General features: G+C 45.4%; 2 protein-coding genes across 13 annotated transcripts; one reads left to right on the top strand and one right to left on the bottom strand.

Moving 5' to 3' along the window:
• The first annotated feature begins 66,793 nt into the window (after positions 1–66,793).
• On the top strand, positions 66,794–166,749 carry PICALM (phosphatidylinositol binding clathrin assembly protein). 12 transcript variants are annotated; one of them, XM_073569225.1, is made up of 23 exons: positions 66,794–67,184; positions 92,233–92,375; positions 100,854–100,929; positions 107,210–107,312; positions 108,341–108,434; positions 109,102–109,213; positions 110,308–110,414; positions 111,639–111,680; positions 118,875–118,960; positions 121,105–121,228; positions 121,376–121,512; positions 122,386–122,483; positions 123,143–123,289; positions 125,245–125,325; positions 147,693–147,803; positions 150,446–150,577; positions 151,102–151,132; positions 152,051–152,150; positions 153,554–153,577; positions 158,397–158,456; positions 161,626–161,730; positions 162,902–162,998; positions 165,253–166,749. In XM_073569225.1, the coding sequence occupies exons 1-22, from the start codon at positions 67,055–67,057 to the stop codon at positions 162,986–162,988; spliced, it is 2,130 nt and encodes a 709-aa protein (XP_073425326.1). In that variant the 5' UTR covers positions 66,794–67,054; the 3' UTR covers positions 162,989–162,998; positions 165,253–166,749. The 12 variants fall into 12 exon arrangements, with proteins under 12 accessions (XP_073425326.1, XP_073425324.1, XP_073425332.1 ...); XM_073569223.1 differs by having other exon boundaries at positions 66,795–67,184; positions 122,383–122,483; XM_073569226.1 differs by having other exon boundaries at positions 66,796–67,184; positions 121,382–121,512; positions 122,383–122,483.
• Positions 166,750–167,485: 736 nt separating this feature from the next.
• On the bottom strand, positions 167,486–223,784 carry CCDC83 (coiled-coil domain containing 83). The gene is made up of 12 exons (XM_073569237.1): positions 223,700–223,784; positions 197,738–197,859; positions 195,897–195,981; positions 192,383–192,551; positions 190,217–190,384; positions 187,478–187,569; positions 186,874–186,942; positions 186,491–186,612; positions 177,198–177,289; positions 176,040–176,173; positions 173,899–174,614; positions 167,486–167,997 (listed from the first exon to the last, which is right to left on the bottom strand). Exons 2-11 carry the CDS (start codon positions 197,842–197,844, stop codon positions 174,453–174,455), a joined length of 1,200 nt encoding a protein of 399 aa, XP_073425338.1. The 5' UTR covers positions 197,845–197,859; positions 223,700–223,784; the 3' UTR covers positions 167,486–167,997; positions 173,899–174,452.
• Between the last annotated feature and the right edge of the window lie 64,574 nt (positions 223,785–288,358).

Genomic DNA, 288,358 nt, shown 5'->3' with positions numbered 1-288,358 from the left:
CCTATAGTTGCCTGGGTCCACCTTGTTCCCCTTTTTGAAGATAGGAACACCATTTGCTCTTCTCCAATCTTCTGGGACTTCTGTTCTCCAATAATTTTCAAAGATTATGGAGAGTGGTTCAAAAATTTCTTCTGCTATCTCCTTCAGTACTCTGGGGTGTAATTTATCTGGACCTGGAGACTTGAATTCATTTATGTTAGCTAAGTGTTTCCTCACTATTTTTCTGTTTATAGATATCCTGGATTCTTCTATTTCTTTAATCGGACAGTCAAGATCAGTTGATGTTACATTTCCTTTCTGATAGGAAACAGATGCAAAATAGGAGTTTAAAAGTTCGGCCTTCTCAACATCCTGGCTTACCATTTCATCATTTTCTTCCTGTAAAAATCCTATTGCGTCTTTGACTTTTCTTTTACTTTTGACATATCCCCAAAATCCTTTTTTATTGCTTTTGACGTCTCTTGCCTCAATTCATTGTCAGCTTTAGCTAATCGGGTTCGTGCCCTGCAAGTTCTGAAGACCGCATTATATTCTTCTTTAGATATGCCTCCCTCCATTTGATAAACACATGCTAAAAAGGAAGAAAGAAATGTTTAAGTTCTGTGTTCATCCATTCTGGTTTCCTTAAATGCTTCCTATTCTTCCCTCTTTTTGGAATGGTTAGTGATTATGCTTTGAGAATCTGAGTTTTCAAGATTTCCCATCCTTCTTGGACATTTTTGTCTTTAAGGATATCCAGCCATTGGATCCCTCCAATTCTCTTTCTGAGTCCCTTAAAATCGGCCTTTCTGAAATCTAACCTTGACGTCTGAGTCTTCACAGGTCTTCCGCCTCTAGTTATCCAAAATTCTAAAATAGCATGGTCGCTACCTCCTAGGGTCCCAGCCACTTTTACCTCCTCAACCATTTCCTCCCTGTTTATAAGGATTAGATCCAAGGTAGCAGTTCCCCTTGTTTTCTCCCCTACCTTTTGGAAGATAAAGTTGTCAGCAAGAGAGGATAAAAATTTCCTTGACCTGTTAGTTTTGCCTGAGAGAGATTCCCAACAAATGTCTGGATAGTTGAAATCTCCCATGACAGCTATGTCATATTTTTTTGAGAACTTGGCCATTTGATACATAAAGAGTTCATCCATATCTTCAGCTTGCACAGGCGGCCTGTAGTAAATGCCTACAATGGTGTCCTTTCCGTAGTTCTCTTCTTGTATTCTTACCCAAACAGTTTCCACAGAACTCCCAGTCTCTGAAGCTTGGATCTCTGTGCAGATATACGCGTTTCTAACATACAATGCGACACCTCCTCCTCGTTTATCAAGTCTGTTTCTTGCAAATAAGTTGTATCCTTCTAGTCTTGTATTCCAATCATGTATATCGTCCCACCAAGTTTCAGTGATTCCAATTACATCATATTTCTGTTCCTGTGTTAGTGGTTCCAATTCTCCTTGTTTGTTGCCCATGCTTTGTGCATTTGTATAGAAATATTTTAGTTTGTCTGCCAACTTGGTGTATTAGCTCCAGGTCTGGCAAACAGGTATGAAGAGCACATCTCAAAATTGTGAATTTTTGAGTAGCCCTGCACAGAAGAGCAGATCTGATGCACATATACTGGTCTCAGGGGTTTAGAGATGTTTTAGGTATGGTACCCTAGAGGATGGTACTACCTGTTATAGGAGGTTATTGAAGCTGGATGTGACAGTGTGTTGGGAGTCCTTGATGGGAGAATGCTGAATGGGGGTATTGTGGGAACCCCTGGATCTCAGTGTACTGCTTTGGAGTGATTTCTGTGGAAAAGCTTCGGTTATCTTTATACCCGTAATGGTGGCTTTGGTTGACACTACTTTGATGGGGACAGGAGCAGGATGTTGCTCATGACCCCCTCTCAGTTCTGAATGTGGCTCTCAAGGTCAAAAAAGTTGGGGACCGCTGCCATAGGCGATGGTGCAGCAGAGCTGTACTGGCCGGACAGAACTTGGACCATCCTGGTCCAGTACAGTAGGGTTTGCAGGATGGCAAATGGGCAAGCAGAGCTATAAGCACTCGATGCTGAAGAGCCAGATGTGTGGATAATGGAATAGCAAACAGTTAACTGGTATCTGTAACACTAATGCCGGCGCCCTTACATGCAACTCTGTTCCCCGACATACTCACCATCTCGGACGTATGGTGAGCTCCTCGTCTCCTGCTTCCTGTCCAGTTCCTGTGCACACTGCATAGGCTTCCCGGCGGCACACATGCGTACGCCCCTGTTCTTAAAAGGGCAGCGGCTGCACTTTGAAAATGCTCTCAACTAATGCTGAAAAAATTATAAATATGTGCGTCCTCCATCCTGGTATATATATCCCCCATCCTGGTGTATGTTCCCTGTTCTGCCGCTGTTCTTTAATGTATAGAAGATGATAAACCATGAAAATCACTAGGGTCATATATAGAACTCATGGGGCCCAAGAAAAAAGGTATAAACCACCCATAGTCATCCGTAAAGTATAATGCACAGCCCATAGTCCTCCATAAAGTATAGTGTGCCCCATAGTCATCCGTAAAGTATAATGCACAGCCCATAGTCCTCCATAAAGTACAGTGTGCCCCATAGTCATCCATAAAGTATAATGCACAGCCCATAGTCCTCCATAAAGTATAGTGTGCCCCATAGTCATCCGTAAAGTATAATGCACAGCCCATAGTCCTCCATAAAGTATAGTGTGCCCCATAGTCATCCGTAAAGTATAATGCACAGCCCATAGTCCTCCATAAAGTATAGTGTGCCCCATAGTCATCCGTAAAGTATAATGCACAGCCCATAGTCCTCCATAAAGTATAGTGTGCCCCATAGTCATCCGTAAAGTACAATGCACAGCCCATAGTCCTCCATAAAGTATAGTGTGCCCCATAGTCATCCGTAAAGTATAATGCACAGCCCATAGTCCTCCATAAAGTATAGTGTGCCCCATAGTCATCCGTAAAGTATAATGCACAGCCCATAGTCCTCCATAAAGTATAGTGTGCCCCATAGTCATCCGTAAAGTATAATGCACAGCCCATAGTCCTCCATAAAGTATAGTGTGCCCCATAGTCATCTGTAAAGTATAATGCACAGCCCATAGTCCTCCATAAAGTATAGTGTGCCCCATAGTCATCCGTAAAGTATAATGCACAGCCCATAGTCCTCCATAAAGTATAGTGTGCCCCATAGTCATCCGTAAAGTATAATGCACAGCCCATAGTCCTCCATAAAGTATAGTGTGCCCCATAGTCATCCATAAAGTATAATGCACAGCCCATAGTCCTCCATAAAGTATAATGCACAGCCCATAGTCCTCCATAAAGTATAATGCACAGCCCATAGTCCTCCATAAAGTACAGTGTGCCCCATAGTCATCCATAAAGTATAATGCACAGCCCATAGTCGTCCATAAAGTACAGTGTGCCCCATAGTCATCCATAAAGTATAATGCACAGCCCATAGTCCTCCATAAAGTACAGTGTGCCCCATAGTCATCCATAAAGTATAATGCACAGCCCATAGTCCTCCATAAAGTACAGTGTGCCCCATAGTCATCCATAAAGTATAATGCACAGCCCATAGTCCTCCATAAAGTACATTGTGCCCCATAGTCATCCATAAAGTATAATGCACAGCCCATAGTCCTCCATAAAGTACAGTGTGCCCCATAGTCATCCATAAAGTATAATGCACAGCCCATAGTCCTCCATAAAGTATAGTGTGCCCCATAGTCATCCATAAAGTATAATGCACAGCCCATAGTCCTCCATAAAGTATAGTGTGCCCCATAGTCATCCGTAAAGTATAATGCACAGCCCATAGTCCTCCATAAAGTATAGTGTGCCCCATAGTCATCCGTAAAGTATAATGCACAGCCCATAGTCCTCCATAAAGTATAGTGTGCCCCATAGTCATCCATAAAGTATAATGCACAGCCCATAGTCCTCCATAAAGTATAGTGTGCCCCATAGTCATCCATAAAGTATAATGCACAGCCCATAGTCCTCCATAAAGTATAATGCACAGCCCATAGTCCTCCATAAAGTACAGTGTGCCCCATAGTCATCCATAAAGTATAATGCACAGCCCATAGTCCTCCATAAAGTACAGTGTGCCCCATAGTCATCCATAAAGTATAATGCACAGCCCATAGTCCTCCATAAAGTACAGTGTGCCCCATAGTCATCCATAAAGTATAATGCACAGCCCATAGTCCTCCATAAAGTACAGTGTGCCCCATAGTCATCCATAAAGTATAATGCACAGCCCATAGTCCTCCATAAAGTACAGTGTGCCCCATAGTCATCCGTAAAGTACAATGCACAGCCCATAGTCCGCTGAAAAGTATTAATTGTGTCAAACAAAAGTACAACTTGTCCTGCAAAAAAAACAAGCCCTCATATGGAGTATGTGGATGGAAAAATAAAAAAATTACGGCTTTTGGAATAAAGAGAGGGAAAAAAAAAGTGAAAAAAAAAAAACAAAAACCTTAACAGATCCCCATAAAATTTAATGTCTGAGTCCGATCCACAAAACAGATGAGAATAGAAACTGTTCTTAGTCTCATGATCCAAAAACAGAGGTTAGAGCGGCTCACATATGGCAGCTGTTCCCATATATTTTCCGCACTGACCTCCGATGCTCCAGACAAACGGCCTTTGATAAATTTCTTCTATGAAGCAAGGACTACGTTTACATATCCATTTTTTACTGATCCTTGTTGTGGCACTACATGATTATGGTTCCGCTTAGATGCCGCAGTTGTTATTCACTATAGCATCTAAGCGGTTAGATTGCCTGGCTTCTAGGCATCTCCTGAGCCTTCTCCATACACTCCCTGCTCACATACGGCATACATGTATGTGTCAGATGTCACCATAAACAATTTTAAAAAGTTAAGGCGCTCATACAAATTAGATCGAAGCCAACCAGCAGGATTCACCGGCTATATAACTTGTCCTGACACTCCCCCCGATCTCACATTTTGGGTAGGGGAGGATTGGGCATCTTGGTTTTTAAGATGCCTGATCCTGTTTCCGAAGGCTGCCTGGCAGTGGATTGTTCCCCTTCTTGATCACCTTGTAAACGAGTGGCACAGAACATTTTATTTTTTGGATGTTACCATATAAAGAGACCTGGCACAATCTGTCATTTCTTTTTTTCTCTATTGACCTGTTTTTGTACCATTCTGCAGAAGTCGGGGGATATTTTTGATGTGTAGGCATGTGTGAAATATAGGCCACATAGGTGGGTTCCCTGCTTGGGACCCCCACTATCATCGAAATATAAATTGCCTAACAATTCTGCACATCGGTGTATGACAGCACTATATTGTTAGTAAATGTTGGCATTACTCAGTCACTATCCGGAGTCTTATTCGAGGTGTTATTTGATTACTGTGTGTTTGCAATTATTTGTGTACTTTTTTGTTTCTTTTTTTTTTTTACTATTATTTGGACGATTTTCCCCACTTTGCTGTGGTCAAAGATTATTTTCTAAAACCTGAAACATTTGTTTTTAAATATAATTCCAAATCAATATATTTTAATAATTTATAATATATTTCATCTATTTTTTTTTTTTTTTTATCAAAAGTTTCTTGAAGCTTTAGTTCTTTAACGATTTGGCAATAATTCACTGTCAAGAAAACAAGTAGCTGCCAATAGATCATGCCAGACATGAGTAGTAGTCGCCCCCAGGTGTAACCCAGCGCCCTACTGACCATATAAATATGACAGATTTCTTGTCAGTTCCTACCATAAATGAGAGAATTCCAGGCCGACTGCTCGGAATGTGGACTGTGATGTGATTTCCTACCCCAAGCCCTGTAGATTACCCGCACTGCTCTCCTGATGGGGGCAGTTGTTGTGTTCAGCCATATACTAGGTATCGGAATAGCTACCGGTGGGGAGAGGGGCAGTCGCCCTGGGCTCTCTCGCATGGTGGGGCCCACCCGATAGACCACCACTCTCAGCTGTACAGCACGCCGCCACCGGCATAGTTAAGCTCTGCGGTGGAGCTGGAGGACTTGGCCTACCTGCCCTAGCTTGCTCTGTTCTGTAGTTCGCATGTCATTTTACACTTGCAGACTACAGAACGGCAGGATATTTTTTTTTATTTTATTATTCCTTACTTGTAAGGGGCTATGAGGAGCACTAAACTTTAATAGCAAAGCCACAAAAAGAGGACTAAAAATCCTCCAAAAATTCAAGAATTAATACAGCAGAAAACGGGCAGCAGCGATCACCTGTCAGGATGCAGCAAACCCATGTCGTGAAGATGGCGGCACACAGGTACAAAACACTGATGAGACCACCACTCACTGCCTACCAATCCATGGAGGGGTGACTCCTTAGTATATGACGGCACAAAAGAGGCCTGTATAGGGCACCGTTCACATACAGGTAACGCACAGTATCTGGTTTACAGCCTATTAGTGACACCCATACTATTAGATCAGGTGGGATGCACAACGCTATCTAAATGCATCCCATGTGCACAGACATCACAGTTTAGAAGGCCAAAAATGCTGGGCATCGCTGCACCCTGAAAAATAAAAGACTGGAAATACATAGGCATTTCTTTGCACTGGCCTATCGTCTCACCTCACTAATCTAACTATCCCCAGTTCTCTCTTCCACACACTTGGTACTTGTGAAAATACTGGCATTGTACTGGAGGAGGAGGAGGTGAGCTGTGACATTATATATTGTGAATGATGGATCCTGTGTTATCTACTGTATATAGAGACGTTATCAGTCGTTGTACAGGAGGAGGAGGAGGTGAGCTGTGATATCACCTATTGTGAATGATGGATCCTGTGTAATCTACTGTATATAGAGATGTTATCAGTCGTTCAGGGGGAGGAGGAGGTGAGCTGTGATATCACCTATTGTGAATGATGGATCCTGTGTTATCTACTGTATATAGTGATGTTATCAGTCATTGTGCAGGAGGAGGAGGTGAGCTGTGACATCCCCTATTGTGAATGGTGTGTCCTGTGTTACCTACTGCATAGAGAGTTGTTATCAGTTTTTGTAGAAGGAGGTGAGCTGTGACAAAAGTAAAACTTGGCACTCAAATGAATTTACAGTGAATGGAAATTCTTTCATTCAGGCAATCAAAAAAAGTTAAACTTTTTCAGTCTTACAATCAGACCTTCATCAGAACTGATGGGTCACCGGTTTATTGGATTTAATGCATACAGCTTTGCTGGTACGTGTGACTACCATCACAGAATCTACTGTATATAGAGGTATTATCAGTAATTATACAGGAGGGGAGGTGGTGAGCTGTGACATTACCTATTGTGAATAGTGAATCCTGCGTTATCTACTGTACATAGATGTATTTTCAGTCATTGTACATGATGAAGAGGTGAGCTGTGACATCACCAATTGTGAATGATGGATCCTGTGTTATCTACTGTATATAGAGGTGATCAGTTATTGTACAGAAGGAAGAGGAGGTGAGCTGTGATATCACCTACTGTGAGTGGTGGATCCTGTGTTATCTACTGTATATAGAGGTGATCAGTTATTGTACAGAAGGAAGAGGAGGTGAGCTATGACATCACCTACTGTGAGTGGTGGATCCTGTGTTATCTACTGTATATAGAGATTTTATCATTCATTGTACAAGGAGGAGGAGGAGGTGAGCTGTGACATCACCTACTGTGAGTGGTGGATTCTGTGTTATCTACTGTATATAGAGGTGATCAGTTATTGTACAGAAGGAAGAGGAGGTGAGCTGTGATATCACCTACTGTGAGTGGTGGATCCTGTGTTATCTACTGTATATAGAGGTGATCAGTTATTGTACAGAAGGAAGAGGAGGTGAGCTATGACATCACCTACTGTGAGTGGTGGATCCTGTGTTATCTACTGTATATAGAGATTTTATCATTCATTGTACAAGGAGGAGGAGGAGGTGAGCTGTGACATGAGCTAGATGTTGACATGCATGAAAAACTATTGCCAAAAGTTAATAGTTTCATGTCCCTTGATGCCTTGCTCAGTATCAGATAGAATGGTGCAGCCAGAATATACCCAGCAGACGAAGCTATAACAATATAGGATGAGGGAGAGACACAGAGGCAGATTTAAGGCACCCGAGAGGCCGCAGACTGTCCTGCGCAGCAGCATACATGTCACAGGCAAGGTGCACATTCCACTGTAAACGGAGGGTGAAGATAAATGATTGGCATCATCTGTGTTGGTAATTTGGCATATGGGCATTGGATGTAATCATAAAACAACCCCCAGATTACCGGGGTACGTATTCCAAGGCAACAGCTGCTGAGTGAATTATTAAGTCCCAAATTGGCATGAGACAGGGCAATCTATAAATATGGATGATCCCTTTAAGTAAAAAGTTCTTTAATAAACAAGTAGGTGTTCAGTGTTTCCATCACATTCTAACCTTGAATCCATGCCCCGTACACTTGCACAATACATGTTCATAAAAATTGGGGAATGATCTTGCATACTAAACAAGGAAATTAGGCGAAGGCTCAGCCAGTGCCAACTGTCTGCTATGTTATGCAGGAACTCATTTTATGCCAGCTGGGTGACCCCTGGAAGAAAGAATGCATGTTCACAGGTGCTAAAAGTAAAGGCGTTATACCACATTCATCTACTTTCAGCCAAGATATGAAAAAAAAAATAAGGTAACAGTGTATAGTCTTGATTAAAAAAAATACATCACCGGTTTTTGCTTTCAGCTCCTATGCAAAGCTATATGTCGCTGTAGACACAGACTACAAACACTTCCAATGTAGTCTGGTGTTGCTCCAGTGGGATCTGATCAAAGTGTCTTGTTCTCGAACAGTGTGTTAACAAGCTGAGTGCGAGATGTTGTAACCTGCAGTGCCTCCATCTCCTGTTTAATTTTCTGACATAAGGAACAAACTTTCTTACTACCATCATAGAGGAAGAAAAGTACTAGTGAACATGTCCATAAAAGTGTGCCATTGATGCCCAGCTTGAGAATATTAGAGCAGCGAGACGTATAGTAAGCGAGAGATCTTCTGTAACAGTGCAGTGGCCTTGGTCTGATCCCACCCCCGAGGAGCCCGGTGAATTTTATCATTGGCTCTTATGTATCCAGGTGATGGTGAGTATGAGACAACAGAGTGGGCTCCGAGAGACTCAATTAGAAGAAGTTGGAGAGCTTGTGAATCTATAGGAGTGTATTAGAGCCAGGACAAACAGGAGAACTGGTTGCCCAACTGTCTTTAGAGTGTGTTCAATTTAGAGGTCTAGAGAGTGAAATTTTTCCTTGAGGAGAGCACCATTTTGGTGAAGGGTTAAATGTCTGGCAGTGCTCCCTGGGAAAAGGTTTGTAGTTTTCTCGAAGAGGAAGGGAACAAGGGACTATTGCCACCTATGAAACATAATATTTACCCTTTAAAGAACATTACCACATGACCTACAGTTGTGGCCAAAAGTATTGACACCCCTGCAATTCTGTCAGATAATACTCAGTTTCTTCCTGAAAATGATTGCAAACACAAATTCTTTGGTATTATTATCTTCATTTAATTTGTCTTAAATGAAAAAAACACAAAAGAGAATGAAGCAAAAAGCAAAACATTGATCATTTCACACAAAACTCCAAAAATGGGCCAGACAAAAGTGTTCGCACCCTCAGCCTAATACTTGGTTGCACAACCTTTAGCCAAAATAACTGCGACCAACTGCTTCCGGTAACCATCAATGAGTTTCTTACAATGCTCTGCTGGAATTTTAGACCATTCTTCTTTGGCAAACTGCTCCAGGTCCCTGATATTTGAAGGGTGCCTTCTCCAAACTGCCATTTTTAGATCTCTCCACAGGTGTTCTATGGGATTCAGGTCTGGACTCATTGCTGGCCACCTTAGAAGTCTCCAGTGCTTTCTCTCAAACCATTTTCTAGTGCTTTTTGAAGTGTGCTTTGGGTCATTGTCCTGCTGGAAGACCCATGACCTCTGAGGGAGACCCAGCTTTCTCACACTGGGCCCTACATTATGCTGAAAAATTTGTTGGTAGTCTTCAGACTTCATAATGCCATGCACACGGTCAAGCAGTCCAGTGCCAGAGGCAGGAAAGCAACCCCAAAACATCAGGGAACCTCCGCCATGTTTGACTGTAGCGACCGTGTTCTTTTCTTTGAATGCCTCTTTTTTTCTCCTGTAAACTCTATGTTGATGCCTTTGCCCAAAAAGCTCTACTTTTGTCTCATCTGACCAGAGAACATTCTTCCAAAACGTTTTAGGCTTTTTCAGGTAAGTTTTGGCAAACTCCAGCCTGGCTTTTTTATGTCTCGGGGTAAGAAGTGGGGTCTTCCTGGGTCTCCTACCATACAGTCCCTTTTTATTCAGACGCCGACGGATAGTACGGGTTGACACTGTTGTACCCTCGGACTGCAGGGCAGCTTGAACTTGTTTGGATGTTAGTCGAGGTTCTTTATCCAACATCCGCACAATCTTGCGTTGAAATCTCTTGTCAATTTTTCTTTTCCGTCCACATCTAGGGAGGTTAGCCACAGTGCCATGGGCTTTACACTTCTTGATGACACTGTGCACGGTAGACACAGGAACATTCAGGGCTTTGGAGATGGACTTGTAGCCTTGAGATTGCTCATGCTTCCTCACAATTTGGTTTCTCAAGTCCTCAGACAGTTCTTTGGTCTTCTTTCTTTTCTCCATGCTCAATGTGGTACACACAAGGACACAGGACAGAGGTTGAGTCAACTTTAATCCATGTCTACTGGCTGCAAGTGTGATTTAGTTATTGCCAACTCCTGTTAGGTGCCACAGGTAAGTTACAGGTGCTGTTAATTACACAAATTAGAGAAGCATCACATGATTTTTCGAACAGTGCCAATACTTTTGTCCACCCTCTTTTTTATGCTTGGTGTGGAATTATATCCAATTTGGCTTTAGGACAATTCTTTTTGTGTTTTTTCATTTAAGACAAATTAAATGAAGATAATAATACCAAAGAATTTGTGTTTGCAATCATTTTCAGGAAGATACTGAGTATTATCTGACAGAATTGCATGGGTGTCAATACTTTTGGCCACAACTGTATGTAGGATATACAGCCAAGCCAAGATAATCTTTAGTTGGAAAAGAAATCCATTTAAGGCTGTGTGCCCACGTAGCGATTTTTAAGCGCTTTTGCAGCGATTTTCGGCGCGAAAACGTTTAAAAATTGTGTACAGAACGCCCTCCATGCATTCCTATGGCATTCCGCACATGCTGTGCTAATGCTGCGCTTTTTTCCGCGGCGGAATCGCATCGCGGAAAAAATCGCAGCATGCTCATTCTTTTGTGCGGAATCGCAAAGAATTGCCGCGATTCCGCACCCATAGGAATGCATGAGAATCTCTTACTTCCCGCATGTGGCTATGCCCACCATGCGGGAAGTTAAGCGTCTCATGTGCGGTTGGTACCCACGGTGTGGAGGAGAGGAGACTGTCCTCCAGGCCCTGGGTACCATACCCCTGTAAAAAGAAAGAATAAAAAATAAAAAAAATCGGGGTATATTTACCTTCCGGTGTCCCGCGCTGCATTCCCGGCCTCAGCGTTCCCAGTAATGCCTTGCGGCACGGTCCAGTGATGACGTAGTCTCGCGTGACTCTAGCGGTCTCGCGAGATCGCTATAGCAACGCGAGACTACGTCATCACAGGTCTCGCAAGGCATTACTGGGAACGCTGGGGCCCGGGATGGCAGCGCGGGACGCCGGAAGGTAAATATACCCCGATTTTTTTAATTTTTTTTAGCATTTTAACAACCTATCTTTTACTATTGAGGCCGCATAGGCAGCCTCAATAGTAAAAACCTGGTCACACTTGTCAAATACTATGTTTGACGAGTGTGACCAACCTGTCAATCACTTTCCAAGCGAAAATCGCAATCATAATCGCAGTGAAATCGCACGGAAATCGCGCAATTTCTGGGAAGGAGTCCGGTTTTTAGTGTCCGGAATAAAACGGTACATGGGCACATAGCCTTACAGTCAGCTTTTTTGGAGTCTTTGCCCATCATCAGTGCAAAGTAGGAGACTGGTTGTCAGGATATTAGATTTGCCTGAAGGAAAGTGCATGGTCTATATTGGGTTTTGCAAAACATGCATGAGAAAAACGAAATGCCAGACACTGCTGACGACCCTTACAATCATTGCTGAAAAAAAGCTGCCATGGGTTTTTTTTAAAGGGTTTTTCACCATCTTCACAAATGGCTATTGTTGGATTGTACTTGTAAATACAATCAATTTTGCAATTTATTTCTTAAAATTTTAAGCTGTTCTTGAGATATTAACACTTTTGTTTTCAGCTCATTGCCTTGGAGACCAACCACCGCTGCTAGACAGCAAAACATGCACGGTGCTTACAAGCTCTTTTCTACTGAGCTAGTAAGCACTTGTTTTGAAGCTGACCAGGATCATTGGAGAACGCTGTTACCTCCTTATCTTCAATGCCATGCTTACAGGCTAGACAGCAGCGGTGGTCGGACTCCAATACAACAAGTTGGAAATAAAAGAAAAAAGTGTTAATAGCTCAAGAATGGCTGAATGTTTTAATAACCAGTAAATTGCAAAAGTGCTTGTTTTTACAAGCTCTGTCAGATTCTATTCATCTATGAAGATGTGGAAATAACTCTTTAAGCTGATTAAACCCTTGTCGTGTCTGACATTCATGAAAAACAGTTGAAACAACTTTACATGTCCAGCTTTATAACTCAAGAATATCGAAGAGGAAGAAAAACTATATACATTTTGCAATCAAAGTATATGTCAAGTATTCACAACTGAGATTAAACCCTGATGAGAAAATGCTTCCTGATTCTATTGCATTCTTTTTACTAATTGTTTGCTTTCTTGTACTATTGTGCAACATTGTAGTGACACGAAACACATAAGACAGCTGTGCGAGGAACAATTGTCTGGCTGATAGACATGCTCCCCAAACTTCACAATAGGCACATTAGGCTTGGCTGACAATGCATGTTATGATGTTTTTTTTCTAAGCATAGGCATTGGTGGAATGGGGCATGGTGCGGGATGGGGTATGGCACGGGATGGGCAGAGTTTGTATGAATGGGGTTTGCATGCATGCAAGTTGTCAGACGATACATTTTTTTCCCCCTAAGTATTCTCTGCATTCTGTCCCTATTATAAAGGGAAAAGCGAGGGGATGACACTAAATAGTGACCTCAGACACTGTTCTGTCTCTGACATTTAATTCATAATCTTTGATTATCTGCTTGTAAATGTTTTCAGTGTTTCTGGCTCCCTCTAGTGACCAGAGTCATAACCGCAGTGTTATTGTGTTGTTTTACTTTCACTTTGCCACATGTTTTTTTTTGCCTTCCTCTGGATCAACATGTTAGGGCAAGTTAGGATAGGATATAGGTTGAACTAGATGGACTTAAAGTCTTCTTTCAACCTTAATAACTATGTTACTATGTATTTTTCCCTCCGCTGCAGTGCATTCTGGTAAGTTTTGTAGTGCATTCTGGTAGGTTTTGCAAGGCATTATGGTTAGTTCACCCTCCATTTTCCTTCTGCCTGCATTCAGGAAGCATCTCATTTCTCTTCTCCCCTTGTGATAGTGTAAGGGGGTGAAGCACCGAAGGAGCCGAGGGGGAGTTGCCTTCCTAGCTCCGTGCCCGGAACCATCGAGCAGGGCATTAGGTTCCCCGGGGGATGCTTTAGGGAACTGGACTAGAACCAGGAACAGGAAGAGGGCAGGACTGAGAGTGGGAGAATTGCGCGCACTTTCAGCTGAGCAGCGCAGGGCCGGGAGCAAAGAGGACGCTGACACAGGAGAGGAGACGGGTGCAGCGACTGAACACTTAGGGACCGCAGACACAGGTGGTGAGCACTGAGCACGAGACTGAGTACAAGAAGCCTGGCACTGCACCGCTTGGAGGGCTGGTCGCTCCCCTCCTGGTAGAGACTTTGTCACACCAACAGACCACGTGCCTTGACAAGACGCTCCCCTGCAGTGCGACCCTGCCTTACCCTGAGACGCTTCCCTGTGACCAAGGAACGTACCGTAACGTGACACTGACCTGCCAAGAGAGACTGTCCCAGGCAGAGCCCCTGACTCTGGTTAGAGAACGCCGCTGCCGCAGCAGAGGGAAAGACCTTGAGTACAGGGGGATGCCGCCATCCGCATACCCCTTGGGTACCCACGTTAACCCCCCATACGCCAGTTGGACTATACCTAGGACCACAGAGACAGAGGACATCAAGCACCACTTGTACCTCGGTGCCTACGTGGGAGAAGAGTGATATCTGCAATCAAGATCTCCAGGAACTGATAAGTTTCTTCCCCATAAGAGAATAACTTTCTGTTGTTTGCACCTCTGCTATTTCTCCAGTTTCTGATATTACCTTTTACAGCATTTTCTCTGTTATATGTTTACCTGTATTACTCCCTGTAAATCTTCCCTTTTACTGTTGGTCTGCTTGCTCCGTGGTGACATATATTCCTCCTGCACGTTAATGTGGTAGGAGCCCGGATTGGGGGGTGGTCCACTGTTTACCACGTCCGGACGACACAGGCATCAGGTGAAGCAAGGACAAGACAGAGACAGAGTTCAGTTGTACCAGTTCCGGATTTTATTCGTCGTCCTCCCGACGACCACAACCACGCCCCGCAGTTCTTTACAGTTCTCTGTCTCCAGGCCCGGGTACCTGCACCTTTCCTCCAGTCAAAGTAACGTCCCTCGCGGATCTTTAGCTGGGGCTGTCCTAGACCAATCTACCTCCAGCGCTTCACCTGCCCGAGGTCGTCATCCAATCGGTACCTCCGGAGCCTTGTCTGTCCTGCGGTCCGTCAGGTCAGGGCCACCCCCTGACTGTCTCTTTCCTGTCAGTTCCCTCGCCGAGCTCTTCGCTGTTCTCCGTCTTTTGCCGAGCTCCTCCTGGGACTAACCTGCCTGGAACCCCAACCAGTCCTATTTATCCCCTCTCTCACCGGGAATTCCCCTCCTGGGTTCCTATCTCCCCGCCCCCCATGACTAAGCGTTTCTCAAGCCCTAAGCTGCTGTTGAGTCCTGAACCACCCCCTGCCATCTTGTGGTCATTTCTAGGTACTGCACTCACGGGGGCCGAACCAAACCCGAACCACCATGCTCCAAGCAGTCTACTGCTACTCGCCGGCGCGCACGCCACGTGACAACTTCTTTCAGGTTGGCGAGGTCCACCCGGACTACTCTACGGCGTGTACCTCCCACTGCTCTCCCCTTCTACTACCTTCAGCTGTCCGGAACGCCATGACCGAGGCCTTTTGCCTACCGGGTCATCATTGGCGCCCGCCCGTCCTTTGGGGTGTCCGTGGTGTCGGGGACCTGACTGACGGACCACTGTCTGGTTCGATATCTCTCCTCTCTTCATCCTTCACTTAAAAGAGTCATCGTCGGCGTCTTCGCTACATCTACCTCATACCCGGGACCTGTTATACACTTTTTTTTTTTTTATGTTACACACACTACTCATTAAATCAACTTTTAACATACCGTATATATAATTACCACTACTTTAATAACAATAGGAGTTACTCAACCAGAGTAACCCTTTTTCCCTTGTTTGTTTTTTCGTTTTCTTTTTCCTTTTTTTTTCTTTTCTTTCAACTTAACATTTTAAAGCAGAACATAAATACTCCCCCTCTTTTTAACATGAGTACTTCTTTCTCCCATATCCCCGCTATGCCAGGAGCAAACAATCAACAATAAAACATGTCCCTTATCTTGGACGTTGAACTGTCCTCTTGGGGCCTGCACAACGGTGCAGCGAAATCCCGACAGTCCGGGCCATCTCCTGATGGCCGATGTTGCACCAGTCCAGCAGGGGAACCCCACAGCCGTGGGGTTCCTGGGATGTCTCAACTGTTCCTGAGCCCCGAGTGTTCTTTTTGCCCAGGGCTCAGGGGTCATCTCCCTCCTGAGAGATGCGTCAAAAGGGGTAGAAGGTGCTGAAAGTGGTTCCACGGCGCGCGTTCTGCGCCATTTCTCTACTTGGGGACCAGCAGTCCACCACCGGTGGTGGCGTGGATGCGCTCATCTCTGTCGACGTGGTGGCTTCATTCCATCTGGCCCCCAGCTCCTGCAGTTCCAACCGCAGGTGAGGGACCGGGGTCGTTGACCGGTGAGAAGCGGAGCGGCGAAGCTGGGGCCTGCTAGTGTGAATGGCAGACAGCTCCGCAGAGGCGGCGGAGCCCAATGACCCGGCCGAAGCCGCAATCCTGAGCGGGGCCGGAGCAGCTGCGGACCTTTATGGGCAGGCCGCAGCCATGGTATGGAGTGCAGCAGAGGCGGCCCCGGACATCGGTGAGCAGGCCGCAGCTGGAACAATGAGTGAGGCAGAGGCGGCCGCGGGTGCCGCTGGGTATGCCGCGGCCGGCGCCGCAATCGAACCAGAGGCGGCCACGGAGTAGGCCGCAACCGGAGACGGTGCCGGAGTGTCGGCCGGCACTGGTGAGGAGGCCGGAGTGGTGGCAGGCTTCGGGTGGTAAACCGCTGCTGCCAGGTGGAACGCAGCAGCGTCGTCCACGGGTTGGTTCCGCACCGGTGACGCAGGCCGATGCGCCGCTGGGCAGGGTGGCTCAGGGTGGTGGGTGAGAGCGTCGGTCGGCACAGCGGAGGCCACAGAGCCCTCCGCAACCGGGGCCGCTGAAAAACGGGAGGCCGCGCGGGGAGGCCGAGTGGTGGGGTCCGTTTGCGGAGCCGCCGGCAGAGCCGGGGGAACTCTCACCTTCCCCGGCACTGCGGCTTTCTGCAGGTTGTTCCTCCGATCTCCCAGAGGTCGGTCCGGGGTGTCGCTGGCCTCCGCTGCTCCTCCGCAGCTCCCGTCGTCTGGCGTCCGCCGCTGCTCTTCATCCCGCCCTTCGGCAGGACCAGCCTCCAGACGGGATAGTTCCACAGGGACGGCCGGCAACCGTTCCTCTAGCGGCCGCCCCGGGTAATCCACTTCAGCGCCACTCCCCTCCTGCTCGCAGGTGGTCACCGTCATTGCAGGGGCACAGAGTCTCATTCGGGTTTTCTTTGGATGGGTCCAGCCACAGTCCCAATTGGTATTCCACTCGGGCACCATCTCGCAAAGTTTTTTTTCCCCGTTCCGGATCCTCCGATGACAGCCAATGGTCCGGAACAAAGTCTCAGATTTGTAATCCACAGGCGAGCAAATCTGTAATCCACAGGCAGCGTCGGACTGGCCCACCGGGGAACCGGTGGATTCTCCGGTGGGCCATGGCATCTGGTGGGCCCTGGCACCTGCTGGCATACAGGGCCAGCAGTTGCCTAGGGCCCCCGCTGCTCCAGGGGCCCCCAGCCAGTGGTGTGTCGCACACCATGCAGCTGCTATGGGGGCCCCTGCCAGCAGAGCAGCAGCGGGTGTCAGGAGGCAGGAGCCCCTGTCCCCGCTGCTAAAGAGAAATGAATATTCACTGCGAAGCAGTGAATATCATTTCAGGTCTCCACCCCCAGAGGCCCCGCCCCCAGCCCAGTAAGCCGCTCTGCATCAGGGCCGGCGCCGCCCTCCGTCCTCTCTGCTCCTGGCTCACAGCCAGTGCGCGATGACGTCACTACATCGCGCACCCGCTGTGTGTCTGGCAGAGGGGGCAGCTCCTGACACTGAAGCCGGGATCAGCGTGGGAGCGAGGAGGAGAGGTGAGTATTGTGTTTTGTTTGTTTTTTATATCTCTCTCGCTCTCTCTATCTGTTTCTCTCTATCTAACTATCTATCTATCTATCTCTATATATCTCTCATATCTATCTATCTATCTCTATTATCTATATCTATCTATCTCTATATCTATCTCTATCCATTATCTATATCTATCTATTTCTATATCTATCTCTATCTATCACTCTATGTTTATATCTATCTTTCTATCTCTACATCTATCTCTATATCTATCTATCTCTATATCTTTCTATATATATCTCTATATCTATCTATCTCTATATCTTTCTATATATATCTCTATATCTATCTATTATGTCTATTTATCTCTATATCTATTATTTCTATATTTATTATCTATCTAGCTACCATCTATATCTATCTATCTTTATATATATCTCTATCTAATATCTATATCTATCTATCTCTATACCTATCTATCTATTTATCTATCCGTTATCTATCTCTATATCTTTTCTCTGTATCTATCTATCTCTATATCTATATCTCTCGCTATCTATCGCTCTATCTCTATATCTATATCTCTATATCTATCTTTATATCTATATCTATATATCTATCTCTATCTATCTCTATATCTATATCTATTTCTCTCTATATCTATCTCTATCTCTCTCTATAGCTATCTATCTATATATCTCTATCTATCTCTATATCTATCTCTCTGTATATCTATCTATCGCTCTATCTCTATATCTATCTTTCTATCTATCTATCTATCTTTCTCTATCTATTTATCTCTATATCTTTTCTCTGTATCTATCTCTCTCTATAGCTATATCTATCTATCTCTATATCTATTATCTCTATATCTATATCTATTTCTCTCTATATCTCTCTCTATATCTATCTATCTATTTATCTCTATCTCTATATCTATCTCTCTGTATATCTATCTATCTATCTATCTTTCTTTCTTTCTATCTCTATATCTATCTCTATCTATCGCTCTATATCTATCTTTCTATCTCTACATCTATCTCTATATCTATCTTTCTATCTATCTATTATGTCTATCTATCTAGCTATCTCTATTATCTATATCTACCTATCTCTATATCTTTATCTTACTCTATCTCTATATCTATCTGTTATCTCTATATTTATTATCTATCTTTATCTATCTATCTCTATCTATTATCTATATCTATATCTATCTCTCTATCTATTTATCGATCTCTGTATCTATCTCTCTCTATCTCTCTATCTACCGCTCTCTCTATCTCTATCTTTATATCTATATCTATCTATCTCTATATCTATCTATTATCTCTATATCTATCTACCTATCTATCTCTATATCTATCTCTATATCTATATCTGTTTCTCTCCATATCTATCTCTATATCTCTCTCTATAGCTATCTCTATATCTATCTATCTATATATTATCTCTATATCTATCTATCTATCTCTATATCTATCTGTTATCTCTACACTCACTGGCCACTTTATTAGGTACACCTGTCCAACTGTGTGTTAAGACTTAATTTCTAATCAGCCAATCACATGGCGGCAACTCAGTGCATTTAGGCATGTAGACATGGTCAAGACAATCTCCTGCAGTTCAAACCGAGCATCAGTATGGGGAAGAAAGGTGATTTGAGTGCCTTTGAACGTGGCATGATTGTTGGTGCCAGAAGGGCTGGTCTGAGAATTTCAGAAACTGCTGATCTACTGGGATTTTCACGCACAACCATCTCTAGGGTTTACAGAGAATGGTCCGAAAAAGAAAAAAAATCCAGTGAGCGGCAGTTCTGTGGCCGGAAATGCCATGTTGATGCCAGAGGTCAGAGGAGAATGGGCAGACTGGTTCGAGCTGATAGAAAGGCAACAGTGACTCAAATTGCCACCCGTTACAACCAAGGTAGGCAGAAGAGCATCTCTGAACGCACAGTGCGTCGAACTTTGAGGCAGATGGGCTACAGCAGCAGAAGACCACACTGGGTACCACTCCTCTCAGCTAAGAACAGGAAACTGAGGCTACAATTTGCACAAGCTCATCGAAATTGGACAGTAGAAGATTGGAAAAACGTTGCCTGGTCTGATGAGTCTCGATTTCTGCTGCGACATTCGGATGGTAGGGTCAGAATTTGGCGTAAACAACATGAAAGCATGGATCCATCCTGCCTTGTATCAACGGTTCAGGCTGGTGGTGGTGGTGTCATGGTGTGGGGAATTTTTTCTGGGCACTCTTTGGGCCCCTTGGTACCAATTGAGCATCGTTGCAACGCCACAGCCTACCTGAGTATTGTTGCTGACCATGTCCATCCCTTTATGACCACAATGTACCCAACATCTGATGGCTACTTTCAGCAGGATAATGCGCCATGTCATAAAGCTCGAATCATCTCAGATTGGTTTCTTGAACATGACAATGAGTTTACTGTACTCAAATGGCCTCCTCAGTCACCAGATCTCAATCCAATAGAGCATCTTTGGGATGTGGTGGAACGGGAGATTCGCATCAGGGATGTGCAGCCGACAAATCTGCGCCAACTGTGTGATGCCATCATGTCAATATGGTCCAAAATCTCTGAGGAATGCTTCCAGCACCTTGTTGAATCTCTGCCACGAAGAATTGAGGCAGTTCTGAAGGCAAAAGGGGGTCCAACCCGTTACTAGCATGGTGTACCTAATAAAGTGGCCAGTGAGTGTATATCCATATCTATCTCTATATCCATATCTATCTCTATATCTATCTATCTCTATATCTATCTTTCTATCTAACACTATATCTCTATATCTATCTCTATATCTCATTATCTATCTCTATCTCTCTCTTTATCTATCTATTGATCTATCCATTTATCTCTATATCTATCTATTATATCTATCTATTATCTCTATTATTTATATCTATCTAGCTATCTCTATCTATCTCTATCTCTCTCTATATCTATCTATCTTTCTAACTCTATATCTATCTATCTCTATACATATCTCTATATCTAGATATTATCTCTATATCTATCTCTATATCTATCTTTCTATAGCTATCTGTCTCTATATCTATCTATCTATCTCTATATCTATTATCTCTATATCTATTATCTCTATATATATCTCTATATCTATTTTTATTTATAGCCATCTATCTATATATATTTATCTCTATATCTATCTATATATGTCTATATTATTATTATTATTATTATTATATCTGTATATCTCTATCTATTATCTATCTCTATCTATATATCTATCTATCTCTATATCTTTCTATCTATAGCTATCTATCTCTATATCTATCTATCTATCCATTATCTATTTTCTATCTGTCTCTATATCTATCTACCTATCGATCTATCTATCTATCTATCTATATTTCTTTCTATATCTATCTTTATATCTATCTCTATCTATCTCTATCTCTATGAATCTTTCTATCTATATCTATCCATTATCTACTTTCTATCCATTATCTACTATCTATCTCTATATCTATCTATTTCTACATCTATCTTTCTATCTATATCTATCTAACTCTATATCTATATACAGTGGGGAAAAAAAGTATTTAGTCAGTCAGCAATAGTGCAAGTTCCACCACTTAAAAAGATGAGAGGCGTCTGTAATTTACATCATAGGTAGACCTCAACTATGGGAGACAAACTGAGAAAAAAAAATCCAGAAAATCACATTGTCTCTTTTTTTTTCATTTTATTTGCATATTATGGTGGAAAATAAGTATTTGGTCAGAAACAAAATTTCATCTCAATACTTTGTGATATATCCTTTGTTGGCAATGACAGAGGTCAAACGTTTTCTGTAAGTCTTCACAAGGTTGCCACACACTGTTGTTGGTATGTTGGCCATTCCTCCATGCAGATCTCCTCTAGAGCAGTGATGTTTTTGGCTTTTCGCTTGGCAACACGGACTTTCAACTTCCTCCAAAGGATTTCTATAGGGTTGAGATCTGGAGACTGGCTAGGCCACTCCAGGACCTTGAAATGCTTCTTACGAAGCCACTACTTCGTTGCCCTGGCGGTGTGCTTTGGATCATTGTCATGTTGAAAGACCCAGCCACGTTTCATCTTCAATGCCCTTGCTGATGGAAGGAGGTTTGCACTCAAAATCTCACGATACATGGCCCCATTCATTCTTTCATGTACCCGGATCAGTCGTCCTGGCCCCTTTGCAGAGAAACAGACCCAAAGCATGATGTTTCCACCACCATGCTTTACAGTAGGTATGGTGTTTTATGGATGCAACTCAGTATTCTTTTTCCTCCAAACACAACAAGTTGTGTTTCTACCAAACAGTTCCAGTTTGGTTTCATCAGACCATAGGACATTCTCCCAAAACTCCTCTGGATCATCCAAATGCTCTCTAGCAAACTTCAGACGGGCCCGGACATGTACAGGCTTAAGCAGTGGGACACATCTGGCACTGCAGGATCTGAGTCCATGGTGGCGTAGTGTGTTACTTATGGTAGGCCTTGTTACATTGGTCCCAGCTCTCTGCAGTTCATTCACTAGGTCCCCCCGCGTGGTTCTGGGATTTTTGCTCACCGTTCTTGTGATCATTCTGACCCCACGGGGTGGGATTTTGCGTGGAGCACCAGATCGAGGGAGATTATCAGTGGTCTTGTATGTCTTCCATTTTCTAATTATTGCTCCCACAGTTGATTTCTTCACTCCAAGCTGGTTGGCTATTGCAGATTCAGTCTTCCCAGCCTGGTGCAGGGCTACAATTTTGTTTCTGGTGTCCTTTGACAGCTCTTTGGTCTTCACCATAGTGGAGTTTGGAGTCAGACTGTTTGAGGGTGTGCACAGGTGTCTTTTTATACTGATAACAAGTTTAAACAGGTGCCATTACTACAGGTAATGAGTGGAGGAAAGTGGAGACTCTTAAAGAAGTAGTTACAGGTCTGTGAGACCCAGAAATCTTGATTGCTTGTTTCTGACCAAATACTTATTTTCCACCATAATATGCAAATAAAATGAAAAAAAAACAGACAATGTGATTTTCTGGATTTTTTTTTCTCAGTTTGTCTCCCATAGTTGAGGTCTACCTATGATGTAAATTACAGACGCCTCTCATCTTTTTAAGTGGTGGAACTTGCACTATTGCTGACTGACTAAATACTTTTTTTCCCCACTGTATCTATATAGCATTATACCCTATGAGGGGGGCAGTATTATACCCTATGAGGGGGCAGCATTATACCCTATGAGGGGGCAGCATTATACCCTATGAGGGGGCAGCATTATACCCTATGAGGGGGGCAGTATTATACCCTATGAGGAGGCAGCATTATACCCTATGAGGAGGGCAGCATTATCATAGAATCATAGAATCGTAGAGTTGGAAGGGACCTCCTGGGCCATCTGGTCCAACCCCCTGCTCAAAGCAGGATTCGCTAAATCATCCCAGTCAGATGTCTGTCCAGCCTCTGTTTGAAGACTTCCATTGAAGGAGAACTCACCACTTCTCGTGGCAGCCTGTTCCACTCATTGATCACTCTAACTGTCAAAAAGTTTTTTCTAATATCTAATCTGTGTCTCCTCCCATTCAGTTTCATTCCATTGCTTCTAGTCTTTCCTTGTGCAAATGAGAATAAAGTTGATCCTTCTACAATGTGACAGCCCTTTAGATATTTGTAGACAGCTATTAAGTCTCCTCTCAGTCTTCTCTTTTGCAAACTAAACATTCCCAAATCCTGCAACCTTTCCTCATAAGACAGGGTTTGCAGACCGGTCACCATTCTGGTCGCTCTTTTCTGAACTTGCTCCAGTTTGTTGATGTCTTTTTTAAAATGTGGTGCCCAAAACTGGACACAATATTCCAGATGAGGTCTGACCAAAGAGGAGTATATGCTGCCTCCTCATAGGATTATACCCTATGAGGAGGCAGCATTATACCCTATGAGGAGGGCAGCATTATTCCCTATGAGGGGGTGCATTATTCCCTATGAGGGGGGCAGTATTATACCCTATGAGGGGGCAGCATTATACCCTATGAGGGGGTGCATTATTCCCTATGAGGGGGTGCATTATACCCTATGAGGGGGGAAGTATTATACCCTATGAGGGGGGCAGTATTATACCCTATGAGGGGGTGCATTATACCCTATGAGGGGGGCAGTATTATACCCTATGAGGGGGGCAGTATTATACCCTATGAGGGGGGCAGTATTATACCCTATGAGGGGGTGCATTATTATACCCTATGAGGGGGGCAGTATTATATTCTATGAGATGGCTGCATTATATTCTATTAGATGGCTTCATTATACTATGTGAGGGGGCTGCTTTATATTATATGAGGGGGCTACCCCAACTCCTGCTACATAATTAAGACATGTACAACCTTATATTATACCCGGATATTAGCGTGTTTTACCGCATAATTGGTGGTCTGGTTTTTAACTCTATGCAGCTACATAGTGGGCCCCAAGAATGATTTTCTCTGGTGGGCCCAAGGTGTTCCAGTCCGACGCTGTCCACAGGTGAGCAAACTTGTAATCCACAGGTGAGCAGCTCAAGTCCTTTTTGGGTTCTCCTGGCGCAGGCCTGCCGTGGAAGGTGTAGTATTAGCGGCGGCGATCCTGCCGACTACGCCAAATGTGGTAGGGGCCCGGATTGGGGGTGGTCCACTGCTTACCACATCCGGAGGACACAGGCACAGGCGAAGCAAGGACAAGACAGAGGCAGAGTTCAGTTGTAACAGTTCCGGATTTTATTCGTCGTACTCCTGACGACCACAACCACGCACCGCAGTTCTTTACAGTTCTCCGTCTGCAGGCCCGGGTACCTGCACCTTTCCTCCAGTCGAAGTAACGTCCTTCGCGGATCTTTCGCTGGGGCTGTCCTAGACCAATCTACCGCCAGCGCTTCACCTGCCTGAGGTCGTCGTCCAATCGGTACCCCCGGGGCCTCGTCTGTCCTGACTGTCTTTTTCCTGTCAGTCCCTGTTAGGGACGGCGGAACGCACCAAATATAAATAATAGGAGGTGCGTTCGCCGCTCGGAGTTCACCGTGCGGTAGATGAAAAGACCGCTGCTGGTAAATGGCAGACTCGCCAGGAGGCAGAGTACTGCACTCGGGTTAGAGTCACCCGAGGTGCTAGAGCGGCTCTGTTAAAGGCACAGAAACATTCTAGAATAAATTAGAGATAAACGCTGGGCCTGTTACCTCACAGGGCCAGCCAGCATGTGGCATCACAGCCGCGAACGCCAAGAGGTGCTGCTAAGCACAGCGCGGCAGAAACTGCAGCTGCTGAACGACAGCGCCGAGAAACTGGTCACTGTCAGAAGCTAGTGTACAGTGCAGGAAGCACAGTGGCGCATTGCTTGCCACAACTGGAGCTGACTAAACCAACACTCTGTCACCATTCGTAATATCAGAGGGAAGGGGGTTTCAAATGTCAGTCACCAGACACATGCATCCATCACCTTTCACACAAAGCATATTAGTCTACACTAGCGCATGGCCGAGCCGCCATGCGTGCTTTTTATAGCCATGCGCTTCCGGGACCTTCCAGTACCCTGGGAAGGACCAATCAGATCCGACACAGGACCTGAACATGTGACCCCTGCTCTCCACTGAGAGGTCACCTTGCGGGCATGCCCAGTAGCACGGCATGAGGACTTAGCCTCTGGAGCGGTTCCCTGCAGAGCAGATTGCGCTACCATTGCTGCACCAGAGATGGCAGCAACATCCAGGCTCACAGAACAAGTCTGAGCAGGACACTTGGCTCGCCGTGATTGCTGAGCAGGTCCCTGAGCGGTCGGAGCAGAACGGGAGACCACTGGATGTCTGGCTCTGGATTCCTGCTGTGCAGTGTCAAGAATCCGATGCCCCCCCTCTGAGCCTTGCTGCGCTCAAAGGCTGCAATCAGGAGTGGAGCATGGATATTCTCCACCAGCTCCCAGGTCCGAGCCTCCGGTCCATTACCCTTCCAATCCACTAAATAAATTTTTTTGCCACGGACAATCCTGCGTCCCACGATGGCGTTAACCTCGAACTCGATGACAGATGACATATCAGATGACCTGGCAGATGACTCAGAGAAATGTCCGAAATGGCTAAATGAGGAGGGAGAGCCAGGCGGTAGACCACCGAGCTAATTCGCTCGAGGACCTTAAAAGGTCCTATGTATCGTGGTGCGAACTTGGGGGACTCGACCCCCAGTTTGATATTTCGGGTAGATAGCCACACCATGTCGCCAGGGGAGAAGTTTGGAGCGGGTCGCCAATGCGTGTCGGCGGATGCCCTCATCCTTTTTTTAGAGGCACGGATAGCATCCTGAGTGCGATCCCAAATATCACGGGCCACCACTGCCCAGTCTGCCACCCTGGAGTCAGCGGAGGACACTGGCATAGGGACAGGGACGTGTGGATGTTGGCCGTAGTTTAGGAGAAAGGGCGTCTGACCAGTGGAATCAGCCACTGCATTGTTTAGGGCAAATTCAGCCCATGGTAGCAAGGATGCCCAGTCATCCTGCTTGGCAGAGACAAAATGCCGCAGATACGTGACCAAGGTCTGATTGGCTCTCTCAACCAAGCCGCTCGTCTCGGGATGTAAGCGGAGGACAGATTTAGCTCGATACTGAGTAGACTGCAGAGCTCCCTCCAAAACCAAGATGCAAACTGGGGCCCTAGGTCACTCACAATTTTGTCTGGCATGCCATGAAGTCGGAATACATGTGTGAGGTTCTGAGCCATGTTTCTGTTCTGCTTGACTTTGCCCTTAATTTTGCCCTTATCAAAGATGGAGTGAGTAGCTTCACAAGGGGCCATCTTGTTCCTGTTTGACTTTTCCTGTTTCCTGCCTGCTGTGTACTAAAGGGAATCTGCACATTATACCTGTGCTTGTGTATCTGGATCTTCACCTGCTGCCAAGCTTGGAGAACTCGCATTGTGCCTGCTTCTTCTAAACCTCGGGATTCCCCGTTTGTTACTTACCTGCCATCCTGCCTGACTGCCTCTCCTGTCCGGATCTGCTCTGCTTCTGCAGAACCATCTAGCCGTGCCGCCGTTGTAGAGGGAAGCACTTTATTGGCGCTCCCCTTGGTTTTGTGACGCTGTTTTCCATGTGTTGTATTGTCTCCCAGAACAATTTTGCCGCGATTGGCATTGTGTGGGGAGGCGTATTTTGGCGGCACCGTCTTGTGGCCGGTCAGGAATTATGGCGCACTATTCATTAATGTGCGCATGACCGGAAGTACGGCGGCCATATTGCTTTCGCGTCTCTTTAGTGACCAGAAGTGTTGCGGCTTCTGCCGCGCTGTGCGCGCTGACATATACATCAGCCGTGGATTTGAATTAAGGAGGCTGTCTTGATTAGCCTCTTCCTGTGTGATGAACCATGTGTTGCGTTCCATGGCGGCTAATGGCGGACGGCGTGCGTCTCAATAAACCACAGGTGGCTGATCTTATCTTGATTGGCAGTTTATTTAAGTGCCCTCTTTGTGAGTTTGCCTCACTCCATTGCCTATCGAGTGCTAGTAGGTCCCCTGAAGAGTCACTAACTGGCGAAACGCGTCTGGATGCACAGGGACATAATAGGGCTTCTATTGTGAGGGTCAGATGTGGACTGCCCTTGTTAGGGCAGGAGTCATGGGGGTCAGGTTTGTTAGCTCTGATAGGGCTTAATTAGGGTCATTGCCTTTTTTCCTGACCTGACATGAGTCTGATGGGACATCTGCCTGGGGATATCCTCCATGTGCATGCGGTGAGATCTTTCCATTTCTCATAATTATGTTTGTGGATTTTATATATGATGTCTCCTTAATATGTATAAACAGGTAATTTCCTTGATAACCCGAACAGAGTGGAGGTTTTCCCCGTTTTTCTCTATAGAAAATTGTTCTTATGTATTACTTCTAATAAGGAAACTGTTTATTGTTTGATCTTGGTTTTGAGTTTTAGTGTCTCAAACCTAGTATATTCTGTCCAGTCCTTTCAAGCTTCGGACTTGGAATAGTCACATGTATATACACTGGGTGGTCTGTTTTTGAGATTTATACAGACACTCTTTGTTATAGTCTGTGACAATTGGATTTAGTGTGTTTTTACGGTCACTATATCTCGTGGTAGCTTTTATACTACTTATTAAAAGTTATGTTTTATGATTTTCTCAATTGCTGATATATTGGTACAAACAATTTACCCACTAGTGTATTATTGGGAGCCAAAGTCTGGGCCTTAAAAATTTCTCTCTCCAATTCAGACGAGGTTTCGGCCACCACTACTCCAGGCTGAAGAATGGAGGATGGGGCTTCAGGAGGAGACACCGGATCAAAGCTTCGGGACAATGCATCTGCCTTAACATTCTTAGACCCTGGACAGAAGGTGATGGAAAATAGAAATCTGGAAAAAAAGCAACCACTGGGCCTGCCTGGGGGTTTATCTTTTAGCAGGATCTATATAAGCTAAATTTTTGTGATCGGTGATCATGGTGACCGGATGAATAGTCCCCTCCAAAAAAATGCCTCCATTCTTCAAAGGCCAACTTGACCACCAGAAGCTCTCTATTACCCACATTGTAATTTATCTCGGCAGAAGAGAACTTTCTGGAAAAGAAGGCACAAGGTTTGAGGTTGGTCAGAGTAGAGGGACCCTGAGACACGTGACCACCGGGGGAGGGGCCGGAGGCGGAGCCAGACGCCGAGGAGCAGCGGTGACTGGCGAAGCCGGAGAGTAGTCTGAACATGCCGAAGTCAAGCTGGGAAGTCGATAAAGTGCCAAAGGGTGAGACACTAAGAGTGGTCAGGACGTAGCAAAAAGTTCGGGAAGCCGGAGATAGCGGGGCAGTACAAATGGGGCAGAGAGGTGGGAAGTTTCACTACCAAGCTGAAGGTCAGAGCCAGAAACAGACAACAAGCACAGAGTCACAAACAGAGTCACAAGGCAATGCACAGAATGAGAAAACAGACCGGGTTATACACGAGAAAGCAATCAGACCAAACAGTATGCAAGCACACCAGGGGGTCACACGCACAGCCAAGACAGATGTATCTGTGGTGCTCCTGAGGGTTCAGTCGCCACAGAGGTACTGCACCTCCTGAGGTGTGGTACCCCACCATCCAGGTAAGATGGAGGCACCTGACCACGCTCCAAAACCTGCATTCCACACAACACAGTAGTGTAGCAAAGCACCCTTTGGTGGCTCCCTGCTTGGAACACGAAGCGTGCTAGGAGGCGGGTGGAGTTTAGATTGCACTAAAAGAGTGGGAAGAGGATAGGAACTAGAGAGTTAGTCACAGGAGTCTGATGAGGTCGGACCTGTGTAAGGAGATCCCCTGAGAGGGATGGATGAAGGAAAGTGCTGCAGTCGACCTCAGTGACCTGCGTCCGCTGGCACAGGAGAGGAACATTGATAGAAAGCCTGACTCTCCATAAGAAAGAAAGGATTAGTACGGAATGTGAGGAGAGGAAGAGAACCAGAGGATTGGGGGTTAGAGGAGAACCCTTCCTAAGTTCTAAGCGCAAGGCCGGGGTCCGGTCCCCGAGGTTGTTTGGATGCTAAAGGTCCCACAACAGACACCGGAGGAATAGAAGTTTGTCATCACTTTATTCCCACACCAGACTTGGGGGCACAACAGCAACGAGATAGAGAGCCGGGACTTGGTAGCAGAGAATCCCCGAAGCAGGCTACAGCTGTCTGCCGTACAAGTAGAGTTCATAGGAACATCTGACAGGAGTAACTCCAGTGTAACTCAGAACTGTGAGTACTTCACTCAAGGCGCTAAGAGGGAGACGTTCAGAAAAGGCACATAAGTTGGCGGAGTGTTGGAAAGGTGTGCGTCATCTTGCCTCGAGGTTGGCTGAGCTCCTGACCCGGAGGACACGGCACTGATGCGGGCTCTTGAGCCACAACAGACTGTGGGTAAAGCTTAGGAACTACACGCTCTGGTGTCCTCCACTTATTCCCGCATCTACTTGCCCGGCACTGCTACATCCCCTGCACCTGACACTACACCATCTAAGTGTCACTACATCTACTCTGCCCTGGGACTACAGCCCTGCCTGTGGAGGGCTATGCCATCATTGCTGCACCACACCATCTGTCCCAGAGGATCTGCATGCAGCGTCGGCTTAACATCTACATTGCCGAACACCACAGGTGGCGTCACGACTTATTCACACTGAACATTTACAATGGGCACCCAGGGCCACGGGCCGGGTCCCTGCTGCCGTGACATCTCTCATTGAGGCTCATCGGGACCGGAACCGAGTACCCCACAGCCCTGGGTCTGAGGGCGACCCATATCACTGACAAGGATCCCCAGATGAAGGCGAGTAAATATAGCCCTCCCTCAAAACAAAAGGAGGCCATAAAAAATTAACCCTGAGAGGACAGGGAAGGAACCCTGTCCACAACCATGACAGAGCATTCTTCCATCAGGTCACCATGGTTTGAGATTGAGCCAAAGGCCGTTACAATAAATGAAATACTCCTATAGATTTGTTGTGCTATGATGACCAGTTTAATATCAGATGTCCCTTATTGGAACAATTTGTACCCAGTACAAATATTTGGAGAGATTGCAGCTAAAAAATACGGACAGTCCAGATAAAATATGGACTGGCGCTATTACTATTCTAGCATACTAATTAGTGGGATATCCTATAAAAAGTGTCAGAAAAGCCTCCCTCACAAACAAAAGTGCTGCCAGAAATTGGGAGCAATATACCGGTAAGGCCTGTTTCACACATCAGTTTTTTCAAATCAGTCAAAATCCGCCAAAAAGTGAAAATGGCGGATCGGCTAAAAGGTGTAAAAACGGATGCAAGCGGATGGTACAGATCCGATTTTTGACGGATCCGCTAGACTGATTTTTGTACGGATCCGTCAAAAACCGGATCCGTTCCATCCGTTGGATCCGTTTTCTGACGGATCCGTTTTCCACACCTCCAAAATGGGATGCTCCCAAATATGATTGGCTCTTAAAAAATGCTCCCAAATGTGATTGGATTCTGGAAACTAGGGAAAACTATATCTATGGTGTTGTAAAACAATATCTTTGAAAGGTTGTAGCGCTAGTGGCAGCAATGGAAGGAGTTATTGCGAGTATTAACAGCTTCTGTGTGGAATTTGATCTTCACTGCAATCGGTTGGCATTTATTGCTCTCCAGAGGGAGAAAAGAAGACTGCAAATCCTGCGTATGAGGAGACGACGGCAGTGGATTCATCCGATAAATGCGCAGAGGTTTACCCTTGGCGTGTTTTCTACACTGTATCTGGAATTGAGGGATAACCCGGACAAGTTCTTCAACTATGTGCGCATAAGACAGGACCTGTTCGAGATTTAGGTGGAGCATGTTGGAGCGCAAATCCGGAGAAGGGACACCTACATGCGCTTTTCTATTTCACCGGCGGAGCGTTTGATGGTGACCCTTCGGTAAGTTATCTATTTTTTAAAATGTTTCAGATTCTGCAGACTTTTATTGTTATGTTATGGCTTGTAGTTTGCATAAATTTTACTTTTTTCCCAGATTCCAACCCTGTCACCTGTGAAGGAAAAAAAAAAGTGGTTAGCATTCAACACTTCACATGCTGGAATATAAGTTACTGAAATTGGAATACTTACGCACAAAATCCCTGGGCCTCGCATCGACCTCCTCCCAGTTCTCTACAACCTCCGAACACACCTCATCCCAGAGCCGTCGGGTGGTTGGTTGGTCGGCATGTAAGCGGTTTGTCATGTTCCACAGCGGCTCCCGTGGTTGGACAACCTCAATGAGGAGGTCGACATCAATAACAACAGCCTCTTCCACATGTCGTTGGGGAGCACGCTGTGAAACTGGTGAAGAAGAAAAAATAAACAAAAAAATTGATTACATTCAAACACATGAGGTTCATTAATCAATCACCCAAATAAAGTGTTACTTACCGCTCCACTACCAGATGCAGCACTTTGACGACGCTGGGATGCCCTGGGAGTCGCTCTAGTGTGGGCACCAGATTCTGAAAACTGTAAAAAAAAAAAAAAAAAAAAAAAAAAATTTTAGGGTTGTATGGATGCGTAGTTATTGTGTGTGCTGTGATGAATGTTTGTGTTGGGTGTAGCATTATGTATGTATGTGTTTTTTTATCTGCTAAACTTACACTCTGCTCGCCCCCTCCTTGTATTTCTCCACCCTGCATGTCTCCTCCTGGAAGCTCCTCAGATTCAGCTTCCTGTGAAAACATAATACATGCATATAGGGTTAAAAAAAAAAATGAAAAAAAGAGTAAAATAAGATAAAATTTTTACCTCAGTTTGCTGATGCTGTGAGGGGGAGCTCCCAGAAGAAGACATATTAAACTGCTGCGGTTTTGCTGGCAGGTCTGCTGCGGAATTGCTGGCGGGTCTGCTGCGGAATTGCTGGCTGGATCTGTAAGTATAAAGACACTTGTTTAGCTACTATACAAAGGATTAAATAAGCTTTCAGGCCTTTATACTTACTTGGAAAACTGAAGTGTTTTCCTAGTATGCTCTGCTGCAACCTTACTGGCGGGTCTGCTGCAACCTTGCTGGCGGTTCTGCTGCAACCTTGCTGGCTGGATCTGTAAGTATAAAGATACTTGTTTTGCTACTATACAAAGGATTAAATAAGCTTTCAGGCCTTTAAACTTACTTGGAAAACTGAAGTGTTTTCCTAGGATGCTCTGCTGCAACCTTGCTGGCGGTTCTGCTGCAACCTTGCTGGCTGGATCTGCAAGTGTAAAGAGAATTTTAGTAGCATAAAAAAAAAAATCTTCATTGGTATTAATGTGTGTAATTTTCTGAAACTCACTGAGAGTATACCCAAGTGTTTGCATGTGTGTAATTCCCTGAAACTCTCACTGAGAGTATTCCCAAGTGTTTGCATGTGTGTAATTCCCTGAAACTCTCACTGAGAGTATACCCAAGTGTTTGCCCTGAAACTCTCACTGAGAGTATACCCAAATGTGTTTGCATGTGTGTAATTCCCTGAAACTCACTGAGAGTATACCCAAGTGTTTGCCCTGAAACTCTCACTGAGAGTGTGCCCAAGTGTTTGCATGTGTTAATTCCCTTACAATCTCTCACTTGAGAGTATAACCACACTTGTATACCAAAACCCAACACTTAATGTAACCTTTTTTACACGTATACCCATACTTAATTTTACCTGGTTTTAAAATAATACAACCGACAGTTTTTAAAAACATTTTTTATAAAAAAAAAATTTAATTTTTTTATAAATACCACAATAAATGAAAAATAAAAAAACAGTAATATACAACAGAAACACCACATACAACACTACAGTTACACCACATACAATACACAACACAATTGCAAATATGGAAATAAAATTACAGTACTATGAAAATAAAATTCAGTACACATGCAACAGAAAAACAATTAAAGTATGAAAAAAAAGGCATAATAAAAATACACACACACACACAGACATGCAACACAGGGAGGCCACGAACATACAAGCAGGAAAGCAGACCACACACACACACAAACACGCAGGCCACACACACACAGACAGACCACACACACACAGGCAGACAGACATGCCCCACACAAATAGTTTAACGCTAAGTGCACACGTACCGGAACTCTCGCGGAAATTACCGCGAGAATTCCGGAATTCCAGTCCGTGGGAAAATCGCATTTTAAATTCCCGCGATTTTCCCGCGGAAAAACTAGCATTTTGCAAGCGTATTTAGCTTGCAAAATGCTAGCGTTCTCCAAGCGATCTGGAGCATCGCTGGGAGAACTGATTGACAGATTGGTCACACTCGTCAAACATAGTGTTTGACGAGTGTGACCAACTTTTTACTACTGAGGCCGCCTATGCAGCATCAGTAGTAAAAGATAAAATGTAAAAAAAAATAAAAAATAGTGTTATTCTTACCCTCCGACGTCCCGCGCATCCGTTCCCAGTAATCCTTTGCGAAAATGCCCGTGATGACGTCAGTTCTCGCGGGATCGCGACGTCTCGCGGTCATTCGCGATGACGTCGCGCGAATGACCGCGAGACTTCGCGATCCCGCGAGAACGGACGCCATCGCGGGCATTTTCGCAAAGGACTACTGGGAACGGGAGCGTGAAGAGAAGCGGAAAGACTGCGCGGGACGTCGGAGGGTGAGAATAACAATATTTTTTATTTTTAAATTCTATTTTTTACAGGGGTATGGTACCCAAAGCCCGGAGGACAGTCTCCTCTCCTCCGGACCGTGGGTACCATCCGCAATTGTTCTGCTTACTTTCCGCATGTTGTGCACAGCCACATGCGGGAAGAAAGCGGAACAATGCATTCCTATGGGTGCGGGATCGCCGCGATTCCGCAAATTAATGAGCATGCTGCGGTTTTTACCGCGAAGCGATTCCGCCTCGGTAAAAACCGCAGCATTAGCACAGCATTGCGGAATCCCATAGGAATGCATGGGATGCTTATTTTTCGCGTTTTCGCGGCAAAATCGCGCGGTTAAAACAGCCGCGGAAACGCGAAAAAAACGCCACGTGTGAACTCAGCCTAATACTCACACAATTGCAGGCTTTGGTAGCAGGCCTCTCCGTCCTGGCTTGGTGCTGGGCAGCTGGGCAGGTGCTGTCAGGCCTCTTGCTCCAGGAGTCTTGCAGCTGGGGGTCTTGCTGCTGGGCAGGTGCTGTCTGTCTGTCTGGCTCTGGCTCTGTCTCTTCAGTCTGGCTGGTGCCGGATGTCTGGGCCCAATGATTAATTAGCCCACCTTTATATAGTTTTTGGACTGTCTGGAAAAGTATCTTTTTTTCTGAGCATGCTCAGTGCGATTTAGCAGATTCCGCAAAATAGCGATACCCGGCAGATCCGCCGCCCATAGGCGTCCATTCTACCACATGGCGGACGACGGCGGATTCGCCGTCTCCCGCCATTTTGACAGCGCCAAAAAACGTTGCAAAGTCCATTCACCTTAGAATCCGCCAGGAATCTGGCGGATCCGCCGAATAGCAGACGTAACGGACAACCATCCGCCAAAATCCGCCACTAACGTATCTCTATGGGAAAAAATGGCGGATCCGCCACAAGAAAAGCGGATCCGCCATTTTCAAATTTTGGCGGATTTTGACTGATGGTGAAAAACTGATGTGTGAAACAAGCCTAACCAACTCCACAAGAAAAAAAGAAACAATTTAAAATCAGCTGTTTTCAGGTGGTCTCAGGGCATGGCGACTGTCTTATTAGAGAGGTTTCTGTAATGAGGATCCCCATATATTCTCCAATTATAAATATTTGCATACGGTACAGACCAAAAGTTTGGACACACCTTCTCATTCAAAGAGTTTTCTTTATTTTCATAACTATGGAAATTGTAGATTCACTCTGAAGGCTTCAAAACTATGAATTACCACATGTGGAATTATATAATTAACACAAAAGTGTGAAACAACTGAGAATATGTCTTATATTCTAGGTTCTTCAATTAGCCACCTTTTGCTTTGATCACTGCTTTGCACGCTCTTGGCATTCTCTTGATGAGCTTCAAGAGGTAGTCACCGGAAATGGTTTTCACTTCACATGTGTGCCCTGTCAGGTTTAATAAGTGGGATTTCTTCCCTTATAAATGGGGTTGGGACCATCAGTTGTGTTGTGCAGAAGTCTGGTGGATACACAGGTGATAGTCCTACTGAATAGACTGTTTGAATTTGTATTATGGCAAGAAAAAAGCAGCTAAGTAAAGAAAAATGAGTGGCCATCATTACTTTAAGAAATGAAGGTCAGTCAGTCTGAAAAATTGGTAAAACTTTGAAAGTGTCCCCAAGTACAGTGGCAAAAACCATCAAGCGCTACAAAGAAACTGGCTCACATGAGGACCGCCCCAGGAAAGGAAGACCAAGAGTCACCTCTGCTGCGGAGGATAAGTTCATCCGAGTCACCAGCCTCAGAAATCGCAGGTTAACAGCAGCTCAGATTAGAGACCAGGTCAATGCCAGAGTTCTAGCAGCAGACACATCTCTACAACAACTGTTAAGAGGAGACTTTGTGCAGCAGGCCTTCATGGTAAAATAGCTGCTAGAAAACCACTGCTAAGGACAGGCAACAAGCAGAAGAGACTTGTTTGGGCTAAAGAACACAAGGAATGGACATTAGACCAGTGGAAATCTGTGCTTTGGTCTGATGAGTCCAAATTTGAGATCTTTGGTTCCAACTACCGTGTCTTTGTGTGACGCAGAAAAGGTGAACGGATGGACTCTACATGCCTGGTTCCCACCGTGAAGCATGGAGGAGGAGGTGTGATGGTGTGGGGGGGCTTTGCTGGTGACACTCTTGGGGATTTATTCAAAATTTAAGGCATACTGAACCAGCATGGCTACCAGAGCATCTTGTAGCGGCATGCTATTCCATCCGGTTTGCGTTTAGTTGGACCATCATTTATTTTTCAATAGGACAATAACCCCAAACACACCTCCAGGCTGTGTAAGGGCTATATGACCAAGAAGGAGAATGATGGGGTGCTACGCCAGATGACCTGGCCTCCACAGTCACCAGACCTGAACCCAATCGAGATGGTTTGGGGTGAGCTGGACCGCAGAGTGAAGGCAAAAGGGCCAACAAGTGCTAAGCGTCTCTGGGAACTCCTTCAAGACTGTTGGAAGACCATTTCTGGTGACTACCTCTTGAAGCTCATCAAGAGAATGCCAAGAGTGTGCAAAGCAGTAATCAAAGCAAAAGGTGGCTACTTTAAGAACCTAGAATATAAGACATATTTTCAGTTGTTTCACACTTTTTGTTAATTATATAATTCCACATTTGTTAATTCATAGTTTTGATGCCTGTAGAGCGAATATACAATTTTCACAGTCATGAAAATAAAGAAAACTCTTTGAATGAGAGGGTGTGTCCAAACTTTTGGTCTGTACTGTATATTTACAATATTCGCATATTTGCGATGCCTTCAGGATCTGCTTCAAAATAAGTGACATGCACTTTATTTTATCCACAAGATATTTTTCAAAAACCTTCAGAAAAAAAAAGTTAAACAAAAATTCTCAGAGTTTCTGACTCTTCTTCCGGTCAAAAGCATTGATTTTTCAAGCGGAAGGTTGTTTAGGAATTGTTCCCCATCTCAGATATTTTTTCGGTGTTTTGTAATCCTGAAATTTTTTTCTTTTCTTTCATCATTTCTTGAAGCGGCATCTGATTCTCAACCATTTTTGGTGCGTTTTACCATCTATGTGGTATCCGTTTTCTTGTATGCAAAAGAAAAAAGTTTCCAAGCTTTTAGTAATCATTTAAAGGGGTAGTCCGAAGTAAAAAAATAATTTTCCTCCTAAATCCCTATATAATATCATAATCTAAACTATTTTCTAATGTACTTGAATTAAAAATGTCCTATTTTCCCTCACTACATTTTCTTTTTTCTTCCTACTTCAATTTGATGATGTTTCGATTGAAAATCTTAATGCATGTTGGGATACTCAAAAGAAGCGTCATCTGGGGGCTAAGGCTGTGGTCACTGCCGCAGCATTTGCCCCCTTCCCGAAATCATAGAATGGTAGAGATGGAAGGGACCGCTTGAGTCATCTGGTCCAAGCCCATGTTCAAAGCAGGATTCGCTAAATCATCCCAGACAGATGTCTGTCCAGCCTCTGTTTGAAGACTTCCATTGAAGGAGAACTCACCACCTGTCGTGGCAGCCTGTTCCACTCATTGATGACCCTGTCAAAAAGTTTTTTCTAATATCTAATCTGTGTCTCCTGCCATTCAATTTCATCCCATTGCTTCTAGTCTTTCCTTGTGCAAATGAGAATAAAGATAATCCTTCTACAATGTGACAGCCCTTGAGATATTTGTAGACAGCTATTAGGCCAGCGTCACACTAGAGAGAAATACGGACGAGTGAGAGGCGTTAAAAACACGCATTGCCCACGGACCAATGATTCTCTATGGGGTAGCTCCCATCAGCCGTATATTTCTCGCGTATATTTTACGGTCCGTGCCAATCGCAGCATGCTGCGATTGTCAGCGTACTACGCCCGTAATACGCCAATGCAAATCTATGGGTGCACAAAAAATACGGATTACACACGGACCACACATGCGAGAAATACGCACCCGGAGTCCTTTAGAAAAGCCGGCAATTCAGTGCGCGATACAGTAAAATCACACTGACAGGGTTAATAAAGAAACGAAAGAATAGCTAAATACACATAGAATATATGTGTGTGTATATACAGTCATATGTAAAAGTTTGGGCACCCCTATTAATGTTAACCTTTTTTCTTTATAACAGTTTTGGTTTTTGCAACAGCTATTTCAGTTTCATATATCTAATAACTGATGGACTCAGTTATATTTCTGGATTCAAATGAGGTTTATTGTACTAACAGAAAATGTGCAATCCGCATTTAAACAAAATTTGACCGGTGCAAAAGTATGGGCACCCTTATCATTTTCTTGATTTGAACACTCCTAACTACTTTTTACTGACTTCCTGAAGCACTAAATTGGTTTTGTAACCTCATTGAGCTTTGAACTTCATAGCCAGGTGTATCAAATCATGAGAAAAGGTATTTAAGGTGGCCACTTGCAAGTAGTTCTCCTATTTGATTCTCCTATGAAGAGTGGCATCATGGGCTCCTCAAAACAACTCTCAAATGATCTGAAAACAAAGATTATTCAACATAGCTTTTCAGGGGAAGGATACAAAAAGTTGTCTCAGAGATTTAACCTGTCAGTTTCCACTGTGAGGAACATAGTAAGGAAATGGAAGAACACAGGTACAGTTCTTGTTAAGCCCAGAAGTGGCAGGCCAAGAAAAATATCAGAAAGGCAGAGAAGAAGAATGGTGAGAACAGTCAAGGACAATCCACAGACCACCTCCAAAGACCTGCAGCCTCATCTTGCTGCAGATGGTGTCACTGTGCATCGGTCAACAATACAGCGCATGCATAACGCCTTTTTGTATGACCAAACAACTCAATCTTTGTTTCATCAGTCCACAGGACCTTCTTCCAAAATGTAACTGGCTTGTCCAAATGTGCTTTTGCATACCTCAGGCGACTCTGTTTGTGGCGTGCTTGCAGAAACGGCTTCTTTCGCATCACTCTCCCATACAGCTTCTCCTTGTGCAAAGTGCGCTCTATTGTTGACCGATGCACAGTGACACCATCTGCAGTAAGATGACGCTGCAGGTCTTTGGAGGTGGTCTGTGGATTGTCCTCGACTGTTCTCAGCATTCTTCTTCTCTGCCTTTCTGATATTTTTCTTGGCCTGCCACTTCTGGGCTTAACAAGAACTGTACCTGTGTTCTTCCATTTCCTTACTATGTTCCTCACAGTGGAAACTGACATGTTAAATCTCTGAGACAACTTTTTGTATCCTTCCCCTGAAAAGCTTTGTTGAATAATCTTTGTTTTCAGATCATTTGAGAGTTGTTTTGAGGAGCCCATGATGCCACTCTTCATAGGAGAATCAAATAGGAGAACTACTTGCAAGTGGCCACCTTAAATACCTTTTCTCATGATTTGATACACCTGGCTATGAAGTTCAAAGCTCAATGAGGTTACAAAACCAATTTAGTGCTTCAGGAAGTCAGTAAAAAGTAGTTAGGAGTGTTCAAATCAAGAAAATGATAAGGGTGCCCATACTTTTGCACCGGTCAAATTTTGTTTAAATGCAGATTGCACATTTTCTGTTAGTACAATAAACCTCATTTGAATCCAGAAATATAACTGAGTCCATCAGTTATTAGATATATGAAACTGAAATACCTGTTGCAAAAACCAAAATTGTTATAAAGAAAAAAGGTTAACATTAATAGGGGTGCCCAAACTTTTACATATGACTGTATATATATATATATATATATATATATATATATACACACACACACATATCAATGAGATAAACATATATATATGTATTTATATTTCATACAGTTCTACATAGCAGAATAGCCGCAAAATCAATTGCAGGCTTCTGTAAAATCATTCGCAAACCCGACATGAAATGACACATGGATTACATACATTTCACTTAATGTATTTTTTTATATGTCCCTGACTAATAATTAAAGTAGGATTTGTGTGTAAAATTTGTGATGTCTAGGTGTTAAATTAAGGGGTTAATTATTTGGAATAAAATGCGTGGGCTCCCGCGGCAAAATCGCAAACAGAGAGGTAAAGCAGGTGAGTGAGGGCAGATTTTAATAGCTTTGAGAGAGACCATTGTTTCTGCCTCCCCCGGCTACAAAAATCTGCCCCTAGACACCCCAGAAGAGGCACATCTACAGTCATATGTTAAAGTTTGGGCACCCCTATTAATGTTAACCTTTTTTCTTTATAACAATTTTGGTTTTTGCAACAGCTACTTCAGTTTCATATATCTAATAACTGATGGACTCAGTTATATTTCTGGATTCAAATGAGGTTTATTGTACTAACAGAAAATGTGCAATCTGCATTTAAACAAAATTTAACCGGTGCAAAAGTATGGGCACCCTTATCATTTTCTTGATTTGAACACTCCTAACTACTTTTTACTGACTTCCTGAAGCACTAAATTGGTTTTGTAACCTCATTGAGCTTTGAACTTCATAGCCAGGTGTATCAAATCATGAGAAAAGGTATTTAAGGTGGCCACTTGCAAGTAGTTCTCCTATTTGATTCTCCTATGAAGAGTGGCATCATGGGCTCCTCAAAACAACTCTCAAATGATCTGAAAACAAAGATTATTCAACATAGCTTTTCAGGGGAAGGATACAAAAAGTTGTCTCAGAGATTTAACCTGTCAGTTTCCACTGTGAGGAACATAGTAAGGAAATGGAAGAACACAGGTACAGTTCTTGTTAAGCCCAGAAGTGGCAGGCCAAGAAAAATATCAGAAAGGCAGAGAAGAAGAGTGGTGAGAACAGTCAAGGACAATCCACAGACCACTGTTGTGAGTTCATTTTCCCCTTCACTACTGAGGCCCGAGGAACTCCCTCTTCTGGTAAAGAAAGGTAGTGAGCCTGATTATCAAACACCTGAGTCTGATGATGATGACTGGCTGAGTGGAGTTACTGACTGGATATAAGGCTGCCGACGCCCTTCTGCCCTGCGGGTGATTTCTCTGTGGGATCCTTGGAGACCAGTCTGAATTCCTGCTCCTCTAAAGCTAAGTTTTCTGCTCTGCCTTTTGCATTTGTGCTTAGACTTTGTTTTGCTTTGTTTTTCTGGATTTCTGCCATTCCCTTCTGGGGTGTGCTGAATTCCTTTAGCTCTGTCTTCTGAAAATACCTGAGTGCTGATTTAGTTTTTGAAGCCTAGCTGCTTCAGGGTCTTTTTCATATCAGCTTGTTGGCTTATGTCTTTGATAGGGTTTTGGCAGATTGCAGACAGCAACCTTCCTTTCCTGTTCTGTTTAGCTAGCTTGGGCCCCATCGTTTGCTCAGCCTATCTTTCTATCTGTGTGAGTGTTTTTTCATCTTGCTTCACCGTCATTATATGTTGGGGGCTGCCTTTTACTTTGGGGTCTGCTCTGGGGCAGTTCAGATTTCCTTTTCTGTCTTTAGGCTATTTAGCGCTCCGGCTGTGATCGAGGGGTCTAGGGCATCGTAGGAACCCCCCACGGCTACTGCTAGTTGTGTTGATAGGTTCAGGGGTCTGCAATCTGATAGTTGCCAACTTCTCTGGTTTTCTGGACGTAACTTCTATTTTTGTGTCTGCCTCCTACGGTGACTCAATCATAACAGACCACCTCCAAAGACCTGCAGCATCATCTTACTGCAGATGGTGTCACTGTGCATCGGTCAACAATACAGCGCACTTTGCACAAGGAGAAGCTGTATGGGAGAGTGATGCGAAAGAAGCCGTTTCTGCAAGCACGCCACAAACAGAGTCGCCTGAGGTATGCAGAAGCACATTTGGACAAGCCAGTTACATTTTGGAAGAAGGTCCTGTGGACTGATGAAACAAAGATTGAGTTGTTTGGTCATACAAAAAGGCGTTATGCAAGGAGGCTAAAAAACACAGCTAAAAAACACAGAAAAACACTTGCTACCCACAGTAAAATTTGGTGGAGGTTCCGTCATGCTTTGGGGCTGTGTGGCCAATGCCGGCACCGGGAATCTTGTTAAAGTTGAGGGTCGCATGGATTCAACTCAGTATCAGCAGATTCTTGACAATAATGTGCAAGAATCAGTGACGAAGTTGAAGTTATGCAGGGGATGGATATTTCAGCAAGACAATGATCCAAAACACCGCTCGAAATCTACTCAGGCATTCATGCAGAGGAACAATTACAATGTTCTGGAATGGCCATCCCAGTCCCCAGACCTGAATATCATTGAACATCTGTGGGATGATTTGAAGCGGGCTGTCCATGGTCGGGGACCATCAAACTTAACTGAACTGGAATTGTTTTGTAAACAGGAATGGTCACAAATACCTTCATCCAGGATCCAGGAACTCATTAATAGCTACAGGAAGCGACTAGAGGCTGTTATTTTTGCAAAAGGAGGATCTGCGAAATATTAATGTCACTTTTATGTTTAGGTGCCCATACTTTTGCACCGGTCAAATTTTGTTTAAATGCAGATTGCACATTTTCTGTTAGTACAATAAACCTTCTTTGAATCAATCCATAAATATAACTGAGTCCATCAGTTATTAGATATATGAAACTGAAATAGCTGTTGCAAAAACCAAAATTGTTAAAAAGAAAAAAGGTTAACATTAATAGGGGTGCCCAAACTTTAACATATGACTGTATAAGATGCATCTATAAGATGCTTTTCTCAACAAATTTGTCCCAGTCTTGTTTGGAGATCTCCTTGGTCATCATGGTACTGTTTGGGGATCTCCTTGGTCTTCATTGTGGTGTTTGGAGATCTCCTTGGTCTTCATGGTGTCTGGTTAGTGGTGCCTGTGATGGTGTGATATGTTAGGTGGGTATCATTTTGTGTATATTTATAGTTTACGGATTTCCATAGTGTTCTCTTGTTGCCCTGTATCATCCCGTGTATTCCCATATTGTTTAGCGTCTCAATTACCTTCCAAAAGTCTGATAATTGAATTAGCTCACTTACTCTCTGCAGCCTTAATCCCCAAGGCACCTTTTTCAGGTCTGGGAGGCCTGAAAACCTCCCCAACCTGTCTGACTACCCCTGGACATAAGGAGGGGGCTGAGGAGGACAGGAGCTGTTCAAGTCAAACCCTGTGGGGTGATGATCGTGTGAAGACAGCACGTCAGAGAGGAGAGGAAGCATATGGACCCATTTTATCCTCTGGCTGCTGGATTATTGGACTCTCATCTCCTTGGACATTCATCCTGTTACTGAACTGCATTCGTGTTCTGGACTATTCTATCCTCAGTGTCGTGGATTGTTTATGGACCTTTTAGTTTTGCCTATAATAAAGGTCTTGGGATTGTTCACACTTCCCTCGCTCTGTTGGTTGTGTGGTATAGGACCTCTTGACAGTGCCTCTTGTTAATGGTGTTGCAGCCACTGTGGCCTTTCAGAAAAGGTAGTGTATATACTGACAAACATGTGACACTTAGATTACACACGGGGGATGTCCTGTCACTAATCATGTGACTTATGAAGGTAATTGCTTGCAGCAGAATTTTTTAGAGGCTTCATAGCAAAAGGGGTGAATACATATGCACATTCCAATTTTTAGTTATTTGTTCCCATAAATTTAATTTTTTGCCAATATTTTTCTCACATCACTTCACCAACTTAGAATATTTAAACACAGGTTGTAATATAACAAAGTAGGTAAAAACACAAAGGAGGTGAATACTTTTGCAAGCCATTGTACTTTTTATATGTTTAGATGTATGATAAAAGTACAGTGGCTTGCAAAAAAAGTATTCACCCGCTTTGGCTGTTTGTGCATCAATTTGCTTTTTTTCAGAAGCAAATTTTATGAAATAAATCAAGCATCCTCTGTTATCCCACGCACTCTTCTACACATTTTCTTTTAAAAGTGGTGAGATACAAAAGAAAAGGTGCAAATTTCAGATCAAATCTGGGCTGCATCAAAATTATCTTATATTGTATAGCAGAAAAAAAAAACAATGCGGGCACATTCACACATTGGGATTTTTTTTTCAGGTACAAAAAAACGGACCAATTATTCTGATCAGAGGCTCAAAGTGTGGTCCGAGTGTCATCTGTTTTTCTGATATGAGAATAAAAAAAAAAAAAAAAAGAAAGCTTCTCCATTCCAACAATCCGTGAAAATTGGACTCGTATGTCATCTGAGTGCAGATTGATTTTTTTTTTTTTTCACGGATTTATTGTGTCCTGCTGTCCTAACTTAGTTTGATTGATTGCTATCGCGTAAGGAGAGAAAAAAAGGAAGATCTTAGAACTGACCTTCAATAAATTCAGAGCTAGCTTGGGGATGCATTTATGCAGGGAGGCATTTATGTACATGTGATCGAAGTACGCTGGCATTTATAACATGGCAGTTAGACAGGGCAGGAGACAGGTAAGACAAATAAATCTATTACCTGTACTTTGGACTACCACAAATATTTACCATATGCATTTGTATAATTTATATTCTGGCTGCTGCATTCACATACATCCACCGCCCTGGCATTAACTCTCTAAACTCCATCCATATTGGCCCCTCACTCCTTTCCTCTCCTATGTATAGCTCTCACGCTCTTTGCACATTGCTACACAGCACAGATCCATTCAGTCCAACCATTCAACATCAGAGACGCTCTCACGAATCACTTAACCATCTGCTCACTCTTTCTATAGTAATAATAATAATAATAATAATAATAATAAATTTTATTTTTATAGCGCCGACATATTCCGCAGCACTTTACATTTCAGAGGGGATTTGTACAGACAATAGACATTACAGCATAACAATAATCACATACAGTAGATTATAGCAAATACCAAGAGGAATGAGGGCCCTGCTCGCAAGCTTACAGTCTATGAGGAAAGAGGGAGACACGAAAGGTGGGTGGTAACAGTTGCCCTGATTGTATGGACCAGCCATAATGTTAGGTGTGTGACAGTACGGACACAGAGGGCTAATGGATGCATAAAGCATGTGGGAGAATGATGCGGGGAACCTGGTTATGGTAAGACTTTTGGCTCTGCCACACAGGGATAGATTAGGTTAATGTGTTGAGGCGATAGGCCAGTCTGAATAAATGCGTTTTCAGGACACGCTTAAAATTGTGGGGATTGGGGACTAATCGTATTGACCTGGGAAGTGCATTCCAAAGAATTGGCGCGGCATGTGTAAAGTCTTGGAGACGGGAGTGGGAGGTTCTGACTATTGAGGATGCTAACCTCAGGTCATCAGCAGAACGGAGGGCGCGGGTAGGGTGGTATACTGAAACAAGGGAGGAGATGTAGGGTGGTGCTGAGCCATGGAGGGTTTGTGAGTGAGGGTAATAAGTTTATACTGAATTCTGGAGTGGATGGGTAGCCAGTGTAATGACTGGCACAAGGTAGAGGCATCGGTGTAACGATTGGTGAGGAATATGATCCTGGCTGCAGCATTCAAGACAGATTGGAGAGGGGAGAGTTTGGTAAGAGGGAGACCGATTAGAAGAGAGTTACAATAGTCGAGACGAGAATGAATAAGAGAAACAGAAAGAGTTTTTGCAGAGTCAAAGGTAAGAAAAGGTCGAATTCTAGAAATGTTTTTGAGGTGCAGATGACAAGAGCGAGCCAGTGATCGAATGTGGGGGGCAAAGGAAAGCTCGGAATCAAGTATGACCCCAAGACAGCGGGCCTGTTGCTGGGGAGTAATAGTGGAACCACACACAGAATCCTTCCTATCCTCCTTCTCCTAGCCGCAGGAGACATTGCTCCCAACCCTGGTCCGCCATGTTATAGAAAGTCAAACCCCCCAACTGCTACACTCAGAAACCCCACTAATCTTATTAATATTCCCTGCATGCCATCTGTCTCTCTTAATTGTGCCCTTTGGAATTCTCGCTCAGTGTGTAACAAACTCTCCTTCATCCATGACTTCTTCCTTTCTAATTCTCTTAACCTCCTGGCTCTTACTGAAACCTGGATCCAGCAGTCAGACACTACCGCTGCTGCTGCTCTTTCATATGGTGGACTACACTTCTCTCATACCCCAAGATTAGACAATAGAGCAGGTGGAGGCGTTGGTCTGCTCCTATCTCCAAAATGTACCTTTCAGGTTATCCCTCAAGTATCCTCACTAGTCTTCCCTTCTTTTGAGGTCCATGCCATCAGACTCTACACCCCCTTCTCCGTGCGAGTGGTGGTGGTATATCGTCCTCCCGGCCCCTCCCATCAGTTCCTGGATCATTTTACTACATGGCTTCCACATTTTCTCTCCTGTGACATCCCTACCCTCATCATGGGTGATTTCAACATCCCCATTGCTCTTCCCCTCTCCCCATCTGCTACTCACCTTTTATCTCTAACCTCCTCGTTTGGCCTTTTGCAGATTACTAATTTTCCAACGCATGAAGACGGAAACTCCCTCGACTTGGTCTTCTCTCGGCTTTGTGCAGTGGATGATTTCGCAAACTCCCCTCTCCCGCTCTCTGACCACAATCTTCTTTCATTCTCTAACAAGAACTGCCAGGCTGCTATGGTCACCCCCACTGTCCATATTTATAGAAACATACAGGCCATTAACACCCAGAAACTTATGAAGAACTTGCAGTCTTCATTGGCCCCTATCTCCTCCCTCTCATGTCCTGATTCTGCATTGAAACATTACAATGAAACACTTCAAAGTGCCCTGGATGAATTTGCACCTCCTATACATAGAACACCAAAACACAGACGGCGACAACCCTGGCAACACGTTTCCTGCAGCGGTGCTCCAGGTGCGCCGAACGTCTGTGGAGAAAATCCAACCTACCCGAAGATTTCATCCATTATAAGTTTATGCTTCGAACATACAACACTGCCCTTCACCTCTCAAAACAAACCTATTTCAACACCCTCATCACCTCACTGTCTAATAACCCGAAACGTCTCTTTGACACTTTTCATTCTCTACTCAACCCAAGAGTACAGGCCTGTTATGGATGAGTCACCGAAGGAGGAAAAAACAAAAATAATAGCTAAGTCCAGAAAACCAGAGAAGTTGGAAGCTATCGGATTGCAGACCCCTGAACCTATCCACAACAACTAGTAGTAGCCGTGGGGGGTTCCTACGGTGCCCTAGACCCCTCGATCACAGCCGGAGAACTAAATTAGCCTAAAGACAGAAAGGGGAAATCTAAACTGCCCCAGAGCAGACCCCAAAGCAATAGGCAGCCCCCAACATATAATGACTGTGAAGCAAGATGAAAAACACTAACACAGATAGAAAGATAGGTTGAGCAAATGATGGGGCCCAAGCTAACTAAATAGGACAGGATAGAAAAGCTGCTGTCTGCAATCCGCAAAAACCCTATCCAAAAATGAACCAACAGACTGATAGGAAAAACAGGCCCTGAAGTTGCTAGGCTTCAAAAGACTATATCAGCACTCAGGTATATTCTGAAGACAGAGCCAGAGATCAACAGATCAGAGACAAAAATGGAATTCAGCTCACCCCCGGCCGGGGATGGCTGAACTCCAAAAAACAAGGCAAACAAAACCAGAACTAAAGTGTACAAAAGGCAGAGCAAAACTTAGCTTTGAGAAGCAGAAATCAGACTGGTCTCCAAGAATCCAGCAGGAAAATCACCAGCAAGGCAGCAGGGCGTCGGCTGCCTTATATCCAGTCATCAGTTCCTGTGACCCAGTCATCATTTACCTGCTCAGCTGTTTGGTAATCAGCCTCACTACCTTCCTTCGCCAGAAGAGGGAGTTCATCAGACCTCACTGGTGAAGGGAAAAATGAACTCACAACACAGGCCCCAACCATGGAGCTTCGAGCTGGCGATCTGGCCAATTACTTCAAAGAAAAAATTGACCAGATCCGACAGGAAATTATCTCTCAATCACCTCATACCATGCACTGTCCTCCCTCCCCCACTGCATCTAGCTCACTCTCTGATTTTGAACCAGTCACAGAAGAAGAAGTAAGCAGGCTCCTTGCATCTTCTCGCCCAACCACTTGTACCAGTGACCCATTTCCGTCATATCTCCTCCAGTCCCTTTCCCCTGCTGTCACCCCTCCCCTAACTAAAATATTTAACCTCTCTCTCTCTTCTGGTATCTTTCCCTCCTCATTTAAGCATGCCATCATACATCCACTACTTAAAAAACCATCCCTTGACCAAAACTGTGCCGCTAACTATAGACCTGTCTCTAATCTTCCCTTCATCTCTAAACTCCTGGAACGCCTGGTCCACTCCAGTCTTATCCGCTATCTCTTTGATAACTCTCTTCTCGACCCTTTCCAATCCGGTTTACGCTCTTTACACTCTACTGAAACTGCCCTCACTAAAGTCTCTAATGATCTACTAACTGCTAAATCAAATGGTCATTACTCCATGCTAATTCTCTTGGATCTCTCTGCAGCATTCGACACTGTGGATCATCAGCTCCTCCTCACTATGCTCCATTCCATTGGCCTCAAGGACACCATTCTCTTCTGGTTCTCCTCCTATCCCTCTGACCGCTCCTTTACTGTATCTTTTGCCGGTTCCTCCTCCTCTCACCTTCCCCTTACTGTTGGGGTCCCCCAAGGATCGGTTCTAGGCCCCCTCCTCTTCTCTTTGTACACTGCCCCTATTGGTCAAACAATCAGTAGATTTGGTTTCCAGTACCATCTCTATGCCGATGACACCCAATTATACGCTTCTTCTCCTAACATCACGCCAGCCTTTCTAGAAAACACCGGCGATTGTCTAAACGCTGTGTCTAACATCATGTCCTCACTATATCTGAAACTGAACCTGTCAAAGACTGAACTCCTTGTGTTTCCTCCCTCTACTGATGTACCTATACCCGATATTGCCATTTCCATGTGTGGTTCCACTATTACTCCCCAGCAACAGGCCCATTGTCTTGGGGTCATACTTGACTCCGAGCTTTCCTTTGTCCCCCACATTCGATCACTGGCTCGCTCTTGTTATCTGCACCTCAAAAACATTTCTAGAATTCGACCTTTTCTTACTTTTGATTCCGCAAAAACTCTTACTGTTTCTCTTATTCATTCTCGTCTCGACTATTGTAACTCTCTTCTAATCGGTCTCCCTCTTACCAAACTCTCCCCTCTCCAATCTGTCTTGAATGCTGCAGCCAGGATCATATTCCTCGCCAATTGTTACACTGATGCCTCTACCTTGTGCCAGTCATTACACTGGCTACCCATCCACTCCAGAATCCAGTACAAACTTATTACCTTCACCCACAAAGCCCTCCATGGCTCAGCACCACCCTACATCTCCTCCCTTGTTTCAGTATACCACCCTACCTGCGCCCTCCATTCTGCTGATGACCTGAGGTTAGCATCCACAATAATCAGAACCTCCCACTCCCGTCTCCAAGACTATACACGTGCTGCACCAATTCTTTAGAATGCACTTCCCAGGTCAATACGATTAGTCCCCAATCCCTACAATTTTAAGCATGCTCTGACAACTCATTTATTCAGACTGGCCTACCGCCTCAACACATTAACCTAATCTATCTCTGTGTGGCACAGCCAAAAGTTTTTACCATAATCAGGTTCCCCGCATCATGTTCCCACATGCTTTATGCATCCATTAGCCCTCTGTGTCTGTACTGTCACACACATAACATTATGGCTGGTCCATACAATCAGGACAACTGTTACCACCCACCTTTCGTGTCTACCTTTTTCCTCATAGACTGTAAGCTTGCGAGCAGGGCCCTCATTCCTCTTGGTATTTGTTATGATCTATGTGATTATTGTTATGCTGTAATGTATATTGTCTGTACAAGTCCCCTCTGAAATGTAAAGTGCTGCGGAATATGTCGGCGCTATAGAAATAAAATGTATTATTATTATTATTATTGACTTGCATTGCAGATTTTGATCCCACCCTCGGATCAAAATTGCACGTTTCCATGATTTTTCGCCAACTGCTCAGTCCACGAAAAGTCGCAGGCAAGCGAAAGGCCCCACAGACTATCATAGATATGAGGGCGTAACACGGATAGGAATCGTATGTGAAAGTCTGGAAGATCCCCAAGACTTGGCCGATATGACCACCATTACTTGGCTCCCTCTGGGGTCCTCCTGAAGATTTTCTGGAGGCTAAAATGACAAGTTGTACTAGGTGTGACAGCGAGGAGTACATTGCTGTACAACTAGGCCGCAGCCTCTGTGGGAGTTGTAATGGCGGCAATATTGGTTGATGCTGAGTTTCCCTGTTACTGATCTTAGACAGATGGGGAGGAGGGCGAAAAATTAATATATATTTACTGGTTAAATAAAATTAAAAAAAAAAAACTAATCCTAAAATAACATTGGTTTCCTCTGCCTAGGGTTTCTCACTCACACCACGAAGGATGATATGGCATTTCCTGTTTATAGCATATTTTGTAAGGTTAATGACCCAAACAAATCTTTCCAAAATAAATTTTGAGGGACAAAGTAATCTTGTGCTCTGCTGGAATCTATACTTTATAAACCCCTGTCAGAGTGGGATATATTATACCATACAGCGCCATGAAAAGTATTTGCCCTGTCTCCTATTATCACGTATTGCACACATTAATTTGAATCATTAATTAAAGGAGATTTCGGACTTTGTGTATCATTATCGGCCCAATCACTGCATATTGAAAAGCTATGCATTTGTAATACACATTTAATAGGCCTCGTTTACTAAAAAGCCATTTGGTTGCCCATAGCAACCAATTACAGTGCAGCTCTTATTCTGCCAGAGCAGTTTAAGAAATGAAAGAGGAGCTCTGATTGGTTGCTATGGGCAACAAAGGCAGCTTTTCTGATACTGAGGCCCAATGTTTCCATTTTTCATTTCCAAGATCATTGCTTGCTGTCAGTGTATTGAAACATTCATGTTTACATCCATTAGGACGGCAGGCAGTCAGCATAAGGCTATGTCCACACGTTGCGGATTCTGCTGCGGTTTTTTCTGCGCGGAAACGCAGGTAAAACCGCAGGTAAAGAGACCTGCAGTTTTGCTGCGTTTTGGCCTGCGGTTTTGCTGCGATTTTGCCGTGCGGTTTCACACCTCTACTATGTTAAAGGTGTGAAACCGCAGCAGAATCCGCAGAAATAATTGACATGCTGCGGAAAAAAAACCGCAGCAAAACTGCGCGGAAAAAAACGCAGCGTGAGCACTGCGGTTTTGAAAATCCATAGGCTAACATGGTAAAGTACCATGTCTGCGGAACTGCTGCAGTTCTGCAGGGCCAAAACCACAGCGGAACCGCAGCAAAGACCGCAGCTTGTGCACATAGCCTTAGTGACCTATTAGAGAGGAGCGGATTAATTCACAGGACTCCAGTTGTACCTGTCGGTTAGACGGGATTCCCGCAAATGTCTTACCTTCCAACATTCCCATCACGGCTTTTGAGTAGGCAGGGCTGGAGCAACGTCAACATCTGTGTATTCACATCGCAGAGACGACATTGCGCCAACCCTGACCAATTAAATGCAGCACCGGGGATCCGGAAGCTAAGAAATTTGGGGGTCTCTGTCTATTTGCGAGGTGCCAGAGTCACCGAAATCGATCCACTCATCTCTACTGACTATAGTTCTGTGGATTTATTCTTCCGGTGTTTTCTACTATGATGCTGCTCCATATTTTACAATAGAATTCAATAAGAAAGCTACAAAACACTTGGGTGCTTTTTTTCTAGCATTTTGTAAGAAATCTTGATGGTTTTTTTTCACCCCCTCCCAAAAAAAAATAAATAAAAACTGCTATTTTATTCATTGCTTGATGAATTTCAAAAACTGAGAAAATCAAACCAAAAAACTCCTAAAAATGCACAAGTGCTCATAAAAATGATAACACATCATTAACAAAAACATTTATGTTCACACGTTGCGTTTTTGCAGCGTTTTTTTTATGCAAACTTTCAGCAGCGTTTCATAGTACCAGCAAAGTCTATGAGATTTCAGAAATCTCATGCACGGTTTGTTTTTGTTTTTTTGACTGTTTTGTCAAAGAGCTGCGTTTTTTTTGCAAAATGCAGAAGGTCACTTTTTTCAGTGTTTTTGCAGCGTTTTTCACCCATTGGGTAGTTAAAAAACGCAGGTATCAGGTTTTGCTCCATGTTTGGTGCCAAACCCTGATGAAATTCAGATTTTTTTTTTTTTATGCACAAAACTTTATGCATGCATAAGAGACAAATGTACCCTGACAAAAATGCAGTAAAAAAAAAACGCAGCAAAAACTGCTTTTAGGAAGCAGCTTAAAATTTGCATTAAAAAAAAGCTGCAAAAATAAAACGTGTGAACATAGCCTACGTGTCTCCAAAACACAGAACCAGTGTCAATCTTTCAATTATAGTTTGTCTTTGTAAATTCCAGTGCTGGTTTTGGCATAGAAACACTGATGCAAAATCCTGACCAAACACTGAATGTGTGAATAAGGCTAGTGTCACACTTGCTCCGCCCCCTGCTGCGCCCGCTTTGGTCAGCTCCTCCTATGGGCGCATGACACTGCAAGCGACCTGCGTACCCTATCGTTAGCATTGGGTATGCAGGCCGTGCGCTGGTATGATTTTGACGGCGCATGCGCCCTTTTGACGGTGTGCCGAGTGCACCAAAATGCAACATGGTGCTTTTGACGCACGTCGGCGGACCGTCAAAAGGGGGCATGCGCCATCAAAATCATACCAACGCACAGCCTGCGTACCCAATGCTAACGATAAGGTATGCAGGTCGCATGCAGCGTCATGTGCCCATAGGAGAGCTGACCGGAGGGGGCGGCCGTGCGCTGCGCCTCCTAACGCAAGTGTGAAACTAGCCTAATCCCTTACAAACAACAGGTTAGATTACCAATGCACTAGCAGGATACAGTAGACCTCCATGATAAAAGCGGGGGCAGCACAGGTGCAAAATACTGATGGCGCAACCATTCCCATATACCACCTACCAATTCATGGGGGGCTGATTAGTATTAGGCTGTGTGCCCACAATGCGATTTTTAAGCGTTTTTGCTGCGATTTTTGGCGTGAAAACGCTGCGAAAACGTTTAAAAATCTTGTACAGAACGCCCCCCATGCATTCCTATGGCATTCCGCACATGCTGTGCTAATGCTGCGCTTTTCTCCGCGGCGGAATCGCATCGCAGAAAAAAACGCAGCATGCTCATTCTTTTTTGCGGAATCGCAAAGAATTGCCGCGATTCCACACCCATAGGAATGCATGAGAATCGCTTACTTCCGGCATGTGGCTATGCCCACCATGCGGGAAGTTAAGCGTCTCATGTGCGGTTGGTACCCACGGTGTGGAGGAGAGGAGACTGTCCTCCAGGCCTGGATAATATATCCCTGTAAAAAAAAGAATAAAAAATCGGGGTATATTTACCTTCCGGTGTCACGTGCAGCCTTCCCGGGCCTCAGCGTTCCCAGTAATGCCTTGCGGCAAGGTCCTGTGATGGCGTAGTCTCGCGTGACTCTAGCGGTCTCGTGAGGTCGCTATAGCAACGCGAGACCAACGTCATCACAGGTCTCGCAAGGCATCGCTGGGAACGGGAGCGTCGCTGAGACAGCGCGAGACGTCGGAAGGTAAATATACCCCGATTTTTTATTTCTTTATCATTTTTAACATTCTATCTTTTACTATTGAGGCCGCATAGGCGGCCTCAATAGTAAAAACCTGGTCATACTTGTCAAACACTATGTTTGACGAGTGTGACCAACCTGTCAATCACTTTCCAAGCGATGCTTCAAATCGCTTGTAAAGTGCTTGAATATTGAACGCGAAAATCGCAAACATAATCACGGTAAAATTGCGCGGAAAAAACGCGCGATTCTGGGAAGGAGTCCGGATTTGAGTGTCCGGATTAAAACGCAACGTGGGCACATAGCCTTAGGGTGTGTGCACACATTGCGGATTCTGCTGCGGATGTGCAGCAGTTTTTGCTGCGTTGTACAGTACCTTTATTTTCAATGGAAAATGAAAACCGCAGTGCACATGCTGCAGATTTTTTCGCGCGGATTTGCTGAGGTTTTATATCCGCAGCATGTCACTTCTTTTTGCGGAATCCGCAGCGGTTTTACACCTGCTCCATTGTACAGGTGTCAACCGCAGGGGAAAACCGCAGGCTAATCCGCAGATAAACCGCAGGTCTTTTGACCTGCGGATTTAGGCTACCTTCACACTTGCGTTTTTTTGAGCTGCGCTGCGTGTGCAGTGCAAACGCACATAAAAAACGCATCATGCGTTTGTATGCTTTTTGCGCATGGTTTTTTTTTAAAAAAAAGCATGCTTTTTTTGAGCTGACGTGCGCATTACCATGCGCACGTCAGCGCTCCCATAGACTATAGTGTGTTTTTGGGTGAATTTTGTGCGCATTGCGCACACATGCGTTTTTTTGAGCCAGGTCGGACACACAAAAAATGCAACAGGATGCATTTTGTGAGCCTGGGCGCACACTACAAAAAAACGCATGCGCATACAAACGCGTACAAACGCATGTCTATGCGCACCCAGGTTAAGTATAGGAAAAAAACGCAGCGCAAAAAAGCGCAAGTGTGAAACCAGCCTTACCTGTGGACTTTGCAAAATCCGTGCCTCTCTCCCCCCCCCCCTTTCAAGACACAGTTTGGAAGTGGTTTCTTTCCCCCTATGGCTGAGGCATTGGTGTGGCTACTTTCTGTTTTTATGTCCAATACATTTTTCTATTTTTCTGAATTGAAACTTTTTTATTGGACCTTTGGACGTATGTGTATAATATAGCTCCATATATGACTGTGCGTATGGATTATACTGGGATTACTGGAGTACGTGCATTATATGGCTCCATATATAATAATAATTTTATTTCTATAGCGCCAACATATTCCGCAGCACTTTACATTTTAGAGGGAACTTCTACAGACAATAGACATTACAGCATAACAATAATCACATAGATCATAACAGATACCAAAAGGAATGAGGGCCCTGCTCGCAAGCTTACAGTCTATGAGGAAAAGGGGAGACACGAAAGGTGGGTGGTAACAATTGCTTTCATTGTTCAGACCAGCCTAACCCCAAACCAGGGGTATATTTGGTTATGCATTTTAATTTTTCCCTCCCCTTCTTTCCAGAGCCATAACTTTTATATTCTTCCGTCATTATGGCCATGTGAGGGCTTGTTTTTTGCAGGACGTGTTGTACTTTTGAACAACACCTTTGGTTTTACCATTTCGTGTAGCACAAAATGGGAAAAAAATTCCAAGTGCAGTGAAATTGCAAAAAAAAAGTGCAATCCCACACTTGTTTTTTTGCTTGGCATTTTTTGGTAAGTTCACTAACTGCTGCCATTATGATTCTCCAGGTCATTACGAGTTCATAGACACCAAACATGTCTAGGTTCTCTTATCTAAGTGGTGAAAAAAAATTCCAAAGGGGGGTGATTTGAACTTTTATATACGGTATATTTTTTTAAAACTTTCTTTTTAAATTTTGGCATGCTTCAATAGCAGATGAGCAGATCACCTACAGTATATGTAGCAGAATTACTGCATTGCTATGAGCGCCGATCACCGGGTGGCGCTCATAGCAATGAGGCATCAACAACCATAGAGGTCTGCAGCATACCTCTGGTTGTTATGCCAACACATCGCTGACCCCCGATCACGTGACGGGGGTCAGCGATGCGCGCATTTCCGGCAGCGCTTGTTAAATGCCGCTATCAGCGTTTGACAGCGGCATATAACTAGATAATAGGAGCCGGTGGATCGCGATTCCACCTGCGCCTATTGCGGGCACGTCAGCTGTTCAAAACAGCTGACATGTCCCGGCTTTCATGCAGGCTCACCGCCGGAGCCCTCATCAAAGCAGGGTAGACGTCCAATATGACTGTGTGCATGGATTATACTGCGATTAATTTTGTATATGTAAGCTATAGCTGCATATATGACTGTGTGCATGGATTATACTGCGATTACAGGTGTATATGTATGATATCACTCCATATATGACTGTGTGCATGGATTATACAGGGATTACAGGTGTATGTGTATGATGTAGCTCCATATATGACTGTATGTGCATGGATTATAGGTGTATGTGTATGATGTAGCTCCATATATGACTGTGTGTGCATGGATTATACTGGGATTATAGGTGTATGATGTAGCTCCATATAAGACTGTGTGCATGGATTATACTGGGATTACAGGTGTATGATGTAGCTCCATATATGGCTGTGTGTGCATGGATTATACGTGTATGATGTAGCTCCATATATGACTGTGTGCATGGATTATACTGGGATTACAGGTGTATGTGTATGATGTAGCTCCATATATGACTGTGTGTGCATGGATTATACTGGGATTACAGGTGTATGTGTATGATGTAGCTCCATATATGACTGTGTGTGCATGGATTATACTGGGATTACAGGTGTGTGTGTGTGTGTGTATGATATAGCTCCATATATGACTGTGTGCATGGCTTATTGTTAGGCGTCGGATTCCTGGCACTGCACAGCGGGAATCCAGAGCCAGACATCCTGCGGTCTCCCATTTTCCTCCAACCGCTCGGACTCCTGCTCAGCAATCTCGGCGAGCCAGGCATTCCCCGCAGACTCGTTCTGTGAGCCTGGATGTTGCTGCCACCTCTGGTGCAGCAATGATAACGCAACCTGCTTTGCAGGGAACTGCTCTAGAGGCTAAGTCCTCGCGCTGTGCGACTGGGCATGCCCGCAACTTGTCCTCTCAGTGGAGAGCAGGGGTCACATGTGAAGGTCCTATGTCGGATCTGATTGGTCCTTCCTATAGTACTGGAAGGTCCCGGAAGCGCATGGCTATAAAAAGCCTGCATGGCGGCTCGGCCATGCGCTAGTGTAGCATATTATGCTGTGTGTGTATGGTGATGGATGCATGGACTCGTGTCTGACTTATTATGAAACCCCTTCCCTCGGATATTACGAATGGTGACAGTATGTTGGGTTAGTCAGCTCCAGATTGTGGCAGGCTACACGCCACTGAGCCTTCCTCACCTACACTAGCGTCCGTTGGTGTCCGGCTCCTCCGGCATCGTCGCTTAGCGGCTTCAGTTACGGCCGCGCTGCAGTAGTAGCAGCTTTTGGTGTTCGCGGCTGCGACGCCACACGCCGGCTGACCTGTGCAGCTAACAGGTTCAGCCTTTACGTCTAGTTCATACTTTGGCGTCTCTGTGACTAAACAGAGTCCGCTCTCAGGCTCTCGGGTGACGTTAACCCGAGCGCTGTATCGCACTTCTAGCGTATCTGCCATTGTTCAGCAGCGGTCTTGTCATCTACCGCACGGTGGACCCCGGGCGGCGAACGCGCCTTCCATTATTTATATCTGGTGCGTTCCGCCGAACCTAACATTACACTAGCGCCAGGGTCTGGCTGGCAATGGCAGACGTGCAGCAGCTGCAGCGCTACATTCGGCAGCTGGAGAGCAGGTTGGCGGCTATTGAGAGCACCAACTCAGCTGCGAATGCTGCGCTAGCTGCTGCTCAGACAGTCGCTGAGGCTGTCTCACGTGCGCCCACACTTTTGCCCCTGCCGACAATGTCTCGCCTCCCGCTCCCCGATAAGTTTTCGGGTGATAGTGCCTCCTTTAGGGGATTCGTTAGTCAGTGCTCCATCCAGCTGGAGTTGCTGGCTGCACGGTTCCCTACGGAGCGGGATAAGGTGGGATTTATTGTCTCTCTGTTGTCTGGCCGGGCATTACAGTGGGCCACGCCATTGTGGGAACGTGGTGATCCCGTGGTACAGGGGGCTGCTCAGTTCCTCGCGGCTCTGAAGCAAGTCTTCTTGGGACCACGGGTCACCCACGATACGGCTCTCCAACTGTTATCTTTAACACAAGGGTCACTTTCGGTTAGCCATCATGCTGTCCAGTTTCGGACACTGGCTTCCGAGTTAGAGTGGCCGGACAAAGTGTTGGTCCCGGTGTTTTGGAGAGGCATGGCTGAGCACGTAAAAGATGCTCTAGCTACTAGGGAGATTCCCACCAGTTTGGAGGAGTTGATCGCCGTTTCCACCCGCATTGATCTCCGCTACACGGAGCGCGGGTTGGAACGAGCGCAATCCAAACGTAGGGTTAATTTGGCTCCCACCTTTACTGAGCCGCTGAAATTTCCCGCACAGGAGCACCTCTCCTCTGAGCCTATGGAGGTGTCTCGCACCGGCACTAAGTTGCGTCCGATGCGAACCTCTGTGCGCTGTTATCAGTGCCGACAGTTGGGCCACTCGGCTGGCACATGCCCTCAGCGGCCGAAAAGACGACCACGTTCAGTGGCCGTAGGTGGTGGTCAATCCAAGGTGGGACCCTTTTCACCCAAACCGGTGTTCCGGGGTACATTAGATAGTGGGTCCTCCTCCTGGGAGGCAGAGGTCACCCTGGATTCCGGGGCCGAGGGGAACTTTATGTCCTCGACTTTTGCCCAGAGACACGCTATCCCTCTGGTGATACTCCCCCAACCTCTGACCATCAGGGTGGTAAATGGGGCACCGTTACCATCTCAGGTGACCCATCAGACAGCCCCACTCGGACTCTCTATTTCACCCTCACATCGGGAGACTCTGTCCCTGCTAATTATGCCCAATGGCATCGATCAGGTGCTCCTCGGAGTTCCCTGGCTTCGTTGCCACTCCCCGCATATTGACTGGGCTTCAGGGAGGATACTGGGCTGGGGCAAGGACTGTGAGGGAAGGTGCCTGAGGGGCAGCGTTCAGGTGGCTTCCACAGAAGTGCCTGCGGATCTCTCCTCGCTCCCCAAACCCTACCACCATTACGCGGACGTCTTCTCTAAGAAGTCTGCGGAGACGCTCCCACCGCACCGTTCCTATGATTGCCCGATTGATCTCCTGCCAGGCACAGAGCCTCCCCGAGGCTGTGTTTACCCTTTATCACTCCCTGAGACGGAGGCTATGTCCCAGTATATCCGGGAGAACCTGGCTAGGGGTTTCATCAGAAAATCGGTGTCACCGGCTGGTGCCGGGTTCTTCTTCGTACAGAAGAAGAACGGAGAGCTACGCCCCTGCATCGACTACCGAGGTCTCAATGCTATCACGGTTAAAAACAAATACCCCCTACCGTTGATCTCGGAGTTATTTGACAGGTTGCGGGGGGCCCGGATCTTTACTAAACTAGATCTGCGGGGTGCATACAACCTGATCCGCATTCGCGAAGGAGACGAATGGAAGACAGCTTTTAATACCAGGGATGGCCATTACGAATACCTGGTTATGCCCTTTGGCCTTTGTAATGCCCCAGCTGTCTTCCAAGATTTTGTCAACGACGTCTTCCGCGACATGCTCTCTACCTCGGTGGTGGTCTATCTGGATGACATACTCATCTTTTTGCCAGATTTGACCACCCACCGGAGAGACGTCTGCAGGGTCTTTGACCGTCTGCGGGCGAACTCGTTATTTGCCAAGCTGGAGAAGTGCCAGTTTGAGCAGGAGTCCTTGCCGTTCCTGGGCTATATCATCTCGGCCCAGGGGCTGGCCATGGATCCGGCCAAACTACAAGCGGTAATGGACTGGCAGGAACCCCATTCCCTCAAAGCGGTGCAGCGCTTTTTGGGGTTCGTGAATTACTACCGCCAGTTCATACCACACTTTTCCACACTGGTGGCTCCTTTGGTTGCTCTCACCAAGAAAGGAGCTAACCCCAATGCTTGGTCAGAACATGTCTCCAAGGCCTTCTCGGCTATAAAATCACATTTTGCTGGCGCTCCCATATTACATCGTCCCGATGTGGATAAGCCGTTTATCCTTGAGGTAGACGCTTCTTCCGTCGGTGCAGGAGCAGTCCTTTATCAAAAGGATGCTCAAGGTCGGAAGCACCCCTGCTTCTTCTATTCCAAGACCTTCTCACCGGCGGAGAAAAATTACTCCATCGGCGACAGGGAGCTGCTAGCCATGAAGTTGGCTTTTTCTGAATGGAGACATCTCCTGGAGGGAGCCCGGTTTCCCTTTCTGGTATATACGGACCATAAAAACCTGGTCTATCTACAGACGGCCCAACGCCTGAATTCCCGTCAGGCCAGGTGGTCGCTCTTCTTCTCACGATTCCGCTTCACCCTCCACTACCTCTCTGGAGAGAAGAACGTCCGTGCGGATGCTCTCTCACGTTCAGTGGTCTCAGCGGAGGAAGGAGAAGCTGAGCCTCGGTTAATTCTCCCGCCGGAGAGTTTTACGACCGTGGCTCCAGTTGCGCTCGAGTCGGTACCACCGGGCAAGACCTTGGTGCCTCCTCAGCTACGGCCGGAGGTCCTCGCCTGGGCACATGCCTCCAGAGTGGGTGGCCATTTTGGTAAAAAACGGACCGCCGAACTCCTGGCAAGGTCATATTGGTGGCCACATATGGCTCGAGATGTCAAGGAGTACGTGCAGGCATGTGTTTCGTGTGCTCGGAACAGACCCTCTAGACAGAGGCCGGCGGGGCTGTTGTTTCCCCTGCCAGTGGCAGATAGACCATGGGAGATGGTTGGCATGGACTTCATAGTTGGCCTGCCCAAGTCTGGTGGCAGTACGGTCATCTGGGTGGTCACCGACCATTTTTCCAAAATGGTGCATCTGGTGCCACTCGCACGCCTGCCTTCCGCTCGAGGTCTGGCCACCTTGTTCATTAAACACGTATTCCGTCTACATGGCATGCCGGACAAAATCGTGAGTGACCGTGGTCCCCAGTTTGCGTCTCGGTTTTGGAGGGAGCTCTGCAGTTTACTCAGCATCGAGCTAAATCTATCCTCCGCTTACCATCCCGAGACGAATGGCTTGGTCGAGAGAGCCAATCAGACCTTGGTCACCTATTTACGACATTTTGTCTCTGCCAGGCAGGATGACTGGGCATCCTTGCTACCTTGGGCAGAATTTGCCCTAAACAATGCGGTGGCTGATTCCACTGGTCAGACGCCCTTTCTCCTAAACTATGGCCAACATCCACGTGTCCCTGTCCCGATGCCAGTGTCCTCCACTGACTCCAGGGTGGCAGACTGGGCAGTGGAGGCCCGGGACATTTGGGATCGCACTCAGGATGCTATCCGGGCATCTAAAGAAAGGATGAGGGCGTCCGCCGACATGCATCGGCGGCCTGCGCCAAGCTTCTCCCCTGGCGACATGGTATGGCTCTCCACCCGAAACATTAAACTGCGGGTTGAGTCCCCCAAGTTCGCACCGCGATACATTGGACCATTCAAGGTCCTCGAGCGACTTAGCTCGGTGGTCTACCGCCTGGCTCTACCTCCACATTTGGCCATTTCGGACGTGTTCCATGTGTCCCTCCTCAAACCAGTTCACATGGTCCGGTTTTCTGAGTCATCTGCCGGGTCATCAGACTTATCGTCTGATGAGTTTGAGGTTAACGCCATCGTGGGGCGCAGGTTTGTCCGTGGCAAAAAATTTTATTTGGTGGACTGGAAGGGTCATGGGCCCGAGGCTCGGACCTGGTGGAAAATATTCACGCACCGCTCCTGATCGCGGCCTTTGAGCGCAGTGAGGCTCGGGGGGGGGGGCCCTAGGGGGGGGGGAGTAATGTTAGGCGTCGGATTCCTGGCACCGCACAGTGGGAATCCAGAGCCAGACATCCTGCGGTCTCCCATTTTCCTCTGACCGCTCAGACTCCTGCTCAGCAATCTCGGCAAACCAGGCATTCCCCGCAGACTCGTTCTGTGAGCCTGGATGTTGCTGCCACCTCTGGTGCAGCAATGATAACGCAACCTGCTTTGCAGGGAACTGCTCTAGAGGCTAAGTCCTCGCGCTGTGCGACTGGGCATGCACGCAACTTGTCCTCTCAGTGGAGAGCAGGGGTCACATGTGAAGGTCCTATGTCGGATCTGATTGGTCCTTCCTATAGTACTGGAAGGTCCCGGAAGCGCATGGCTATAAAAAGCCTGCATGGCGGCTCGGCCATGCGCTAGTGTAGCATATTATGCTGTGTGTGTATGGTGATGGATGCATGGACTGGTGTCTGACTTATTATGAAACCCCTTCCCTCGGATATTACGAATGGTGACAGTATGTTGGGTTAGTCAGCTCCAGATTGTGGCAGGCTACACGCCACTGAGCCTTCCTCACCTACACTAGCGTCCGTCGGTGCCCGGCTCCTCCGGCATCGTCGCTTAGCGGCTTCAGTTACGGCCGCGCTGCAGTAGTAGCAGCTTTTGGTGTTCGCGGCTGCGACGCCACACGCCGGCTGACCTGTGCAGCTAACAGGTTCAGCCTTTACATCTAGTTCATACTTTGGCGTCTCTGTGACTAAACAGAGTCCGCTCTCAGGCTCTCGGGTGACGTTAACCCGAGCGCTGTATCGCACTTCTAGCGTATCTGCCATTGTCCAGCAGCGGTCTTGTCATCTACCGCACGGTGGACCCCGGGCGGCGAACGCGCCTTCCATTATTTATATCTGGTGCGTTCCGCCGACCCTAACATTTATACTGGGATTACAGGTGTATGTGTATGATGTAGCTCCATATATGACTGTGTGTGCATGGATTATACAGGGATTATAGGTGTATGTGTATGATGTAGCTCCATATATGACTGTGTGCATGGATTATACTGGGATTACAGGTGTATGTGTATGATGTAGCTCCATATATGACTGTGTGTGCATGGATTATACTGGGATTATAGGTGTATGTGTATGATGTAGCTCCATATATGACTGTGTGCATGGATTATACTGGGATTACAGGTGTATGTGTATGATATAGTTCCATGTATGATTGTGTGTGCATGGATTATACTGGGATTACAGGTGTGTGTGTATGATATAGCTCCATATATGACTGTGTGCATGGATTATACTGGGATTACAGGTGTGTGTGTATGATATAGCTCCATATATGACTGTGTGTGCATGGATTATACTGGGATTACAGGTGTGTGTGTATGATATAGCTCCATATATGACTGTGTGCATGGCTTATACTGGGATTACAGGTGTATGATGTAGCTCCATATATGACTGTGTGTGCATGGATTATACTGGGATTACAGGTGTATGTGTATGATATAGCTCCATATATGACTGTGTGCATGGATTATACTGGGATTACAGGTGTATGTGTATGATATAGCTCCATATATGACTGTGTGCATGGATTATACTGGGATTACAGGTGTATGTATATGATGTAGCTCCATATATGACTGTGTGCATGGATTATTCTGGGATTATAGGTGTATGTGTATGATGTAGCTCCATATATGACTGTGTGCATGGATTATACTGGGATTACAGGTGTATGTGTATGATATAGTTCCATGTATGATTGTGTGTGCATGGATTATATTAGGATTACAGGTGTGTGTATGATATAGCTCCATATATGACTGTGTGCATGGCTTATACTGGGATTACAGGTGTATGTGTATGATGTAGCTCCATATATGACTGTGTGTGCATGGATTATACTGGGATTACAGGTGTATGTGTATGATATAGCTCCATATATGACTGCGTGCATGGATTATACTGGGATTACAGGTGTGTGTGTATGATATAGCTCCATATATGACTGTGTGCATGGATTATACTGGGATTATAGGTGTATGTGTATGATGTAGCTCCATATATGACTGTGTGCATGGATTATACTGGGATTACAGGTGTATGTGTATGATGTAGCTCCATATATGACTGTGTGTGCATGGATTATACTGGGATTATAGGTGTATGTGTATGATGTAGCTCCATATATGACTGTGTGCATGGATTATACTGGGATTACAGGTGTATGTGTATGATGTAGCTCCATATATGACTGTGTGTGCATGGATTATACTGTGATTACAGGTGTGTGTATGATATAGCTCCATATATGACTGTGTGCATGGATTATACTGGGATTACAGGTGTATGTGTATGATGTAGCTCCATATATGACTGTGTGCATGGATTATACTGGGATTATAGGTGTATGTGTATGATGTAGCTCCATATATGACTGTGTGTGCATGGATTATACTGGGATTATAGGTGTATGTGTATGACGTAGCTCCATATATGACTGTGTGCATGGATTATACTGGGATTACAGGTGTATGTGTATGATATAGCTCCATATATGACTATGTGCATGGATTATAGGTGTATGTGTATGATGTAGCTCCATATATGACTGTGTGCATGGATTATACTGGGATTACAGGTGTATGTGTATGATGTAGCTCCATATATGACTGTGTGCATGGATTATACTGGGATTACAGGTGTGTGTATGATATAGCTCCATATATGACTGTGTGCATGGATTATACTGGGATTACAGGTGTATGTGTATGATGTAGCTCCATATATGACTGTGTGCATGGATTATACTGGGATTATAGGTGTATGTGTATGATGTAGCTCCATATATGACTGTGTGTGCATGGATTATACTGGGATTATAGGTGTATGTGTATGATGTAGCTCCATATATGACTGTGTGCATGGATTATACTGGGATTACAGGTGTATGTGTATGATATAGTTCCATGTATGATTGTGTGTGCATGGATTATACTGGGATTACAGGTGTGTGTGTATGATATAGCTCCATATATGACTGTGTGCATGGCTTATACTGGGATTACAGGTGTATGTGTATGATGTAGCTCCATATATGACTGTGTGTGCATGGATTATACTGGGATTACAGGTGTATGTGTATGATATAGCTCCATATATGACTGTGTGCATGGATTATACTGGGATTACAGGTGTATGTGTATGATGTAGCTCCATATATGACTGTGTGTGCATGGATTATACTGGGATTACAGGTGTATGTGTATGATGTAGCTCCATATATGACTGTGTGCATGGATTATACTGGGATTACAGGTGTATGTGTATGATGTAGCTCCATATATGACTGTGTGTGCATGGATTATACTGGGATTATAGGTGTATGATGTAGCTCCATATATGACTGTGTGCATGGATTATACTGGGATTACAGGTGTATGTGTATGATATAGCTCCATATATGACTGTGTGTGCATGGCTTATACTGGGATTACAGGTGTATGTGTATGATGTAGCTCCATATATGACTGTGTGTGCATGGATTATACTGGGATTACAGGTGTATGTGTATGATATAGCTCCATATATGACTGTGTGCATGGATTATACTGGGATTACAGGTGTATGTGTATGATGTAGCTCCATATATGACTGTGTGCATGGATTATACTGGGATTACAGGTGTATGTGTATGATGTAGCTCCATATATGACTGTGTGTGCATGGATTATACTGGGATTATAGGTGTATGTGTATGATGTAGCTCCATATATGACTGTGTGCATGGATTATACTGGGATTATAGGTGTATGTGTATGATGTAGCTCCATATATGACTGTGTGTGCATGGATTATACTGGGATTACAGGTGTATGTGTATGATGTAGCTCCATATATGACTGTGTGCATGGATTATACTGGGATTATAGGTGTATGTGTATGATGTAGCTTCATATATGACTGTGTGCATGGATTATACTGGGATTACAGGTGTATGTGTATGATGTAGCTCCATATATGACTGTGTGTGCATGGATTTTACTGGGATTATAGGTGTATGATATAGCTCCATATATGACTGTGTGCATGGATTATACTGGGATTACAGGTGTATGTGTATGATGTAGCTCCATATATGACTGTGTGCATGGATTATACTGGGATTACAGGTGTATGTGTAAGATGTATCTCCATATATGACTGTGTGTGCATGGATTATACTGGGATTACAGGTGTATGTGTATGATGTAGCTCCATATATGACTGTGTGCATGGATTATACTGGGATTATAGGTGTATGTGTATGATGTAGCTCCATATATGACTGTGTGCATGGATTATACTGGGATTACAGGTGTATGTGTATGATGTAGCTCCATATATGACTGTGTGCATGGATTATACTGGGATTATAGGTGTATGTGTATGATGTAGCTCCATATATGACTGTGTGCATGGATTAGGCTGGTTTCACATTAGCGCTTTTTAAGCGCACGCACGGCCGGGGGTAGCTCCGCCCCCGAGCCGGCTCTCCGCCCGGCGTGCCCGCCCCTTGCTTGTAGCGCCGCCTCCTAGCGGACAGCGGCGCCTGCGATCGGCGCACCCTATCTTTAGCATAGGGTGCGCAGATCGTGCGCAGGCCGTGTGCTAGTTGCGCTTTGACCTGCGCTGCGCACTTTTGACGGTGCGCCGTGCGCGCCAAAGTCAAACTTTTCGGATTTTGGCGCGCACGGCGCACCGTCAAAAGTGCGCAGCGCAGGTCAAAGCGCAACTAGCGCACGGCCTGCGCACGATCTGCGCACCCTATGCTAAAGATAGGGTGCGCCGATCGCAGGCGCCGCTGTCCGCTAGGAGGCGGCGCTACAAGCAAGGGGCGGGCACGCCGGGCAGAGAGCCGGCTCGGGGGCGGAGCTACCCCCGGCCGTGCGTGCGCTTATAAAGCGCTAATGTGAAACCAGCCTTATACTGGGATTACAGGTGTATGTGTATGATGTAGCTCCATATATGACTGTGTGCATGGATTATACTGGGATTATAGGTGTATGTGTATGATGTAGCTCCATATATGACTGTGTGCATGGATTATACTGGGATTACAGGTGTATGTGTATGATGTAGCTCCATATATGACTGTGTGCATGGATTATACTGGGATTACAGGTGTATGTGTATGATGTAGCTCCATATATGACTGTGTGCATGGATTATACTGGGATTACAGGTGTATGTGTATGATATAGCTCCATATATGACTGTGTGCATGGATTATACTGGGATTATAGGTGTATGTGTATGATGTAGCTCCATATATGACTGTGTGCATGGATTATACTGGAATTACAGGTGTATGTGTATGATATAGCTCCATATATGACTGTGTGCATGGATTATACTGGGATTACAGGTGTATGTGTATGATGTAGCTCCATATATGACTGTGTGCATGGATTATACTGGGATAACCGTTGTATATGTATTACATAGCTCCGGATTATCCTGGAATTATTCCTTGGGAACACTGGGCGTGTCCAGTAATGACATCGGGCGTGTCCAGATGTACGCCCCGCCCACTGAGCAGGATTCCTAGTAATTGCCCCGCCTACCACGCGATGTCTCCGACTGCCAGTGGATTTCTTAGAAAGTCACGCCCCCAATGTCAGACGCCTTCTGTAGGCTCCGCCCCCGGGTCACGTGACGCCGCCGGTCTCTGAGGTGGAGCTGTGCCGCCATTTTCCTCCTCTGCTCCCGTTCTGTGACGCTCGGCGCCGTACGGCGGCTCCTGGGGCGGCAGTGTCCGTGAGTGCGTGCGGGGCCGCCTCCTCTCCATGACCAGGTGTGCGGCCGGGCTGCTCACACCGGATCCCGCGACCCGGGCCTCTTCCCTCTGATCTGTGAGGTATAAGACGCGCTGCCATGTCCGGGCAGAGCATCACGGACCGCATCACGGCGGCTCAGCACAGCGTCACCGGCTCCGCTGTGTCCAAGACCGTGTGCAAGGCCACGACCCACGAGATCATGGGGCCCAAGAAGAAGCACCTGGACTGTGAGTACCGGCGACAGCAATGGTGTGAGGAGTATGGGGGTCTCCTGTCTGAGCAGTGTGGGGGGTGCGGAGTGTGGGGGTCCCCTGTCTGAGCAGTGTGGGGGTCCCCTGTCTGAGCAGTGTGGGGGTCCCCTGTCTGAGCAGTGTGGGGGGTGTGAGGAGTGTGGGGGTCCCCTGTCTGAGCAGTGTGGGGGGTGCGAGGAGTGTGGGGGTCCCCTGTCTGAGCAGTGAGGGGTGTGAGGAGTGTGGGGGTCCCCTGTCTGAGCAGTGTGGGGGGTGCGAGGAGTGTGGGGGTCCCCTGTCTGAGCAGTGAGGGGTGTGAGGGGTGTGAGGAGTGTGGGGGTCCCCTGTCTGAGCAGTGTGGGGGGTGCGGAGTGTGGGGGTCCCCTGTCTGAGCAGTGTGGGGGGTGCGGAGTGTGGGGGTCCCCTGTCTGAGCAGTGTGGGGGGTGTGAGGAGTGTGGGGGTCCCCTGTCTGAGCAGTGTGGGGGGTGTGAGGAGTGTGGGGGTCCCCTGTCTGAGCAGTGTGGGGGGTGCGGAGTGTGGGGGTCCCCTGTCTGAGCAGTGTGGGGGTGTGAGGAGTGTGGGGGTCCCCTGTCTGAGCAGTGTGGGGGGTGCGAGGAGTGTGGGGGTCCCCTGTCTGAGCAGTGAGGGGTGTGAGGAGTGTGGGGGTCCCCTGTCTGAGCAGTGTGGGGGGTGCGAGGAGTGTGGGGGTCCCCTGTCTGAGCAGTGTGGGGTTCCCCTGGAGTGTGGGGGTCCCCTGTCTGAGCAGTGTGGGGGGTGCGGAGTGTGGGGGTCCCCTGTCTGAGCAGTGTGGGGGGTGTGAGGAGTGTGGGGGTCCCCTGTCTGAGCAGTGTGGGGGGTGTGAGGAGTGTGGGGGTCCCCTGTCTGAGCAGTGTGGGGGGTGTGAGGAGTGTGGGGGTCCCCTGTCTGAGCAGTGTGGGGGGTGTGAGGAGTGTGGGGGTCCCCTGTCTGAGCAGTGTGGGGGGTGTGAGGAGTGTGGGGGTCCCCTGTCTGAGCAGTGTGGGGGGTGCGAGGAGTGTGGGGGTCCCCTGTCTGAGCAGTGTGGGGGGTGTGAGGAGTGTGGGGGTCCCCTGTCTGAGCAGTGTGGGGGGTGTGAGGAGTGTGGGGGTCCCCTGTCTGAGCAGTGTGGGGGGTGCGAGGAGTGTGGGGGTCCCCTGTCTGAGCAGTGAGGGGTGTGAGGAGTGTGGGGGTCCCCTGTCTGAGCAGTATGGGGGGTGTGAGGAGTGTGGGGGTCCCCTGTCTGAGCAGTGTGGGGGGTGCGAGGAGTGTGGGGGTCCCCTGTCTGAGCAGTGTGGGGGGTGAGAGGAGTGTGGGGGTCCCCTGTCTGAGCAGTATGGGGGGTGTGAGGAGTGTGGGGGTCCCCTGTCTGAGCAGTGAGGGGTGTGAGGAGTGTGGGGGTCCCCTGTCTGAGCAGTGAGGGGTGCGAGGAGTGTGGTGGTCCCCTGTCTGAGCAGTGAGGAGTGTGGGGGTCCCCTGTCTGAGCAGTGAGGGGTGAGAGGAGTGTGGGGGTCCCCTGTCTGAGCAGTGAGGGGTGTGAGGAGTATGGGGGTCCCCTGTCTGAGCAGTGAGGGGTGCGAGGAGTGTGGAGGTCCCCTGTCTGAGCAGTGAGGGGTGCGAGGAGTGTGGTAGTCCCCTGTCTGAGCAGTGAGGGGTGCGAGGAGTGTGGGAGTCCCCTGTCTGAGCAGTGTGGGGGGTGCGGAGTGTGGGGGTCCCCTGTCTGAGCAGTGTGGGAGTCCCCTGTCTGAGCAGTGTGGGAGTCCCCTGTCTGAGCAGTGTGGGAGTCCCCTGTCTGAGCAGTGTGGGAGTCCCCTGTCTGAGCAGTGTGGGAGTCCCCTGTCTGAGCAGTGTGGGAGTCCCCTGTCTGAGCAGTGTGGGAGTCCCCTGTCTGAGCAGTGTGGGGGTCCCCTGTCTGAGCAGTGTGGGGGTCCCCTGTCTGAGCAGTGTGGGGGTCCCCTGTCTGAGCAGTGTGGGGGTCCCCTGTCTGAGCAGTGTGGGGGTCCCCTGTCTGAGCAGTGTGGGGGTCCCCTGTCTGAGCAGTGTGGGGGTCCCCTGTCTGAGCAGTGTGGGGGTCCCCTGTCTGAGCAGTGTGGGGGTCCCCTGTCTGAGCAGTGTGGGGGTCCCCTGTCTGAGCAGTGTGGGGGTCCCCTGTCTGAGCAGTGTGGGGGTCCCCTGTCTGAGCAGTGTGGGGGTCCCCTGTCTGAGCAGTGTGGGGGTCCCCTGTCTGAGCAGTGTGGGGGTCCCCTGTCTGAGCAGTGTGGCGGTCCCCTGTCTGAGCAGTGTGGCGGTCCCCTGTCTGAGCAGTGTGGCGGTCCCCTGTCTGAGCAGTGTGGCGGTCCCCTGTCTGAGCAGTGTGGGGGGTGCGAGGAGTGTGGGGGTCCCCTGTCTGAGCAGTGAGGGGTGTGAGGAGTGTGGGGGTGCGAGGAGTGTGGGGGTCCCCTGTCTGAGCAGTGTGGGGGGTGCGAGGAGTGTGGGGGTCCCCTGTCTGAGCAGTGAGGGGTGTGAGGAGTGTGGGGGTCCCCTGTCTGAGCAGTGTGGGGGGTGTGAGGAGTGTGGGGGTCCCCTGTCTGAGCAGTGTGGGGGGTGTGAGGAGTGTGGGGGTCCCCTGTCTGAGCAGTGTGGGGGGTGTGAGGAGTGTGGGGGTCCCCTGTCTGAGCAGTGTGGGGGGTGCGAGGAGTGTGGGGGTCCCCTGTCTGAGCAGTGTGGGGGGTGCGAGGAGTGTGGGGGTCCCCTGTCTGAGCAGTGTGGGGTTCCCCTGGAGTGTGGGGGTCCCCTGTCTGAGCAGTGTGGGGGGTGTGAGGAGTGTGGGGGTCCCCTGTCTGAGCAGTGTGGGGGGTGTGAGGAGTGTGGGGGTCCCCTGTCTGAGCAGTGTGGGGGGTGTGAGGAGTGTGGGGGTCCCCTGTCTGAGCAGTGTGGGGGGTGTGAGGAGTGTGGGGGTCCCCTGTCTGAGCAGTGTGGGGGGTGCGAGGAGTGTGGGGGTCCCCTGTCTGAGCAGTATGGGGGGTGTGAGGAGTGTGGGGGTCCCCTGTCTGAGCAGTATGGGGGGTGTGAGGAGTGTGGGGGTCCCCTGTCTGAGCAGTGTGGGGGGTGCGAGGAGTGTGGGGGTCCCCTGTCTGAGCAGTGTGGGGGGTGAGAGGAGTGTGGGGGTCCCCTGTCTGAGCAGTATGGGGGGTGTGAGGAGTGTGGGGGTCCCCTGTCTGAGCAGTGAGGGGTGTGAGGAGTGTGGGGGTCCCCTGTCTGAGCAGTGAGGAGTGTGGGGGTCCCCTGTCTGAGCAGTGAGGGGTGAGAGGAGTGTGGGGGTCCCCTGTCTGAGCAGTGAGGGGTGTGAGGAGTATGGGGGTCCCCTGTCTGAGCAGTGAGGGGTGCGAGGAGTGTGGAGGTCCCCTGTCTGAGCAGTGAGGGGTGCGAGGAGTGTGGTAGTCCCCTGTCTGAGCAGTGAGGGGTGCGAGGAGTGTGGGAGTCCCCTGTCTGAGCAGTGTGGGGGGTGCGGAGTGTGGGGGTCCCCTGTCTGAGCAGTGTGGGAGTCCCCTGTCTGAGCAGTGTGGGGGTCCCCTGTCTGAGCAGTGTGGGGGTCCCCTGTCTGAGCAGTGTGGGGGGTCCCCTGTCTGAGCAGTGTGGGGGGTCCCCTGTCTGAGCAGTGTGGGGGGTCCCCTGTCTGAGCAGTGTGGGGGGTCCCCTGTCTGAGCAGTGTGGGGGGTCCCCTGTCTGAGCAGTGTGGGGGGTCCCCTGTCTGAGCAGTGTGGGGGGTCCCCTGTCTGAGCAGTGTGGGGGGTCCCCTGTCTGAGCAGTGTGGGGGGTCCCCTGTCTGAGCAGTGTGGGGGGTGCGGAGTGTGGGGGTCCCCTGTCTGAGCAGTGTGGGGGGTGCGGAGTGTGGGGGTGCGGAGTGTGGGGGTCCCCTGTCTGAGCAGTGTGGGGGGTGCGGAGTGTGGGGGTCCCCTGTCTGAGCAGTGAGGGGTGAGAGGAGTGTGGGGGTCCCCTGTCTGAGCAGTGAGGAGTGTGGGTGTCCCCTGTCTGAGCAGTGTGGGGGGTGCGGAGTGTGGGGGTCCCCTGTCTGAGCAGTGTGGGGGGTGCGGAGTGTGGGGGTCCCCTGTCTGAGCAGTGTGGGGGGTGCGGAGTGTGGGGGTCCCCTGTCTGAGCAGTGTGGGGGGTGCGGAGTGTGGGGGTCCCCTGTCTGAGCAGTGTGGGGGGTGCGGAGTGTGGGGGTCCCCTGTCTGAGCAGTGTGGGGGGCGCGGAGTGTGGGGGTCCCCTGTCTGAGCAGTGAGGGGGGCGCGGAGTGTGGGGGTCCCCTGTCTGAGCAGTGAGGGGGGCGCGGAGTGTGGGGGTCCCCTGTCTGAGCAGTGAGGGGGGCGAGGAGTGTGGGGGTCCCCTGTCTGAGCAGTGAGGAGTGTGGGGGTCCCCTGTCTGAGCAGTGAGGAGTGTGGGGGTCCCCTGTCTGAGCAGTGAGGAGTGTGGGGGTCCCCTGTCTGAGCAGTGAGGGGTGTGAGGAGTGTGGGGGTCCCCTGTCTGAGCAGTGAGGGGTGTGAGGAGTGTGGGGGTCCCCTGTCTGAGCAGTGAGGGGTGTGAGGAGTGTGGGGGTCCCCTGTCTGAGGAGTGTGGGGTTCCCCTGTCTGAGGAGTGTGGGGTTCCCCTGTCTGAGGAGTGTGGGGTTCCCCTGTCTGAGGAGTGTGGGGTTCCCCTGTCTGAGGAGTGTGGGGTTCCCCTGTCTGAGGAGTGTGGGGTTCCCCTGTCTGAGGAGTGTGGGGTTCCCCTGGAGTGTGGGGGTCCCCTGTCTGAGGAGTGTGGGGGGTGCGAGGAGTGTGGGGGTCCCCTGTCTGAGGAGTGGGGGGTGCGAGGAGTGTGGGGGTCCCCTGTCTGAGCAGTGTGGGGGTCCCCTGTCTGAGCAGTGTGGGGGTCCCCTGTCTGAGCAGTGTGGGGGTCCCCTGTCTGAGCAGTGTGGGGGTCCCCGAGCAGTGTGGGGGTCCCCGAGCAGTGTGGGGGTCCCCGAGCAGTGTGGGGGTCCCCGAGCAGTGTGGGGGTCCCCGAGCAGTGTGGGGGTCCCCGAGCAGTGTGGGGGTCCCCGAGCAGTGTGGGGGTCCCCGAGCAGTGTGGGGGTCCCCGAGCAGTGTGGGGGTCCCCTGTCTGAGCAGTGTGGGGGGTGCGAGGAGTGTGGGGGTCCCCTGTCTGAGCAGTGAGGGAGTCTGGGGGGGTCCCTCTGTCTGAGCAGTGAGGGAGTATGGAGGGGGGTCCCCTGTTTGATCGGTGAGGGGTGTGGAGTGTGGGGGTCCCCCCGTCTGGTGAGGGGTGTGGAGTGTGGGGGTCCCCCCGTCTGAGGGGTGTGGAGTGTGGGGGTCCCCCCGTCTGAGGGGTGTGGAGTGTGGGGGTCCCCCCGTCTGAGGGGTGTGGAGTGTGGGGGTCCCCCCGTCTGGTGAGGGGTGTGGAGTGTGGGGGTCCCCCCGTCTGGTGAGGGGTGTGGAGTGTGGGGGTCCCCCCGTCTGGTGAGGGGTGTGGAGTGTGGGGGTCCCCCCGTCTGGTGAGGGGTGTGGAGTGTGGGGGTCCCCCCGTCTGGTGAGGGGTGTGGAGTGTGGGGGTCCCCCCGTCTGGTGAGGGGTGTGGAGTGTGGGGGTCCCCCCGTCTGGTGAGGGGTGTGGAGTGTGGGGGTCCCCCCGTCTGGTGAGGGGTGTGGAGTGTGGGGGTCCCCCCGTCTGGTGAGGGGTGTGGAGTGTGGGGGTCCCCCCGTCTGGTGAGGGGTGTGGAGTGTGGGGGTCCCCCCGTCTGGTGAGGGGTGTGGAGTGCGGGGGTCCCCCCGTCTAATCGGTGAGGGGTGCGGGGGTCCCCCCGTCTAATCGGTGAGGGGTGCGGGGGTCCCCCCGTCTAATCGGTGAGGGGTGCGGGGGTCCCCCCATCTAATCGGTGAGGGGTGCGGGGGTCCCCCCATCTAATCGGTGAGGGGTGCGGGGGTCCCCCCATCTAATCGGTGAGGGGTGCGGGGGTCCCCCCATCTAATCGGTGAGGGGTGCGGGGGTCCCCCCATCTAATCGGTGAGGGGTGCGGGGGTCCCCCCCATCTGATCGGTGAGGGGTGCGGGGTTCCCCCTGTCTGAGCAGTGAGGGGGGGTTCTCCTTATTTAGAATGACTGCAGGCTCTTCTTATGTTGGGTCTGGGGTAGTTGTCAATCACATTTCTTTAGTTTTTGCGTTGCCCCTTCCTCCTGGGGGGCTCTGTGCGGCACCTGCTAAGCCCTGTGCACATTATATATTTTTCCGATATGCGATGTGTTGTGTCCTTGTCTCCCAGGCTGCAGGATCTCGGCTTGCTGTTATGTAATAGGAATGATTACTTTCCTCATGATCTGTGTCCTATGGTTAGAGCGGTGTACCTGTGTCCATCACGTGGCTCGGCCACGGCTAGTGCATCACATGAATTCCATAGGCCGTCGTTTGATACGAGAGAAGCCGCTGGAAAGAAGGGGACTTGTGTCCCTGGTCTTCCCCTTGCAGTCAGTGGGACTTGTGACCCGCAGTTCCTGTTTAGGGTTACAAATGTATCCATCCTGAGCAGTCAGAGTTCCCTCCTCTCCTGACAGTTGGATACAATGTATCTGATACTTTACTGAATTAGTGTAAAGAAATTGTAAAGTCTGTTATATGGACATCAAGGACATTCTGAAATGAAAGTATTAGTCTTCACCTATAGGTATTGTTTAAAAAAAAAAAAAAAAAAAAAGTTTAACCCCCTAATGACCTGTGATGAAAGTCACTGGTCAAGGCTCAGGATCTGAGCCCACCCCGTACAGAGCGGGTGCCGACTATGGCATTTAGCCAGAATCTGCCTCTGTCCTAAGCATAGGCCATCAATGTTAAGTTTCATGACATCCCCTTTAAATAATCCCATTGCCAGATAATTTTGTAGCGTACCATTGAACGGCATCAAAATCAGGGCTGTGGAGTCGGTACTCCAACTCCTCAATTTCCATGACACTGACTCCGACTCCACAGCCCTGATCAAAATGACCCCCCCCCCCCCCAAAAAAAAAAAAAATAATAATTATTTACCATTTCACCACACTTGTAATTTCCCCCACCCCCCTACCATACCATTTTGATGTATGGTAAAGTGGACTGTATCATTAAAAACTACATCTCGTCCTCCCCAAAAAAATAAGACCTCATCCAGAGACGTAAATGAGAACAAAAGTTATGGTTCTTGGAAGAAGAGCAGGAATGAACGAAAGCGCAAAAATGAGGAAGCCCTTTTCCTCTGCAGCCAATCTTTATTTTCATGTTTTGTTTTGTTTTTTTCTCTACCATAACATTTGTATTTTTCCGTCAACATCACCATTTTGTGTTGCAGTGTTCCCAGACCTGTAACATTATTATTTATCCAACAGCTGATCTGGGTGAGGCCTAGTTTTTGGCGTGACAAGCTAACGATTTTATTAATGCTAATTTGGAGTAGATACCTTTTTCTTCTGTTTTATTGCATTTCTTGAAAGAGGGGTGTTGACTGCAAAGATGCAGATCCGTTTTTTTTTTTTTTTTTTTTCCTTTTTTACCACCTTTACCGATCGGATTCATTGATATTATATTAATAATAATAATAATAATAAATTTTATTTTTATAGCGCCGACATATTCCGCAGCACTTTACATTTCAGAGGGGATTTGTACAGACAATAGACATTACAGCATAACAATAATCACATACAGTAGATTATAACAAATACCAAGAGGAGTGAGGGCCCTGCTCGCAAGCTTACAGTCTATGAGGAAAGAGGTAGACACGAAAGGTGGGTGGTAACAGTTGCCCTGATTGTATGGACCAGCCATAATGTTAAGTGTGTAACAGTACAGACACAGAGGGCTAATGGATGCATAAAGCATGTGGGAACATGATGCTGGGAACCTGGTTATGGTAAAATTTTTGGCTCTGCCACACAGGGATAGGTTAGGTTAATGTGTTGAGGCGATAGGCCAGTCTGAATAAATGCGTTTTCAGGACACGCTTAAAATTGTGGGGACTGGGGACTAATCGTATTGACCTGGGAAGTGCTCAGACAGGGGACCGCCACACTGCTCAGACAGGGGACCGCCACACTGCTCAGACAGGGGACCGCCACACTGCTCAGACAGGGGACCGCCACACTGCTCAGACAGGGGACCGCCACACTGCTCAGACAGGGGACCGCCACACTGCTCAGACAGGGGACCGCCACACTGCTCAGACAGGGGACCGCCACACTGCTCAGACAGGGGACCGCCACACAGTGTGGGGGGTGCGGAGTGTGGGGGTCCCCTGTCTGAGCAGTGTGGGGGTCCCCTGTCTGAGCAGTGTGGGGGGTGTGAGGAGTGTGGGGGTCCCCTGTCTGAGCAGTGTGGGGGGTGCGAGGAGTGTGGGGGTCCCCTGTCTGAGCAGTGAGGGGTGTGAGGAGTGTGGGGGTCCCCTGTCTGAGCAGTGTGGGGGGTGCGAGGAGTGTGGGGGTCCCCTGTCTGAGCAGTGAGGGGTGTGAGGAGTGTGGGGGTGTGAGGAGTGTGGGGGTCCCCTGTCTGAGCAGTGTGGGGGGTGCGGAGTGTGGGGGTCCCCTGTCTGAGCAGTGTGGGGGTCCCCTGTCTGAGCAGTGTGGGGGGTGTGAGGAGTGTGGGGGTCCCCTGTCTGAGCAGTGTGGGGGGTGTGAGGAGTGTGGGGGTCCCCTGTCTGAGCAGTGTGGGGGGTGTGAGGAGTGTGGGGGTCCCCTGTCTGAGCAGTGTGGGGGGTGTGAGGAGTGTGGGGGTCCCCTGTCTGAGCAGTGTGGGGGGTGCGGAGTGTGGGGGTCCCCTGTCTGAGCAGTGTGGGGGGTGCGAGGAGTGTGGGGGTCCCCTGTCTGAGCAGTGTGGGGGGTGCGAGGAGTGTGGGGGTCCCCTGTCTGAGCAGTGAGGGGTGTGAGGAGTGTGGGGGTCCCCTGTCTGAGCAGTGTGGGGTGCGAGGAGTGTGGGGGTCCCCTGTCTGAGCAGTGTGGGGTTCCCCTGGAGTGTGGGGGTCCCCTGTCTGAGCAGTGTGGGGGGTGCGGAGTGTGGGGGTCCCCTGTCTGAGCAGTGTGGGGGGTGTGAGGAGTGTGGGGGTCCCCTGTCTGAGCAGTGTGGGGGGTGTGAGGAGTGTGGGGGTCCCCTGTCTGAGCAGTGTGGGGGGTGTGAGGAGTGTGGGGGTCCCCTGTCTGAGCAGTGTGGGGGGTGCGAGGAGTGTGGGGGTCCCCTGTCTGAGCAGTGTGGGGGGTGTGAGGAGTGTGGGGGTCCCCTGTCTGAGCAGTGTGGGGGGTGTGAGGAGTGTGGGGGTCCCCTGTCTGAGCAGTGTGGGGGGTGTGAGGAGTGTGGGGGTCCCCTGTCGGAGCAGTGTGGGGGGTGCGAGGAGTGTGGGGGTCCCCTGTCTGAGCAGTGAGGGGTGTGAGGAGTGTGGGGGTCCCCTGTCTGAGCAGTATGGGGGGTGTGAGGAGTGTGGGGGTCCCCTGTCTGAGCAGTGTGGGGGGTGCGAGGAGTGTGGGGGTCCCCTGTCTGAGCAGTGTGGGGGGTGAGAGGAGTGTGGGGGTCCCCTGTCTGAGCAGTATGGGGGGTGTGAGGAGTGTGGGGGTCCCCTGTCTGAGCAGTGAGGGGTGTGAGGAGTGTGGGGGTCCCCTGTCTGAGCAGTGAGGGGTGCGAGGAGTGTGGTGGTCCCCTGTCTGAGCAGTGAGGAGTGTGGGGGTCCCCTGTCTGAGCAGTGAGGGGTGAGAGGAGTGTGGGGGTCCCCTGTCTGAGCAGTGAGGGGTGTGAGGAGTATGGGGGTCCCCTGTCTGAGCAGTGAGGGGTGCGAGGAGTGTGGAGGTCCCCTGTCTGAGCAGTGAGGGGTGCGACGAGTGTGGTAGTCCCCTGTCTGAGCAGTGAGGGGTGCGAGGAGTGTGGGAGTCCCCTGTCTGAGCAGTGTGGGGGGTGCGGAGTGTGGGGGTCCCCTGTCTGAGCAGTGTGGGAGTCCCCTGTCTGAGCAGTGTGGGAGTCCCCTGTCTGAGCAGTGTGGGAGTCCCCTGTCTGAGCAGTGTGGGAGTCCCCTGTCTGAGCAGTGTGGGAGTCCCCTGTCTGAGCAGTGTGGGAGTCCCCTGTCTGAGCAGTGTGGGAGTCCCCTGTCTGAGCAGTGTGGGAGTCCCCTGTCTGAGCAGTGTGGGGGTCCCCTGTCTGAGCAGTGTGGGGGTCCCCTGTCTGAGCAGTGTGGGGGTCCCCTGTCTGAGCAGTGTGGGGGTCCCCTGTCTGAGCAGTGTGGGGGTCCCCTGTCTGAGCAGTGTGGGGGTCCCCTGTCTGAGCAGTGTGGGGGTCCCCTGTCTGAGCAGTGTGGGGGTCCCCTGTCTGAGCAGTGTGGCGGTCCCCTGTCTGAGCAGTGTGGCGGTCCCCTGTCTGAGCAGTGTGGCGGTCCCCTGTCTGAGCAGTGTGGCGGTCCCCTGTCTGAGCAGTGTGGCGGTCCCCTGTCTGAGCAGTGTGGCGGTCCCCTGTCTGAGCAGTGTGGCGGTCCCCTGTCTGAGCAGTGTGGCGGTCCCCTGTCTGAGCAGTGTGGCGGTCCCCTGTCTGAGCAGTGTGGCGGTCCCCTGTCTGAGCAGTGTGGCGGGTGCGAGGAGTGTGGGGGTCCCCTGTCTGAGCAGTGAGGGGTGTGAGGAGTGTGGGGGTGTGAGGAGTGTGGGGGTCCCCTGTCTGAGCAGTGTGGGGGGTGCGAGGAGTGTGGGGGTCCCCTGTCTGAGCAGTGAGGGGTGTGAGGAGTGTGGGGGTCCCCTGTCTGAGCAGTGTGGGGGGTGTGAGGAGTGTGGGGGTCCCCTGTCTGAGCAGTGTGGGGGGTGTGAGGAGTGTGGGGGTCCCCTGTCTGAGCAGTGTGGGGGGTGTGAGGAGTGTGGGGGTCCCCTGTCTGAGCAGTGTGGGGGGTGCGAGGAGTGTGGGGGTCCCCTGTCTGAGCAGTGTGGGGGGTGCGAGGAGTGTGGGGGTCCCCTGTCTGAGCAGTGTGGGGTTCCCCTGGAGTGTGGGGGTCCCCTGTCTGAGCAGTGTGGGGGGTGCGGAGTGTGGGGGTCCCCTGTCTGAGCAGTGTGGGGGGTGTGAGGAGTGTGGGGGTCCCCTGTCTGAGCAGTGTGGGGGGTGTGAGGAGTGTGGGGGTCCCCTGTCTGAGCAGTGTGGGGGGTGCGAGGAGTGTGGGGGTCCCCTGTCTGAGCAGTGTGGGGGGTGCGAGGAGTGTGGGGGTCCCCTGTCTGAGCAGTATGGGGGGTGTGAGGAGTGTGGGGGTCCCCTGTCTGAGCAGTATGGGGGGTGTGAGGAGTGTGGGGGTCCCCTGTCTGAGCAGTGTGGGGGGTGCGAGGAGTGTGGGGGTCCCCTGTCTGAGCAGTGTGGGGGGTGAGAGGAGTGTGGGGGTCCCCTGTCTGAGCAGTATGGGGGGTGTGAGGAGTGTGGGGGTCCCCTGTCTGAGCAGTGAGGGGTGTGAGGAGTGTGGGGGTCCCCTGTCTGAGCAGTGAGGAGTGTGGGGGTCCCCTGTCTGAGCAGTGAGGGGTGAGAGGAGTGTGGGGGTCCCCTGTCTGAGCAGTGAGGGGTGTGAGGAGTATGGGGGTCCCCTGTCTGAGCAGTGAGGGGTGCGAGGAGTGTGGAGGTCCCCTGTCTGAGCAGTGAGGGGTGCGAGGAGTGTGGTAGTCCCCTGTCTGAGCAGTGAGGGGTGCGAGGAGTGTGGGAGTCCCCTGTCTGAGCAGTGTGGGGGGTGCGGAGTGTGGGGGTCCCCTGTCTGAGCAGTGTGGGAGTCCCCTGTCTGAGCAGTGTGGGAGTCCCCTGTCTGAGCAGTGTGGGAGTCCCCTGTCTGAGCAGTGTGGGGGTCCCCTGTCTGAGCAGTGTGGGGGTCCCCTGTCTGAGCAGTGTGGGGGGTCCCCTGTCTGAGCAGTGTGGGGGGTCCCCTGTCTGAGCAGTGTGGGGGGTCCCCTGTCTGAGCAGTGTGGGGGGTCCCCTGTCTGAGCAGTGTGGGGGGTCCCCTGTCTGAGCAGTGTGGGGGGTCCCCTGTCTGAGCAGTGTGGGGGGTCCCCTGTCTGAGCAGTGTGGGGGGTGCGGAGTGTGGGGGTCCCCTGTCTGAGCAGTGTGGGGGGTGCGGAGTGTGGGGGTCCCCTGTCTGAGCAGTGTGGGGGGTGCGGAGTGTGGGGGTGCGGAGTGTGGGGGTCCCCTGTCTGAGCAGTGTGGGGGGTGCGGAGTGTGGGGGTCCCCTGTCTGAGCAGTGAGGGGTGAGAGGAGTGTGGGGGTCCCCTGTCTGAGCAGTGAGGAGTGTGGGTGTCCCCTGTCTGAGCAGTGTGGGGGGTGCGGAGTGTGGGGGTCCCCTGTCTGAGCAGTGTGGGGGGTGCGGAGTGTGGGGGTCCCCTGTCTGAGCAGTGTGGGGGGTGCGGAGTGTGGGGGTCCCCTGTCTGAGCAGTGTGGGGGGTGCGGAGTGTGGGGGTCCCCTGTCTGAGCAGTGTGGGGGGTGCGGAGTGTGGGGGTCCCCTGTCTGAGCAGTGTGGGGGGCGCGGAGTGTGGGGGTCCCCTGTCTGAGCAGTGAGGGGGGCGCGGAGTGTGGGGGTCCCCTGTCTGAGCAGTGAGGGGGGCGCGGAGTGTGGGGGTCCCCTGTCTGAGCAGTGAGGGGGGCGAGGAGTGTGGGGGTCCCCTGTCTGAGCAGTGAGGAGTGTGGGGGTCCCCTGTCTGAGCAGTGAGGAGTGTGGGGGTCCCCTGTCTGAGCAGTGAGGGGTGTGAGGAGTGTGGGGGTCCCCTGTCTGAGCAGTGAGGGGTGTGAGGAGTGTGGGGGTCCCCTGTCTGAGCAGTGAGGGGTGTGAGGAGTGTGGGGTTCCCCTGTCTGAGGAGTGTGGGGTTCCCCTGTCTGAGGAGTGTGGGGTTCCCCTGTCTGAGGAGTGTGGGGTTCCCCTGTCTGAGGAGTGTGGGGTTCCCCTGTCTGAGGAGTGTGGGGTTCCCCTGGAGTGTGGGGGTCCCCTGTCTGAGGAGTGTGGGGGGTGCGAGGAGTGTGGGGGTCCCCTGTCTGAGGAGTGGGGGGTGCGAGGAGTGTGGGGGTCCCCTGTCTGAGCAGTGTGGGGGTCCCCTGTCTGAGCAGTGTGGGGGTCCCCTGTCTGAGCAGTGTGGGGGTCCCCTGTCTGAGCAGTGTGGGGGTCCCCTGTCTGAGCAGTGTGGGGGTCCCCGAGCAGTGTGGGGGTCCCCGAGCAGTGTGGGGGTCCCCGAGCAGTGTGGGGGTCCCCGAGCAGTGTGGGGGTCCCCGAGCAGTGTGGGGGTCCCCTGTCTGAGCAGTGTGGGGGGTGCGAGGAGTGTGGGGGTCCCCTGTCTGAGCAGTGAGGGAGTCTGGGGGGGTCCCTCTGTCTGAGCAGTGAGGGAGTATGGAGGGGGGTCCCCTGTTTGATCGGTGAGGGGTGTGGAGTGTGGGGGTCCCCCCGTCTGGTGAGGGGTGTGGAGTGTGGGGGTCCCCCCGTCTGAGGGGTGTGGAGTGTGGGGGTCCCCCCATCTAATCGGTGAGGGGTGCGGGGGTCCCCCCGTCTAATCGGTGAGGGGTGCGGGGGTCCCCCCCATCTAATCGGTGAGGGGTGCGGGGGTCCCCCCCATCTGATCGGTGAGGGGTGCGGGGGTCCCCCCCATCTGATCAGTGAGGGGTGCGGGGTTCCCCCTGTCTGAGCAGTGAGGGGGGGTTCTCCTTATTTAGAATGACTGCAGGCTCTTCTTATGTTGGGTCTGGGGTAGTTGTCAATCACATTTCTTTAGTTTTTGCGTTGCCCCTTCCTCCTGGGGGGCTCTGTGCGGCACCTGCTGAGCCCTGTGCACATTATATATTTTTCCGATATGCGATGTGTTGTGTCCTTGTCTCCCAGGCTGCAGGATCTCGGCTTGCTGTTATGTAATAGGAATGATTACTTTCCTCATGATCTGTGTCCTATGGTTAGAGCGGTGTACCTGTGTCCATCACGTGGCTCGGCCACGGCTAGTGCATCACATGAATTCCATAGGCCGTCGTTTGATACGAGAGAAGCCGCTGGAAAGAAGGGGACTTGTGTCCCTGGTCTTCCCCTTGCAGTCAGTGGGACTTGTGACCCGCAGTTCCTGTTTAGGGTTACAAATGTATCCATCCTGAGCAGTCAGAGTTCCCTCCTCTCCTGACAGTTGGATACAATGTATCTGATACTTTACTGAATTAGTGTAAAGAAATTGTAAAGTCTGTTATATGGACATCAAGGACATTCTGAAATGAAAGTATTAGTCTTCACCTATAGGTATTGTTTAAAAAAAAAAAAAAAAAAAAAAGTTTAACCCCCTAATGACCTGTGATGAAAGTCACTGGTCAAGGCTCAGGATCTGAGCCCACCCCGTACAGAGCGGGTGCCGACTATGGCATTTAGCCAGAATCTGCCTCTGTCCTAAGCATAGGCCATCAATGTTAAGTTTCATGACATCCCCTTTAAATAATCCCATTGCCAGATAATTTTGTAGCGTACCATTGAACGGCATCAAAATCAGGGCTGTGGAGTCGGTACTCCAACTCCTCAATTTCCATGACACTGACTCCGACTCCACAGCCCTGATCAAAATGACCCCCCCCCCCCCCAAAAAAAAAAAAAAAAAAATAATAATTATTTACCATTTCACCACACTTGTAATTTCCCCCACCCCCCTACCATACCATTTTGATGTATGGTAAAGTGGACTGTATCATTAAAAACTACATCTCGTCCTCCCCAAAAAAATAAGACCTCATCCAGAGACGTAAATGAGAACAAAAGTTATGGTTCTTGGAAGAAGAGCAGGAATGAACGAAAGCGCAAAAATGAGGAAGCCCTTTTCCTCTGCAGCCAATCTTTATTTTCATGTTTTGTTTTGTTTTTTTCTCTACCATAACATTTGTATTTTTCCGTCAACATCACCATTTTGTGTTGCAGTGTTCCCAGACCTGTAACATTATTATTTATCCAACAGCTGATCTGGGTGAGGCCTAGTTTTTGGCGTGACAAGCTAACGATTTTATTAATGCTAATTTGGAGTAGATACCTTTTTCTTCTGTTTTATTGCATTTCTTGAAAGAGGGGTGTTGACTGCAAAGATGCAAATCCGTTTTTTTTTTTTTTTTTTTCCTTTTTTACCACCTTTACCGATCGGATTCATTGATATTATATTTTGATAGCTCAGACTTTTACGAATGCGGTAATATCAAATATAGATATCTTTTTTAATGGGAGGAAAAATAGGCGATTCAAATTTTTCTATGTATCTTTTAAAAACTTTTATTTTGTTTTTATTTAATATCCTTAGGTAATGACGTTCTATAGTGAAAATCCCAGTCTCCTTTTGAAGCTCTGCATATAGCTGAGCATCATATGACATGGGGTCATCATGCGGCCCCTGACAATCATAACCCATCAGTGGTGGGATATTCGCACACCGTCGGAGATTGACAGCGGTGTTAAAAGGGTTAACAGCTGCGTCAGATATCGCTCTAAGGGGCTAAAAGGATTGTAGAAGATTTGGAGAAACTAAACCTTTTTTTTTTCTTTTTCCTGAAATAGTCCATACCAAAGGAGTGACGCTATGTTTGGTATTGCAGCTCATCCCTAGTCACTCGAGTGCAGACACAGATAATCACCAGGAGTGGCGCTGTTTCATATAAAATGTCCTCTTTCTATTTCTGTGCAGCTCCTTTTCCTTCCCCGTAAGTGTCTGGACCTCGGTGTAGACCTGTATAGAGGGAGGTGACGTCACGAGTACAGTATATATCTAAACCATTCCCTGTGCGCTGATCCTGGGATGGAAGAAGCGGCATTTGTTATTTTTTACACATGGTTAGGGGTTAAGCTTAAGAGCCCCAAACCTCAAACAGGACAGTGTCATGGAGTGCTCTAGGAATCCTATATAGTAGTAGTCGCCAACCTGCTGAGAGTTGTAGTTCTGCAGTCCAGTATGCGGCTTTGCTGCCCCCGTGGATCTCTCTGTAGTTGCATATTTATGTACACCCCCGGCTTGAGTTGTCTGCAGGACACTGACCGCCTGGCGCCTACATTTTCCTATCATCACGCTGCATTTTTTTTCTTTCTCCGCCGACTGCGCATCATTCAGCACAAACCCAATTTATATTTTGCCTTTATTAAACCTAATTGTCCTGTAAGAAGAGATGATTTCCCAGCATTTCTTCATAATCGCGTGTTTGGACAGCGCATGGATCTGTTACCAGAAGCCATTGGATTTATTAAGCTTTTCTCCAAATACTCATTTGTCTTTTCATGTAGTTTGCCATTTAAAGAAAAAATCTTCCAGGCAGAACTCCAGCACTCGAGTTTGTCTGTGGGCGCGATATGGGCCCGTAAATTGTAATGGGGCTGGAAAAAGGGCTCTGCGAACTGTTAACTTGTCCAGACTTTTAATTCATGAGCGTGACTGAGGCCTCACCCTGGCTGTCCTCGGCTTGCCCCAGTGACCTGGACTAAAGGCCCCCACACACGGTAGCCTGCATGCCTGTGTATGCGGTGTCAGGAGTAGGCAAGTACCGCACCCTTCCACTCTACATCAGGACTTGTCAAACTTTTTCTGTCTAATGCCAGGTTGTCACTGGCAAAAAAAATAAAGTGCTGCCATGTAGAGTCTATACTGCCTCCATGTAGAGCACACAGTATACCCCAGCGGCGTCATATAGTGCATTACAGCACACCTCCCAAGCTCCAAACCTCAGGTACCCGGGGCCCTCCATTACTGCTTTTTGGAATCTACACTTAAAGAATGTCCTTAACTTTTTTTTTTCCCCCATAAAAAACAAATAGCAAATTATCCCCTATTGCTAGGATAGAGTATAACCTGCTGTTTTCTTGTGGTCTGATTTCTGGGACCCTTACCGATCCTGAGAGCAGGGCTCTGGATGCCAGTCCTCAATTAAGAGGTGCATTCGGGGCCCTGACTCCATTCATAGTCCACGGGACTCCCCGAGAAAGGGGAGAATGGGATTTTCATATGCAGTGAATGGAGCGGAGGCTTAACATACCCATGATGTTCCAGAGCCACAATTTCTGGATCTGTGGGGGTCTGACCCTGGCAATCTGCAGGTTATCCCCTATCCTGTCGAATTTATTTATTATATCAAGTAGTTGACTTCTTATTTATAGACCTTAGATGTTCAGCTGACAACCTGTATACGTGGTGTCTGCTGCTTCCGTTACAGTGTATCAGTGTCTTATCCTGGGGTGGATCAGCCCGCACCTTCAGAGTGCAGTCAGCAGATTGTGCTCCCCGGGAGCCTCCGATACGTGCCGTTCCCATGATATCGCGCGTGACGCCATCGCCCGCATTGATCTGTATTTGCCTGTTGAGCAGGGCTTCTCATTTACCTTTCACATGGAGATCAATGTCCCCAGCAGCCGTGTGCGTGGTGTGGACATTGCTCGGATCATGTGTGTTTGCTCTGTCTCATCTCTAGAGCAGCAGCTATAGGATCGTGCACCTTCCCACCTGGAGGAAAACGGGGGGTGAAAAAATGGCCCTGAGCATGGCTCTATACAGTCAGGTGGATTTTTTTTTAATATTGCAGCTCCACTTCTATTGAAGTGAATGGGAGCTGAGCTGCAGTACCCAATGCAGGGCCTGATAAGAGGATGTTGGGTACTGGACCCCACTGATTGAAAAAGTTAGGGGCCGTCCTCTCCTGCACTGTAGATATCTTACAGGTTACAGATCACTTGAATGATGGGCACCACTCGTGTAATGTCGCACCCCTCTTGTAGTAACGCCAGGATGGGGGGGCCGCCTGCTCCTCGCTGCAGCTGACCGTCCAGGCTCTGATCCACAAAGCTTTCCTTAGTTGCTCACGTGTATGTGAATATTTCTCCCTAAGCAGATGGTTTTCAGCAGTTCTTGTTGGATTCTTGGCAGCGGCTGCTTCCTCTGAAGACGACTCTGGCTGCTCTTTGGCAAACATCGTATGTGTTTACTGAAATAAGTGGGAAAAGGAGCAAAACTGAAGCTGCGAGGAGATGAACCTGCCCGACGTTGAGCTGCAATTGTCAGCCCTTCTAGTCAAAGCTTTATTACATCGGGGGTCGGCTGGCAGCATAATACACTTCCGACGGCATCATGAGCGTGAAATAATCCCAAATAATGAAATCCAACATGTAAAAAGCAACACAAGAGAAAATGGTTGTCAATGCGAAGGTTTATAAATCAAAGGGTTAAAAATGTCACAACATATTGGTAACCCATCCTTTATATCATCATTAGTAGATTGGTGGGGGTTCGAGACCCGGCCACTGCCAATTTCAGAGCTGCAAAGCGCAGCTCCTTATAATGTGTAGTTGCTGCTGCCGGGTTTCACAGAACAGCTACAATTAAAAGTAGCCTGTCGAAACTAATCATAGTTTTAGGTGGGTTCCGGGCTCCACCGATCTCACATTGATGACTTGATCTTTGGATAGGCCACTATGACCTGACAATCCCTTCAATCATATCTAGTGATAGGTGAACGTGCTCTGATAAGGTGTTATCTCAGCATGCTCGGGTGCTAACGAGTGACTTCCGCATGCTCGAATAATGTTTGAGTCCCCACGGCTGTCTAAAAGCTACGAGACATGGGGAATCGAACATATTATTCGAGCACACCAAAGACAGTCGGTTAGCCCCGAATATGCTCAGATCACACCTTACCCCACCAGCACGTTCGCTCATCACGAATTGTGTCCTATAGGGCTACAGGTCGCGCAACAGCTAATTCTCTTAATAGTTGTGCTACAAAAATAATTGTGCATTCTGTCTGCGACTTGCTGTCGCGTGACTATTTCACAGCTGTGATTATTAGTTGGCGTTTTCGTGACCTGTGTGTTGTCTGGGCTGTGTGTTTGCTGCCAGACATATTTTCTAGGTGTATGAAGCTTTTGGGAAGGCTGACATGAGCTTCTCCCTTCCCCCGTGGCCCAGTCTGTATAGTATGGTGTGCTGCAGCACCTGGCTCCTTCTTTGCAGGAGATTAGTTTTATTTGGGCTTGTATCAGACTTCGTATCGGGAAGCTGTGACTTCCGATTTGGCACAGGCCTGGCTCCCCTGACCAGGCTCCTTCTCTACACTGACCCTGATTCTTACACATTTAGTTAATTTTTTTTTTTTTCTTCACACATGAAGTCACGGTTGTTTGGGTTCTGTCTCTTGACAAATATCTCCAGGTAGGTGTGTATTGTAATGATGGGGGTGGAGAAAACTTTGTGTCTGCACTGATCCTGGGGGGAGGTGTTGGGGCAGATTCACCTTTCCAGGAGCTGCCCGTAATAACCGCTTATCATATGTGCACTACTCCGATTTTGGGCTCAGAAATTGCTACCGGCAGTGGGTTTTCCTAGACTTTTTCCGTGTGAGGCTGCAGTACCTGGATCAGGCACTCCTAAATAAATGTGATCAAGGGGTCAACACCAGACTACAATATCTGAGGTTGATTAGTCCTGCCATCTATGCCACGTCTTAACGCCTGGCTGTTTGGGCTGTATCATGTCATAGATGGGTGCACCCTGAGGGGCAGTATGGGACTATTTATTGGGTGTCCATTCTCCTCTACTGCAGGGTCAGCTGATGGGCGCAGGTAGTTGGATCCCTGGAGATCTGATATTGGCGGCTATCCCTAATGATCTATTTACAGGGCGGCACGATATAATCATTTTACCCCTGATGAAGGCGCCTTGGGTGATCGGAGGCCTTTTTAGCTCCACTCCTTCACAGTGATCTTGCAGCTTAAGGCTTGGTATTTAGTGGGGGTTATCTCAGAGGCTGCTATGTGGATATGGCTGACTGCTCTGTCTGTTTAACCTTTTCTCTTCAGAGCGACATTTCTTTTGGCGTTTTAGTATTTGCCCATCCTTCTTTTTTTTTTTCAGAAGCCATAAGTATTTTTATGTTTATATGATGTTTTTTTTTTTTTTTTTTTACCTGTGATGTTACACTTTTGAATGACACCATAGATTATTTTGTGAAAGAAACGTGCCGAAATTACCACTGCAATTCTCCCGCAGTGCCAAACTGGAAAAGATCGCGCCCCGCCAGTGAGCCGACCGCCGAAGCCATTTACCAATAGTCGTGACGTCCAGCTGTGAGCGTCGGAGGCTGCACTGAGCGAGGGATGCATTCTGGTAGCCCCCTACTTTTGTAACCTATTGCAGTACAAATGTAAGCTTTTTCACTTCTAGACAGATTTAGGGCCCCGTCACACATAGCGACGCACCAGCGATCCCGACAACGATATGACCTTGTCAGGATCGCTGGTGTAGCTACATGATCGCTGGTGAGCTGTCAAACAGGCGGCTTCACCAGCCATCAGCACCAGCGACACGCGGGTAACAAGCGACGCACGTCGCTTAGTTACCCACTGTGTAGCTTAGTTACCCACTGTGTAGCTTAGTTACCCACTGTGTAGCTTAGTTACCCACTGTGTAGCTTAGTTACCCACTGTGTAGCTTAGTTACCCACTGTGTAGCTTAGTTACCCACTGTGTAGCTTAGTTACCCACTGTGTAGCTTAGTTACCCACTGTGTAGCTTAGTTACCCACTGTGTAGCTTAGTTACCCACTGTGTAGCTTAGTTACCCACTGTGTAGCTTAGTTACCCACTGTGTAGCTTAGTTACCCACTGTGTAGCTTAGTTACCCACTGTGTAGCTTAGTTACCCACTGTGTAGCTTAGTTACCCACTGTGTAGCTTAGTTACCCACTGTGTAGCTTAGTTACCCACTGTGTAGCTTAGTTACCCACTGTGTAGCTTAGTTACCAGCGCGCTGGTGCAGGGAGCTGGTAACCAAGGTACACATCGGGTTTCTAAGCGGCGTGCGGCACTTAGAGACCCGATGTGTACCTTGGTTACCAGCGCGCTGGTAACCAAGGTACACATCGGTTTCTAAGCGCTGTGCGCAGCTTAGAAACCCTCTGTTTACCTTAATTACCAGCTCCTGGTCCCTGGTCTCCCGCCTGTCTCACGCAGCGATGCGTGCTGGCCAGCGGGAGACCAGCGATCAAAAAAATGTCCTGGCCATTCCAGGATGATCAGCGATACCCGGCAGGGGGGCCGGTCGCTGGTAAGTATCACACACAGCGATCTGTTGTGTGACGGGGGGCTTTATTCAGGGAATATCTTATTAACCTATTCTCTGCTAAACATTGTGTTTACAGATATCACTTATTAGTTTATTAGAGGTTATTCTTTGTGAAGCTTCCCCCCCCCCCCCCCCGATCCTGAGAACAGAACATGCTTTCCAGATGTCCGTGCGACAGGACTTGGCCAGAGATCCCGGACCTACAACTCAAGTGCTGCGTGTGCTCCATGTGCTGTGCATCTGCCTGCTGTACAGTATCTGGTGCCCACCAGGAGACCTCCCACCTGTGAGAACGTTCACTACGTGTCCAGGTCAGCGTAAGAAGGGATCGGCCCGTACACTTTGAACACGGCCAACAAGTCTCTCCAGACTTTCCCATACATGTGCACACTCGGCTTGTATGAGCGTGCATGTATTTTTGAAGGGGGAGAATCAGGCAAGGCACTGCCATGCACCTCTTGTGGCATTCTAACACGTAGGGAGACTAAAAATAGTAATTTGTCTCAACTTCATAAATGGGTAAAAATAATTCCAGAATGTTTGTAACTTTTATAGTTTACCAATAATAAGAATAATTAGCTGCTTGTTGCTATGATCACCGGCCGCCGCTGCAGAATTGCTTGTGACCGCTGCTCTGACACCGGCTGGAGTTGGGCCCGCTGCTTCGCAAACAATGAGCATGTGAACACGCCCTAAACGGGCTGTTTTGATCACTTTTTATTACGTTTTTTTTTTTTTTTTCAGGACGTGCTGAGACTGAAAACAGAACAGCAAATCTGACTTATTTTTCTTTACAGTGTTTACCATATTGGTTAATTATTTTTTATCTTCAGACTTTCCTGGACACAGTGATCTCATGTATGTCTAGTTTGTTTATTTTTCTATGGGCGATTCATACTTGTAAATATTATGTCTTGATTCCCCCCTCTATAAACCCACACCCTATTTGTGACCTGTCCGTCACGTGTCAAGCAAGCATTAACGGGTGATTATATACAGTAGTGAGAATTCGAGGTTGTGGATGAATACATGTTACAACATGAGGCGTCTCCCTGGATTGATCCCAAAACCCTGCAATCCGTAGACCGTAATTTTATGTCTCCTGGCCATTTGTGATTGGATATTGGCCAAAGATGACAGCACTGCTAGATTACTAGTACAGGAGTCCTGCAGATGACGGCTGACTCCTCCAAAGAGGGAATGAGAAGTGAGAACCAGTCGTCGTCATGTCCGGCCACTGTGATGAAACACTTAGTTCCCTATGGTTTCCTTTATGCTTCAGGGAAGTCTGTGGCGCAACGAGTTCATCTTGGCTCCGCTTACTCTTGTCTTGGGTGGTGGTCCCTTTTTTTTATTGTATGGGTCCCTGTGAGGGACATAATATAATTTAAAGTGTTTGTTAAGTGTGTACATTATCTAATATATGTACCAACTTTTCTAGGTGTGAGGAGACACCTGTGTCTGTGCTCTCTAATGGGCATTTAACAGTGTAATGTATGGCACGATGGAGAGGTGGTACTCATGATCTGTAATTCCCCATTAAAGGGCTATTCCCGTATTTTGCTAACATTTCTGGATCAATTGAAGTCTGACCTCAAAGACATCCACTGGTTCTGAGAATGAAGGGCATGCAGCATTTAGTTTAAAGATTATTATACATTTATATAGCGCCATTTATTCCATGGCGCTTTACAGGGAAATGGGGAAATACAGACAAGTACAATATACATGTGCAAGACAAGGGACACACAAGTACAGAAGGAGAGAGGACCCTGCCCGCGAGGGCTCACAGTCTACAGGGATGGGTGAGGATACAGTAGGAGAGGGTAGAGCAGGTCGTGCGGTGGTTCAGTAGACCGACCTTCAGGTTCTTCTTGAAGGTTTCCATTGTTGGTGAGAGTCTGATGTGTTGCGGCAGAGAGTTCCAGAGTATGGGGGAAGCACGAGAGAAGTCTTGTATGCGGTTGTGCGAAGAAGAGATGAGGGGGAGTAGAGAAGGAGATCTTGAGAGGATCGAAGGTTGCGTGCGGATAGATACCGGGAGGCCATGTTACAGATGTATGGAGGAGACAGGTTGTGGATGGCTTTGTATGTCATGTTTAGGGTTTTGAACTGGAGCCTCTGGACAATAGGCAGCCAGTGAAGGGCCTCGCATAGCGGGGAGACAGATGGATTAGTCGGGCAGCAGAGTGTAGGATAGACTGGAGGGGAGGCCGGAGAGTAGGAGGTTGCAGTAGTCGAGGCGGGAGATAAGGGTGTGCACTAGTGTTTTTGTGGTTTCATGGTTGAGGAATGCGTGGATCCGGGAAAAATTTTTGAGTTTGAGGCAGCAGGAGGAGGCGATGACTTGGATATGTGGTTTGAAAGCGAAGGTAGAGTCGATCACCCCAAGGCACCGAGCGTATGGGACTGGGGAAAGACAGCAGCCATTGACATTGATGGAGAGGTCTGGTGGAGGGGTAGAGTGAGATGGGGGAAAGATGATGAATTCTGTTTTGTCCATGTTCAGTTTGAGAAAGCGAGCAGAGAAGAAGGCTGAGATAGCAGACAGACGTTGTGGGATTTTGGTCAGTAAAGAGGTGAGGTCAGGTACAGATAGGTAGATCTGCTTGTCATCTGTGTAGAGGTGGTACTGCAAGCTGTGGGATTCTATGAGCTGTCCCAGGCCGAAGGTGTAGATGGAGAAGAGTAGGGGTCCGAGGACTGAGCCTTGAGGAACACCGACAGATGGGGCGTGGTGTGTGAGGGGGAGACACTAAATGTTCGGTCTGTTAGTCATGATGAGATCCAGGATAGGGCCAAGTCTGTGATGCCACGGGATGAGAGAATCTGCAGGAGGGAATGGTCCACGGTGTCGAAGGGAGAAGACAGGTCCAGGAGAAGGAGGACAGAGTAGTGTCGCTTGCTCTTGGCGGTTAGTAGGTCGTTAGTGACTTTAGTTAGGGCAGTTTCAGTTGAGTGATGTGGTCGGAAGCCAGATTGTAACCGGTCAAAGAGGGAACAGGAGGAGAGGTTGGAGGACAGTTCAAGATATACATGCTGTTCGAGTAGTTTTGAGGCATAAGGGAGAAGAGATATTGGGCAGTAGTTAGACACAGAGGATGGGTCAAGGGAGGGCTTTTTGAGGATGGGTGTGATTGAGGCATGTTTGAAGGATGATGTGTCCTTTTTGCAGAGGCAAATGACCAGGATTGGTGCGGTAAGGAAAACTTAGAATCAAATGTATGGGTTTTAAAATGATAATTCTCAGGACCAAAGGGTACCTAGGGGATCGGATGCTTACCAATTATAAAGTGATGGCATATTCTATGTTGAATTCAGCAGCTAGGCTCATATTGCTGACAGCCACTTCACTAGTAACCCATCTGCTGTAGAATACAACATAAACTTATCATATGTGCCTGCAAGATGCTCAACAGTGCTGCACCACCCTACATCTCCTGCTCAACTCTACAACACTTACCCGTCCTCTCCACAGTGCTGCACCTCCCTACATCTCCTGCTCAGTTTTACCACACTTACCTGTCCTCTCTGCTGCGATGCACCACACAACATCTGCTCAACTCTACCACCCTACCTGTCCTCTCCAGTGCTGCACCGCCCTGCATCTCCTGCTCAACTCTACCATCTTACATCTTACCAGTCCATTCCAGTGCTGCACCACCGCACATCTCATCTCTACCACCTTACCTGTCCTATCCAGTCTTGCACCGCCCTACATCTCGTCATCTCTACCACCCCACCTGTCCTCTGTACAGTCCTTCACCGCCCTACCTTTCCCTCACATTTCCTAATTGTACCCCTTAACTTTAACCTTCCTACACCATTTATTCGAATCCAATTTCTTAAATAGGTTGTCCAATTAAAAATGTACAGAAATGTGACCAAAGAGATCTCTCTAATCTATCTGCATGTATGTATCGAGCTATGCCCACTGGCTGCCTTTTTTATTCTTTCTATTGAAATATGTATATGTGTCTTTTCAGATTTGATCCAGTGCACAAATGAGATGAACGTGAACATCCCACAGCTGGCGGACACTTTATTTGAAAGAACAACCAACAGCAGCTGGGTGGTGGTCTTCAAGTCGCTAATTACTACTCATCACCTTATGGTATACGGCAACGAGGTGAGTAGTTAGTTGTTAAGGGTTATACCTTATCTGCCGCGAATGTTAATTAGGTGATCCAGTCAGATATATGCATTGAGGTTAAAGGGTTAGGCATAATATTGCAAGTATTCTGCTATTGACAGTGGTCATATCCCAAGGATGGGTCTTTGGCGGAGCATGCAGGCCAAGGGTCCATTCGCACGCTATGAAACTGCTGGAGATCTACGACAACCCCACAGAAAAACGATCTCCAGCTGTTGTGAAACTGCAGGTCCCAGCATGTCCCCCATTGACTAGGTTGGAGAACGCTGCTATAGAGCATGGAGGGAGCCATGCATGGGGACATTTCAGACTCCAATTTTCAGGATCGGTAAGTGTCCCAGGGTGTCAGTGATCACTTTCAATGTTGGGAAAAGCCTTTATAAAGTTGTCTTTGTTTAGAAAGTCATGGCTTCTTTCCTTTCAGAAACTGCGCCACTTCCTGACAGTGTTGTTTTTTTTTTTTTTTCTTTCTGATTTTGCTAACTGGTCTCATTGAAGAGAATCGAGCTGAGCCGCAATCCGCGCACAACCCATTGTCAGTGACGCTGCTTCTGACAGAAAGGTGCCATGTTTTTCTAACTCATGACAATCCCTCTAAAGTGCCATTCAGCAGTTTCTTAATTTAAAGAGGAACATTTGTCAGGAGACAGCCACTTAAATGTATGCATGGTCATCCCTGAATAAATTTTTTTTTTTTTTTTTTTTTTCTTAACATCCACTTTGTGCCCCTTTTGTGCATTCGGGTGCACACACATGAATGGGCGATTCTATTCTTACACGGCTAAAACTACATTTCCCAGCAATAGAAATGAATTGAAGACACCATGCATTAACTTATATGTAGTGATCACCCACTATTTGAGCAAATTAGGGGTTTGGGGTTAACCCTTTAACTGCTTACAGGACTGAAGGATAGTTGATCTCTCAGCAGAAAGTGTTCTTCGGGTCTCTTTCTGGTACACAGAGATCGCTTTCTGAGCACTTGATGGCATTTGATGGTTTACATCCTATTCGGCAGCATTCTCTGCCTTCAATTACTGGCGTCTGTTTCCTACTCACTCCGCGTGTGATATGAGGTCCAGAATTCTGCTCCATCCTCGCACTGTTTATAGAAGTCACTTTGATCTATCAGGCTCAGTTGTCAGTAAATTAAAAGCACACAAGAGGGAAGTTTGTGAATGCAAACAAAGGAAGTTGTGTTATTGTGCACCGCGGATCCGCTATCTCCGGGATGTGGACCGAACATGCGTTTGATTAGGGAATGTAAACCGGTCTAACAAAGATGGCTGTACCCCCCCCCCCCCCCCATCATCATCATCATAATCATCTGATTTATTGCAGTTGTCAACGATGGGAAACCCTATGTCCAACAGCAGCTTATCCTAAAGATTACTTGGTTGACAGTGGCAGCAAATGAACCAATGTTTTTGGGATATGATGTATCACAGATGGCTGTAGCTCCCTTCCATGGATAAGTGGATCATAATTCCATAATTAGGACAATAAAATGTTCCCTAAACACAAAAAATTACTTGTGTGTAAACCGTTTTGCATATGGCCAATTTGATTTCTTTATCGTGCTATGGGCAAGTGGCATGCATCACATTAGCCAGCGCAGCTGTGTGGCGCGGCTGGGAAGCCAGCGCAGCTGTGTGGCGCGGCTGGGAAGCCAGCGCAGCTGTGTGGCGCGGCTGCTCCCTCCCCTTCCATAGACCTTTTTTTTGTGTGTGTTTTTTAAGTCATTTTGTGACTATGTAAAACATCTGGAAAAGCCATGTTGATATAAAAATCTGAAAACAAAACCACAAACAACTTGAAAAACTCGCTGATCTTTCGGTGAATTAGGTGTCAATGCATAAAAACTGGCTTGAAGTGCAATGATGAATCTGTCCCTTGTCTCTTTGGATTTTATTACTTGGTTTTTTTTTTTTAATGAATTTCTCTATATTTGGGCTTTGTCGGTTAGTTTTGCACATCAGGCTTCCGCGTGTCGTCCAATGTAGCAGTCAGAAATCACCTCTCTCTCTCTTTTATGGAAGGATTGAAATGAAATCCCCTGATCTGATTGGTTTGCAAACACAGACGATGAACAGATGAGTTATAGGATTTGTCCTGAATTCTAGGATGCACCTGTCCGGAGAATGAGCCCGATCTGTGCACTCCCAGCATTACTGTCTGCTGACAGCAGGGGTGCAGGGAAGGGTCTAAATATAACATTCACCATTTACTGGTAGCTTTGTCCATTAGCTTTCCTTACGAGAGGATATTGCGGTAAGCCGCTGATTGACAGCTGGTAGCTCACTAGTCTACAGTCATCGGAGATGTAAGTGGTGTTATTGCTGCTCCGCTCGCTACTTGTTGAGGCCGGCTTTGTAAACAGAATATCAAAATTATAATTATTGTTTTTAGTCTATTCTGTGTTGACTAGCCCAATTGCTTTGTATTGAAGAACACACTTTTACGTTACATTATTTTTTGTTATATATAGGCACAGCTATCTTGTCTGTTTTATCATTGCAGAAGGTTTTCTGGGCATTCTCTGAGTTATGTGCCAGAGTTACTATGGAGGTTGGAGCGGTGCTGTGACATCCCCTATTGTGAATGGTGTGTCCTGTTATCTACTGTATATAGAGGTGTTATCATTCGTTGTACAGGAGGAGGTGAGCTGTGCCATCGGCTATTGTGAATGGTGGAACATGTGCTATCTACTGTATATGGAGGCGTTTATTATGAGTCATTATATAGGAGGTGAGCTGTGAAATTGGCTATTGTGAATGGTGGATCATGTGCTGTCCACTGTATATGGAGGCATTTATTATGAGCCGTTATATAGGAGGATGAAGTGAGCTGTGACATCGGCTGTTAATGGTGGATCCTATGTTTAGTCTTTGCGATGAGATGAATGTTCACCTTGTCCTTAGCAGTACATGTAGTATGACGGGACATGTTATCCTATTCTGAGTGATTTGTAGCTAGAGTATTTTTTATTGTTTCCCATTCATGTACAATGTAGACAGTGCCTGGCTTGGGCGATAGCCATGGAGGATTATACTCCGGTCTGCGTCCGTGACCTTCTAGGTGTCTCCATATGAATGATGTTGATGTATCCCCCATACTGGGGGGATCTGCTGGGTATGATCTCTGCTTCCTCTGTACAGACTCGTACGATGACTATGTGCAGCGCTGCCCTGGAGCATTTGTGGTCTGCCCATCCCTTCCTTAGTCTGTGGCATCACTAGGTGTGGAGTGAAATGTGATCGGGGCACATCTGCTCGGGGTCCGGACTCCGCTCATTAGTCACCTGACAGTCCGCGCCTTCATGTGGCTTTGTGCAGACACTCCTCGCTGCTGTCAGTGATTGCTCGGCTCCTTATATTCCTCTATAGTCTCTTAGAAACCATAGAGAATAGATGACAGCTCCCGATGTAACAAGGAATGTGTCCTGCGGGTGATGGGAGCGGCTGTGCCCGGGATCAGCTCGCTTTGTTCCTTGTGTACATACCAGTTTTATGCTTTTAAAAGGGAAGGAAAATAAAGCTGTAGGGTGTCCAAAATAGTGTGAGGTATGCTCTACTGGTAAAGGGAGAACCAGGGAACCATTGTGCTGCATGGAGCTGTTGGTTTGTGGTCGCTCGCATTATTGGCTGTGATCCTTATAGCGGTTCAGGATGCCTATTGAAAGCATTAAAAAAAACAAAAAAAAAACGCCAGCTTAAATGTGCAGTTGGCTTGCAGGTAAATGTTTTCTCCCCGTGTCTTTTAGCAGGTGCTGCCTCTATCCTTTTTATTTATCTTAGAATGAGATAAAATATGGTTTGGTATACACACGTTGCTGATTTTGTGCGGGTTTTTTTTTTTTTTTTTTTTTTTGCAGTGCAAATTTGTGGCAAAACCTGATGCCAGCAAAGTGAATGAGAAACGCGAAGTGTCGTTCACATGTTGAGTATCTTTGACTTGCAGATTTGGTGCAGAAAATCTGTAGCGTGTCAATTCCATGTGTGTTTGCTGGCGTTTTTCACCATTCACTTCACTCAAATCAACCAAAGGTACAGGGCAAAAAAACCACCAATAAACATGCTTTTTTTGCAGCTGTGTTTTTCCTGCCAAGAGATGCAGTAATGGTGCAGAAATTTTACTCCACGTGTGCACATACCCTTACAGGCAATGCTCCCTGGAACAAATGTTTGCAGCTAAGCACTTTAGATAATGGATCGGACATTGAATTATAGGCCGGCTACCTATAGGTGGCGTTAGAGATGGTGGCGGTTATTATTATAGCCCCATTTATTCCATGGCGCTTGACATGTGAGGAGGGGTATACATAATAAAAACAAGTACAGTGTTCGTAAACAGTACAAGTCACGACTGGTACAGGAGGAGACTACCCTGCCCGCGAGGGCTCACAATCTACAAGGGATGGGTGAGGGAGGATACAGTAGGTGAGGGCAGAGCTGGTCGTGCTGCGGTTTTGTGGATTGGTGGTTACTGCAGGTTGTAGGCTTGTCGGACGAGGTAGGATTTCAGGTTCTTTTTGAAGGTTTCCATGTTAGGCGAGAGTTTGTTGTGGTAGAGAGTTCCAGAGTAGGGGTGATGCGCAGGAGAAATCTTGTATGCGATTGTAGGAAGAGGGGAGTAGAGAAGGAGATCTTGAGAGGATCGAAGGTTGTGTGTAGGTAAGTACCAGGAGACCATGTCACAGATGTATGGAGGACACAGGTTGTGGATGGCTTTGTATGTCATGGTTAGGGTTTTGAACTGGAATCTTTGGGTAATGGGGAGCCAGTGCAGGGATTGACAGAGGAGAGGCTGGGGAATAGCGGGGGGACAGTTGGATTAGTCAGGCAGCAAAGTTTAGATAAGATTGGAGGGGTGCGAGAGGGTTAGAGGGGAGGCCGCAGGAGGATGCAGTAGTCAAGGCAGGAGATGATGAGGGCACGCACTAGAGTTTTTGCAGATTCTTGGTTGTGGAATGTATGGATCTGGGAAATATTTTTGAGTGTAAGTCGGCAGAAAGTGGAAAGGGCTTGGATATGTGGTTTGAAAGAGAGCTTGAGTATCAAAAATTACCCCGAGGCAGCGAACTTGTGGGACTGGGGAGAGTGAGCAGCCATTGACTTTAATGGATAGGTCTGTGGGGAGAGTCGAGTGAGATGGGGCAAAAATGATTAATTCTGTTTTGTCCGTATTAAGTTTTAGAAATCTAGCGGTGAAGGATGAAATACCGGACAGACATTTGTGGGGATTCTGGTTAGTAGGGAGGTGATATCTGGTCCAGAGAGGTAGATCTGGGTGTCGTCAGCATAGAGGTGATACTGAAAGCCGTGAGATTCTATGAGCTGTCCCAGGTCAAAGGTGTAAATGGAGAAGAGCAGGGGGACTAGGACTGTACCTTGCGGGACTCCGACAGATAGGCGGTGCGGTGAGGGAGGTGGTGGGCGAGTGGGAGACGCTGAATGTCCGGTCTGTTAGGGATGACAGGATCCAACATAGGGATAAGTCTGTGATGCCAAGAGATGAGAGGGTAGTAATAGGGAATGGTCCACTGTATCAAAGGCAGAGGACAGGTCCAGGAGGAGGAGGACAGAGTAGTGTCGCTTGGCCTTGGCGGTTAATAGGTCATTGGTGACTTTAGTTAGGGCAGTTTCAGTGGTGTGGCCGGAAGCCAGATTGTAAGTGGTCAAGGAGGGAGCAAGAAGAGAGGTGGGAGGACAGTTGAAGATGGACATGTTGTTCCAGTAGTTTTGAGGCATAGGGGAGAAGTAATATGGGGTGATAACTAGATACAGAGGATGAGTCAAGAGAGGGCTTTTTGAGGATCGGTGTGATTGAGGCATATTTAAAGCTTGATAGGAAAAAAAACACTGGTTGAAGAGATGGGTTAATGTTGGGATGAAGACTGTGGTGAGGTTTGGATTGAAGTGGGATGGGATTGGGTCAAGTGCATAGGTGGTGAGATGTGATGTGGAGAGTCAATCTTCTGTAATGGTGGAGAAATTGGCTTTGGAGGAAGGGCTCTGGGTGTTGTCGACCAAAACTGTCTCTGATGTTATCAATCTTCTGCTTGAAAAATGAGGCAAAGTCTTCAGCTGAGATGAGTGGAGAGGGAGGAGGTGCTGGGGGACGGAGGAGAGAATTGAAGGTGTTGAATAGCTGTTTAGGGTTGTGAGACAGGGAGGATATGAGAGATGAGAAGTAGGTTTGTTTAGCTGTGGTGAGTATGGCCTTGAAAGTAGCGAGGGTCTGTTTGAATGCGGTGAAGTCCTCGTTGGAGTGGGATCTTTTCCATCTCCGCAGCCCTGGAAGCCCGTCTCAGTTCTTTGGCCAGGCTGGTGTGCCAGGGCTGTCTGTTGATTTTGCGAGCTTTGGTATGTGTGAGAGGGGCAACCAATTCCAAAGCTACAGCTATTGTGGTGTTATATAGAGTTGGTGGTTGTCTTCCATCTGGATGCAGACCCTAGAAGAAGGGGTCGGGAGTCCCCCCCACTTTCAATATAAGTTCTATACTGTTTGCTGGCACCCCCCCTGCTCTCGCCTCTTTCAGTGTCGAGGTAAACCTGTATTCGGTACAGATTGTGCATCTTGTTGGACATATTTTGGCAGCCACTAGTCCTCTAGGGTATGTGGGGTGATGGCTCTCGGCAGTTCCTCCCCCATCTCGGGGCGATGGCTCACAGCAGTTTCCCCCCCCCCCCCCCCATCTCGCCCTTCAGCCTTGTGTGTTCACTTGTTCTATCGGCAAGCGGAGCACAAGACGTCAATGTGACAGAACCTGCTCCGGCCGAGGTGCCGGTATTTCATGTCAGGCCCGCTCCTTACTGCTGCTGTGTACACAATAAATAACCCCGTTACCAGTGCTTGTACTCGTCCTGCACTGATTGCTGGGAAATGTCATGACATTCACATACTCAGAACACCTCTCCAGCCATCGCTCTGCTCATTAGAGGGCCGGAGTCCTGATTCATGTCATTACTATTTCTACCTCATTTTCTGATTTTTAGTTGTGGCTTTATTTATTTTTTTTAATATAATACTGATGCAGGTGGCCTTTGATAGCCACTTTAGCGCCGCCATGGGGCGCATCATTCTATGTTCTAGGTGATCACAGGACACCAATTGGTTAATTTGACAGCAGGGGGTCTGTTGAAGATCTCCATGCTTAGCATTGAAAAGCTCCCTTAAAGCCCTGCTATTGTCCAGACTTGAAAGGTGACTGATTGTTACTATAGGCAGCAATTGTGTGGTATTACTGTCAGACGGTCGCACCTTCAAGACCCATAAGGGAACTAATAAGTATAGTGAATAAAAAAAGTATTAAATGCATGTTCAAAATCGCCCCCTTCTCCACCCTAATTAAAAATAATTAAAAAATACACATGTGGTATCCCGTCAATTAGAAAAGCCCGATCTGTCAAAATATAAAAATAAACCCGATTCCTAAACGCTATAAAAAGATATAAATAAACTTAGGAGTTTTTTTATTTTTTGCTTTTTGTCACTGCAATACCACAGAAAGTAAATGTTCTAGCAAGCGATCAAAATATCAGATCTATACCAGAATATGAAATAAAATGACACCTCACCCTGCAAAAAAAAAATAAACCGTCACACAGCTCCATCTAACGAAAAATAAAAAACATTACGGTCTGATCTCACTCCTTGAATACTTTTGTTTTTTGGTTTTTTTTTTGGGACATAAGTATTTACATTGCTTTTTCTGGCTAGCAAGGTACCACAATATTTTGTATTGTACATTCACAGCACTTGGAATTTTTTTTACCCATTTTCCATTGCACTATGTTGTAAAGTGAACTGTATCATTCAGAAGTACAAAAATCAAGCCCTTATAGATGGAGAGAAAAAAAAAAAGTTATGGCTCTGGGAAGAAGGGTAGGGAACAAAAATGAATAATTGGGACTTGGCAGTGTCAGGAAGGGGTTAAGTAACCTGTTGTGAGAGGACGCCTGGAAGGTCAAACCTCTCATTATCTAAAGAGGAGAGTGACTTCAGAAAGTCTCATCCTGCAGGACCTGTTCTGCGTTTATTTATTAATGGAGACCATGTAATACTACATGTTTCCTGCAGAGGCACTGCAGGAAGATTAAATGCTTGCAGCTAGAATGTCGTCAGTCGTCCAGTGGTTAGCTCATTGCAAGGGCACTTTTCTAACCTGTTGGTATTAGGTGAAGTTGGGATCCTTTTTTTTTTTTTTTTTTTTTTTCATTATTAAAAGGTCCTTATTTTCACAATTCTAGGTTTGTGCCTTTTATAGCAATTCCTTGGTATTCGTCTGTTACTAGAATGGTTTCATTTACAGGCAGGAGGTCTTGGTGCAGGGTGGTCCGCCTGCGCTCAATGTCTATATGTTCATCGCAGAGTCTGATACAATTTGTCCCTTGTTTTTTGTCTCTCGTTCTATTTTGCCCTCATCTTGTGTTTCCCTTTTTCCTCCTGTAGCGCTTCATCCAGTATCTGGCATCACGCAATACACTGTTCAATCTAAGCAATTTTTTGGACAAAAGTGGACTCCAAGGTAAGTTCTGATGTCTGTGTGCCCTTCATCTGTGCTCCTAAAAAGGTTTCCTCCTACGCCTCATTGGGGGACACAGACAGTGGTGTTATGCTGCTGGCAGTAAACCAGAAAAAAAGTTAGCTCCTCCCCTGCAGTATACACCCTCTCACTGGCTGAGATTTCTCCAGTTCTTTGCTTAGTGTCTGTAGGAGGCACTTGGGTCTGGTTTCAGACCCCACCGTTATTTTATTTTTGAATTTTCTGTAAATTTTTATTTTTTAATTAACGGAGTGAAGTGGGCGACGGTTCCTTTCTACAGCCCGCTCTCCCCCGAACCATCAACAGGCAAGCACGTGGAGTAACCCTTCACGTACACTTTCCTGCGACGAATGGGGCTGTATTCCTCTGACAATGGTTCCATGGATACGAGGCCAAGCGCAACAGGAGTGCATGGAGAAAGACCTGAACAGCGCTTCTTCGGATGCCCTGAATCAGCCCCAGAGCTGTCCGTCTCCCTGCCTAGAGGGAGGATCGATTTGAGCAATGCCCCCCTGTAAAACCTCCTCCAGCTCTGCTACATCGCCTGGAGGATGAGAAAGACCCCGGACAGCGACGACCTGACTGAGCACCGGAGTGGAGGTATGGGGTCGGGTCCTTTTTCCCTGGGAGAAGCGCTGACTTGGCGTCAGCGGCGGTACACTGGCGCCTGGTCGCGGCCCCCCCCCCCCCACCCGGCGCTTACCGCGGGGAGGCCAGAAATGTAGCCCCTTGGCTTTTTTCGGCCTGCTAGGCCGCAATTTAAATATCGCCGCCCCCTCCCCGCTCCTGGCACCTACCGCGGGTAGGCCAAAAATGTAGTCCCCGGCTTTTCCGGCCTGCTAGGCCGCAATTTGAATAGCGCCGCCCCCTCCCCGGCACCTACCACGGGTAGGCCAAAAATTTAGTCCGCGCCTTTTCCGGCCTGCTAGGCGCAATTTGAATAGCGCCGCCCGCGCTAACGTCACCGCCCCCTCCTCTTGGCGCCTCTCATACTCAACGAGACGCACAATTCTAATCTCGGGGGCCATGTCTGTTACCTCTGCTGCAGTTAACCCTTTCAGGAGCAGCCGAATACCGGATGACGCCACAGGGCCACCGTTTCTTCCTCCCGGGGGACACAACACAGGACCGTGGGTAAGCTGCATCTGCCCTCAGATTAAAGCTTAACCCTTTCCTGGCACATTCCCTGCAGCTGCAGTCAGATTCTGCCGTTAACCCTTTCTGGAGCGCTATGCCTCACTCTTTAAGGAGGCTAAACGGGCTGCTAAGAAGCACACTGAGTTTTTTCTACTGTGTGTACCACTTGCAACTTGGCCTTACCCAGTGCACAAACTAATCCGTTATGCACGGACCGCAACCTGAACTGCGCCCCGATTTGCGCTCCAACGCCCCTCGCAGCCACTGCTGACTGGCCTCCTGCGTCTGGTACCCCTGAGTGGGCTGCGCCCCTGTCACGGTCGGTGGAGTCTCTGACCCAGGCTATATTCTCCCTCCGGGATGACTGTCTCTGGAAAAGCAGACGCGTGGCGCGTCCCCCAGTCGTGTTCGCGCCTCAGCATCAGCGACTCCTGTCTCTCGCTCGCCCTCTCCTGAAGTTCACAACAAGCATGACTCTGAATTCATATCTGTCGAGTCAGCCCCTCAGATTCTCCCCATCTCATCAAGAGTCGCTTGATTCTCTTATAGAATCAGTCAACAGGATTCTGAAGTTAGATGAGGAAAATATTCCCGCTCCAGCACTCCCTATGTCATTTAAGGAACAAGCGTGTGCGCTGGTTTACCAGCCGTCCAGTAAGCTAGGGATCGGCCACATAAGTGGTTCACTGGGCAAAAGTTTACTCTGGCTAAAATACCCTTTTGATCCAGACCTAATGAACGGTCTATTACAGGTCCCTCCGGTGGACCCTCCTGTACCGCGTTTTGCTTCTACAACGCTCCTATCTGTTTCTGAGGGTTCCTCAGTCAGAAGCCCCTCCAATCATCAAATTGGGCTACCCTGCCCTTTCAATTTTTTGGAAGCTTCAGGAGCGGCTTTTTTTCCATCCTTCGTGGCAGTTTAGGTCACTAAGGCATGGCCGCTTGGACAGAAGTCCTGATTACTTCCTTCCTGGGCACCAATCTTCCTCCGGAGACAACCACTGTCACCCGCCAGATGCTTCACTCAGCGGACTTTGTAGTAGTCGCTTCTTTTGATGCCGCCAATTGCACGGCTCAAGCTGCCGCTCATGCGATCTCCATTAGAAGAGCCCCAGGGCTCTGCGGCTGGTGGGCGCATGCCACATCTAAAAGATTGTTGACTTCTCCCCCCTTTTTAAGCGGGTCGTCTTTTTGGAGAGAGACTGGACCAGCTCATTTCTGATACTACCGGAGCGGAAAAAGTAAATTCCTTCCTCAACAAAGGGCTGTTCGGCCGTTTCGCAACCAACAGCCGACGCATTTTCTATCTTCTCGCAACAATTCCGGTTGGTCATCCTCTACCTTCTCTTTCGGATCATGTCGGTCTCCGCGCGGAGACAGAGGCTCCCAGATCTCATACAGACCTAACTCCTAACTGTTCTTGGAAACCCAGGCCTAGGGCTTCCCGATCTAGGGCAGCCAGATCTCATAGATCTACCCAATGACAACAAGTGGGTCAGGGAGCTGGTGTCCTCCGGATACAAGATAGAATTTTCTCTCAAATCCTCCTCCCCCCCCCCCCCCCCCTCCCCTCCAACTCGGTTTTTTCCTTTCTTCTCCTCCCAAGAAAAAGACGAGCCTTCCTTCGGGCTGTTAAGGGTCGGAGTCATCATTCCGGTCCCTCATCACGAAAGGTTCAGAGGATTATATTCAACCCTTTTTGTGTTTCCAAAAAAGGACGGGACGATGTCACCCATTCTGGATCTCAAACTGTTAAATCAGTTTGTCAGGGTACAGCGATTCCGAATGGAATTTCTCCGATCAGTTGTCACTTCCATGGAAAAAGGAAAGTTCCTAGCATCCATCGACATCAAGGACGCTTACCTTCACATTCCGATCTGCCCGTCCCTCCAGCAGTTTCTGCGTTTTGCAATTCACAAGGAACACGGCCAGTTCGTGGTCTTGCCCTTAGGACTCGCCACCGCCCCCAGGGTCTTTACCAAGGTCATGGCGGCTGTCATGGCCGTTTTCCACTCTCGGGGAGTGGTGGTGTTACCGTATCCAGATGACCTGCTCATCAAGGGTCCGTCCCTTCCAGCCTGCGAGGAATCCATGGATAACAGTACATACACTTTCTCGCCTGGGGTGGAAGATAAACTTTGAAAAGCCTTTCCCAAAACCGGCTCAGCAGATTTCTGTTTTAGGGATGATCTTGGACACTTCACGCGGGTTGGTCATTCTCCCTCCACGACAGACCCAAGCCTTACAACAGGCAGCGCGACTCTTTTCTCACTCTATTCGTTTCGGTATGAGAGTTCTAGTAAAGTTGGTGTCAGCGATGGAAGCAGTTCCATTTGCACAGTTCTACCTCTGTCCCTTACAACACACGTTGCTGTTAGCTTAGGACAAGTACCCGTTCTACCTGGACCGTTGGATCCCTCTGTCCCTGCGGGTCAGGCAATCCCTCAGGTGGTGGACACTGAGGTCCTCCCTGAATCAAGGGAGATATTTTCTCCCAGTAAGATGGTTGGTAGTAACCACCGACACAAGTCTCCTCGGCTGGGGAGCCGTCTTTCGTCGCCACACGGAACATGGTCATTGGTCCCATCAACATTTTGGAGATGCTAGCACTCAGATTAGCTCTATGGAGTTTCCACAATCTCCTCGCAGGTCTCATCAAGTTCCAATCCGACAACGCCATGGCTGTAGCGTATATCAACCGCCAGGGAGGTACCCGGAGCAGAATGGCCGTGCACAAAGCGAGTCACATCCTCCATTGGGCCGAGTGTAGAAAATTGGCCGGCAGATTTTCTCAGTCGCCAAGGCATTGCTTCGGGGAAGTGGTTTCTTCGTCCGTAAGTCTTTCAACAGATTAGTCATCATTGGGGTACTCCGGATGTGGATCTCATGGCCTCAAGACTAAACAACAAGGTTCCTCTGTTCATTTCCCGATCGCGTGATCAGTGCGCCATTGGAGTGGACGCCCTAGTTCGGTTCCGGCTCCCGTACATCTTCCCTCCTTTTTCCTTGCTTCCGAGGGTCATTAAGAAGATCAGAGCAGAGGGAGTACCAGTGATTCTTGTCGCGCCAGATTGGCCGAGCATGGTATGCAGAACTAATACAAGTAGTTGCCGACGTCCCCTGGCAACTTCCAGATTGCATGGATCTACACTCGCAGAGCCCGATTTACCACCAGAACTTATGGGGCCCTGTCTTTGACGGCGTGGCCGTTGAATCCTGGATTTTAGCACAGGCTGGGTTCTCTCACGACGTTATTTCCGCTATGATTAGTGCTAAGAAGCCTGTGTCCATGTGCATCTATCACCGCACCTGGACAACCTTCTTTTTGTGGTGCAAGGATCATGGTCAATCAACTCTGGTGTTTTTTCCATTCCGGCCATATTGGAATTCCTTCAATCTGGTTTAAAATCAGGCCTCATGCTTAGCTCGCTCAAGGGTCAAATTTCGCCCTTGTCAGTGCTTTTCCGATGCAAAATTGCCACCTATCTTCAGGTCAAGATGTTCATTCAGAGAGTTTTCCATGTGGCGCCTCCTTATAGAAGGCCATTGGAATCTTGGGACCTTAACCTGGTTCTCGGGGCCTTACAGGAGGCTCCTTTTCGAACCGCCGCAGGACGTGTCACTATCCGTCCTCTCTTGGAAGGTGGTTTTTCTAGTGGCAATTACGTCAGATGCGTTTTGGAATTGGCTGCTCTGTTCTGCCGTTCTCTATTCCTGAATTTTTCATCAGGAAAAGGTAGTTCTCAGGACGTCCCCGTCTTTCCTGCCCAATTTCGTCTCCTCTTTCCATCTCAGCGAGGAAATTGTTTTGCCTTTCCTTTTGTCCGGCGCCAGTCCATCGCATTGAGAAGGCCCTCAACTCCCTGGATGTGGTTAGGGCACTGAGACGGTACATCTCGCGGACGGCTCCCTTCCACAAATCAGATGCCCTGTTCATGCTTCCAGAGGGGCATAGGAAGGGTCTAGCCGTGTCAAAGCAACGCTAGCTAGGAGGATTCCCCTGGCGATTCAGTAGTTCTACTGTATCAGGAACGCGCCAGTCCATCTGGGGATTAAGGCGCACTCTACCTGGTCAGTGTGCGCCTCTTCTGCCATTCGGCCCCAGGCCTCGGCACTGCAAAACGGGTTTGCAAGGCTGCGACTTTGACTAGTCTGCATACTTTTTACAAAATATTACCAATTTCATTTTCAGGCCTGTCCGCAAGGCTGCGACTTGATCCAGCCTGCATACCTTAACAAACATTGCCTAATTCATTCTCCGGCCTCTGCGGATGCAGCCTGCATTTAGCAGTACCTCACTGTTGACTCAGTGGTACATGGGATATTAGCAGATGTATGCTCCCCACCCAGGGACTGCTTTAGGACGTCCCACTGTCTGTGTCCCCCAATGAGACGTAGGAGAAATAGGGATTTTTGTGTACTCACCGTAAAATCCTTTTCTCCGAGCCAATCATTGGGGGACACAGCACCCACCCTGTTTAGTCTGTTGGCTCACTGTAGCATTCTTAGGCTCTGACTTGGCTATGGTTATTATTGACTGTTTATGCTCCTACTGCTTTTTTCACCGAACTGGAGAAATCTCAGCCAGCGAGAGGGTGTATACTGCAGGGGAGGAGCTAACTTTTTTTCTGGTTTACTTAGTGCCCTCCTAGTGGCCAGCAGCATAACACACACTGTCTGTGTCCCCCAATGATTGGCTCAGAGAAAAGGATTTTACGGTGAGTACACAAAAATCCCTATTTATTTTAGTTTGTTTTTTTGTTGTCAAAACATGGGGGTCTAAAGTGCTCATTTTAGCTGTTTTTTTTTTTTTTTATTCCCTCTTCTCCCCTGAATATCCAGTTTTTTTTTTTTTTTTTTGTTTTTTTTTAAATTTGCAGTGTGGCTTCAGATGACACGGATCTTTTTTATTTGGTGCTACTTTTTAATGTTAAAAAAGAAAACAAAAAGGGGTGTTATTACTGGTGAGGGGTGCATCAGGTTATCCATGTAAGTGAAGGGGGCCTGCAGTAGACCTCTGCACAGTGGGCTGTCCGGGAACGCTGCGTTCCTTGCTGTGATATGTTTCTTTTGTGCACATGAAGGTATTCTGTGTAGGTGAATGCTGTTCCCATCTTGTGTCCAGGTTATGACATGTCCACGTTCATACGGCGTTACAGCCGTTACCTGAATGAGAAGGCTGTGTCCTACAGACAGGTCGCTTTTGACTTCACCAAAGTAAAACGAGGGTAAGCCGTACAGGGGATGTTTATGTACATGGTGTAACCTGTGCTTTGCGGGTATATGTGCAAAGAGGGTATATGGAGCAGGGTATAAGCGGTGCAGGGGAAATTTTAAGCTGTACAGGGGGTATATAGCCCTCGAGGGAATATAGGAGTAGGGTACAAGTGGTGGTGCAGGGGGTATATGTGCCCATAGGGTATATAAGAGTAGGGTATAAGCGGTGCAGGGAGTATGTGCCCATAGGGTATATAGGGGTGAGGTATAAGCGGTGCATGAGGTATATGTGCACAGAGGGTATATAGGGGTAGGGTATAAGCGGTGCAAGGGTATATGTGCACAGAGGGTATATAGGAGTAGGGTATAAGCGGTGCAAGGGTATATGTGCACAGAGGGTATATAAGAGTAGGGTATAAGCGGTGCAGGCAGTATGTGCCCATAGGGGTGGGGTATAAGCGGTGCATGGGGTATATGTGCACAGAGGGTATATAGGAGTAGGGTGTAAGCGGTGCAAGGGTATATGTGCACAGAGGGTATATAGGATTAGGGTACAAGTGGTGCAGGGGGGTATGTGTGCCCATAGGGTTTATAGGAGTAGCGTATAAGCGGTGCAGGGAGTATGTGCCCATAGGGTATATAGGGGTGGGGTATAAGCGGTGCATGGGGTATATGTGCACAGAGGGTATATAGGAGTAGGGTATAAGCGGAACAGGGAGTATGTGTGCACAGAATGTATATAGGGGTGGGGTATAAGCGGTGCAGGGGGTATATGTGCACAGAGGGTATATAGGGATATAAGCGGTTTGGGGGGTATATGTGCATCGGTGATATATAGGAGTAGGGTTTAAGCCATGCAGGAGGGGGGTATCTGCCCATATGAGTGTGTAATGCCTAGGCCCCTCCAGCCTTGTATTTGGGGTGTTCGGTGTATTCCCAATGCCTGTAGATGACTACATGTAATGTTATAATCAGCTACTACAAAACGCAAGGAGCTTCTTCTCCGCTGCCTTATAGTGAACGATCCTTGTGTTTTCAGAGCTGATGGCGTTATGAGGACAATGAACACTGAGAAGTTACTAAAAACCATGCCCATCATACAGAACCAAATGGACGCCCTTCTCGATTTCAATGTAAGTTGAGTGACCTGGTGGCCAGTGTACACGGCCGGCTACTGGTAATATCTGCACTGGGACCTGTGGGGTGCTGGCCGTTCTCCAATAGAAACCGCAGACCTATGTGGGGATCGCTGCTCCCGGTCAGGTCATGCAGGTGGAGTCTTACAGGTTGCTCCATATCTCCACTTTATTGGGCCATTAGCAGAGTTTTATCAAAGGTGGCTTTCCAGCCCTTAAATATTGATTATTGATCTTTAGGATTGATTTATTACCCAGTCAGTGGCGGTCCATCCCCGATCAGGTCAGATCGAAGGTGTCACAACACTCCAGAAATGAGACAGCGCCATGCAGGGTTTTGTGGCGAAGAATGGTACTGCAAGCTCCCTACTACAGACCTGTGCCACTTCGCATGTACCTTCTATCTACTAATCTGTGAGGAGGGTGCTGGGAGTCAGATCCCCACAGATGTTATATTAATGACCTACATGAAAGATGATTTTTATTTTTTTGTTGAAATCCATCCCTTTGGTGTGTGCAGTGAGTATCGTGCAGCATCTAAGAACCAGTCCCTGGGCTCGTTACTCTGTATTTATCCCTGCCTAATTGTGCAGTATTATATTACTCTATTAGGATCCAGGCCTTTTCTGATCTTTTGCTTTTCGCCTCCCCTCTCCAACCCCAGGTAAATGCCAACGAGCTGACGAATGGAGTCATTAATGCTGCATTCATGTTGCTCTTCAAAGACGCCATCAGACTGTTCGCTGCCTACAACGAAGGGATAATTAATCTTCTAGGTAAATATCTCCAATCTGCCTTATACAGCAATTTCTGGATTTGCATTTGTTCAGGGTGTTTTTTTGTTTTTTACATAATCGGATAGACTGAGACGGCTCCACTTTCTCCAGGAAGTAGTTGGTCTTGATAAAGAGCAGGTCATTGCCCAATGACCTGAGAAACATTGGCTATTATAGCATGGGCTTGAAGAAATGAATGTGGTGGCTGATCATGGGGACGATGCCTTTTGTGCTACTGAATTAGGTTTATTTTTTTTTTTTTTTGGTTCTTTGTTTAACCTGAAAGCCCCCCTCTTTAATTCAGGACACATCTTTGAATTTTTCAAGTCACAAACCTGTTTATTAAATGCTGACTTGGTGATTAGGAGATTCCTGAAACCATAGCCGTCATCATTACATTACTTAAAGGGTTCTCAGCTACTGCACAATCCCTCACTAATAGCTCCATGCTGCAACTCGCACAACAAGCAGTATACTTACCTGTCAGACCAGCACCATTGCTCCTATATCAGAGATGTGTCCCCTCTGCGCGCTCATGACATTGTCACATGGCTGTAGCCTTCATTTTTTTCCCCTGGCAGATCATAATGTACATGCATTGCTGTGCCCGCGTTACATACTGTATTATACTCTAGAGCTGAGCTCACTATTCTGCTTTTGCAGTCACTGTGTACATTACTGATCCTGTTACATCCTGTATTATACCCCAGAGCTGCACTCACTATTCTGCTGGAGCAGTCACTGTGTACATACATTACATTACTGATCCTGAATCACATCCTGTATTATACCCCAGAGCTGCATTCCCTGTTCTGCTAGCACATGCACCTGACCAGTACATGGTATATTATATTCCATATCTGCATTGATGATATTCGGGTTGCTGTAATAAACTCAATCCGTTTTTCCTATAAAAACCCCACATCATACCTTGGTTTCTGGACGGTTGGCGGAGGGTCATTTAATTTTTCCTATATTAGATTCTTGTACATATCCCGTTGTAAAGTGGAAACTTCCAAGCATTGGAATTGCTTAAACTGGTATCAGGCAAGACAGAGGTGAATATGTAACTATAGTAATCTGTTTCACTTTAGAAAAATATTTTGATATGAAAAAGAACCAGTGTAAGGACGGACTGGACATTTATAAGAAGTTTCTCACTAGAATGACTCGAATCTCCGAGTTCCTAAAAGTAGCAGAGGTAAGAAGGAGCTTGCTCCAAACTGGATCGTAAAGGGGCTCTGTTGGGACAGAATAATCAAGTACAGGCACTAGGTGCTTCACAGCGTCACCAAACTTTTGCTGCGCTGACTGTTCCTTTAACGTACCCCTCCAGCAGTTTTGGGTTTTTTTGCCCCCTCTGTTATCTACCAGTGATTGTGTGTGTGTGCAGTAAAATACTCATCGGTCGCTGACTTCTCTAATTTCCAGCGCTGCTCCGGTCCCTGTCCTGCATTATGTGACAGCAGCTGTGTTGATTGTTGGTTTCTTACTGTAAGCCTTCATTACACCCGTCACTAGATCAAAAGTGGCCAGTTTCTGCTCTTGCTTTAATATTGCTGTTCCTGTGTATTTCACTTTTTATTTTACTTTTTTAAATCCATCATGGAGGTTAAAAAGATTGGCCTTTTTATTTGCTGCATGTTCTTACGGCCTATACAATGGGGAGTGACTGACAACATCATCCAGGGTGTGTATTTTAGCTGCTCTGCATTATTCCCCTGTGAGCCACAATCCCTTTTTAAAACCATGAAAATTAGCAGTAAATAATAATGTCCAGGCAGAGTTTAACAAAATGGCAGAATTTAACAAAAAAACGAATACTTGGAGCAGCTGGAATAAAATGGCAAGAACTGGTGACTTTTGACCTTGTGAATGCTCCTCTTTTACATTGAGAAAATGACTTTCAGTCCACACAGAAGACTCTGTGTAAGCTGACAGGTCACAACTGTGGTCACCTGGTGCAAAACACTGCCACAAATGGCGATGGGTATGCATTTTAATGTACAGGTGTTGATGGCCGAAACCTCCCTCCTGTTATGCCTGTGTGGGTACTATTACACAGGAGAGCCAAGAGATAAACCTACCCACCCTCCATGTCCTGCAGAGGCTTTGAGGTCCGCCTCCTCATTTTCTGCATACGCACTAAACCCCGCCTCATTTTCTGTATACGCACTAAACCCCGCCTCCTGATTTTCTGTATACACACTAAACCCCGCCTCCTCATTTCCTGTATACTTTCTAATCCCTGCCTCATTTCTTGTATACACACTAAGCCCCCGCCCCCTCATTTCCTGTAAAGAGGCGCTAAGGCCTGCCCCATCACTTCCAGGAGAGGCGGTCTGTAACCCGGCATGTTAATATCTGGACGTTATGGAAACTGGACAAGATAACTTGGATTTTTATTTTCTTCTCCTTTTTATAGCAAGTTGGGATCGATAGGGGAGACATACCCGATTTATCTCAGGTAAGTGGGCCTATATTCAGTGTTTCCTAGTATGTGTAAGGTCAGTACAGGCGGCCATGACTGTCTGCCTCGGTGGCCGATCAGTAATTTCCCCTGACTCCCCCATGCACACTGTGCTCAGACGAGCATGCTTGTCATTTAAGTAGGAAGGATAGAATCAGCTACCAGAACCTGATAACACTTTTCCTTTCTTCAGAACAATGGATAATTGGACATGTGGAAATCCTGCATGCCAATCCTTCCTTGGCAACATCCACAATTCATGTATGGCGGATGTACACACTGCATGAATGGGGTTGTATCGGGAGCGGACTGTGACCGCAGCATCTAAGAAGTGTGAAACAGAGGCATCTCTTCTATTGCCCCTCACAGTCCTCATCCCCCACTCCCAGCGGAAATGCTGATGGCGTTGTCACGGCCGCTGTGAGTCTACTGTAGACCCCATGCCTGCCATGTTGGTACACCTATGATGCCCGATAGTAATTGTGCAATTTACTGCTACACTACAGGAATGCTGTAAAAACAATCAGATTCACCCTATCGGAGAACAAATCAAAAATATTAAAAATCAATAAATATATAAGTTAAATTAGCTCTTCTCCTTCTCCTCCTTCTCCTCCTTCTCCTCCTCCTCCTCTTCCTTCTCCTCCTCCTTCTCCTCCTCCTTCTCCTCCTCCTCCTTCTCCTCCTCCTCCTTCTCCTCCTCCTTCTCCTCCTCCTCCTTCTTCTCCTCCTCCTCCTCCTTCTTCTCCTCCTCCTTCTTCTCCTCCTCCTTCTTCTCCTCCTCCTTCTTCTCCTCCTCCTTCTTCTCCTCCTCCTTCTTCTCCTCCTCCTTCTTCTCCTCCTCCTTCTTCTCCTCCTCCTTCTTCTCCTCCTCCTTCTTCTCCTCCTCCTTCTTCTCCTCCTCCTCCTTCTCCTCCTCCTCCTTCTCCTCCTCCTTCTCCTCCTCCTTCTCCTCCTCCTTCTCCTCCTCCTTCTCCTCCTCCTTCTCCTCCTCCTCCCCCCCATTGAGGTGGGAAAACGCACATGAGGCCACGCCTGACCTAGAAATCGGAAGAGATCCTGGTGTTTGCCAGCGTGTAGGGGTCCTAAGTATCCGCTCACTCTTCTCTGAAAACTACAGCTCACCATTCAAGATACAAGCCCCATATGATGCTATCCACTGAAAAAAATAACCATATTCTGAGAAACAGAACTTTTAAGTCGCATTTAGGGGTTTTTTTTTTTGTGCATTATTTATTTTTATTTCTTTTTTAGTTGTAAAACACAATTTATCACAACAGCTGTTTTGACCCGAAAAATAAAGTGCATCGTCATTGTTTTTTTTTTTTTTTTCCAAAATTCGACACCTTTTGGATTTTTTTTTTCTCTCATATTTTTCAGTAATGATTCTCTCTCATAGGGGTTTTACCGAACCTTTTTAACTCCTTGTGCATTAAAACGGCGGCTGTTAAGAGGCCTTGCTCCTTCATTGCCTTTTTAAAACGGCGATCAGGAATAAGTCTCTATAGTGCCCCTCCTGTGACGGATATTCTCTGGGGATTCAGCTATCTGGAGAATACAATCTGGGCCAGTTTTTCTGGTCTTTGATCACGTAAAAGTGTGCCTACTATTAAAAACATTTCATGATATACATGTCAGAGGAGAGAGAAATGGAGGGTCCTAAGCCATTCCCCTTCCCTCCAGCTCCGGCCCTCTGCCAACACTTCCTGGGGGGAAAAATGGCGGTGCGCAGTGCTCTGGACAGCACACGGCAATTTTTACTTATTGTTTCATTTTGCTCACTGTGATAGACTCTATCACAGTGCTCAAAAGTCAATAATTAGTATGTCACCCTCTTAGGCTGGTTTCACATTTGCGCTTTTGTGCGCAGCGCATCGTGCGCACCCGTGCGCATGCGCACTGCGCACCTATGTTTAACATGACGTGCGCATGGTCTTGCGCACACTTGCGTTTTCGTGCGCATGCGTTTTTTTCTTTCGCGCCAGAAGCAACATGTTGCATTTTTTGGTGCGCCCAGTCTCGGCAAAAAAACGCTTGCGCACGGAATGCGCAAAAACACATTGAATTCTATGGGAACGCATGCGTGCGCATGGTCTTGCGCACGGTTGCGTTTTTTTGCGCATGCGTTTTTTGAGTTAAACAAGTCTAGAATGTTCTCTAGACAATGGAAAAAATGACACCTAAAAACGAGTTTGTATTTTTTCCCCGTGTTTGCGTGGGTTTCCTCCGGGCACTCCGGTTTCTTCCCACACTCCAAAGACATACTGATAGGGAATTTAGATTGTGAGCCCCATCGGGGACAGTGATGAAATGTGTGCAAACTGTAAAGCGCTGCGGAATATGTTAGCGCTATATAAAAATAAAGATGATTATTATTATGTGCTTAAAAAAGCGCAAACGCATGCAAAAACGCATGTAAAACGCAAGCAACGCTGCGTTTTTTTGACGCATCAGCGTGCGCATGACGTTAAAAAAACGCGCGTTTTGCGTTTTTCTTTGCATTTTTTATGCACCCGATGCGCTGCGCAAAAAAACGCTAATGTGAAACTAGCCTTAGACTAGTTTTTTTGTTATTTTTCAAAAATTTTTTTTTTCTTTTTCCATTCTTTGCCATTGGGGTTAGGGGTTTTCAAAACTAAAAATGAATAAATTGACAGCTAGTGTTAAGCTCAAGTGCTCGCTTCTCGAGTTTGCATCGGGGTCAATCGAGCATCCCTGATATTGGGTGCATACTGGAGCACTCCAATGCAAACAGGAGTAGCGAGCACTCGGGCTCAACACTAATGACGACATAATTAATAGGACGACCTAATGTTATCAAAATGTGTAGTAACTTTGGGTTAAAAATCCTCACTATACCCCTGGATAAAATCCTTGAGGGGTCTAGTTTCCAAAATGGGGTCACTAGTGGGGGGTTTCCACTGTTTAGGCACCTCAGGGGCTCTCCAAATGCGACATGGCGTCTGATTTCAATTCCAGCCAATTTAGCGTTCAAAAAGTCAAATGTTGTTCCTTCCCTTCCGAGCTCTGCCATGCGCCCAAACAGTGGCTTACCCCCAAATATGGGGTAACTGCATACTCAGGAGAAATTGCAGAACAAACTTTGGCTCCATTTTCGCCTGTGAAAGTGAAAAATTTAGGGCTAAAGCTAAATTTTTGTGAAAAAAAACTAAATTGAAAACTTATTGAATGTGGTCTTGAGCACTTTGTGGGGTGCAGTTTTTACAATGGTGTCACTTTGGGTAGTTTTCTGTCATATAGACCCCTCAGAGTCACTTCAAATGTGATGTGGTCCCTAAAAAAAAATAAATAAAATGGTTTTGTTAGAAAATTGTGAAATTGCAGGTGAACATTTTAGCACTCTAACTTCCCAACCAAAAAACTGTGTCTGCCCACTATGAGCAGCATTTATGTGCCCCCCTGCAGAGATCACTGGCCCCAGCGGTAATGGCGGTGTTACACATTTTAAATGAACGATATATGACGGGTGAGTTTGATGGGAGGAGCGGATGATGGGTTTTTAACCTATTCTCTTGCTTACATTTTTGCATTTCTCAGAAACCCCCTTTGTCCGTATCTTGTACCTCTGGACTATGTCTTCATAGCACTGCATATAGAGGAGAACGCGTCGATTACTTACGTACTTCTAGGTACAATGGTCTTCCTGGAGATTCCGGGGAACTCCACGATGACGGCCGCCCTGTCCATGGGGTTTTCCGTACCAGTGTGTCATACATGAACTCTCCACCTCTGATTCACACAAGTCTTTGCGGTTCCTTTGTCGATTATCGAGAATGGCGCGGGCTTCTCTGCAGCTACATTCGTGGGAGACTGAACTTGCCGCAGCACACGGACTCGTTACTGTAATCCTCTCCTTCACAGCCAGAGGAATGTCGGGGGAATTTTTTGTTTTCCCCTCGTGGCGTTTCGTGAACACTCTGTGAAGAATTTCCCAGGTCTCCTCTGTCCAGATGTTTGGGCTCCAGCTGTAGAGGTTTCCTTGATACGCAGCCAAGGAATGTGGCTTTCATCATAAATTCTGGGGTATTGATGCCACGCCGATAATCATTGACTGAGGCAGGCGGATGTAACCTGCTGATGAGCCTTATCTAGCCTCTGTTTTGGAGGCTGAGGCTGCTTGCTTGGTGCTGCCCTTTTGTTAAAGGGGTTGACTGATGGCGTAATGACAGGACATGCTAGCTAACGGTCGGTAGGGGTATGCTTCAGTGACCTGATAAACAATAATTGCTGTTCAATAATCAGCGTAGCACTACATAAATACCAGAAGAGTAAGAACAGGGATGGGATGGATTTTCATAGAAGGGAGATGGCGGCAATTCAGACCTTGGAAGAGATGGAATCTGATCATCCTGACATAGCTCCTCCTTTCTCCTCTCTTAGACCAAAGAGTCAAAATGCCCAGATAGACAGATTTGTTGCTCTCGATCTGTCTGTCTGATGACATCATACCAAAGCTTTTAATATATCTGGTTACCCATGTCCTGGCTCAGTCCACCCTTGTACCCTCATTAGCCAGTTTAGCTGGTGAAACATGTCGCGGAGGCCTAGGAGTCATTTTAGTTGCTAGTTAGGCCTGTTTCACACTTCCGTTTTTTCAAATCCGTCAAAATCCGTTGGTTTCCGTAAAAAAACGGATCCGCCATTTTTTTGCAGGATCCGTTTTTTTTGTCCCATAGACTTCCATTAGTGGTTACCGTGGATCCGTCAAAAAAACGGATCCGTTTTTGTAAAAACGGATCCGTTTGCATCAGTTTCCGTCAAAAAAACGGAAACGGATCCGTTTGGCGGACACAAAAACGGAAGTGTGAAACAGGCCTTAGTGGTGTATGTATCAACTCTGAATAAGGGTAGTGGTAGCGGCCGAACCAAATCCCTCTAATAAGCAAATACTATAAAGGATATCGGATATAAATCCAGAGGATTAGACAGATTACCTATTAATATCCTGTTAATGGATATACACACTAGCTTAGCGGATTTTAATAGTACGTTCTTTAATAGTTTGGTAAAAACATAACCTTTAATTATAATCTTTAGTTTAGGGGCTAATAGACTATGGCAAATTGTTAATTATTGCTTCAGCGACCTGAGCCATGTGAACAGACTTTTGCATTTTATCCGGTTGCTACCAATTTACAGTGGCATTGTAAATTTGGAATTACTGTTGTGATCAGTTGAACAATCTGGAGATAATTTCTTCTCTAAAAGGCCTAAAGTTAAAGGTGACACATTCCATTTGTATTTTAGCCGAAAGATACGAATGTATAATTTTTTTCATCTTTTACATTTTGAAACCCTTGTAGATTTGTGTGCTCAGATGACTCTGACCAAGCTTTCAGACCTTAGTTAGGCTGTTGGGGTTATGGCTTGTTCACTATCATCGTTAGGAAAGGCCAGGTGATATCAAAGCCCAGCCTCCTCTAACCTTGTGCCAAAAAACAGCAGCCATGGGTTCTAAGCAGCGGCCTAGCGCTCTGAAAATGGTGGAGGCCCACAAAGCCGGGAAAAGCTATAAGAAGATAGACAAGAGTTTTCAAGTTTCCCTTTCCTCAATTTGAAATATAATTAAGAAATGGCAGTTATCAGGAGCAGTGGAGGTCAAGATAAGGTCTGGAAGACCAAGCAAAATTTCAGTGAGCACTGATCTTAGGACTGCTAGAGTCGTAAATCGGATCCCCCCCGCTTGGTTGCAAATGACCTTCAGAAAGATTTTGCAGACTTTGGAGTTGTGGTACATTGTTCTTCTTTTCAGAGACACCTACACAAATATGACATTCATGGAAGAGTCGTCAGAAGAAAACCTTTCCTGCATCATCACCATAAAATTCAGCATCAGACAGAAAAAAAAAACATCTAAACAAGCCTGATGCATCTTGGAAACAAGTCCTGTGGAGCGATGAGGTTAAAAACCGAACTCTGTGGCCACAATGAGCAAAGGAATGTGTGGAGAAAAAAGGGCACAGAATTTTAGGAAAAGAACATCTCTCCAACAACTAAGCATGGGGATGAATCAATTATTCTTTGGGGTTGTGTTGCAGCCAATGGCACGGGGAGTATTTCACGGGTAGAGGGAAGAATGGATTTGGTGAAATTTCAACAAATTCTTGATGCAAACAGAACACCATCTGTAAAAAAGCTGAAGGTGAAAAGAGGAAGAGGACAGCTTCATCAAATGGATAATGATCTAAACACACGTCCGAATCTACAATAGATGACCTCAAAAGGCGCAAGCCCTCAGTTCCCTGATCTGAACATCACTGAAAATCTGTGGCTAGCCCTAAGAATAGCAGAGGATGGAATACGACCCAGGAATCTCACAGACCTGGAGGAATTCTCCAAGGAAGAATGGAGGAAAATCGCTCAAACAAGAAACTTTTGCATTGTCCCATTTTCCTTTTTAGACGTTTTAAAATGTAAAAGTTGAAAATATTTATATAATTTTTTTTTTTTTTTATCTTTAGCCTAAAATACAAAGGAAATGTGTCATCTGTGACTTTTAGAGATCATTTCATTTTCAACTTGCGTAACTGTTCACAATAACAGAAATTTTGACCAGGGGTGCCCATATTTTTACATGCCACTGTATCCTTTTCCTTGCCACCACCTGGTGTTCAGGGTGTATATGTGCTTGTCCATCTAGTTATCCGAGTCCTGCTGGTGACACATGCACAGTCGGCTCTCTGTATGACCAGTAGGTCAGGAGGGAAGCACAGCCTCCACAGTACATAGCCATAGAGCTCTGAAGGCTCCTACAGGGGAAGTAACGAGACCATAGCTGCTAGAAGGGGAAGGAGACTGATTATTTCAAATTAGTAGTGGCCCCAGTCGGAAGAGGGGAGGGCGGGGCATCTTCCAATATGGTATGGTAACTCTCCTCCCCCCCCCCCCCCCCAAGTAAAATTTAAAGGTTTTATGTTAGAAAAGCTGTGACCAAAAATGACTTCAGCTGTTGGGAATGACTGTTTGCTGTGGGCTGATTTTTTTTCCTGCTTGGCTGCCACCATTATCGGCTGCTGTGGAATATCCGTGACAGCTGTCTGCTTTCTTGCTTTTTTTTTTTTTTTTCTCTTGTGCCAGCCCCAGTTTGTTATAATACTGAATAAATCTGCAGTTGGATGTGAACGTTTTGCCGCCGGATGCTCGTCTGACTTGGATGTTTTATCTTCTCAGGCTCCAAGCAGTCTACTCGATGCCCTGGAACAACACTTGGCCTCACTGGAAGGGAAGAAAATCAAAGATTCGACGGCAGCAAGCAGGTAGCCGCAGACGTAAGGCTGTGAATGTGTTCTTATCTGGTGCCTGGTACAAGGGTGATTGCTGCAGACTCGTACTCCCTGCTGGTGAGAGACCCTAACATGCCGATACCAAGACCTGAGGATAATGCAGAGCTGAGCGGCACCACATCACTGGTCACTGACATTGTCATGCTACCACTCTATCTACCATAGCTGACTTGTGCTGCACTGGTCTATGTCAGCTGCTGCAGAGCCTCAAAAGCACATCGGGCGGCTGCCGAGGCTCCTGGTGGGTGGGGGGGGCCACGTCGAGCAGCTGCCGAGGCTACCGGTGGTGGTGGGGGGGGGGGGTCACGTCGAGCGGCTGCCGAGGCTCCTGGTGTGGGGGGGGGCATGTCGAGCGGCTGCCAAGGCTCCTGGTGGGGGGGGGGGGGCGCGGCATGTCAAGCGGCTGCCGAGGCTCTTGGTGGTGGGGGGGGCATGTCGAGCGGCTGCCGAGGCTCTTGTTGGGGGGGGGGGCGGCATGTCGAGCGGCTGCCGAGGCTCTTGTTGGGGGGGGGGGCGGCATGTCGAGCGGCTGCCGAGGCTCTTGGTTGGGGGGGGGGGGGGGATGTCGAGCGGCTGCCGAGGCTCCTGGTGGGGGGGACACGTCGGGCGGCTGCTGAGGCTCCTGGGGGGGGGGGGGGGGGGGCGCGGCATGTCAAGCGGCTGCCGGGGCTCCAGGTGGGGGGGGGCATGTAGAGCGGCTGCCGAGGCTCTTGGTGGTGGGGGGGGGCATGTCGAGCGGCTGCCGAGGCTCTTGTTGGGGGGGGGGGGGCGGCATGTCGAGCGGCTGCCGAGGCTCTTGGTTGGGGGGGGGGGGGGATGTCGAGCGGCTGCCGAGGCTCTTGGTTGGGGGGGGGGGGGGGGGGATGTCGAGCGGCTGCCGAGGCTCCTGGTGGGGGGACACGTCGGGCGGCTGCTGAGGCTCCTGGGGGGGGGGGCACATCAGTGTTAATCTGGGAAAATTTAGGCTCCTGGGTGTGTCTGTTTTTAGACACCGGACGGTTTATAGACGCACGAGTCCGCCAGCCGGATAAAACTCTATTAAACCTGGATGTTTTCTAGTTGTCTGTGCGCCATAACTGTGCTCACTCCGCTGTACGCCGGGCTCGTCTGCTACTGCTGCCATTTGTGTTAATACACTGGATTAGTGAGGGAATTGATTCTCCAGGATGGAGATCACATTAACTGTTTATCACCCTTGTGTTTGTGCAGGTTGTAAGATAACTTGGGGGGGGCGCGGTTGCACAGACTGTTTCCACCTAATAAATAATAATAGTCTTTATATAGCGCCAACATATTCCGCAGCGCTTGACAGTTTAAAAGTTTCAAAAGACTAGTCATAAGTAGCAACGTTAACAATGCAATAATTAAAGCAAAATAAGCCGCCCCTGCTTGTGAGAGCTTACAATCTACAATGAGGTGGGGGAGATACAGAGGACAGGGGTGTATATACAATGGTGTATTTACAATGATGGTCCAGCCATCTTGAGGGAGTGAGGGATGGATGGAGATGGTGACTACTCATGCACACTTACACATAGAATGACTGACTTTGATTATTGAACGTGATAGGCTGCTCTGAAGAAATGTGTTTTGTGGGAGCGCCTGAAACTAGGCAAATTGTGGATAGTCCTAATTTCTTGGAGTAGAGCATTCCAGGGGATTGGCGCAGTGCGGGATAAGTCTTGGAGTCGGGAGTGGGAGGTGCGGATTAGTGCAGAGGTTAGTCGTTTGCAGAGCGCAGCGGTCGGTTAGGCCAATAGGCAGAAATGAGGGAGGAGATGTAGGGGGGTGCTGCACTGTGGAGAGCTTTGTGGGTGAGCACAAGTACTTTGAATTGGATCCTATAATGAATGGGCAGCCAATGTAAGGACTGGCGAAAAGTGGATGTGTCCGAGTACCTTTTAGCCAGATAGATGACCCTGGCTGCTGCATTAAGTATGGACTGGAGAGGGGATAGTCGAGTAACGGGGAGGCCAATTAATAGAGCGTTACAGTAATCCAGGCGGGAGTGGATCAATGCTACAGTGAGGGTTTTTGTTGTTTCCATGGTGAGAAAAGGGTGGATTTTATAGATGTTCTTTAGGTGTAAATAAATGATCTGTTTCCCCTCGTCACAGGGCGACAACGCTTTCCAACGCGGTTTCATCCCTCGCAAGTACAGGTCTGTCTCTCACCAGGGTAGATGAAAGGGAAAAGCAAGCTGCTCTGGAGGAGGAGCAGGCCCGGCTGAAGGCTTTAAAGGTAATGTACCCGTCTGTGCAGGAGACGGTGAGACACTCTCCTCATCTGCAGGAGCTTATCTCTGGTGTTAGATTTTTATTTTTTTTTATCGTTTTCCTTAACATCATTGTGTTTCCCCTTTGGTGACTTATTTTTCGATTCCTCAAGGAACAGCGTCTTAAGGAGCTCTCCAAAAAGCCTCACAACGCTTGTACAACTGCCTCCTCCCCTGTGTCGTCATCGGCCGGCAGCATAAATACGATGGCTGCAATTGACCTGTTCTCAACGCCGACTTCATTAAACAGGTATGTGCTTAATGTTCTGTCTCCTGTACCTGTAACTAATCCAACTGTCCGGAAAGACTGATAATCGGGCCTCTGCAGTGCTAATAATGCCTCTACCATTGCAGTTAAGTTTGGTATTTCTTTATATACTGTTCACTTAAAGTAAAATTATGGCGCATCTGCAGTGCTTGTGCAGGCATGATTAAATCCACCCCCAGGGAAGTGTTATTCTGGGAGCCTCCTGTGATTTCTAGGCCCCTGCGGCTTCTTAGGTGAATAATATGGAGGTCAATCAATCACAGGAGGTGCCTAGGTAGCAGCCGGACCATGGCACTGCATCCAAGTACCAACGCCAAACTCGGATCTCCACAGACCACGATTAGATCCATAGATGATCCTGACTGTGTGGATTTATGGCTGTCGAGATCATGTGCGAGGGATCATCTCCACCTGCCATGTCCTGTCTCTGTTCTCCTGAGTGCATTGCCTTCATTACCTTTTTATCTTTTTTTTTTTTTTTTTTTTTTAAATCAGTTATTGGTGGCTTCCTCTTCTTGCTAAAATTCACTGATTAAAAAAAATAAATAACTAAATATAAAGGACTTTAGTCTCCAGCATGACTAATGCAATATGGAAAATAAACTCCATTTCTATCACTGGTGGTTGACCCTGCGGCGACTTCATTGATTTCTAGACCATGGCTTAGTATTGGTTCGTGTATAAGTGTCCGTCTGTCCTAGATCAGGTCTCCTCCGTTACTTTGACTGTAAGTGATGATCTGATGATGCCGCCTGTATGGTCCGTGTCTGGGCCCAGCGGCCGCTGCAGACGAGATGTGTGGGCTGCATGTGATGGCAGAGGCATAACACTGCTTCTACTTTATCCTCTCAGCAGTTCCAAGCTGCCAAGTGACTTGCTTGACATCCAGCCAAGTTTCCAGCCAGCCGTTCATCCGCTGAGCGCCGGGCCACCAGTAGGAAGTACGTGGGGAGGTAAGGCGCATGCCGGACTTTTATCCTAAGCCTGTTAAGGTTTCGCGAAATCATGACGTGCCCCCGGGCATCAGGTCACCTTTTCTGTGTTAATAGAACGAATGCACAATATAACATAGGTTGGAAATGAGGATATTAAAGCTTTCATGGCATATTCCACTGCTCAGGGGCAGCAGAGCTGAATCTAGCAAACTGGAACACTTGTCATGTATATAACATTACTGCCCACTCCATGATGGGGAAACCAAGAGAGTATGGTGGATTTTAAAGGGGTACTCCACCTCTGCTTGGGAGGTGATGCGTATGATCATCATGTGTGACAGACCACTGTTATGTACCACTGCGAGCATTGATGGAGCGAAAAGACCCCTTTTTCACTATATTTTGGTTATTTGTGAATTAAGGAAAAAAAAAAGATTATCTAAAATTGCAAAAGTTAGAACTCCAACCAACTTTGGGTTTATTGCCTAACCTGTGGATTGGTAGCTTGCTAATGTGGGACAAAATGTAAAGTTCCTGCATTAAGGGTCTATATAGGGGTCTACCATAGTGTTATTGACTTTTTCTCTTACTAACAATCTGTTTTTCCATCTCTTTCCTCTAATCTGCTTTTCTCTCTGCTTTTTCTGACCTGTCCTGTCTCTGAATGGGTGGCGCAGATCCTTTCACTTCAGAAGTTGCTGACGAGTCCATCCCAAATCTTAATCCTTTCCTCAGTAAACATAATGATGGGGCCCATCTACCCATTATATCCACAGATCCGACCAGTTTCACTGCTAAGACTCCTAACCATGACATATTTATTGGTAAAGTACCCTCCTGTCTATATCTAATAGCTCCAGTGATGTCTGTGGTGACCCCCACCCTGCTTCGTTGTTCTCCTCTCACATTATCGACTTTGCCGCTGACCGTAGGCCCACTTGGTGCCTTCACCGAGATTTATGTTGTTAAAGAAAAATGGGGACAATTGCTACAGCCTCTGAGTACAGCAGACTGTAGAATGAGTTACTACTAGAGATGGGTGAACCCTAACAGTAAAGTTTGGGGTCCATACCGAACACCTAGTGTTCATGCACGGACTCTAAACACTGACTTCTCCAGGAACTCCCTGTTACTGTTTTGGTTCGGTACCCCAAAAATTGGCGTTTTCTTGCACTGACAAGCAGATGAGAAACATCACTGGCTCTTTATAGACTGTAAGATCATTACCGCTGGTCAGAGAGCTACGGTTCCCACACTCAGCCTGCTATTGCTGATAGTAGTATTTATCAGCCAGCTCCTTTGCTAGTATAAATAAATGAAAAAAAAGATGTCGTGGGATCTCTTATATTTTTGATAACCAGCGCAGGCAAAACTGACAGCTGCTGCCTGCAACCTCAGCTGTCAGCTTTATCATGGCTAAGTATCAAGAATAGAGGGGTCCCACGCCGTTTATTTTTAAATAATTTAAAAAACAAACATTTGACCAGGGGTCCCATTCCATTTTTGACAACCATCCAAGCTAAAACAAGCAGCTGGGGGCTTGATATTAATAGTATTGGAAGGGGTCTTTATTATTGGTTCCATCCCAGACTAAAAACAAGTTCTCAGCCACCCCAGAAATGGCGCATCAATAAGATATGCCAAATTTGGTGCTAAGACTTGCTCTTTCCACTTGCCCTGTGACTGTAGCAAGTTGAGTAATAATTGTGATGTTCATATATTGTCAGGTGACATCAAGCCAAGGGTTAGTAATGGAGAACCCCATAGTTAGATTGTAAAAATGATAGAGATATATATATATATATATATATATATATATATATATATATATATATATATACACCCAGAATAAAGTCCTTTAATTGAAAAAATGGTACTCATTTATTTAAAGTAAAAGTAAAAAAGCGATTACTCACCTTACGCATAATCCATTGAAACTCAGGTCACCTGTAAAAACACAAAATAATAAACAACCATAATACTCGCGTTGCGCCGATGCCATTGTCCCCTGTAAATGAAAAAAAAATAAGCAACTATATCACCACCTGTCTGATGTGAAGATAATCCATACTGTCTCATGACGAACCGGATTATTTGGAGAGCAGTGACCGCTCTCCCTGTAGCCGGTTCACATTGACAGGGGTGTAATCGCTCCTACCGTGTCTAGCGCTGAGCTGCCGTGAGAAAGTTCACCTGAGTTCAAAGCTGATGAACCCTGGTGACATCACTTATGGCACCGCTTGCTGCATGAGGCTATTGCTCTTCTCTACAAAGGAGAGTAAAGGGTTACAGATGAGGTCATGGCCAACTCCTTCTGCAGTCTGGCATGTACTGTGATACATAGGGGCTGCAGAAAACAAAACTAAGCATTCTTTTTAAGAAAACTTTAATGCACAAATACATTTAGTCAAAACCGTGTTGTTGGCTTGTCCAGGATTAGAATATTCTTATGGTGAATGGAGTGGAGCTGCAGTACCACACACAAGCTGTAGTCGCAGGTGACGCTGTTACTAAATGAAAAGCAGCCTATTTTTTTTTTCTTTTTTCTCTAGTCCCGGAAAAGCACTTTAAGCTAGAAAGTTACAAAAATCCTTTCATTACTCATTTACGGTTTAACTTTTTCAATAAAGTCTTGAAAATTCCAGTAAGTGTCCTCCCACAACACAAATCCGTTCCTAGCTTCTTGCTGCCAGCCCGAGTGTATAGCGTTCACGTATGCGGTAATGCCTGTCTTGTATACAGACCTGTGCCTATTAACTCTTCGTTCTCTCACTTACAGACTCTTTCTGTGGGCCTCAGGTCTATCCTAATGCTTCCCATTTCCATGCTGAACCCTCTACTGTAGCTGGCCTATATGGAGGTAGGTAACCAGAGAGAACAAGCTGGTAAAATGAAACACAGCGACTAGCAAACAGTTGAAGTAGTTTTCCACTATATTGATGTGTAGGTCATCAATATCAGACCAGAGGAGGTCTGGCACCCAACACCTTTGCCGATCAGCAGTTACCAGGTCTGACGACATCTGGATGTAACGATTGAGCAGCTCCGTTTACTGATTAAACTAATATCTTCTAAACCCAACGGTAGCGTCGTGTTCATCTGACTGTCTAATGTGTATGGAGGTGCTGGACAACTGGCTTATCACAAGTCTGCTTTCGGCCGATTACACTTCTCTCCCTGATATGAGCCGCTGTCCAATGGGTCAGTCGGCAGCTTTCTCACTAAGAATACGGGTGTTCGACCAAGCCAGTGCTCCTGTGTATGGGATGGGGAGCAAATCGCCCTAATTGAATGATATAACTGTGATACATTCCAGAGTCTGAACACTTAAAACTCTCCTTATTGGAGGGGGGAGGCTCCTGCTGCAGTCCTAGAATGGTAGAGTTGGAAGGGACCTGCTGGGTCATCTGTACCAATCCCCTGCTTAAAGCATGATTCACTAAATCATCCCAGACAGATGTCTGTCCAGCCTCTGTTTGAAGACTTGTATTGAAGGAGAACTCACCACCTCTTGTGGCCGCTTGTTCCACTCATTGATCACTGTTGTGAATTCGCTTTCTGGCCTACCTCTGGTTACTGCTGAAGGTGGTGGAGCTGGTCAGGTTGACAGAGGGGTTGCAAGTTCTCTTTCTGGGCTCCCTCTGGTGGTTACTGGAGGGTAATGGAGCTGATCTGAATAACAGAGGCTTGCCTCCTGATAATGATGATGACATTTGGAGATCTGGGGTTTCTGTCTGGATTTGACAGCTGACTCCCTCTATCCCTGCTGGTGATTTTTTTTCCTGCCTCCTGAGGTCTTAGTTTCCAGCTCAGTCCCTGCATGCTCAGCTAAGTGTTCTTTTGCTATTCTGTTCACATTTGATCTGGTTTTGTCTATTTCAGTTTTGTGTGAGTCAGCCAGCTCTGGCTGGGGCTGTGCTGAATCACCATCCATATGTTACTGCTTGTGCCAGTTTGTTTTTGTTCCTTATTAGATTGGCCTCTTTTTTGCTCTGCTTTCAGAATATACCAGAGTGCTGATATAGTGGGGCGAAGTCGTGCGACTTCAGTGTTTTTTGTGCATCAGACATGTTGGACTTTTTTGCAGGGTTTTTTGCGTGATTACCGACAGTCTTTCTCCCTCACCCATGACAGCACCACGGAGAGAGGGGGTCCGCCCATCAAGGACAGGAACCTACAGACAAAAGAGCGGCACCTCTCCTCCGCCCCCAGTTGGGTTCCTGTCCTTGACGGGTGAACCACGGCAGCAAGAGCGCAGCGCTTACCGGGAGGTGAAGATCCGGGACCGCCCCGTCCGCGGTCAGACAGCGGGAAGGCCCCTGTCGCGGCGGGGTCGGTTGCCGAAGCCGCCACCGCTGCAGCTGAGGGGCTGTCCAGGGTGAGTGGGCGGGGAGGACCGGGCCGCCGCTCCGGGAGGAGTAGGGGCCGAGGGACGCCGGATAGGGGCAGCGCTGGGTACACAGGTGTACCAAGATGGCGCTGCCCCGGAAGTAGAATGAGGAACTTCCGGGTCCCCGCGGTCGGCACATGCGCAGTACGCACTCCCCGGGGGAAGAGCGGTGCAGGCCGGGAAGACAGGTGACGCCAGGGCGGCTTATTCAAATTGGGAACGCTAAAGCAGCCTCAGAGCTGGAAGCGTTCAGGCGCGATGGATAGCGACCAGCATGAGGAGCTACAGCAGCCTAAGCAGCAGCAGCAGCAGCAACAAAGGCAGCATCACCAGCGCCGCCAAAAGGATAAAGACGGACGGGGGAGCAGGTCCAGCAGCCACTCCACGCAGCAGTCTACTGCAAGGAGCAAGTCACCTGCCGTGGATCGCCCAGTGAGGGATTTGGATCCACTTCCAGAACTGGTACCTGCAACCGCGCATGAGGGGTAAGTGGATCTTCGTGAATGTTCCCCATTGTAATAGACTTCTTTCCCTTATCAGGGAAAGAAGAAAGAAAAGACCAAGAACAGGGAATGCCCCACCTGTGGGAAACCATTACCAACGCCCTGGGAGAAAAAATTGTGTGACTCCTGTATACAGGAGGTCCTCGGCGGTGAAACCCCGGATCATGCCGCAGACCTAAGGGCGGTAATCCGCGCAGAAATTCAGAGTGCCCTTTCATCCAGAAAACGGGAAAGGAAGGGAAGGAAGGGGGACGTGGTGATAGAGTCCCAATCAGACAGCTTATCGTCAGGGGAAGTCACCTCCCATACTGTAAATACCGACTCGTCATCCTCCGATGAGGAGACGGAAGGTCGTCATTGTTTCCCTCTGGACGAAGTGGATGCCTTAGTAAAGGCGGTAAGATCCACTATGGGGGTGGAAGAACCCCGGACTGATAGATCAGTCCAGGACATTATGTTCGGGGGACTGAGTCAAAAAAAACGGAAGGTATTTCCGTTAAATAAGAACGTCCAAGGCCTCATAGATAAAGAATGGGAAAAACCGGATAGGAAAAGCTCCACAGTTCCTTCCATCAAAAGGAAGTACCCATTTGAGGAGGAAGCATCCACATCATGGGATAAGGCCCCCAAACTAGATGTGGCGATAGCCAAAGCTTCAAGAAAGTTTGCACTCCCCTTTGAAGATATGGGTACCCTGAAAGACCCGTTAGATAAAAAAGCGGATACCCTACTTAAGGGCACCTGGGAATCAGCAGGGGGAAACATCAGGCCGGCGGTAGCGGCAACCTGTACCTCCAGAGCTCTTATGGTATGGATAGACCAATTGGAGAGACAGATAAGGGAAGGGGTTCCCAGAGATAAAATCCTGGAATCCATGCCAATGATAAGAGGGGCGGCAGCCTACCTGGCCGACTCTTCGGCTGATTCGATAAGATTGTCATCTAAAACAGCAGCCTTGTCGAATGCAGCTAGACGAGCTTTATGGTTAAAATGTTGGCCTGGGGATCTCCAGACAAAAATAAAATTATGCGCCATTCCCTGTGAAGGAAAATTCCTCTTCGGGGAAACCTTGGATGACATCCTCGAAAAGGCAGGCGACAAAAAGAAAGGCTTCCCAAACCTAGGACCTGTGACCGCCACAGGCTTTAAACGGTCCTTTCGGAACAAAAAGTTCTTCCAGAGGAGACCCCCGAGAGACCAAAAATGGGAAGACAGAAGAAGGGACAGGGGGTTCATCTTCGGTAACTCGTCCCGGGATAAAAAACCCGCCAAGTGACTGTGGGCCCAGGGTGGGAGGGAGACTAAGGTTTTTCCTCCCAGCCTGGGAGAAAATATCCAACAATCCCTGGCTGATAAATCTTGTAAGATCGGGATTAAGGATAAACTTTTATTCTCTCCCGCCGCAAAAATACATAATTACCCCGATAAGGTCGTCAAAAAACGAACAGGACGCCCTCGAAAAGGAGGTTCTGAGTATGTTGGACAAAAAAGTCCTACAGGAGGTTCCCCCACAGGAGAGAGGCAGGGGGTTCTACTCGCCTCTCTTCCTGGTAACCAAACCAGACGGCACCTTCCGCACCATCATAAATTTAAAAAGACTGAATTGCTATATCAAGAACGAAAAATTCAAGATGGAATCGATCAAATCGACCATCAAAATTCTCTTTCCGCAATGCTTTATGGTGGTCCTAGACCTCAGCGATGCCTACTACCATGTCCCCATTCACAAAGAATCCAGGCAATACCTCAGGCTAGCAGTCTCGATAGCAGGAGAAATAAGAGAATTCCAATACAAGGCCCTGCCATTTGGGATCTCAGTGGCTCCACGGGTCTTTACGAAATTGGTGGCAGAGATGATGGCTCACATAAGAGAACAGGATGTTCTGATAGTGCCTTATTTGGACGACTTTTTAATAGCGAGCAACTCAGGCCAGAAATGCACAGAACAGAGGGACCGAGTGATGAGCACTCTAAAAAACCTCGGGTGGCTTCTGAACCTGAAAAAGTCAAGGCTGGAACCAGAGAGAGTCCAGGAGTTCCTAGGCCTGACACTGGATTCAAACATCCAAGTGTGTTACTTGCCAGATCACAAAAGGGACAGAATTATTCATATAGTACAAAAAGCGAGGCAAAACCCCTCTATGACACTAAGACGAGCAATGTCCCTGTTAGGGTCCCTCTCTGCATGCTTGCCGGCGGTCCAGTGGGCACAAATACATATGAGGGATCTGCAATGGGATATCCTGACCAACCAGCGGACCTTAGGAGACCACTTGGAACATCATATTACGCTAGGTTCAAAAACTATTCTTTCCCTAGCCTGGTGGGAGGACAAAAACAACTTGTCCAAAGGGATCCCCTGGGAGGCCAAAATCACACATGTAATTACCACCGACGCCAGTCCTGTGGGTTGGGGAGCACACATGGGCATCAGCGTGGCTCAAGGGGGATGGAGAAGTCAAGAACTAAAAGCCTCCTCGAATCAAAAAGAACTGCTAGCAGTAAATTATGCCTTGAGTCACTTTTTGCCAGCATTAAAAGGCCATCATGTCCGGATATTCTCGGACAACCGAGTAACAGTGGCCTATATAAACCACCAGGGGGGAACCAGGTCCAGAACGCTAATGGAGGCATCCTTCGAGATATTCGGGTTGGCAGAGAAAAACTTACTGTCCCTATCGGCGCTACATATACGGGGAGTAGAGAACCAAACGGCAGACTTTCTGAGCCGTACCCAACTACATCAGGGGGAGTGGGCTCTAAATCAGTCCGTTTTTCAGAAGATTGTGGAAATGTGGGGAACCCCAGACATAGACTTATTTGCAGACCACAAAAACAAAAAAGTGGAAACATTCTGTTCTCTAAATCCCAAAGGGAATCCTCACACCCTGGACGCATTTATGCTCCCATGGACACGGGGTTTACTGTATGCCTTCCCACCGACCATTCTCCTTCCGGCGGTGATAAGGAAAGTCAGGGAAGAGGGGGCTCGGGTAATACTTATAGCCCCTTTCTGGCCAAAAAGAACATGGTTTTCATGGCTCAGAATAATGTCAGTAACCGACCCCTGGGTTCTACCAGATCTCCCCGACCTTCTATCGCAGGGCCCTGTGCTACACCCCCAAGCAGTGAACCTCCATTTAACAGCATGGAATTTGAAAGGTCACTGCTGAGGGGGAAAGGATTTTCAGAAAATCTAATTTCCACGTTACAAAAAAGTAGAAAACCAGTTACAATCAAAGCCTATGGTAGAACCTGGAGAAAATTCCTATCCAGTTCGGGGGCAAAGGTTCAGGATGGAATACAAATGGATAAAATCCTGGAATTCCTCCAAAGGGGGTTAGAACAGGGACTAGCGACTAACACACTGAGGGTACAGGTAGCGGCCCTGGGCGCCCTCTATAATCAGGAGGTAGCGAGCGACCCTTGGGTGGCACGGTTTATGAGGGCCGCAGCCAGGTCTAGACCAATAGCTACCCAGAAAGTACCATCATGGGATCTGAACTTAGTGTTGTCAGCCCTAACAGGACCCCCATTCGAGCCTATTCAGTCAGCTCCACTAAAGACCCTATCATTAAAAACGATACTGCTAGTGGCCCTAACATCGGCCCGCAGAGTAAGTGACATTCAAGCCTTATCGGCAATACCCCCATTCATTAAAATTATGGAGGATAGAATTATATTGAAACCTGACCCTGCATATTTGCCCAAGGTAGCAACACACTTCCATAGATCACAGGAGGTAGTCCTTCCTTCCTTCTGCCCAAACCCTACGAATAGAGTAGAGGAGAAATTTCACACATTAGATGTGAAGAGGTGCTTAGTGCATTACCTAGAGGCCACCAAGGGATGTAGGAAGGAAGGATCTCTCTTTGTGTGTTTCCAGGGACCTCGTAAGGGGCTCGGGGCGTCCAAAAGTACCCTGGCAAGATGGATAAGAGACGCGATTGCCCTGGCATACTCATGCAGCGGGAATACCATCCCGGAGGGTCTAAAAGCCCACTCTACAAGAGCAATGGCGACCTCATGGGCAGAAAGATCAGAGGTATCGATAGAACAGATCTGTAAGGCGGCCACCTGGTCAACACCTTCTACCTTTTTCAAACACTATCGCCTAGATCTAGCCTCTGCGTCTGACCTGACCTTCGGGAGAAGGGTCCTTCAGGCGGTGGTCCCTCCCTAAGCTACCAATCTCTGAAATTCTCTCCGTGGTGCTGTCATGGGTGAGGGAGAATAGCTTAGTTACTCACCGATAACGGTGTTTCTCGGAACCCATGACAGCACCCGCTTAATTCCCCCCCTTTTTTCACGTGTTCGGTGAGCACGATTTAATGTGTGTAGAGTGTGTTCTTAGTCACGAGGTTTCTCTATAAGTATGCAAATTATAATGTTATGTATATACTTTTGTTATTAACTAACCGGGAGACCCTCTGATGCTCTGTAACCAACTGGGGGCGGAGGAGAGGTGCCGCTCTTTTGTCTGTAGGTTCCTGTCCTTGATGGGCGGACCCCCTCTCTCCGTGGTGCTGTCATGGGTTCCGAGAAACACCGTTATCGGTGAGTAACTAAGCTATTCCTATCCTGTCTAGTCAGTGTGGGCCCCATCGTTTGCTCAGTCTATTTTTCTCCCTGGGTTTGTGTTTTCATCTTGTCTCACTGACAATATATGTTTGGGGGCTATCTATTCCTTTGGAGTCTGCTCCGGGGCAGTTTAGATTTCCCCTTTCTTGCTTTAGGCATAGTTAGCTCTCCGGCTGTGCCGAGGCGTCTAGGATCATCGTAGGTACGCTCCACGGCTACTGCTAGTTGTGTGGATAGGATCAGGGGTCTGCAATCAGCTTAGTTACCAACCTCTCTGGTTTTCTGTGGCTTAGCCTGGCCTGCTCTCCTCCTCGGCAACCCAATCATAACAGAATCACCAGCCTAACCGCAGACTCTAGGGTACTCAAAAGAAGAAAAGAATTGTAAAAGAAAAAAGTGTCAGAATTTTTTTATATATTTTTTTTCTCTGGGGCCGTAGGAGGATTTTTTTTCTTTAATGGAGATTAAGCAATTGTCTGATCGTGTTGAGCAGCTCGCTGCTGAAGTGCGGGGAATTTCCGCCAATCTCGCTCAGTCATCTGCTGTTGAACCAAAAATCCCTACTCCTGATGTGTTTTCTGGGGATCGGTCTAAATTTTTGAATTTTAAGAATAATTGTAAACTATTTCTTGCCGTGAGCCTAACTCATCGGGGAGCTCTGTGCAGCAGGTTAAAATTGTCATCTCCTTGCTGCGCGGCGATCCCCAGGATTGGGCTTTTTCTCTGACACCCGGAGATCCTATTCTGACTAATGTGGACGCATTTTTTCAAGCCTTGGGGTTGTTGTATGATGAACCTAATGCTGTTGATCAAGCTGAGAAAACCATGTTGGCATTGAACCAGGGTCAGGATTCTGCAGAGTTATACTGTCAAAATTCTGAAAGTTGGCGGTCCTTACTACATGGAATGCCTTAGCAGCTCTCTTTCGGAAGGGTTTATCAGAAACCGTAAAAGATGTTATGGTGGGATTTCCTGTTCCCTCTAGTCTTGATTGTTATTGGCCATTCAAGTTGATCGGCGTTTACATGAACGTAAAACTACACGAGAGGCGGTGCCGCCTTTTGAACGAACGTCTGAACCCATGCAATGTGATAGGGTTTTGTCTAGGGCACAACGTCAGGAGTTTAGAGGACGTAATAAGCTGTGTTTTCTGTGGGGACGCCTCTCATACTATTTGTCTGCCCTAAACGAGAAAAGCGTTTTGCTCACACATTTGCTGTGGGCAGTGTACAGCCTAAGTTCATTTTGGCAATTACTCTGATCTGTTCCTTATCTACATTTTCCGCTAACGCTTTTGTAGATTCAGGAGCAGCTTTGAATCTGATGGATTTAGACTTTGCTAAACGTTGTGGTTTTCCCATGATACCCCTGCGGACTCTTATCCTTTTGAGGGGTATTGATGCTACTCCTTTGGCGGAGAATAAACCCCAGTTTTGGACCCAGGTGATAATGCGGGTCGACCTGGACCACCAAGAAAATTGTAAATTTTTGGTGTTGCACAATTTGCATGATACTATTGTTCTGAGTATTCCCTGGTTGCAAACCCATAATCCTGTTTAGGATTGGAAATCTGTGTCTGTGGTGAGTTGGGGTTGTCAGTGTGTTCTTAGTAGAGAAAGAACACCGTGAGCACAACTCAAGATGGTGCTAAGTTTAGGTTCCCAAACCGTTAAAGCAGCAAATATGAACCTAGCACTCAACTTAAAGGTATTTGTAAGGCGGTTTATTGTAGTACACGAAAAAAGACGTTTCGGTCAATGTGACCTTCAGTTACGTGTGGTATATAGATTGTGTAGAGCTTATAGGCATCTATCAGAGAGGACGATGGTGCTTTAGGCATTGAGGAGAAAGATCTCTCTAAGGAAATGAGCTTGTCAGTATATAGGAGAGGGGCAAACGTGCCTCCAGATGCGGTGTCCACAAAAGAGACCAGACGGTATACTTAATAATCTTTATTATACTGGTGGTTACGTAGAAACCAATAAAAACAATGTGCAGTTATAGGGACGACTTTACAAAAATTGTAAGATAAAATTTGGACCCAATTACATATGACTCATATTCTAATATGCATACCTCATATATTATAAAGTGAAAACTTTCCAAAAAATATATATAATGTATTGTAAAAAAGTGCATGTGCATACCAATATAAATAAGATGAAACACAACTAATTTAATAAATGACTGCCATATAAAGTGCAGTGTGCGTTGTGCAAAAAGGGGAATACACCAAGTGGTGTTTTATCATATTAACAAAAAAGCCACTGGTAAATTAATAAGTCACTGCTGCATAAAGTGCATCTACACAGAAACAACCATATATAATCATATCATAATCATATCATGTCAAAAAATGAGTGATTCAAAAAATCACTGCCATGTAAAGTGCAGTGTGCATGTGCAAAGAATTAACATACGCATTTATAAGAAAACCACAGTGACTATTTTTATAAGGTGCAAAAACAATTAGAAGATTGCATAAATGGATCATGTACCTTTTTAAGGGTTACCACGTCCCTGTAATGCGCACCTCTTTTGGTTGATGGGTCATATGGTTGGTTGGTCTTTTTAGCAGCTGAGGTGTGCAGTATGAGGTTCTGTGGAACAGTATGAGGTTCCGACACCCCCCCCCCCCCTCCCTCCCTAGATTTGATCCTGGCTACGCCCAGCTGAGAAAATTCAGTGTGTGTATGTATATATATGTGTGTATGTATGTGTATATATATATGTATATATACACTCACTGGCCACTTTATTAGGTACACCATGCTAGTAAGGGGTTGGACCCCCTTTTGCCTTCAGAACTGCCTCAATTCTTCGTGGCAGAGATTCAACAAGGTGCTGGAAGCATTCCTCAGAGATTTTGGACCATATTGACATGATGGCATCACACAGTTGGCGCAGATTTGTCGGCTGCACATCCCTGATGCGAATCTCCCGTTCCACCACATCCCAAAGATGCTCTATTGGATTGAGATCTGGTGACTGAGGAGGCCATTTGAGTACAGTAAACTCATTGTCATGTTCAAGAAACCAATCTGAGATGATTCGAGCTTTATGACATGGCGCATTATCCTGCTGAAAGTAGCCATCAGATGTTGGGTACATTGTGGTCATAAAGGGATGGACATGGTCAGCAACAATACTCAGGTAGGCTGTGGCGTTGCAACGATGCTCAATTTGTACCAAGGGGCCCAAAGAGTGCCCAGAAAAAATTCCCCACACCATGACACCACCACCACCAGCCTGAACCGTTGATACAAGGCAGGATGGATCCATGCTTTCATGTTGTTTACGCCAAATTCTGACCCTACCATCCGAATGTCGCAGCAGAAATCGAGACTCATCAGACCAGGCAACGTTTTTCCAATCTTCTACTGTCCAATTTCGATGAGCTTGTGCAAATTGTAGCCTCAGTTTCCTGTTCTTAGCTGAGAGGAGTGGTACCCAGTGTGGTCTTCTGCTGCTGTAGCCCATCTGCCTCAAAGTTCGACGCACTGTGCGTTCAGAGATGCTCTTCTGCCTACCTTGGTTGTAACGGGTGGCAATTTGAGTCACTGTTGCCTTTCTATCAGCTCGAACCAGTCTGCCCATTCTCCTCTGACCTCTGGCATCAACATGGCATTTCCGGCCACAGAACTGCCGCTCACTGGATTTTTTTTCTTTTTCGGACCATTCTCTGTAAACCCTAGAGATGGTTGTGCGTGAAAATCCCAGTAGATCAGCAGTTTCTGAAATTCTCAGACCAGCCCTTTTGGCACCAACAATCATGCCACGTTCAAAGGCACTCAAATCACCTTTCTTCCCCATACTGATGCTCGGTTTGAACTGCAGGAGATTGTCTTGACCATGTCTACATGCCTAAATGCACTGAGTTGCCGCCATGTGATTGGCTGATTAGAAATTAAGTCTTAACACACAGTTGGACAGGTGTACCTAATAAAGTGGCCAGTGAGTGTATATGTATATATATATATATATATATATATATATATATATATATATATATATATATATATATATATATATATATATATATGTGTGTGTATATATATATATATATGTATGTGTATATATATATATATACAGCTGTTTCATACTTTTTTGTTAATGATATAATTCCACATGTGTTAATTCATAGTTTTGATGCCTTCAGAGTGAATCTACAGTTTTCATAGTCATGAAAATAAAGAAAACTCTTTGAATGAAAAGGTGTGCCAAAATTTGTGTGTATGTGTGTGTGTATATATATATATATATATATATATATATATATATATATATATATACACACAAATTTTGGCACACCTTTTCATTCAAAGAGTTTTCTTTATTTTCATGACTATGAAAACTGTAGATTCACTCTGAAGGCATCAAAACTATGAATTAACACATGTGGAATTATATCATTAACAAAAAAGTATGAAACAGCTGAAAAAAGTCTTATATTCTAGGTTCTTCAAAGTAGCCACCTTTTGCTTTGATTACTGCTTTGCACACTCTTGGCATTCTCTTGATGAGCTTCAAGAGGTAGTCACCAGAAATGGTTTTCACTTCACAGGTGTGCCCTGTCAGGTTTAATAAGTGGGATTTCTTGCCTTATAAATGGGGTTGGGACCATCAGTTGTGTTGTGCAGAAGTCTGGTGGATACACAGCTGATAGTCCTACTGAGTAGACTGTTAAAATTTGTAGTATGGCAAGAAAAAAAGCAGCTAAGGCTACTTTCACACTTGCGTTTTTTTGCTGCGCGTTTTTTGCGCACACAAACGCATGGAAAAAATGCATCATGCGTTTGCCTTTTTTGCGGGTTTTGGTGCGTTTAAAAAAAACCGCATGCGTTTTTTTGAGCATACGTGCGCATTAGAATGCGCACGTATGCACACCCATAGTCTAATGGGTGTTTTGCTGTAAAAAAAACGCATTGCGTGCGCATGCGTTTTTTTGGGGCAAGTCGGACGCACAAAAAATGCAACAGGATGCATTTTGTGCGCCCGAGCGCACTACAAAAAAACGCATGCGCATACAAACGCATGTGTATGCGCAACCATCTTAAAGTATAGGGAAAAAAACGCAAGTGTGAACGCAGCCTAAGTAAAGAAAAACGAGTGGTCATCATTACTTTAAGAAATGAAGGTCAGTCAGTCCGAAAAATTGGGAAAACTGTCCCCAAGTGTAGTGGCAAAAACCATCAAGCGCTACAAAGAAACTGGCTCACACGAGGACCTCTCCAGAAAAGGAAGACCAAGAGTCGCCTCTGCTGCGGAGGATAAGTTCATCCGAGTCACCCGCCTCAGAAATCGCAGGTTAACAGCAGCTCAGATTAGAGACCAGGTCAATGCCACACAGAGTTCTAGCAGCAGACACATCTCTACAACAACTGTTAAGAGGAGACTTTGCAGCAGGCCTTCATGGTAGAATAGCTGCTAGGAAACCACTGCTAAGGACAGGCAACAAGCAGAAGAGACTTGTTTGGGGTAAAGAGCACAAGGAATGGACATTAGACCAGTGGAAATCTGTGCTTTGGTCTGATGAGTCCAAATTTGAGATCTTTGGTTCCAACCACCGTGTCTTTGTGCGACGCAGAAAAGGTGAACGGATGGACTCTACATGCCTGGTTCCCACCGAGAACATGAAGGAGGTGTGGGGGTGCTTTGCTGGTGACACTGTGAATTTATTCAAAATTGAAGGCATACTGAACCAGCATGGCTACCACAGTATGCTGGTTCAGTATGCCTTCAGTTGGACCATTTATTTTTCTACAGGACAATGACCCCAAACACACCTCCAGGCTGTGTAAGGGCCATTTGACCAAGAAGGAGAGTGATGGGGTGCTACGCCTCCACAGTCACCAGACCTGAACCCAATCGGGATGGTTTGGGGTGAGCTGGACCGCAGTAGTGCTAAGCATCTCTGGGAACTCCTTCAAGACTGTTGGAAGACCATTTCCGGTGACTACCTCTTGAAGCTCATCATGAGAATGCCAAGAGTGTGCAAAGCAGTAATCAAAGCAAAAGGTGGCTACTTTGAAGAACCTAGAATATAAGACATATTTTCAGTTGTTTCACACTTTTTTGTTAATTATATAATTACACGTGTTAATTCATAGTTTTGATGCCTTCAGAGTGAATCTATAATTTTCATAGTCATGAAAATAAAGAAAACTCTTTGAGAAGGTGTGTCCAAACTTTTGGGCTGTACTGTATATATGTAATCGATATTACACAGTGTATTACATTTACAATTTATTACTGTTTTTTTGTGTTCTAAAGTTGTATTCCAATAATTATATGTTATGTTCTAAATATCTTGATTATTGTGTCATAAAAATGATTAAATGTCTGATGTTCACATTGTACTACAATAAATTTTTCACTTAAATATAAGCAATATATGTCGGAGTCATTGTAAGGGAAATTGAGGAGTCTGAGTCGCAGGTTTGGCTTACCGACTCCACAGCCCTGGGACTCCAAACCCTGTTCTCGTTTTAGTGGGTTGTTGATGCCCCTGCCGGTGCCCAAGAGGCCATGGACCCATATCTCAATGGATTTTATTTCGGATCTTCCTGTCTCTCAGAGATTGACTGTTATCTGGGTGATTTCTGATAGATTTTCTAAGATGATCCATCTTGTACCACTCCCAAAGTTGCCATCTTCTTCTGAGTTGGTGCCCTTGTTTTTATAACAGGTGGTTCGGTTGCACGGGATTCCTGAGAACGTTGTCGGACAGAGGAGTCCAGTTTGTTTCCAGATTTTGGAGAGCTTTGCTGTTCCAAACTGGGAATTCAGTTATCTTTCTCCTCTGCATTTCATCCTCAGACCAATGGGCAGACTGAGAGAACAAACCAGACTTTGGAGTCCTATTTGAGATGTTTCATACAGGATGACTGGGTCTCATTTTTGCCCTTGGCCGAATTCTTGCTAAACAATAGAGCTAGTTCTGCCACTTTGATGTCGCCCTTTTTCTGTAACTTTGGGTTTCATCCTCGATTTTCATCAGGGCAAGTGGAATCTTTGACCTGCCCAAGTGTGGACACTGGTAGAGAGAATGCAGCAGATTGGGACCAAGTGGTGGATAAGTTGTCCCGCTCTCAGAAAAGAGCCCAACGGTTTTCCAACCGGCATAGGACCATTGGTCCCCGGCTTAAAGTTGGTGATGTGGTTTGGTTGTCGTCAAAGAATATTCCTATGAAGGTTGCGTCTCCAAAGTTCAAGCCAAGATTCATTGGACCTTTAAAAGATATTGGAGCTTCTTAATCCTGTTTCTTTTCGATTGGCTCTTCCAGTTAAGTTTAAGATCATAAATCTTTGTTGAAGAGGTTTGTGGAGTCGGTAGTTCCTATGGCGGCGCCTCCTGACCCAGTATTGGTTAAAGGCAATGTGGAATATGAGGTAGAGAAAATATTGGATTCACGTTTGGCTAGACGGAGACTCCAGTACTTGGTTAAATGGGAGGGTTATGGCCAGGAGGTTAATTCTTGGGTCTCTGCTTCTGACATTCATGCTGAAAGATTGGTTCGTGCTTTTCACCGGGCCCATCCTGATCGGCCTGGTGGCGTGAATGAGGGTTCGGTGACCCCTCCTCAAGGGGGGTACTGTTGTGAATTCACTTTCTGGCCTACCTCTGGTTACTGCTGAAGGTGGTAGAGCTGGTCAGGTTGACGGAGGGGTTGCAAGTTCTCTTTATTCGGTCGTCCATGACAGCACCACCTGAGAGAGGGGATCCGCCCTTTTAGGAACAGGAAACCTACAGATACAAAAAGGTGGCACCTCTCCCACGCATCAGTTGGTTTCCTGTTCCTAGAGGACAGGACTCTCTACAGATCGTCCGTCATGGAGTCGTCATGGATTGAATACCCAGGCCGGCTGACCGACCCAGGTAGCGAGGGGGTCTCCTACCTCAGTCAGTGCGGGGTCCCTGGAAGCGCCACGGTGGGGCCGGGTAGGTCACCACGGCAGTGGACGAAGCAGGTGGAGCAGGGGTCCGGTGGATGCCGTCTCCGAAAACGCCGGCACCTGGTATGTATGCCCTGGGTTCCTGCTGCGCTCCCCCAGGCCCGGTCCTCCCGGTCGATACTGGCCCCTGGCGGCGGTCATGGCGGCGTGGGGCTAGGAGGCATCCCGTGCAGGGGCGCTGTGCGGCTCCTTCGCGCGCGCTCCCGCAGGGCTCTGGTGACCGGCGGAAGTGATGCGGCGGAAGGGGCGGAGCGAAAGCGCCGATACCGGAAGTCGAGTGCCGGCCGGCCTCCGACTCGCGCCGTGGGTGCACGCCGGTCCAGGGGTCGCGCGGCGGCTGCGGGGGGGGGGGTGTGTGCCGGAGCATGGAGGAGGGAGTGCCAAGGATCCCGGGTGGGTGGTGCTATGGCCGAATACCTGCTGACCCGGACACCAGGAGGCCATATAAGGCAGATGGGGACGCCGCTGGGGTGCTTCCGGAGGCCCCAGCGATGGATACGACGGAAGCCCCTTTACACCAGCAGGACGAGGCGCAGGAGCGCCCGCAAAACAGGCCACGACAAAACCGCATACGAGTGGCCAGCAGAAGAAGCAGAGACGAACTAGCGACCAAAGCCGCGAAAGTTCCTCCAGAAAGGATCCCCCTGCCTCCCTCCGTGATCCGGTACCTGCTTCATCTGCATGGGTAAGAGATCCCCGTGAATGTACCCTGATGCAGTGTTCCCTTATGTTTTTTGCAGGGGAAGAAAGCTACAGGAAAACAGAAGCACAGGGAATGTGCCCTCTGTAGTTCCCCCCTACCAAATGGCCACACTAAAAAGTTATGCCAGCCATGCATACGGCAGACGGTAGGGGTTAATAAAGACGGAGTCCAGGGGTAGATGGTCAGGCCCTTATACTCTCCCCCGTTTATGCAGGTAGCGGAAGAGACACCTGACTTCACTTCAAACCTGAGAGAGATGATCAGGGCAGAAATGAAACTCTTACCGCAAAGTGAACCGTCTAGAAGAGAGACTAGTGGTTCAGGCTCGAAGGCCTCAGTCGCCCCTAGGAAAGGTGACAACTCCTCGGCCTCCTCGTCGTCTTCCTCGGATGAAGACTCTAGCCGGTTCTGCTTCCCCTTAGACCAGATGGACAAATTAGTGAAAGCAATACGGTCCACCATGGGGGTAGCGGACAAAAAACTGGAACTCTCGGCACAGGACATAATGTTCGGGGGTCTAGACCCCAAAAAACGCAAAGCTTTTCCATTAAACGATAAGGTCCAGAGCCTAATTGACAGAGAATGGAAGAGACCGGAAAAAAGGGGCACCATGCCACCAGCCTTTAAGCGGAGATACCCCTTTGATAACACGGTAGTAAACAGATGGGATAAAGCCCCGAAACTAGACGCAGCAGTAGCCAAAGCGTCTAAAAAATCCGCCATACCATTTGACGATATGGCCTCCTTGAAAGACCCGCTAGATAAAAAAGCAGATTCTTTTCTTAAAGGGACATGGGAGATGTCAGCAGGCGCATTAAGACCAGCAGTAGCTGCCACCTGTACAGCCAGATCCATGATGGTCTGGCTAGATCAGCTGGATTCCGAGCTAAAAAACGGAGCTTCAAGAACATCTATTCGGAAAAGTTTGCCGATCCTTCAGAATGCCGCGGCGTTTTTAGCCGGCGCTTCAGCAGACTCTGCAAGAATGGCGGCTAAAGCCGCGGGTCTATCTAATGCAGCGCGAAGAGCGCTCTGGTTAAAATGCTGGCCGGGAGATATTCAAGCCCGGTCCCGTCTCTGTTCCATTCCTTGCGAGGGGGAGTACCTATTCGGCCCCGTCTTGGACGAATTGTTAGAGAAAGCTGGAGATGACAAAAAGAAATTTCCCAGTCTCCCGAACCCCTCTTACAGACGCCCTTTTACCAGGATAGGTTTTTTCCGGAGAAGGCCGTCCAGAGATCAGGGCAGATGGGATGAGAAGAGAAGGAAAGGTACAGGATTCATGTTTGGGGGGGGCGCCAGGAAGGTCCAGCTCGGGATACGAAAAAGCCGCCCCAATGACTAGTTGCCCCGGTAGGAGGGAGACTAGCTGCCTTCTACCCATCCTGGTCTCTGATCTCTAATAGCAGCTGGATATTGGGGATAATAGCCGTGGGACTACGACTAGAGTTTTCTAGGGTCCCCCTTGATCAATTTAAAATCACCCCACTCAGGTCTTCTGCTTCAGAACAAGCTGCCCTGGAGGCCGAGGTTTATGACCTGTGCGCCAAGAAAGTCCTAATAGAGGTCCCAGAGGGAGAATGGGGGAAAGGATTCTACTCCCCTCTGTTCCTGGTCCGCAAGCCAGACAGCTCCTTTAGGACAATAATAAACCTTAAGGCCCTCAACAAGTTTCTGGTCATACGTCCGTTTAAAATGGAAACAATTAAATCTGCAATAAAATTGCTGTTCCAAAACTGCTTTATGGTGGTGTTAGATTTAAAAGACGCATACTACCATATACCCATCCATGCAGGCCATCAGCGGTTTCTCAGAGTGGCGGTTCAGTTGGATGGGTCAATTCGACATTTCCAATATGCGGCCCTCCCCTTTGGAGTGGCAGTCGCTCCCCGAGTGTTTACTAAGGTGATAGCGGAGGTCATGGCCCATCTACGTGAATCAGACATTCTGGTGATCCCCCTACCTGGACGATTTTCTTATTGTAGGCAAAACGGCGAGTCATTGTTTACAACAGCTACAAAAAGCAATGTCTGCCCTAGAACGGATAGGATGGTTGCTGAACGTCAAAAAATCTCGGTTGCAACCAATGATAGTCCAACAGTTCTTGGGCCTAACCCTAGATTCTGAAAAACAGGAATGCCGTCTGCCTCCGGAGAAGCTTGTTCGCCTCCATTATCAGATCCTGAACGCCTCCAATAACCCCACTATGTCCCTCAGGAAAGCCATGTCCCTTCTAGGCTCTCTCTCGGCCTGTATCCCGGCAGTCCAGTGGGCCCAGTTTCATGCAAGGAAACTACAGGGCGAGGTCTTATTACATCGAAAGGTCCTTGGGGGTTACTTGGAGGGTCAGCTAACCTTGTCCCGTAACACAAGGGAGTCCCTAGAGTGGTGGTTGGACAAGGATAATTTGTCTAAAGGGGTGCCCTGGGAGTATAAGGTAACACGCATAGTCACCACGGATGCTAGTCCTTCCGGTTGGGGAGCTCATATGGGTGAAATGTTAGTCCAGGACCAATGGCAACATCATCAGTTAGGAATGTCATCTAACCTAAAAGAATTGACAGCAGTAGAGCAGACGGCTAAAAAGCTCCTTGTGTATCTACAGGGCCATCACGTACGGGTGTTCTCCGACAATCAGGTCACCGTGGCATATATCAATCACCAAGACGGGACCCGTTCCAGACCCCTGATGATTGTAGCAGAGCGGTTGTTCCAACTAGCAGAACAATACTTTCTATCTTTAATAGCGTTGCATATAAAAGGAAGAGACAACATCACGGCAGACTTTTTAAGCCGCAATCAGCTAAAGCAAGGGGAATGGTCCCTAAACACCTCCATATTCAATCTGATTGTTCAAAAGTGGGGATATCCAGAGGTAGACCTCTTCGCCACCAGAGACAACAGGAAATTGAAACAATTCTGCTCCCTAAATCCCAGAGAGAATCCTCTGGCGGTAGATGCCTTCCTGATAAAGTGGGACTTCAGACTAGCCTATGCCTTCCCTCCCCTATCTCTTCTACCCCTGGTGATGAGGAAAATCAGGAAAGACAGAGCGAGGGTTATAGTTATCGCTCCATTTTGGCCCAGGAGAGCATGGTTCTCATGCCTCAGGACCATGTCGGTGTCCGATCCTTGGGTTCTGCCAGACATCCCGGATCTCCTGTCCCAGGGCCCAGTCTTCCATCCTCAGGTAGCTGGCCTACATCTGACGGCGTGGAGTTTGAACGGTCATTATTAGAAGAGAAGGGCTTCTCCTCAGACTTAATTAACACCCTACTCAAGAGTAGGAAAATCATTACCACAAAAATTTGTTAGAATTTGGAAAAAATTCCTCCAAAGCTCAGGAGTAGTCGCTGGGGATTCAGCACCTATATTTCAGATATTAGAATTCCTACAAAAAGGTCTGGACATGGGGCTCTCTACCAGTACCCTTAAAGTACAAGTGTCAGCCCTGGGGGCCCTTTTTAGCTGTAACATCGCTGGTAATTATTGGATAAGCAGGTTCATTAAGGCGGCAGGTAGATCCAGGCCAATAATGAAGGATAGATTCATGCCGTGGGACTTGAACCTAGTCCTCACTGCTATGACAGAAACCCCATTCGAACCTATCTCGTCGGCTTCCCTAAAAAACCTGTCCCTCAAAGTAGCCTTCCTGGTAGCTCTAACATCAGCCCGCAGAATAAGCGATATCCAGGCTTTTATCTAGGTGTCCTCCTTATTTACAGTTCAAAGAGGATAGGGTGATACTTAGACCTGATCAGCATACTTGCCGAAGGTAGTTTCTAGTTTCCATAGGACACAGGAAATAGTTCTCCCATCCTTCCTCCCTAATCCAACTAACGAGAAGGAAAAGAAACTACACACCCTGGATGTCAGGAGAGGCCTCATAGAATATCTGACAGTCACCGATCCCTGGAAGAAAGATAATGCCCTATTTATCTCTCACCAAGGCCCCAGGAAAGGTTGTAGGGCATCAAAAAATACACTAGCCAGATGGATTAGAGAGGCGATTTCAATAGCATACACCTCAAAGGGCAGGTCGCCACCCGGGAAGCTGAGGGCGCATTCCACCAGGGCCATGGCGACCTCATGGGCCGAAAGATCAGAAGTCTCCATTGACCAGATATGTAAGGCGGCTACTTGGTCCTCTCCGAGCACCTTTTATAGTCATTATAGGCTAGACCTGGGTGCTTCTACAGACCTCTCTTTTGGTATAAGGGTGCTGCAGGCTGTAGTCCCTCCCTAAAGCTGATATTACTCTCTGTAAATCTCTCAGGTGGTGCTGTCATGGACGACCGAATAAAGTCTTAGTTACTCACCGGTTAACGGTATTTTTCGGAGTCCATGACAGCACCCGTATATTCCCTCCCTTTAGTTTAATTTGGGTGTTCACGTCTCCTCTTGTATATGCTCACTGGTGATTAAAGTTTGTAATTGTAAAGAATACTGTACATAAACCATGCATTAACCTTGAAAGTCCTCTTGTGCTCTGTAATCCAACTGATGCGTGGGAGAGGTGCCACCTTTTTGTATCTGTATGTTTCCTGTTCCTAAAAGGGTGGATCCCCTCTCTCAGGTGGTGCTGTCATGGACTCCGAAAAATACCGTTAACCGGTGAGTAACTAAAACTTTCTGGGCTTCCTCTGGTGGTTACTGGAGGTAATGGAGCTGATCTGATTAACAGAGGCTTGCCACCTGATAATGATGATGACGATTGGAGATCTGGGGTTTCTGACTGGATTTAAGACTGCCGACTCCCTCTATCCCTGCTGGTCATTTTTTCCTGCCTCCTGAGGTCTTAGTTTCTAGCTCAGTCCCTGCATGCTCAGCTATGTGTTCTTTTGCTATTCTGTTCACATTTGATCTGGTTTTGTCTATTTCAGTTTTGTGTGGGTCAGCCAGCTCTGGCTGGGGCTGTGCTGAATCACCATCCATATGTTACTGCTTGTGCCAGTTTGTTTTTTTTCCTCATTAGATTGGCCTCTTTTTGCTCTGCTTTCAGAATATACCAGAGTGCTGATATAGTGGGCGAAGTCGTGCAACTTCAGTATTTTTGCCTTAGACGTGTTGGACTTTTTTTGCACGGTTTTTTGCATGATTGCAGACAGTGTCTTTCCTTTCCTGTCCTGTCTAGTCAGTGTGGGCCCCATCGTTTGCTCAGTCTCTTTTCCTACCTGCGTTTGTGTTTTCATCTTGTCTCACCGACAATATATGTTTGGGGGCTATCTATTCCTTTGGGGTCTGCTCTGGGGTAGTTTAGATTTCCCCTTTCTTGCTTTAGGCTTAGTTAGCTCTCCGGCTGTGCCGAGGCGTCTAGGATCATCGTAGGCTCGCTCCACGGCTACTGCTAGTAGTGTGGTTTTCTGTGGCTTAGCTTGGGCTTGCTCTCCTCGGTGACCCAGTCATAACAGATCACCCTCACTGTTAAAAAGTTTTTTCTAATATCTAATCTGTGTCTCCTCCCATTCAGTCTCATCCCATTGCTTCTAGTCTTACCTTATGCAAATGAGAATAAAGATGATCCTTCTACAATGTGACAGCCCTTCAGATATTTGTAGACAGCTATTAAGTCTCCTCTCAGTCTTCTATTTTGCAAGCTAAACATTCCCAATTCCTGTAACCGTTCCTCATAGGACATGGTTTGCAGACCGGTCACCATTCTGGTCGCTCTTTTCTGAACTTGCTCTAGTTTGTTGATGTGTTTTTATAAAATGTGGTGCTCAAAGCTGAACACAGTATTCCAGATGAGGTCTGTCCAAAGAGGCGTAGAGGGCAGTAATGACTTCACGTGATCTAGACTGTATGCTTCTGTTAATACATCCCAGAATTGTATTTGCCTTTTTTGCTGCTGCATCACACTGTTGACTCATGTTTAGTCTGTGATCTATTAGTATACCCAAGTCTTTTTCACATGTGCTGTTGCATAGCCCTATTCCTCCCATTCTGTATATGCTTTTTTCATTTTTATTGCCCAGATGTAGTACTTGGCATTTTTCCATGTTAAAAACCATTCTGTTAGTTTCTGCCCACTGCTCCAGTTAATTTACATCTTTTTGCATCTTCTCTTCTTCTCTAGTATTAGATATCCCTCCTAGCTATTAGCTATCCTAGTAAGACACGGAACAGTGAGGAGGATAGTATTCATCCAAGATTGAGTGGGGGTCAATTAATAATCCCCTAAAACCAACTGCCCGTTCAGCCTCCCATTCTTTTACTGGGTGAATGCCCAATTGTTGGCAGCTGCTCCCGTCTTCCTGATGTGTGAAGAGAAGATAGCGAGCAAATTGTCTGTCTGTGAATGAGATCTGGCAGAGGTTCAGCCCGGCTGAATACACTGAATAGATCATCCCGCCTCCGCTAAGAAAACACTGGAGTTTCCGTGACTCCGATGGCACAGCTGCCTCCACATTCACTGCCTCAGTGGGACAACCCCACGGTGGTGTGGGACCTGCAACCTACACCTCAGACCGTCATGGTATTTTGGTGAAATGGGTGGAGGACGCCTTTTTAGATCCAGTAACCTGTCCTAATAATGTTATAGCTTTAATACACCGGGCAATCTGTTCAGTCTAGGACTAGCTTGGGTTTTCAGCCCCTGAAGGTGTTTGATCACAGTATATTTAAAATTGCGAGAGTTTGGAAGTTTTCAAAAACTTTCCGTGCTCTTATGATACAGTGGGTAGGTCTCTATCTCGTACACAGGATGTCAATCTCTTATAGGATCTAATGTCCCATACTGGATGTTATCTGCTGCCGCCTGACTTCCCACTTGCCCCGGGGGTGCAGTGCGCTCCTGAAGATTGACAGTATGGACCGGTGGCATTGAGCTCTCCTGTGCTGTGAGTAGAGGCAGCTTGGCCTCCACAGCATTGGGGAGGAACAGGAGAACCGAAGCTGGTAGATAACGGTAATAAATTGCAAAGTTACTTATTCTTACAAGCACCGTGCAACTTTACCCCTTTAATTTCCCTCGTTAGGCATTGTTGGGACTAGAAAAGTGATCCCTGGCATCTGCGTACAGTAAACGTGTGAGGCCTATGGTAAGCAAGTCTCCCCCGGAGGATATGTCATCTGCTCGTCTTTGTGTCTTTCAGGGTTTCCACCTTCTCTTGCTGTTCAACCACAGACCTCCGGTGGCCTTAATGTCGACTTTGATTCAGTTTTCGGCAACAAGTCTCCCACCAACATCAATGTAGATCCAACTGGTAAGAAATCCAGCAACTACGAGCTGCACCTGATAAAAGGCCTACTACACAGTTCTTGTGTGTATCCGTTGGCTCGTGCGCTGCCGGCTCTGCCCTAAAGTAATCCCACGTTCCTTCAATTCTCGATATAAAGTCGTCCCACCAATAAAATGGTCTGCAATTAATGTGAGAGCAAAGTTTTGCCTTCAAGAGGTCATTATATTTTATTGTCCATTTTCACAACCAAATATCCAGGGTACCTAAATGTTAATTTTTTTTGCACAGTAGTCTGTTTCCTTAGTAACAGACTACAAACAAACCCGGTGTATCCCCTTGTCACTGTATATTACTTGCTAGCACACCGGTTGAATGCTGGGCGTAGGAGCATGGTCAGACTGGGGTTTATGCAGCCTACGTATCAGCACATTTAATGGTGATCGCCAGAGTTATGCAAGGACCCGCTGAATTTAAAGGACAACACGTCGTATAGCCCCTTCCCGATATGTCGTCATATATTCGGTGCTTAGAGCTGAATCCACTCCACACACTGCAGGTGATGGCTATAATATACAGCCAGCAGCTGGGATCGGAGCTAGCTCTGATCCCTGCTGTATAACTATTGTGATGAAGCTGTATGTCACTGACAGCATTTAAGTGGCTAAATGGGAAAACATTCATCTGACAGTGTACTGGAGCGGACTAAAATGTTAAAGTAAAAAAAAATTTGATTAAATATTTTAAAACATAAAAGCCTGAAAAGTTTTTACGCTTTAATTTTATTTTGAAAAAAATTGTAAAACGGTGTAAAGAAAGTTAAAGTAAACTAATTTTTTAAAATAAGTTATAATAAATACATGCATTTGTATATTAAAATTGTCATTATATTTCTGTTTTTATTTTTGAATATTTACATAATTTATTACTTTTTCACCCCTCCAGTCCATTGTAAAAAATAAATATATACTGTGTGTAATATATATATATATATATATATATATATATATATATATATATATATATATATATATACACACATACTGCTCAAAAAAATAAAGGTAACACTCAAGACTTTCAAATAACACATCCTAGGTCTGAATGAATGAAATATTCTCATTGAATAATTTGTTCTGTACAAAGTTGAATATGCTGACAACAAAATCACACAAGAATCATCAATGGAAATCCAATTTATTAACCAATGGAGGCCTGGATTTGGAGTCGCGCACACAAGATTAAAGTGGAACATAATGTCCTTAAAACAAGTCAAAATGATGCTCAGTATTGTGTGTGGCCTCCACATGCCTGTATGACCTCCCTACTGTACAACGCTTGGGCATGCTCCTGATGAGGTGGCAGATGGTCTCCTGAGGGATCTCTTCGCAGACCTGGACTAAAGCATCCGCCAACTCCTGGACAGTCTGTGGTGCGAGACATGGTGTCCCAGATGTGCTCAATCGGATTCAGGTCTGGGGAACGGGCGGGCCAGTCCATAGCTCCAATGCCTTCATCTTGCAGGAACTGCTGACACACTCCAGCCACATGAGGTCTGACATTGTCCTGCATTAGGAGGAACCTAGGGCCAACCGCACCAGCATATGGTCTCACAAGGCGTCTTGAGGATCTCATCTCGGTACCTAATGGCAGTCAGGCTACTTCTGGCGAGCACATGGAGGGCTGTGCTGCCCTCCAAAGAAATGCCACCCCACACCATTACTGACCCACTGCCAAACCAGTCATGCTGAAGGATGTTGCAGTCAGATCGCTCTCCACGGCGTCTCCAGACTGTCACATCTGTCACGTGCTCAGTATGAACCTGCTTTGATCTGTGAAGAGCACAGGGTGCCAGTGGCGAATTTGCCAAACCGGGTGTTCTGTGGCAAATGCCAAGCGTCCTGCACGGTGCTGGGCTGTGAGCACAACCCCCATCTGTGGTCATGGGACCCTCACACCATCCTCATGGAGTCGGTTTTTAACCGTTTGTGCAGACACATGCATATTTGTGACCTGCTTGAGGTCATTTTGCAGGGTTCTGGCAGTGCTCCTCCTGTTCCTCCTTGCACAAAGACGGAGGTAGCGGTCCTGCTGCTGGGTTGTTGCCATCCTACAGCCCCCTCCACCTCTCCTGGTGTACTGGCCTGTCTCCTGGTAGTGCCTCCAGCCTCTGGACACTATGCTGACAGACACCGCAAACCTTCTTGCCACAGCTCGCATTGATGTGCCATCCTGGATAAGCTGCACTACCTGAGCCACTTGTGTGGGTTGTAGAGTCCATCTCATGCTACCACGAGTGTGAAAGCACAACCAACATTCAAAAGTAATCAAAACATCAGCCAGAATGCATTGGTACTGAGATGTGGTCTGTGGTCCCCACCTGTGGAACCACTCCTTTATTGAGGGTGTCTTGATAATTGCCAATAATTTCCATCTGTTGTCTATTCCATTTGCACAACAGCTTGTGAAATTGATTGTCAAACAGTGTTGCTTCCTAAGTGGACAGTTTGATTTACTTGGAGCTATATTCTGTTTAAGTGGTCCCTTTATTTTTTTTGAGCAGTGTATATTAGAGATAAAACGAGCAGCTTTCTTAATGAAGTGAAACCTAGAAGTATTAGTAAGTTTACGGACTTTTGATCAGCATTATGTCTTTGTATGTTTGTCCTCAGTATTCGATGACATGGGAGGCCTGCTGAGGCCAACAGTAGCTTCTCAAAATCAGAGCACTCCCTCTTCCAAAAACCCCTCTAGCAAGCTCGTGTCTGATGACTTGGACTCCTCTCTGGCCAACCTTGTGGGCAGTAAGTATGGACGCTGAAGGTTGTAGTGTTTAGTGTAATCCGTTAGGCTAGTTTCACACTAGCGTTTTTGAGCGCAGCGACGGCCTGCACACGGCCGCCGCTAAGCCCCGCCCCCTGCCGCGCCTCCGCCGGTAGCTCCGCCTACCGGCGCATGACGCTGCATGCGCCCTGCGTCCCCTATCTTTATCACTGGGGGCGCAGGCCGTGCGCAGTATGCGTCTTGCGGCGCATGCGTCCTTTTGACGGTGCGCCGACCTGCGCCAAACGCAACCTGCTGCAGTTTGGTTGCGCTGGCGCACCGTCAAAAAGGCGCATGCGCCGCCAAACACACTGCGCACGCCCTGCTCCCCCAGTGATAAAGATAGGGGACGCAGGGCGCATGCGCCGGTAGGCGGAGCTACCGGCGGAGGTGCGGCAGGGGGCGGGGCTTAGCTGCAGCCGTGCGCAGGCCGTCGCTGCACTCAAACGCTAGTGTGAAACTAGCCTAAGATGTTGCAGCTCATTCGCTTTGGTTTCTCTATTAGATCTGGGTATCGGGAACGGGACAGCAAAAAAGTGAGTACAAGCCAAGGAGTTTGATTAACCCCTCCCCCCTCGCCCCCCAAGCCAGTTTTTACTTTTCCTTGCCAGCCTGAATTTTACAATTCTTTATGCAGTAATCACTATAACGCTTCAATGAAATCCACTGATTCTGAGATTGTCGTTTCGTGACACATTACACTTTATGGTGGTGGTGGTCAATTTAGGTTATTTTTTGCGTTTCTGAAAATATCTTGATTTTTGTGAAAATCTTGGAAATTTTAAAAATTTTCGTACTTTTAAGTTTTATGCTATTAAACAAGTTATCGCACACAAAATGGTTAATATAATTTCCCACATGTCTAATTTACATCAGCATCATTTTTTGCTTATCTGTTTGGCTGGAATCTATAGCGGACACCATGTCTGGTTTGGAGAGCCCCTGATGTGCCTAAACAGTGGAAACCCACCCCCACCCAAGGGACCCCATTTTGGAAACTACATTCCTCAAGGAACTGATCTTGATGTGTGGGCATCACCTTGAACCCCAAGGTGCTAAACAGAATTTTATAATGTTGAGCCGTAAAAATGAAAAAAAAATCTAATTTTTCCCACAAAAAAGTTACTTTAGCCCCAAATTATTTTCCCAAGGCTAGCAGGAGCCCCCCTCTATCTCCCAGCTTCATAAGTGTTGTGATCTGGATCGATCGCAATATTTAGGGGGTTACATGGTCCAGGGTGATGCGGGCACCTCTCCTGGCCATAATAACGGGAGCTCAGCTATAACTTGGGCTGAGCTCCTGGCGACAATCGCACAGTCACAGCTCCTGTGTCTGCAGTCGCCATGACATACACTTGCGTCAAAGGTTGTGAAGGGGTTAAAGGGCGCTGCGCCTAATGTACGGGTGGTCCGTCTTCTTAGAGCATGCATTGACCAGAGTTATATCATTTTAGTGACGTTCACTGGTGCCAGCCTGGAGAAAAGAAACTAACAGGAGGGACCAATTGGCAGCCAAAAGTGGCCCCAACCACGACCTGGAACCCGGCAACTTTGGTAAGCAGCCATGCGGCAAGAAGAGTTTTAGAAATTGAGAGGTGGTTTACTAGAAGGGAAAGTCCACTCTTGAACCCTATTAATGACCTTAAATTGACGTAGGTTAATTCCTTTCATATATGTTATAATGGTCAAAGGTCGTTTTCCTGATACAGAGCTCCAAATCCCCAGCGTCTGAGTGGCTAACATTTACATGCTGGCTACCTAAAGCCACCACTAGAGGGAGCACACTGCATACTATTGAGATCAATGTATGACCAGAATGTAGTCAGCTCCCCCTAGTGGTGGCAGCCGGTAGTCAGAATGTTATCGTATGTTTATTTTTTTTTACTATGACTTTGCAAAGGTTTTGGATCCCTGTATCAGAAAAGTAAAAAATGTACAGTTTAAAGAACGCTGTGGATTTCCTCTCTACAGCATTTTTCTGCCTTGTCCTGTCTGCATCCATTAGCAGTGTGAGCAGTCGGGCGTGTTCGTGTACAATGATGAGCCCTTACGCTGACGACACGGGACTACTCGCTGCAGTCTGTCACCGAGATGCAGAAACGGATGGTCATAGCCGTTTTTAAGGGACAGGTTCACATTAGACATGTATTATCACATTGCCTTTTATGCTTAGTATTGGAGCTGCTCCCCTTTGTGTCAGTGGGGCAACTTAAGGGGTTGTCCAGCTTTTGGGACTTTTTTTTTTTGTTGTTACTTAAATGCATGTATGTGTGGCAAAAAATAATTTTGGTATTTCCTAAAAATATTTGCACCAGTTTGGCTTTTACGTGCTCTGTTTCTTTCCCCAAGTATTATATGGTCATAAATCAGCTGAGAGGAGAAAATAAAATTGGCAAATTCCTTATGAGAACGCACTCACTGATAGATTCTTAGTTGACTCATTCTGCAGTCAGAATTAGACCGTGCCACACTGGGGCAGTTCAAGGCAAACCGCGCAATATTGTTTGACGCCCAGTTGCCCAAATGCGTGTTAGCCCCAAATACATATATTTAAGTAAAAGAAAATTGTTCTCAATAGTGGGCAACCTCTTTAAATAACTTTTAAAAGATTAGGTGGTTTTTTTTTTTTTTTTTCTTTTTCAGAAACGGCCACACTTCTCCATAGGTTGTGAATGATACTGCACACAAGTCCCTGTCAGTGGAGCTGAGCTGCAATACCAAATGCAACCTATGGACAAGTGTGGCGCTGTTTCTGGAAGGATTCAGTCAGTATGATTGATAATGGCGGCTTGCTCCTCCGTCCAGGCGGCATTAGCCTGGTATAAGCTGTCCTGTGATGTTCCCGACCCCCGCACCGTTATTATCAGTGTGTGCATCGTTCTGTGTAAGTTTGTGTTCTAATCTTGTGTTATTGCATTGTATATAACTGTCCTCCGTCTTGATGACCCATAATACAGAATGGCATGCATTTCCCGCCATACGTAAGTTGAACCAAAAAAAAAAAAATAGTAAAAATAAGTCTCTGCTTTATTCTGGCATGCAATTGTGATTAACCTTTGCTGCGGCAGCGCCGGCACCTCACACTAATCACGGATTCTACTGTGTGTTTGGAAACCTGAATCTTTCTTCCCTGCACCCGGTGCTCCCCGTATCCTCCACTAACAGCATGGAGTGCTGCCCCCTGATTCCTCCCGCTGCTTCTAGCTTGGGTGCTGGAGCTAAGCTCTGAGCTGTGGGAGAATGGCTGCTCTCCTGAGGACGGTGGGCAATCATCTCCATCCGCCTCAGGGATGATGGTTTCTGCATGATCCTAATTCACCGATTGTGCTCTTCTTCAGAGCTGCTGTGCAGAAAACGCAGGAGCTGCGCCTCTGTGGGTTTGACTGTTTAAACTGATTAATTTTGGGTGCAAGTTCTGATCTAATAGGTGTCTGTTATATTGTTTGTTTTGCTTTCTATTTATTACTGATCAGAGTTCTGTGTTTGTTTGTTTTTTTTGTTTTTTTTTTTAAATTCACAGTTCCAAATTCTCACTATTGGGGTAAATGATAACTTTTTGGCTGCCTGCGACCACCACTAGGGGGAGCTTACTGCATACTTCATTGACAATTGGTTCAATAGTAAAACTGTGTACAATACACTGCCACTGGTGGCGGCTGCAGGCGCCCGGAGCTGTACACTGCCCCTGGTGGCGGCTGCAGGCGCCCGGAGCTGTACATTGCCCCTGGTGTCGGCTGCACTAATGTAGGTTAAAAAAAAATTCAGTGCTGTAGCCTGTAGACGTACCCCTTCTGTAATGATCCACCATAATGGGACTCCCCACTTGTATTTTAACTCTGGAGGTGACAGAATTATTTATGGCAGTTGTTCCTTTTTTTTTTTATTTTCATCTGAATATCTGGTTTATTAGTGTGTTCTTGGGTGGTGTCGGTTCTTTTTGTTTTTATATGTAATTTAATTTTTTTTTTTTTTTTTGCTGCATTTTTAAATTGTGCCAAATCTGTGGGACAAACTGGGCAAATGCCACCCAGATAGGTGTGTTTTTTTTTTTGTTTTTTTTTGTTTTGTATTTTTTTACAATTTTTAGCTTTGTCCCAAGTGTAACCCAAAGTTCCTTAAAGGGAATCTGTCACCCCATTTTTCGACTATCGGCTGCCGGCACCGCCATCAGGGGCTTATCTACAGCATTCTGTAATGCTGTAGATAAGCCCCCGTTGTAACGTTAAAGAGAAGAAAAATGAGTTCTATTATACTCACCGGGGGGGGGGGGGGGTCCGGTTTTGGTCCGATGGGTGTCACGGTCCAGTCCGGCGCCTCCCATCTTCTGTGACGTCCTCTTCTTTGCTGCCTGTTGTGGCTCCTGCACAGGCAGCAGAGAGTATTGCAGTAGTTTGACAATAAATGGCTTCACCAAACCACTAACGATGAGTGGAGAAAAAGTTTTGGTGTTATCATTCATATTCCCTGAAAAAAGGCCAAGAAAGCAAAAATTCTGCCGGGGTATGTAAACTTTTGAGCACAACTATATATTCACATCGAGTTCAGCTACAGAGCGATAAGCTTGTGAGTCAAAGTGTGGATTTGAGTGTGTGGAGATTTGGCATTGGGGAGGAGAGACACGGAGGAGCTGTCAGTCAGTGGGTGGAAACTGAGCGTACAGTTGACCAGAGTTGGGTTTCCTCGTCAGGTTGGCACGTATGTAGCCCCGTCATACTCTATATTGCAGTTAGTCACTGCACACACAAGACCAATAGAGCTCTGCTTACAATCAGGGGTTAATAGACGGCTGCTGGCAATGTAATACAGACCTTCAATATTTGGTCCTGAAGTGTTAATTTAGTGGAGGGGGACAGTTGTACCTGGTGTGTACATGGCTGTAAGGGTGAGTTATGTGCTCGGATCATGGGTTTCTATTGACAGAGCATGGATGTGACCGTGAGAGCAAACATTGATTCCACTGAGTTGACAACGATCAGGATGATGGTTGAGTGTCACGGGTGTTGCGGCGATTCAGCCGAGTCTCTTCCATCCCGCCCCCGGGACTGCGCTCCTGTGAGCTGGTGGCACTGTACCCGCTGTTTGGCACGGCTCTCTGTATATATGGTGCATTGTTGTTGTGTCCTGTGCCAGTAGACTGCACTTCCGACACTTAGTAGCACAGTGACTGTGGCGGTGCGCCTTGTTACTTTGAGGGCTGTGGAGTCGGTGCTCATTTTGGTGGAGTCGGTATAAAATGGACCGACTCCTAAAATAAATAATAAATTGGGTACAGTAATTCAATGCAGAATGTGCTGAATATCTTTTTTCATATGAATTTGGGAAAGTTATGAAATGTCCTATAAATGGCTGTTCTATTCCTGATCTAAGGCTACATTCACACACAGCATTTTTGCTGCGTTTTTTGAGGATATGTTTTTCAGCTGCAAAAGCAGATCAGCTTTGTAGAAAAAACCGCATCACCTGAAAGGTTTTTGAGCTCATAGATAATGTTTTCAATAGCAAAAGCAGATTAGAAAAATGTCGCACAAACTGACATGCTCATTCAGCCCAAAACCGGATCCTCACAAAACAATGTGTCTGAATGTCATATCTTGAAACCCTTTTGCTTTGATGCCCAGAGTCACTGCATTTTACTGCAAAAAAACTGATCCGCAAAAAACGCTGTGTGTGAATCATGGCCATAGCCAGCGAGGGGCAGGGGGGGCAGCTGCCCCCCCCCCCCCCAGAAGCAGGGGCACGCAACTATCAAAACTCACTTGTATGCTGCAGTGCTCCTGTCCTCCAGACTGCAGGGGGCAATCTCCCCTCCTCTGTCCTGTTTTCTGCCGTCATCACCAGAGAGAGGAGGGGGAGGGGTGCCTGCCCTGCACAGGATCCGATTCCTGGGCCCCGAGCTGGAGAAAGTGAGAAAGTTGTGCACACACTGCAGCTGGCAATAAGAGAGAGTCTGCAAGAGGGGACATGCTGGAAATCTGATTGGGAAATTGGTTATTGCCGCCAGAACCCCTAAAATTGATTCCATCTTGAGGAGACGTGCTGGGAAAGTGGCAATTGTCGATCAAGCCACTCGGTGGGGCAGCACTTATTGATTGAGCGATTGCTTGAACTAAAACCGTTTCTTATAGATATGGTGAACCCTCAGGTAACCCTAAATGAAGGTCAATGAACATAGGTGGCTGAATTGAAGGAATTGCTTAATCGCCCATTAATAGTGACTAAAAAATTACAAGTTGAGGATTTAACTCCTGGCATTTTCATAAGGGAGTGGAAGAACTTGCTATTTTGCCTGTCCCAAAGAGGAGGTTTAATCGCAGATGGCATTTCTGCTTCAATGAAACGGAGAGAGACACAGCTATTGGAAAATAAAATTTTTCTGGCAGCTGTTTATGTGGACCCAAGTCATCGTATATTGCTTGATGATCAACAGCTTACTAAAGGAAAAGAAGCTCTGACTGAGGTAGCAGTTAGGATGTGTGGCCTACAGGAGGACTGCCAGGCGCAAGAGGACTTGGGTCCTGACAGTGCTACTGCTGCCATATCTTCATCCTCATCTGATGAGGAGTTTGACTTTGACAAGTATTTGGATGACCTGGAGCAGGCAAAGCGTTGCCGCAAGGAAAAAGATTTCACTCCGTCTCCTATAGCAGCAGATTGCCCATATTTCAGCAAAATGTTTCACTTGCTCTCAAAGAAATGGAAAAATTCAACCCTTCATCAAAACTGACTGTGCATGAGGCAATTCCTTTATACCCGGAAATTGTTAGAGATGTTGCCCATGAGGTTACGGCTTTGCCTCCAATCCAAGTTAGTGTAGAGAGGTTGTTCTCTGGCCTTAAAATTATTAGGTCAGATTTGAGGTCATCTACGAAGGAGGATCTGATGGAGGCAATTCTATTTCTTAGAACAAATTCATAGACTGCACAATGTTTAGTATGTTTTTGTTAAACTGTCCTTTGCCACTTACATAGTTTATTACATAGTGAGAAAATATATATATATATATATATATATATATATATATATATATATATATATTTTCAATGTTACATAGTGTATTACATATTTCCAATGTATTAGTTTTTTGTGTTCTAAAGTTGTATTCCAATAAATAGATATTCTGTTCTATCTAAAATATCTTGATTATTGTATCATAAAAATGATTAAATGTCTGATGTTCACATTGTACTACAATAAATTTTTCACTTAAATAGAAGCAATATATGTCGGAGTTGGTGGAAGGGAAATTGAGGAGTCGGAGTCGCAGGCTTGGCTTACCGACTCCACAGCCCTGTAATTGATCCCCGTTTCTCTCTCCTCTGCTGCCTGTTTCCTGTATTTTCTCCTTTTTTTTTCATGCAGCTTTTGTCTCGTAGTGAAATGTTGGCGCGCTCAATGTCTCCAGCCGTCTGTGTCCTCACCTACATAATATTATCAGATCTAACCACCTGCAGCCGCCAAGACTGAAGCTGCCGCGTTTTGACTTCAGAAGTCAGCATGAAAAATATAATCATTTGCGGGAAGCGTCGGCTTCCAGCTCTTCCCTTTAATAATTGAGTGTGGCGTCTTACGATTGTGAGGATATTCAGCCTCCTGCTTGATGCGGGAAATAAACCGTCCTTTGTGGGGGGGATTGACTTGGGATTCACTCTGAGCACAGATCACAGGATCCGGCAGCACATCACTTCTTGCTTTGAGTCCCCTCCACTGCATGGCCACAAAGCAATGGCCGAGACGATGCTGACCTTGTGTTCCCGTCGCTTGCCGACTTCTAACATGCATTGTTGTTTTCTATTAACCTAGGCTCCACCGATAATGGCGTATCCAGCCACAACGCCCACAGGGATCACAGCGTTTGGAATGGTAAGGTGACATTAGACTTCATTTGATAAACTAGTGAGCACTTAAAGGGAAAATAACACTATAAAGTAGCACATTTTCAATATAGGGCAGTGTTGCATACGATTTCCCAAAATTTCATAGAATCCTAGAATGGTAGAGCTCGAAGGGACCTCCTGGGTCATCTGGTCCAACCCCCTGCTCAAAGCAGGATTCACTAAATCATCCCAGACAGATGTCTGTCCAGCCTCTGTTTGAAGACTTCCATTGAAGGAGAACTCACCACCTCTCGTGGCAGTCTGTTCCACTCATTGATCACATTCACTGTCAAAAAGTTTTTTCTAATATCTAATCTGTGTCTCCTCCCATTCAGTTTCATCCCATTGCTTCTAGTCTTTCCTTGTGCAAATGAGAATAAAGATGATCCATGATCCTTCTACAATGTGACAGCCCTTGAGATATTTGTAGACCGCTATTAAGTCTCCTCTCAGTCTTCTCTTTTGCAAGCAAAACATTCCCAAATCCTGTAACCGTGCCTCATAGGGCATGGTTTGCAGACCAGTCACCATTCTGGTCGCTCTTCTCTGAACTTGCTCCAGTTTGTTGATGTCTTTTTTAAAATGTGACGCCCAAAACTGGACACAGTATTCCAGATGAGATCTGACCAAAGAGGAGTAGAGGGCAATAATGACTTCACATGATCTAGGCTGTATGCTTCTTAGTTAATACATCCCAGAATTGTATTTGCCCTTTTTTTTTTTTTTTTTTTTTTTTTTTTTTTGCTGCTGCTGCGTCACGCTGTTGACTCATGTTTAGTTTATGGTCTACTAATATGCCCAAGTCTTTAACATGTGCTGTTGCTTAGCCCTATTCCTCCCATTCTGTATATTCTTTTTTAATTTTTATTGCCCAGATATAGCACTTTGCATTTTTCCCTGTTAAAAAACACTTAGTTGCTGCCCACTGCTCCAGTTTATTTATATCTATTTGAATCCTCTGTCTCTTCTCTAGTATTAGCTATCCCTCCTTTGTGTCATCAGCAAATTTAATCGGTGTACCCTCAATTACTTCGTCTAAATCATTGATAAAGATGTTGAACAATACAGAGCCCAGGACAGAGCCCTGTGGTACCCAACTAGAGACATTCTTCCAACTGGATGTGCAGCCATTTGCAACCACCCTTTGGGTCCGATCACTAAGCCAGTTATGAATCCACCTAAAAGTTGCCTTGTCCATTCCATACTTAGTCATGTTTTCAATAAGGATGGTGTGAGATACTTTGCCAAATGCTTTACTCAAGTCAAGATATACTATATCTACAGCATTTCCCTGATCCACCCAGTCAGTGATTCTGTCATAGAATGAAATTAAGTTAGTCTGACATGACTTATTAGTTACAAACCCATGCTGACTGTTTAATCACTTCATTCTTATTCAGGCACTGACATACATGTTGTTTAATAATTTGTTCAGTGATCTTTCCTGGTATAGAAGTCAGACTCACCGACCTATAGTTGCCTGGGTCCACCTTCTTCCCCTTTTTGAAGATGGGAACAACATTTGCTCTTCTCCAGTCTTCTAGGACTTCTCCTGTTCTCCAAGAATTTTCAAAGCTCATGGAGAGTGGTTCAAAAATTTCTTCCACTATCTCCTTCTGCTACATACATTTTAGTCCTTAAAACCCAAAAAACACCATGGGTCACACTCCGTAATATCTGAATAACACTGATTGCCACAAAAATAAATTAATGGCACAAGGAATGTATAGCAAAAATATTACAATTTTATTCACAATGAAAAACATGTTACATAAAGAATCAACATACATAATGCCTTAAAAAACTAGTGATCGCGTGCAGCTGGAGCAAACACATTGCTGAATCAATCAGAATAACTGCTCAGTGGTACATTCAATAGCCAAAATACCCATTCTGTTGAAATAGCAACTAATGCCTGAGATCCATATTAAATCCAGTGCCAATACAGCATCAACTTATGTCTAGGAACAGTGCCCGGACCCTAGGCTAAATGCAACCAATATACTTCATATAAAGTTATTAAGTGCATATAGATCAGCAATACCTGAGTGTGTGTCCAAGCTGCCACTGCAACCCACCCCGACACACGTTTCGCCTGTTCTTCTTCTAATATTTTTTGCTATACATTCCTTTGTGCCATTAATTTATTTTTGTGGCATTCAGTGTTATATCCTTCTGCTAGTAAATTTGTGAGTTAGGTGTGAAGAAAACCCTTAAAAGTATCTTGAAAAATTACACTCAGAACACTCTTCTGTTAATTGGTCCAGATTGACCCACCCCTGCTTCTTTGACAGCAGTGGTATGATTGAAATTCCAGCGCCAGAAGCTGATACTGTGAAAATCACACATTTCAAGCTGTAACCCATGACTAGGACAGATTGCAGCTTCAAATGTGACCACAGCCCTTTTTTTTTTATCACATTTTCTGAGAACCCCTATAGTTTGCTGCAATTAAAATTGTAGACACTGGGTGCTTTTTATTTATTGTTAAAAATTTGAGTGAAATGGTTCAGAAAGGTAGAAGAGACACAATCTGCGTCTCTTCTGCCGTTCCCTCTTGAACAGATAGCTGACAACCTGGAAACAGGTCATGTTCATGTACTGCAGCATGTGTAAGATGTGGATGCTGACCATTTTGGCAGAATCTTCCGTGACTTCTGAAGTGTCTGTCACAGCCTCGGGAGGTGGATTAGGCAGTGGCGTTTAGCTCCTAGTTGCCTGTACTGTAATAAGGTACAGGAGCCAATGCTTGTTAATGGAGAATCAGGACCGATAAACCATAAACGCATCAAAACTTATTGTAGAAATATCTAACAAACCTAAGGGTAGCAAGAAAAAAGCCATAAACTCTCTCGCCTCGTCCTGCTCAGGTGGGATTTCTCCACATGCATCGCTCACGTACCTTTTAAATAGGCAGGCTTGATGAGCCGATAGATGGTGCTTGATAAAGGCCCTTTTCAGCAGGCAGCACATCTCTCCTTGTAATAAGCCGCCGACAACAAATACATAGAAGGCAGTTTAAAAGGCAGCATAAAAGCCGCTAACCGCCCTTGTAATATTTTGAGTAAATGGGTAGTGTTCATTCCGTGCTACCTATATAATCGAAATTATTCTTAATATATTGTATCATTTTTATTTTATTTCTTGTTTTCCAGCCTCCACAAATGGCGCCTGTATCCGTAATACCACCGCAGTCATTGATATACAGCCAGCCTGTGATGAGACCACCTAATCCCTTTGGCCCTGTATCAGGAGCACAGGTAGGTCCTGCCTCGTACAGCACGACCAGTGCACAGGAGCCGTAGACCCAGATCGGGTGGGAGGTTTATATTTAAGACTACTTGGAAAGTTGCAATTTTTTTTTTTTTTAATTTTTTTAGATGCAAAGATGCAGTAAATAAAATAAAATAATTGCGAAAGTCAACCTTTCTCAGTGATGATATAAAACCTGGAGGTATAAATGAAGCCCCGGCCCCCTAGCATCACATATGGCACTGCTGGTGTAGTAGAGGATCTTTTGGGTCTCTGTACCCCCTGTAGTTACACCACAAATATCGGCGGCTGCATCATATTCTCTGCTGGGCAGCATATCATCATCATATGTGAGCGCGTAATCCAGATTATCCAATGGCATTTTTGCTTTTCTAATCTTTTCTTTCATTAGATGCAAGGTCATGGCTCATCCCCCTCTAATCCGCATTCACACAAATGATGTTTTTCAGTCTTGTATCCTCCATGTGACATCATTACATTGCGGTGATCAGGGGGTTAAAAAAAATAAAGTTTCTATGAGTGCAGTGATCTCCAATTGACATCCTGTAACATGCTGAGAGTTGTAGTCGCGCTCACAATTATAGGCCGGAGACATTGGTGTTTCTGCGAGAGCGGGCTCTGGACCGCTTCAGAGCAGCACTTACAAGCTCTTTGCTACACAGTTTCTAAGTGCTGCACTCCTTGCCTAGGAAACCGGCTATAGCTGATGGACTGCAGAGGTGGCAGTAAGCTAGGCAACAAGCAGTAGACCAGAAAAATAAATATCTGGAGATCATTTTTGATAAGGGGTAGATCGCAGAGTGGCTTGTTTTTAATAATCACTTTGCAATTTGAAGCGTTTATCATGTAGAGAACACTGGTGCGGGGAGAAGAGCAGCACTCCGTGTGTGTTGGGGGGTTAGGGGTGGGACTGGAAGGGCTCTGTGGGGAGGCGCTTGGTGCCGGCTCTCGTCGTATATATCATACGTGTATTTTCCACTATATGGACACCAGAGATCCGGATGTTATGTCAGTTTTTGCCGTCTGTGGTTTTCAAACTGTTTCTGTCTGGGGGGGAAAAAACGGGCGACCAGGGGATAACCCCCATCATAACCTCTTTTCCCTTCCGTGTTTTGCCATGTCTCAGACATATTTCTCTCTGCCTCTCCTCTCACCCAGTTGTCTGCAGCTTCGAGCCCCTCCAGTACTCACAGAGCGCCCGGCAAGGACCCCAATCCACATCTCTCTTTACAGGATTTCTTGTAGGACCATATAGGTATAGTCAGCTAAAACGGCAAGTCCTGGGGCAGGGAGCTCACCCTTGAGGATTCTCACCGGCTACCGCTGCTGCTCCTGGGGGGGGGGGCTTTGTCACTTTTTCATTTAAAGCAGAGTAGTCACCGGGTTTCCCAGTTCAGGTTGCATTCCTGATGAAGCTGGTCTATTTACTTGGAAAATTCCATATTTTGATGGCTATGAGGCCAGTACAGCTCAACCGATTCCTTAGTTGGATTTCAGATGATACAGCCGTTCAGACTTGGATTTGCATAGTAAGTACACTAGCCTCATCAGGTTCAATATCTTAATGTAGACTGTATTGTGCAATCTGGTGACACATTCGCTTTGTTTTACCCCCCGTTTTATTACCTCTTTGATTTGGCCTTGCACTAACTCCATGAATAGCCGGACCTCCTTCGGTCTCGGCTCTCACTTGTCGTTAAGGTCTTCAAATTGAAAGACACAAGTCACTATCAGCAATGAAAAGTAGGTGATAAAGGTGATGTGTGGTGGGATCGTCTTCCGAGGTGTCCCCGAGATCCCTACCTTATGGAAAGGGGGTACAATTTGTGCAGTTTCTCTCTGACCCTTTTACGTAATGATATATAAGACACCTCTGGAGGAACGCAGACCTAAGGGGTCATGGAAGTATTGTAGAGGGGCTGCAACTAGCTCCATAAATTGTTATTCCTAAAATGATATATTTCTTTAATCCATAGAATAGGGGATAACGAGTTCTGAGGGTCTGACGCCTCGATCCCAGGAACCCAGCTATGCAGAGCGCCCCATCTTGAAAGGAGCACAGGTCACTTTTGCCTCTGGGAGTGTGAGAGAGCCCCAAAGTGCATCGATCCATTCAATATGGGGCGATGCTGAGCCGGGTTCCTGGGATGTAGAGCCCTCATCTGGTGGTCTCAGCAAGTTACAGGTGAGGGGTACGTTATGATTTTGGGCATTACTCGTTAAAGCGTACTTCCAGTTTCAGTAAACTTTTGATCAGTGGGCGACTTGTGTGCCTCCACCCGTTACAATTGTGGACATGAATGTGCGCTCCGTGCCCCTTCTGCTGCGGTCGGCTCTGCATGGCTGATCCTCGGAGGTGTGAGCAGAGAAGTCCGCCTCTCTGAGGATCGGCCGGCGGTGGGACGGGAGAGCGCGTCTTCATTTCTGCAGTGTTGTAAATCTGGAGGTGTGCATGAAAGGATGTATTCACACGCTAAAGATTTCTGCAGCTGAACCTCCCTCCCATTCCTCTGATTTGGCTCCTTGAGCCACGTTTGGATTTCTGCAAACCACATTTTACAATGCAACAAATCAGCCGCGTGTGAATACCCCTTAATGTAGGGATTGTCATTTTGATCCCTGCCCTGAGGCCTTCTCTCTTTTCGGTGCACTACTGCCTGAAAGACAACCGTTAACTTGACTTACTATAGACCCGAGTAGATGGACGTTGCCCACGGATGCCTAGATCTAGGGAGGGTCCCCACATCTTTAGTAGGGTGGCCCTAGAGAAGTCCGCTATTGCTCTTCTCGGATGCTGGAAGGTTTGTAGACCCTCGTCTCCACCTCTTTGTCGCTTCCTTCCCCTTTTTCTCACTTGATCCTCTTTAGTTCTTGGTGTGTCTGTGTCACCTTGTGTCAATGATCTCCACTATTTGTAGCCCTGTACTACACCGCTTCGTCCGTTCCTTGCATGCAACACCTCCGAATTGTTTAAAAAAAAAAAAAAAAAAAAGCTCCAAGTTTTGCATTGAGCATTTTATTTTCTGTTCTTAAAGGTGACTGGTCCGGATTATTTTCTATGCACCTCCTGGGGACACTTCTCGGCGGACCGGCTTGTCATGATACAACACTGATTTCTGAGCTTTTGAGGGAAAATCCTTAACTTTTTCTTTCTTGTTTGCGACGTTTTACCTGATTTGCGGCTTGGATTTTTTTTTTTTTTAAATTTCCGGCTTTTTCCCCTTTTGGGTTTTAACTTAGTTTCTTTGCCTTTTATTTGTGGCTCTAATCCTCCTTCCCCCTCAGATTTGCGGTTCCCCCCCCCCCCCGCTATATGCTGTACCTGAAATGGGGACAAATACACTAATGCGGTCGTTTTGGTGACCCCCTTTCAAAGGCTTTATGTGGAAACCTCTGTTACAAGCTTAGAAACGAGTGTTGTGTTTTGCTCCGGCCGGTACCAGCTTCACTCCTGAGCCAAGAACCAGGCGACCTTTTTCTCATGGACGCCCCTTTTTTTTCCCCGCCAGATGCAGTTCATGTAACGGAGCTGGACGGTGAGAACACCCTTCTAAGAAGAAGAAAAAAAAAAGAAAAACGGGCTACGTAACCAATCCCTACTTTCAGTGAAATCGAAGCTGCTGATGAGCGCTCTCCACGTCCTCACGAATGGTACCAGATGGAGCCGTTGGCTGTACGGGAAGGGGGTGAGGGGGGGCCGCCACCATCTCTGGCCGTAACCAGACGTATACAGTAGATTATCGGCGAGTGTAATGTATTTGGCCATACCGTGTGACGTGAAGGGACAAGGGGGGTACAAACTTTCTTCTGCTGTACGCTTCATCCCCCTAAGGGCACACGACAAGGGAATATTGCAGAGGTCTCATTCACCATCACAAGTCACGTTCCTTCCCTCCAGGCCGTATGAGGTTCGCACCCCATCCCCGACCTCTTCAGAGAGAGAGAGAGAGAGATATATTCAGTTTGCAGTAGACATTCCTTATGTATTATTTGTATTTATTTATGATTATCATTAACAATTAATGTATCAAACACCTTTATGGAAATGTATGGATGTATACAATTATTATTATTTTTTTTTTTTTAATTATGAAAGTGACTCCATACCAAGCACTAAATACTAGTAAAGTCCGTATACTGCTACCGGGGAGAGGGGTGCAGGGTGAAGCCAATAAACCCCACCAGGGATCGATCCTATTCAGCTGCTTTAATTCTAATAGTGGGAGACGTCTGCAAAGAGGGAGGGGGACCGGGGCGATTAGGACGAGCACTACGTTGTAAATCGGATTATTGGGCGGGGTGGGGGACACACGAAATATTGCTTTGTGCTTGGCAGAATATTATTTTACATTGGACATGGTAATGCCTTTTTAAAGAGAGGAGAAAAAAAAATGAATGTGAGGAATTGCTTTCATTGTATGATTTCCTGTAAGCGATATGGGTGGGGGTTAATAAAATACATCATGGGGAGGGAAGGGATTTTAAGCTGTCACTTTAAGTGCCATATATATTTTACATTTTGGCGAGCGAAGGGTTAAGCCCCACCCACTTGACTCCCAATTTATTATTTTTTTTTCCCCGCTGTAACCCATTGCTGATACAGGTGAGGACCCTGAATAACAACCCTCTTCCCCTCCGCCGGTCGTTCCTACGGGAGAGCGCCAAGTCTGACCCTCGTCATCATGCAGTGCCTTACAGCCGCACACATACCCCCATTCTGTTTGGCTCGCTGTTATAAAGGGGGGGACAGCCCCCTCTTATTACTTTTATTTTTTTTCCCCCCAGCGCTGTTGATCAGCGCTCGTCATGTAAATAAATCTATAAAAAAAATAATAAACGCCAGAAAAGGAAAAGACTGAAAGGGAAATTGTCAGCATGAAAGCAATTCTGTACATGGACCGCGTACTGCTGCATTGTCTCTGCAGATTCTATTTTTGTTTATAAGATTTAAAATTGTTTGTGGTCGGAATCGGTGGATTTTCAAATAAAATTCAGCTTCAACAGGTCTTTTTTTTTTTTTTTTCTATTTTTTTGGGGGGCTCAGTGGTTTTATTGTGAAATGGCTAGAATTTTAAAGAAGGTCAGATGAATAATACACAAAGAATACCTCCCGATTCCCATTTGCTTTCTGTTCTGACGCTTCCCTAAGTTTCCCGCTGGGCTCTACCTTTATCGACACAGTAAGTGACTTCTCGGCCCAGCTGCTTCTCTGTAAGGCTTTCTCCATGGTTAAAAAAAAAAAAAAATGCAGTCTGCAAAAATACATACCCGTGAAGACATTCTATCCATGAAAAATACTCAACACAGCGTTACAAACGGACACCTGAATGCAGACTTGTCAGACTTTCGCTGTTAGTTATGATTTCCGCATGGTATAAATGTGGTACAAATGTCTTGAACGCAACCAGTTGTTGTTGGATTCCACTCTCATGGTGTTTCTCTCTGTACACAAGTATCACTAGAAGAAAGGGGGCAACGCATCAAAGACAAAAATAGAGTCACATACTTTTTTCATAGCTCTAAGGTTGCAGGGAGACGGTGAGTCCATCATTTTCAATCTATAACCTGACGTATTGATCCAGAAGACAAAAATCTCATGAGGAGGATTCTATTAGCTGCATATTAGGGGGAAATTCCTTCTTGACGCCACATACAGTAGTCAGACTGGTTCCCTGGATCAACGTCCCTTCACCGGATCCGGTGCCCATAACCTGTAATGTATTTTTCAAGAAAAGAATCAGACCCTCTTAACTTTTTTTTATTTAGTGAATTAAACATTACAACATCAAGTCTCAGTTTCACAATTGCACAGATTGTAAAGAATCCGTGTTTGCTCTGCTCGCGTAGTAAAGAATCCATGGTGGCTCTACTCGCGTAGTAAAGAATCCATGGTGGCTCTGCTTGCATAGTGTAAAAAAAAAAAAAAAATCTGTGGTGGCTCTGCTGGTGCAGTAAAGAATCCATGGTGGCTCTGCTCGCGCAGTAAAGAATCAGTGAATCCGTGGTGGCTCTGCTCACACAGTAAAGAATCCATGGTGGCTCTGCTCATGCAGTAAAGAATCCATTGTGTTTCTGCTCGTGCAGTAAAGAATCCATGGTGGCTCTGCTCGCACAGTAAAGAATCAGTGAATCCGTGGTGGCTCTGCTCGTGCAGAAAAGAATCCATGGTGGCTCTGCTCACGCAGTAAAGAAAATCTTGGAATGCCGTCAACATTAACTTGCACAAGACGACAGCCCTCATATAAAGGTATGTACTATCAGAAAATAAAAATATTACATAAGTGAAAATGTTTAACCCCTTAGTGACCGGGCTAATTTTTATTTTTTAATCTGACGTGTCATTTTATGTAGTAATAACTCTGAAATGCTTCAATATATCCTACTGATTTTGAGACTTTCTTCTTGACACATTGTACTTTATGAAAATGGTGAATTTAGCTGGATATATTTTGCTCTAATTCATAAATATCAGAAATTTGACAAATTTAAAAAAAATAGTATTTTTCAAACTTTGATTATCCCTTCAATAAAAATAATCGCACCACACACAAACATTAATAAATATCATATCCCTCACGTCTGCTTTACATCAGCACCCGTAGTAAAATGTTTTATTTTGTTAGCCTTTTAGGTTTAAAAATGTGTCAGTAATTTTTCATTTTTTTCAAGATAACTTACGAAACTTATTTCTATAGGGACCTGTTCCGTTTTGAAGTGACGTTGGGGGTCCTATATATTGGAAAACCCCAAAAGTGATAACATTTTAAGAGCAGCACCCCTCAATGTATTAAAAAATGCTTTAAGGTAGTTCATTAACCCTTCAGGTGCTTTTCAGGAATTAATGCAAAGTGGCATGAAAGGAATGAAAGTTTTTTTTTTTTTTTTTTACCACCTCCATTTTTATACCTTCTGAACAGGCGGTTATAGCCGGCAGACTCCTAAGCCCATTTTTTGACACTGTATTGCCATGGCAAACGTCGGGACCACACAATCATGATCTCAGGGTGCAATCTCTAAACCAATGACATGCTGCAGTCACTACTGACAGCAGCATTTAAGTGGTTATACGGCCTTGGTCGGTTGGCTGATGTAGTAAGTTGTCGGCTATATTGTACAGCTGACAGCACCCCCATACAGAAGACAATCCTGAATCTATTTTCTTATATCTCAGGTCAGTAAAAAGATGTATTGATGGTCACTAAGGCTATGTGCACACGTTGCGGATTCTGCTGCGTTTCCGCAGCGGTTTTGGCCCTGCGGAAACGCAGCAGTTCCGCTGACCATGTACAGTACAATGAAACCCTATGGGGTTTCAAAAACGCTGTGCTGACGGTGCGGATTTTTCCGCACGGTTTTGCTGCGGTTTACAAACCGCAGCATGTCAATTGTTTGTGCGGATTCCGCAGCGGTTTCATACCTTTACCATAGTAGAGGTGTATAACCGCAGGTCACTTTACCTGCGGTTTTACCTGCGTTTCCGTGCGGAAAAACCCGCAGCAGAATCCGCAACGTGTGCACATAGCCTAAGGGGTTAACCATCTGGGTTTTAATCGTTAAAAAAAATATATAATTACAGTCCCTGCTCACAGCCTTCCCATTTTTATCAGAGGGGTGGTTCACTTTCAGTAAAATTTCTACCTGGGCAGCAGTTTATTAGAACAAACCGCACTGTAATCTCGTTGCCTGGATCCATCGGTGAGTCTCCGCCAGGACCTGGCTTTGCCCATGGTGCTGACCTCACATCCGCAGCGCGGCAGATAGTTTGGGTGCTCAGGGTCTCGGAGTGGGACAAGATCCACTGAGCTCACTGATAGGCGTAACCCCTCAAAGACCAGAGGTATTTTTTGTTTTTGCTCCCCTTCTTCCCAGAGACATAACTTTTTATATTTTTCTGTCAATATGGCCATGTGAGGGCTTGTTTTTTTTGCAGGACGAGTTGTACTTTTGAACAACGCCATTTAGTTTTACCATGTTGTGTACTGGAATACAGAAAACAAATTTCAAGTGCAGTGAAATTGCAAAAAAAAAAAAAAAAAGTGCAATCACTCTTTTTTTTTTTTTTTTTTTTTTTTTTTTTTTACCATGTTCGCTAACTAACTGCCCTGCCATTATGATTCTCCAGGTCATTACGAGTTCATAGGCACCAAACATGTCTAGGTTCTTTTCTTATTTTAAGATATATATATATATATATATATATATATATATATATATATATATATATATATATATATATATATTTTGATTATCAACATGGCGATACCAAATATTTGAATGTTTGATTTTTTTTTTTGTATTTTATTTTGAACGAGGTGAAAGGGGGGTGATTTGAACTTTTTTATATTTTAAAAACTTTTTTTTTTTTTTTGCAATAGTCTCAGAAGAAGCCGCAGCACTTCGATCCCCTCTGCTACACACAGGTGATGATCACCGGGCAGCGCTCATAGAAAGCTGGCTTTGGTTCTCATGCCGACCCATCGGTGACCTGCGATCATGTGACTGGGTCAGCGATGGGCAGGGTTAGGGACACGTTTCCAGTAAGCGCTAGTTAAATGCTGCTGTCAGATTGACGGTGTCATTTAACTAGGTAACAGCCGTGGGTGGATTGTAATTCCACCTGCGGCTGTCGTGGCTATATAGATCAGCTTTCATGTGCCCGGAAAGATTCAGGATCAACGCCGAAGCCCGCACTAAACAGGTGGACTCCGACATCAGCGTACTATTACGCCTGATGTCTGACAGGGGTTAAAGAGGATGTGTGACCCTAGGCTGCGAATCTGCAGTCACTCTGACTGTAGACTTGTGACTTCTCACATCGTGCGCTGTGAGGATTCTCTGTTTTCTGCAGCGGCGGGCGCTTGACTGCAAGTACAGTGGGGAAAAAAAGTATTTAGTCAGTCAGCAATAGTGCAAGTTCCACCACTTAAAAAGATGAGAGGCGTCTGTAATTTACATCATAGGTAGACCTCAACTATGGGAGACAAACTGAGAAAAAAAAATCCAGAAAATCACAGTCTGTTTTTTTTTTCATTTTATTTGCATATTATGGTGGAAAATAAGTATTTGGTCAGAAACAAAATTTCATCTCAATACTTTGTGATATATCCTTTGTTGGCAATGACAGAGGTCAAACGTTTTCTGTAAGTCTTCACAAGGTTGCCACACACTGTTGTTGGTATGTTGGCCCATTCCTCCATGCAGATCTCCTCTAGAGCAGTGATGTTTTTGGCTTTTCGCTTGGCAACACGGACTTTCAACTCCCTCCAAAGGTTTTCTATAGGGTTGAGATCTGGAGACTGGCTAGGCCACTCCAGGACCTTGAAAAGCTTCTTACGAAGCCACTCCTTCGTTGCCCTGGCGGTGTGCTTTGGATCATTGTCATGTTGAAAGACCCAGCCACGTTTCATCTTCAATGCCCTTGCTGATGGAAGGAGGTTTGCACTCAAAATCTCACGATACATGGCCCCATTCATTCTTTCATGTACCCGGATGAGTCGTCCTGGCCCCTTTGCAGAGAAACAGCCCCAAAGCATGATGTTTCCACCACCATGCTTTACAGTAGGTATGGTGTTTGATGGATGCAACTCAGTATTCTTTTTGCTCCAAACACGACAAGTTGTGTTTCTACCAAACAGTTCCAGTTTGGTTTCATCAGACCATAGGACATTCTCCCAAAACTCCTCTGGATCATCCAAATGCTCTCTAGCAAACTTCAGACGGGCCCGGACATGTACAGGCTTAAGCAGTGGGACACGTCTGGCACTGCAGGATCTGAGTCCATGGTGGCGTAGTGTGTTACTTATGGTAGGCCTTGTTACATTGGTCCCAGCTCTCTGCAGTTCATTCACTAGGTCCCCCCGCGTGGTTCTGGGATTTTTGCTCACCGTTCTTGTGATCATTCTGACCCCACGGGGTGGGATTTTGCGTGGAGCACCAGATCAAGGGAGATTATCAGTGGTCTTGTATGTCTTCCATTTTCTAATTATTGCTCCCACAGTTGATTTCTTCACTCCGAGCAGGTTGGCTATTGCAGATTCAGTCTTCCCAGCCTGGTGCAGGGCTACAATTTTGTTTCTGGTGTCCTTTGACAGCTCTTTGGTCTTCACCATAATGGAGTTTGGAGTCAGACTGTTTGAGGGTGTGCACAGGTGTCTTTTTATACTGATAAGTTTAAACAGGTGCCATTACTACAGGTAATGAGTGGAGGAAAGAGGAGACTCTTAAAGAAGAAGTTACAGGTCTGTGAGAGCCAGAAATCTTGATTGCTTGTTTCTGACCAAATACTTATTTTCCACCATAATATGCAAATAAAATGAAACAAAAACAGACAATGTGATTTTCTGGATTTTTTTTTCTCAGTTTGTCTCCCATAGTTGAGGTCTACCTATGATGTAAATTACAGACGCCTCTCATCTTTTTAAGTGGTGGAACTTGCACTATTGCTGACTGACTAAATACTTTTTTTCCCCACTGTATGTGATTTGCATCCATGCGATCACGTGCCGACTAGATGTGCACGGCCTCGCTCGATGCTAGTATATTGAGCAAGGCCGGACACGTGTAATCAGAATGTGGCTGGAAGTATGGCTGCTCACTCCAGGCATCAGGGAAGCCTCATGGCACGTGCTGATTATGCCAATTACGGGTCAGAGTGTTAATATAGTGTGATCAGTTTCTCTGGCATGAGAGGAAGATGGAGAACAAAATGTCTCCATTGTGTCAGTGAGCGGACATCAGCCTGCACTCATGGCTGATATCGGATCAAACCCTGACATACAGGGACTTTATTTTTTTTTCCCTTTGATCATACTCTGACCCAGGAAATAATTGGACATGTGCACAGCCCCATAGACTTAACATCGGTCTGTGGACGATCTGATGTTTAGGCCTGATAATAAGGTCGTCTGCATCTGCCCTACGGCCAAACGACCCATGTAATCTCTGTTAAGGTGACGTCAGCAATGCAGCCACCGCCGGACATGCGCTGCTTGTATAGCCCACTTTGTTTTATAGCAAACTGCAGCTGAGGTAGAGAATGACTGTAAGGGCTGCTTTCCCTACATCGTTTCTCCCTCCACAGTCGCTTATGGCGGCCAAGCTATGCAGGGATCCGCAGCCGGCCCCCCGTAACTTCAATGAAACTCCTCCAGAAAGTTGTGGGAATGTCTGTGAAGAGGAAAAACTGGAGGGTATGAAGCTGTGATATCCAGATGAGTGGAGGAGGTGGAAATCGCCTCACTTGTTAAGATGGGAATGTATCCTCAGAAAATGGCGGTTTGTGTTAAATGTGGGTGTGTGTACGTGGGGACTTTTTTCATATCTAAAAAACAAAATTAAAATTGTAATTTTCACACATGCCCAATGGGACCTTTTTTTTTATATATATATATATATATATATATATATATATATATATATATATCCATATATATATATATATCTATCTCTTATCCTGATCTTTCAGGAAGTTTTCAGCAGCTTCCATGTCAGCAGAGCCAGGATTACAATGGCAGGTAGCACTTTTATACACAGCTGATAACATAGGATTCAGAATAGGTGATATCACAGCTCACCTCCTCTCTTCACAATGACTGATATCTACTGTATATAGAGGTGTTAACACAGGATCCACCATTCACAATAGGTGGCCGCAGCTCACCTCCTGTACAATGACGGATAACACCTCTATATACAGTAGATAACACAGGACCCACCATTCACAATAGGTGGCCACAGCTCCCCTGTACAATGATGGATAACACCTCTATATACAGTAGATAACAATAGGTGATATCACAGCTCACCTCCTGTACAATGACGGATAACACCTCTATATACAGTAGATAACACAGGATCCACCATTCACAATAGGTGGCCACAGCTCCCCTGTACAATGATGGATAACACCTCTATATACAGTAGATAACAATAGGTGATATCACAGCTCACCTCCTGTACAATGACTGATAACACCTATATACAGTAGATAACAATATAGGTGATATCACAGCTCACCTCCTGTACAATGACTGATAACACCTATATACAGTAGATAACAATATAGGTGATATCACAGCTCACCTCCTCCTGTGACACCTCTATATACAGTAGATAACATAGGATATAACCATTCACAATAGGCGGTCACAGCTCACCTCCTCCCATCAAATCGATCTTTGCACATGCTGATTAGATGCTTCAATATAAAAGATAGGATTTCACTGTTTGTTGCTGCTAATGTACATGTTATTTCCAGAAACAGGAACTTAGAGCCTAAAATAAATTCCCAATGTCTGATGTGTGAAATGAACAATAAAAGATAAAAAAAAAAATTAACACAAAAAACGTGTAAACAAGAAGTCACTTTCTAATAAAACCAAGCCAGAGTTTAAAAGGCGATTTATATAAGGAGGCAGCCTGCAGATTCCACTACAGCAACCGTGGCTCCTGTGAGTCTGTAATAGTAATACAACAAATCACATATTGCTGTACAGTCGCAGGAGCCCGCGCCATTTCCTCTGTGCTCAGCCTGACTATTACGGGAAACGCTGGTCTTGCAGGTGTCCATGTGGGACGAGGGTCGATGCCATAGATCTTCCTGTGATTGTCCCAGGATCTGTGATCCGGCTATAATCTGCCGTATACTGGTGTGTGATGAATGATGGCAGTACTATTAAGTGCGACTTGTTATTGCTTTATGTTTAGCCAATTACGGGATGGCGGATTTGATCGTCCTCGGTGTTACCGGCCACTGCCTTCTGCCATCTGACTGCTCTGGAAGCTTGGTGTCCATGCTCGGCTTGTGTATAGGTTTCGTTTGTCCCATGACGCTTAACATTTTCCACTCCAGTGGGCCCAGTTGTAAATAGTCCTATAAAAATGTAAAAGAGTCAGCAAGTAATAAAGTTCTGAATAATACTTTTTGTATCGATTCCTCGCAGTTAGGGTCTTGAAATCAGTGAATTAATATTCATTGGTTTCAGTCAGAGGAAGCACCTTTGGACTTACATTAAAGGGAATCTGTCAGCAGGTTTTTGGTATGTAATCTGAGAGAAGAAAGATGTAGGGGCAGAGACCTTGATTCCAGCAATGTGTCACTTACTGGGCTGAGTTTTGATGTTTCAATACAGTCAGTGTTTTATTAGCAGGAGATCATCACTACAGGACTGGGTGTCTTGTGCTTCCTAGCCCAACCACGCCCGCAGCCCTGTCCGCCATCTATACAGTGTACACAGGAGGCTGCCAATCAGTGGTGTGGGCGGGGTTATACACAGCTCAGCATTCCCAAGGTCTGCAGCAGAGAAAACTATCACAACTGCTGGACCCCTGTAAACAAAGTGACACATCGCTGGAATCAGGGTTTCTGGCCCTATGTCATAATGTTATCAGAGTACATTGCAAAATTGTGCTGTTTCCCTTTAAGGACACTTAGAGATTGTTATCTTGCCAATGCTGCTGTCATAAGTTAATATCTGGAGCTATAGATAGTAAGGGTAGCTCCCTAAAATGGCAACAAACCTTTTTTTTTTTTTTCCTTCTTCAGGGTAAAAACTCTCAAAACAGCAATTTGAAAAATTTTCTGCATCAAAAAAGAAAAACTCTGTGAACGCGCCCTTACTCTTCAGAATGGAAGGTGTGAATCTGGTATCGGGGCCAGTGCGAAAATTAATGTTTTGTTTTTTTAAATAATCCCTTCCTGATTGGATGACTTTGATTTTTAACTTTAAGTTCTTCAGTCGGAACTTTTTTTTAACTATTTTTCTGTTAACCTAGCCAGACGAGGGATTTTTTTTCTCTTCTCGATGAATTATAGTTTTGAAAGAGGCCCATCATTTTACCATATAACGGCCGGAAAAACCGGAAAAAAAATACAATTATGGTGAAAAAAAAAAAAAAAAAAATCTGAAAATCTGTCATTGTTTGGACAGTGGAAATGACACTGCGTGATTTTTCAGGTTAGAAGGGCTACAGTGAATACCATTGTTTTGTTTTTTTTTTTTTTGTTTTCTCTTCATTTTTTTTTATTACAATGGTAAAAAATGTAGAAATTGGTTACAAAAAAAAAATCATTTTTCCACAAAGGCCATCTCCCCAGTGTCACCTATTGGAGGTACAGTAGGTACTGGATGTTATTGCTACCGAACAAAAAGTCTGAGTCTAATATAAGACCTATCAGCCAATTATAAACAAGGCTGGCTTTATTTTTATTTATTAGTAGTAACAAAAAAATAAACATCTGAAAAATTATTAATTGTTCATTTTGTGACGTCATTGAACGCTATCACTAGCCTCTCACCGGGACGCTCTCCTCCTCCTCCTCTAATAGATGGTTCAGCTCAATATTTGTGTTGGAATTTGTCCCCTTTCTTTTCGCACAAGTAATGTCCTCCTTGGCCCTGAGCGTCTTGTTCTTGTGTCCTTGATATTTACCTAGAGGCAAACACATTGTATTCATCCATCTTCCATTCTTATGGAGGGTAAACCTGTGATGTTACGAAGAACCCTGTCATGTCACCGGCACCTAACATGGTGAAACCTACTGATAAAAGCCTGTACTAAGCCTAGGGCAAATGATCTAGTGTTATAATCAAAATCATACAGTATTGATTTAAATATAAAAACTTGTGATTTTTTTTTTCTTAGTTTATTATCGCTATAGTAAATGTGAAATTTTGCAGTGTTCACTGTGACCACTCAGACTCAAATTAAGCTCACATGTCTGATTCTGTAGAGATCACTTCTCAGCAGTTCTCATTACAGAAGGTGTTACAATCACTGATAACACCTCTATATACAGTAGATAACACACAATAGGTGCTGTCACAGCTCACCTCCTCCTGTACAATGATTGATAACACCTCTATATACAGTAGATAACACAGGACCCACCATTCACAATAGGTGATGTCACAGCTCACCTCCTCCTCCTGTACAATGACTGATAGCACCTCTATACACAGTAGATAACACAGGACCCACCATTCACAATTGGTAATGTCACAGCTCACCTCCTCCTCCTGTACAATGACTGATAACACCTCTATATACAGTAGATAACACAGGACCCACCATTCACAATTGGTAATGTCACAGCTCACCTCCTCCTAGCGTACAATGACTGATAACACCTCTATATACAGTAGATAACACAGGACCCACCATCCACAATAGATGATGTCACCGCTCAATTCCTACTCCTGTACAATGACTGATAACACCAATTCTTGCCTGTAGACCGGGAGACTAAATCATGGACTATGGTAGTACACGTCACCATTTCATCCAGCTGAGCACACTACACGATCAGTTACAGCCTCTGTTTCACTGGTGTGATGGGAAGTCCTCATGGTGTGTATGTGAACAGGGCCCAAGGCCTCTCTCAGGGAGGGTTTCCGGTCCTGTCTCTACATCATGGCTTTCTGAAAATTCAAAGTTTCTTAAGAAATTTTAGAACCTGAGTTTGAGTCCAGGTCGAGTTCTGCAAAATCTTCTAGTAATCCATACTCTGAGAGATCCAGACCGGCCATCTGAGTCACAAACGTGTTCCTACAATGGAAGAGAATGCATCTTATATAGTGACCTCCTCATCTGATGACTTAGGCCTCTTTCACACTTCAGTTTTTTACAATCAGTCACAATCCGCCCGGTGTTGAAAAAAACGGATCCTCAGTTTTCTTTTGAGGATCCGTTTTTTTTTCCCAATTGACTTCCATTAGTGGCGGATTGTGACGGATTGCTGTCCGTTGCATCCGTTTTTTTTTGCGGATCCGCCAAGAGTTGCTTTCCGTCACCATCCTCAAAGATTTCAAAACGGAGCTTGCAACGTTTTTTTTTCTGGCGGATCCTCCAGACACAAATTTAACCCGAAATTCTTTCTGGGTGCCGGACAACAAAAAAAAAAATTCTCTCTCTCTCTCTCTTCTCCAGGCTGCGATTCCTTTAAAATTCGTCATTTTGCGGATCCGTCAAAAAAACGGACGGTTGGCATCCGTTGTCATCAGTACTAAAACGGATCAGCCATCCGTCCTTTTGGCGGATTTTGACTGATGCAAAAAACTGAAGTGTGAAAGAGGCCTTAGAGAAAAGCCTCACCCTACTAAATAAAGCTGGTCACCTGTCCTACCTCCTCCACCAGTAATGGCTCCCCCATTACATGGAGTCCTGTCCTCACATCATTCAATGAGCAGAGAGCACTGCCTCCACCACCAGATCAGCACACTCCTTTCCTGAAATACGCTGTCCTGCTGGAAAGCCCATGGTTTGATTTTTTTGGTTTTTTTTTATTCCTTGCTCATCATTCATCTCCTATCACAATACTGCCCCTATTAGCACATTGGACCTTTTTGACATTCAGAACCCCCTGATTTGGGCATAGATTCCAATAGGAGTGAAATAGTTCTGCAGGATATTGGCCCATGCCGACAGGATGGCTTCTCTCAGTTTCTTCAGAGTACATGGATTTCCTGACACATTTGCAACAGCCCATTCTACCGCACGCCAAAAGTTGTCATCTTCTATTGGATACATTTCTGGGGTCGTGGAGGTTGGAGAAGAAAAGGAAATGCAGTCATCTTTACAGAACCAATCAATGACTATACTGAAGATGGTCGGCCATATTGCTTAGGTAAGCCCTTCTGTCCAAATGTCCATCTTCAGTTATTAGAGGAGCCAGGCTGTGCCAAGAAAAGCTTTCCCCACCATGATTACACCTTCAGCCTGTCAATGATGGGGTCATCCATCCACAGGTATAAGGAGAACCATGGTGTGCCAAGGAAACCTTCCTCCACCATGATTACACCATCAGACAATCAAGCAGGGCTGTGGAGTCGGTGCTCATTTTGGTGGAGTTGGAGTCGGTATAAAATGGACCGACTCCTAAAATATATAATAAATTGGGTACAGTAATTCAATGCAGAATGTGCTGAATATTTTTTGACAGGAATTTGGGAAAGTTATGAAATGTCCTATAAATGGCTGTTCTATTCCTGATCTAAGGCTACATTCACACACAGCATTTTTGTTGCGTTTTTTGAGGATACGTTTTTCAGCTGCAAAAGCCCATCAGATTTTTAAAAAACTGCATCACCTGAAAAGTTTTTGAGCTCATAGATAATGTTTTCAATATCAAAAGCAGATTAGAAATCTACTCCATTTATCCATATCTGTCTATCCATATCTTATCTGTACCAAAAAGAATGAAAGCCGGATAGCACACAGACTAACACTTCCTGCCAGGCAAAGGAGGAGGAAAGAGCGTCTCAAACATCATTAACAAGATATTTTGTAAGTGACAAAGTTACTGTAACAATGACAGCAGATATGTCTAAAGGCCCTTTTACATTTAGCGATGCACCAGCACCAGCGATCCGACCCGGTCAGGATCGCTGGTGCATCGCTAAATGATCGCTAGAGAGCTTTCATACAGAAAGATCTCACAGCGATGCAGCAGCGATACAGCGGACGATACTTACCATTCACACACAGCGATCCTGCGTCCTCCCGCCCGCGTCCAGCGTCGCTCGTCGTCACAGCAGGAAGTCTCAGCAGGAAGCGCCCGACGAGAAATGGAGCCGGACATTCTCGCGCGATCAGTGATGGACAGCGGGGGAGCCGGTCGCTGGTAAGTATCACACATAGCGATATCGCTAGCAATATCGCTATATCGTCACAAAACCAGTGACGTTTTAGCGATATTGCTAGCGATATCGCTTAGTGTAAAACCCCCTTAACAGACAGCTCCTCCAGCTTGTTGTGAAGGCCGGTGTACCATTATCACTATTTGCACGACCAGCTTTTACAGCTCTTAATGGAGACATGGCCCGCAAACTTGGTGTTTCTCTGGAAAGAGAAAGTATTAGAAAATTAGTGATTGAAGAAGCCCTTAAACAAAAGGAAGATCTTAAAAAGACGCTTCATGTTTCTTACACTGGATGCCTGCACACGTCACAGAGTGAACTATTTTGCCATCAATGTTCGATATGTTTCTGACAACAAAGAAATTGTTACCAAGACACTGGCAGTAAAAGATACTAAAGCTCATCACAGCAGCCAGTTTCTCCAGGCCTTAGTGGAAAAAGTTCTGCAAGATTACGAACTCACAAAAGAACAGGTTCTTGCTATTGTAACGGACAATGCTTCACACATGATAAGTACAATTACACTGGTGAATGAGAGTAATGAACAACAGCTAGAGGAACATTTAGGATTCAGTGTGTGTGAGATGGAAGGCCACAGTGCTGTTCATGTAACTGAGGAACAAACAGATATTACTACAGAAGAACAGCAAAATTATACTGTAGAAATAGATGATCTTGTTGAAGCTGCTTCAAAACACTTTCCTATTCATCACATGCGCTGTGTTGTGCACACGCTGCAGCTGGCAATAAGAGATAGTCTGCAAGAGGGACATGCTGGAAATCGGATTGGAAAAGTGAGGAAATTGGTTATTGCCACCAGAACCCCTAAAATTGATTCCATCTTGAAGAGACGTGCTGGAAAAGTGCAATTGTTGATCAACTAAAAACGTTGAAGGTCAATGGACACAGGTGGCTGAATTGAAGGAATTGCTTAATCACCCATTCACTGTGACTAAAAAATTACAAGCTGAGGATTTAACTACTGGCATTTTCATGAGGGAGCGGAAGAACTTGCTATTTTGCTGTTTGATTTCACTCTGGCTCCTATAGCAGCAGATTGCCCATATTTCAGCAAAATGTTTCACTTGTTCTCAAAGAAATCGAAAAATTCATCCGTTCATCAAAACTGACTGTGCATGAGGCAATTCCTTTATACCCGGAAATTGTTAGAGATGTTCCCATGTGGTTACGGCTTTGCCTCCAACCCAAGTTAGTTCAGAGAGGTTGTTTCTCTGGCCTTAAAATTATTAGGTCAGATTTGTGGTCATCTATGAAGGAGGATCTGATGGAGGTAATTTTATTTCTTAGAACAAATTCATAGACTGCACAAATGTTATTTAGTATGTTTTTGATGGAAACTTTTTTTGCCACTTATAGTTTATTACATAGTGTTTTTATATATGTATGTGTGTAATCGATATTACATAGTGCATTACATGTTTACAATTTATTAGTTTTTTGTGTTCTAAAGTTGTATTCCAATAAATATTATGTTCTACCTAAATATCTTGATTATTGTATCATAAAAATTATTTAATGTCTGATGTTCACATTGTACTAGAATAAATTTTTCACTTAAATATAAGCAACATATGTGGATGTCGGAGTCGTGGAGTTGGAGTCGGTGTAAGGGAAATTGAGGAGTCTGAGTCGCAGGTTTGGCTTACCGACTCCACAGCCCTGCAATCAAGGATCCATCCATCCACAAGTATTAGGAGAACCATGGTGTGCCAAGGAAACCTTCCTCCACCATGATTACACCATCAGACAATCAAGGATGGGGTCATCCATCCACAAGTATAAGGAGAATCATGGTGTGCCAAGGAAACCCTTCTCCAACATGATTATACCATCAGCATGTCAATGATGGGGTCATCCATCCACAGGTATAAGGAGAACCATGGTGTGCGAAGGAAACCTTTCTCCACCATGATTACACCATCAGCATGTCAATGATGGGGTCATCCATCCACAGGTATAAGGAGAACTATGGTGTGCCAAGGAAACCTTCCTCCACCATGATTACACCTTCAGCCAGTCAATGATGGGGTCATCCATCCGCAGTTATAAGGAGAACCATGGTGTGCCAAGGAAACCTTCCTCCACCATGATTAACCTTCATCAAACAATCAAGGATGGGTCATCCATTCACAAGTATAAGGAGAATCATGGTGTGCCAAGGAAACCTTCCTCCACCATGATTACACCATCAGCATGTCAATGATGGGGTCATCCATCCACAGGTATAAGGAGAACTATGGTGTGCCAAGAAAAGCATCCTCCACCATGATTGCACCTTCATCAGACAATAAAGGATGGGGTCATCCATCCACAGGTACAGTTGTGGCCAAAAGTATTAACACCCCTGCAATTTTGTCAGATAATACTCAGTTTCTTCCTGAAAATGATTGCAAACACAAATTCTTTGGTATTATCTTCATTTAATTTGTCTTAAATGAAAAAACACAAAAAGAATTGTCCTAAAGCCAAATTGGATATAATTCCACACCAAACATAAAAAAGAGGGTGGACAAAAGTATTGGCACTGTTCGAAAAATCATGTGATGCTTCTCTAATTTGTGTAATTAACAGCACCTGTAACTTACCTGTGGCACCTAACAGGTGTTGGCAATAACTAAATCACACTTGCAGCCAGTTGACATGGATTAAAGTTGACTCAACCTCTGTCCTGTGTCCTTGTGTGTACCACATTGAGCATGGAGAAAAGAAAGAAGTCCAAAGAACTGTCTGAGGACTTGAGAAACCAAATTGTGAGGAAGCATGAGCAATCTCAAGGCTACAAGTCCATCTCCAAAGACCTGAATGTTCCTGTGTCTACCGTGCGCAGTGTCATCAAGAAGTTTAAAGCCCATGGCACTGTGGCTAACCTCCCTAGATGTGGTCGGAAAAGAAAAATTGACAAGAGATTTCAACGCAAGATTCTGCGAATGTTGGATAAAGAACCTCGACTAACATCCAAACAAGTTGAAGCTGCCCTGCAGTCCAAGGGTACAACAGTGTCAACGTGTACTATCCGTCGGCGTCTGAATGAAAAGGGACTGTATGGTAGGAGACCCAGGAATACCCCACTTCTTACCCCGAGACATAAAAAAGCCAGGCTGGAGTTTGCCAAAACTTACCTGAAAAAGCCTAAAACGTTTTGGAAGAATGTTCTCTGGTCAGATGAGACAAAAGTAGAGCTTTTTGGGCAAAGGCATCAACATAGAGTTTACAAGAGAAAAAAAGAGGCATTCAAAGAAAAAAAACACGGTCCCTACAGTCAAACGTGGCGGAGGTTCCCTGATGTTTTGGGGTTGCTTTGCTGCCTCTGGCACTGGACTGTTTGACCGTGTGCATGGCATTATGAAGTCTGAAGACTACCAACAAATTTTGCAGCATAATGTAGGGCCCAGTGTGAGAAATCTGGGTCTCCTTCAGAGGTCATGGGTTTTCCATCAGGACAATGACCCAAAACACACTTCAAAAAAGCACTAGAAAATGGTTTGAGAGAAAGCACTGGAGACTTCTAAGATGGCCAGCAATGAGTCCAGACCTGAATCCCATAGAACACCTGTGGAGAGATCTAAAAATGGCAGTTTGGAGAAGGCACCCTTCTATTATCAGGGACCTGGAGCAGTTGGCCAAAGAAGAATGGTCTAAAATTCCAGCAGAGCATTGTAAGAAATTCATTGATGGTTACCGGAAGCGGTTGGTCGCAGTTATTTTGGCTAAAGGTTGTGCAACCAAGTATTAGGTTGAGGGTGCCAATACTTTTGTCTGGCCTATTTTTGGAGTTTTGTGTGAAATGATCAATGTTTTGCTTTTTCCTTCATTCTCTTTTGTGTTTTTTCATTTAAGACAAATTAAATGAAGATAATAATACCAAAGAATTTGTGTTTGCAATAATTTTCAGGAAGAAACTGAGTATTATCTGACAAAATTGCAAGGGTGTCAATACTTTTGGCCACAACTGTATAAGGAGAACCATGATGTGCCAAGGAAACCTTCCTCCACCATGATTACACCTTCATCAGCCAGTCAATGATGGGGTCATCCATCCACAGTTATAAGGAGAATCATGTTGTGCCAAGGAAACCTTCCTCCACCATGATTACACCATCAACATGTCCATTATGGGGTCATCCATCCACAGGTATAAGGAGAACTATGGTGTGCCAAGAAAAACTGATCACTATTTTGATGCTGCGCTGTGGGGGTCATGCGACTAATTTCCGTATGGTAAGGAAAGGGCCGGGGTCTCAAATAATACCAAAGAATTTGTGTTTGCAATCATTTTCAGGAAGAAACTGAGTATTATCTGACAAAATTGCAAGGGTGTCAATACTTTTGGCCATAACGGTATAAGGAGAACCATGGTGTGCCAAGGAAACCTTCCTCCACCATGATTACATCTTCATCAGCCAGTCAATGATGGGGTCATCCATCCACAGTTATAAAGAGAACCATGGTGTGGAAAGGAAACCTTCCTCCACGATGATTACACCTTCATCAGACAAGGATGGGGTCATCCATCCACAAGTATAAGAACCATGGTGTGCCAAGGAAACTTTCCTCCTCCATGGTTACACCATTAGCATGTCAATGATGGGGTCATCCATCCACAGGTATAAGGAGAACCATGGTGTGCCAAGAAAAGCATCCTCCACCATGATTGCACCTTCTTCAGCCTGTCAATGATGGGGTCATCCATCCACAGGTATAAGGAGAACCATGATCTGCCAAGGAAACCTTCCTCCACCATGATTACACCTTCATCAGACAATCAAGGATGGGGTCATCCATCCACAAGTATAAGGAGAATCCTGGTGTGCCAAGGAAACCTTCCTCCACCATGATTACACCATCAGCATGTCAATGATGGGGTCATCCATCCACAGGTATAAGGAGAACTATGGTGTGCCAAGAAAAGCATCCTCCACCATGATTGCACCTTCATCAGACAATCAAGGATGGGGTCATCCATCCACAAGTATAAGGAGAACCATGGTGTGCGAAGGAAATCTTCCTCCATCATGATTGCACCTTCATCAGACAATCAAGGATGGGGTCATCCATCCACAGGTATAAGGAGAACCATGGTGTGCCAAGGAAGTCTTCCTCCACCATGATTACACCTTCATCAGACAATCAAGGATGGGGTCATCCATCCACAAGTATAAGGAGAATCATGGTGTGCCAAGGAAACCTCTACCATGATTACACCATCAACATGTCCATTATGGGGTCATCCATCCACAGGTATAAGGAGAACTATGGTGTGCCAAGAAAAGCGTCCTCCACCATTACCGCATCCCTACCATTGTAACAGGAAGGGGTCATCCATCCACAGGTATATGGAGAACCAGGGAGTGCCAAGAAAGCTTTCTTCCACTATTCCAGCACCTCCACCAGAGAGGAGCCATGCTGCTGCTTGTGCCAAATTCTGATCCTTCCATCAACACGATGCAGTGGAAACCCGGATTCACGAGACCGGATGATGTTTTTACGCTGCTCAGTGACACAATTTTTTCTTTTTTTTTTTTTTTTTTTCTTTTGCTCACTTGCCTTTCTATTTTCTTTAGACATTACCGGTCAGCTGATGTTACAGACTCTAAGAAACATACAAGTTGTAAGTTGGATTTCAGCGTGGTATTCAGCTGCGGTTTTCTTGACTGTACGCCAAAATAATTCCTAACCTCCTCCTCTTCTATCCTATTTGTCCACAAGATATTCTTTTTCTGGATGTTTTTCCTTGATCACATCATTCTCTGTAAACTCATGGCATCATATCCCTGACTAGCCTACTACTGGCCAACATCCTTCGTCCTAAGCCCTTCAAACCTCTCAATTTTTCCCATTCTCATGAGAATTCACTGAATCTGATGCACGGACAATTGATCACTATTTTGATGCTGCGGTGGTCATGCGACTAATTTCCGTATGGTAAGGAAAGGACCGGGGTCTCTAATAAAGGGGCCATTCATTGTATGCAGTCTTGTGAATGAACAGGTCACTTTCCCCTACAAGATCACATCCCTCTGCTCCCGCTGCTGTCCTCCTCACTGCTATTCCTATGACCAGTAGCTACAATGTTTCTGCTGATTCCAGGCATTACACATACAGAAAAAATGACAACATGTAGCAAATCGACCTTGAGATCTGGAGGCTAAACTGTACAAAGCTGAAATCCATCTGGAAGGTAACATTTCATATAAAAATCTCCACCGTGAGTCATCGTGATGTGTGGGCTGTAAATGTAATCTGGGATCGGAATAATAATTATAATCTAATCCTTTTATCATTATAATATGTATGTATCTGTAGGGGTCGTGCACTTTACATCACATCACAAAATGTTCCCAGCCCTGTAATGCAGCACCAAACCGGATAACCCAGCCAGGCACGGCACAATCGAAAACTTAGCCCCCGCAGGGGAGTTCTTTATTTGTTCAGGATTTCTGCTATCTGTAAACTAATGAAAGACCAGTTAATTTGCTGCTCATTCGGGGAGGGGGACGTTATCATGCCCTGGTTCTGTTCACTGGTAAAGCATCAGCTTACGGACACGGAGTTTGATTCCCGGGGAGACCTGATCACAGGAGGGACAAAAAGTGAAAAAAGAAGGCTACAAATATCTGAAGGGCTGTCACAGTGTAGAGGGATCATCATTATTATCAATTGCACGTGGAAACACAAGAAGCAATGGAATGAAACTGAAAGAGAGAAGATACAGATTAAATATCAGAAAAAACTTTTTGACAGTGAGGGTGATCAATGAGTGAAACGAGAGGTGGTGAGTTTTCTTTCAATGGAGGTCTTCAAACAGAGGCTGGACAGACATCTGTCAGAGATGGTTTACTGAGTCCTGCATTGAGCAGGGGGTTGGACCAGATGACCCCGGAGGTCCCTTCTAACTCTACCATTCTATAATAGTAAGCAAAATGTTAAGGCAGAGAAAGTATGTTGGAAAGTTGCAAAACTTTTCCTTAGGCATTGATTAAACTTTACAAATTTAGACTGACAGTGTCCCTTTTTGGTGCAATGAAGCGATTCGGCCTCCGCAGAGTTAATCCCGTTCATATCACTTATTTCTGCACTCCGGTAATTGTACCTTGGTATTTTTAGATCTTGAAGCCGACAATCAAAAAGATGATTTATTAATTGCAGATTCTCTTGCTCCATTTTACAGACAGACACTTCCAGATCCTGAACGTCTTTCTTGTAGATATCAAACTGCAGGGGACAAGAAATGTTAACCACGATCTTAATTCTGTGACGGTCTTAAAGGGAATCTTCCTTTTCAAACCCCTTCTCAATTGGTTAGACCAATATTGTCTAATTATATCTTTTTAGTGGATTGGAGCTGCGTTTTTCTTATACAGAGTTCCAAATCCCGTGAAAAGTCACAGAACTAAATGATAAAATTCTGTCTACCTGCAGTCGCCACTAGGGGGAGCTCACACTTCTGAACTCCGTTTCTAGCTATGGAATTACCTCTCGCTTTAACCATTCGTTTTCGTTAATCTCTCTCCGACTCTCTTCATCAATGTGCTTCACTGCGTCCTGAAAAATATTTAAAGAAAAACATTGTTTTCCTTTCTTATCAGATCCTGTATATAATGTATTGTATAATGTATTGTATATCTACCATAACATATATCAGCCATAATAATAAAACCTTCGCCAGAGAATTACATCTCATGAAATGTTAGGCAGCGGAGAACTTGAAATTCGGTTCTAGAAGTTGATTTAAGTGCAGAAATCCTGGCACTTACAACCTCGGCTCTATTAGTGAGGTTATTAATGGTCTGAGGAAGGTTCTGCTGCTGAAGCCACTTGGGCAAATCATCAAGATCCGCTGCTGGCAGCTTCTTTGTAATCACTAATGTCCCAGATGTGCTCAATGTTTTATTGCAATTCATAAAGTTTTGAACCACAATTGACCTTCATCAGATAAACAGATTACTGACTGTGTCATAAAGAGGGTATTGCACATAAACACGCCGGGGGATCAGTGGTAATCCGCTTAGCATGGAGCGCAGGACCAAGTAACTTGGCTTTCATAAGGGATCCACATTTAGTATCTAACGTATTTTACCTGTGTTGCCATTTCTCTGGTTTGATCCATTTTCTTCTCTGTTTCTTTGTCAATGTCGTGTTTTGTTTTCTCCAAGTTTTTTCTGAAATATTCTTTTAAAGATGAAAAATAGAAATTAAATTAAAGAAGAACTTCCGGAAGTGAGACAACAAATCATGGACATAAGTTTCATCATTAGGTTGTCCATGATAAGGGACAATCACTATAGGGAAGAGGAGTTGGTTGTTGTTTTTTTTTAAGGTTTCAGAGGTGCATGTTCAAGGATTGTCTGGAGACCAAGGATGGCCTGAAAGACCAAGCTACTGGAAACTGAGGATTGCCTGAAGCTCTAAACTACAGGAGATTCATGGCTGACTGATGCATCAAGCTACTGAAGAAGAGTACAGCCTGAAGGAAAAAACTACTGGAGACTAAAGACTGCCTGGAAGACCAAAAACTACCAGAGACCAAGTTTATATTTCAGAAAAAGAGATAAAAGGCTTGGAACTGTCAGTAAGGCAAAATATTTATTTCCATTGCTGGACTGATAAATGTGATGCCATACTCACTGTTTAAAAAAAATGTAAAATCCAAGAAAAAACAGGGACCAGCGGCATTCACCATCCAAAAATCTCCTATTTCTTTGTCACCTATTAAAAGTGCATTGCTTTAGGGAACAAACCGCTGATGATGGCCATTTCGCGCTTCTAAAGGTCTATATAGTTTATGCGCTAGTTGCAGCGTGAAACGGTTGTTGTTAAGTGCTCTCAGTGAGAGAAGCATCTTGTGGGTGTGATACCTTTTAATGGCTAACAAATTATAGTAAATGATGTTACAAAGCAAGCTTTCGGGACTGCTTACGTCCCTTCATCAAAAAACGTAAGCTTGCTTTGTAACATCATTTACTATAGTTTGTTAGTCATTAAAAGGTATCACACCCACAAGATTCCTATCTTGTTTCTCTCACTGAGAGCACTTTATATATTTTTTTCTACTGGCTAACACGGTACCAAACCACTTTTTTCGTTTTACGGTTGTTGTTAGCACGTCCAGCTTGGATGGTGAGTGACACTCGACCCTGTTTTTTCTTGAATTCTAACGGCGATCAAGGACTGCCTGAAGTGACAAACTTCTGAAGATCGAGGAATGTCTGAAGGACAAAACTACTGGAGACCAAGGACTGCTTGAAGGAGAAGACTTCTCCAGACTGATGACTGCCTGAAGTGCCAAACTATGGAAGACTGAGGAATTCCTGAATGAGCAAACTATTGGAAACTAAGGACTACCTGAAGGACCAATCTAAGCCTACTTTCAGATTTGCATTCGGAGGCACAGTGCAGGGCCGCCGCTAAGCTCCGCGCTCCGGTCAGCTCCTCCTCTGAACGCATGACACTGCATGCGATCAGCGTACCCTATAGTTAGCGTTGGGTACGCTGGCCGTGCGCTGGGCTGATTTTGCCGGCGCTTGCGCCCTTTTGGTGCTGCGCCAAGCGCACAAAAATGCAACACACTGCGGTTTTGTGCGCTCGGTGCAGCGCCAAAAGGGCGCAAGCGCTGGTAAAATCAGCCCAGCGCACAACCAGTGTACCCAACGCTAACTATAGGGTACGCTGATCGCATGCAGTGTCATGCTATCAGAGGAGGAGCTGACCGGAGGAGGCGCGGCTGGGAGCAGAGCGTAGCGGCAGCCCTGTGATGCGCCTCCGAACGCTAGTCTGAAACTAGCCATATATTGACCGTGGACTGCCTTAAGCTCCAAACTACCAGAGGTTGAGGAATGCCTGAAGCACCAAACTACTCTAGACCAAGGACTGCCTAAAAGAGAAAACTTCTCCAGACTGAGGACTGTCTGAAGTGCCAAATTATGGAAGACTGAGGACTGCCTGAAAGACCAAGCTACAGTAGATTAAGAACTGTCTGAACGATCAAGCTACCATAGACTTAGGACAATCTGAACTACTAATCTACTGGAGACTGATGACTGTTTGAAGGTTCAAACTACAGGAGACCCGGGACTGCCTAAAGCATCAAACTACTGGAGACCAAGAATTCCCTAAAGTAGATAACTGCTAAAGACCACCTTAGCTGTCAATCTATCAGAGACCAAGGACTGCCTGAAGTACCAAACTATTATGCATCAAGGGATGTTTAGACTCAGGTACTGGACACCTAGAGAGCTCTGGGCCATCACAGTGCGAGATATAAAAATAACTGTCTACAGCACCAAGCTTACAGACTTCATGAACTGTTGCAGACACCAAGAACTGAATAAAGTTCTAAACTATTGGGCACCAAACACCTGAGACCACATGATGTATGGAGGATGAAACCACTGGATAATGTGGACTACCTAATACACATACCACTGTTTGTGTTTGAGTCTTGGGTCTAGAGCACCTAATTTTGTCATCAAGGACTGTCCAGGGACGCCAAACAATGGAAGACCAAAGGAAGTGTGAACTAATTAGACACTAAGGACACTTTGGAACATCCAAATAGCTGGTTGTCAAGAACTGTGTTAGGAGCACCATAATTCTAGAAATGCAAACAGAGTCACTGGGTATCAAAAGAGACAATATCCATTGTTCAAACCTACAGTATCCTGTATTGTTTCCACAACGTCTCTGAAATCTAATTTTGCTTGCACGCCTCCTCTGTTCTATGGCCGAATGACCTTTTTTCTCAACAGATACATAGAGATTCCTAACAAGTAAGCGAGCGAACGTCATCTACCGTCTTTCTAAATCCCACCAAACTGACCATCTATGTCAGAGAAGTTCTGTTTAATGTCGCTGATCTCTTCCTGTAGGTGATTAATCTGTTTGGCGTGTTCCCAGCTTCCCACATTCTTATACTGCAGCCAGTAATCCTTTTCAGCTTCTGCTACCAGAATCTGATGCTCCAGACCATTTATCTCCCCGCGAAGCTCTAAAAACAAAGACGTAAAAGTCAGGGATGAAAGACATTGTGTTTTCCTTCCTCCATGTAGATGTGTGCCACCAAGTATAGTCACTTCCTCCACAAGTCAGTGGAGGCGAGATCCATCATTCACGTATGAAGCGTGTATGGCAAGTCAAAAAAGCTGAAATCACCAAATCATGAGACACCAAGCATTGCAGTTATATTTTTTAGTGACAGTAACTATAAGAAAAAAAATTTGTTTTGAAAGTGTTTCCATAGTAACAGACTACAAACAAACATAATGTAGTCTGATCCTACAGTTATATTTCCTTCCACTTGTCCTCCACGTTTGGTAACATGGTGAGTCCATAAAAACTGGGAGGCAGATAGAAGGAAGTACGACTGCAAGATTAGACTACACGGGGTGTATTTGTAGTCTGTATCCTTGGAAACACATCTCTGCATCGGGGCTGTATACACAAGGCAAACAAGCTGTACGTTTTACCAAAAATGATATATTTTGTCCCTAAATAACTGGTGTACATAGAATCACTCCAAAATGTGCAGCTCTTTTGATGAATCGGTCTAAAACATCCATAGAGGCCACATTGGTGCAAAAAAAAAAAAACCTAGAAAACTTTTAAAAAACAGCAATTTGTTCTCAAATCAAAAAAATCATTAATTCAGAGCTATTAGTGCAAAAAAAAACTGGTGAAAAAGCAATGCTGAATTGAATTTCTGCAGCTGCACCTCCCTCTTCTCCCCAACTCCATGTCTTCTGTTTACATTTCTTATGTTTGCCCCAATTAAGGGGTTGTTGTAATAAAGGAGTCGGTAAGTTATGAGCTGCTCCCACGCCAATCTGCCTGTCTTCTTTTTCTAGTTCTTCTCTGAATATTTGAGGTACTGAGGAGGGTTGTAGACAGAGAGAGGGTAAATATAGGCTGCTGGAAGGTGAGGCAATACTACTTTACACTAATATGAGGTTGGGATGTCTCCTTTTCTAGCTGGAAGCCTCACACACATACATTAAGGGAAAAATACTGCAGCTGCATCCCCCTCCTCCCTACCTTTTATTTACCTTGTTACTATTAATGAATTTTATTGGTGACTGAGGAAGTTTGACTAAGCAGATCCTTCGGCTTTCGAGCTCCACTTTAAGGGCAGACTGCGATACTTAATTGCTCTTAAACTAATAGACTTTGCCGAGATGAAGTGGAAAAAGGAGCCGGGAGATCTGGGCTCTAGGGAGATAAATACTGAGTATTACTGAAGCGCTGTGCAAAAAGAAAATGTAAAAATAGTCTCATTCCCAGGAGAATTGTCACTGGTAACATTACAGAGAACATATCTTACGACGGATACGAGTACTTAAAAGGAAAGAACGCCTAGAAATGAAGGTAAGAAACAACTCGAGAACATTTTTCTACGAGATCTTCTAATAAACCATCTTCAGCTTGGGAAAGAGTTGGGACTTCGAGTGGAAGCTCGAGGAAGGTTTCGGCTACAGCAAGCTGCCTCCCAGCCAGAAAAAAAAAGTGCAACAACTTTCTTAAAACTTGTACTAGAAGGAGAAAACTGAGATATGGACAAATACAGAAGACTTATCCAAATTACTATAGTGTTATCGTTCAAGGTCTTATGTCTGTTTTGGTCAGGACATCATATCTTAGATGGAAATGTAGATACATTCTGCCACTCAGTAAACCTGGTGTGAGAAGGCCGAACTGACCGTTTCTCATGCTTGTCACAGCGCGAGAATAGGTTTTTATTTTTAATCAACTTTCGCCTTATCTGAGATCTGGTACGAACGTGAGACTGGAGGGAAGGCAATAACCAGCTGTGACGAGGCTCTGCTCACAATACGCTTGGACCATACGCTTGACGAATGTGGCGTAAAAGCTCTTGGCTGACACATAGTATTAAACTCAAATTTTCACCTAAATTCGGGTAATATTCAGTGCATGGAAACCGCATACAGTTTAGACCGGCTAATGTGGTACAATTGAATGTTTGGTCCAGTACCTTCAAATAGTATTTCCTTCTGGCGGATATATCCCCACTTCTCTTTTATCAGCTCATCCACTTGTTCTCTGTTGACGACTTCTTTCTTTTCCATTTCTTTCTCCTTGGCCTTTGCCTCACTCAGCAGCTCCTTAACGTGCACAGACTGCTCGGCTTTTAGGCGCTCGTTCTGCGAGTTACATTAGAATCAATGAGAAGTGCTTACTTTTTGCTTAGCTATCAGGCGGAACGTTCTGCAGCCTCAGGGGGTTTCATTAGAATCAATGAGAAGTGCTTACTTTTTGCTTAGCTATCAGGCGGAACGTTCTGCAGCCTCAGGGGGTTTCATTAGAATCAATGAGAAGTGCTTACTTTTTGCTTAGCTATCAGGCGGAACGTTCTGCAGCCTCAGGGGGTTTCATTAGAATCAATGAGAAGTACTTACTTTTTGCTTACCTATCAGGCGGAACGTTCTGCAGACTCAGGGGACAAGAACATCTGTAAAAAATCCCGACCCTACTTTTCCTTCATCACCCGAACCCTTAAGCCTCACACTTACAGAGTAAACAAGTCAGCTGTTACTGCCTGCCCTCCTGCTGCCACTATCATTGCAGTGGCTACTCCCTATCAGCGCTGCTGCCACCTCCTCCTCTGCCTTGCCCGACTACCCTCGGCTCCAATTAGGGATGGCTGCCTGGATCGGGGGGGGGGGGGTTGATTGTAATATTTTAATGGCCAATATAATTAGGAGGGATTTGTCTGGAGTCTATATATATATAGGAGGGTCTGCATATACAATGGGGGTCTGGGTAACTGTACACAGGGTGGTCTGAGGATTGTATACTGACAGGTTCTGGCCTGCAACCTATTCATAGGGCTGGAATCTCTGGGTTTTGGCATGTGGTCTGAATTCCTTTTGGGGTCTGCTTAGAGAGTTATGTGGGTTTGTATATAAACAAGAAAAACCCATGGAAATATTTTTTTATTTTTCAATCCACCTTTCGTTTCCCACTTCTGAGTCATGACAAGATATGTCACATGATGAACACCATCTCTGTCCGCTAATGGACCCTACTGGCTTATAGTAGGGTCTGTCAGGTCAACATTGTAGAATCCATAGCCTTGTATGCTGCTATATTCTCAGTCAATCATCAGGGCATGCTGGGAGTTGTAGTTTCAAAACATCTGGATTATAATAGGTGGCCGGTCCTTGCTCTAGATTGGGTATGGAAATTTAAGGCTGATCTACAAAAAAAATGTAATTTAACCATAAAAGAACGCTGATCTGAAATGTGGTCAGAATCCAGCTGGAGCGAACTTTCCACTCTACGCCTATATGTCTCTTTTAGCTGAATGCTCAGCTCGGGATGCCATCTCCATTTATTATGTAATTATTGACTTTATGGGAGAACCCCCTTTCTGTAAATAAGTTGTCCGGCGTCTGGAACCCCAGATATTATTACCTAGTTGCTGGGTTTTAGTTCAGATGCACATTAAATACATGGGTTATCCCGGTCCATCAGAGCAGGATCTACAGTTACCTACCCCTGGGTAATACAGGGTGGCCCCCCGTATGACATCTCTAGCTGCCAATATGGACTCCATGAGTCAACACCTTAAGGCCATGTGCACACGATGCAGATTTCCAGCGAATCCGCAGCGGATTTTACAGCGCAGAAACATTGCATATCTGCATTGTGATGTACCGTAGCATGTTAATCAATTGAAAAAAAAAAACGCTGTGCAGACGCTGCGGATTTTTCCGCGGTACAAAATCCGCAGCATGTCACTTCTTTTGTGCAGTGTTCTATCTCCCTTGTCACCAAATCCGCAGGGGGAAAACCGCACAAAAACCGCAAGAAAACCGCAATAAAAATGGAAGAAATCCGCAGGAAAAATGCAGGTCATTTGACCTACGGATTTCTTCAATTCTGCGCGGAATAATCCGCAGGACAAAAAAGTACGTTTGCACTCAGCCTAAAAGGTGAAGCTTTCATCACTCTCATCAGAATGTGACCTACTGTTATGTGTTAATTTAAATGTTTTAATTTATTTAATTTATTTTTTATTTTATTTCCCTATGACTATCTGTATTAAAAATAAATAATGGAGATTATGCAATTTTCATATTGATCACTGGGGCTGTTTTAGACTTTGACTTTGTGTTGATTTGGGAAATGCACATGTACATTAGCAGAAATTTATAGCCCTCCGACCCTGTCTTTTGTATAGATGCAACTAATGTGTGTGTGCAAAGTTTGTTGTCAATGAAGGGGAGCAGGGTAAGCTGTGACATCGCTTATCCGGATTGGTGGATCCTCTGTTATCTACTGTATATAGAGGTGTTATCAGTCCTTGTACGGGAGGAGGAGGTGAGCTGTGACATCACCTATTGTGAATGGTGGATCCTGTGTTATCTACTGTATATAGAGGTGTTATCAGTCATTATACAGGAGGAGGTGAGCTGTGACATCACCTATTGTGAATTATGGATCCTGTGATATCTACTGTCTATAGAGGTGTTATCAGTCATTGTACAGGAGGAGGAGGTGAGCTGTGACATCGCTTATTGAGATTGGTGGATCCTCTGTCATCAACTGTGTATATATATATAGGTGTTAGCAGTCATTATACAGGAGGAGGTGAGCTGTGACATCACCTATTGTGAATGGTGGATCCTGTGTTATCTACTGTATATAGATATAACAAGAGAACATAGAATGGCAGATTTGCAAAAATTTGCAAAAATTCTCTGCAGCCAAAAATATGGCAGTAATCAGCAAGTGCTGAACAACAAATACAGGGTATTTAGTCGATAAGTTTTTTTGCAAAAAAAGTATACCAAGCTGCCTCACCAACGTCAAGGTAACCCGTGTTGAAGCAGATATATGTATATAGAGGTGTTATTCAATTGTGAATGGTGGGTCCTGTGTTATCTACTGTGTATAGAGGTGCTATCAGTCATTGTACAGGAGGAGGAGGTGAGCTGTGACATCACCTTTTGTGAATGGTGGATCCTCTGTTATCTACTGTATATAGAGGTGATATGAGTCATTGTACAGGAGGAGGAGGTGAGCTGTGATAGCACATATTGTGAATGGTGGATCCTCTGTTATCAGTCATTGTACAGGAGGAGGAGAAGGTGAGCTGTGACATCACCTATTGTGAATGATGGCTCTTATGTTATCTACTGTGTATAGAGGTGTTATCAGTCATTGTACCGAAGGAGGATGTGAGCTGTGACATCACCTACCGTGATTGGTGGATCCTGTATTAGCTATGGTATATAGAGATGTTATTGTAATCCTGCCTCTGATGATAAGACGCCTGCTGAAAACTCTTCTTAAAGAGAAGATTGCAAGATTACTAATGTGTTTTCTTAATAAATCTCTTGATAGGAAAAAAAACCATAGGCAACATTTTTAAAAAAATATATGTTAACCTAAGGACCTCATTTAAAGAATATGTCATTTTCTAATGATCGCTTCCCTTTACTTCAATCTTCCCCTCTGTCGTTTGGAATGATGGCACTTACCCTTTCTTTATATCTCACATTCTTTTCTTCCACTTGTTTCACCTCAGCCAGTAACTCTTCAATCTGACTCTCTTTCATCTGAATTCTAGAATTTGAATTAATGTCATATCTGGATGAAAATCGCTCTGCAACGTCACGTAGGGTAACTACAAGTGCAATGGTGGAACTTAACGCCCTTCATGGATGACGAAACAGACGGTGGAGAGCAACTTTCTACACCTGATGAGGGCTTTACTCATATAGAAGAGATGTGGTGAAATCAGGCACCTGACGTGATGATCACATTGGTTCTTTATATGTGGAGGATATGAATGTTCGGCCTCCTGTTTGACACATTCTGAATGAACTAAAGGAAACATGAGCTTCATCTGGGGGTAAAAATGGGTCATAAACAGCTGATTGTGCTCCAGATGAAGCACTAGAGGAGAAACAAAGAAAGAAAAGTGGACGGGACGAGGATCGATACATTGCTACAAAGCCTGGACTCTGTGACCAAATGACTACAGTAAAGAAGCAACTTATAAGACCAACCAACATCTCCTCTCCATGCGTAAAGTCCTGATGTTACTACTATAGGCACGTGTTGGTGTACGGTGATTAACAAATATACATTTTCTATTGACAGCAGTTCTTGTATCATTCATCAGTTGAAAAAAAAAAAATTTGCAACATTTTTGGGCAAATATATTCCAGTTCCTGCCTGGAGTGATGTATGTCTTTTTTTTTTTTTTTTTTTTTTTTTTTACATTTTTTTTTTTATTGTGCAAATTTTGCTATATTTTAATGGAACATGTGACTTTTTGTGCTAAAAAGTCTAAAAAAAAAAAAAAAAAAAAAAACGGTCAAGCACAAAAATAAAGGGAATTTTTTTTTTTATTTTCTACAAAAATTATGAACCATTTTAAAGAATTTGGTGCAAACAAAGTCAATGAATACCGCAACCCAAAGAGGAAAAAAAAGTGACTTAAAAAAGGCAAATAATGAATTGCTATTCTCAGATCACCTTTAAAAGGCTTTTTTGCTGTAAAAAATCCTTTTTAGGCCGGTTCACATTTGCGTTAAAGGCCGCAGCGTCGGCCTGCGCACGGCCACCGCTAAGCCCCGCCCCCTGCAGCGCCTCCGCTGGTAGCTCCGCCTCCGGGCGCATGACGCTGCATGCGTCATGCGTCCCCTATCTTTATCACTGAGGACGCAGGCCGTGCGCAGTATGCATTTGGCGGCGCCTGCGTCCTTTTGACGGTGCGCCGAGCGCAACCAAATTGCAACAGGTTGCGTTTGGCGCTGGTCGGCGCACCGTCAAAAGGACGCAGGCGCCACCAAAACGCATACTGCGCACGGCCTGCGTCCTCAGTGATAAAGATAGGGGATGCATGCAGCGTCATGCGCCCGGAGGCGGAGCTACTGGTGGAGGCGCGGCAGGGGGTGGGGCTTAGCGGCGACCGTGCGCTGGCCGACGCTGCGGCCTTTAACGCAAATGTGAAACCGGCCTTAATTAAAAATTCCCCCGATGACGGTGCTGATAACGGAGTGTCTTGCTGCCGAATGCTCCAGCAATTAGCGATAAGATATGTGGGAACAAGGAAACAGGTGTTCACAACCCCTATAGTGCCTCCACAGGAGAAATGAAGTATTACATATTTGTCATTAAAATGGGTTTGAAGATATTGAAGTGTTGAAGGTATTTGACGAAGGAGGGGCCCTAATGCAAAAACGGTAAGAAAACTCCCTACCCACTATGCTAAGTCATTTATAATACTTTTGTGGCAGAGGGGATCTGGGGCACCATGGCCCGGGTATGACTGCTACCTTTGAACCCCTCGAGCTACACCCCTGATACTCACTGATAAGCCAGAAGAGCTTCCGCAAACGTCATCTTGTCTTCCTGTGACTTTTTACTTTGCTTCTTTTTCTTGGATCCTTTCTTACCCTTCTTCTCACTCTTCCCCATGATGATCTAATTTGACTGGGGAAAAAAAAAGAAGAAAAATTATGTGAACACTGCCATTTTATTTTCTTTAGGGATTGCTAGATCCCTGTGGCCAATCAGTGCTGACTTCACTCTTCTCTCCAATGGATGTAATTGACATCCGAAGGTGGTGAAAGCAGCGACTGCTCTCTCACTTCCCTTGGATGTCCTGATTTGTCCAAAGGAGAGGAGAGTGAAGTCAGCGCTGATTGGCAGCAGGGATTGCATGACATAATGATGTCACATGATCCCCGTGAGAGCCAGTGCTGACACTGCTGTAACAGCGCCGTCATAATCCAGCATCAACAAGTCTTTATAAGGGATCGGTCCTATCAAACTAATCTGATCAGCTTCTATGAGGAGTAGTGATGAGCGAGTATAATGTACTCGTTGCTCGGGTGTCCTCCGAGTATTTTGGCGTGCTTCGAGATTTAGTTTCTGTCAAAGCAGCTGCATGATTTGCGGCTGCTGGACAGCCTGAATACATGTGTGGAATGGATGCATGTTAGGGAACCTCCACATGTATTCAGGCTGTCTAGCAGCCGCAAATCATGCAGCTGAGGCGACGAAAACGAAATCTCCGAGCACGCCAAAATACTCGGAGAATACTCGAGCATGCTCAGGAAAACCTGAGCAATGAGTATGCTCGCTCATCACTAATGAGGAGGTAAACTCTATACCGGACCACGGCGTCATATAAAAGTTTTGTACATAAAATGAGAGCAATGGGACTGAGGGAAAATTTGTGCAATTGGGATAAACACTGTCTCAGGCCGGTTTCACATGTCAGTGGCTCCAGTACATGTAGTGACAGTTTCCTCACGTACCAGAGACACTGACACATGTAGACACATTAAAATGAATGTATCTCTGCACATGTCAGCGTTTTTTCACGGACCGAGTGTCCGTGTGAAAAACACGGAGACATGTCAGTGTTCGTGGGAGCGCACGGATCACACGGACCCATACAAATCAATGGGTCCGTGTAAACACGTACTGCACACGGATGGCGTCCATGTGCCATCCGTGTGCGTTTTTTAAAAGTCATAGGGTTAACATTGAAACAAATATTTTCAATACACGGACAGCAAATGGATCACACACGGATAGAACACACGGACATACGGATAGCACACGGATGTAACACAGATGGCCTACGTATCCACACGGACATACGGACATGGATAGCTCCGGGACCGTTTTCTCTGGTACCGGAATTATCTGGACGTGTGAGACTGGCCTCAGTGATAGGAAGTGGGGTGGTTATTAATGTAACACACTCTGGATCACGGTTAATAGTGGGTACCACAGGGGTCAGTATTGGGCCCTCTTTTTAATATGTTTATCGATTACTTTGTTGAAGCACACAGAGTAGAATGTCAACAAATGATACTAAACTCTGGAAGGTAATCAACACAGAGGAGGATAATTTAATATTACAGAAGGATGTACAGTGGATACGGAAAGTATTCAGACCCCTTTAAATTTTTAACTCTTTGTTTCATTGCAGTCATTCTTTTTTTCTCATTAATGAACACTCTACACCCCATGTAGAAATTTTTGCAAATTTATTAAAAAAGAAAAACTGAAATATCACATGGTCGTAAGTATTCAGACCCTTTGCTCAGACTCTCATATTTAAGTCACACGCTGACCATTTCCTTGTGATCCTCCTTGAGATGGTTCTACTCCTTCATTGGAGTCCAGCTGTGTTTAAACTGATAGGACTTGATTTGTAAAGGCGCACACCTGTTTATATAAGACCTCACAGCTCACAGTGCATGTCACAACAAATGAGAATCATGAGGTCAAAGGAACTGGCCAAGGAGCTCAGAGACAGAATTGTGGCAAGGCACAGATCTGGCCAAGGTTACAAAAGAATTTCTGCAGTACTCAAGGTTCCTAAGAGCACAGTGGCACATATGGAAGTGAGACTATGGATTCTTTACTGTACGAGTAGTGAGACTATTCTTTACTGTATGAACAGTGAGACTATGAATTCTTTACTGTACGAGCAGTGAGACTGTAGATTCTTTACTGTTCGAGCACTGAGACATTGGATTCTTTACTGCCTGAGCAATGAGATTATGGATTCTTTACTGTACGAGTAGAGTAGTGAGACTATGGTTTCTTTATTGTAAGAGCATGCCACATGATGTTGTAAAATTCAGTCGACACTTAGATACTTAGACGTTGATCCAGGGAACTAGTCTGATTGCGTTCGTGGTGTCAGGAAGACATTTTTAAATGTCAAGATTTACATTCATATCATAGATGAAACCCGCTGCATCAATAGAGCCATGAGCAGCAGTGTGTGATTGTAATCTAAATATGATGGATTTAGATTATATAATCCATCAAAAATCCAAGACTGCTCACAACACCTGCAACAATTTCATTCCGGGTACTCGGCAGTCAGAGCAAGCGTAGATGCATAAATTGCAGTAAAGCCGACACTCCGTACACGTTGAAAGAATTCTTTATTGGTTAGTTCATAGATCTATGAATAAGGAATCTACTTCCGAAACGCGTTAGTGTTATTTATCCGTGTCTAAACAGATGGATTAAGCAATAAAGAATTCTTTTAAGGAGGAATGAGTGCCGGGTTTCTTCGTCAGATTATATAATATTACAAAAAAGGTAAAAATAAAGCAAAAATCCCAGAAATCAGTACCGGATCCTACATCTTGGCTGGAACAGAAGGAACAATAAACAGCTGGATGTGGGTTCTTATTAAATCTTGACATGAGGGACAGGGTCTCCTGATGAAAACTCCCTCCTGCCTCTTATCCCGAGAGGAAAATGTGTCGTCATTAGAGGAAGAATCACTTCATTTATGAACTGAAATAGGACTGGGTTCTGTTTGGCGATTTCTGTTGTGGATGAAGAACAGCTGAGTAGACAGGAAGGGAAGGTCCAGCCAAAAAAAATTCATTATCCTCAGATTTTATACTCGGCGTGAAAGCAAAGTCTTGTAACAGGTCCTGAATTACTGGGGGTTTCGTATGGTATACGGGAAACTCAGCATCAAAGGGGCCCATTCATAAAAGTCTAAATACAGAATGGACAGAGCCAACGCAACTCACAACACAAACTGTATGATCAGCTGCACAATTATATACATTCATCTGTACTCAACCCCAGAGCCAACATCAAACATACAGTAAATAACTGCAATCAGAACATCGAGGCAGCAGCAGAAATCTGTTTACATAGGGGCAGGATTATAGTAGTTATATTCTTGTACATAGGAGGCAGTATTATAGTAGTTATATTCTTGTACATAGGAACAGTATTATAGTAGTTATATTCTTGTACATAGGGGCAGTATTATAGTAGTTATATTCTTGTACATAGGGGGCAGTATTATAGTAGTTATATTCTTATACATAGGGGCAGAATTATAGTCGTTATATTCTTGTACATAGGAGGCAGTATTATAGTAGTTATATTCTTGTACATAGGAACAGTATTATAGTAGTTATATTCTTGTATATAGGGGCAGTATTATAGTAGTTATATTCTTGTACATAGGAGCAGTATTATAGTAGTTATATTCTTGTACATAGGGGGCAGTATTATATAGTTATATTCTTATACATAGGGGCAGTATTATAGTAGTTATATTCTTGTATATAGGAGAAGTATTATAGTAGTTATATTCTTGTACATAGGAGCAGTATTATAGTAGTTATATTCTTGTACATGGGGGGCAGTATTATAGTAGTTATATTCTTGTACATAGGGAGCAGTATTATAGTAGTTATATTCTTGTACATAGGAGCAGTATTATAGTAGTTATATTCTTGTACATAGGAGCAGTATTATAGTAGTTATATTCTTGTACATGGGGGGCAGTATTATAGTAGTTATATTCTTGTACATAGGGAGCAGTATTATAGTAGTTATATTCTTGTACATAGGAGCAGCATTATAGTAGTTATATTCTTGTACATAGGAGCAGTATTATAGTAGTTATATTCTTGTACATAGGAGCAGAATTATAGTCGTTATATTCTTGTACATAGGAGGCAGTATTATAGTAGTTATATTCTTGTACATAGGAACAGTATTATAGTAGTTATATTCTTGTACATGGGGGGCAGTATTATAGTAGTTATATTCTTGTACATAGGGAGCAGTATTATAGTAGTTATATTCTTGTACATAGGAGCAGCATTATAGTAATTATATTCTTGTACATAGGAGCAGTATTATAGTAGTTATATTCTTGTACATAGGAGCAGTATTATAGTAGTTATATTCTTGTACATAGGAGCAGTATTATAGTAGTTATATTCTTGTACATAGGAGCAGTATTATAGTAGTTATATTCTTGTACATGGGGGGCAGTATTATAGTAGTTATATTCTTGTACATAGGGAGCAGTATTATAGTAGTTATATTCTTGTACATAGGAGCAGCATTATAGTAGTTATATTCATGTACATAGGAGCAGTATTATAGTAGTTATATTCTTGTACATAGGAGCAGAATTATAGTCGTTATATTCTTGTACATAGGAGGCAGTATTATAGTAGTTATATTCTTGTACATAGGAGCAGTATTATAGTAGTTATATTCTTGTACATGGGGGGCAGTATTATAGTAGTTATATTCTTGTACATAGGGAGCAGTATTATAGTAGTTATATTCTTGTACATAGGAGCAGCATTATAGTAGTTATATTCTTGTACATAGGAGCAGTATTATAGTAGTTATATTCTTGTACATGGGGGGCAGTATTATAGTAGTTATATTCTTGTACATAGGGAGCAGTATTATAGTAGTTATATTCTTGTACATAGGAGCAGCATTATAGTAGTTATATTCTTGTACATAGGAGCAGTATTATAGTAGTTATATTCTTGTACATAGGAGCAGAATTATAGTCGTTATATTCTTGTACATAGGAGGCAGTATTATAGTAGTTATATTCTTGTACATAGGAGCAGTATTATAGTAGTTATATTCTTGTACATGGGGGGCAGTATTATAGTAGTTATATTCTTGTACATAGGGAGCAGTATTATAGTAGTTATATTCTTGTACATAGGAGCAGCATTATAGTAATTATATTCTTGTACATAGGAGCAGTATTATAGTAGTTATATTCTTGTACATAGGAGCAGTATTATAGTAGTTATATTCTTGTACATAGGAGCAGTATTATAGTAGTTATATTCTTGTACATAGGAGCAGTATTATAGTAGTTATATTCTTGTACATGGGGGGCAGTATTATAGTAGTTATATTCTTGTACATAGGGAGCAGTATTATAGTAGTTATATTCTTGTACATAGGAGCAGCATTATAGTAGTTATATTCATGTACATAGGAGCAGTATTATAGTAGTTATATTCTTGTACATAGGAGCAGAATTATAGTCGTTATATTCTTGTACATAGGGGGCAGTATTATAGTAGTTATATTCTTGTACATAGGAGCAGTATTATAGTAGTTATATTCTTGTACATGGGGGGCAGTATTATAGTAGTTATATTCTTGTACATAGGGAGCAGTATTATAGTAGTTATATTCTTGTACATAGGAGCAGAATTATAGTAGTTATATTCTTGTACATAGGAGCAGTATTATAGTAGTTATATTCTTGTACATAGGAGCAGTATTATAGTAGTTATATTCTTGTACATAGGAGCAGTATTATAGTAGTTATATTCTTGTACATGGGGGGAAGTATTATAGTAGTTATATTCTTGTACATAGGAGCAGTATTATAGTAGTTATATTCTTGTACATAGGAGCAGTATTATAGTAGTTATATTCTTGTACATAGGAGCAGTATTATAGTAGTTATATTCTTGTACATGGGGGGCAGTATTATAGTAGTTATATTCTTGTACATAGGGAGCAGTATTATAGTAGTTATATTCTTGTACATAGGAGCAGCATTATAGTAGTTATATTCTTGTACATAGGAGCAGTATTATAGTAGTTATATTCTTGTACATAGGAGCAGAATTATAGTCGTTATATTCTTGTACATAGGAGGCAGTATTATAGTAGTTATATTCTTGTACATAGGAGCAGTATTATAGTAGTTATATTCTTGTACATGGGGGGCAGTATTATTGTAGTTATATTCTTGTACATAGGGAGCAGTATTATAGTAGTTATATTCTTGTACATAGGAGCAGCATTATAGTAGTTATATTCTTGTACATAGGAGCAGTATTATAGTAGTTATATTCTTGTACATAGGAGCAGAATTATAGTCGTTATATTCTTGTACATAGGAGGCAGTATTATAGTAGTTATATTCTTGTACATAGGAGCAGTATTATAGTAGATATATTCTTGTACATAGGAGCAGTATTATAGTAGTTATATTCTTGTACATAGGAGCAGTATTATAGTAGTTATATTCTTGTACATAGGAGCAGAATTATAGTCGTTATATTCTTGTACATGGGGGGCAGTATTATAGTAGTTATATTCTTGTATATAGGAGCAGTATTATAGTAGATATATTCTTGTACATAGGAGCAGTATTATAGTAGTTATATTCTTGTACATAGGAGCAGTATTATAGTAGTTATATTCTTGTATATAGGAGCAGTATTATAGTAGATATATTCTTGTACATAGGAGCAGTATTATAGTAGTTATATTCTTGTACATAGGAGCAGTATTATAGTAGTTATATTCTTGTACATAGGAGCAGAATTATAGTCGTTATATTCTTGTACATGGGGGGCAGTATTATAGTAGTTATATTCTTGTATATAGGAGCAGTATTATAGTAGATATATTCTTGTACATAGGAGCAGAATTATAGTCGTTATATTCTTGTACATAGGAGGCAGTATTATAGTAGTTATATTCTTGTATATAGGAGCAGTATTATAGTAGATATATTCTTGTACATAGGAGCAGTATTATAGTAGTTATATTCTTGTACATAGGAGCAGTATTATAGTAGTTATATTCTTGTACATAGGAGCAGAATTATAGTCGTTATATTCTTGTACATGGGGGGCAGTATTATAGTAGTTATATTCTTGTACATAGGAGCAGTATTATAGTAGATATATTCTTGTACATAGGAGCAGTATTATAGTAGATATATTCTTGTACATAGGGGCAGTATTATAGTAGTTATATTCTTATACATAGGGGCAGTATTATAGCAGTTATATTCTTGTATATAGGAGCAGTATTATAGTAGTTATATTCTTGTACATAGGAACAGTATTATAGTAGTTATACTCTTGTACATAGGGAGTAGTATTATAGCAGTTATATTCTTGAACATAGGGGGCAGTATTATAGTAGTTATATTCTTGTACATAGGGGGCAGTATTATAGTAGTTATATTCTTGTACATAGGGGGCAGTATTATAGTAGTTATATACTTGTACATAGGGGGTAGTATTATAGTAGTTATATTCTTGTACATAGGGGCAGTATTATAGTAGTTATATTCTTGTACATAGGGGGTAGTATTATAGTAGTTATATTCTTGTACATAGGAGCAGCATTATAGTAGTTATATTCTTGTACATAGGAGCAGTATTATAGTAGTTATATTCTTGTACATAGGAGCAGAATTATAGTCGTTATATTCTTGTACATAGGAGGCAGTATTATAGTAGTTATATTCTTGTACATAGGAGCAGTATTATAGTAGTTATATTCTTGTACATGGGGGGCAGTATTATAGTAGTTATATTCTTGTACATAGGGAGCAGTATTATAGTAGTTATATTCTTGTACATAGGAGCAGCATTATAGTAATTATATTCTTGTACATAGGAGCAGTATTATAGTAGTTATATTCTTGTACATAGGAGCAGTATTATAGTAGTTATATTCTTGTACATAGGAGCAGTATTATAGTAGTTATATTCTTGTACATAGGAGCAGTATTATAGTAGTTATATTCTTGTACATGGGGGGCAGTATTATAGTAGTTATATTCTTGTACATAGGGAGCAGTATTATAGTAGTTATATTCTTGTACATAGGAGCAGCATTATAGTAGTTATATTCATGTACATAGGAGCAGTATTATAGTAGTTATATTCTTGTACATAGGAGCAGAATTATAGTCGTTATATTCTTGTACATAGGAGGCAGTATTATAGTAGTTATATTCTTGTACATAGGAGCAGTATTATAGTAGTTATATTCTTGTACATGGGGGGCAGTATTATAGTAGTTATATTCTTGTACATAGGAGCAGTATTATAGTAGTTATATTCTTGTACATAGGAGCAGTATTATAGTAGTTATATTCTTGTACATAGGAGCAGTATTATAGTAGTTATATTCTTGTACATGGGGGGCAGTATTATAGTAGTTATATTCTTGTACATAGGGAGCAGTATTATAGTAGTTATATTCTTGTACATAGGAGCAGCATTATAGTAGTTATATTCTTGTACATAGGAGCAGTATTATAGTCGTTATATTCTTGTACATAGGAGCAGAATTATAGTCGTTATATTCTTGTACATAGGAGGCAGTATTATAGTAGTTATATTCTTGTACATAGGAGCAGTATTATAGTAGTTATATTCTTGTACATGGGGGGCAGTATTATTGTAGTTATATTCTTGTACATAGGGAGCAGTATTATAGTAGTTATATTCTTGTACATAGGAGCAGCATTATAGTAGTTATATTCTTGTACATAGGAGCAGTATTATAGTAGATATATTCTTGTACATAGGAGCAGTATTATAGTAGTTATATTCTTGTACATAGGAGCAGTATTATAGTAGTTATATTCTTGTACATAGGAGCAGAATTATAGTCGTTATATTCTTGTACATGGGGGGCAGTATTATAGTAGTTATATTCTTGTACATAGGAGCAGTATTATAGTAGATATATTCTTGTACATAGGAGCAGTATTATAGTAGATATATTCTTGTACATAGGGGCAGTATTATAGTAGTTATATTCTTATACATAGGGGCAGTATTATAGCAGTTATATTCTTGTATATAGGAGCGGTATTATAGTAGTTATATTCTTGTACATAGGAACAGTATTATAGTAGTTATACTCTTGTACATAGGGAGTAGTATTATAGCAGTTATATTCTTGAACATAGGGGGCAGTATTATAGTAGTTATATTCTTGTACATAGGGGGCAGTATTATAGTAGTTATATTCTTGTACATAGGGGGCAGTATTATAGTAGTTATATACTTGTACATAGGGGGTAGTATTATAGTAGTTATATTCTTGTACATAGGGGCAGTATTATAGTAGTTATATTCTTGTACATAGGGGGTAGTATTATAGTAGTTATATTCTTGTACATAGGAAGCAGTATTATAGTAGTTATATTCTTGTACATAGGGCCAGTATTATAGTAGTTATATTCTTGTACATAGGAGCATTATTATAGTAGTTATATTCTTGTACATAGGGGCAGTATTATAGTAGTTATATTCTTGTACATAGGGGGCAGTATTATAGTAGATATAGTCTTGTACATAGGAGCAGTATTATAGTAACTATATTCTTGTACATAGGAGCAGTATTATAGTAGTTATATTCTTGTACATAGGGGCAGTATTATAGTATTTATATTTTTGTACATAGGAGCAGAATTGTATTACTTATATTCTTGTACATAGGGGCAGTATTATAGTAGTTATATTCTTGAACATAGGAGCAGTATTATAGTAGTTATATTCTTGTACATAGGGGGCAGTATTATAGTAGTTATATTCTTGTATATACAGTAGGAGCAGTATTATAGTAGTTATATTCTTGTACATAGGGGCAGTATTATAGTAGTTATATTCTTGTACATGGGGGTAGTATTATAGTAGTTATATTCTTGTACATAGGAGCAGTATTATAGTAGTTATATTCTTGTACATATGGGGCAGTATTACAGTAGTTATATTCTTGTACATAGGGGAAGTATTATAGTAGTTATATTCTTGTATATAGGAGCAGTATTATAGTAGTTATATTCTTGTACATAGGGGCAGTATTATAGTAGTTATATTCTTGTACATAGGGGGTAGTATTATAGTAGATATATTCTTGTACATAGGGGGTAGTATTATAGTAGTTATAGTCTTGCACATAGGAGCAGTATTATAGTAGCTATATTCTTGTACATAGGAGCAGTATTATAGTAGTTATATTCTTGTACATAGGAGCAGAATTATAGTCGTTATATTCTTGTACATAGGAGGCAGTATTATAGTAGTTATATTCTTGTACATAGGAGCAGTATTATAGTAGTTATATTCTTGTACATGGGGGGCAGTATTATTGTAGTTATATTCTTGTACATAGGGAGCAGTATTATAGTAGTTATATTCTTGTACATAGGAGCAGCATTATAGTAGTTATATTCTTGTACATAGGAGCAGTATTATAGTAGATATATTCTTGTACATAGGAGCAGTATTATAGTAGTTATATTCTTGTACATAGGAGCAGTATTATAGTAGTTATATTCTTGTACATAGGAGCAGAATTATAGTCGTTATATTCTTGTACATGGGGGGCAGTATTATAGTAGTTATATTCTTGTACATAGGAGCAGTATTATAGTAGATATATTCTTGTACATAGGAGCAGTATTATAGTAGATATATTCTTGTACATAGGGGCAGTATTATAGTAGTTATATTCTTATACATAGGGGCAGTATTATAGCAGTTATATTCTTGTATATAGGAGCAGTATTATAGTAGTTATATTCTTGTACATAGGAACAGTATTATAGTAGTTATACTCTTGTACATAGGGAGTAGTATTATAGCAGTTATATTCTTGAACATAGGGGGCAGTATTATAGTAGTTATATTCTTGTACATGGGGCAGTATTATAGCAGTTATACTCTTTTACATAGGGGGTAGTATTATAGTAGTTATATTCTTGTACATAGGGGGCAGTATTATAGTAGTTATATACTTGTACATAGGGGGTAGTATTATAGTAGTTATATTCTTGTACATAGGGGCAGTATTATAGTAGTTATATTCTTGTACATAGGGGGTAGTATTATAGTAGTTATATTCTTGTACATAGGAAGCAGTATTATAGTAGTTATATTCTTGTACATAGGGCCAGTATTATAGTAGTTATATTCTTGTACATAGGAGCATTATTATAGTAGTTATATTCTTGTACATAGGGGCAGTATTATAGTAGTTATATTCTTGTACATAGGGGGCAGTATTATAGTAGATATAGTCTTGTACATAGGAGCAGTATTATAGTAACTATATTCTTGTACATAGGAGCAGTATTATAGTAGTTATATTCTTGTACATAGGGGCAGTATTATAGTATTTATATTCTTGTACATAGGAGCAGAATTGTATTACTTATATTCTTGTACATAGGGGCAGTATTATAGTAGTTATATTCTTGAACATAGGAGCAGTATTATAGTAGTTATATTCTTGTACATAGGGGGCAGTATTATAGTAGTTATATTCTTGTATATACAGTAGGAGCAGTATTATAGTAGTTATATTCTTGTACATAGGGGCAGTATTATAGTAGTTATATTCTTGTACATGGGGGTAGTATTATAGTAGTTATATTCTTGTACATAGGAGCAGTATTATAGTAGTTATATTCTTGTACATATGGGGCAGTATTACAGTAGTTATATTCTTGTACATAGGGGCAGTATTATAGTAGTTATATTCTTGTATATAGGAGCAGTATTATAGTAGTTATATTCTTGTACATAGGGGCAGTATTATAGTAGTTATATTCTTGTACATAGGGGGTAGTATTATAGTAGATATATTCTTGTACATAGGGGGTAGTATTATAGTAGTTATAGTCTTGCACATAGGAGCAGTATTATAGTAGCTATATTCTTGTACATAGGAGCAGTATTATAGTAGTTATATTCTTGTACATAGGAGCAGTATTATAGTAGTTATATTCTTGTACATAGGGGGCAGTATTATAGTAGTTATATTCTTGTACAAAGGGGGCAGTATTATAGTAGTTATATTCTTGTACATAGGGGCAGTATTATAGTAGTTATATTCTTGTACATAGGGGGCAGTATTATAGTAGTTATAGTCTTGTACATAGGAGCAGTATTTTAGTAGCTATATTCTTGTACATAGGAGCAGTATTATAGTAGTTATATTCTTGTACATAGGGGGTAGTATTATAGTAGTTATATTCTTGTACATAGGGGGCAGTATTATAGTAGTTATATTCTTGTACATAGGAGCAGAATTATAGTAGTTATATTCTTGTACATAGGGGCCAGTATTATAGTTATATTCTTGTACAATTGGCAGTATTATAGTAGTTATATTCTTGTACATAGGAGCAGTATTATAGTAGTTATATTCCTGTACATAGGAGCAGTATTTTATTACTTATATTCTTGTACATAGGGGCAGTATTATAGTAGTTATATTCTTGTACATAGGGGGCAGTATTATAGTAGTTATATTCTTGTACATAGGAGCAGTATTATAGTACTTATATTCTTGTACATAGGGGGCAGTATTATAGTAGTTATATTCTTGTACATAGGGGGCAGTATTATAGTAGTTATATTCTTGTACATAGGGGGCAGTATTATAGTAGTTATATTGTTGTACATAGGGGCAGTATTATAGTAGTTATATTCTTGTACATAGGGGCAGTATTATAGTAGTTATATTCTTGTACATAGGAGCAGTATTATAGTAGTTATATTCTTGTTCATAGGAGCTGCTAGGCGTCGGGTTCCGGTCGCTGCACAGCAGGAATCCCGAGTCTTGCATTCAGCAGTCTCCCATTCCTCTCCGGATGCAGAGAAGGCTGCTCAGCAGACTCGTCGATCCAGGTGATCCAGTTGCTGCTGCCACCTCTGGTCCAACTATAGCAACGCAGGCTGGTCAGCAGCGAGCTACTCCAGGGACCTTTGCCCCTGGCGACTTAGTGTGGCTCTCCGCCCGAAACATCAGGCTGTGGGTTGAGTCCGCAAGTTCGCACCGCGCTACATTGGCCCCTTCAAGGTCCTTGAGCAAATCAGCCCTGTGGTCTACCGTCTGGCCCTTCCACCACACTTGGCTATCTCTGACACATTTCACGTGTCCCTCCTTAAGCCTGTTCACATGTCCCGGTTCTCTGAGTCATCTGCCAGGACATCAGACCTGTCTTCGGACGAGTTTGAGGTCAATGCCATCGTGGGATGCAAGGTGATGCGGGGCAAACCTGAGCGGCACTGTGCACACTTGCACGCGTAATTTATTTAACCCTTGCTGGCATCACAGTCGCGGTGCCGAGCGCTAGCGGTCTAGAGGGACATCAGTCCTGGGTCTAAGGGCTGAGTTCTGTGACTGTACACTAGCACTCACACTGCCGAGCTCTGTGAGCAATAACAGGCTACGGCATTTATTATTTGGCGGTTATGCGGCTCTGTGAGATAACAGAGTCCGCCTCTGTACACATTGGGTGAGGTTAACCCCGTGTGTTCCATTATTATACCGCCATATTGCGTCCGCCATTACTGAGCAGCAGTTAACACCTCTGCACGGTGGACCCCGGGCTGCAAACGTACCTAAATACCATCTTTATTATTTGGTGCGTTCCGCCAGCACGTAACATTATACTAGCGCCAAGGTCTGGCTCTTAATGGCGGATGAACAGCGCCTTCTGCATTACATCCGGCAGCTGCAGGGCAGGTTGGCGGCTCTCGAGTGTTCAGCCTCAGCTGCGGATGTTACTGCGTTCGCTCTTCAGGCAGCCACAGAGGCTGTCTCCCGTGTGACCACTGCCATCCCTGCCCTGACTTTGTCCCGCCTCCCGCTGCCCTAGAAGTTCTCAGGCGATAGTGCTTCTTGTAGGGGTTTCGTGAGCCAGTGCTCTATACAGCTGGAACTGCTGGCAGCACGATTCCCCTCCGAGCAGGCTAAAGTGGGATTTATTATTTCCCTCTTGTCGGGCAGGGCTTTGGAGTGGGCCACACTGCTGTAGGAGCGTGGTGATCATGTGGTGCAGAGTGCCTCACGGTTCTAAGACACTCTGAAGCAGGTCTTCCTGGGACCGCGAGTCACCCATGACACCGCGCTCCGGCTGCTGGCATTGTCACAGGACTCGTCCATGGTCAGCCACTTTGCCATCCAGTTCCGGATGCTGGCCTCGGAGTTAGAGTGGCCAGATAAGGTCATCATTCCGGCATTCTGGAGAGGTTTGGCTGGCCATGTGAAGGACGCTCTGGCCCCCAGGGGTATTCCCGCTACACTGGAGGAGCTTATCACAGTCTCCACCCGTATAGACCTTCGCTTTGCCGAGCGAAGGTTGGAGAGGTCTCAGTGTAGGCAGAGGTTTAGGTTGGCACCCAGTTTGCTAAACCTCTGGAATCTTCCGATCGGGCATCCGAGCGTCAGGGGGCTTCCCGTGAGGGATCCAGGCCCCGGCTCGCTCGAGCCCCTGTGATCTGTCATGGTTGCCGGCAGTCCGGTCACTTTGCCAACCGGTGCCCACATCGGCTGGGAAGACGCTCGTGCATAGTGGCTGTAGGAGGCGGCTCACTAGAAACCGCAGTGTTTTCCTCCAAGCTGTCCTTTAAGGGAACACTTGAGTTTATTTCTTCCACTTTGGCAGTGGAGGTTTACGTGGATTCCGGGGCGGAGGGCAATTTTATGTCATCTGCCTTCGCTCAACGGGCACGCGATACCACTGGTTATGATGTCCAAGCCAGTCACCATCAGAGTAGTGAACGGCGCGACTCTGCCCTCACAGATTACCCACCAAACCGCTCCACTGTTACTCTCGGTGTCTCCATCTCCTCAGGAGATGATATCCCTCCTCGTCATACCCGAGGGTATTGACCAGGTCCTTCTAGGGGTCCCCTGGTTGTGGTATCACTCTCCCCATATAGAGTGGTCCTCGGGGAGAATTCTTGGTTGGAGTAAGTCATGTGATGGTAGATGTCTGAGGGAGTGCGTCCAGGTTGCCTCCACCGAGGTCCCCGCAGATCTTTCCTCACTTCCCAAATACTATCGACAGTGTGCGGACGTGTTCTTCAAAAAGGCGGTGGAGACCCTTCCACCACATCGCCCCTATGACTGTCCTATTGACCTCTTGCCTGGTGCTGAGCCTCCCCGGGGTCGAGTCTATCCCTTATCTCTCCCGGAGACAGAGGCCATGTCTCAATACATCAGGGAGAATCTGGCAAGAGGATTCATTAGGAAGTCAGTGTCACCAGCGGGGGCGGGATTCTTCTTCGTCCAGAAGAAGAGTGGGGAACTACGTCCTTGCATCGATTACAGGGGTCTTTAACGCCATCACCGTTAAAAATAAGTATCCTCTGCCCCTGATATCGGAGCTGTTTGATAGGCTACGGGGAGCGAGAGTGTTTACCAAACTTGATCTGCGGGGGGCTTATAACCTGATTCGCATCCGTGATGGGGACGAATGGAAGACGACATTTAACACCAGGGAGGGGCACTATGAATACCTGATGATGCCCTTCGGGCTCTGTAATGCCCCGTCCGTCTTCCAAGACTTTGTGAACGATATCTTCCAGGATATGCTTACCACCTCGGTAGTAGTCTATCTGGATGATATCCTCATCTACTCTCCAGATATTGACTCCCACCGGAGAGATGTTTGCAAAGTTTTCAACCTCCTGCGGGCAAACTTCCTCTATGCCAAGTTGGAGAAGTGTGTGTTTGAGCAGGAGTCCTTGCCTTTCCTGGGCTATATCATCTCTGCCCAGGGTTTGGCCATGGATCCTGCCAAGCTACAGGCGGTGATGGATTGGCAGGAACCCCATTCTCTCAAAGTGGTGCAGCGCTTTATGGGGTTCATAAATTACTATCGCCAATTCATCCCCCACTTCTCGACTTTGGTAGCGCCCTTGGTAGCCCTCACCAAGAAGGGTGCAAACCCCAAGTTGTGGTCGGAACCTGTCTCCAAGGCCTTCTCCTCTAATAAATCCCATTTTGCTAGCGCTCCCATTCTACATCGCCCCGATGTAGATAAGCCCTTCATTCTGGAAGTGGATGCCTCTTCCGTCAGTGCTGGAGCGGTCCTGTTCCAGAAGGACTCGCAAGGTCGGAAGAACCCATGCTTCTTCTTCTCCAAGACCTTCACACCGGCAGAGAGGAATTATTCCATCGGGGACAGAGAGTTGCTAGCAATGAAGTTGGCCTTTTCAGAGTGGAGACACCTCCTGGAGGGGGCTCGCCACCCTTTCCAGGTGTTCACCAACCACAAGAATCTGGTTTATTTACAAACAGCCCAGCAGCTGAATTCTCGCCAGGCCAGATGGTCCTTGTTCTTCTCCCGATTCCACTTCACCCTGCATTTTCTCTCCGGGGAGAAGAACGTCCAGGCCGATGCTCTCTCCCGCTCCGTGGTGTCATCGGAGGAGGAGCCTCGGCTGATAGTCCCATCTGAGAGCCTGAGGACCGTGGCTCCAGTCGCCCTTGAGTCTGTACCTCCGGGGCAAGACTTTTGTACCGGTCCGTCTGCAACCAGAGGTCCTCTCTTGGGCTCATTCGTCCAGAGTGGGTGGACATTTTGGGACCAAACGGACCTCTGAGCTTCTGGCGACGACGTACTGGTGGCCGCATATGGCCCTTGACGTCAGGGACTATATTCAGGCATGCATCTCTTGTGCCCAGAATCGGTCCTCTCGGCAGTGGCCCGCTTGGCTACTCTACCCCCTGCCGGTAGTGGACAGGCCCTGGGAGATGGTCGGTATGGACTTTGTGGTGGGACTGCCCAAGTCCAGTGGCAGCACCGTCATTTGGGTTGTCACCGACCATTTCTCTAAGATGGTGCATCTGGTACCACTCTCTTGGCTACCTTCTGCACGGGGCCTGGCAGCGTTGTTTATTAAGCACGTTGTCCGCCTGCACGGGATATCGGATAAAATTGTCAGCGACCGGGGTCCTCAGTTTGCATCTCGGTTCTGGAGAGAGCTCTATTCCCTGCTCAGCACTGAGCTAAATCTCTCCTCGGCCTATCATCCTGAGACGAACGGGTTGGTAGAGAGAGCCAACCAGACCCTGGTCACATATCTACGACATTTTGTCTCGGCCAGGCAGGATGACTGGGCATCCTTGCTGCCGTGGGCGGAGTTCGCTTTGAACAACGCTGTGGCCGATTCCACCGGTCAGACCCCATTCCTCCTAAATTACGGCCAGCATCCGCGCGTCCCTGTGCCCATGCCCGTGTCATACACAGACTCTAGGGTGGCAGACTGGGCGGTGGAGGCACGTGACATTTGGGATCGCACTCAGGATGCTATCCGGGGCTCCAAGGACAGAATGAGGACCACCGCTGACGCACACCGGCACCCTGCTCCGACCTTTGCCCCTGGCGACTTAGTGTGGCTCTCCGCCCGAAACATCAGGCTGTGGGTTGAGTCCGCAAGTTCGCACCGCGCTACATTGGCCCCTTCAAGGTCCTTGAGCAAATCAGCCCTGTGGTCTACCGTCTGGCCCTTCCACCACACTTGGCTATCTCTGACACATTTCACGTGTCCCTCCTTAAGCCTGTTCACATGTCCCGGTTCTCTGAGTCATCTGCCAGGACATCAGACCTGTCTTCGGACGAGTTTGAGGTCAATGCCATTGTGGGATGCAAGGTGATGCGGGGCAAAAAGTTTTATTTGGTGGATTGGAAGGGTCGTGGTCCAGAGGCTCGGACCTGGGAGCCAGTGGAGAACATCCACACTCCGCTCCTTATTGCGGCATTTGAGCTTAGCAAGGCTCAGAAAGGAGGGAGCCCTAGGAGGGGGGGTAATGTTAGGTGTCGGGTTCTGGTCACTGCACAGCAGGAATCCCAAGCCTTGCATTCGTCAGTCTTCCATTCTTCTCCGGCCACACAGGAGGCTGCTCAGCAGACTCGTCGATCCAGGCGCTTTGCTCAGACCAGCTCTGTAGGTTCAGTTGCTGCTGCCACCTCTGGTCCAACTATAGCAATGCAGGCTGGTCAGCAGCGAGCTACTCCAGGGACTAAGTCCTCCTTTCGGTCCACTGAGCATGCCCGTGGGACGATCTCTCATTGGAGATCGGAGGTCACATGCTCAGGTCCTTCTCCAGCTCAGATTGGACCGTCAGGAAGGTCCCGGAAGGACGCTGCTATAAAAGGGTCTCATGGCCGCTCAGCCATGAGCTAGTATAGACTCAAATAGTTTGGAGAGTATGATGATGGATGCATGTATCTGGTGACTGACTCATTATGAAACCCCTTCTCTTTTGATACGTATGTTGGTAGGGTTTAGAGTCCGAGTCAGCACCTGTCGGTGGCTAGTCTATAGGCCACAGTGCATACCAGCCGTCTGCACACTAGCGTCCAATGGTGTCGCCCACTGCAGGGCACTATCGAACCGCGGCAAGTGACAGCAACGCTGGTGCAATGACTTGCGCAACCTGTGCGCTTATCTGACCCAACCCATGGCGATTAGTGGCGTCCACCTGAGCGGCACTGTGCACACTTGCACACGTAATTTATTTAACTCTTGCTGGCATCGCAGCCGCGTTGCCGAGCGCTAGCGGTCTAGAGGGACTTCAGTCCTGCGGTCTAAGGGCTGAGTTCTGTGACTATATGCTACCGCTCACACTGCCGAGCTCTGTGAGCAATAACAGGCTATGACATTTATTATTTGGCGGTTGTGCAGCTCTGTGAGATAACAGAGTCCGCCTCTGTACACATTGGGTGAGGATAACCCCGTGTGTTCCGTTATTATACCGCCATATCGTGTCCGCCATTGCCGAGCAGCAGTTAACACCTCTGCACGGTGGACCCCGGGCTGCGAACGCACCTAAATACCATCTTTATTATTTGGTGCGTTCCGCCAGCCCGTAACAGGAGCAGTATTATAGTAGTTACATTCTTGTAAATAGGGACAGTATTATAGTAGTGATGTTATATTCTTGCACATAGGGGCAGTATTATAGTAGTTATATTCTTGTACATAGGGGCAGTATTATAGTAGTTATATTATTGTATATAGAGGCAGTATTATAGTAGTTATATTCTTGTACATAGGAGCAGTATTATAGTAGTTATTTTCTTGTACATAGGGGGCAGTATTATAGTAGTTATATTCTTGTACATAGGGGCAGTATTATAATAGCTATATTCCTGTACATAGGAGCAGTATTATAGTAGTTATATTCTTGTACATAGGAGCAGTATTATAGTAGTTATATTCTTGTACATAGGGGCAGTATTATAGTAGTTATATTCTTGTACATAGGGGCAGTATTATAGTAGTTATATTCTTGTACATAGGGTCAGCATTATAGTAGTTATATTCTTGTACATAGGGGCAGTGTTATAGTAGCTATATTCTTGTACATAGGGGCAGTATTATAGTATTTATATTCTTGTACATAGGAGCAGTATTATAGTAGTTATATTCTTGTACATAGGAGTAGTATTATAGTAGTTATATTCTTGTACATAGGAGCAGTATTATAGTAGTTACATTCTTGTACACAGGGGCAGTATTATAGTAGCTATATTCTTGTACATAGGAGTAGTGTTATAGTAGCTATAGTCTTGTACATAGGGGCAGTATTATAGTAGCTATATTCTTGTACATAGGAGCAGTATTATAGTAGTTATATTCTTGTACATAGGGGGCAGCATTATAGTAGTTATATTCTTGTACATAGGGACAGTATTATAGTAGTTATATTCTTGTACATAATGGGCAGTATTATAGTAGTTATATTCTTGTACATAGGGACAATATTATAGTAGTTATATTCTTGTACATAGGGGCAGTATTATAGTAGTTATATTCTTGTACATAGGAGCAATATTATAGTAGTTATATTCTTGTACATAGGATCCTGGCTCTCACAAACCTGTTAGTTTCTCTTTAAGAAGTCCTCCTACTCTACCCTGTATTAATTGCACCTTTTTGAACATGTTACCTGTAAAAAAGACACCTGTTCACACACTCAATCAATCAATCAATCAATCAATCACACTCCAACCTCTCCACAATTGCCAAGACGAAAGAGCTGTCTAAGGACACTTTGTAAATTGTAGACCTGCACAAGGCTGGCGTAGTGGCATGGGCTACAGGATAATAGATAAGCAGCTTAGTGAAAAGGTAACAACTGTTGGCACAATTATTAGAAAATGGAAGAAATACAAGATGACTGTCAATCTTCCTCGGTCTGGGGCTCCATGCACGACATCGCCTCGTGGGGAAAGGATGAATCTGAGAAAGGTCAGGAATCAGCCCAGAACTATACAGGAGGTCCTGGTCAATGACCTGAAGAGAGATGGGACCACAGTCTTAAACATTACTGTTAATAACACACAACGTCGTCATGGATTACAATCCTGCAGGGCACATAAGGTCCCCCTGTTCACGGCAGCACAAGTCCATGCCCGTTTGATGTCCGCCAATGATCATCTGGAAGATCCAGAGGAGGTCATTTGGTCAGATGAGACCAAAATAGAATTTTTTGGTATTAACTCCACTCGCTGTGTTTGGAGGAAGAAGAATAATTACAACCCCCAAAAACACTGTCCAAACTGTGAAGGACGGTGGGGGAAACATACTTTAGGGGTGCTTTTCTGCAAAGGGGACAGGACGACTGCACCGTATTTAACCCCTTCACCCCCAAGGGTGGTTTGCACGTTCATGACCGGGCCAATTTTTACAATTATGACCACTGTACCTTTATGAGGTCATAACTCTGGAACGCTTCCATGGATCCCGGTGATTCTGACATTGTTTTCTCGTGACATATTGTACTTCATGTTAGTGGTAAAATTTCATTCAAATAACTTGCGTTTATTTGTGAGAAAAATGGAAATTTGGCGAAAATTTCGCAATTTTCCAACTTTGAATTTTTATGCCCTTAAATCACAGAGATATGGCACCCAAAAAACTTGATAAGTAACATTTCCCACTTTACATCAGCACAATTTTGGAACCAAAATTTTTTTTTGTTAGGAAGTTATAAGGGTTAAAAGTTGACCTGTGATTTCTCATTTTTACAACACCATTTTATTTTTACGGACCACATTACATTTGAAGCCACTTTGAGGCGTCTATATGATAGAAAATACCCAAAAGTCACACCATTCTAAAAACTGCACCCGTTAAGGTGCTCAAAACCACATTCAAGAAGTTTATTAACCCTTTAGGTGCGTCACAGGAATTTTTTTGAATATTTAAAAAAAAATGAACATCTAACTTTTTTTCACAAAAAAAGTACTTCAGGTTCAATTTTTTTTATTTTACCAAGGGTAACAGGAGAAATTGGACTGCAAAAGTTATTGTGCAATTTGTCCTGAGTACGCTGATACCTGATATGTGGGGGGGGAACGACTGTTTCGGTGCATGACAGAGCTCAGAATGGAAGGAGCGCCGTTTGACTTTTTCAATGCAAAATTGTCTGGAATTCAGATCGGACGCCATGTCACGTTTGGAGAGTCCCTGATGTACCTAAACAGTGGAAACCCCCTACAAGTGACCCCATTTTTGAAACTAGACCCCCCAAGGAACTTATCTAGATATGTGGTGAGAACTTTGAACCCACAAGGGCTTCACAGAAGTTTATAACGTACAGCGGTACAATTAAAAAATCATATTTTTTCCACAAAAATGATCTTTTCACCCCAATTTTTATTTTCCCAAGGGTAACAGGACCCTAAAAGTTATTGTGCAATTTGTCCTGAGTACGCTGATACCCCACATGTGGGGGTAAACCACTATTTGGGCGCATGGCAGAGCTCGGAAGGGAAGCAGCGCCATTTGACGTTTTTGGCTGGAATTGAGATCGGACATCATGTCGCGATTGGAAAACCCCTGATGTACCAAAACAGTGGAAACCCCCCACAAATGACACCATTTTGGAAACTAGACGCCCTAAGGAACTTATCTAGATGTGTGGTGAGAACTTTGAACTGCCAAGGGCTTCACAGAAGTTTATAACTTAAAGCCATACAGTTAAAAAAATCATATTTTTTCCACAAAAATGATCGTTTCACCCTCAATTCTTATTTTTCCAAGGGTAACAGGACCCTAAAAGTTATTGTGCAATTTGTCCTGAGTACGCTGATACCCCACATGTGGGGGTAAACCACTATTTGGGCGCATGGCAGAGCTCGGAAGGGAAGCAGCGCCATTTGACGTTTTTGGCTGGAATTGAGATCGGACACCATGTCGCGATTGGAAAACCCCTGATGTACCTAAACAGTGGAAACCCCCCACAAATGACACCATTTTGTAAACTAGACCCCCCAAGGAACTTATCTAGATGTGTGGTGAGCACTTTGAACCCCCCAGTTCTTCACAGAAGTTTATAACGCCCGGGCATGAAAATAAAAAATTCGTATTTTTTCCACAAACATGATCTTTTAGTCACCATTTTTTATTTTCCCAAGGGTACCAGGAGAAATTGGACCCCAAAAGTTGTTGTCCAATTTGTCCTGAGTATGCTGATACCCCATATGTGGGAGAAAACTACTGTATGGGCACACGTCGGGGCTCGGAAGGGAAGTAGTGACGTTTTGGAATGCAGACTTTGATGGAATGGTCTGCGGGTGTCATGTTGCCTTTGGAGAGCCCCTAATGTACCTAAACAGTGGAAACCCCCCACAAATGACCCCATTTTGAAAACTAGACCCCCTAAGGAACTTATCTAGATTTGAGGTGAGCACTTTGAGCCCCCAAGGGCTTCACAGACGTTTATAATGCCCGGGCATGAAAATAAAAAAATTGTATTTTTTCCACAAACATGATCAATTAGTCCCCAATTTTTTTATTTTCCCAAGGGTAACAGGAGAAATTGGACCCCAAAAGTTGTTGTCCAACTTGTAATGAGTACGCTGACGCCCCATATGTGGGAGAAAACTACTGTATGGACACACGTCGGGGCTCGGAAGGGAAGTTGTGACGTTTTGGAATGCAGACTTTGATGGAATGGTCTGCGGGTGTCATGTGCGTTTGGAGAGCCCCTGATGTACCTAAACTATTGAAACTCCCCACAAGTGACCCCATTTTGGACACTAGACCCCCCACAGAACTTATCTAGATGTGTGGTGAGCACTTTGAACCCCCAAGTGCTTCACAGAATTTTATAACGCCCGGACGTGAAAATAAAAAAATCATTTTTTTCCACAAAAATGATATTTTTGCCCCCAATTTTTTATTTTCCTAAGGGTAACAGGAGAAATTGGACCCCAAAAATTGTTTTGCAATTTGTCCTGAGTAGGCTGATACCCTACATGTGGGGGTAAAACACTGTTTGGGCACATGGCAGAGCTTGGAAGGGAAGGAGCACCATTTGACTTTTTCAACTCAGAATTGGCTGGAATTGAAATCAGACGCCATGTTGCATTTGGAGAGCACCTGATGTGCCCAAACAGTGGAAACCCCCCAATTATAACTCCAACCCGAACCCCAACACACCCCTAACCCTAATCTCAGCCCTAGCCCTAGCCCTAGCCCTAACCCTAACCCTAGCCCTAGCCCTAGCTCTAACCCTAACCGTAATGGAAAAATGGAAATAAATACATTTTTTTATTTTATTATTTTTCCCTAACTAAGGGGGTGATAACGGGGGGTTTGATTTACTCTTTATGGCGGTTTTTATGTTTGGCGGCTGTCGCACGCTAAAAGATGCTTTTTATTGTAAAAATAGTTTTTGCATCACCATATATTGAGAGCTATAATTTTTCCGTATTTTGACCCACCGAGTCATGTGAGGTCTTATTTTTTGCGGGACGAGTTGACGTTTTTATTGGTACCATTTTCGGGCACGTGACATTTTTTGATCGCTTTTTATTCCGATTTTTGGGACGCAGAATGAACAAAAACCAGCGTTTCATGAATTTCTTTTGGGGGGTGCGTTTACACAGTTCCGCGTGCGGTAAAATTGATAAAGCGGTTTTATTCTTCGGGTCAGTACGGTTACAGCGATACCTCATTTAGGTCGTTTTTTTATGTTTTGTCGGTTTTATGCAATGAAAACTATTTTATATAAAAAATAATTATTTTTGCATCGCTTTATTCTGCGAGCTATAACTTTTTTATTTTTTCGCTGATGATGCTGTGTGGCAGCTCGTTTTTTGCGGGACAAGATGATGTTTTCAGCGGTACCATGGATATTTATATGCGTCTTTTTGATCGCGCGTTATTACACTTTTTGTTTGGCGGCATGATAATAAATCATTATTTTTTGCTTCGTTTTTTATTTTTATTTTTTAAGGGGTTCGCTAAAGGGGTTAACTAATAGGACAGTTTTATAGGGCGGGTCGTTACGGACGCGGCGATACCTAATATGTGTACTTTTATTGTTTTTTTTTTTTTTTATTTTCAAAAAATGGATTTATTTGGGGGAATATTTTTTTTTTTGTTGTCATTTATTTGGCGATTTTTTAAAAATTATTTTAACACTTTTTATTTTTATTTTTTTTTTACTTTATTAAATAGTCCCAGGTGGGACATCACTGTTCTGTGACAGATCGCTGATCTGTCACATCACAGATCACTGTGACAGATCAGCGATCTGTCACAGGCAGTGCACAAGGCTTCCTCATGCCTGCGCTTTGCAGGCACTGAGGAAGCCAGCTTCCTGCAGGCCCCCGTCGCCATATTGGATCCGGGGACCTGCAGGAAAGGAGCCCCCGGCAGCAGCGCTGCACATTGCGCTGCCGTGGGGGGCTCAGGGAAGCACGGAGGGAGCCCCCTCCCTGCCGATGCTTCCCTTTAACCCCCGGTACACCGCGATCATGTTTGATCGCGGTGTGCAAGGGGTTAACGTGTCGGGGGCGGTCCGTGACAGCCCCTGACACATTGTGCCGGGTGTCAGCTGTGATAATCAGCTGACACCCGGCCGCGATCAGCGGCACTTACCACGTGGGCGCCGCTGATCGCGGTAGATGTACTATCCCGTCCATGGGCATAGAGGCCCGGGTCCCATGGACGGGATAGTACGTCTGATGTCAGGAAGGGGTTAAGGGAGGATGGATGGCGTCACGTATCGGGAAATTTTAGCCATCAACCCCTTTCCCTTAGAAAGAGAATTGAAGATGGGCTAATGGCTGGGTATTATAGCATGACAATGACCCAAAACACACAGTCAGGGCAACTAAGGAGTAGCTCTGTAAGAAGAAATTCAAGGTCCTGGAGTGGCCTAGCCGGTCTCCAGACCTGAACCCAATAGAAAAGCTTTGTAAGGAGCTGAAACTCAATGTTGCCCAGAGACAGCCCTGAAACCTGAAAGATTTGGAGAAGATCCGTATAGAGGAGTGGGCCAAAATCCCTGCTGCAGTGTGTGCAAACCTGGTCAAAGACTACAGGAAACGTCTGTCCTCTGTAATTGCAAATAAAAGTTTCTGTACCAAATATTAATTTCTGTTTTTCTATTGTATCAAATATGTATTTTATGCAAAAAAATGCAAATTATTTAAAAATCATACAATGTGATTTTCTGTTGTTTTTTTTTTTTTTTTTAGCTTCTGTCTCTCACAGTTGAAGTGTACCTACGATAAAAATTACAGACCTCTCCAGTCTTTGTAGGTGGGAAAATTTGCAAAACCGGCAGTGTATCAAATACTTATTTTCCCCACTGTACATCCTACATTGTAGAGTCATAAATTTATACGGTACATTGCAATTCAATGTCCAAATATTATCACCATACACAGATAAATATCACTGAGAAGTTGTCGTTTACTTCGGGGTCCTCTGATGCGCTGAAGACAACAGGGACCTTGTGCAAGTAGCCACTAGCACCCACTGAAAAATGACCCTGAAAACAGACTATACCCACTAGAAATACATGATAGTTCTACACCCTGCCCAGTACAGGCATCGAGTGTCAGCTCTTGAGTACACAAATATTAACACTGGAGTGTGGACTCATCACCCACCTGTGTCCAGCATAAGAGGAAGCCTGTTCCTGGCTCTCCCCACACCACACAGCAGCCTGTAATGTTCACAACATTCTATTACCATAGCAACAACTGACTGGCTACATTGAATCTGTGTTGCATGCTATGCTGCCTGCAGTGGTCTAGTGACACCTGCTGGACACTTAAAATGTTACACACCAACCTCTGTCCTATGTTAGAGGTAAAATATTTTTTATAGTGACAAGAGTTGTTACCCTAAGGTTAGAACTTTGTGGTCATTGTGAAAATTTCACTGGTTTTAGTGTTTTGTCCTTTTTTTTACTATATAATAAGGATATGAGAAATATAGGAAGGGACAGTACTGACATCTTTCTAATGATCTTTTTACACCCTGGCCTGCAATGATGACAAGGAGGCATCCTCTATGTCTAAATGAAAGAAAATGTAATCATCATCACAGAAGGAGATTCTTTACTATATGAGCATGAGAATATGGATTCTTTTCTGTAAGAGCAGTTGCCACATGATGTGATAGTGGTCGATTCACTACAAAACTACAAGGAGGGCCAGGGCTTTCTTAACAAACTAAATATTATAGGTTATGGGCACTAGATGGGGCGTTGATCCAAGGAACTAGACTGATTGCTGTACAGTGGGTATGGAAAGTATTCAGACCCCTTTAAATTTTTCACTCTTTGTTTCATTGCAGCCATTTGGTAAATTCAAAAAAGTTTTTTTTCTCATTAATGTACACTCTGCACCCCATCTTCACTGAAAAAAATTGAAATGTAGAATTTTTTTCAAATTTATTAAAAAAAGAAAAGCTGACATATCACATGGTCATAAGTATTCAGACCCTTTGCTCAGTATTGAATAGATGCACCTTTTGAGCTAGTACAGCCATGAGTCTTCTTGGGAATGATGCAACAAGTTTTTCACCCCTGGATTTGGGGATCCTCTGCCATTCTTCCTTGCAGATCCTCTCCAGTTCCGTCAGGTTGGATGGTGAATGTTGATGGACAGCCATTTTCAGGTCTCTCCAGAGATGCTCAATTGGGTTTAGGTTAAGGCTAAGGCTGGGCGAGACAAGAATGGTCACAGAGTTGTTCTGAAGCCACTCCTTTGTTATTTTAGCTGTGTGCTTAGGGTCATTGTCTTGTTGGAAGGTGAACCTTCGGCCAAGTCTGAGGTCCAGGGCACTCTGGAAGAGGTTTTCATCCAGGATATCTCTGTAGTTGGCCGCATTCATGTTTCCTTCAATTGCAACCAGTCATCCTGTCCCTGCAGCTGAAAAACACCCCCATAGCATAATGCTGCCACCACGTTTCACTGTTGGGATTGTATTGGGCAGGTGATGAGCAGTTCCTGGTTTTCTCCACACATACTGCTTAGAATTATCACCAAAAAGTTCTATCTTCGTCTCATCAGACTAGAGAATCTTATTTCTCATAGTCTGGAAGTCCTTTATGTGTTTTTTTTAGCAAACTCTGTGCGGGTTTTCATATGTCTGGCACTGAGGAGAGGCTTCCGTCGGACCACTCTGCCATAAAGGCCCTACTGGTGGAGGGCTGCAGTGATAGTTAACTTTGTGGAAATTTCTCCCATCTCCCTACTGCATCTATGGAGCTCAGCCGCAGTGATCTTGGGTTTCTTCTTTACTTCTCTCATGAAGGCTCTTCTCTCAGGATTGCTCAGTTTGGCTGGACGGACAGGTCTAGGAAGACTTCGGGTGGTCCCAAACTTCTTCCATTTAAGGATTATGGAGGCCACTGTGCTCTTAGGAACCTTGAGTACTGCAGAGATTCTTTTGTAACCTTGGCCAGATCTGTGCCTTGCCACAATTCTGTCTCTGAGCTCCTTGGCCAGTCCCTTTGACCTCATGATTCTCATTTGGTCTGACATGCACTGTGAGCTGTGAGGTCTAAAGGGCCTGTCACACTAAGTGATATCGCTAGCAATATCGCTATAACGTCGCTGGTTTTTGTGACGTTATAGTGATATTGCTAGCGATATCGCTATGTCTGATACTTACCTCCGAATGGCTCCCCCGCTGGCTATCGCGCGAGAACGTCCTGGGCCGTTTCTCGTCGGGCGCTTCCTGCTGGGCTTCCTGTGGCGCCAACGATCGACGCGTGGACGTGGGTGGGAGGACGTCAGGATCGCCTCGTCTGACAGGTAAGTAGCGACCCCCGACCCCTGCTATGTCGCTGGTGAGATCTGCCTGTGTGGCAGCTCCCTAGTGACCACTTAGCGATGCACCAGCGATCCTGACCGCGTCATATCGCTGGTCGGGATCGCTGGTGCATCGCTAAGTGTGACAGTACCTTTATATAGACAGGTGTGCGCCTTTACAAATAAAGTCCTATCAGTTTAATTAAACACAGCTGGACTTCAATGAAGGAGTAGAACCATCTCAAGGAGGATCACAAGGAATGGACAGCATGTGAATTAAATATGAGTGTCTGAGCAAAAGGTCTGAATACTTATGACCATGTGATATTTCAGTTTTTCTTTTTTAATAAATTTGCAAAAATTTCTACATTTCAGTTTTTTTCAGTCAAGTTGGAGTGCAGGGTGTACATTTATGAGAAAAAATTGACTTTTTTGAATTTACCAAATGGCTGCAATGAAACAAAGAGTGAAAAATTTAAAGGGGTCTGAATACTTTCCGTACCCACTGTATGTGGATTTGGGAAGGGATTTCTCCCCTAATATGGAGCAATTAGTGTCTGCTCCATGGGGTTTTGTGAGTTCCTCTGGATCAACTCATTAGGTTATAGGTCGAACTCGATGGACTTATGTCTGTCTTCAACCTTACAAACCATGACGCTGAAAAAAATGCTTAACATACAGTTAGGTCCATATATATTTGGACAGAGACAACATTTTTCTAATTTTGGTTCTAGACATTACCACAATGAATTTTAAACAAAACAATTCAGATGCAGTTGAAGTTCAGACTTTCAGCTTTCATTTGAGGGTATTCACATTAAAATTGGATGAAGGGTTTAGGAGTTTCAGCTCCTTAACATGTGCCACCCTGTTTTTAAAGGGACCAAAAGTAATTGGACAAATTAAATAATTGTAAATAAAATGTTCATTTCTAGTACTTGGTTGAGAACCCTTTGTTGGCAATGACTGCCTGAAGTCTTGAACTCATGGACATCACCAGACGCTGTGTTTCCTCCTTTTTGATGCTCTGCCAGGCCTTCACTGCGGTGGTTTTCAGTTGCTGTTTGTTTGTGGGCCTTTCTGTCTGAAGTTTAGTCTTTAACAAGTGAAATGCATGCTCAATTGGGTGGAGATCAGGTGACTGACTTGGCCATTCAAGAATATTCCACTTCTTTGCTTTAATAAACTCCTGGGTTGCTTTGGCTTTATGTTTTGGGTCATTGTCCATCTGTAGTATGAAACGACGACCAATCAGTTTGGCTGCATTTGGCTGGATCTGAGCACACAGTATGGCTCTGAATACCTCAGAATTCATTGGCTGCTTCTGTCCTGTGTCACATCATCAATAAACACTAGTGACCCAGTGCCACTGGCAGCCATGCATGCCCAAGCCATCACCCTGCCTCCACCGTGTTTTACAGATGATGTGGTATGCTTTGGACCATGAGCTGTACCACGCCTTCGCCATACTTTTCTCTTTCCATCATTCTGGTAGAGGTTGATCTTGGTTTCATCTGTCCAAAGAATGTTCTTCCAGAACTGTGCTGGCTTTTTTAGATGTTTTTTAGCACAGTCCAGTCTAGCCTTTTGATTCTTGATGCTTATGAGTGGCTTGCATCGTGCAGTGAACCCTCTGTATTTACTTTCATGCAGTCTTCTCTTTATGGTAGATTTGGATATTGATACGCCTACCTCCTGGAGAGTGTTGGTCACTTGGTTGGCTGTTGTGAAGGGGTTTCTCTTCACCATGGAGACTATTCTGCGATCATCCACCACTGTTGTCTTCCGTGGGCGCCCAGGTCTTTTTGCATTGATGAGTTCACCAGTGCTTTCTTTCTTTCTCAGGATGTACCAAACTGTAGATTTTGCCACTCCTAATGTTGTAGCAATTTCTCGGATGGGTTTTTTCTGTTTTTGCAGCTTAAGGATGGCTTGTTTCACCTGCATGGAGTGCTCCTTTGACCGCATGTTTCCTTCACAGCAAAACCTTCCAAATGCAAGCACCACACCTCAAATCAACTCCAGGCCTTTTATCTGCTTAATTGAGAATGACATAATGAAGGGATTGCCCACACCTGTCCATGAAATAGCCTTGGAGTCAATTGTCCAATTACTTTTGGTCCCTTTAAAAACAGGGTGGCACATGTTAAGGAGCTGAAACTCCTAAACCCTTCATCCAATTTTAATGTGGATACCCTCAAATGAAAGCTGAAAGTCTGAACTTCAACTGCATCTGAATTGTTTTGTTTAAAATTCATTGTGATAATGTGTAGAACCAAAATTAGAAAAATGTTGTCTCTGTCCAAATATATATGGACCTAACTGTATATTGATGAAAATGATAGGTTATTTTCTGCCAATTCCTTTTAAGGCAGAAATACACAAGTTGCATCCACACTGCAAATCTGTGATGCCCTGGCACAGCTATGTGGGGAACTGAATAAAAACCTGTGCAGATCTTTGATCCTCGAGGTCCAGTGCCTAAGGGTTGTTTCACATTAGCGCTTTTTAAGCGCACGCACTGCCGGGGGTAGCTCCGCCCCCGAGCCGGCTCTCTGCCCGGCGTGCCCGCCCCTTGCTTGTAGCGCCGCCTCCTAGCGCACAGCGGCGCCTGCGATCGGCGCACCCTATCTTTAGCATAGGGTGCGCAGATCGTGCGCAGGCCGTGCGCTAGTTGCGCTTTGACCTGCGCTGCGCACTTTTGACGGTGCGCCGTGCGCGCCAAAATCAAACTTTTCGGATTTTGGCGCGCACGGCGCACCGTCAAAAGTGCGCAGCGCAGGTCAAAGCGCAACTAGCGCACGTCCTGCGCACGATCTGCGCACCCTATGCTAAAGATAGGGTGCGCCGATCGCAGGCGCCGCTGTGCTCTAGGAGGCGGCGCTACAAGCAAGGGGCGGGCACGCCGGGCAGAGAGCCGGCTCGGGGGCGGAGCTACCCCCGGCCGTGCGTGCGCTTAAAAAGCGCTAATGTGAAACCACCCTAAGATGGAATTATGAGGGTGAGGGCCTGGACTCATTTCCATATTATGTGTTCCCAGTGAGAGAGAAAAATCTGCATCTCAAGTGATGGCGGGTACAGGAGGATGGTTGGCTTATTCTGCCATCTTCGGTGAAGACCTCTTACAGCTATCCATAGGAATAGCACCTTCTATTGTCAGACGCCATCATCCTGGTAAGCATGGGGGTACAAACTGCCCAGGCTATGAGACAAAGGATACCATAGCATACAGGGCTGAACTGCCCTTTTAAATAGTCTTCTCCCAGACGCTAACTATACGGTGATCGCTACCATGGGTCCCTTTGGCCAAGGTATATAAATGTTTATCATATATTTATTCAAGGACACTAGTAATATTAACAAATACAGTGTAAAAGTTTTAGTCAGGTGTGGAAAAAGTGCTGCAGAGTAAGAAGCTTTCAGAAATAGAAGTGTTAATAGTTTATTTTTATTACGGTAAGTAACAAAATGGAACGTGAATGAACTAAAGACAAATCTAAAACCCTTGAATATTTGGTGACCACTCTTTGATTTCAAACTAACATCAATTCTTCTAGATACTTGCAGAGAGTTTGTTCCAAACATCTTGGAGGACTGGCAGGTGTGCAGACGTCGCTTGCGTAAATCCTTCTGTATCTTCATGTGACCCCAGACAGACTGGATAATCTTGAGCCTCTGTTTAAAGACTTCCATAAAAGGAGAACTCCCCACCTCTCGTGGCAGCCTGTTCCACTCATTGATCACCCTGTCAACAAGTTTTTTCTAATATCTAATCTGTGTCTCCTCCCTTTCAGTTTCATCCCATTGCTTCTCGTGTTTCCATGTGCAAATGAGAATAAGGATGTGTTGAGGTAGGGCTAAATTAACCCTTCACGGTTGAGCCAGTGATTTCCAAATTAATTTACAGGGCGTTGCTAGCAACTGGGAATGACCACACGGAGACGGGGGTCTCTGTACGGGAGGATCGAGGCAGATCACTGAGCCCCTTTACTGAATCTCACATTACATAGCATTCTACTTAATTATGCAAAGTATACAGCTACCAATAGAATCGTAATACATTTAAGCCAATAGTATTGCAAGAAAATCGGAATATGTCCCCAGCTGTGTGACGTAGAATATAGAACAATAGCGCATTCTTTTAGGGTCTCATCTCATATCTCATATCTTGTACAAGCTGGAACAGTCTGGTTTCATAACAGCCGTGAACTTTCATCTAGTTAAGTTACAAAATTTAACTCATAAACAACAAGATGGCATCGCAAGCACAAAAATGGAGTCTGAAGAACAAGATGTCCAGTACATCTGAATACTGTACTTCACAATTCCCCCCTAGATAAATTTTGATAACACATATGCAGCATCAGAGGTGCTATCCCAAGCTAACAGCTCGAGGGGTACTGGTCTTCACATGACTGATGCCGTGTTATCAGTCATGGCTGTCGCAGCGCACCCGTCCCCCCTGTATACTGCAATTTACGAATAACAATTTTTGATGACGGTGGTGGGGATCTTTTGTAGGTAGCCATGTGCTTGGCTTCAACATCTTCATCAGATAGCCTTTTGAGATCGGTGCAGAGAAGAGCAGGGGCAACGACGCCTTTGGTATCATCATTAGCTGTCTTAGTGTAGAATTTCCTAATACATACAGAAATACACCAACAAACAAGTTTTAGTATGACATATACAACAACGATACAGGCAGCAACATGTAACAAGCTCTGTAAGATCCCAGCTATCCAACCCCCAATTCCCTTAAATCAATTGGCTGGATTGAGAAAGGAGAAGGTGTCTGACCACCAACTGTCCTTAGTACGATCATTGTTTTTATCGTATTGATCTCTGAGTCTTTGAATATCTTCTAACTTTAACTTTTAACTTCTACCAATAATAATATGGAAAATGCGAAAAACCAAAACATTATGTCCCCTTCATTTGCTATTGGCTTGTTGGGTGATGAGGAGAACTTGATAGAGACCGTCATACAAGGGTTCTAGTCCATGCTTCCTGACATGCCTTTTCACAACAACCAAATCACCAGGCTTCAGGTTATAACAGGTATTGGTTTCTGCTGAATCTGGAAAAGAAGAGAAAACTAGAGCATGGGTGTTAGCAAGATTTTTACTAAGCAGAATAACATATTGAACAACACGGTCAGTTTCTTCTGATAACTGCTGAGGCTGGAAATTTGCAACTGGGGGCCTAGTACCAAACAATATCTCATATGGGGACAGGCCATATTTTTACAATAGGGGTAGTACGAATGTGGTATAGTACAGTGGGTAGGAGCTCTGGCCATGGAGCCGTAGTCTCCTGCATCATTTTGGTCAATTGTCCCTCAGTGTGCCGTTCATCCTCTCAACTTCCCCACTGGATTGTGGGTGGTACGGAGTATGGAGGGCTACAGTGGATCCAAGCATTGTCAGAACTTCTTGGTACACATGAGAAGAAAAGGTCGGACCTTGATCACTTTCAACAACTTCTGGAACCCAATATCTGCATATAACTTCCATCACCAGTTTCTTTGCTGTGGGTTTTGCAGTCATGTTGGTAACAGGGAATGCTTCCAGCCAACTGGAGAACCGGGGCCCAGTAGAATTTTTGCACCAGTGCGAGGGCCTGATTCTTTCCTCGATGTGTAGGTCCATATGCCCATGTGGCAATAGCAGGGTACATCCGCTTAGGGAGACACACGAGTTGGTCCTTTTCCAGAGACCATTATCCATTCATGCCCCATCAGTCTTCCATTGCTTCACCTCTTCCTTTGGAGACATTCTCTGCATCGTCATTAAGCGGTCTCGCGGGGTCCGACAGAAAACTTCAGTCTGTTGTAGATCATCAGGTTCTTGTAGGGTTAATGCTTCTTGTAACTGTTTACACTGAGAGCGTGTGGTCACCATAGTTGGTATGGTTGGTTCAACGGGTAAAAGAGCGGCGGCTTTTGCTTGCATATCCGCAAATGTGTTGCCAACAGTCTGTGGGCTGTTCCTAGGACCGTGCGCCTTAACTTTGATAATGGCCACCTGAGTAGGTAATTTGATTGAGTCCATGAGGGTTTTATCAGCTTCAGCATTTTTCACTGGGGTTCCGGCAGTAGTAATAAACCCTCGATTGGCCCATAGAGCCCCAAAATCATGAGCAATACCAAATGCATACCGTGAGTCCGTGTATATATTAGCCCGTCTGTTCTTGGCCAAAGTACATGCAGTAGACAGAGCCTGGAGTTCTGCTTCTTGTGCTGACTGTGAGGGCGGGAGCGCAGCTGCGTGCACTACAGTGTCCTCTGTGGTAACAGCGTATCCCGTGTGGAATCTACCAAACTCGTCAGCATATCTTGAACCATCCGTGTATAACACCAGATCAGGATTTGAGAGTGGATTCTCACTGACATTTGGTGGAGTAGCTGTTTCTTCAATCAGAAGTTGGGAACAATCATGTTGGAGATAATCCTCATCACTGCCATCTTCCCTTATAGTTCATTATGTCGTCTTTCAAGGCGTTGTAAAGGGGTTGCATTATGCGGGATGCATCCGGTATCCACTGACAAAAATAAGTGCATAGGAAAACACTGGAGTTCAGTTTCATCTTTTGGGAAAGGAAGGGAGATGACAGCTATTTTTCTTTCTTCTGCGAGGTGTCTGGCACCCTGAAGGAGACAGTGACCCAAGAACATCACTTGACCAAGGCAGAACTGAAGTCCCGAGGCCGAAACCCGACAGTTCAGTGCTGCCAGATACTTAAGGAGGCTAACAGTGGCAGAAATGGCTAAAGACACCTGCTCATATATATTTTTTTTTTTTTTTGCAAACTGGTTGGGACTGTTTTGGGCCCCTTGTGGCATAACTGTCCATATTAACTGTCGTCCCTGAAAAGTGAATACAAATAGAAACTGGCAATCTGGGTAAAACGGAATGCTAAAGAAGGAATTGGTAAGATCAATAACTGTAAACCAAGCAGCATCCTGGGGTATTTGGGACAAAAGAGTATGAGGATTAGGCACCAGGTTTTAGAAACACTTTTACTGGTTCTACAGGCATTTTCCCTATATCATTTGACCAGAGTTTAGATAGTATCTCTGAGAGGTATGGGGTGAGTCATTGATCCTCAGGCAATATTGGGGGTGGATCTGAGCCTATCAGGGCTATCATAACTGTAGGAAGGGCATGCAAAATACAGATTTCCTCACTGTCCTCATAACGTAAGAGCCATCTGACCATCATCTTGGAATTGTATTCCGGAGCGGAACTGTGATAATAAATCTGCCCCTAGTAAATTTACTCGACATGTGGGGGAGATTACAAACTGAACAGTAACCTTGGGAAAAGGTCCCACAGAAATAGGGTTTATAAAAGTATATTAATTGGGTCTACCATCTACTCCGATTAAAATAGCAGGGGAATGACAATCTCTGAAAATGTTCGAGTCTGGCACAGCGCCATAATTAGCAGGGAGGGGCTGAGGAGTAAGGTTCTCAGTAGCTGAAGACTGGGGGGGGCAGAGTTTGCTGTGTGGGCTGAAGGGCACACTGTGTGCTCGCAGCTGCGGTGGGGACTGGAGGCTGCTGTTTGCTTCTGCTTTTTTTTTTTTTTTTCTCTGTACGCTGAACAGAAGGGTTAAATACTTCTGAAAACTTTTTTTTCTTTTTTTTTTTTTAGTGGGGACTGAGGCTGGCAGCGGTGGCTCATAAGAGATACTGTGAGCGTTTAACAAAGAAAAGGTGGGGGCTGCGACTCTCGGTCTCCTTGTACAATTGTCATCAGGGAGACCTCTTCTTTCAAATCATTACTTTTAACTATTCGTCTGCCTGACACAGTATCATTAATTTCAGTTCCTTCTTTTAATCACTTCCTCACACCACAGCCACTTGCTTGAACCACAAACAATCCGTCTTTTCCATAATAGACAATTTTCCATCTTCAACATAGCAGTAAGAGAAAAAATCAGAATTCACTTCCTCTGTTCTTCCTAACACCTTCGTCAGTTCCACCCAACCATCAAACTCACCCTCAACTCTTCAAAATCCCAAATCCATTTTCTGGAATCTACAGTCAAGCTCTAAGGTACATTCGGATCTGTTCAGACAATGAGAATAGAAAACTACAACTACTATCACTCAGAAAAACATCGCTGACCTCCAACCCATATTCCACAGAGACCACAGACTGAAAGCAATATTCCCGGAACCGCCACTGCTCTCCTACAAACAGCCTCCCAACCTAAGGAATATCCTTGTCAGAAGTGCCCTCGCATCACCTTCAGAGACAGGCACAGTCCCCTGTAACAGTAAGAAATGCAAGACCTGCACCCACATATCACCAACAGATGAAGTCCCCATACCCAACACAAATCAGGACTAGAAGATCATGGACTCTTCTTCATGTACATCCTCCAATGTCGTATACATGATACAGTGTACAAGGTGCAATGCAGGGACATACAACGGGGAAACTAAGTAAAAGCTACAAAAAAGGATGAATCTGCATAGACATACGATAAAGACTGAGCTGGACACACCTGTAGGGATACACTTCTCTAGACCTGGACACAGCTTGGCAGATCTAAAAGTCCTAATATTGAAAGGTCATTTTAATAGTGACAGAGAAAGGAAGATTTGGGAGTTTAAATTTATAAATATGTTCCAATCGCTAACAATAGGACTGAATTTGACACCTGGGTTCATGACTCATTACATGGACACAGTTCACACCTCTACAAGAAGGTCTTCAGATCTCTAATAGAACACTTGGTCCTCATCTGCATGTGTAACAAAAACCTTAATTTGATTTCCTTGGCCTGTCTATAGCTAGCATCATCTCATGTCCTGTTGTAATTCCTATTTAAATGTTGCCATCTTTTCTCAGTGATTCACTTGTGATCTAGCCTAATGAAGGGGCCGCCTGAGCCCTGAAAGCTTGCTTGCAAATATAATTTCTCTGGTTAGCCAATAAAGGTATCACACCTTGAATCATTACATTTATTTTTCTGGCTAACACGGTACCACAATTTTATTTTGTATTATACATGTGCCAAGCCACAAAATTCTTCTTTTCCTTCCACAGATTCTCTCATTTACAGCTAAATACCCTTACTTCAATTGTGCACAATACTGGAGCGGCCGTCTCAGTCTGTTCCACAGGGTCAATAATCCCCCTCTGGGATTGCCCAAAATTCGTGGTACTCAGTGAAAGGAGGAGGGCGTCTCAGACTATCCCTCCGGACACCTCTGGTTATATATATATATATCTATATATACCTGAGTTACGTATCCTACCCATCTTCGATCACATGACCACCCTGATAACTAACAATGATCAGGAATTCAGGATATTTTGACTATAAAGAGAGTCACAATCACTGGTCAATCCGGGGTGTCCGTCCCTTATGAGGTACGGTTCGAGCACTGGGCCCCCAACGGGACTACACCTCTATATGATTCCACCCATGAATCACCCCACCAGGGGACAAACCTCAGATCCTCTTTGCAGCAACAAGCACAGGAAAACCACACCAACGGTCAGTCTGAACAGTATAACTGCCAACTTACCGCGGCTGTGGGGGGTGATCAGTCCCAATTTTCCAACACCTGTGTCCGCTCCGAGGGTCCTTTGTCTTGTTGTCCTCCGGGGGCAGAGGCGTCCCTACTCGGGGGCCCCACGTTTGGGCGCCAAGACTGTTGAGGTAGGGCTAAATTAACCCTTCACGGTTGAGCCAGTGATTTCCAAATTAATTTACAGAGCGTTGCTAGCAACTGGGAATGACCACACGGAGACGGGGGTCTCTGTACGGGAGGATCGAGGCAGATCACTGAGCCCCTTTACTGAATCTCACATTACATAGCATTCTACTTAATTATGCAAAGTATACAGCTACCAATAGAATCGTAATACATTTAAGCCAATAGTATTGCAAGAAAATCGGAATATGTCCCCAGCTGTGTGACGTAGAATATAGAACAATAGCGCATTCTTTTAGGGTCTCATCTCATATCTCATATCTTGTACAAGCTGGAACAGTCTGGTTTCATAACAGCCGTGAACTTTCATCTAGTTAAGTTACAAAATTTAACTCATAAACAACAAGATGGCATCGCAAGCACAAAAATGGAGTCTGAAGAACAAGATGTCCAGTACATCTGAATACTGTACTTCACAGATGATCCTTCTACAATGTGACAGCCCTTGAGATATTTGTAGACAGCTATTAAGTCTCCTCTCAGTCTTCTTTTTTGCAGCTGAACATTCCCAAATCCTGCAACTGTTCCTCATAGGACATACTTCGCAATCCGCTCACCATCCTGGTAGCTCTTCTCTGCACTTGCTCCAGTTTGTTGATGTTTTTTTTATAATGTGGCACCCTGAACTGGACACAGTATTCCAGATGAGGCCTGACCAAGGAGGAGTAGAGGGGGATAGTTACTTCACGCGATCTAGACTATGCTTCTCTTAATACATCCTAGAACTGTGTTTGCCTTTTTTTGCTGCTGCATCTCACTGTTGACTTATGTGCAGTCTGTGATCTATTAGTATACCCAAGTCTTTTTCACTTGTGCTGTTGATGTAATTTTCACCTTTCTTGCCCAGATATAGAATCTTGCATTTCTTCCCGTTAAATGCCACTTTATGATGATCATTACCAACTATTTGGTATTATTGTAGGCAGCACTTCCTGTATGACTCCTTTTATTGTGGGGTACATTGGGGGTCATTAAAAGTATGGTATAATTTACAGTAGTGACTCTGGGTTTACTACTTTGGGGGGCATTGAGTGTACAGTACTGTGGCATAATTTTAGCAGGCACTATGGGGATCTAAAGATGGATGTACGGGCAGCAAATTGTAGAGATAAGTCATAACTGGAGAAGTCGTCATAGTAGTCAGGGCTGGATGGTGAAGATGCTGGATAAAACTGGTACATGGTGGACATATTTTTTTCTCAGTCTAAGCAACTGTGTTAATGCAAAGGCAAATCCACAACAGAATACATTCTCAATCTTCTTTTCAATATAACTTAGTTTTTTTAAATTGGTATTAAGAACTATACAAAAAGCTACTTAGCCGGCTTGGTGTGACATTATATATGTGGCATGCCGCAACGATGGTTTCACGCCAGTCCAGCTAATCAAAAGAAGAGTTGTGGATGTCATCAGATGAGAAGTGGGTTATCACGGCTCACATCCAGTGGCCAGAGATTTCTGTCGTGGCTAATGTGCCTGGTCGTGTGAATCAATTTGCATCAATATATAAATCTTCGACAGTGTAAATTCATATTGTCAGGTTATTAGAGAAGAATGTCTCTAGCCTCAGATGTAATTCTCCAAGGAACCAGCTGAGGGCGCTGCTGCATCTTCTGTTTTTGTTTTACCATTTTGCTGTAGATGCAGAGACCTTTATTAATCCCTTCAAGGTATCTTTGCAACTAGTCAAGCATGGTAAGAACTTTCCCGTGCCAAATACTTGTCATGGTTGAGATGTCTCACAAACAGGTTTAGCTTCAAAATCTTAAAAAAACACTTGATTCTAAAATTCACACGACTGAGTCACAGTCTGATGGGAAAACCAATATAATAGGCAAACAGCAATACTGCCATAATACATGTAACAACGATATACTTACCATCATAAAGATGACTCAAATAATGGTTCACGCTCTGGAGGACTCTCTGTATGGTCAGCAATTCATCTGAATGGCCAGCATATTACACCTGTAGTGGCCACTACAAAGTAATTGAAGTTGATCGGTTGGGGGTTGGGTAGAGGGGATCAGGAGCCGACTTTTCTATAAAGTTTTGGAATAAGTAAAAGTAGTAACTGTATTAGTTGCTTAGTATTGCACAGGCATTCTTAGCTCTGTCCATGGCTGGCACATGGCTCCTGACGAAGGACTCTACTGGCCCTCATAGCCTAATTACCCCAGTGCTTACAGCCTCACTGTATAACAGTTATTTGGGCAGTATATAACACAGAATAGAATCATAGAATGTTACAGTTGGAACGGACCTCAAGCGTCATTGTGTCCAACCCGCTGCTCAATGCAGAATAGGTGGCATCAACAGAAGGTCCTACAGAGAACACCAGCCTGTAACGCTGGCGGGTGTGGACCCACTGTGCCACTGACTGGGCTTACCCTGGAGGTGTGTATCTAAGTGACTACCGGGTCTTCACTAGGGTCTGTGATGGTGAGGATAACCAGGGTCTGCAGCAACTGACAGCAAGGTCAGAGGTGCGGGTACGGGGTACAGGAGGGCGAGACAAAAGCATAGTCAGATGGTCCGAGAACGGTGCCTACAGCACAAGTTCACTTTTCAAAGTCGGACTCAAGAATGGAGATGTCAAACAGAATGGGTGTGGAGACACAAGGGTCAGTGGGTGCTGTCGTCCGCCAGTCTGGCAGTCTTTAGAAAGACCACACGGACCAGGGCTCATCTCGCTGAACGCCCGCACTCCTTTCCCATGGGAAGAATACTCAGACAACACAGGGTGAGGTACCACACTCTGGTAAGACTTTATTGGGTCACCAAAAGTAAATATCATATAGTGCAGTCCTAGCAAGTACACACGATGTTGCAAATGAGAGTCTCACCCTTCCACTGGCTTGCCGGGGACTAGAGCATATGCGACTTTGGGGCATCCAGGGCCATTTACCCCCAACCAGTAGCACCCAGCCTTTGGTGGGCACCCACAAAGAGGAGATAGCGGCAGGAAGCTTATCGTGTACAGTGAGGTATGTAGCCAGGTGACCTGAATGTCCCAACCTGCTTTCTCCAAACGTCTTTATTGGCTCGGTGATGAGCAGAGGAGCAGATCTATATTCCACCAGTTGGAGCCATGGTTCCTTGACTGCTGTCCTGTAGAGTCTCGCTAGAGAGGGAGACAGGCACCTCTTCTACTCACAGCTCTCATCCAGGGCATTCTCCCACAGGATTGGGGAAGTGGGTAAGCCCTCATTGTTTTATTGTTCAATTAACCTGCATATTTGTCTTCTAAGTTGTGTAAACTAGTAAACCGCAGGGGGCTGATACAATACCTAACAGCAGGCATTTCACAGACTAACATACAACAGTTCAGGCTCATATGAACAATGGCTCATATCCTTTGACCTACTGAACAATACTTCTGGCATAATTAAAAATAAACGCTGTGTCACAGCGTGTAAACTGGCCGGGTCATGGACAGAAGACAGAATAAAGATATGCGCATGAACCTGGTACTAGCTGGTTAGGAACCAATGTGCAGGAAAGGAGTGGTGCGAGGAGCTGACTAATATATACCTGCTGGCACGGGATAGGCTAGGGAACACAGCACTCAGCAGCAGGGTGCAAGTCCTGTAGAGACTGGCCACACATCCCTAAAGCCAAATGGAAACAGTGCTTGGGAGTGCTGCTAGGGCCAAACTCAGTAAGACAGCCCAACACAAGGAAAGGCCACAGGGTGACCACGGTGAATAGGGCGGCAATGAGGAAGAATGTGAGTAACAGCCATGAGACAGCCAACCTAAGACCATCCTTAACCCCTTTCTGACCTTTGACGTACTATTCCGTCCATGTGCCCTGGGCCTTAATGCCCATGGACGGAATAGTACGTCATACGCGCTCAGACGCGCTCATGGGGGGAGCGCAGCTGATCGTGGCCAGGTGTCAGCTGATTTTCACAGCTAACACCTGGAGCCGTCATGGACAGCTCCTGGCACTTTAACCCCCGGCGCACTGCGATCAAACATGATAGCAGCGTTCCAGGAGCAGGTAAAGGGGCTGTCAGCATTGACAGTCCCTCTGTCTTTGGATCAGAGACCCCACGGCATGACATGGGGTCCCGATCGCTCCCATGGTAACCTGATGTCGTCATGACGACATCCGGGTTACCAGAGCTCAGAGACTTCCTGTCGTGTGCAGTGCATGTCAAGAAGTCTCTGAGATCAGTGAGAAATTACATGCAGCGCTGACAGCTTACAGTTGTGGCCAAAAATATTGACACCCCTGCAATTCTGTCAGATAATACTCAGTTTCATCATTTCACACAAAACTCCAAAAATGGGCCAGACAAAAGTATTTGCACCCTCAGCCTAATACTTGGTTGCACAACCTTTAGCCAAAATAACTGCGACCAACCGCTTCCGGTAACCATCAATGAGTTTCTTACAATGCTCTGCTGGAATTTTAGACCATTCTTCTTTGGCAAACTGCTCCAGGTCCCTGATATTTGAAGGGTGCCTTCTCCAAACTGCAATTTTTAGATCTCTCCACAGGTGTTCTATGGGATTCAGGTCTGGACTCATTGCTGGCCATCTTAGAAGTCTCCAGTGCTTTCTCTCAAACCATTTTCTAGTGCTTTTTGAAGTGTGTTTTGGGTCATTGTCCTGCTGGAAGACCCATGACCTCTGAGGGAGACCCAGCTTTCTCACACTGGGCCCTACATTATGCTGCAAAATTTGTTGGTAGTCTTCAGGCTTCATAATGCCATGCACACGGTCAAGCAGTCCAGTGCCAGAGGCAGCAAAGCAACCCCAAAACATCAGGGAACCTCCGCCATATTTGACTGTAGGGACCTTTTTTTTTCTTTGAATGCCTCTTTTTTTCTCCTGTAAACTCTATGTTGATGCCTTTGCCCAAAAAGCTCTACTTTTGTCTCATCTGACCAGAGAACATTCTTCCAAAACGTTTTAGGCTTTTTCAGGTAAGTTTTGGCAAACTCCAGCCTGGCTTTTTTATGCCTCGGGGTAAGAAGTGGGGTCTTCCTGGGTCTCCTACCATACAGTCCCTTTTCATTCAGACGCCGACGGATAGTACGGGTTGACACTGTTGTACCCTCGGACTGCAGGGCAGCTTGAACTTGTTTGGATGTTAGTCAAGGTTCTTTATCCAACATCCGCACAATCTTGCGTTGAAATCTCTTGTCAATTTTTCTTTTCCTTCCACATCTGGGGAGGTTAGCCACAGTGCCATGGGCTTTAAACTTCTTGATGACACTGCGCACGGTAGACACAGGAAAATTCAGGTCTTTGGAGATGGACTTGTAGCCTTGAGATTGCTCATGCTTCCTCACAATTTGGTTTCTCAAGTCCTCAGACAGTTCTTTGGTCTTCTTTCTTTTCTCCATGCTCAATGTGGTACACACAAGGACACAGGACAGAGGTTGAGTCAACTTTAATCCATGTCAACTGGCTGCAAGTGTGATTTAGTTATTGCCAACACCTGTTAGGTGCCACAGGTAAGTTACAGGTGCTGTTAATTACACAAATTAGAGAAGCATCACATGATTTTTCGAACAGTGCCAATACTTTTGTCCACCCTCTTTTTTATGTTTGGTGTGGAATTATATCCAATTTGGCTTTAGGACAATTCTTTTTGTGTTTTTTCATTTAAGACAAATTAAATGAAGATAATAATACCAAAGAATTTGTGTTTGCAATCATTTTCAGGAAGAAACTGAGTATTATCTGACAGACTTGAAGGGGTGTCAATACTTTTGGCCACAACTGTATATGGCATGCAGATCTGCATGCCATATAAGCGATCAGCCTGCACAAAATGAGTGTCACATAGTGGGACAAGGTGTAAAACATAGAATGAAATTTAAAAAAATGTTTTTTAAATAATTGTAAAAATATTAAAAAAATAATTTAAAAAATCAATATTTATTCTATATCTATATTTGAATAAAAAAAAATCAAAATAAAAGTACACATATTTAGTATCGTCGCGTCCGTAATGACTCGACCTATAAAACTGTCCCACTAGTTAACTCCTTTAGTGAAAATCATTAAAAAAGGCAAAAAACAATGCTTTATCATCATGCCGCCAAACAAAAAGTGGAATAACACGCAATCAAAAAGATGGATATAAATAACCATGGTACCGCTGAAAATGTCATCTTGTCCCGCAAAAAAACAAGCCTCCATATAGCTCCATCACCGGAAAAGTAAAAAAGTTATAGCTCTCATAATAAAGCGATGCAAAAATGATTATCTTTTCTATAAAATAGTTTTTATTGTATAAAAGAGCCAAACCATAAAAATATATAAATGAGGTTTAATCGTACTGACTCGTAGAATAAAACCGCTTTATCAATTTTACCACACGTGGAACAGTATAAACACCCCCCCAAAAGAAATTCATGAATTGCTGGTTTTTGTTCATTCTGCGTCCCAAAAATCTAAATAAAAAGCGATCAAAAAATGTCATGTGCCCGAAAATGGTACCAATAAAAACGTCAACTCGTCCTGCAAAAAACAACACCTCACATGACTCTGTGGGCCAAAATATGGAAAAATTATAGCTCTCAAAATGTGGTGATGCAAAAACTAATTTTTGCAATAAAAAGTGTCTTTTAGTGTGTGACAGCTGCCAAACATAAAAATCCGCTATAAAAACCCGCTATAAATAGTAAATCAAACCCCCCTTTATCATCCCTAGTTAGGGAAAAATAATAAAATAGAAAAAATGTATTTCTTTCCATTTTCCCATTAGGGTTAGGGTTGGAGCTAAAGTTAGGGTTAGGGTTGGGGCTAAAATTAGGGTTAGGATTGGGATTAGGGCTGGGATTTGGGTTAGGGGTGTGTTAGGGTTAGGTTTGTGGTTAGGGTTATCGTTACTGTTGGGATTAGGGTTAGGGGTGTGTTGGGGTTAGGGTTCGAGTTAGAATTGGGGGGTGTCCACTGTTTGGGCACATCAGGGGCTCTCCAAACGCAACATGCGTCTGATCTCAATTCCAGCCAATTCTGCGTTGAAAAAGTCAAACGGTGCTCCTTCCCTTCCGAACTCTGTCATGCGCCCAAACAGTGGTTTACCCCCAAATATGGGGTATCAGCATACTCAGGACAAATTGCGCAACAACTTTTGGGGTCCAATTTCGCCTGTTACCCTTGACAAAATAAAAAATTGGGGGCGAAAAGATCATTTTTGTGATAAAAATAAGATTTTTATTTTTACGGCTCTACATTATAAACGTCTGTGAAGCACTTGGGGATTCAAAGTGCTCACCACACATCTAGATAAGTTCCTTAGGAAATCTACTTACCAAAATGGTGTCACTAGTGGGGGGTTTCCACTGTTTAGGCACATCAGGGGCTCTCCAAATGTGACATGGTGTCCGATCTCAATTCCAGCCAATTTTGCATTGAAAAGTCAAAGGACGTTCCTTCCCTTCCGAGCTCTGCCATGCGCCCAAACAGTGGCTTACCTGCATATATGGGGTATCAGCGTACTCAGGACAAATTGTACAACGTTTGGGATCCAACTTCTCCTGTTACTCTTGGTAAAATAAAACAAATTGGATCTGAAGTAGATTTTTTGTGAAAAAAAGATAAATGTTCATTTTTTTTAATCATTCCAAAAATTCCTGTGAAGCACCTGAAGGGTTAATAAACTTCTTGAATGTGGTTTTGAGCACCTTCAGGGGTGCAGTTTTTAGAATGGTGTCACTTTTGGGTATTTTCTATCATTTAGACCCCTCAAAGTGACTTCAAATGTGATGTGGTCCCTAAAAAGAAATGGTGTTGTAAAAATAAGAAATCGCTGGTCAACTTTTAACCCTTATAACTTCCTAACAAAATTAAGCAAATTTCCTAAGCAAATTAGACTTGTGGGAAATGTTATTTATTAACTATTTTGTGTGACAAATTTCTCTGTTTTAAGGACATGAAAATTCAAAGTTGGAAAATTGCAAAATTTTCGCCAAATTTCTGTTTTTTTTCACAAATAAATGCAAGTTATATCAAACCACTAACATGAAGTACAATATGTCACGAGAAAACATTGTCAGAATCACCGGGATCCATGGAAGCTCCAGAGATATTATCTCATAAAGGGACAGTGGTCAGAATTGTAAAAATTGGCCTGATCATTAACATGCAAACCACTCTCGGGGGTAAAGGGGTTAAATCTAAGGAAGCCACTTTACATACACCCTAAATCATAAGAGTTCAGTGTCCATATTAGCCAAAGATGGGAGCTGAGTTCATCTGACAGTAATAGTCAAAGCTTTGGTCGCATGCAGCAGTACAAGTCAAGAAACTTGGTTCTCATTGGTTCAGTGATGAGTTCATAATGATCCAGTGGTTTAGTTTTGCACACCTTCTAGATGTTAACTGTGTATTATTTGTGGTTTCTTGCCTATTCCTGGTGACTCAATAGTTTAGCCTCCATCCTGAGTGAACCCACATCCCTAGTGATCCATTAGTTTAGCCTCCATCACTGATTATCTAATGGTTAAATGTCTGTCTTTGGATCTCCAGAGAATGAAAACTAAACTCCTGGATTAACAGTAATGGGTGCTTAGCCACTGAATCACCATGAATAGATGCTAAATTACAGTAATTTAGTTTAAATCCCTGGTGATACAATAGTTTAGCCTCCATCTCTGCTGATCAAGTTGTCTAGCTTCCAGTCCTGGTGGCCCAGTAGCATAGCATCTATTCCTGATTATCCAATGGCTAGGCCTCCATCACTGTTGTTACAGTAATTTAGCTAACATCCCTGATAAACCAGTGGTTTAATCTTCATTCCTGGTGATCCAGTAGTTTAGTCTCTATCCATGGTGATGAAGTAGTTTAACCTCCATAAATTTTAATCTACTGGTTTATTCTCCACCCCTGGTCACCCTATAATTTAGTCTTGACTTATGGTGATCCAGTGGCTAAACGTTCATTACTGCTTATGCAGTGGTTTAATTTTTATTCCTGATGATCCAGTTGTTTACTCTTCAGCTCTAGTGTTCCAGTGATTTAGTCACTATCCCTGATGATCCAGCGCTTTAGCCTCCATCTCTTGTGATCCAGTCGTTTTACCTCCATTCTTGAATATCCAGTGGCAAAGCCCTCATCACAATTGAACCCAGTGGTTTATTCTTCATTCCTGGTGATCCAGCAGTTTATTCTCCATCCCTTCTGATTTAGTGGTTTAGCTTCCATTCCTGGTAACCCAGCAGTTTAGCTTCCATTCCTGGTGATCCAGCAGTTTAGCTTCAATTCCTGGTGATCCAGCAGTTTAGCTCCCATTCCTGGTGATCCAGCAGTTTAGCTTCCATTCCTGGTGATCCAGCAGTTTAGCTTCCATTCCTGGTGATCCAGCAGTTTAGCTTCTATTCCTGGTGATCCAGCAGTTTAGTTTCCATCCATGGTGACCCATTACTTTAGTCTTCAGCATTGGTGATCTAATTACAGTTGATGCAGAGTTTTAGTATTCATTCACGGTGATCCAGTGGTTTATTCTCCATCCAATCTCTGGTGATCCTGTTTTAGTCTCCCTTTCTGACGATTCAATAATTTATTCTCCAATCCACGCTATGACTAAGAACACATGAGACGTTCCATACATGTAACCTATAATGTCTGTTCCTGTGTGACGCACCTTAGATTGTAGCATGAGATACTCAGTAAAGCAAGCGTTATTCTTTTATCCCCAATGCTGGACTAATTTTGAAAATTTGCCTGATGCAATAATTTAGGATCAATTCCTGCTGATTCAATAGTTAATCCTCCATTCATGATTATCCAGTGGCTTAGCCTTCATTATTGTTTTTCCAGTAGTTTATTTTCCATCTATTGTGATCCAGTTCTTTAGCCTCCATCCCTGGTTTAATCTTCATTCCTGGTTTATTATCCATCCCTAGTGATCCAGTGGTTTAGTTTCCATCCCTGGTGATCAAGTGGGTAAATATTTATTCTTGGTGATCCAGTTGTTTAGTTTCCATCCCTGTTGAGCTACTGGTTAAGCCTACTTCCCTGGTGAGCAGTTTAGTCTCCATCACTAGTTATCCAATGGTTAAATCTTCAATCTTGGTGATCCAGGAGTTTAGTCTCCATCTCTGATGAACCACTGGTTTACTCAACATCCATGAAAATCCAGTAGATCCTCCATCCCTGGTGATGCAATAGTTTAGCCTCCATCCCTTCTCATTGGTTCAGTGATGTGGTCATAATGATCCAGTGGTTTAGTTTCCATAGACGATGACTGTGTATTATTTGTGGTTTGATGCCTATTCCTGATAACTCAATAGTTTATCCTCCAACCCTAGTGATCCGGTGGTTTATCTTCCATCCCTAGTGATCCAGTCATTTACCCTCCATCCATGATGATCCACTGGTTTAGCCTCCATTCTTGGTGATCCTATAGTTTAGCCTTCATTCATGGAGATTCAGTTGGTTAAGTCTTCATTCCTGGTGATCCAGTAGTATATTCTCCATGCCTGGTTGATCTAGTGGTTTAGTATCCCTGGTGATCCAGTGCTCTAGCCTCCAATAATTTAGCCTCCATTCATGATTATCCAGTGGCTAATCCTCCATCACTGTTGATCCAGTGACTTAGTTTTTATTCCTGGTAACCCAGTAGTTTATGTTCCATCCCTGGTGATCACATGGTCACACTTGGTCTATAACCAAATACCAAATGCAGATCAGCCAGGCTGTACATGGGGCCAAGGAGGCATCTGATCTTGTTCCTTGGGCTCCAGGTTGGCATAGCTTATAGTGATCATGTTCAGAAGTTTTTTTTTATTTGACAGCTGAAGCAAATAGTGTTCTAATTGCCTTCCAAATACACTTAGATTGTTCATATAACATGAAAACACAAGTCTGCTTACTCCCAAACAACAAATGCCACTCTTGTGTACAGCCACCATCTGATATTGAGGCTTGGATGTGATGGAGCTGTAATATCAGACTCTGCTAATGCTGAAGACTGACATTGATTCAGGAAAGGAACAGTTAAATTATTCTAACTTAATAAAAATTATTCACATCTGTTTGTAAATTTTGGTTGGCTTTAGGCTTTGATAGTTTTGATTGTGACTCACCAGAAACATTAAATATCTCTTCTCAAAAGGAGGCATTTATCAATACATCCTCTAATGTCAACACTATTACTACCTCCAAGTGTATCAAATATCCATAATCTACAAATGTAAAGAATTTAAATAATTCCATTAAGCCATATAAATCAAGTAAATCCTTTTCTGTTAATGCAGTTTGTGTCATTACAATTTCTGTTGGTTTAATTTCTCACCTTTTGTATAATCTATGCTTGGGAATATTCCATCCAGAGGCTCATACTATTTATCTTGCACCGGTTCTGAGTTATATTCTGTATATTCTCCAGAGCTGCAATCTCTATTCTGCTGGTGGAATCACTGTGTACATACATTACATTACTGATCCTGAGTTATATCCTGTATTATACTCCAGAGCTGCACTCACTATTCTGCGGATGTAGTCACTGTGTACATACATTACATTACTGATCCTGAGTTACATCCTGTATTATACTCCAGAGCTGCACTCACTATTCTGATGGTGCAGTCACTGTGTACATACATTACATTACTGATCCTGAGTTACATCCTGTATTATACCCCAGAGCTACACTCACTATTCTGCTGGTGCAGTCACTGTGTACATACATTACATTACTGATCCTGAGTTACATCCTGTATTATACCCCAGAGCTGCACTCACTATTCTGCTGGTGCAGTCACTGTGTACATACATTACATGTTGGGAATCTCTCTCAGGCAAAACTAACAGGTCAAGGAAATTCTTATCCTCTCTTGCTGACAACTTTATCTTCCAAAAGGTAGGGGAGAAAACAAGGGGAACTGCTACCTTGGATCTAATCCTTATAAACAGGGAGGAAATGGTTGAGGAGGTAAAAGTGGCTGGGACCCTAGGAGGTAGCGACCATGCTATTTTAGAATTTTGGATAACTAGAGGCGGAAGACCTGTGAAGACTCAGACGTCAAGGTTAGATTTCAGAAAGGCAGATTTTAAGGGATTCAGAAAGAGAATTGGAGGGATCCAATGGCTGGATATCCTTAAAGACAAAAATGTCCAGGAAGGATGGGAAATCTTGAAAAATGAAATTCTCAAAGCACAGTTGTTAACAATTCCGAAAAGAGGGAAGAATAGGAAGCATTTAAGGAAACCAGGATGGATGAACACAGAACTTAAGCACATGCTAAAAAGGAAGAAAAAAATGTTTATAAAATGGAAAGAGGGAGGCATATCTAAAGAAGAATATAATGCTGTCTGCAGAACCTGCAGGGCACAAATCAGATTAGCTAAAGCTGAAAATGAATTGAGGCTTGCAAGAGATGTCAAAAGCAATAATAAAGGATTTTGGGGATATGTCAAAAGTAAAAGAAAAGTCAAAGATGCTATAGGATTTTTACAGGATGAAAATGATGAAATGTTAAGACAGGATGTTGAGAAGGCTGAACTTTTAAATTCCTATTTTGCATCTGTTTTCTCTCAGAAAGGAAAGGTAACATCAACTGTTCTTCACTGTCCTATTAAGGGAATAGAAGAATCCAGGATATCTATAAACAGAAAGATAGTGAGGAAACACTTAGCTAACCTAAATGAATTCAAGTCTCCAGGTCCAGATGAATTACACCCCAGAGTACTGAAGGAGATAGCAGAAGAAATTTTTGAACCCCTCTCCATAATCTTTGAAAATTCTTGGAGAACAGGAGAAGTCCCAGAAGACTGGAGAAGAGCAAATGTTGTTCCTATCTTCAAAAAGGGGAAGAAGGTGGACCCAGGCAACTATAGGCCGGTGAGTCTGACTTCTATACCAGGAAAGATCTTTGAACAAATTATTAAACAACATGTATGTCAATACCTGGATAAGAATGAAGTAATTAAACAGAGTCAGCATGGGTTTGTACCTAATAAGTCATGTCAGACTAACTTAATTTCCTTCTATGACGGTATCACTGATTGGGTGGATCAAGGAAATGCTGTAGATATAGTATATCTTGATTTCAGCAAAGCATTTGACAAAGTCTCTCATACAATCCTTATTGAAAAAATGACTAAGTATGGAATGGACAAGGCAACTGTTAGGTGGATTCATAACTGGCTTAGTGATCGGACCCAAAGAGTGGTCGTAAATGGCTGCACATCCAGTTGGAAGAATATCTCAAGTGGGGTACCACAGGGCTCTGTCCTGGGCCCTGTATTGTTCAACATCTTTATCAACGATTTAGATGAAGGAATTGAGGGTAAACTGATTAAATTTGCTGATGACACAAAGCTAGGAGGGATAGCTAATACTAGAGAAGAGAGAGAGAGGATTCAAAAAGATTTAAATAAACTGGAGAAGTGGGCAGCAACTAACAGAATGGTTTTTAACAGGGAGAAATGCAAAGTACTACATCTGGGCAATAAAAATGAAAAAAGCATATACAGAATGGGAGGAATAGGGCTAAGTCACAGCACATGTGAAAAAGACTTGGGTATACTAATAGATCACAGACTGAATATGAGTCAACAGTGTGATGCAGCAGCAAAAAAGGCAAATGCAATTCTAGGATGTATTAACAGAAGTATACAGTCTAGATCACGTGAAGTCATTATTTCCCTCTACTCCTCTTTGGTCAGACCTCATCTGGAATATTGTGTCCAGTTTTGGGCACCACATTTTAAAAAAGACATCAACAAACTGGAGCAAGTTCAGAAAAGAGCGACCAGAATGGTGACCGGTCTGCAAACCCTGTCTTATGAGGAAAGGTTGCAGGATTTGGGAATGTTTAGTTTGCAAAAGAGAAGACTGAGAGGAGACTTAATAGCTGTCTACAAATATCTAAAGGGCTGTCACATTGTAGAAGGATCAACTTTATTCTCATTTGCACAAGGAAAGACTAGAAGCAATGGGATGAAACTGAATGGGAGGAGACACAGATTAGATATTAGAAAAAACTTTTTGACAGTTAGAGTGATCAATGAGTGGAACAGGCTGCCACGAGAAGTGGTGAGTTCTCCTTCAATGGAAGCCTTCAAACAGAGGCTGGACAGACATCTGACTGGGATGATTTAGCGAATCCTGCTTTGAGCAGGGGGTTGGACCAGATGACCCAGGAGGTCCCTTCCAACTCTACGATTCTATGATTCTATGATTACTGATCCTGAGTTACATCCTGTATTATACTCCAGAGCTGCGCTCACTATTCTGCTGGTGCAGTCACTGTGTACATACATTACTGATCCTGAGTTACATCCTGTATTATACCCCAGAGCTGCACTCACTATTCTGCTGGTGCAGTCACTGTGTACATACATTACATTACTGATCCTGAGTTACATCCTGTATTATACTCCAGAGCTGCACTCACTATTCTGCTGGTGCAGTCACTGTGTACATACATTACTGATCCTGAGTTACATCCTGTATTATACCCCAGAGCTGCACTCACTATTCTGCTGGTGCAGTCACTGTGTACATACATTACATTACTGATCCTGAGTTACATCCTGCATTATACTCCAGAGCTGCATTCACTATTCTGCTGGTGCAGTCACTGTGTACATACATTACATTACTGATCCTGAGTTACCTCCTGTATTATACTCCAGAGCTGCACTCACTATCCTGCTGGTACAGTCACTGTGTACATACATTACATTACTGATCCTGAGTTGCATCCTGTATTATACCCCAGAGCTGCACTCACTATTCTGCTGGTGCAGTCACTGTGCACATACATTACATTACTGATCCTGAGTTACATCCTGTATTATACTCCAGAGCTGCACTCACTATTCTGCTGGTGCAGTCACTGTGTACATACATTACATTACTTATCCTGAGTTACATCCTGTATTATACTCCAGAGCTGCACTCACTATTCTGCTGGTGCAGTCACTGTGTACATGCATTACATTACTGATCCTGAGTTACATCCTGTATTATACTCCAGAGCTGCACTCACTATTCTGCTGGTGCAGTCACTGTGTACATACATTACATTACTGATCCTGAGTTACATCCTGTATTATACTCCAGAGCTGCACTCACTATTCTGCTGGTGCAGTCACTGTGTACATACATTACATTACTGATCCTGAGTTACCTCCTGTATTATACTCCAGAGCTGCACTCACTATTCTGCTGGTGCAGTCACTGTGTACATACATTACATTACTGATCCTGAGTTACATCCTGTATTATACTCCAGAGCTGCACTCACTATTCTGCTGGTGCAGTCACAGTGTACATGCATTACATTACTGATCCTGAGTTACCTCCAGTATTATACTCCAGAGCTGCACTCACTATTCTGCTGGTGCAGTCACTGTGTACATACATTACATTACTGATCCTGAATTCCATCTTGCATTATACTCCTGTGCAGCACTCACTATTCTGCTGGTGCAGTCACTGTGTACATGCATTACATTACTGATCCTGAGTTACATCCTGTATTATACACCAGAGCTGCACTCACTATTCTGCTGGTGCAGTCACTGTGTACATACATTACATTACTGATCCTGAGTTACATCCTGTATTATACCCCAGAGCTGCACTCACTATTCTGCTGGTGCAGTCACTGTGTACATGCATTACATTACTGATCCTGAGTTACCTCCTGTATTATACTCCAGAGCTGCATGCACTATTCTGCTGGTGCAGTCACTGTGTATATACATTACATTACTGATCCTGAGTTACATCCTGTATTATACTCCAGAGCTGCACTCACTATTCTGCTGGTGCAGTCACTGTGTACATACATTACTGATCCTGAGTTACATCCTGTATTATACTCCAGAGCTGCACTCACTATTCTGCTGGTGCAGTCACTGTGTACATGCATTACATTACTGATCCTGAGTTACATCCTGTATTATACACCAGAGCTGCACTCACTATTCTGCTGGTGCAGTCACTGTGTACATACATTACATTACTGATCCTGAGTTACATCCTGTATTATACCCCAGAGCTGCAATCACTATTCTGCTGGTGCAGTCACTGTGTACATGCATTACATTACTGATCCTGAGTTACCTCCTGTATTATACTCCAGAGCTGCACTCACTATTCTGCTGGTGCAGTCACTGTGTACATGCATTACATTACTGATCCTGAGTTACCTCCTGTATTATACTCCAGAGCTGCACTCACTATTCTGCTGGTGCAGTCACTGTGTACATGCATTACATTACTGATCCTGAGTTACCTCCTGTATTATACCCCAGAGCTGCACTCACTATTCTGCTGGTGCAGTCACTGTGTACATACATTACTGATCCTGAGTTACATCCTGTATTATACTCCAGAGCTGCACTCACTATTCTGCTGGTGCAGTCACTGTGTACAGACATTACATTACTGATCCTGAATTCCATTTTGCATTATACTCCTGCGCAGCACTCACACTGGAGTCTCTATTTGTCAGCGTATTGGAGTCACCGAGGACACGTTTCTAGACCTTATAGGCCAGCTCAGGTGCCTTGCTGCCTGAGTATTCAGGTAATTGGCTTGGAAGCTACTATTTTTTACTTCAATGCTCTACTATTCCTGACTGCGAGTGTGTCTTCTGATGTACCCATCTCTTCTACACTGCTAGGCTTTGCGACATCGTTCTATCAAGTAACTTGGCATACTCAACTTTGCTACACATTGTGGCTCTGCTATATTTTTTCAGAAAGTGACGTGTAACTCTGCTACATTGCCACACTTTTCTATATTGTTCCTTTGTGTCTTCTGACATACTCAACCCTGATACGTTCCTACATTACAGTGAGTCTTCTAACATAACCAGTCTGCTGCTCTTCTTCATTGCTTCGGTGATTGACTTCAAATACTCAACTCTGATACACTGCTGGGCTCTGCTGCATCGTTCCAGTGAATCAACTATGTTACACTGTGGGATTCTACTACCTTGTGCCACTAAATTACTTGACATACTCAACTCTGTTATGCCGCCGGACTCTGCTACATCATTCCTGTGCACGTCCTGTGTCTCTGACACTCAAGTCCTCCCCCATTGTGCCTTTAGGTATGAAGTCAGAAAACAGGTCCCACCAGGGAGTCAGGAACGTGCTATCACCAGTTATATGTACAATATAGGTGTGATAGCTGATGTCACAGGATAACATTCAATCACTATGCAGAGTCCAGTTACTCACAACATAACTTCTTAGGGTTAAAGGGTGTCAAGAAAAAAACATCTATCCATGCACTAAAGCGAGAGAACCACTGCAGCTGGAAAAAGGGGAAAAGTTTATGCTAAGCATTAACATTATATTTCTGTGCCCTCATGTATGGAGTGGGCACATGAGAGCCCGCCAAGTCTACAACTGGCTATATCAACACAAATTATGCTGCTGGTACCACCTCTACTGAATTGATGGGTATAGTCATGACCATGGTTTCCCTGGAAGAAGCATATCCAATCCTTGCTGTTTTATCCCTAGGGAGTAGCAAGAGTGTATGCAGAAGTCCCCTCCCATGTGGAACCTTATTACTAGCAAACAGGAGGAAGAACGGAAGGGGTTTGTATTAAGGGCCGATTGTAGCTTTTCTGTTGCCTGAGGCACGAACTGAAATGGTGCATCTATCCACAATGCAATATAAGCTTGCAGTTAATAAATACATTTCCATCATTGTTTTTTGGGGGTTTGCTGTAACAGTTTTGACTCATTTTTATTTACTCCCTTTAAGGGACTTGAACCTGCGATCGCCTGAATGCTTATTCTATATAATACAATATAGGACAAATCACTGTCGCCGATGAAGGAATGCAGCACCAGAACCATCATTAATACATGAATACAGTACCAAAACCACCATTAGTACATAGATACAGTACCAGAACCACCATTAGTACATCAAAAAGCACCAGAACCGCTATTAGTACAAGAATATAGCAGTAGAACCACCATCAGTACAGGAATATAGCATTAGAACAATCATCAGTGTTATAGATATAACTGTAAAATCTTTACAGTTCTTGTAGTTCATAGTGGATATTGAAGCAAGGCTATTACCTCCAAATGACACTTTAATGGAGCATTATATGGGGCCCATTATATATGAAGCAATATATGAGGCCCATCATATACTGGAGCAATATATGGGGCCCATTCTGTATGGAGCATTAGATGCGGCCCATTATGTATGGAGCATTATATGGGGCCCATCATATACTGTATGGAGCATTATATAGTTGTGCTCAAAAGTTTACATACCCCGGCAGAACTTTTTATTTCTTGGCCTTTTCCAGAGAATAAGAATGATAACACCAAAACTTATTCTCCACTCATGGTTAGTGGTTGGGTGAAGCCATTTATTGTCAAACTACTGTGTTTTCTCTTTTTAAATCATCATAACAACCCAAAACATCCAAATGCCCCTGTTCAAAAGTTCACATACCCTGGTGATTTTTGCCCGATAACATGCACAGAAGTTGACACATATGGGTTTGAATGACTACTAAAGGTAGCATCCTCACCTGTGACCTGTTTGCTTGTAATCAGTGTGTGTGCATAAAAGCTGAGTGAGTTTCTGAGATCCAGACTGTCTCTTGCATCTTTCATCCAGCCACTGACATTTCTGGATTGTGAGTCATGGGGAAAGCAAAAGAATTGTCAACGGATCTACGGGAAAAGGTACTACGGCAGCAGCGGCTCAGTATTGGGGTATCAGCAGGATGAGGAGTTTGTGTAGGTTGGGGATAGATGGGGACGGTGCAGGAAATGTGAACAAATGTGTCTTTGTTGTAATCTCTGCAGACGAGTCCTGGCTGGAGAAGATGTCATGTCGGTCTGGGCCAGATGGAAAAGACGGGAAAAGTTTCCATCAGAAAGAATGTCAGCTCTAAGTCACCATCTATAACTGTACTGTGATTTCCTATATGTTCTGCAGGACTGGTATCTACCAATATATGGTCACCATATGGCAGTGATATCACTATTGGTCTCTGTATAGGTTCTCCAGTTAGGGGCCCACTCAGATGTTTGGCCCATCTGACCTGAACCCCTAGCTACACCTCTGGGTTCTGCCGTTTCTCCAAAGTGTCCAACAGCCGTTTTTCAACACGACAACATCAGCTTGCATGTTACTGGTTGTACAGTGATCAGCTTGCATGGCCTAATCAGGCTACAATGATCTGCCGCGTCTCCTGACTTGTCTCCCATTAATGACATTTGGGACGTTATTGGTCAGTAACTGTAAAGCAAGCTGCCAGCAGCAGATCCTGATGATTTTCCCAAGCGCATCCAGAAGAACACTCCTCAGACAACCAATAATAATACCAATAACCAACAACCAATAACAATAATAGCTGATGCTGAAAGTACCAGCATTTCTGCACGTGGCGCTCATCCCCCATACTGAATAAATCCAGATATTTTGACATTTGTTTCCATTTTTTCATCACTTGCAAATCAGTCACATGTATGTCCATTTTGTGATTTCCATAAACCCATGACGTTTCCGTCTTAGTTCTGCAATTTCACTTTTGAGGCTTGAAATAATAAAGAATATATGGAAATTGAAAACATGAGCAGAAAACAGGGATAGTTGTAAGGCTATACACTCAGGCAGCATCAACAAATGTGCTGCCTACGGCTTAAACAGATACACTTGGGTTAGAATGGCATGAAAAGGTCTATAGAACAGTATAAGTACTGAACCGATGCCAGACAGCTGCTGCCAAGGCAAATAAAATCACGTGGTGCATGGAAAGGAACAATCGTTTGCTCAGCCCGCACCTGGAATACTGTGCAGTTTTATGTCTCTTTATGCACAGAAATAGTGATTGGATACCCAATATCGAAGCCTATTCTAGATCCCTGTTCAGAAGTTTAGGATAATTGGATGGTGACTATGGCGGCCATATTTTTCCCCCTGAAAGTTTTCTTTAATAATATGCAAACAAACACATGTACTGTATCTAAAGTTTGTGCAACATATTTACTTACAGGTCACTGGGTGAGATTCTCTTCTCAGTATTGTCTAAACCCGTTCTACTGAAATTCTCTTTCATGTCCTCCGGTTGAGCCTCCGGCATTATCCGCCATTTCTTTTTATGGTGAAATTAACCAGTTATTGAGCAAAATGCAGATTTTAATCTGACCTTGATATTGTACTAGATGAGATTTCTAATGTAGCTCAATGTGAGAGAAGTGAAGATAAATGGCCAAGAGGGTGGGATATGGGATTGTCCAGATGGTCGGTGAAGTGAAAGAACACTTTGCACCACTGGAAAGAATCAGGAAAGTAATGTAAAAGTTCTATACTGTTTTATGGTTTGATGACCTCTGAGACCTCTGCTAATCAGACCACTTGTACTGGGAACAGCTCCTTCTCCCTCTCTTTGCACGGCAAAGGGCTGAACATGATGATATATCGGTAAGATTGCCCAATGGCCTAATGTGTATGGGGTCCCCCCGACTGACCCCAGATAGACGACATTGAGGGACAGAAGGATTCTGCATGTCTGAGTTTGGACTGGGAACTCTTGTGTTCTCGGAGACATAAGCTGCTGCCCAAGGAGCTTGGAAGAGGAAGCATTTCTTGTGTACCTGCTGGCCATACAATCAAGTGGACGACAGCTATCTAATGTGTATGGAGGGCTTGAATCTCCTGTTAGTTTCCCTTTGATTTATGCTCTTGTCCGAGAGTTTGCCCACAACACTCGCTCATGAAAGTCAAAAGTTGATAAGTCGTTAAAAGTTGTTTAAGTAAAAGTTGCTTTCTGCCTTAGTTTTCTTACATCCAGATAGCAAAAATACTGACTAGATAAGATAACTGTCCCCATAATTATGGAAAGCCAACAGAATAAAAAAAAAAATAGGGAAAATGAATATCAAGTAGTCAAAAGCAACGATACTTGCCCTTTAAATCTCTGCTCCCTCAGAGTCCAGTGGGCGGTCTTCCTGAATGATTGACAGTTTTTAGGCTACAGTACTTAAAGGCACAATCTCTTGAAATCCTGTAAGGTATTCTTTCCTTTTGTCCTCTTCTTACCGCAGTGATGTCAGCAGGAGTTGATAAAAATACAAAGTGTAAAAAAGTTTGAGAGGGTGTCTATAATAGTTTAGTACAGTTCCAATTCTTTCTCCTTGCCTTTAGTAAATCTATATACATAAATCTATATACCTCACAGTTACTTTCATGCACTTGTCATCTATCAAGTCTCGTTCAGGATTTCTAAGAACTTGGTCAATGCAGGCTAAGCTATCTTTTATGTATAATCAGGACACGGTTGTCAGAAATACCATTTTTCATTCCTTTTATCGACTTCTGTACCTATAAATGCAGAATATGTAAAAGGTGAAATTCCTTCCTGTCCGCCCCGCCTTGCTGCAAGAATCGTGACGCCTCAGTAAGTTTTTGAAGCTGCGACTGAGTCCCTCTTATTGAAAAGAGAAATAATAGATGGCATTTAAAATGACATTCCGCTATCAATTAGGACTAGCCATATAGTCCACAAATATAAAATATCAGCATCTTCATAATATGTGTTTATTAGGTTTCTTTTCTGTTTTCACGTTACTTTTATGTTTGTGTAATATAAAAACATAATTTTGCTTTCTAAAAACCATCAGTAATAGGTTATTTGCGGTTAATGAATCTTATTGGATTATTAGAAATGAGCAAAGTGAATCGACGTGAATCGAATTTGTGCCAATTTTTGGGGGGAATTTGCAATTTGCTTTGTTCAATTTGAAAATTTGTGCAAATCATGTAAAATTGCAGATGGTATTTTACACATTTTAGATGGCTTCAGCCAGAGATGGATCTGGCTTTCCCATAATAATTTGCAATTATCACATTACATGCCATAGTAGAGATAGGAGGGACTATCATAGCCTGTATAAAAGCAGAAGCAGGGAATGCAGCTGCCACTTTGTGGTGAATATGGATAGTGAGAATACCATTCACAGCTTCAACATAGAGATAGGAAGAGAAAGCCATAGAGCAATGAAGAAAATGTACACAAAGAGTGTTACAACACAGAAGGGAAGAAGGTTAGTGCATGGGAAAAAAAGAACTATAATGACTTAATAGATAGGGTGTGAGAGATAGGAGAGTCACTGTGTCTCAAATAGATTTTCAGGGCAAAATCGATGAAGCTGTTGAATTCGAATTGCAAAAGATTCCGTAATCTCCACTTATGTTTTTTTACTTACATGTTTTCCCACAGGCTTTATACTTTTAAAAACCATGTACCTTTTATAAATTCCTAGTTCTTAAATTGAGCATTAAGGTGTTTATGAGGTGAGAATCAGAGGGCACAATGATGTCTAATTGTAAGGGTGCGCTCAAATCTGTGTATAAAAATCACACTGTTGGTCATCTCAAAAAGTTGAACGAGTGTCAGGCGTACAGTATGTCATTCCGTATGTCATGCGGGTGCTATGCAAGCCAGCCTTTTTTTCCTCACCTAGCATCGGTATGGAATGCATTTTTAACATCATTTTTTACATAATGCTCTATGTAACTTAAAGCAAGTTTACAAACTAATAGAGCAGTGCTACATTCAGCTGAGATGCGCTAATAAAAGTAGCTCTTTTTCCACTGAGCATGGTGTGCTGCCTCCATTTTTGTATTTCTATATATAGATTAATAGATAGATATTAGATATACTGTATAATAGATAATAAATATAATACTGTAGATACAGTAGATGGAGATGATGAGATGGTGAGGGAACACTTAGCTAATTTACATGAATTTAAATATCCTGGTTAAGATTAATTACATCCTAGGGTACTAAAAGAGGTAGTAGAGGAAATTGTAGAACCACTTCCCAGAATCTTTGAAAAATCCGGAAAGAACAGGAAAGTCTTAGAAGATTGGAGAAGGGCAAATGTTGTCCCTATCTTCAAAAAAGGAAAGAAAATGGAGTCAGGAATTTACAGGCCAGTGAGCCTTACTTGTACACCAGGAAAGATCCTTGAACAAATTATTAAACAGAATGCACTGTATGTAAGTACTTGGATAACAATATAGTAATTAACCAGAGCTAACATGGGTTTGTAGCAAACAAGTCATGCCAGACTAATCTAATTTCCTTCTATGGTGGAATCACTGACTGGGTGGATCATTAAAATGCGGTAGATATACTATATATCGACTTCAGCAAAGCATTTGATAATATATCTCATACTATCCTTATTGAAAAAATGACTAAGTATAGGATTTACAAGGCTACGGACAGGTGGATTCATGACTGGCTTACTGATTGTACTCAAAGAGTAGTAATAAATGCTTGCACATACAGATGGAAGAGTGTTTCAAGTGGGGTACCACAAGGCTCTGTCCTGGTCCCAGTGTTGTTCAGCATTTTTATAAATGGTCTAGATAAGGGAACTGAAGGTAAACAAATCAAATTTGCAATAGATGCAAAGCTAGGAGGGATAGCTAACACTAAAGAAGATAGAGAAAGGATTCAAAAGGATCTATATAAGCTTGAACAATGAGCAGTGACTAATAGAATGGTTTTTAACAGGGAGAAATGCAAGATTCTACATCTGGGCAAGAAAAATGAAAATTACATCTATAGAATGGGAGGAATAGAACTAAGCAACAGCATGTGTATTCTGGGATAGAGGGGTTTAGAAGTGGGAGGTCGGAAGATAAAATTTCGGATGACATTTTACTCTTTTTAGCTAATGCGTCTAAGTCTCTGCCGACAGCAATGGAGGTGATCCAGTCTTTTGGGACCTACTCTGGGCTGGTGATTAACTGATCTAAATCGGTGCTGATGCCATTAGATGAGGGGGGGTCAGGTTGTCAATCCACGTTGCTCTGGACTGCAACAGGTATTAATATTTAAATATTTGGGAGTGATGGTCTCACCCAGCCTGATAGATAACGAGAAACTAAATTTAGTCACAATCCTCACTAAGTTTACACGGAAAAGGGATGCATGGTCAAAACTTCCTTTATCAGTTGTGGGGAGAGCCAATTTAATTAAAATGATATGGATGCCCCAGCTGCTGTATCTTCTTCACAATTCACCGATATGGATCCCTTTTAGGTTCTTTCAGGCTATTGAAGGGGTGTTTAGATCTCTGCTTTGAAGGGATGGAATGACTCATATTAAATTGGAACCTCTGCAGAGGGACAAATCAGACGGGGGGGGGGTAGCAGTTCCCAACCCGTGGATCTATTTCTCGGCAGCCCAGGCTCAATATTTTAGAGGATGGGAGGAAACAGGTAAATATTTGTTAAAGGATCTCTTGCAGTGGGGGGGAAGATAGCCGATCTTTATATGAAGCACTAGAGGGTAACAAATTCAAATCTTCTCCAAAAAAACTTCCCACACTATTATTAATGCATAAAATAAGAGATCTGCAACAAATAGAGTTGCTCACAATTTACATCAATATGGGACACCCCATGGTTAGTTAATCTGAGAAGTTTGGTGTGTTTTGGGAAGTGGATCAGGGTATCCCAGCTGCTATTAGATAATGTACTCAAATCTTAAGCACAATTACAGGAGCAGTTTGATCTCAATCCAAAGGACTTTTATAAATACCTCCAGCTACATCCTGCGTTCAATGCGGACTTTACGGAGAGTGGTTTGAAAGTCTATGTACCAAAAACTGTTATACAGTTAATTAGTAGATCAAATAGTTCATCTGGGATAATATTGTGGCTATATAGATCTTTATTAACATTAGTGCTAAGCAAACACCCAATTCATAGCAAATGGAGATGGGAGGCAGAGATCTGCCCAATGGAAGGTCAATGGATAGAGATATTGGAATGGGTTCCTCAACTCTCTCTTAGTGAAGCGCATAGACTTTCTCAACTTTATCTAATACATAATAGGGGATTTAAAGGATCCACGCCAGGAGGAGGACCATCCCTGATGAAGGAAACCGCAGATTTCCAAAACGCGTAGGAAGATTGGGCCTCATAGTGCCTCGTACCAGCTGAAGTCACCTGACTGTTGACATAACGCAGGTCCTACAACGCTGGTCACACTCGTAACACAAGATCCGACCGCAACGCCTGGAGACCCATGCAAAGTCACCGTCCGGGTTTTTTAGTCAGTCGCCACTATATCGGTATGTGACTACTTCTCCCACAGAAGACAAGGTAATTACTACTACCAATTTATATTATGGCTACCAGCTAACGCCTCCTTCGGCAGTCTTACTCAAACTCTTTTATTATTTACTGCATATTGACTATATTCTAGTGGAGCAACATACAGAGTAACCATGACCAACCAGGTCCTCTATCCGATCAGACCTGTATGTGTCCTCCCCACTTCTTCAATGGGACGCTCTGCTGAATCATGTTTTCTCCCTCACACCGTGTGGAGTACCCTGTTTAAGTATGAACAGATATCATTATTATTACATATTTTAACCCTTTTGTGTCAGCATTTTTAGTAATATTTTACATTCATTTTTAGGTACGCCCGCCTGCCATACCTCTTGCTTACAGCCTAGTTCACCCTGTCTTCCTCCTGGGTAAGATTTCTAGCGCAAATATTGGTTAATACCTATTTTCTATGTGTTATATTGACAGCAGGGTGGTCACTGTCTAAATTTTGCAGCTTAAATCTACTCCAGTGAGTACTAGCGCCTCTTACTGTCTTTGTCAAGGTGATTTTCTGGATTTGTTTTCTCATTTTGACTCTCATAGTTACAGGCCTGTCTCTTCTTTTTAAGTGGCAGAACTTGCATAATTGGTGGCTGACTAAATACTTTTTTCCCCACTGTAGACTGACACAGTTGTGTGAAAAAGCATTTGCCCCCTTCCTGATTTCCTATTCTTTTGCATGTTTGTCACACTTAAATATTTCAGTTGACTAAACAAATTTAAATATTAGACAAAGATAACACAAGTAAACACAAAATGCAGTTTTTAAATGAAGGTCTTTATTTTTAAGTGAAAAAGAAATCCAAACCTACAGGGACCTGTGTGAACAAGGGATTGCTCTCTGAACCTAATAACTGGTTGGGCCACCCTTAGCAGCAACAACTGCAATCAAGCATTTGATATAACTGGCAGTATGTCTTTTACAATGCTTTGCAGGAATTTGTTTCACACTTATCGTTGCAGAATTGTTGTAATACAGTCACATTGCAGGGTTCCGAGCATGAACCACCTTTTTAAAGCCACAGCATCTCCATTGGATTCATAGAATCATAGAATCGTAGAGTTGGAAGGGACCTCCTGGGCCATCTGGTCCAACCCCCTGCTCAAAGCAGGATTCGCTAAATCATCCCAGACAGATGTCTGTCCAGCCTCTGTTTGAAGACTTCTATTGAAGTAGAACTCACCACCTCTCGTGGCAGCCTGTTCCACTCATTGATCACCCTCACTGTCAAAAAGTTTTTTCTAATATCTAATCTGTGTCTCCTCCCATTCAGTTTCATCCCATTGCTTCTAGTCTTTCCTTGTGCAAATGAGAATAAAGATGATCCTTCTGCAATGTGACAGCCCTTGAGATATTTATAGACAGCTATTAAGTCTCCTCTCAGTCTTCTCTTCTGCAAGCTAAACATTTCCAAATCCTGCAACCTTTCCTCATAAAACAGGGTTTGCAGACCGGTCACCATTCTGGTCGCTCTTTTCTGAACTTGCTCCAGTTTGTTGATGTCTTTTTTAAAATGTGGTGCCCAAAACTGTACACAGTATTCCAGATGAGGTCTGACCAAAGAGGAGTAGAGGGCAATAATGACTTCACATGATCTAGACTGTATACTTTTGTTAATACATCCTAGAATTGCATTTGCCTTTTTTGCTGCTGCATCACACTGTTGACTCATATTCAGTCTGTGATCTATTAGTATACCCAAGTCTTTTTCACATGTGCTGTTGCTTAGCCCTATTCCTCCCATTCTGTATATGCTTTTTTCATTTTTATTGCCCAGATGTAGTACTTTGCATTTCTCCCTGTTAAAAACCATTCTGTTAGTTGCTGCCCACTGCTCGAGTTTATTTATATCTTTTTGAATCCTCTCTCTTCTCTAGTATTAGCTATCCCTCCAAGCTTTGTGTCATCAGCAAATTTAATCAGTTTACCCTCAATTCCTTCATCTAAATCATTGATAAAGATGTTGAACCATACAGGGCACAGGACAGATCTCTGTGGTACCCCACTTGAGACATTCTTCCAACTGGATGTGCAGCCATTTACGACCACTCTTTGGGTCCGATCACTAAGCCAGTTATGAATCCACCTAACAGTTGCCTTGTCCATTCCATACTTAGTCATTTTTTCAATAAGGATTGTGTGAGATACTTTGTCAAATGCTTTGCTGAAGTCAAGATATACTATATCTACAGCATTTCCCTGATCCACCCAATCAGTGATTCTGTCAAAGAAGGAAATTAAGTTAGTCTGACATGACTTATTAGTTACAAACCCATGCTGACTCTGTTTAATCACTTCATTCTTATCCAGGTACTTACATACATGTTGTTTAATAATTTGTTCAAAGATCTTTCCTGGTATAGAAGTCAGACTCACCGGCCTATAGTTACCTGGGTCCACCTTCTTCCCCTTTTTGAAGATAGGAACAACATTTGCTCTTCTCCAGTCTTCTGGGACTTGTCCTGTTCTCCACGAATTTTCAAAGATTATGGAGAGGGGTTCAAAAATTTCTTCTGCTATCTCCTTCAGTACTCTGGGGTGTAATTCATCTGGACCTGGAGACTTGAATTCATTTAGGTTAGCTAAGTGTTTCCAAACTATCTTTCTGTTTATAGATATCCTGGATTCTTCTATTCCCTTAATAGGACAGTGAAGAACAGTTGATGTTACATTTCCTTTCTGAGAGAAAACAGATGCAAAATAGGAATTTAAAAGTTCAGCCTTCTCAAAATCCTGTCTTACCATTTCATCATTTTCATCCTGTAAAAATCCTATAGCAGCTTTGACTTTTCTTTTACTTTTGACATATCCCCAAAATCCTTTTTTATTGCTTTTGACGACTCTTACAAGCCTCAATTCATTGTCAGCTTTAGATAATCTGATTCGTGCCCTGCAGGTTCTGCAGACAGCATTATATTCTTCTTTAGATATGCCTCCCTCTTTCCATTATATAAACATTTCTTTCTTCCCTTTTAGCATGTGCTTAAGTTCTGTGTTCATCCATCCTGGTTTCCTTAAATGCTTCCTATTCTTCCCTCTTTTTGGAATTATTAACAATTGTGCTTTTAGAATTTCATTTTTCAAGATTTCCCATCCTTACCATACATTTTTGTCCTTAAGGATATCCAGCCATTGGATCCCTCCAATTCTCTTTCTGAATCCCTTAAAATCTACATTTCTGAAATCTAACCTTGACGTCTGAGTCTTCACAGGTCTTCCTCCTCTAGTTATCCAAAATTCTAAAATAGCATGGTCGCTACCTCCTAGGGTCCCAGCCACTTTTACCTCCTCAACCATTTCCTCCCTGTTTATAAGGATTAGATTCAAGGTAGCCGATTCCCTTGTTTTCTCCCCTACCTTTTGGAAGATAAAGTTGTCAGCAAGAGAGGATAAGAATTTCCTTGACCTGTTAGTTTTGCCTGAGAGAGATTCTGTCATGGTCTGTACTGAATTGGAGTCTATATTATTGCAACCACTAGGGGGCACAGAGGCAGATAACGTAGTCAGATGACAGCCAGGGGTCGGTACACTGGAGAGGCAGTTTGGTAGCAGAGGATCAAGAAGATAACGTAGTCAGATGACAGCCGGGGGTCGAGACACTGGAGAGGCAGTTCGGTAGCAGAGGATCAGCAGAAGGAAGAGCTTGACTAGAGGCTGGAAGCACAATAATCTCGCACTGCAGCAATCACAAGGCCAGGTTTATATAGGGCATGTAATTAGCAATCAGAGGGCCAATTAGAAAACACAGGGTGGAGCCGATCAGGAACAACAGTCACTGGTATCTGGGTTTTAGCAAGGAGCTGTCCAACTGACTTGAATAGCTCAGGAGGTAGAGTTGCTGGGTCGTGGACAGGAGGTACTGGGTTTGATTTCTGACAATACTCAGTACTCCCCTCCTTCCAGGATGGCCTCTGGACATCTCAGGGCCTGGTTTATCTGGATATCTCTGGTGAAAGGCTCTTGTAAGTCTAGAAGCATGAACGTTGTCCTCTGGTTCCCAAGAATTTTCTTCCGGTCCATAACCTTTCCATTGCACCAGATAATGTAAATTACCTTTAATTCTCCTAGAGTCCAGAATCCTGTCCATGATATATTCTTCTTCACCATGAACCTTTTCTGGTGGAGGAGGTGGCTGAGTTCTTCCTGGAAATGGATTCTCACAGAATGGTTTGAGCAAGGATACGTGGAATACTGGGTGAATTCTCAGATTGTTAGGAAGTTTCAAACAGAAAGCAACTTGGTTAATTTGTGCCGAGATTTGAAAAGGTCCAATGAATCTTTGACCCAATTTAGCAGATGGTACGTGAGTTTTTACATTTTTAGTGGACAGCCAAACCTTGTCACCCACCTCAAAAGTAGGCGGGGCTCTCCGATTTCTATTTGCTGTTTTTTTATAGTCCATCTGGGCCTTCTGCAACATCTCAATTAATTTCTTCTGACTCTCCTGCAAGTTTGCAAGTCTGTCGGTAACAGCAGGGATGGAAGTGTTAACTGGAAGGTTAGGAATCATCACTGGATGTAAGCCATAGTTAGCATAAAATGGACTTTGGGATGTAGAACTGTGTTTCGAATTGTTATAAGCAAATTCAGCTGTCGCTAAATAGTCCACCCAGTTATCTTGAAGGTATGAAATAAAGCAGCGGAGGTATTGTTCGAGAGTCTGGTTAGTCCTTTTCGGCTGACCGTTGGATTGAGGGTGGAATGCAGTAGACAAATTAACAGTCACTCCCAGAACTGTACAGAAGCTCTTCCAAAACCTCGATGTGAATTGCACCCCTCTGTCAGAGACTACATTGTCAGGAATTCCATGCAGCCTAAATACTTCTGTAAGCATTAAGGCCGGTTTCACATTAGCGCATTTTCAGCGCGCGCACGGCCGGGGGTAGCTCCGCCCCCGAGCCGGCTCTCTGCCCGGCGTGCCCGCCCCTTCCTTGTAGCGCCGCCTCCTAGCGGACAGCGGCGCCTGCGATCGGCGCACCCTATCTTTAGCATAGGGTGCGCCGATCGTGCGCAGGCCGTGCGCTAGTTGCGCTTTGACCTGCGCTGCGCACTTTTGACGGTGCGCCGTGCGCGCCAAAATCCGAAAAGTTTGATTTTGGCGCGCACGGCGCACCGTCAAAAGTGCGCAGCGCAGGTCAAAGCGCAACTAGCGCACGGCCTGCGCACGATCGGCGCACCCTATGCTAAAGATAGGGTGCGCCGATCGCAGGCGCCGCTGTCCGCTAGGAGGCGGCGCTACAAGGAAGGGGCGGGCACGCCGGGCAGAGAGCCGGCTCGGGGGCGGAGCTACCCCCGGCCGTGCGCGCGCTGAAAATGCGCTAATGTGAAACCGGCCTTATTCTGCAGTTTGTTCCGCTGTAGGAATCCCTTTAGTTGGGATGAAGTGGGCCATTTTTGTGAGTCGATCCACCACAACAAGGATCACAGTCATCTCTTTAGAAGGAGGTAGATCCACGATAAAATCCATTGAGATTGATCCCCAAGGCCTGGATAGAATTGGAAGGGGTTGAAGAAGTCCTAACGGAGAAGATCGTTTTGTCTTGTTTCGTGTGCATTTTAAGCAGGAGGAAACATACTTCTTCACATCGTTCATACAACTAGGCCACCAAAATGAACGAAGCAGTAGTTCTTGGGTCTTCTTAACTCCAGGGTGTCCTGCGAGTTTAGAATCATGGACTAGTTTGAGAACTTCCAGCCGTACAGCCCCAGGAACATATATTCTGTGGTTCAGCATCCAAAACCCATCCTTAAAAGAGAGATTGACATCCTTCGGGGGATGGTCAAGAAAAGGGTCATCTTGGCATCCGTCTTTAATTTTAGTCTAAAAAACTTTAGAGTCCAGTATTCCCAAAAATTTTTAGGATATAAAATGGTACCGTCAGAGTTTGACCCCCTCCAGAGGCTCAGAAAAAATCCTGGACAGTGCATCAGCCTTGTCATTTTTTGATCCAGGCCGATAGGAAATTATAAAATTAAATCTGGAGAAAAACAAGGCCCATTGTGCTTGTCTTGCAGACAATCTTTTAGCTGCACGGATGAACTCCAGATTCTTGTGGTCAGTGAGGACAGTCACTGGATGATTGGCACCTTCCAAAAGGTGTCTCCTTTCGGAGAAGGCAGCTTTAATGGCTAACAGTTCGTTATTTCCGATATCATAGTTCCTTTCTGCAGATGTCATGGTGTAAGAAAGAAATGCACATGGGTGAAGTTGCATCTTGTCTCCAACTCGCTGAGATAACACGGCTCCTACCGCAGCGTCTGAGGAGCGAATTTGGATGGACAAGTATGGGTGCAGAAGTAAAAAGAGTTTTTAATTTGTCAAAAGCCTCCTGTGCCTCAGAAGACCAAAAAAAGCCTTGGTTTTTTTTGTAAGTAAGGTGATTGGTAAGATGATCCTTGAGAAGTTTTTTTTATAAATCTCCTGTAGAAATTAGCAAAACCTATAAAGCGCTGAACGTCCTTTAAATTTCTTGGAGTAGGCCAGTTAACTATCGCATTGATTTTGCTGGAATCCATGCTCAGACCTTCTGGGGAGATGATATATCCTAAAAATTGAATCTTGGATTGTTCAAACTCACACTTTTCGAGTTTGATGCATAGATGGTTCTCCTGTAGACGTTCCAAGACTAATTGGACCTGCCTGCGATGTTCATCCAAGGTATCTGAAAATATAAGAATGTCATCCAGATAAGCAACAACAAATTGGTCCAAGAAATCTCGAAAAACATCGTTGATGAAATGCTGAAAGGTGGCTGGGGCGTTGGTAAGGCCAAAGGGCATGACCAGATACTCAAAATGTCCATATCTTGTTCTGAAAGCGGTTTTCCACTCATCCCCTGGGCGAATCCGTATGAGATTGTAAGCCCCTCTTAGATCCTGCTTGGTAAAGATCTTCGCAGAACGGAGTCTTTCAAATAACTCAGGAATTAAGGGAAGTGGGTAGCGGTTTTTGACTGTAATTTTATTTAATTCTCTGTAATCGATGCATGGCCGCAGAGTGGAGTCTTTCTTTTCTACAAAGAACAGAGGTGCCCCAGCTGGAGATGTGGAAGGTCGAATGAAGCCCTTCTCCAAATTTTCATCAAGGTATTCCCTTAGTACTTTTAATTCTGGTTCAGAAAGGTTATAAATCCGCCCAAATGGAATGTTTGTTCCAGGAAGCAATTCAATGGGGCAGTCATAAGGACGATGAGGAGGCAATTGATCTGCTTTTCTCTTACTGCAAACATCAGAGAACTGTTGATACTGAGGTGGCAGTTTATCTTCATTCCTATGAGAAATTTCTGAGACTGTGGTTTGTTTGAAAACAGGTGGATTACTATGGCAATTGTTCTTACACTACTCAGATGGAAAACAAATGGTCCTTGATGCCCAATTGATAGAAGGATTATGAACAGAAAACCAGGGGATTCCTAGAATCACTGGAAATTTCAGAGACGAAATAAGGTGAAAACTGACAGCTTCACGATGGTTAGGTTCAATAGAATCTCAAGTTCAATTGTCTCATGTGTAAAAGGTCCAGAAGATAAGGGTGAACCGTCCACTGTTTCCATTTCAATAGGCATGGATTTGGTCCTACTTGAAATATTATTGTCAAGTGTGAATTTTAAGTCCATAAAATTTCCTCCTGCTCCGGAATCTAACAAGGCAGAACATTGTATTTTTTGGGTGCCCATTATGATCTGAATGGGGATGACAAAATGAGAAGATGACGAAGGTATTTTGTCTTTATTTTGTGTTACTGATGAGATGGTCTGCATAACTGGATCTGGCTGTTGAAAAAGGTCCAAATTGCTTTCAGACCTGGTGTTTGTGAAGGCTATAGTCCTCTTGTTAGGACAATTAATGGAAAAATGTCCAGAGCCCCCACAATAGAGGCATAGGTTCTCTGCATGTCGCCTCTCCTTCTCTTGGGCTGGGATAGGTTTTCGGATGACATCAATTTGCATGGGTTCAGACGCATTTTCCGTTCCTTGTTGCTGGTTTGCTGCTGAAAAGGAGTAGGCCGGATTATTTTCAAGGCCCTGCAGTCTTTCCTTTCTGCGTTCAGTAAGTCTCTGATCAATTCGGATGCATAATTGAATAAAGTCCTCCAAATGATCTGGGGTTTCGACCCTGGAAAGCTCGTCCTTCACTAGCTCTGATAATCCTCGAGAAAATTGACTCCTCTGGGCTGCTGGATTCCATGTGGTGTCGGCCACCCAGCGGCGGAATTCTGTTGTGTATTCAGCAACCGAACGTCGTCCTTGACGTAAATTATGCAATCTGGTTTCCGCTGTGGCACAGCGATTTAGGTCATCAAAAACTTGATCCATAGCTGTGATGAAGGAATCTAAGTTATTGAGGAAGTCAAAGTTCTTTTCCACATATGGTGAGGCCCATGCAAGTGCTTCATCAGTCAGGAGGTTAATCATGAACAGCACTTTTTTCTTGTCACTGGTAAAAGGAGCAGGTTGCATCTGGAAGTAAATCCGGCATTGGTTGAGGAATCCTCGACAATGCTCACGATTCCCACAGAACTTGGCAGGCAGCGGCATCCGTGTGTTTGAGTCTGAGCTTGAATTGCGCACATCCAGGAGTTGCCTTTGTAACTCAATTATTTCCTGCTGTTGACTCAATATCACGGTTTGTAACTTAGAAAATTTTTCTTGGTAGGTGGTACCAAAGTTTTGAAGTTCAGCAACTTGCTGCCTCAAAGTTGTTACAACAGACTCCATTTTGGCGTGAGATTATTCTGTCACGGTCTGTACTGAATTGGAGTCTATATTATTGCAACCACAAGGGGGCACAGAGGCAGATAACGTAGTCAGATGACAGCCGGGGGTCGGTACACTGGAGAGGCAGTTCGGTAGCAGAGGATTAAGCAGATAGCGTAGTCAGATGACAGCCGGGGGTCGGTACACTGGAGAGGCAGTTCGGTAGCAGAGGATCAAGCAGATAACGTAGTCAGATGACAGCCGGGTGTCGGTACACTGGAGAGGCAGTTCGGTAGTAGAGGATCAGCAGAAGGAAGAGCTTGACTAGAGGCTGGAAGCACAATAATCTCGCACTGCAGCAATCACAAGGCCAGGTTTATATAGGGCGTGTAATTAGCAATCAGAGGGCCAATTAGAGAACACAGGGTGGAGCCGATCAGGAACATCAGTCACTGGTATCTGGGTTTTAGCAAGAAGCTGTCCAGCCGACTTGTATAGCTCAGGAGGTAGAGCTGCTGGGTTGTGGACAAGGAGGTACTGGGCTCTATTCCTGACAGATTCCCAACAAATGTCAGGATAGTTGAAATCTCCCATGACAACTATGTCATATTTTTTGGAGAACTTGGCCATTTGATGCAAAAAGAGTTCATCCATATCTTCAGCTTGCACAGGCGGCCTGTAGTAAATGCCTACAATAGTGTCCTTTCCATTGTTCTGTTCTTGTATTCTTACCCAAACAGTTTCCACAGAACTCCCAGTCTCTGAAGCTTCAATCTCTGTGCAGATATACGCGTTTCTAACGTACAATGCGACACCTCCTCCTCGTTTATCAAGTCTGTTTCTAGCAAATAAGTTGTATCCTTCTAGTCTTGTATTCCAATCATGTGTATCGTCCCACCAAGTTTCAGTGATTCCAATGACATCATATTTCTTTTTCTGCGTTAGTAGTTCCAATTCTCTGTTCATTGCCCATGCTTTGTGCATTAGTATAGAAACATTTTAGTTTGCGATTGGTTTCTCTTTCTCCAATATTTTTATTATTTAGATTCTTTTGTCTTTGTTCTTCCTTTCCACTTCTAATAGCAGAGTTCTCCATAGCATTTGTCATGTGTATGGCTTTTTCTCCTTCGTCTCATTGGGGGACACAGGTACTGTGGGTGTATGGTACTGCCGCCTGGAAGCTGACACTAAGTGAACAAATAAAGGTTAGCTCCTCCTCCGCCACATACACCCTCGCCTCGATTGCGGGCGGAACTCAGTTTTTTGCTTAGTGTCTCTGGAGGCACATGTGTCTGGTTTTCTCCAGACTTCTTTTTTCCATGAAGATAAGACAGGGGCGACGAATCCTATTGAAAGGGTCCGATCTCCCGAAACCATCAACGGGCGAGCACGTGTTGAGTATCGTCTCCATTTATCCTTTCCCGCACCGAGGGACATATCTGGGTTTTTTTCCCCAGACTTCTATTTTTGTCTTTTATTTTTATGAAGATAAGACAGGGGCAACGGATCCTATTGAAAGGGTCTGATTTCCCCAAACCAACAACGGGCGAGCACGTGCGAGTGTCCCTCCACGTATCCTCTCCCGCGACGTGGGACACGATGTCGGACATAGCTCTGTTCACCCCTAAGTATTGAAACCATGGGCTTGCACAGAGGCACAAGACTAGTCTGTGTGGCCCCCACTGCTCCACCAACGCTAGACGGCGGTGCTGCAAGGCGGCGGACGGTTCCTCTCCTCACCCCCCTGAAGTGGTTTGACGGAGTTAGGGTGCCTGCACCGTCTAGAAATTATTCCCATCCCCTCTACCTGGGTGCTGGATCCGGAGTCAGGTATGGAGGGCTGGGGAGGGTCCTGTGGCAGCATTCCGGTCCACTGAAGCTCCAGGCGTCTTAGGAAGTGTAGGGCAATCCTCCTTCTCTCTCCTCCCTCCTTTCGCCAGATGTGGACGCCAGGTTCCGGCGACAGGGGAGGCTGCGCGTGCGCCCCCCCTTCCCGCGGGGCGGGCAGGTGGGCGGGCATGAAGCCAAATTTAGCCTGCGGCTTCGGCCGTGCTAGGCCGCGGGTGGAAGGCCCGCCCCCGGCGTGACGTCATTTCCGGCACCGCCCCCCGGGCTAGGTCGGACGCCGAACAATTGAGCCCCCGGCGTCATTGCAGGGTAGGCCGTGACCGGGAGAGGAATGTCCCGGCCTGCCCAGAGGAAAGGAACGCAGGGCAGCGCAGAGGCAGCGGCAGGAGCACGTGGGGACTCAGGACGGGGTAAGTGTGACCCCAACCCTAGAGTCGCACTACGGGCGATTAAAGGTGGTTTTTTATCCTCCTCCCTTCCCCTCAACCCTCATATAAATGAGACCTGGCAGCAATATGTCCGGAAAAGGTAAATTGCACACGCTCCTTTATGCCGCATGCATTTCTTGTGGGGTTAGGCTTCCACGAGCGCAGGGCCAAAAGCTATGTGAAGCCTATGACTCCGAACGCGCCCAGGAGCCCTCCCCTGCGACAGAGCCCAGGGGTCCGGATCCCCAGGAATGGGCCTTGTCGCTTTCCCGGTCTATGGCTTCTCTGACAAGGGCGATCGAGACCCTTAAGGCCCCAGATAGGGGCAGAGATGGCGGCTCGCCTGTCTGGGAGGGATCATCCGCCTCACAATAGCCTCCAGCCTGCAGGGGTCACAGTTATTCTAGACAGGCACATAGGAAGAGAACCCATACGGTGTCTCCGGGCCCATCCGGTGCTTCGGCATCCGTGAGTGCAGCGTCTCGTTGACCGTCACCACTATCCGGGAGCGAGCAGAGTTCAGATTATGACGCAGATAAGCCCCTCGACCTAGATGTGCCAGGGTGTCGGGAGACGGTTGACAGTCTCATTGAAGCTGTCAATCAGACTTTGGGTATCGAGGATGACGTCTCTCTGGCCTCAGGTCATAAGGTGTCCTTTAAGAGGGCCAAGCGACCGCATAGAGTATTTGGCACTCACCCAGAGTTCGAGGACATAGTACAGTGTCACAGGGAGTGGCCGGACAGGCGTTTCTCGGGCCAGAAAACACTGGAAGCAAGGTATCCGTTTGCACCGGAGCTCTGTAAGAAATGGGCGGAATCCCCGGTGGTGGATCCGCCAGTGTCACGCTTGGCTTCGAAATCTTTGTTATCGGTACCTAGTGTTTCTTCCATTAAAGACCCCACGGATCGGCTTATAGAGAGTTTGGCCAGCTCAGTGTATGAGGCGTCAGGTTCAGTGCTCTCTCCCTCATTCGCAGTAACATGGGTAGCCAAGGCCATGATGTCATGGTCAGAATCATTAAATAAAGTCTTGCAGGATAGGGACCTGCCGACAGAGGTATCAGAGGTAGCGAGTCAGATCGCGATGGCAGGTGATTACCTGATCAATGCTTCCTTAGATGCTGCTAATTGCGCGGCACTAGCGGCAGCTATTGCAATCACCATTAGGAGGGCTCTATGGTTAAGGATGTGGCGGGCCGATTCGATTTCCAAAAAATCCTTGACTTCCTTGCCTTATCAAGGTAGCCGCCTATTTGGGGAAAAATTAGACCAACTCATCTCTGATGCTACAGGGGGAAAAAGCAGATTTCTCCCACAGCAGAAAATCAAGCCGCCATTTCATCAGCCTCAGGCGCGGTTTCGGGCTTTTCGTAACCCCGGATGGATGGCAGCAGCCAGTTCCGCTGCTCCAGTTCGCTACAACCAAGACAAGGATCAACAGGTCACATATAGAGCCAACCCGCTGGGCAGGATGCGGGCTCGCCAGCCCAGGTCAAGGGGAGCCAGAACCCAAAGATCCTCTTTCTTAGGAATGATTTTCAACACCTCCCGAGGGTTGGTAATTCTCCCTCAGGACAAGGCTCTAGCACTCCGGCAGGGAGTCCGGAAACTGCAGTAGCCAGTCCCTCGCACCATTCGGTTTGGGATTAGGGTACTAGGGAAGATGGTGGCGGCAATGGAAGCAATTCCATTTGCCCAATTTCATCTTTGTCCCCTGCAGCACACTCTCTTGACAGTCTGGGACAAGAGCCCATTCACGCTCAATCATCGGTGCCGGTTGTCCTCTCAAGTCAGACACTCACTACAGTGGTGGACGAGCGGTTCCTCCCTTCTTCAGGGGAAGCCTTTCCCCCCTGGTCAATGGTTGGTGGTCACAACCGACACGAGCCTCCTCGTCTGGGGAGCGGTTTTTCGTCACCACACAGCTCAGGGGCAATGGTCACAACAGGAGGCACGCCTCCAGATCAACTTGTTGGAGATACGAACACTGCGGCTGGCGCTGCAACATTTCCAGCACTTTCTAGCAGGACGTCCTGTCCGGATTCAATCGGACAACGCCACGGCGGTGGCTTACGTGAATCATCAAGGGGGCACCCGCAGCAGGGCAACCATGCACGAAGTAGAACACGTACTTCGCTGGGCCGAGAGGAACCATTCGGTAATTTCAGCAGTCCACATACCGGGCGTGGAAAATTGGGCAGAGGACTTCCTCAGCCGGCAGGGTGTCGTGTCCGGGGAATGGGCTCTGCACCCCGAGGTCTTCCAGCAGATTTGCCAACGGTGGAGAACACCGGATGTGGATCTGATGGCCTCCAGGGTGAACGCCAAGGTGCCCACGTTTGTCGCTCGGTCTCGGGACCCACGAGCGATCGCCGAGGATGCGTTGGTTCTACCATGGAACCAGTTTCGCCTTCCATACTTGTTTCCCCAGCTACCACTACTTCTGAGGGTCATCAAGAAAATCAAAACAGAGGGGGTACCAGCAATTCTGCTGGCCCCAGACTGGCCCCGTCGGGCATGGTACGTGGATCTAGTGCAGCTCCTTGCAGACGTTCCATGGCGTCTGCCAGAACGACCAGACTTACTGTCGCAGGGGCCGATCTGCCACCCGAACTCAGGGGCCCTGTGTTTGACGGCATGGCCGTTGAATCTTGGATTCTGACCCAGGCAGGGTTTGGGCGGGAAGTGGTCACTACGATGGTTAGCGCCCGGAAGCCTACCTCGGCAAAGATTTACCATCACACTTGGAAGGTCTTCTTTAGTTGGTGTTGAAATTGCGGGGTTGCTCCACTAATTTTTTCTGTTCCCAACATCTTGGCTTTTCTTCAGTCAGGCCTAGATTCAGGGTTGGCCCCGAGCTCCCTTAGGAGACAGATATCGGCCTTATCTGTCCTCTTCCAGTGCAAAATCGCTACTAATATGCAGGTGAAGACCTTTATCCAGGGGGTCTCACATTTGGTACCCCCCTGTAGAGCGCCGCTAGACTCCTGGGAACTGAACCTGGTCCTGAGTGTCTTGCAGGAAGCTCCGTTTGAGCCATTACAAAATATTTCGTTGTCATACCTTTCCAGGAAGGTGGTATTCTTGGTAGCCATAACTTCCATTAGGCGGGTCTCGGAGTTGGCGGGCCTGTCATGCCGAGCTCCGTTTCTCGTTTTTTTTTCAAGGATAAAGTGGTTCTAAGGCTAGCTTCCCCCTTTCTGGAGAAGGTCGTGTCCTCATTTCACATTAATGAGGATATCTTCTTGCCTTCATTTTGTCCAGTGCTGGTACATCATGTGGAAAAAGCGCTTCACACATTAGACCTAGTGAGAGCACTCAGAAGGTACGTGTCGCGGACGGCACCTTTTCGCCAGGCGGATACACTGTTCGTGCTCCCCGAAGGGCGCAGGAAGGGACTCGCAGCCTCAAGGTCGACCATAGCCAGATGCATCCATCTAACTATTCAAGAGTCCTACCTTATTAGATGCACTCCGATTCCAGCGGGGATCGGGGCGCATTCTTCTCGGGCAGTGGGCGCCTCTTGGGCACCAGGCGTCGGCAGAGCAGGTATGCAAGGCAGCGACCTGGTCCAGCCTGCACACATTTTCTAAACATTACAATGTGCATACTCAGGCTTCGGCAGATGCGAGCCTGGGTAGAAGAGTTCTCCAAGCAGCAGTGGCGCACCTTTAGACAAGAGGTGCATGTGCCTTGGATCGGTGAGTCAATCTCCCACCCAGGGACTGCTTTAGGACGTCCCACAGTACCTGTGTCCCCCAATGAGACGAAGGAGAAACATGGATTTTTGTGAGTACTCACCGTAAAATCCTTTTCTCCGAGACGCTCATTGGGGGACACAGCACCTACCCTGTTAGCCAAGTTGGCTCTTGCTTATTTAATTAATGTATTTTTTGTTGAGATTAGGGTGGACCTTTTCCAGACAGATTGTATTCTGCATTAAGGCTGATTTGCTTTGTGTTCTCCTACTGCTGTTGCACTAAACAGAGTTCCGCCCGCAATCGGGGCAAGGGTGTATGTGGCGGAGGAGGAGCTAACTTTTTTTGTTCAATTAGTGTCAGCCTCCAGGCGGCAGTAGCATACACCCACAGTACCTGTCCCCCAATGAGAGTCTCGGAGAAAAGGATTTTACAGTGAGTACTCACAAAAATCCATGTTTCTGGCCTTTTGCTTCCCTTCCCACATTGTTCTAGTTTAAAGCTCTCCTGATGAGTGTAGCAAGGCGACTTCCAAATACATGTTTTCCAGTCTTCGTAAGGTGCACCCCATCTCTAGCAATTAGTCCATCGTATTGGTAATTCACTCCGTGATCCAGAAATCCAAAACCTTGCTGACGGCACCATCGACATAGCCAGTTGTTCACCTGCAGAATCTTATTCTACCTCCTTGTTCCATCGCCATCCACTGGAGGATGGAAGAGAAGACCACCTGCGCTCCCAGTTCTTTCACTTTCTTACCTAAGTTTTCAAAGTCACTGCAGATGGTTTCCAGGTCGTTTCTTGCTGTGTCATTTGTCCCCACATGTATTAGCAGAAATGGGTAGTCATCTGTAGGTCTAAAGAGTCCTGATATCCTGTCAGACACATCTTTAATTTTTGCACCTGGAAGACAGCACATTTCTCTTGAGGTTATATCCGGTCTGCCTCTGTTCCTCTCAACAGGGAATCCCCCATGACCACCACTCTCCTTTTTTTCTTCACAAAATTTTTCTTTCTCCATCCAGGAGGATTCTGAAGGTGTACAAGGTTGCTGTTTGTGGGCAGAGTCTTATCCTGATGTATTCTTCATAATTTTCCTGTGTAAGAGCCTGGTACTGGTTCCTGAGAAGTATGGGTGCTGACTGCCTCCCGATCCTCCTGCTTCTCTGGGTCACATGTTTCCATTCCTCTGTTTCTTCAGGTGCACTTCCAATTTCTTCTCTTTCTGTAACATGAAGAGATAATTCTGCTATGTCTAAGAACTCTTCACCTTCCTTAATGATCCTCAATGTAGCTAACCTCTCTTCGAGATTTTGCAACTTTTCCTCCAACAGGGACACAAGCTTGCATTTTTGGCATGTGAAGTTTGGCTTTTCCACTGGTAAGTCTCTGAACATGTAGCAAGAAATGCAGCTCACCAAATGGCTCCTGGCCTCTTCCATATTCTCAAAGAGATTTCAAAGTGATGAAAAATGAGCCAAAAAAAAGAGGTTTACCGATTTCCTCTTTTCAGCTGCAACAGCCAAAATCCAGTGATCGTTGAGCTCGCGGAGACTCTTCACTTATCCCAGAATGCACTGGGAATATGCAAATTCTCTCCTCAGGACTCTTCCCCTGGTTTACCGATTTCCTATTTTCAGCTGCAACAGCCAAAATCCAGTAATCGTTGAGCTCGCGGAGACTCTTCACTTATCCCAGAAGGCCCTGGGAATATGCAAATTCTCTCCTCAGGATCTTCCCCTGAATTAAAGTCAGGACTTTGACTAGGCCACTCCATAGTCTTAATTTTTTTAAGCCATCCAGAGGTGGACTTGCTGGTGTGTTTTAGATCATTGTCCTGCTGCATAACCCAAGTGCGCTTCAGCTTGAGGTCATCAACAGATGGCTGGACCTTCTCCTTCAGGATTTTTTGGCAGACAGCAGAATTCATGGCTCCATTTACCACAGAAAGTCTTCCAGGTCCTGGAGCAGCAACACAGCCCCAAACCATTCACACTACCACAACCATATTTTACTGTTGGTATGGTATTCCTTTTCTGAAATGTTGTGTTACTTCTACCACAAATGCAATGGGACATACACCTACAAAAAGTTCAACTTTTGTCTCGTCAGTCCACAGAGAATTCTCCCAAAAGTCTTGGTGATCAAAAAGATGTATTTTGGCAAAACATAGATGAGCCTTTATGTTCTTACTAGAGGTGTGCCCGATGCTATCGCATCGGGAGGGAAGTGTGTGTATGTGTGTGTGTGTGTATGTATGTATGTGAGTACATGTGAATACGTGTGTGTTTGTGTGAATACATGTGTGTGTATGTGAATACGTGTGTGAGTACGTGTGTGTGTATGTGAATACGTGTGTGTATGTGAATACGTGTGTGTGTATGTGAGTACGTGTGTGTGAGTACATGTGTGTGTGTGAGTACGTGTGTGTATGTGAGTACGTGTGTGTGTATGTGAGTTACGTGTGTATGTGAGTACGTGTGTGTGTATGTGAGTACGTGCGTGTGTATGTGAGTACGTGTGTGTGAGTACATGTGTGTGTGTGTGTGTGTACGTGTGTATGTGAGTATGTGTGTGTGTGTATGTGAGTACGTGCGTGTGTATGTGAGTACATGTGTGTGTGAGTACGTGTGTGTAGGTGAGTACGTGTGTGTGTGTGTGTGTGTAGGTGAGTACGTGTGTGTGAGTACGTGTGTGTGTATGTGAGTACGTGTGTGTATGTGAGTACGTGTGTGTAGGTGAGTACGTGTGTGTGTATGTGAGTACGTGTGTGTAGGTGAGTACGTGTGTGTGTGTGTTGTGAGAATCATGTGGGAATAGTGGATGAGGGCAGGTATATCTCGCCCAGATTCCTTTCCTATGTGGCCTAGTCTGGTCAGTATCGCACCTGCTTACTAATGGATAATGGGAGGTGGATATAAAAGGATGCAAGGTGGTTGTGTGAGGGTCTCAGCCTGGGAACACAGAGAGTCTGTCTGTGTGAGAGACACACGTGAGTGGAAGCAGTGCCCACTGCAACTGTGGTTTGGCTGGACGGGAGAAGCCCGCCAGTTGGTAGTTAGGTTGTCCATTGTTTAGTTAGTGCCGGACAGGCAAGGATTTGTTTTATGTTTTATTTCCTTTTGCATTGCTTTCACCGTTAATAAACCTGACCCAGGGTCAGTTATACACGAATCCCAGCTCTGCGCCTGAGTTTCATGCTGAATGCACGTGACCTTTGACCCCAGCAAAGCCGATCCTGGAGTGTTTTATCACATTGTGGTGGAGAACGCGGGCATCACGTTGCAAGCATGAGCATGGAGGATGTGGTTGTGAAAGCGCTGGTACAGTCCACCGCCGTCCAGCAAGAAGCTAATCGGGTGATGATGGCCCAGCTGAAGGAGTTGGTGGACATGACAGTTACCGATCGTTCGCTTCTCCAGCAGGTGGCGCAGCGCTTGGCAAGCTTACCTGAGCTTAACCTGGAAGCCGAGTCGAGAGTGATTCACGTGAGTCGGTACTGGCAGAAAATGACGACCGAAGATGACGTCGAGGCATACCTGACCACGTTTGAACGGACGGCGGTGAGAGAAAAATGGCCGAAGGCACGATGGGCCGGCCTGATTGCCCCGTTTCTTTCCGGTGAGGCCCAAAAGGCTTATTATGACTTAGAGCCTGAAGCCACGCTGGACTTTGACAAACTGAAAGCCGAGATCTTGGCCCGGCTGGGAGTGACGACCGCTGTCCGTGCACAGAGAGTGCATCAATGGACTTATCAGCCGGATAAACCACCGCGGTCCCAGATGTTCGACCTGATCCACGTGACGAAGAAGTGGCTACAACCCGAGGTATTGACAGCGCCAGAGATAATCCAGAGAGTCGTCATGGACAAGTACCTGAGAGCTCTACCGCCAGCCCTGAGGAAGTGGGTAAGCCATGGAAATCCTACGACGGCAGATCAACTGGTGGATCTGGTTGAACGTTACTCCGTGGCGGAAGGACTCCGAGACGACGCTACCCCACCTCGTTCTTCATCATCTCCACGTGGAACCGGTAAGACTGTTCCAGGGAGTAGGGGAGATGGAAAAATCCCTAAGACAGTGGGGGAGGAAAACGGGACTGCCCGCACTGCGAGGCCGAGAGTAACGAACTATGGTCTAAGCAAGGGGCCCGTTAGGTGTTTCCGCTGCCAAGAGATGGGACATATTGCTGCGAACTGTCCGGTCACTACTGAACCCATGCAGTGCGACGTCACAGACTCTAAAAACCGCATGTCTATGGTTGCACAGGTAGTGAGTGTGAATGCCGGTCAAAAGGATGTGGAAAAACACTTGTGTGATTTATCTGTTGATGGCAAAAATGTGGTGGCATTGTTAGACTCGGGAAGTGTGATGACTCTGGTGAAGGCCAGTCTGGTGTCAGCCCCGACTGGACCATCAGACAAATTTTCTGTAACGTGTGTGCATGGAGACACCTGTTCGTACCTCACCACGGTCATATGCATTACTACTTCCTATGGGTCTGTGCAACATAAAGTGGGACTCGTCCCGGCGTTATTGCATGATGTTATCCTGGGCCGGGATTTTCCCCACTTCTGGCAATTGTTGGAGAATCAGTTGATGCCCTCGGGTAATAGTGTACATGATTCTTCTCCCAGGGAGCGTGTGGGTCCCGAACCCCTGGAAGAGGTCTCCCCGGAAGACTCGGGGGAAGAGTCTGCGGGAAATGACCTGCAGTTCCCGTTTTCAGTCATGGCGGGTGATAATGAGGAGACCGGGGAAGAGGAGGAGGCCGACAGCCGTCCACCTCCCCGTTTGCCGGATTTAGAAGTTCAGAAAGATGACTTCCAAAGCGAGCAAATAAAGGATCCTACCCTTTCTCAGGCTAGGACAAATGTAAAAGTGATAAATGGGGTACCCGTAGAACCTGGCTCTAGGCTGGCATATCCTTACATGGTTCTGGAGAATGATTTACTCTATCAGATAGAGAAAAAGGGGGAAGATACAGTGCAACTATTAGTCGTGCCAAAACCCAACCGGCGGCAGGTGCTGGACCTGGCCCACGGACATGTGATGGGAGGTCACCTGGGAGTCCAGAAAACCACCGAAAGGATATTACACTGTTTTGTTTGGCCAGGCATGCATCACGATATTCGTGTATATTGCGAGTCTTGTCCTGACTGCCAAGCCTCTGCACCTAAGCCCCGGTTCTGTAGCCCTTTGGTACCCCTACCTATTATTGAAGTCCCGTTTGAGAGGATTGGGATGGATTTAGTTGGGCCCCTTCCACGGTCTGCACGTGGACACCAACATATCCTGGTCATCTTGGATTATGCCACTCGTTACCCGGAGGCCATCCCTTTGCGTAACACGGCCACCAAGACGATTGCCAAGGAGCTGGTGCATGTGTTTAGTCGGGTCGGTATACCAAAACAGATACTCACCGACCAGGGGACCCCCTTTATGTCCAGGATAATGAAGGAGCTCTGCCGATTGTTACAAATCGAACCGTTACGCACATCCGTGTATCACCCTCAAACAGACGGGTTGGTTGAACGGTCCAATAAAACTCTGAAGCAGATGCTGAGAAAGGTGATAGACAAGGATGGGAAGAACTGGGACTATTTACTTCCGTATTTGCTTTTTGCCATCAGGGAAGTACCCCAGTCTTCCACGGGATTCTCGCCTTTCGAGTTATTGTACGCCCGACGTCCTCGCGGACTGTTAGACGTTGCAAAAGAAACCTGGGAGGGTCAGGTCTCTCCATTTAAAACAGGAAAGATGTATATCTTTGTACCGTGTTAGCCAGTAGATAGAAAAATATTCAGGATTGAGAGTCCTCAGTAGTTGATACCTTTTAATGGCTAACTGAAAAGATGGTAATACATTGCAAGCTTTCGAGACTACTCAGGTCTCTTCATCAGGCTAGACTAATACAAAATCTGAAGTCACATATTTATGCACAATACAGCCTAGAAAAAATGCAATAGATAAGACAAGTGACGTGAAGCAGAACTATCAATATGGGAGAGGGAGAAACATAAATATAAACATTGGACCAGTTCATAGATAAGGAGTCTGGATGTTTTATGGTCCTCTGATTGGGGTCTAGTTCTGTGTTGCCCCGCAAGGTTTTAAAAGGAAATTCCTTAATTGATGTAAAAAGACATAAATCCATGCGACACATTCATTCCAGCACTGAGAGTGTCAAAGTTCGTCATAAATTTGTACTCCCAAACTCGTCTCTCTCTCTGAGATGTGAAGTTACCTTTCAATACCAGTAATTTCATATCCATGCTGCTGTGATCAGGGATACAGAAATGTTTTGCCACAGGTAGATCCATTCTTTTTTCTCTTATAGTGTGACGATGAGCATTCATCCTTGTTCTAAGCTTTTGCCCTGTCTCCCCCACATACAGACCCCCAGTTGGACATTTAGTACAAATAATTAAGTACACCACATTTAAAACAGTGATAGATCACGTCACACAAATGCAGGACCATATTGCGGCTGTTATGCCTATCGTCAAAGAACACATGATACAGGCTCAAGGAGCCCAAAAAAGAATCTATGATAGGGGCGCCAAGATCCGTACGTTTGCACCCGGAGATAGGGTGTTGATCCTGGTCCCCACGGTGGACAGTAAGTTCCTGGCAAAGTGGCAGGGCCCCTTTGAGATCAAGGAAAGAGTTGGTGAAGTAAACTACAAAGTATACCAGGCAGGTAAACGGAAACCTGAACAGATTTATCATGTAAATCTGATAAAGCCCTGGAAGGATCGGTCTGCCTTGTCAGCGGAGCTGGCCCGTCCTGTCTGCTCGCATACCGTACCGGAGGTACGGGTTGCAGAGACTCTCTCGGAGCGGCAAAAGACTGAGGTCAGGCAGTTTCTACTTCACAACCAAAAGTTTTTCTCAGAAAAACCCGTGCAGACTATGCTAATGAAACATGGCATCGTAACGGAACCTGGTGTCACAGTTCACGTAAAGCCCTACCGAATCCCGGAAGCGCGCCGTGAAGCCGTTTCCTGAGAAGTGAAGGCAATGTTAGAGTTAGGAGTCATTGAGGAATCGCACAGTGCGTGGTCCAGCCCGATTGTGCTAATTCCTAAACCGGACGGCACCATCCGGTTCTGCAATGACTTCAGGAAACTGAATGCGGTCTCAAAATTTGATGCCTACCCCATGCCCCGGGTCGACGAGTTAATAGATCGGTTAGGAAAAGCCCGGTATATTACGACCCTAGACCTAACAAAGGGGTATTGGCAGATCCCTCTGGTGGAGGCTGCCAGAGAAAAGACGGCATTTGCTACGCCGGAAGGTTTATTTCAGTATGTGTATATGCCGTTTGGACTGCACGGGGCACCGGCGACCTTCCAGAGACTGATGGATCGAGTCTTGAGGCCACATAGGCGGTATGCTTCGGCCTATTTGGATGACATTGTCATTTACAGCTTGGACTGGGAGACTCATCTCCAGAAAGTACAAGCTGTGATTGACGACCTGTGGGAGGCAGGTCTAACCGCGAACCCCAAGAAATGTCACATCGGGCTAGAAGAAGCCCGGTATTTGGGGTATGTAATTGGGAGGGGTGTTGTTAAACCCCAGGTTGATAAGATTCAGGCGGTTCAGGACTGGCCACAACCTGTCAACAAGAAGCAGGTGCAAGCCTTCCTGGGGATCGCCGGTTATTATCGCCGGTTCATACCCAATTTTGCAGCCATCGCTACCCCCCTGACGGATCTTACAAAAGGGAAAAACTCCGTCATGATTAAATGGAGCTTAGCGGCTGAAGAAGCCTTCCATAGCCTAAAACGGGCACTTTGCTCTCAGCCCGTACTGGTGACTCCGGACTTCCGCAGTGAGTTTGTGGTACAAACGGATGCCTCTGATACCGGTATCGGGGCCGTACTCTCACAAGTGAGGGACGGAGTGGAACACCCAGTCCTCTATCTCAGCAGGAAGCTGAATAAACACGAGCAAAGGTATGCAGTCGTAGAAAAAGAGTGCCTCGCCATTAAGTGGGCTCTAGAGGCCCTCAAATATTACCTGGTGGTCCGAAAGTTCAGGCTGATCACTGACCATGCCCCTCTCAAGTGGATGCACTTGAACAAGGAACGGAATAGCCGGGTGACCCGGTGGTTCCTTGCCCTGCAGGCCTACACTTTTACGGTGGAGCACCGCCCAGGGGTACAGATGGGAAATGCAGATGCCCTGTCCCGAGTGCACTGTTTGGCGGGTGTCATTGCTCGACCGGAGTGGTCTCAGCAGAAGGGGGGGATATGTGAGAATCATGTGGGAATAGTGGATGAGGGCAGGTATATCTCGCCCAGATTCCTTTCCTATGTGGCCTAGTCTGGTCAGTATCGCACCTGCTTACTAATGGATAATGGGAGGTGGATATAAAAGGATGCAAGGTGGTTGTGTGAGTGTCTCAGCCTGGGAACACAGAGAGCCTGTCTGTGTGAGAGACACACGTGAGTGGAAGCAGTGCCCACTGCAACTGTGGTTTGGCTGGACGGGAGAAGCCCGCCAGTTGGTAGTTAGGTTGTCCATTGTTTAGTTAGTGCCGGACAGGCAAGGATTTGTTTTATGTTTTATTTCCTTTTGCATTGCTTTCACCGTTAATAAACCTGACCCAGGGTCAGTTATACACGAATCCCAGCTCTGCGCCTGAGTTATGCTGAATGCACGTGACCTTTGACCCCAGCAAAGGCGATCCCGGAGTGTTTTATCACAGTGTGTAGGTGAGTACGTGTGTGTGAGTACATGTGTGTGTGTGTATGTGAGTATGTGTGTGTCAGTACGTGTGTGAGTATGTGTGTGTGTGTATGTGAGTATGTGTGTGTGTATGTGAGTACGTGTGTGTGTATGTGAGTACGTGTGTGTGAGTACGTGTGTGTGTGAGTGTGAGTGAGTATGTGTGTGTGTGAGTATGTGTGTGTGAGTACGTGTGTGTGTGTGTTGTGATAAAACACTCCGGGATCGCCTTTGCTGGGGTCAAAGGTCACGTGCATTCAGCATGAAACTCAGGCGCAGAGCTGGGATTTGTGTATAACTGACCCTGGGTCAGGTTTATTAACGGTGAAAGCAATGCAAAAGGAAATAAAACATAAAACAAATCCTTGCCTGTCCGGCACTAACTAAACAATGGACAACCTAACTACCAACTGGCGGGCTTCTCCCGTCCAGCCAAACCACAGTTGCAGTGGGCACTGCTTCCACTCACGTGTGTCTCTCACACAGACAGGCTCTCTGTGTTCCCAGGCTGAGACACTCACACAACCACCTGGCATCCTTTTATATCCACCTCCCATTATTCATTAGCAAGCAGGTGCGATACTGACCAGACTAGGCCACATAGCAAAGGAATCTGGGCGAGATATACCTGCCCTCATCCACTATTCCCACATGATTCTCATATATCCCCCCCTTCTGCTCAGACCACTCCGGTCGAGCAATGACACCCACCAAACAGTGCACTCGGGACAGGGCATCTGCATTTCCCATCTGTACCCCTGGGCGGTGCTCCACCGTAAAAGTGTAGGCCTGCAGGGCAAGGAACCACCGGGTCACCCGGCTATTCCGTTCCTTGTTCAAGTGCATCCACTTGAGAGGGGCATGGTCAGTGATCAGCCTGAACTTTCGGCCCACCAGGTAATATTTGAGGGCCTCTAGAGCCCACTTAATGGCGAGGCACTCTTTTTCTACGACTGCATACCTTTGCTCGTGTTTATTCAGCTTCCTGCTGAGATAGAGGACTGGGTGTTCCACTCCGTCCCTCACTTGTGAGAGTACGGCCCCGATACCGGTATCAGACGCATCTGTTTGTACCACAAACTCACTGCGGAAGTCCGGAGTCACCAGTACGGGCTGAGAGCAAAGTGCCCGTTTTAGGCTATGGAAGGCTTCTTCAGCCGCTAAACTCCATTTAATCATGACGGAGTCTTTCCCTTTTGTAAGATCCGTCAGGGGGGTAGCGATGGCTGCAAAATTGGGTATGAACCGGCGATAATAACCGGCGATCCCCAGGAAGGCTTGCACCTGCTTCTTGTTGACAGGTTGTGGCCAGTCCTGAACCGCCTGAATCTTATCAACCTGGGGTTTAACAACACCCCTCCCAATTACATACCCCAAATACCGGGCTTCTTCTAGCCCGATGTGACATTTCTTGGGGTTCGCGGTCAGACCTGCCTCCCACAGGTCGTCAATCACAGCTTGTACTTTCTGGAGATGAGTCTCCCAGTCCAAGCTGTAAATGACAATGTCGTCCAAATAGGCCGAAGCGTACTGCCTATGTGGCCTCAGGACTCGATCCATCAGTCTCTGGAAGGTCGCCGGTGCTCCGTGCAGACCAAACGGCATATACACATACTGAAATAAACCTTCTGGGGTAGCAAATTCCGTCTTTTCTCTGGCAGCCTCGGCCAGAGGGATCTGCCAATACCCCTTTGCTAGGTCTAGGGTCGTAATATACCAGGCTTTTCCTAACCGATCTATCAACTCGTCGACCCGGGGCATGGGGTAGGCATCAAATTTTGAGACCGCATTCAGTTTCCTGAAGTCATTGCAGAACCGGATGGTGCCGTCCGGTTTAGGAATTAGCACAATCGGGCTGGACCAAGCACTGTGCGATTCCTCAATGACACCTAACTCTAACATTGCCTTCACTTCTCGGGAAACGGCTTCACGGCGCGCTTCCGGGATTCGGTAGGGCTTTACGTGAACTGTGACACCAGGTTCCGTTACGATGTCATGTTTTATTAGCGTAGTCTGCCCGGGTTTTTCTGAGAAAAACTTTTGGTTGTGAAGTAGAAACTGCCTGACCTCAGTCTTTTGCCGCTCCGAGAGAGTCTCTGCAACCAGTACCTCCGGTACGGTATGCGAGCAGACAAGACGGGCCAGCTCCGCTGACAAGGCAGACCGATCCTTCCAGGGCTTTATCAGATTTACATGATAAATCTGTTCAGGTTTCCGTTTACCTGCCTGGTATACTTTGTAGTTTACTTCACCAACTCTTTCCTTGATCTCAAAGGGGCCCTGCCACTTTGCCAGGAACTTACTGTCCACCGTGGGGACCAGGATCAACACCCTATCTCCGGGTGCAAACGTACGGATCTTGGCGCCCCTATCATAGATTCTTTTTTGGGCTCCTTGAGCCTGTATCATGTGTTCTTTGACGATAGGCATAACAGCCGCAATACGGTCCTGCATTTGTGTGACGTGATCTATCACTGTTTTAAACGGAGTGACCTGACCCTCCCAGGTTTCTTTTGCAACGTCTAACAGTCCGCGAGGACGTCGGGCGTACAATAACTCGAAAGGCGAGAATCCCGTGGAAGACTGGGGTACTTCCCTGATGGCAAAAAGCAAATACGGAAGTAAATAGTCCCAGTTCTTCCCATCCTTGTCTATCACCTTTCTCAGCATCTGCTTCAGAGTTTTATTGAACCGTTCGACCAACCCGTCTGTTTGAGGGTGATACACGGATGTGCGTAACGGTTCGATTTGTAACAATCGGCAGAGCTCCTTCATTACCCTGGACATAAAGGGGGTCCCCTGGTCGGTGAGTATCTGTTTTGGTATACCGACCCGACTAAACACATGCACCAGCTCCTTGGCAATCATCTTGGTGGCCGTGTTACGCAAAGGGATGGCCTCCGGGTAACGAGTGGCATAATCCAAGATGACCAGGATATGTTGGTGTCCACGTGCAGACCGTGGAAGGGGCCCAACTAAATCCATCCCAATCCTCTCAAACGGGACTTCAATAATAGGTAGGGGTACCAAAGGGCTACAGAACCGGGGCTTAGGTGCAGAGGCTTGGCAGTCAGGACAAGACTCACAATATACACTGATATCGTGATGCATGCCTGGCCAAACAAAACAGTGTAATATCCTTTCGGTGGTTTTCTGGACTCCCAGGTGACCTCCCATCACATGTCCGTGGGCCAGGTCCAGCACCTGCCGCCGGTAGGGTTTTGGCACGACTAATAGTTGCACTGTATCTTCCCCCTTTTTCTCTATCTGATAGAGTAAATCATTCTCCAGAACCATGTAAGGATATGCCAGCCTAGAGCCAGGTTCTACGGGTACCCCATTTATCACTTTTACATTTGTCCTAGCCTGAGAAAGGGTAGGATCCTTTATTTTCTCGCTTTGGAAGTCATCTTTCTGAACTTCTAAATCCGGCAAACGGGGAGGTGGACGGCTGTCAGCGTCCTCCTCTTCCCCGGTCTCCTCCGTATCACCCGCCATGACTGAAAAAGGGAACTGCAGGTCATTTCCCGCAGACTCTTCCCCCGAGTCTTCCGGGGAGACCTCTTCCCGGGGTTCGGGACCCACACGCGCCCTGGGAGAAGAATCATGTACACTATTACCCAAAGGCATCAACTGATTCTCCCACAATTGCCAGAAGTGGGGAAAATCTCGGCCCAGGATAACATCATGCAATAACGCCGGGACGAGTCCCACTTTATGTTGCACAGACCCATAGGAAGTTGTAATGCATATGACCGTGGTGAGGTACGAACAGGTGTCTCCATGCACACACGTTACAGAAAATTTGTCTGATGGTCCAGTCGGGGCTGACACCAGACTGGCCTTCACCAGAGTCACCACACTTCCCGAGTCTAACAATGCCACCACATTTTTGCCATCAACAGTTAAATCACACAAGTGTTTTTCCACATCCTTTTGACCGGCATTCACACTCACTACCCGTGCAACCATAGACATGCGGTTTTTAGAGTCTGTGACGTCGCACTGCATGGGTTCAGTAGTGACTGGACAGTTCGCAGCAATATGTCCCATCTCTTGGCAGCGGAAACACCTAACGGGCCCCTTGCTTAGACCATAGTTCGTTACTCTCGGCCTCGCAGTGTGGGCAGTCCCGTTTTCCTCCCCCACTGTCTTAGGGATTTTTCCATCTCCCCTACTCCCTGGAACAGTCTTACCGGTTCCACGTGGAGATGATAAAGAACGAGGTGGGGTAGCGTCGTCTCGGAG

The sequence above is a fragment of the Dendrobates tinctorius genome, unplaced genomic scaffold, assembly GCF_039654945.1.
Source record: "Dendrobates tinctorius isolate UK_male_01 unplaced genomic scaffold, ASM3965494v1 ptg000023l, whole genome shotgun sequence".
Classification (NCBI taxonomy): domain Eukaryota; kingdom Metazoa; phylum Chordata; class Amphibia; order Anura; family Dendrobatidae; genus Dendrobates; species Dendrobates tinctorius.
The sequence above is the reverse complement of the archived record's forward strand: the minus strand, read 5'-3'. Positions and strand labels throughout refer to the sequence as shown.

Excerpts from the sequence above, each read along its gene's own strand:
- PICALM (XM_073569223.1), top strand. The coding sequence starts at position 67,055 with ATGTCCGGGCAGAGCATCACGGACCGCATCACGGCGGCTCAGCACAGC. Across the intron at positions 107,313-108,340 it reads TTCACCAAAGTAAAACGAGG|AGCTGATGGCGTTATGAGGA; the intron begins GTAAGCCGTACA and ends TTGTGTTTTCAG. Across the intron at positions 150,578-151,101 it reads TCTGGCCAACCTTGTGGGCA|ATCTGGGTATCGGGAACGGG; the intron begins GTAAGTATGGAC and ends TTTCTCTATTAG.
- CCDC83 (XM_073569237.1), bottom strand. The coding sequence starts at position 197,844 with ATGGGGAAGAGTGAGAAGAAGGGTAAGAAAGGATCCAAGAAAAAGAAG. Across the intron at positions 192,552-195,896 it reads ATGTGAGATATAAAGAAAGG|AACGAGCGCCTAAAAGCCGA; the intron begins GTAAGTGCCATC and ends TGTAACTCGCAG. Across the intron at positions 174,615-176,039 it reads AGGAGGAGGAGAGCGTCCCG|GACTATTTACAACTGGGCCC; the intron begins GTGAGAGGCTAG and ends ACATTTTTATAG.